Below are 232,244 nucleotides of genomic sequence, written 5' to 3'. Positions count from 1 at the left end.
ATGAGCATAGCTTCATCCTTTGGTCTTCTCTCCCTTCCCTTGGTATCTTCTGGCCACAAGGCAACCAGCCAGCCTCTCATCTCTTTGCTAGTCTATACATACTCAGCTCCTTCGAAGCAGGGCAAGGGGGGAGGAAAGGTTGCATAGTATGAGTGGGAGAAGGAAGAGCCGATATCCAGAAAAATGATCTGAGAACCAGTCCTGCAGGGTAGTTTGAACTGCTTTCCCTTATAGGAAGAAAAGGTACAGGGATGATGGCATTTGCATGAGGGGACTACTGTGGCATCTTATTCGCGTGTGAATTAAGCGTAGTGTTCACCTGTCTGGTGCAGACATGGCCATAGGCAACTCCTGACTCCATTTCCCACTCGGTTTCCCAGTGTTATGACTGCAGCAGTGCTTGCCTGGCAAGGGCTAAGTGCAACTAAACTGCCCGGGGAGAGTGGGAGCACCAAAACTTTCTATGAATTTTGTGTTGACAGCTTTTTGACTCTCCCACTGTTGAGGATTATGAACAGCCTCTCCTTCCCTGGAGATCAGTTCAGGAGAACAGTAAGTGATACACATTTTTTTTTTGCCAGCATGTTGGTATCATCCCAGGGTTTCGTTGGTTGTATTATTCCTCGGGCTCTGGAGACCTTCTGGATTGATTCCTGCTGGAGAAGCTAGTGCTGTAGTGTTGCCTTCAGCATCAAAATGTGATCCCATCTCCATGGCCCCAGGCTCCAAGCAGCTTTACTCACACCACTGACAGTATGAAGTGTGGAATATTCACCTTTGGAGACTTACTGGTGTAGTGATACCCACCAATCCGTGTCCTGAAAGCCTGGGGAATGGAAACTCCTATATAGGTGCTCTGTTAGCATTTTCATGAACTGTAAATCAGAAAGCTTGTTTATCACTGGTAGATATAAAATGTTGTCTAAGGACACCCTGGGGAGCAGAAAAACCTCCTGCTCTGGCCAGCCAGTACCTGCTTTGGCTCAGGGATTGCTGGCTTAATGGGACAGGGGTTGAATCATGGAACACCAGGTTGGAAATACCCTCAAGGATCATCTGGTCCAACCTTTCTTGGCAAAAAAAGATGATTAAGGGAGTGGAGCATCTCCCGTGTGAGGAAAGGCTGAGGAAACTGGGGCTCTTTAGCTCGGAGGAGACTGAAGGGTGACCTTATTAGTGTTTACAGATATACAAAGGGTAAGTGTCACGAGGATGGAGCCAGGCTCTTCTCCGTGACAACCAATGGTAAGACAAGGGGCAATGGGTTCAAACTGGAACACAGGAGGTCCCACTTAAGTTTGAGACGAAAGTTCTTCTCAGTGATGGTGACCGAACACTGGACCAGGCTGCCCAGGGAGGTTGTGGAGTCTCCTTCTCTGCAGACATTCAAACCCACCTGGACACCTTCCTGTGTAACCTCATCTGGGTGTTCCTGCTCTGGTGAGGGGATTGGACTGGATGAGATTTTGAGGTCCCTTCCAATCCCTGACATTCTGGGATTCTGTGAGAAGGCTGTGGGAAACCGTATCGAAAGCCTTGGAGAAATCCAGGTGAGCAACGTTCACCGCTTGCCCCACATCAACTAAGCAGGTTAGTTGGTTGTAGAAGGTGATCAGGTTTGTCAGATATCAAAGGGAGATTCTTCCCCAGCTTCAGTTTTCACTGATTTCAAGTGACACAAGGGTCATTCCACCCAACCATCACCCTCGCTGGAAAGCAACCATGTAGACTCATGTTTGGACTAGAAGCCTAATTTTTTGCTGTAATTTCCTTGATTGTCACAATTTCACCTGGATCTTGCTTCATAATTTAGGGCAGCTCTTCCCCTCCATTGCCTGCCCAGATCACACATGTCTACGTAATGATTTCAGCCGCTCGAGTCAGCAGAACTTGAGTCAGCCACATTTGGCTGAGATCCTTGAACTCTGCCGTCCTTTTTACAAGGCACTTCTAGTTCAATCATGTTCCCTCCAGACTTTGGCGGCAGCATGGGCGAAGATCAGCTCTTTAAAAAGTATCTGTGCAATATCTTTGCTTTTGAAAAAGCTGAATTAGTGTTTACACTGCCATTGAATATGTAAAGCAATATTGATTCTTTAACAAAAACAATGGGATATAAAAAAATACTTTTCCCATGAGCTAGCCTGCCGGCTCTTTTGGCTCCATTGCTTGCCTTAGTGCATGCAAGATGGTTTTAGTCTAGTAATTTCGGCCTGGCTTTAGGAGTATATTAAGCTGGCAGCCGCAGGTTTGTAAGGTTTAAAGCCAAATAGGCTTGTGTTTTCTCCAGTGTGAAAAATGGCAATAGAGCAAATTACAATTAGTTCCCTTTGCACTGCTTTTGGTGCTTGCATGAAAAGGGAAGGTCCCTTTGATGTTTCTAAACTTGTGTTCTGTGCAATCCTTTCATTTTCAAAGAGGTTCATGAAATTTAGCTATAAAATTCAGTGGCCTACGTCTCATTCGAGGCCTTTGAAAGTTGAGGATAAGAAGCAGATGGTCTAGAATGAATAGATGAAAATCATCTCACATCTACTCATGCTGGCTGTGCTGCCAAAGATATTGTTTTTAATACCACTGCTTGATAGGCAATGGAAGAAAAATCTCAGAGACTCCAAGTGCCTAAGGGATTTTAATGTAAAAAAATGCAATTCTAACTGCTGGGTGAAGAATCTTTGAATGCACACTCAAAGCTTGGCACAGGTTCCTTAGTCCTTGTGGAGTCCTAAATGGTTTGCAATGGTATTTTCCCTTGAAGCTGCATGTTCCTCCTGCAGAAGTTGTCCAGTTGGATATGAGAGAGGCTCCAGTAGCTGTGGTCTGAGGACTTGATTAGTGATGCCCAGAAACGAAGAGGAAAATGTGTCAGGGAGCATCTGTTCTGTTGCTTGGCCAAAGAGGAAAGAGCCATTCACTGCTGCCTGTTCTCCATTGGTTTGTGCAGCTGTTCAGGTGTGCGGTCAGGAGGTTTCTGCTCCTCCCCAAGGAGAACATTTCACAGCTTTTGCAGCTCTTGCCGTTAAATAAATTTCCTGATGTTTGGAAGTGATGTGAAATGAGATGAAAATTTGTCTTATCATGCCAGTAGGATTGTCATTGGAAGCTGCAAGCCAGGGTTTGTATTACTGAATATATACAGTGCTGCCAAACCGAAGCATTCAAAAATGATGAGTCAAGTTGTCTGAAAATCATGGCTCACTCAGAAATCAAGAGCTTTCCAAATTAATAAATGTCAAAGTATTTTTTTAACATCTGGTTTATGAATATTTCAGATTCTGACTTGCAGTTCTTCTCCACATCAATAGTCAATGGAATTTTGTGCAATTATAATTTTTTTTAGATGAAAGTTAGGGTCCATGAATTGATGTGAGGCCACCATTGGAGCTTGGAGGAAAACGCCGAACACCAAGAGATGTGTGATAAAACCATAGGAACAGAAGGCATGTATAGTCACCACAGTGCAGTCCTTTGCCTCCCTGGCTCAAAACCCACATAATAGGGCCTGCAGCGTAGAGGAGGCCCAGGAGTGAAGAAGATGAAGAGGAAGGCTGGGAAAGGCATTCACATTCTGCATAGTCACTGTGCGTAGGGTTTGTTCGGCAGCATTTCTGAACTTGTGCATCAGTCCTTGCACAAAACCTGTCACCTTTTGCCTTCTGCATCCCCTGCTGCCATTCCCCAACTACCCCACGGGCCCTCCTGCCCACCCCTGGGCACGGCACTGTGCATCATCCCTTGGCCATTATCAGCTGGAGCTGTCCTGCTGATGGAGCCGAGCCAAGAACAGGACGTCCAAAAGCATGGAGGAATGATAAGATGTGGTGGCGGTTCACTACCTGGGTGTCTTCTGGTCCTGAACAAGGTGTTGGGGACTCTGGTGCAGCTGGTGTCCCAGTGATGTCCATATATGACTGGACGCTGTGGGACAAGACCAGGCTTGCAATCACACTTGGAATCATAGAATAGAATCGTAGAATCATTTTGGTTGGAAGAGACACTCAAAATCGAGTCCAACTATAACCTAACTCTAGCACTAAACCATGTCCCTAAGAACCTTGTCTAAATGCCTTTTAAACACCTCCAGGGATGGTGACTCCACCACTGCCTCCAACGCCTGACAACCCTTTCTGTGAATATTTTTTTCCTGATATCCAATCTGAACCTTCTCTGGCACAACTTGAGACCATTTCTTCTCATCCTACCACTTGCTACTTGGGAGAAGGGACCAACCCTCTTCATGCTACAACCTCCTTTCAGGTAGTTGTAGACAGTGATAAGGTCTCCCCTCAGCCTCCTTTTCTCCAGGCTGAACAGCCCCAGTTCCCTCAGCTGCTCCTCATCTCACTTGTGCTCCAGGCCCCTCACCAGCTTTGTTGCCCTCCTCTGAACTCTCTCTATGACCTCAATGTATTTCTTATGATGAGGGGCCCAAAACTGAACACACCTGGTATTAGAAGCTAGGAAAGAGAAGAGATGGGAGGCTGTTCTCTGAAAAATGGGATCACAACTCTGGGCTGTGACCAAGAGGACAGAGCAGATTTTAGAAGTACCTAAGGACACTTGTAGGCAACTAGTGAAGACTTGAGAAAGTTGCCATTTCATCTCTGCTCTATCCACAGTGGGAAAGACAGATGCCTTTGACTCAGTGAGGGTGGTTTGATCGAGGAGGCTTGGGGACCACAGGTCTCGGGGATGGTGGGAGATAGAAGCCATTGTGGCAAAAGGCTGCTGGGCGGAATTACTGAGGAACATCCCCAGACCCTTTCATCCCATGAAGAAAGTTTGAAACGAGCTTGGGTCAGACAGAGACCAAGGCTTCACTGTGTGGGAACCCACTGGTAACATGTCAGTGTGAAGGTTTTAGCCCTGAAAGAGTTTTCATTTGCCTGTGGTGTCAGCTCTGAGCGTGGGAGCTGCTGTTGGCAACAGGTCTTATAAAAGTGGAGATGAGAGATTTTAGCAGTGAGTTCATGATTGCTCAAAACCAGTGACTCAGTTCCTCCAGTGCTTCCACCCCCCCTCCTTCAAAAGACGAGAGTTTATTCATCACCTGGTTTCTCATTTCCAAAACTTTAATGTAGACTGGGGTCAGAGCCTCAGTTTTTCTACAGCAGTGAGCACTAGAACTGTTTCTTCTTAAATGAAACTTGTTTCACCTCCATCTCGCTTGATCCCAGGCATAAGATAATGAGATTTTCAAACCACTGCAACAACAGCAACACCACCACCGTAGCCACCACATATGCCAAGATAGAAGAACATTGCAGGAGTTGCCAATAAAACCATTTTTGGAGACTAGCCAAGGTGTGCTGTGGTTGGACTGGGAGTAGAGGCAATTTTATGTATCTTCATCTTATCTGCTTTTAGACTCAGATGGGAAGCTGTTCCAGGCCTCCTAGTCATTACAGGCCTATCTACTGTACAGAGATACCTTTTGCACAAAAGTCTTACTTTTTTTCCCCAAATGCAGAGTCCAGAAGAAAGAAAGTGTTAAGACCCTTTATTAGAGTTTGGCACTAACCACAGATTTCTTTTGAACTGAGCCAGTGTCATGTTCACCCCAAGGACTGGATCATTGGGTTTGCAAACGCCAGCAAGACTGGCTGATGTCTCCTTGAGCTTCTGGGATGTTGGTATCTCCCATACTTAGAGTGAAGGCACCATCATCGGTAGCTCAGACCTTCTGACTTCAGGCAGGAGGACATTGCTACGGATGAGTAAAAGTATTTCACTTAAAGCTGAGAGTCACCATTATTTTTAAGCTCTGTGAACAGACTCTGGGGCTTGGGCTTAAGCGTTGTTATCTGATAGACGTATCTGAACATGTTGCTCTCCTTGGGGCAACCTTTCTGTTTGCCAGTTTTTAGGCACTTCATTGTCACTTATCACTAACCCTTTCTCCAAGGGGAAGGCAGGGTGGTGGTTTCGTTCAGCTTGGTGCTTCTGCCACTTCCCTGGACACTGAAGGAAAATCACCTCCAACTGCCTAAGGAAACTGGTCAATTGAACCATGTGTCACAGGATAATGTTCCCTTTCAAATGCTGATCTCATTAGCTTAAAACTCAATTTTAGCTGGAGATAAAAAGCTAAGTGTGACCTTTAAATCTGCTCAGCTAGGCGTGGACTTTAGCAAAACCCTTCCACTTGTGGGAACCTTCATCACCGAGTTTCACCAGGGCTCCCTGCAGACCCATGAAAATTGGTATGTATAGCCTGGGTCTAAATTACACCCTGGCAATCGAAGGCTGTCTTTTGTTTTTCCTTCTAATGAGCAAGAATTTCCCCTGCCAGCTTGGGATGTCTTCTCTAATCTGTTACCCGGACTCCTTTAATTTTCCTTGCACTGCAACAATTTATCATGGCCCCAGGTCTCCTGCCCACAGCAGGCTGTTCCCTCGCTTACGCGGATGCTGGTGTCGATCTGGTGAAGATGTAACCAAAAATGGGGCTGTCTTTCAGCTATTTTGGTGAAGCCTGGTAATTTGTCTGAGACGGAAAAAATCCCCAAACTGCAATCAGTGCCCGGGACACTTGAGTGGAAAATTACAGAATTATAACATGGCTCATCTCCTCGTGGTGAATTACTCTGTGTCTACGTATAGACCTATCGGCATTGGTCTGGACCAGCCAGTGCAACCGTAAAGGTATCTAGGGCTTTGTTTTGGCTCTGTAGCCTCTATATTGGGTTAAATATAGAGCAAGCAAAGCACCTGTAACCATCCTAACAAGAGAGGGTTGTTAGACTGGGGTGATCCCCTGTTCCTCTGAAAGCGTCTTGGGCAAAAAAGCCACCAATGCTGCCTTCTCTCCCGTTTCAGCCAGGTGCAGGCAGAGGGGCTGGGATGGACAGACAGATGCTCTCTCCTCCCAGCAGGAAGGGATGTGCCTCCTGGGCCAGAGGGAGGTCTCCAGGGGGCCTGGTGATGGTGGCCACATTCTGGGAGTGATCTCATGTAGGTGTCTCTTGGCTTTGATGGAGCGTGAGTGTATCCTGGGGACTCCTGAGTACTAACAAATGGCTTAGGAGCCCCCAGCAACAACTGAAGTTCAACACTGGGCAGCCGGCCCACGGCATCCTGCGCTGGAGACTGGCTCCTAGGCAGAGCCAAGGCGTGAGCCAGGAGGTGCCTGGAGCTACTCAGACCTGGAGTGAAAGCCTAAATGCAGCAAGCTTATTACTGCTCAGCTGGGCTGGAAGAGGCACATGAGGTCACTCGGGGACTTTGCCTTAGTCCTCCACCCACCCGTGTCCTCAGGCTGGGGCCATGGTGAGCAGCTCCTGGGGGAGCAGAGCCTGCTTGGTGTGCAGGACCTTGCAGCTGGGCATGGTGACCGCAGAAAAAGGCACCCCGCACGGCTGGTTGCTGGAATCAGGAAGCTTCTTTTAGACAATACCTAAATGAGCGTCCTCGTTAAGAACTGGCAGTTGAAGCCTAAGCTGTTGTGGGTGCCAAGACCCACCCCTGCTTCTTGTTCCCAGCATTTTCCACTGGGCAACACTGCCTGTGAGCCAGTTGTTTATGGGACAATGACCACAGGCAGCAAGAGCCCCAAGCAGATTTAAGGCCATCAGGCAAAGGTCACACAGGCAACACCTACGTTTCTAAATCTTGGTGTTCACATAGAAGCAGGATTCTGCATCTTACTTTTATTGTCATCATAAAGTGAATATGAGAGCTTGCTGAGAGGAAGATATGCCTGAAACAAACCTGAGTAGACAAGTAATTTTCTTTTAATTGCTGTTGTAGGGCAGTAGAAATGAAAAAAAAAGTCTCCAAGGGTATACACACCCTCATCGCCTGATTAGATACATATAATGAGATGGAAAGCTAATCTATCATATTTAGAATCCGTCAATTAGAGGGTTAGGGCTATAGATGCATTTAGCTTTAGCATTAGGGAGATATTTAAACCACATGCTGTACTTAGTCATTACCATGCTAAGTGATAGTAGATGCAGGTCACCCTATATATGGGCCGTAGTAATCAGCTTGAAGTATTACTAATAAAGGCTTTTCACCTTTGGGCTCCCTTCCATGCCACCACGCATGAAGTGGGCCATCAAGGTCACGGTGAGATGCTCTTTAAAACCCAACACCCACTGTTTATTTTGGAGTGGAAAGTGATTTGGCTTTCAAGTTCAGCCTCTGCTGCGTGGAGAGAACTGTAAACAAACAGCTCTGTTTATCAGATATTTTGCTTCTTAGTCAGCAGCAAAATCAGCTGTGGCACATGCCAGCCAGGCACTGCTAGCCCTTTGCTTGCCCAGATGCCTGCCTGGCATTATTTGAAGCCCATGGACCATCCGGGTGAATAAACCACATTAAAGCCAGCGCAACTCTGGCATCTCCCTCCTGGCAATCCTTGCTCTCATTTTTGGAGGAAGTCAATGAAAGCTGCAAATGCTGTAGTTACTCTGGAAAGCAGCTTATGTGATTAGGTGGAAAGTCAAAAATAGAAAAGCCCACAATGGAAAGCCTAAATAATTGTGAGTGGGATACAGTGATGCCCAGCCATGGCTTTCCTGCCTCCCTCCGCACCCCATGAGACAGCTGGGCACCCCGAGGTTCTCAGCAGCCTCTGGTACCAGCCCAGTCACCACAGGATTTCATGGACTCCCTCTGGCCAAAAGCTCTTCACAACTTTATTTTTATAAGAAGGGGGTTTGCACCTGCTTTTAAGACTCTGCTGTGTCACGCTGGTACAGAGCCACAGACCACCCTGCTGCAATTAGAAGAGGGGAGACACAAGGAAGAAGTTTTTTACACTGAGGGTGGTGAGACCCTGGCCCAGGTTGGCCAGAGAGGTGGTGGATGAACCATCCCTGGAGACATCCCAGGCCAGGCTGGATGGGGCTCTGAGCAACCTGAGCTGGTGAAGATGTCCCTGCTCATGGCAGGGGTGGCACTGGATGAGCTTTGAAGGTCTCTTCCAACCCAAACTATTCTATGATTCTATGCAGATGACCAGGAGAACAGGCAACTTTGCAATGCCTCCCAGCCTAGGAAAAAGGCGATGGGTGGCCCTGGAGAAGGAGGTACAGAGTCTCTGAGTGTCCTCCAGCCCAAGGGGAGATGTTTTTCTGGACCAGTTTCTATCTCACAGTATTACCAAAGCATTCCCGGGAGCAGCTGGGCCCTGCTCTGCTGAGAAACAACTGCCCTGCCCTTAAACCTTCACCTCTCCATCTCTCCCTCAAAGGCTAATTGCTCCACTTCTGCTCTCATTTCTGGTCTCCCAGGAATCTAGGTAAAATAATCTTGCTTGTAATGGATAAATCTGAATACGTGCCCATAACAATCCTTTCCAGGCACTTGAAAACCCCATCCACCCCCTCCCTCTGGGGCAAGTCTTTGCAAGCAGGCAGGAGCTGGCATAGTGATCTCAGAGGAGGGTGCTCCCTCTGTGTCTCAGGAGAACACCAGGAACCGGTGCTGCTCACCAGGAACTGGGAAGAGTCTCCGCTTTGGCATGACCTGGCACCTGGAAACAATTTGAAACGTCAGGTAATTTCCAGGACATGAGGCAAGCCTTGCCCCAGCTCCTCTTGGCTGGCTGGGGCCGGCTAGAGAAGTTCTCCCAGGGGAAGCTGCCAGGTTTGGGGCTGATGGAGACCTGCCCTGGGGAGGTGGAGGGAGGATGATGCAATGGGCCATGATTCTTGCACCGCTGGGGAGCCTGGGTAGCTGATTGAGGCCAGGACGTGGGCAGGGAAAGTGGCCACAGTGGCCAGCGGAGGGACCGGGTGGTCTCGAGGCGATGCTCTTCACGGGGCTCCGGTGGGGCTAGCAAAGCTATTGGCTTTCTTGGCAGGCCCCTGGTGTTTCACTACCTGCTTTCCCATGGTCTCTATAGATGAAGCACAAGATCTCAATGTAAAATCAATTTAAGCAGCAAGCACCCACGACAAGTGTGTGATCAACATTGTTTTCCCCACGTGATGACCCGTGCGTTGGTAACACGTCCCCAAACTCACACTGTGTCCCACTTATTGCTCCCCCTCTTTGCTGGCAAAGCCACTGAGGGTGGCTGGGCAGGTAGGGTGGGGTGGGAAGTGTGGGGCTGGAGCAGCAGTGATGACCCCCCAGTCACAAAGCAACACCGTGCATTGCCAGCCACAGGAACTGCAGTCAGTGGTGGCTGCCAAACTCAAATTCCACTTACGCTGACAGGGAAGCTCAAACAGTCAGGAAAGAGCAAGGATGTACATTTTTGTCCCGTGAGCTGTGCTCTCCAGGGGCTAAAATCCTCTACTTGGTTCCTTTTTTTTTTCCCCTACTTCTTAGGCAGTGACTGCAGGTCTTGGAGAGACTTTCCATCTCCCACTAATCTGGTTAGCAGGTCAGGGTCAGCTGCATCCTGGCACTCGCAGGTTGGTCAATCACTGAACAGGTCTTTACAAATCCACATTAAGTCATGCCAGCCCACAGATGTGACTTGCTCAGTACCTACATGATCTTCTTATTGTCTCGTTTATCCTCTTCTCTCTCTCCTTCGGTGTTTTCCTCTGTCTGTGATCCTTTGGTGTCATTTCAGGTCCCTGTTTGGGAGGAGCAGCGTTGTACCAAGGAGAAAGTATGAATGTGATCTATAGAAAGTTGATTTGATAACTATTTATGATTGTGTTTTGTTGGGGGTGGTGGCGTTTGTTTCTTATTTACCCGGCTTGCCAAGATACTCCTGTGCTCAGTCAGCACCTGAAACTGGTATAAATAATCACAGCTCTGCCCATCTGGGTAAGGATGTGCCCGCTGCAGGTCCGTGTCCTGTGAGCAGAGTGTTGCCATGGCTGTGAGATGGCAGCTTTGGTGATGGAGTGGCCAGGATCCCCCTTTACCACTGGTGGGGAAGCCCCTGACTCAGCGCCATAGTCGGACTGGGGCTGCTCCAGTTTTACTGTGAAAGGAGACAGGTGTTCTCAGCACAGGGAGTTATTCCTACTCTTCCTCAGGTGTCCCTGGCAGAGCAGCTTTCAGCGCAGTTGCATGAGCAGCCTGGCCCACCACAGCACCGCTCCATTGGGCTCTCCCAGCAGCCCGCACCGGCACAGTGGGTGGGAAGGGCAACTTGTGCAATCAAGGAACCTCCTTGACCTCCACCTTGTCATGGTATGGGCATCCATGTGATCCACCACCATTTTTTATTGGCTCTTTACCCTCTCTGAACTTCGCTGTTTTTTCCATAGGCACCAGAGGTGTCCTATCAGCCTTCCCACCATGGCCTGTCTGCAATAGCCAAGAGCAAAGGGGAGGAAGGCATGGGGGTCCTGCACATCAGAGACCCCCAGATCACATCTGTCTCTGCTAGGAAAGATGATTTCTTTGCCAGTTGGGTATTGTGAAACAACGGCTGTGCTGTGAGCAAGTGAGTGTAACCAGCAGGAAGCATGTGTGTGATTTATATATGGGGTGAGAGCTTGGATTTTCAGAGGTAAACTTTGGGTCATGATTTTGGGAGGTGCTGGGATTGGGTTATTTTGTTTGTTTGTTTGTTTTTATCCTGTTTGCTTTCTTCCATTGCAGCTTTAAGTCTCTTTCAAGAGGTCTGGATTTCTGAAGGAGGGTGCTTAGCTTGGGCTCCAAGCCTGTATTCCTGGTGATGGAGATGGCAAGCCCACCTGTGACCTGAAGCACCATCGGCTTTTCAAAGCCTAAGCCCAGCAAAGTGCTATGTGGAGCATTACAGTGAAGTGACCGAGCAAGCCCTCTCCTAACTACCTGCTGGGGGGATTTGAGGGGAAATAAAAGGCAATAGCCATGTCGGGCACTGACCCAGCTGCTGAGCCCAGAGCCGAGGTGGTGTGAGCATCACAGGGCCTGCACCGCGGTCCTGTGAAATGACGTTTAGAGGCAGACCTGCCCACTGTGAGCAAATAACACAGGCTGTCAGGACATTTAGTTGCCGCTTGGCCGTTTGCCCCTATTACAAGGCTTGGCTAGGAGGGGATTGCTTTTCTTGCAACATCCCCCAGTGAGGTAACATGGGTTGCCAGAACTGTTTGTCTACCAGGACACACAGCAAACAACCTGGCTGTTTGTCCTGGCCTCCTGCCCGGTTGCCAGTGCCAAGCGGTGCTGCTGTCCCCATGGGACGGAGACCCACGCTTGCTGCAGGAGGAGGCGTTGTTTTCAGCTGAAAAAAAGCCCACAGGCCAGTTTTTTGCTGTCCCCACTGTGGAAGCTGAGCGGATGCCGCAGTGGTGTGGAAGCTGCCTGCTCTATGCACTTGCTGCTTCGCTTCGTCCAAGGCTGTTGTGCCATCACAGCCAGCAACTCAAACATTGCAAGAGGTATACTTTACTCCTTCCTTGATCAGCTGCTGCTGAATCACTCAATATTTGTTCTGACTACAGGGTCCTTCTTATCAGGCCTTTTTACTACTTTGCCCTCCATTTCCCCCTTCCCAGCACACTGTGGTTCATCTGAGCCACCAGGCGTTTCCAAGCTCTGTTTGCAAACTGCTGGGTTTTCCAGATCAGCCTTGTTAGCCAGGCAGGCTCGGCATCCCCGCTGCCTTCCCAAGGCACGTGCCAGAGCTGACTGCGGGCTCTGCCTCAATGTACCAGGGGGTTTAACCACAGCACCCAGCATGTTTTTGGTGCCTGCCCACCCCCTCTGCATGTTGGCATTGCCGCTCCTGTGTTGCTCTGCTCCTTCTTCCCCCTGGTTTGCAAATCCAGGTTATTAGTGCAAAAAGCTGCTGATCCCGATGGCATTGCCTTGGCAATGGGGAGGCCGGTGACTGCCCTCCCCATTTCCCACAGAGGCAGTGCTTTCGGCATCGTGGAGGCCAAGCAGCGATGCAGCAAGGGCTGGGGTGAAATCCACCCTCTGGCATGAGTCACAGCCCTCTGCCCCCGCTGACCCAGCCTGGCCTCTTCAACACCTGCAGCAGCCTGGGCTGGCAAATCAACCTCCATCGTTTCAGAACAGGGCAAGCCAACCACCTGGAGTTGCCCAAAAAGCCAAGGATAGGTGCAAATGGGAGATGGCAGAATATACAGGTTTCCCCTGGCTAAATCCTGGGACGTTTCTGCCCTGCACAGCACCCTGAATGCCCTGCAGCCATTCCCTGCTAGCAAAATGTTCCTGGGGTGTGAAGTGAGAGTACCCAAGAGGCTCAGCCCACCCAGATATGGCCCCACACACCATGCACGTGGACATACCCAGTGTTTTGTTTATCTCCCTTCCACAGGGCAAGAGGATTGGGGTGCTCAGGAGTGCAATTCATGGTTGCCCACCTTGGGATGCAGCTCAGCCAGCTCACAGGCCATCCTGGCAGAACATACCTGAATTTTGGATGTGGCCCTAACCCAGGTGAAACTGAGCATGGAGTTTCCAGCCACCCTTGGGGAGGGATGGTGCGTACGGCCCTTTCTGTACACTGGCGAGACTGGCGTGTAGAGCAGATGTTTCAAGAGCTGTGGTCGCACTCCTGCAGCATTCAAGAGCTGCTGTCAGGGCTTGGTCTGAGGCAGGGGGATTGCAACTCTTCTGCCCTGCCCCACACCATAGTGTTGGTACCCTACACATCCCCTTTTTCTCCTCTTCCATCAGATAACCAAGCGAGGTGAGGCAGGCTCCCCACCAACATCAATTTGCTGCACCCGCCCATTTATGCTGTAGCTGATTAAAGCTCTGAGCAAGGCCATTGCGAGGTGCAGGATGTATAAATAGGAGGTGCTGGGTTGTTGCAGGTTGAGAGAGGAGCTGCTTGACCTTGTTTGAGGGTGGCTGGGGGTGTATTTGAAGCTCGCTTCTGCCTTCCTCACACCACCTCGTATCCAGCCCAGGCTGCTGTGTTTGCCTAATGGGATGGTGGTTTCCAGTAGTGCACAGCACTGAACTTGAGGGAGTTTTTGTGTACCTGACCTAGCAGTATCTTCCTTGCCTGGCAAGGATGCGTGAAGCCACCCGAGAGCCTGGCCCTCCTCATGTAGCATCCAGGCAAAAGCAGACCCTGGAAAAACACAGCCAAGCGGGCTTCACTCTTAGAGTCTGCAATTTCACTCCAGTTTCATTTTTAAGGACTTTTTCTCAAATTGCAATACTGAACTAATACAAGATAATCTCGAGCAAGGAAAGGCGAACCCAGCCCAGTACCAGGGCACCGAGCATCCCTCTCACATCTCAGGGTGGGGTTTTTTTTGGTTAGATCTTGGTTTCATTTGGATTTTTCTTCATTTTCTCCCCACAAGCCAGCTGTCTGTGTGCTGTGCTGGCTTCCATCTGGATTAATCCAGCTTTTCTTACTGTTGTTCCACCTTCCTGTCTCCTGGAGCTAGAGAGAGGTTGAGACAGGGTATTCATGTGCATATACATGTTGTATATGGAGATATTCCCTACTAATCTCAAACGCGCTTTGATCAGAAAAATAATAACTTGCTGGCATGAATTACTTTACAAATTTTGCTTTTGTGGTGAGAAGCTTCTTGGCTTGAGCTTTTACTTCCTAACAGGAACAAGTTATATCAGACGAACTAACTTTGCTGCTTTCGCTCACAAAGCAGTAATTTACTCTTCAAGCGGCGGCGTAACAACTGATCATCCCCACAGCACCAGTTATTCAGCAGCACAGCCAGCCGGGAGGATAACACAGGGTGCAAGCCATGGGGCTACTATCTGCTCGGCACCGTCTGGCATGACTTTCCTCTTCTTGGTGTATTTTAGGACACATAAACGAGAGGGGAAATGTTTTTCTTCATGTGAGGAAATTCGAGTCGTCACAGGACCAACTTTATCCCACAGAGTAGCAGCTACAGCTCCCAGTAGATCCAGTGGAAAATAGTTGTAAGCCCAGCAAATTCCACTTCGGTTCCTACAGCTGCAGAGCTGTAAAACACTTGGATGTTTCCCTACACGAAGCTCCTGTGAAGGTTCCTGCAGCCTTGACTCCTTGCCAGCCCAGCCTCCACAGCTGCCTGAGCACAGCCAGGACTTTCCAAAGAAAACCCTGTCAAAATCTCCTCAGTTTCTCTGGTTTGTGTTTTGTGCAGCGCTCTGATGTGAAAATATTGATTCTGGATTTTAAAGCAGCTCCTTTGTATATTCAACCAGTTCAAGGGTACCAAAATTTGGCCTGAACTGTCCTTGTCTGCTTCCTTTTTTATCTTTCTAATGCAGCCTTAAAAGTGCAATAGTTACTGACATTAGGAAGCGCCAAATACAACAATGATGCGGCATAAATCCTATAGCCAGACAATATTGTCCATCTCGGCTACATGCAGAAGTTTTTTTCCTTTTACCCTGCAGATTGTAATTAAAATGGAAAATTTTTAAAAGCCATTTCAGGAGAATTTTAAGCATTTGTGCAGAAACAGGGAAAAGTAAAGCCGAGTTCTTAGCTGACTGAAAAAATACGAAATCCCAAGAAGTATCCGTGGTACCGTGGTGTTTCTACAGGCAGTCAGGGGGGTGCTGAGCTCTGCTCAGACTGGACCTGCTCACACTCCCCAATGCTGCAGGAGCTTTACCCCAGGCCAGGACTGTGCCTTGGTGCCTCTGCAGCCAACAATGAGGGATTCAGTACAGTGACTTCAAACACACAGGGCCAAATTCGTATTAGTGAGTACGAATTAATGGGCTGTGAGTGTCAACCCCTCCCTAGCAAAGCAATAGCAGGAGCTGGTGCTGGAGATGGAGTTTCAGCTCCCTGCTTTGTTTTTTGTCCCAGGATCATTGCAAAGGGCATGTCCTAGTCTCCGTTATCTCCTAGGGACCAAGGGCTTGATGCTGCCCAGGACCATCAGGCTGTGGTTAGTCTGTCCCTGGAGGACCCGAGCCAGTTGGGAGGTTGGGGAACTGCATCTCTGCTTTGCATCTCTGACAACAACCTTTCGCTGTTTAATTGTACTGTCTGCCTCCCTCCTTCGCAACCTTGCAATCAGCAAATCAAAGCAAGTGAAAGGCATAATCAGCTGTGTGCGGCTTTAAAGTCTTCTGCTCTGCCTTTCAGGCTGGCTGCAGCTTGGCAAACTTGCAGAGGGGGACAAGAGCCTTCTCCTGCACCCCATCACCTCAGCCTTCCTCAGGGTCTGAGCCAGCCAGGGCACAGATTCACTCCCAAATCCCCCTGCCAGGACTGGGGTACTTTTAATATTATCATTACACCTGCTAATCACTTGAAGAAAAGAGACTCAAATCAGAGATAGACCTGCCCATGAATTTCTGTGCCTTGTTTTTTTCAGCGATTTCTGCAAGGACAAAGCTTTCCGTGGGTTTGAAGCTGCAATGGTTTGTCACAAAGAGCTGAAGTACATCCCTCACTCACCATTCACTATGCCTCAATTCAAACTATTTATTTTAATTAGCACTGGCTCAGCTGATGCCTGTGCCTTCTTCTACTGAGATGCAGGGGGGAGCATCATTTGAAGGTGGTCTGGCCCCATCCTCTGCACCCTGCAATCCCCATCCTGGCGCTGCCTCCTGCGAAGCAGCCCCGAAAGGGACTCATCGGCAAACCATTTCAGCAAAGCTGCACATGGTCCCACCTGCAGCTCCAAAGTCCTGTGGCAATGAGATGTGTGCACCAAAAAAAACACTTTGCCCTCATTCAGTGGTGTGAGTGCCATGCTGAGCCAAGTTGAAAATTTAACCCTTGGATTAGGGTGCATCAAATATACATTTCCTTTAATTTGGAGTTGGTTTGGCATCTCTGAATCAAAACCTTTCCACATTGTGTAAATTTTCATAGCAACTGGCTGCCCATGGTGAACCATGGGCTTCTCCCACCATTGCATCTCCCACCATTACTCTGCACTGGTAAGGGAGACACATGGCACAAGGGCAGCAGAAAAGCCAGCATGTGTTTTCTCTTCCAGCTCCCTGTCTGCCATATCAGCACAAACCAGCACATCATTTTGCAGCCAGCCTTGAGGACAAGGTGTTTGCAGTGCTTGCTGTGGGGATCAGCTGTGGACTGAACTTCACCTCTCTCCGTGCAGGGTGGGAAGCCTGACCTGCCCCAATGGCTCTGTGCCCACTTGATTCTGGAGGAAAAAAGTATTGTCCCTTGCCACCTGCAGTCTGCTCTTATCTCTGTCTGCCAGCATCCTGTCCGCTTACTTGATCCAAGTCTTATTAAAAGGCCAAAAGGTAAAGTGGGAGGCTAAAGGGCGGAGGATTTCCTCCTGGGCATGGCTTGGTGACACCGTGTGTTGAGCATACAAGTGGAGCTATTTTGGACACAAAGCAGACAAAGCAAGTGGTAAAGGGATGGCTCCTTTTGGTGGTGTGGCCAAGTATATCTGGGCCCAGCAAGGGGAACTGAGGACATCTCTGCTGCCATCGATGGAGGTCATGGGGATGCAGTGGAGCCAGAGCTGTCACAGGGGCTGTGCGGCCCCCTTCACCAACTTTGGACTGGTGAAATCCAAAAACATTCTGGATTGCCTCCTGGTGTCCAGCTCTGCAGGACAGCAGGACTGAAGAGGTGCTGAAAATGGATCCCAGGCTTCCCATTGAGCCCAGCAGCAGCTTCATGGAAAAGCTAGTGGGTCTCATGAGGTTGCAGCCCACCTCTGCATTTGAGGCAGAGGGAAGGAAAACCACCCAGCTTTCTGTTTCTAGCCTCTGTGTCTTTCTCACAGAACTGGCAAACACTGAAAAGAAAGTGTGGGGAGAAGTAAGGAAAATTTTGTATAAGTGAGAAATACAGCATGATGTCCAAATCTGGAAGCTGCTGCTGCAGCGAGACTGGGTCTGATGCACACCGGGCAGCTTTGCAAAAATGTTTTAAAGTCAAGGAGCTGATAGAACCTGCCCAGCATGACTCTTCACAAGCAACAGCAACTGCTTTATCAGGTGGGTTGGACTGGATGATCTCCAGAGGTCCCTTCCAACCCCAGCCATCCTGTGAGTCTGTAACAAGACCATGTGCTGTGGGCAGCCCCGCACGGCAGCATTTCAGGGCATGTATCATACTACATTCAGGTGACATGGGACATGGGGGAAGAGCTGAATTTCAGATAACCTGGTGAGACTAAAGCAAGATCAGCTGAGAAAGCCAGCCTGCTTTTCCACTGCTGCCAGACCAGCAAAAGCCAGAGACGGAGCAGTCCCAGCTCAGACAAAGCATCTCGCTGGGCTTTGTTGCTGGCCTTTGTCTGCCTGCAGGCAGTTTTCCACAAGGCTGGTTCCCCAGCTCCCTGTAAAGCTGTGCAAAACTTTCATATCACGGAAAAACATGAAGGACTAAGCTAAGAACAAGAGCTTACAGGTCACTTGAACTCAGCTTAAAGTGAAGGTGAGGGTTGCTCCTGTCCCTACAGGGGAATTTACCCTCCCAAGGGCTACATGAAATACCTTAAAGTGATGAGAAGGGGGGAAAAATTCTTCAAAATGAAGAGTTTCTGGAGAAATCCCAGAGGATCCAGGCTACTTGCTCAGGACAGAGCAGCAGGACTAGAGGGGACTCACATTCAGAAGAGAGGCAAGAAATGAACCTCATCTGAGTATTTGAAGTTTTGTGCCCTGAGTTAGAGCTCTTGATGAGCGTCTTCCTTACGGCATTTGGTGAAAGAAAGTCTGACGCTTGTTTAGGCTGCCAGTCTATCCCGGCAGTTTATTTTTAGCTGAGATGGCTTGTGACAGCGCAGTGGTGTTGCAACACTATAGTTCTTGTTTGTGGTTCCCCTGTACTTTGGTACTGGAATAAGTCAAGGCTCCTGACAGGGCTCATTGTGCTGAAAAGTGCAGAGATGTTGCAAGAGATGGTTCCCTCCCAAGGAGGCAGCGTCTGAGAGAAAAGACCTGCAAAAGCAGAAAGAATAAAGTGGAGTTGGCCTCATGTGACGCCTGCGGCAAAGCGATGCTGCCCTGGATCTGGGTCCCTGTTCCAGCCCCACAGACCCACTGTGGCACAAACCATCAGTATGGGAAAGACATGGACCTGTTGGAGAGGATCCAGAGGAGGCCACAGAAATGATCTGAGGCTGGAACAGCTCTGCTGGGAGGACAGGCTGAGAGAGCTGTGGTTGTTCAGCCTGGAGAAAAGAAGGCTCCAGGGAGACCTTATTGCAGCCTTTCCGTACTTAAAAGGGGCCAATAAAAAAGATGGGGACAGACTTTTTAGCAGGGCCTGCTGCCATAGGACAAGGTTTTAAACTAAGGGAGGGGAGATTCAGGCCAGACATGAGGAAGAAATTTTTTGACACTGAGAGTGGTGAAACCCTGGCCCAGGTTGCCCAGTGAGGTGGTGGATGCCCCATCCCTGCAGACATCCCAGGCCAGGCTGGACGGGGCTCTGAGCAACCTGAGCTGGTGAAGATGTCCCTGCTCATGTCAAGGTTTGGACTGGATGAGCTTTACCGGTCCCTTCCCACCCAAACTATTCTGTGATTATCCACCCCAGCCCCACATGCCCCACCACCGCCATGTGCCATCTAAGTGATCCACAGACCTTCTTCTTTGAGGTGATGATGATGAGAGGCTCTCCTTCCAACCTCAATGTCTCTCGCAACCACTGGGGGCTTGCACAACTGCTTAGCTTTCCCCGCCAACTCCTCCATGAGCATGAACCACACCTCTAAAATAGTTTTCTAAGTCCAGTAGTGTTGCCATGACTGAAGTGACAATGAGGGGAGCCAAGAGAGGACAGGGAGGAGACAATGATGAGCTCTGAAGGCTGAAAGGAAATGTAAACCTACAACTCATCTCTGTAACTAAACCTGTCTGCAAAAAGACTTCACAGGCCAGGTTCTTACCCGGTGTGAGTGATGAAATGTCAATGGAATAAATATCTGGCCTCCTTGGTTAATCCCCCTTCACTTGTATGTGCTTTATGCCCATCTAAATACATTAACTTCTGCCCAGGGTAACACAGAGCAGACAGAGGTACCTGATCTGCCTCTTCTCAGGGAACCCAACCCAAGATTAGAGCTGCACTGGCTCTGTACGCTGTGCTGTAAATCCCTGCGTCTTGCTTCCCTGTTTCCTCCTCGAGTTTTACAGGATGCCGACAGCTTGCTGCTTGCTTTATGATTTCATGGCAGTTGCTCGACACATCAATATAAGAATTAATTAATCTTGGCTACAGGGTAGGCAGCAGCTTGGGCAGCCCAAGAGCAAACAAGGTCAGGATTTCAGCAACAGCCCATTTAAAGAACTTGCTGGGGCTCAAGCGGAGCAGCCTCGTCTCTCTGATTTTTATTTGGATTGCTGCACTCTTGCCTTGTTTGCAAGTTCTGTCCTGTTTGTGAGGCTGATGTAAAGCCAGACCCAGGAGACTACAGCAGATGACTCTGCTCCACACGGGGAGCAAGGATTAGGGCAGGGGCAGCGTTTGGCTCACAGACATTCAGCCACTACAAAACAATTATTGCCTTAAAATTCCTTTGCTGATGTCCCAACTCCCATTTGATTATGTTACAAGGTCAGAAGGAAAATTAGAGCTTCTTTTGCCCTAATCCCTTTAAGTGCTAAATTCATCGAAAGCAATCGAACCAACAATTTAGATTAAGGCAATAGCTTCAGATGATGGAGAACCTCTGATCCTCAAAGGATGCTTGAATGAAATGCAGCTTTTCAGAATGAGATTGGAAATGCCCTTGGCCTCCTGTTACAAAGATCCTCCCGGCTGGCTCAGTAAGTGAATAATCCGAGACTACCATTCTTATTGCTGCGCTCAGCTCTGCAACATGCCCTTAGATCACAGTGAAAGACTCCGAGCGGTAACAATAAATACAGGGGAAAAGAAAGATCTCTGTCTGACTGGCTTCAAATTAATCTGTTTCCCAAACGAATCATTACTGCTACTGGTGAATAGCATTTATCAAGTCGCTGCTGCTCCTTGCGGTCCTTGGTGGACCTGAAGTACCCTTTTATTTGTTTGGGGATTTTTTTCTTTATTTTTCTCCTCCCTGTCTAGACTTTTTCCAAATTTCCTCTGGATTTTCAGGGTGCAGAGTGAGGATGCCCTGATGGGAAGGAGCAATGTTCTCTGTCCACAAAAAGAAACCGGTGCGTACCAAGCACAGCAAGACTGCAGATGCAAAGGCCGTCCTAGAAGAGGGCTCAAGGGCAACGTGGCTTCTTCCTCCCCCGACCTCTGGTCCCAGACCCTGCTCCAGCTGAATGCCCTCGGCACAGGCAGGCAATAATCCAACAGGCTGTGAGATGATAGATATGATCTTTTACAGTTTAGCTGGTTTTCAGCCAGCTCGTTTCCTTGGTGCCTCTGTTGATAGAAGGGCTTTTGCTGCACATACAAGCCTTAGCAGAGACAAAACTCTTGTCTCCTCTATTAACAGGAGAATTGACAGATATGACGCTGTCAGCAAAATATATTTTCCATGTATGGCTTGGGGTAGGAAAAAAACCCATCCCTGCTGCTGTGCTTAGCAAGCGAAGGGGTGTCCTGGGGACAGGAGCCGGGGGTTGTGCCCCCCGCAGGAGCAGCCAGCCTGCCTGGAGCTGGATATGGAGGGAGATGCCTGGCTATACCCCTAAAAACAGAGCACCCCTGAGGGCTAAGATGGTGACACGTCCCGTCAGCTTTCAGAGAGGTGCCTGCACCACTGGCCTGCTGGTGGGGCCACCTCTGGCCACCACCTCAGGTTAGACATGAGGAAGAAATTTCTTACAATGAGGGTGGTAAAATACTGCAACTGGTTGGCCAGAGAGGTGGTGGATGAACCATCCCTGGAGACATCCCAGGCCAGGCTGGACGGGGCTCTGAGCAACCTGAGCTGGTGAAGATGTCCCTGCTCATGGCAGGGGTTGGACAGGGTGAGTTTTGAAGATCCCTTCCAAACCAAACTGTTGATTCTACGATTGTATTATTCTCCTTCTCCAAAGGCCTGCTCAGGGTTGGAGACGACACCATGCAAAGAGAAAGTCATCCTGGACTTTCACACCAAGCCCAAGAGGTGATAAATAGGAGTGCATGGATTTCTATGGCACAGCCCCTATAAACTGAAAGTTTTGCTGCTGCTATTCCCGTGTGAGATGGCTCTTTGTAATCTAAAGCACAACAGTTAGCCATCCTGGCGAGTGAGAAAAAACCTTTTATTAGCAGCAGCAACAGCTCAAATTCCCACATACCACTCCTGTGTGGCAGGTCCAGCTCTATCCCAAGCCTCTTGGTTTCAATTTTTCCTTTTACTTTTTTTGAGTATTAGATTTTCCTGGTAAAACATAAGGAACATGTTTTCCATGATGGGTTCCTTCAGAAATATTATTACTGGCCTGGGGTAATTATTATACAATAAGATTAGATTTCTCTTGCTGGAAAATTCAGACACTACAGATTTTTAATATCAAAACCAAACAAGTAATAACAAGTAATTTCCTAAGAGCTTACACAATCTGACACTGGTAGTCTTTCATGGGAAAATGCTTCGTTCCAGTGAGTGTGTGTCTATTTTTAAGGAAACTTATGGTAAATGGGGTAAAACGAAAAACACACAGGATAATTACAAACCCTCACTTATCAACCTGCTTCTAACCATTCTTTGGAGTGGTAGGTAAACATGCAAAACACGGAACCGCTCTGTATTTTTATGCTGCTTTGAAGTGTCAGTTCCAAATAAATGTTAACTCACATCACTTCAGCATTTCCATAACTGTCTAGTGCCAGTGTCTTTGGATGGCAGCCACCATTTGGCTTTCCAGAAGGAAGTCCAGAAGAGATGTCCTGGTTGGAGGTACCATGTCCTTAACCAAGAGAAGAGATGGGCGAAGGAGGGAGCTGTCAAAGTCTCATCGACCAAGTCCCACCTTGGTCCTTGTACACTAGGGAATGTCACCAGCATGCAACCCCCTGTGATCCAGGGTGGCATCTTTGAAGCACAAACATGCTCTCAGTTTGCAGAACAGGAACCAAAGTCCCTGGAAGCTTTTCAGAGGTGACTTTTCAGGAATGCTTTAGTTGGGGTTCTCTCCCTGCTCCAGCCAAGCACGTGCACTTCACAGTCCCCTTTTTCTTGTGGCAGCAACAGATAATGTTGTATAAAAATCTTGTATGAATCTCCAGTGAGGTGCGGCATCGCGAGGTGCTGGGTGTCGGCACTCGGGAGCCTCTGCCATCAGCAGATGCAGGTGTTGGCAAGTGCAGGCGGGCTTCTAAAAATATCCCGCGTGCTTTCTTCTTGTTTCAAAGGCCATTAAGTATTTCTGTGAGAGCCTTTTTCATCTTCAGTGTGGAGAACTGCCTAATACTCCCACACATCCTTTATAATCCCCCGAATCTCAAGTTCTTCCAAATGTGAATATCTGGGTTGCAAATCTGTGCAACAAAACCTTTAGTGCTGAGCAGCAGCGCCAAGTACTATGGGTAATTAACCTGAATTTCTTCTCATTTCAGCTGTCCTTACAACACTGTAATTCTACCGAGTGCAGGCTGTGGGTTTACTTCCCATATCTGTAAAGAGTACAATCAAATTAAATTACTTTTCACACGAGCATAATCCGCTCACCTGACTTTTTAATGCAGAATATTTAGGTCTGCTTCTTAAATAGCACTGAAGTGTCACGAGGAACTATCGCCTCACCCATAAATATCTCACCAAACCTATTTTACAACCATGCAAAGGCAGGAGAGACCAAAGGCCAGCCTTAAAAACAAAAGCACGTTGCTTTTCTCTTGCTCTGGGTCTGCCGCTGTGTTTCCAGCTTGTGTGCTCTGTGATTCTTTGCAGCCTGGGTGTTTTAGTCATCCTAATGTGTTTGCTTAGGCACCAACATTAGTGTCAAAAGCACTTAATGCACAGGAAACTTCCCAGGAGTGCACGGGAGGCTGCCAGAGCAATCACTCTTGTGCTGGGCGCGTATACAACGTGCGGTATTTACTACTGCAGCCTGGAGAATGAATTGGCCACAAATTCTGAGCCTAACGTGCAGGTCTGCTTCCCACCCGGCCGTCTGTGGAAAAGCTGGTATGTCTCGTATCAGGTGTCCGTGGGTCCTCCCGTGCTCGCATCGGCCTCCGATGACAATAAATCTGAGCCAAGGATAGAAATATTTATTCTTGGCGGATGCTGCTATCTCGTTTCCAGCTGATGATTCAAACCGGTATCAGTGAAGCTGTAATATGTGACACCCCCCACCCTGGTCTCTTTTCATGGAAAGTCATGTTTGCCATTAGCCTAATTAGTGTAATTGCAGGTGAGGTTTGGCTACTGGGAGCCCCTGGAGAGGTGTCTGACCCCCTTCCCAGCCCTGGCAAACACTCTGCCCGGCTGCCTCCAGGGCTGGATGGCATTTCTCCTGTGCCCCCAGCTCTTTTTCAGTGTAAGCTGCTCTGTTTGGAAGCACAGTTTTAAACCAGGCTCACCTGAGCCTAGCTCTGCATTTTGGGGTGGAGGATTTAGCCAAGAGCCTTCCCGTGTGACCCCATATTTTAGTAAGCAACTGTAAGGCTCTGTCTTTGGGTTCTCCTTAGGCAAATGAAGGGAGACCTGGCTCCCTCGCTGCTTTAAGAAGCCTTTTTTGCTTCATGATTTGTTTGCTGCTTTGATTATTATTTTTATTTCAAGTTTCTGTGTCTTTGATGTAAAGGAAACAGTTATGAGGAATTTGAGTTGAGGAGGTGAAGAAGTAATTAGAGAATACATTTAAATCTGCTACCGGAGTTTTGAAGGCAACTCTTACAGTGATTTTTGTTTTGTAATCTCTTCTTTCCCCTTTGGTAGCAGAAAATGAGCTTTCTGGGGGTTCCTGGGCACTGCATCTTGCCAGAGATGGGTGAACCCTCTTTGTGTCCATCTGGTGTCTATTGGGAGGTGCCGCTTCGCTGCCGCACACCCTTTGCAGATCAGCCCTTCCTCCGGTGCTCACAGCCTCCCTTCCCCAGGGGCAGATACTCATTAGCTGTAAAAAGGAAAACACAATAATATCGTGAATATATTAAAAAGAAAAGAAAAGACAACAACAACAAAAACCAACACATGGCTGTAGCTCAAGTATTTTTTTTTCTACCGATTCTAGTGCCAAATCCTTACTCCTGGAAATATCCAGAGCTAATTCCTCTCTATAGATGCTAGAGTCACCTCAAGAGCAGCTGAATCAAAAATATGCTTCCCTGTTCCTGCTTTGTACCTACACATGGTACCTTCAGATCCTGGCAATGACCATTTGTGACTCGCAGGGCACGGTCCCCATTTCCCTGTTTCCCAGTTTCCCTGCAGACGGGGGGCAGAGGATCCCACGGCTGCGCGGGAGCTTTCCGGAGGGAAGCGGCGAGGCTGGTTTGCTCTTCCCACACGGCAATTTACTGCAACGCAAGGCAAGTCACCTCATACTCTATCATCAAAGTGGTGGTGGTTATTCCAGGGGATTTTTGGGGTGGATTTGCCTAAGGCTGGTGCCTGAGCTGTAGAGGCCATTAATTACAGCAAACAATATTGACTTTCAGCCTCTTTTGAGAAACTCTTTTTAAAGAGACAGCTCCTTCCAAGAGCCTTGTGCCAATCTCTTTGCCGTGCCAGAAGGGTCCGAGCCTGCCTGGCTCATCCCATCCAGGGCTGCACCTCCTGCTGTAACAAGGATTTCACATCCCCGCTATAAATCCATAGTTTCAGGACTAGGGGAACTGATTTTCCATATACAGAGGAAGAGGGAAATCACTAGAAACAATGCAACTATGAACCATTACTTGTGATGTGAATATCGCAAATAGTATTTAAATCCCAGACCCTAGAATTCTGCATCCTGTGGAGAAGGGGTGCGAGCTCCCTGGGTTGAAGCCAATGGTTTTATGCAGCCCAGGAGCAGAATTTCGAGTATTGGTGTGCAGAGATTTCTGCAACAACTCCATCTCTGTCACCGTGTGCTTCAGCAGCTGGAGCGCGGAGCTCATCAAAGAGCACACCCTCAGATTTCCTGGCATGGTGCAATTCCCCGGACCCTTGGCATTTTGCAGCCCTTAGAAAAGGTTTCTTGCTCAGGGCTTTGTTAGTGTTTGATGTTTTTAAAACACTAAGCAGACACTACTCTCCTAATCCCGCCAGACTTGGCAATGAAGCAGATATGTAATCCTTCACAGGTATTAAATTTAATAGCAATAAAGGATCTTTAAGAATTACACTGTCAAATGCCTGCCTAAGCAGAGGAAAATATTCTTAATTCAAACTTCTTCAGAAATCTATTTCCAGTTGTTGTTGCCTGTGAAAGCCTCCCCTGCATGTGTGGGAGTAAAGATGAATAAAAACAGCAACAGGTGGTCCCAGATCGCTCTTTTCTCAACATTTATGGCAGAAGCATTTCCCTGTGATGTATGACTAGATTCACATGTGTGCACCTACTTCTACAGGACTTCTATGCATAACAGCAGATGTAGATGAATCCAGGGGCACTCCTGTGCATAAGGAAAAAGCCCCAAGCAGCGTGGTACATATTCATGCCAAATGAAGGATTTTTGGGGGGTGGGTGGGAGGTGAGCTGGGGGCTGTGAGAGGGAGTGGATGGGAGCCCCATTGCAGGCAGGACCAACCAGCCCTGGGACCCACCCCTACAGAGATGTGAGCAAGAGATGGGGGAAGCTGAATAAGGAATGGGGGGCACACCCCTGAGGAGGGGAGCAGCAAGGAAAAGTCCTTGAGCCACTGATTTTGGATCCTCTTCTAATTCGGGAACTGTAGCTTGGATTTTTTGGATCAAACATGGGGGCAAGCAGCTCTGTTTCCCAGCTGAAAAGCAGGTTTCTCAGCTGAGTAAACAGCTGAGTTAACTACCTAATTTAACAATAATTTTAGCAGGTGATTAAAAGCTTTAACTCAGCCTTTACGATTGGCACCAAATGAATGAAAGGTTCTTCTCCAACCCATGATTCCCTGGTGCTGTGGCTGGGAGCCCCAGTGCAGGCAGGGGGGTGAGGTAGAGCTGCTCTGGTGGTGGAACCCAAGGTATGGCTTGTGGTGGGGGGGTTGTTCTGTAAAAGAAGGCTTTTGTGAGACATCAGGTTGGAAAAAGAAAAGAGGAAAACCCCATCTACCCTGGCCATGAGTTATGTGGCAGGATGAGGCGGGCAAAACACAGAATGGTTGTTTCAGATGCTGAGTGACTTTTCTCCAAGCAACAATTCCCACCTTCTTCTCAGCAGCCGCAGCACAAGGCGCTGGGAGTCAGGACTGGAGAGGCGCTTCAGAGGTGAGAACTGCCCGAAATCCAGCTCATCTAGAGCTTGTCGCTTCCTATCAGGGCATTGCACAAACAAATCCTATCTGATGTGACTGACCCCTCTCACCTCCACTCGCTGCCACTCCAGCCTGCCTGGTGGTCAGGCACAGTTTTTCTGTGGTTTACAAGAAAACTTTTTCCATCTGACAAAAATGAGCCCTGTGGTATTGTTCAGACGCATCTAGCAGTCAGCACAGGAACTGCCTGAGACCACAGGCTAATTAAGGAGCCTTTAAATAGTTTCCGCCACTGATATGATAAAGCGCTGACTCTTGAGATGAGGAAACCTGGAGAAAGGTGACATGGTTTTCCATGTCACCACCCTCTCCTTCCTGCTCCTACAACCAGCTCTTGGTGACTGCCTTCCCAGGAAAGCCTCCTAATGCTGAGATGTTGCTGGAATATGCTCCTTCCCTATTCTAGAATCATAGAATGGTTTGGGTTGGAAGGGACCTTCAAATCTCATCCAGTCCAACTTCTGCCATGAGCAGGGACATCTTCACCAGCTCAGGTTGCTCAGAGCCCCATCGAGCCTGGCCTGGGATGTCTCCAGGGATGGTTCATCCACCACCTCTCTGGGCAACCTGGGCCAGGGTCTCGCCACTCTCAGTGTAAAAATTTCTTCCTCATGTCCAGCCAGAATCTCCCCTCTTTAGTTTAAAACCATCACCCCTTGTCCTATGGTAACAGGCCCTGATAAAAGTCTGTCCCCATCTTTTTTATCAGCCCCTTTTAAGTACAGAAAGGCTGCAATAGGTCTCCTTGTAGCCTTCTCCAGGCTGAACAACCCCAGCTCTCTCAGCTTGTTCTCATAGGAGAACTGTCCTATTCCTCTGATCATTTCTGTGGCCTCCCCTGGCCCCTCTCCAACAGGTCCATGTCTTTCCTCATGTTTTTCTCAGCAGGGTTTGTTCACATCTGACCTATGCCAGGCCAGCACAGACATCTCCAGGCTGCTCCCCTCCCTCCTCTCAGGTCTCAGCAGGCTGAGCCAGCTCGGACACCAACTTGCTCTGCACAGAAAACTGGGGCAAGAGCTGGAGTTTGCAGATATCCATAAAAACCCAGCCCCTCCCTGGGCTGCAGCAGGGGGCCCAGACCCAGCACTGAAATCGGTTTCAGTTTGATCCTGATTAGAAGAATCCGGGAGCCTGAGCCAGCGTGGCCCCCATTGCTCTTAACCTCAGATGACCCCGTGTAAATGCTGAGCACTAAAGCTCTGCCAACCGCAGGGACTGGCGGCTGCTGGCAGTGTTCTGCTGTACCGACCCGTATAAAACTCCTCTGCAAAGAATCTGGGGTCCCAGTGAGCAGTTTTCACTCCTGAGGATGGGAGTCTTTTCAGATAAGTCTTTTGCTGTAAAGTGAGACTTCATCTTTGCAGGTCCCTCATCATCGTTCAGGCATCTGCTGAAAAACCACCACCTGGGTCCTTTTTAAAGCAACACAGGTATTGTATTTCGTACATAAAGTACATAGCCCTTAGAAAGCATTTCGTCTATACAGTTTTACATTAGCTAAAACCTGTGAGATAAACGTCTTTCGAATGGAGAATCTGAGCTGAATTCCAACATGAAATAAGCAGACTGAAATCCCCAAAACTTGTTTTTTACACAGTTTGAAATGTGTGATAAAAGGTGCATATTTCTGTGGCTGAGTCACCTCTTCAAACAGAGTGTCACATTAATGTTTGCCTAGAAACACCTTCTCTCAGAGTGGCCAGCCTTGACCCTTTCAGACAGCATGAAAACTTACATATATATATATAAGTTCAGTAGCTTTTTCATACTGTCTGACCAGCTGCCAGAAGCCGCTTGGGAGCTGCCTTCCTCTTGAGGCAAGGACACAAACAAGGAATTTGAATTATGTCCTCAATTTCCTCTTAAAAGGTAAAATTGACTTTTTAACAAATTAGAGAGGTTGGCTGTACATGGCTGGTTCTGTGATGGATGCTGTGTACCTGCTGACTGATGAAGGCTGTAAATCCGTGGATGGAATAACGCCGATTTACATGGGCTGGGGACTGGGACCATAGGATTTATGTTAGACAGCGTGACTTTTCACTCCTGGTTGTGTCCTGGGGAGTGGGGGAAAGGAAAAACTCACCCGAGCAAAGGCGGCCACTTGCCTCCACGTCTGGGGAAGCACAATATTGGCCTCTTAATTTCTTACTGATTAAACTGTAGGAAAACAAAATCTGCTTTGCCTGGAGCAATTTGGCTTCCACTCAAAAGCTTTCTCATCAAAATGAAATATCATTTGCTGGGAAACCGTTAGCAGGAGCATAAATGTAGTTGTAAAAGCTACTGTTTGTAAAAGAACAAGTGGGGAGAAGCAAAATGCTGTGATTTAGGGGGAAATCTCTGCAGGAGCTCTGGATGGCAAAACTTCTCACAAAGCCCGTGTCTCATCAGAATTGTCTGTATACTCGTTTATTCAGATACTGGTGTCTTTATATGGACCATATAGGTATAGAAACCTTTGCTTTGCCAGCATCTCTTGTCTAAGGGATGAGCTGGTTTGCCTGGGGCTGGTGGGAGCCTTCAGGTTGACATTGGTGTCCCCAAGCCCTGAGGTGAGTTTGGTGGCATCTTGTTGGGAAGCACAAGGCAAGAAAAGGTGGTGTAGCCTTTCCAACACCCACAAACTGTCAGCAGCAGGACTTCGGGCTGGAAAACAAAGTGCTACCAAAAGAAGCAACCTAAATAATCCTTTATAATGACGAGTAAATAGCAGGTTGTTCTAGTCCTGGGAAGTAGCCACAAGAGGGAGATGTGATTGGATATACCCAATCTGTGTCTTTAATAGGCAGAAATATTGAGCAATTTAGTATTAGTTCAGAGATCACCAGAAGCTCAGGAAGGAATTTTGTCACAGGACCTTGCAGTTTCACAGTGACCAAGTAGCTGAGAGAATTTAGGAAGTACTTTTACAATGGCAAAAATATGGTGATTTTTCTTCCCCTAAAATCTCCTTAGTCCTCATGAAAAATAGTGTTTTCTTGAATATTGCCTGAATTACATTAATAATTTTGAGTGAAAATAGGGGAAAAAATTGACTTCCTCAAAACCCTAAGAAAACAAGGAGTGAAATTTTCATTTCGAGTTGATTTAAAATAAGTGTTTGATCAGTGAACCAAAAAATCCCTCATTCAGACAGCACAGCATAATTATCTCACCCGCAAGGGCAGACTGACCAAGTGATGTTGAGGCATTTGGAGCGTGTTATGGAGATGACTTCAATCTGCTTCCTGCATTCTGTGCTTTATGTTTAAACAAAATGTTTCCCGAAAGCTATCAGTCTATCACCTTTCCCCTGTCTGAGAGTCACTCCTACTAAAAATAGATGTCCTTATTTCTCCTCTCTTTTTTCCCCTCTATCCCCTACAAACCCAGAATCTAATATCAAGAGCTTTGCAGGGCTGAAGACTTAGGAAGGGACTTGTAAGCACAGCCAGTGCTGTGGATTCTCCCTTTAAAATCATCCCCATGTCCTTTAAATCATCTGGCTCTGGACTCGTCGTAACAATGGGGAAAAACCAGCATTTCGTTTTCCTCCTGTTAGTGCTGCTTCTGTTACATAACTGCTAATATAGTATCTGGCTCATCCAGCCTGTCAGTCCTTGGGGCTTTTAGACCTATTTACACACAAACAGACTAACATCCATCTGAAAGTCATCTCAGGCACAGAGAAGCGATCCTTTTGCCTCCCTGAACTAACAATCCTTTTTTTATTTTTGCAGGGCACTGAATAACTCTTTGGCAAAGCGAGTGCCATGTTGGTGCTTAGATTAATCTGCTTAGATCGACTAACACAGTTGTGCAAGAGTAGAAAATACCCAGTCAAGTAAATTACATCATTCAGGGAAAAGCTATTTTAAAGAAAGAACATTTTATAAGCCTGCGCAAAATCCTGCTCCGTTAAACATTTACATATATTTACAAGCAAGAGCAGAAGCTCATTCTGTTTCTTGTGGGGAAAAAAGAAAATATAAAAGATCTTTGAAGTTTTGGCTAACGGATAAGCATCTGACTAAATAAATCCCTGGGCAAGATCCAGAATGAATTAAAACCCCATTATAGTTTTTCTCACATTAGTAGTACCAAGGTGTTACATAGCGCCCTGTGTAAGAAATGGCAATTCCCTGGCTAAAATCGTGGCTGTCTTTGAAATGTCACGTTCTTCCTCCTGTCAGGTCATCGTGATATTTCATTAAATTCTGTTGTTCTCTCTGCAGTCTTAAATATGAGAGGAAAATAAAATGAACTTTGAGGGGATGAGGGAATTTAGAGGCCATGACCGCATCTGGATTCAAATGCTTAACTCCTGCTGACTTGGTTTTTAGCGTCCCACACAGAAATGTTTTTAGTGGAAGATCTGCTGTCGATGGTGAGACCTGAAAAAGGCTGGTGCTGCAGCGCCTGGCTGCGAGCAGCTCTCTGGTTCAGCTTTCTAGGCTGGTTCCTGAAAACATTTGCCAGAGGAACTCTTTGGGTTTTAGCAAAAAGAAAGACGGGATCAAAACTTCGAGTCTTTTCTTGCGATGGGGCCTGGGCTGTCGCCATCATCCCCAGGTGCAGGACAGACGTGAGCTCTCGCTCACAACATCCTGCTCTGGTGTGCCCTCGGGAATTACAACCACAATTACAAGCACCTCGATGATCTCCCAAAAAAGAGGAAAAAATGCCACCGTGAATGTGTTGGAAGGGTAGCAGAGGGCACAGACCAGATCTTGGGATCTCCATTACGTTCCCTGGACCAGAGTCCGTTCCAGCCACCTTACACCCCTTGCCGGCAAAACCCCAGCCAAATAAAACATCGTGCTGGAACGAAGCAGCGGTTGTGCAAAAACAGCTGAACGCGACACAGCCAGGTCCACAGGGGTCACACTCTGTGCACAGGCCCCTGGACCCAGCCTTGGGTGCCTCTGGTTTGGTTTCGCTTTTGCAGAAAGTTCTGTGTCGTACCAGGAGCTCTGCTTCAGCTTTCTGAGGTTTTCCTGAAAGTTCTCCTCTAGCAAAGCTCCTTGCCATGGTTTGAGCCTAAGATAACACTTTGGGCCCAAATGTGTAAGTGTATCACATAGGAAATTCCCACAGAATGGAACAGAAGTATACAATATGGTTGGACTATGACCATATTTCAACTTTGTGTAGTTTTTTTTTCAAGCCCTGGTTGAACTTTGGCTTGATAGAAAATAAGATATAAGTTCAAATTATTTTTTTTTCTCTTCTTCCTCCCAAATTCATCTTATCAAGCCCCCTTCAATTTTAAGACCTACATATTCAATTTGTATTCATTTTATTTCAGAATGACCTTTGCTTGCTACCTTTCCCTCCCATCTCTTTTCATCTGCTTTTTCCTGTGCTCTTGATTCACTTTTGCTTAAACTCATATGAAATAAGAATAGCCATATTAGTAACAAAAGATGATAAAATCTCTGCAAGTGTAATTTAGCCTTGCAGGATTTTCTCTGCCTCATCATGTTAGCAGACGGACTATTCAGCTAATGTGAATTTTAAAACCAGCTATTGTATATTATATATCAGTGTCTACAGTGTGTGCACATGATCAGCTGGGAGCTGGGTGATTCATCACTATAAGACTGAATATTGCTCAAGAGTTGAACTGAGCAACATTAATCAGGTTCTTCACCCTGATCGCCTTGCCCTGGCCTGTGTCCCTCCAGCTTTCCTCCATCTCCTCCTTTCACCAGGTCGATCCCTCAGGTATTCTCAGTTGTAATTTCATACCAGCACTGCAGATAACCATATCTATGCAATGTGTAAATACAACCATACCTATAGGTCTTTACAGCGTGAGAGTCATAATATCATATGCATTTTTATTATATGTATTACACAGAGTCCTTCTGTTCATAAGAATGAGGAAAGTCCTTAATAAGCATTATTACTATTATCAGTATTTAGTGACGGTCTTGTCACTGCCATAAGTGTTCCTATGTAAGCGTATATTAAATGCATACGTAAAATCCCCAGTCTATTTTTCAATGCTGCAAATGAGCTGATAAATGATTGCAGCCTGTTGGGATTATAATATGAATTGACATTCAAAAGAAAAAATCCGACTCCATCTGTTTGGGTTACATAATTCGTGATCTCAAGCAATCTCAGAGGCAGGATTTTCTGCATAAATAGTACAATTTCCAGTAAGGAGATTAAAGCTTCTTCGCTGGAAAAGGAAAAAATTACCAAAGAAGCTGACGTTTCAATGAACACAAACCATGTTCCAAAACACATAGGAAGACAAATTCATGTCATTGAGTCCCTCTCCCCCAGACGCTCCTTCCCCACCTGCCACAGAGAACAGTATTTTGCCACAAAATGCCATTCATCCTCCAAACAGTTATGAAATGCAGTCAGCTATATTTTCTATATATGTCGACTCTTTTAAAAACTAGCGCTACTGTTAATATTGTGCATTTATTACCGTTTTAATCCCCGTGCCTTTTTTTTTTTCTTAATATCCGGTGGCTTTCTGGAAGTGCCAGACTTCAGTAAATCCACGTATATTCCACAAGTGTAAGCAGAGGCACTCAGAGCAGCCTGGCAGCAGAACCCGCTGCAAGTGATGGAGGGAAACTCTCTCCCCCAGCAGCTGACGGTGCCGTGTCCACACTCTACAAAAGCACGTGAGTTTCTAAGTTAAAATACACCTCTTTTCTTTTATTTTTGGTGCATGAATGAGGAGAAAACTCTGTGTTTGGCCCATTTCTGCAGACAGACGGGCAAGTGTTTCTGCAGACAGACTGTTCCCACACGTCACATCCTCCAGAGGCAAAAGATCCCATGAAAAGGCTGCTGGCAGAAAGTGTTTATTAAAGCAACCCACACCGCCGGCTCTCCTGATGGCAGCGCTGCTCCAAACCCAGCAGCGCACAGAGCGGCTCCGGATACCTGCCCCAATGTAAATTCTCGCTCCTAGAGAGGAAAAACAAGCGGAGCCCACCTGGGAAAGCCCCAGGTCAGGCTCTGAGCAGGATTGGCCCCCAGCGCTGCCCGAACCTCTACCAGGCTGCCCATTTCTGCCCCCTGTTTATTTTTTGTTGCCTACTGCAGGTCTCGTGTGTATTCACGGGAGTTTCTCCTCTTTTTCATCTAGAGTAACATTTTGGCACGGACTGAGCCATGGCTCCTCAGCAGGTCCTTCCTTCCTCTCTCTGGTGTCTTCTCTTCGGAAAGCCGAGCGAGTCTGGTATGTGGTTAGCAAGAAATGTTGTGCTGTTAGCTCCCATTTTATTGCTTGTGCATGACCAGCCCTCTGCTGAAACCACTTCATGCCTGAGTCATGTGTTTACTATCCCTGTGCTCTCCAACCACCTCCATCCTTTTACCAATTCCCTGTGTGGTTTAGGGGCTCAGGGACCTCCAAGCGCAGCTCAGCAGGATGCCCTGGGAAAGCCTCCTTCTTCCCAGGATCACCTCTTTGCTTTTCTGCTTAAACAGTGTGTAAACAAGTGAGGAGGCCCTCACTCTGCTCGCACAGGAGTCTCCAGGACTTTAAAATAACTCTTTATCTCCTCATTTCACCACGGGGGAAATGAACTTGGCCATGCTGATATGCAGAAGAAATGGCTTAGCAAAGTGGAACAGCTTCCCTGGAATCGTGCACTCAGCAGCATCGATGAACAGAGTCAAAACTCAACATGCTTTGGAGAAGTGTCCCATTTGGTACCTGGGAACTGCTGCTTCCGACCTGCTACAGCAAAACATCACAGAGGTGACCTGAGAGAGTGGAAATCATTTGTGGATGGGAGGGATTACAGAGTCGGCACCTTCTCGCTGCTCATCCTCCGCTCTTCCACGTGCATCCCTGCACCTTGGCAGTCCTTGCTATTTGTAGGATATCACACCTGGTATGTCCCCCCTGGGCACCACAGTCAATGCTTTCTCATCAAAACCCCTGTGCCTCAGCTTCACAAAAACCCCACTCCAACCTGCTGCCCACGGAGGTAAACGGAGACATAGATTTCCATGGCTGGGGTCTGTATTCCTGGAAGTAAGCTGAATATTTAAGGGGAAAACCCTGGGTTTCCCTGCCTTACCAGGTTCTGCAGGCAGCATATTTAGGGTCTGCATGGGTGCCATAGCGAGCGCTAACCCAGGAGTTGTGATATGTTATCACACTTATGATGGACTACAAATGCTTCCTCTCATCTGGAAGGAGAAAGGACAACTTCTGGCCTGGCCAAGCAGAGAAGCAAGGGGTTGCTGGGGCTGGAGGAAATGGGGACAGTCCCCTGAACCCAGGCCCAGGTAACACCACATGCCCCGAGAGTCTGCAGTCACTCTATAAAGGTCAAAATTACATCGTAACGGGACATGAACTCTGATGTCGTTTTGGAGTGACCGATCAATATTCCTGGCATGGGAGAGCGGCCAGCGATGAGGCAGAGTCCCACTGTCAGCCTCACAGCACCGTGTGGCTTGCCAGCGAGTTTATAATACAGAGTTGTTAATGTATTTACGCTTTAATTGCTATTTAGCAACGAGGCACTTGGGAGGAGTCACCTAGGCAGGAGAGATTACAGAGGGCCAACAGAAGAGATATTAATCAATAGATTGACTTTCTCTGGTCAGATGTGTTAGCTAACTCCCGGAAATTATACTTTCCTCATATCCCTCCTATGAGCCTGCAAGAGCTTGGCCTGATTTCACTGACACCCAGGACTTCAAAGCTGGCCACATCCAGTCTCAGGAAGGACGCCTGGGTCTGACACAGGCCATAACCCTGTGACCAGCAGCTGCCTCTGCCTAGCAGCATTTTTAGGTGAGCATGCATATGCACCAATTAAGTACTTGCACCAATATGTGCAGTTCTATAATATATTTTAAAAAATAAACTGTTTTTTCAGTCTCAGACATGATAGATGGAACTTTACTACTCTTTCCACAGGGCTGCAGTTGCAGTTTCTTTGCCATCATATGCGGCAGAGGCTGCAGGACACTCACGTTCTGCAGAAACTCTGAGGTCATATGGAAACTTTTCAAATTAATGAGGGCTCCTGGACATGAGATAACTGTTTTGCAAAATAAACATTGCTCCTGAGTAGTTTTCAGCTCGTTTAAGTCATTTTCAGCCCATTTTTTAAAGACAGGTTTGCTTTGCAGGGAAAAATAATAAAAGTTGTATGATGCAAGCTACTTGTCTTTTCTTGATGGGGTAAAAACATGTGAGGGACTTTTTGTCTGTAAAAAAGTCCCTGCCAGGAAGATTGGTGGTTACCGTGCAGGTCTGTGAATTTGGAAAGTTGGGATGCGTCCCTGAGGAGCTCACTGGCTGCCTACGTGATCTTGAAGAAGTCAGTGGACTGGCGATGAGCTGACCTTTGTGTTGAGCCAAGCCTGCGTGTCTGTACTTTGAGGGAGGAGAGGGTGTTTTCTGTTGGGTTTTATTATTGTGGCTACGTTTCTACGTTTCCAGTTTTCCACCGAGGAGCCGCACAGTCGGAGCAGCCCGTCCGTCCCTGCCTGTCCCTGCGGTCTGGGGCACCTGGCATGGGCTCTCCTCTGCCCCCTCCTCTGCACACACCTGCGGGGAAGCAAGATCACGCCAAGATGACACGTAAGAGCCATTGCTGGGTCAGCGAGGCTGGTTGCGGAGGAGCCTGAGATGTCACAGAGGTGTTTCTTTCCTAACTCTACCACTAGCAGGCCTTTTTTTTTTGTCTGAGCCTTAGGGATGGTTGGCAGATGGGTGAGGGTGTGGTGCTCCGGACATGTCAGGCTCTGCGTTCCTGCCCAATAAATCAGTTATAGTGATACATATGCCTCTAACAAGCTACTGAGACTCCTTGGCTTGTGAATTCCTGGCCCACTTCACCTCGATGATTCCTCCTACGGATCTTGGTGCCTAATGGGTTGATTTTTGTCTGTTTGCTTTCAAGCTTAAATCAAGTTAAAACCCTGCAAAAGCGTTTCGGTTACACCAGAATGGATTCTTCCTTCTCCAGAAACCATGCTCTACTCCACCAACTAGATTTCATTTGCTGCTGCTTTAGGAGAAGATGGTTTAATGTTCAGCTGCTAGTCCTATCAATAATCCACAAGCTGCTGTACTCAGGCCTATGCTTGTTTTTCCCTGGGGGAGATTGTGGGCAGTACTGTCTTCTCTATTTTGTGTAACCATTCTAGTAATATAAATGAGTAGTAGAGATGCTATTGCTATACTCCTCTTGCATTATTCTTTTTTATTTTTATTTTTTTTTTTAACAAGGGCAGCACCCATGAACTAGTGATGAAATTAAACTGGTTTCTGACCTTGCTGTCTACTCTTTTGGTGAGCTATGTTGTTTATGATGAACTGAAGGCTTCTCAACTGCCTAAAACCGAAAATCACATCCATTAACTAACTTTTTTTTCTCCTTTCCAAGACAATAGCAAAAAGAAAACTTGATTAGCTTGTGTGTGTATCTCGGTCTGTTGAATGCATTAATACATATATGCACTAAAAGCTTGCACTGAGCAAAAGCTGTCAGCATAAACACATTTTCATTTGTTTCTGAAAGTGGTGAGGTCTGTGGCCATTCTTATCTAGATCCAGTTCCTATGAGATCTTTGTTTCCCACGCTCATGAGTTGGCTCTTATTGATAAACAGTTTCGTCACTTAACGTGATCTCAGATAGCAAAGAGAGGTTTGATGCACCAACTTTGTCATTATGGTTCTGAATTGTGCTTACTCAGTTCCTTGGCAAATTCCTTCCATTCTGTTTGGACATCTTTTGACACACAAACCCTGGGTTTTCCTGGTGTCTGAAATGCTATGCTCTTACCACAACCTGCCAGGACTACCGAATTCTTCATTAAAAATATAAGAACGCCCCCAGCCCATTCTATGCACGACTAGGTGTTGGGTTTGTTTTGTTGTGCCTTAATTTTTTTTTGCTTTTTGTTTGGTTTTTTGTGTGTTGTGTTTTGTTTTGTTTATTTTAATTTTCTCACCTCCCAAAGGGCCCTGACAACCCAGCACTGATGGTCCTTGTTTCACTGCCCCACACTTCACCCCTCCTGCACTCCATGGTGTCTCCAGCTAAAGTCCTTGTGGGTGGAGAATTTGAATGAAGAAACAGCTGGAAGGCGATCACAGGGATGTTGGTCTCTGCTGCTGCTGGCTGAGTTGGGCAGCACTAAGGAGACATGGGACAGATGACTCAGATGCTGCTTTGGGGTTAAACACCCTGGAGCTGCTCAGTCACTGCTTTTCCTCAGCTCTTCCTTGGCCTTTCTTTGTCTTCCATGACAGGAGTTGCTGCAGTTCTGCTGGAAAGTACCTGTTATCCCGCTCGTAAGTGGAGAACTCAGTCTCCCTTCCAAAGGACCAGATCTACAAACTATTTATGTATCTAAGTCCAACTGATTTCTATCTCAGTTGCCTGAGTATCTTTGTGTATCTGGACCTAAGTGTTTGGTCTGTGGTCGTGCAGGAAGTCTATGGTAAGCAAAGAAGTGAAAATACATCCCAAGCTAAAGCTCTAACTACTGCGCCACTCTTCACTGGGATTTTTTGGGGGCAGGAGAAGATCTCAATTTGCTGTGAATAACAGCAGTATTTTGCATCTTCATTTTTATATCTGGCTTTAAAATAAAAACCTGTATCATTGCTGCAAATGGATTGATTAGCCTTTCATAAACCGGAGAGCTCACTTCATCTGGCATTGCCATGGCTGAAAGCCAATACTGCAATTGATCATTTAATTAACTGGAAGAAAATTAAAGGAACTGTAATCTGTGTCTCAGCTCTGTTGTTATCAAGCTGGCAAAGTCCTTATTTCTGCCTAGAGCAACAATTGGTTCCTTGACCCTGCAATTTAGAAATGCTGGTTTAGGCATCCCCCCCTCACCTACCCACCTGGTTTCTGCAAACCAGGAAGCAACGCGACCTGATCCTTCCTTCATCGGCTTTGGGGTACCTGATACCTCTCACAGCTGGCTGGATCAGCTAAATTCGCATCTTCTCACCACATCTGGGAAGGCTGTGATTCTAGTTTAATACAACTGAGCCCGGAAGAGAAATGGATGTACTATAAAAGTCATTTTTTAGAGGCTGAAATGAGAACATGGGAGCTTTTTAGTTTATTTGAACACCAATGTTTCCTTAAAGGGATTGCAATATTGATCTTCATTTTGCTACTTCAAATACATAAGAGAAAACGATGTGTTTGAGAGAGAAATTACCAGTCCTGAAAACGTGGTGAGCCCTTAGAGCTTTAACTTAAACAAGCAACTTGAGTGGTCTGTGAACAGAGAGAGAGGAAAAAAAAGAGGTAAGAAGCCATTGTTTTAATGATTGTGTTGCCATATCAAGAGAACAAAGACAGCTGCTTCTAACTTGTCTTTGCATGCCTAAGTAATTTATTAATTACCTCATTCCCCCATAAATGCCTACAGTCCTCCAAAAGGCATGCTAAAACAGACATAGTCATTAAAGCTTGCACTGCATTTTCTAATGTGTTGTGGGAAAACAAACAAACAAATAAAACCTCAAGCCCTTTGTGTTTTAGGGAGATCCAAGTTGGGGAAATGTTAAATAGAAACACTTAAGAAACTGTACCATCATTGAAAAGAAAGTGTGTTTTAATGCCAAAACAGGAAAAAAGACTGAATGTTAAACAGTTCCCAGTTTTGGATAATATTAAATAGTTTGGTCCCCTTTACATTTTAACTACAATTGAAGCCCATTTAACTTCATTTTTCGATTTATTTCCAAATCTTTTTTGCTCTGTGTGAGAAACTTGGGGTCGAGGCTGTGAAATAACAAAGGGCTTTGTAGAAGGGATGAAAAGGATCAAAAAAAGGAAAAAGAGACCTCTTTCAGGACGCTCCTGTGGATGATAACTAGCTGTAGGAGTCAGAAATCTGCATGAAATTGAAACCACGTCTCCTGAGAAATGCATTTTCCCTCTGCTCCAGGTTGGAACTTACGCAAAGACCGTCGCACGGTTCTCGCTGCATCTGCTGACTGCTCATCTGGTTTCCCTTGTGCATCCTCAAAGCGTTTCACTTGTGTTTATGGTACCTTCAAAAGGGAAGCTGGGCAAAGAAGAAAGTAAAACTCGCCTGGTAGGTATGAGGTGTTACAGGCTTATTGGCATATTGGGAGTGTCTTCCTGGCTTCAGAGATGTAGGTTAAGAACATTTTGTTGGTCATGAGGAAAACCAGCCGGTGCTCTGCTCACCGGTGTGATGACAGACCGGGCTGTGCTGGTCACCGCAGCCTCGCGAGAAAGTTGTGCTGGGAATGTGGTGTGAGCAGAGGCGAGGGGACAATAAGGGGTTTGTGTCTCCATCTTACACAGTAAGACTGATGGCCATGAAAATGTGCTCCAGAGTACTCAGAACCGAGCTGAGGAACACCAAACCCACTGTCTAAGCACAGCTGCACCCTTCAAATACCAAGTGGGTGAACTTGTGCTCAAATCTCTGTTTTGCCTGATTTGGAGTAAAGATTTAAACCCAGCTCCACATGTCTCCAAGTGCCTCTCTGTAAAACAGCAGTTTAGGGGCTAAAGTGAAACAGGTCCCAGAGAGGAGAAGAAGTGAGGCTTTACCCACATGGGTACCAAACCCTGTGTGAGCTGAACAGGACAGAGATTGAATCACAGAATCACACAGAATCACAGAATGTCAGGGACTGGCAGGGACCTGGAAAGCTCATCCAGTGCAATCCCCCCATGGAGCAGGAACACCCAGATGAGGTTCCACAGGAAGGTGTCCAGGTGGGTTTGAATGTCTGCAGAGAAGGAGACTCCACAACCTCCCTGGGCAGCCTGTTCCAGTGTTCTGTTACCCGCACTGAGAAGACATTTATTCTCATATTTAAGTGGAACTTCTTGTGTTTCAGTTTGAACCCATTACCCCTTGTCTTACCATTGGTTGTCACCAATTGGTTGCCTGGCTCCATCCTCATGACACTCACCTTTTATATAAATATTAATGAGGTCACCCCTCAGTCCCCTCCAAGCTTCAGCCTTTCCTCACACAGGAGATGCTCCACTCCACCATCTTAGTGGCTCTGCACTGAACTCTCTCCAGCAGTTCCCTGTCCTTCTGGAACTGAGGGGCCCAAAACTGGACACAATATTCCAGATGTGGTCTCACCAGGGCAGAGTAGAGGGGAAGGAGAACCTCTCTCAACTTAGCAAGCATCTCTGACCTCCAAGAGAGTGCTTTACCCCCCAGACTTTGGTTAATCTTTCCAAGTCACATTGCTGTGCTCAGCTGCAGGGCAGAGTTACCAGCTGAGGATCTGGAGCAGACAGAAGTATCTTGAAGGCCAAAAACTGGACCTGGCCTTGGCAAGGCCATAGGTGCAAGCAGCACTCCTTTTTACAATGTGCCCATTGTGGATTCCTCAGTCGTTCCCTTCTCAGCTGGTTTCTGAGGCTCCTGCTCAGGTCCCCACGTCTGCTGGTGCACCCGGCACGTAGGGAACTTGCCGCCCAGCACTGTGCCAAAGGATTGCAGCACTGAAATCCAAAATCCTTTCTCTAAGTGATTTGTGTAACATCCCACAGGAAGCCTGAAACCAAACCTCGGCTCTCTGAGTCTTTGTTCGGGGCTTCGACCACAAACCCATCTTTTCTGTACGGATGATTTTAAAATTCCATCTTGCTTTTTGTCCACATCAGGAAAACCACCGTACAATTGGCAATATCTGCTCATGGTGGCTTGAGGTTGGCAGGGTCCAGCCAACTGGTAAAACTGTATGGCATTGCCTGCCGAGTGCCTGCTTGCCTTATGCTTTCATCTGGTAAATTCCTTTCATGGGTAGAAAAACTTTCCCCTAAGCTAATTACACTGAATTGGACATAGAACTTCTGTTATACTGCAGAATTTTTAAACCACATTGGTGTACATCTCTGTGCAGGAATCACAATCAAGAAAGTATTTCCAAATGCCTAAATGTGCACTGAGTCAAGCAGGCTTTAAGAGGTGGTCATAGTTTAAAAAATGTGGATTGTGCAAATGTGAAAAGAAAAATAAATAAGGTCCTGGCACAAGAAGGAGAGGAGAAGCACTGAGGTTAGAAAAGACCAGTGGAAATAACAGTTGCCAAAGAGAGATTGTGTCTCCCATCACGTACTCTTGTTTTAGACAATATTTCGTATTTGAGAAACAGCAGCATTAGGCTCCCACTACCAATGGTTTGACTTTGATTTGATTTGAATTTCAATTCACTTTTCTGCTGTGAAATGAGTTGATCACCAGAGATCTCAGGTTCTTGCACTGTTAGGCACAGTAAGCCATAGTAACAAGCGTTAGATCGTTGGCAGCCTGTGTAGCAGAGCTACAGGGCTGCACAGCCTCAGAGACCTTGTGGCACTTCTGGAAACGCTTGCAGAGTGGTGCTGTGGATAAGGGAAGTTTTCTAGTCACATATCCATAGACTAGTACATGCCCTTCCTTATAGGATGGTGCCTATTAATACCGTTAATATTAATTCCCTATAGCATTAATATTAATTCCCTATATGTAGGGGACTCTACTACAAAGCAAAAGCCCAGGAAAGCCAGTGTGGCAGACGGGTTGTTACAGTGAAAGCCCATGTGATGTGAGTTCTCAACTCAAGTGAGATAAGTACAATCCTTACTTCTCTTTACCACCACCTGGTAAGTCCATGCTCAGGAATTGTAAGTGTTCTTTGGAGAGAAGATGCCTAAGAAAATTAAACCCCTGTTCTTCTTCACACTGAAGTCAGTGTAGGTCTTGCCAATCGTTATTGACAGGGATGCATTAATGCAGACAGAGCCCACTGAGTGAGATTTGAGCCATCAGCAGACAGACGTGAAGCCACAGACAGGAGCGTATCTCCCATCTTCACGTTGATTTGTTCTGCTGCTGAGTCCCTGCTGCTGTCCTCACCAAGCCGTTTGCTGACTCATCAGCTTGTGCATTTGCCCTAATTAGTCATATGCAAACACTGTTTTATTCAGGAAGTCCTCTTAACGTAAGTCGGAGTATGAACTTAGCACAGCAATAAAGGTCAAGAAAAGTGACTGAGACATTATGTACTGTAATAAGTTTGTGTTATCATCCACTGGCAAAGCGGGAAAGAACCTGTATATGCAGAATTTTAGTGGAGTGACATGAAAGTTTAATAAAGGGGAGGATGTGAAGGGGAGAGCATTTGCTTAACATCTCTCTAGAGCTGCTACAGTATGAAATGCTTAATTGTGGAACAAGTTTCCACTAACATCCTCCTGAAACACAGTCGGTTTTTGATGCAGTATTCTTTATTATGAGCTTAGGGTAAGCATGTCTGGCATGAGAGAAATGTGTCTGGTAAGGAGACCACAACACTTACTCACAGTTCCTCAGCCAGTTCATGCTGGGAAGTCTGACATCTTTCAACAATTAACTTGAGCAGTGTTAGTAATTTGTATACTGAGATTTGTCTACAGTGTCTTTTATTCAGGGATTTCTAACACATCTCGAGCTCTTGTGCCTGAACGATTTAAAAAGGTCAGAACGTAGCAAGAGAACTCTCAATGAGGAACCATTTTGATGTGTTGCACAGTATGTGAATTTGGATAATGGTAATAAAGGTGCCCAAGTGGCTCCTAAGGTTTCAAAGCTTATGGGCACCAAAATTGTCATTGAAAGGACTGACAGCTGTAGGATGGAAAATAAGAGCCCGCTGGGAAGAGTAAGGTGGGTTCTGTAGCATTGCAGCTGGGCAGTACATGGTCTTGAACATGTTGGTGCTACTTGGTCTTTAAATGGGGTGTGAGCACCAAAATTGCAGTTGAAATGAGGCTTTCAGTTCTGAGTGTGGCAAGCTCACCAGGAACCACTTCATCCCCACGCTCAGATTAGAGAAGCTGCAATGGCTGCTTCGAGCTGCACCCGCCTCCTCCAAGGCACGGGAAATACCTCTGGTGGCACCACTTCGCTATCGAAACTCCCCTGACGTGTTCCCTGTGGCAGAGGCTCTGACGGAGAAGGTGGCACTGAGCTCCGTATGTCATTTCTGCACCTGCCAGGAGATCCCCCCATTTCACTGGGGAAATTCCTTAGGGGCTGTTAGGGTGAACCTGTGACTTTATTAAAATAGGGCATGGCTGCCACACACGAGTGAATTTGTTCCTATGTTTAAACTGCCTGTACCTCATTTTGAAAGATGAAGTTGTCCGTGAGCTCTTGTGTGGCATTTCTTGGGACTTATGCAAGAGACCTGAGTTTGAGTCTTGCTTTGATTATTTCTTTTCTTGAGGCTCCAGTGAGCACAGAACAACAGAAATATCAGTAATCCACAGCCACAGGCTATCATGTTGTCACATCTCATAAGCTAAGTAAAGCTGGGCTTTGTCAGCATTTGGATGAGAAACCTTAAAGGAATAAAAGGAGTCTACAGCACCTCTGCCTCTTCTGCATATCTGACTGTTGTGAGCAGAAGCAGTTCATGTCATACAGAAACTCCTTGTGGTTTCTATTGAATGTCATGGTCACTGATTTTCTTCAAAATTTAAAAACACAACACCCACCGTTGTATGCAAAAATGACTGTTGATACTTGGAAGTTCTGAACCCACCGCGGATGTGTCAGGAAGGTGCAGTACTGAAACGACATCCCTTTGCCCCACAGGTGTTTCTTACAACATCACGTGCACACAGCAGCACAAGGATGTTACTTCTGCCTGTCAAAGATGCTTTTTTTTTTAGGGTATCATCATTACCTCCGAGCTGTGAATGGAGTAGTCTCGTGAGGTTCAGCTCCACATGATCACTTCAAGTCCTTGCTGGATGAAGCCTACAAGACGTGAAGGAACCTCTGAGCTCTGTGGGGTCCCACCACATGGAGCTGTATCCTTCCTCCTCCCACAGCACTCAGACACGCGTAACTAAGGGTACATAGATAGACCACTGTGGAGCCTTTAATTTTAAATGCGTGGGCTTTTCACCTGATTTTCCTTCCTCTGTGACTCCACAGTTGTGGCCTGGCTCCTGGTAAGGAAGACCTTATTGCATCTTTCCCGTACTTAAAAGGGGCTTATAAGAAAGATGGGGACAGACTTTTAAGCAGGGCCTGTTGCAGTAGGACAAAGGGGTGATGGTTTTAAAGTAAAGGAGGTGAGATTCAGACCGGAAAAGAGGAAGAAATTTTTGACACTGAGGGTGGTGAGAGCCTGGCCCAGGTTGGCCAGAGAGGTGGCGGATGAACCATCCCTGGAGACATCCCAGGCCAGGCTGGACGGGGCTCTGAGCAACCTGAGCTGGTGAAGATGTCCGTGCTCATGGCAGGGGTGGGCACTGGATGAGCTTTGAAGGTCCCTTCCAACCCAAACCATTCTGTGATTCTGAGATCCAAGGGACCGCTTGTGAGCGTCTGCATGACCATGCCTATGCCAGGCCTGCCGGTTAGGCCTGGGCTGGTATAGGTCTCATCATCTGTACAGCTGTTCATGATGAACCCCCCAGGGTCAGCCAAGGTTTGTAGGAGACCCCGGGGCCTCCAGGTGACCCCGCTCACACTGGCAGGAGATCGGTCCCCCGGCCCCGGGGCGGCTGCTCTATGGCGCCCCCTGGCTGCGGCGGGTGGCGATGGGGCAGCGCGGGGCAACACCGCCGCGGGGCCGCGCCGGTCCTAGCGCCGCCCGCCGCCTCCGGAGCACGGCAAGAGACCGGGACGTTGCCCCCCCGCGCCCCGGCGGAGACCGCAGCGCTACGGGCAGGGACCCCGCGTCCCGCCGGACCGAACAGGGGCTGGGCAGGCGGGGTTCGGGCCTGCCCGGGTGGGAGGAAAGGCAGCGGGGGAGCGGTGCCTCCACGCAGCCCCCGTCCAACCTCCCGGCTCTGCCTTTAGGCGTTGGGGTTTTCGAAGTTGTAAGACTTGCTCGAAATGTGCTTAATTATCTGTGCGTTATCCTTCTGGCCCGCCCGGCGATGCTGTTGCCTGTTTCCTTTAATTAATGGGAGGTTTTGAACTCTTTAACTGGAAATGTCTTGGCTTTAGGACTACGAAACCTTTGGGAAAGAGGAGTGGAGAATAGGAAAAAAAAAGTTCCTTAGGAAAAAACCAATAATAAAAATACGCGATATGTTCATAAATGTGAGAGCTCTGGGGGGTGGCGGTCTCATTTTTGGCGATTTTTTTAACTATCAGCCCCGGCGCTGCTTGGCGAGATACCAGGGCACCCCGGCTCCGGCGAGCCCCCCGCCGCTGCCCGCTCCCCGGGGTGGCCGGTTCGGCGCCCGGTGCCGGCGGTCCCGCCCCGCACACAGCGCCACACGTGAGGCGCCGGCCCCCTCCCAGCTGAGCGCTCAGCTGACCCCGCCGGCCGAGGGGCTGGGCCGCGCCGCCGCTCCTCACTGGCGCAGCGCGGGGCCCGGGCCGGCCGCGCCCGCCCCCGCCTCCTCCTCCGCGCCCAGCCCCGCGCCGCCCACCGCCGCCGCTGCGCCCTTCGCCGCCCGCACCTCCCCGCAGCCTGCCCCGATGCTCTGAGCCCGCGCGGCCCCAGACCCGGCCCCTTCCCGGCCGCGCCGCCATCTCCCCGCGCCGGCCATTGGAACCGCCCGCCTCGCATCCAGGGAGCCGGCGGGAGGAGTGAGCCAGCCCGCCGCCATGGAGAGCCCCGGCGGCGTCACCGACAAGAAGAGGTACCGCCGGCCGACACCGCGCCCTCCCGAGTTGCCCGCCCGCGGCACCGGGGCTCGGCCCGCGCCGGCAGCGCGCTGCCCGCCCCCCCGCTCACCGCCCGGCCTGGGGGCCGCCTCCCCCCCGACGCCGGGGCTGCCGTCCCCCGGGCACCCCCGCGCTTTGTTACCGCCGCCCTCTCCCTGTCCTCCGTGTCCCCGCTTCCCTCCCCGCGCTCCCCCAGCCCGCGGAGCGCTTCGCTCTTTCATTCCGCCTCCTCCTCCCCGCCGTCCACGTCGCCATTTTGTCGGCGGGGGGAGCGGGCGGGCGCTCCGCCGCTGGGGGCCTCCGTGTGGCGCGGCGCCTCTCTCTGCCGCGGCGGGAGCTGTCCCGCCGGCCCGGCGCGGCTGTCGGGTCCGCGGGTGGGAGATCCCGGCGTGTTTTCCCCCCTTGGGGTCTGTGTGGGCCCCGCTCCCTCAGCCGGGGCTCCCGGGCGGCCTGCGCGCCGAAAGCGAGACAAACGGGGCGGGCCGCGGGGTGTCCGTGAGGGGAACCCGGGCCGGGGGGAAGCGGTGCCGGGGTGAGATCTGCGCGGCCGCGGGCGGGGAGCGACCCGGGGGCTGCCTTTTGCTTCTGAAAATGAACGGGTAGGAATTGATTGTGCGTTATTCCAGGCGGCCACCGAGCCTGTGGTGTTAAGGTTTTTTTTTTTGTGTGTGCTGAAAAAGACCGGTTTGGAATCTGGAAATATTAAGCTTAAAAAAGAACCCAACCCAAACAAACAGCAAACCCACGCGAGATGGGGAGCGGTGGGGGGCGGCTGGGCAACGTGAGTTGAGGAGTATGAATAATTCACTCAGGGATTGTTACCTCAAATTAGGAGGGGGAAATAAAAGCCTTAAAAGCCTTTGTTAGCTGGTGAAGTTAGGGAATTTGAGTATTTGGGTGACCAGATTTCTGCGTTTGTGCCCCACCGGCGCGCTTTGTGGAGGGATTAATTGCTGTAATCGCCATCTGCAGAAGACGCCGTTTGTTTATATTGATATCGATACCTTTTTCTTTTTCTTCTTTTTTTTTTTTTTTTTAAATATGGGTTTTCTTCGCTCTCGTATCAAAGGGTCATCTGAGTAGGTTAAACACAATGAGTGTTAAAGCTCATAAGTCGTGTTGGAAAGGAGACTGGCCCGCTTTTTAAAATGGATGGTGAGCTTTGTGCTGAGCTGGGAGCGCACAGTGCTGGGCTTGTGAACAGGGAGCCCTTCACCTCTAGGACAGTCTCACCTCGGGGATGATGTGGCGTTGTTATGGGGCAGGAGGTGAGGTGGGAGAGAAGCAGCTCTTAGTCGAATGAAATCCGTACAGTGGGGGCACCTGGGGGTGGTACTGGTTCCCTCACCTTTGTTTTTTCTCCTCAAAGCTAAGAGCTATTGAGAAGCCTGGGAGAAAATGTTGCAGCAGAAATGATTGTTCTGAGCTTTGCTCTGCTGCCCTAATTTAGTAGCAGGTTTACAAAGGGGTTTTGAGACTTGAGTTGTTCTCTTGCCTTTTTTTTTTTTTTTTTTTTTGTAATTTTTATTACCCTTTGTTATTTTTTACTTACCATTCTGTCCCACTTGGGTACTTCATTTTTTTTTGCAATTTCCTTATCCTGGATGTAATCTACTTTCTTCAGAATGTAAGAATCAGTATGCAAACCTTATCCTTCCTTCCTAAAGGCAGGGCTTAAGAAAGAGAATTTGTTGTTTTTTTGTTTCCTGTAGACAGAGTTCAAAGTTAGGAACGTTTCCTATAAAAACAGTGAGGAATATTCAGATTACTTCTGTTGTAGGGCACGTTTTAATGGAAAACATAAAGCTGTGTCTGGGGGCTGTCAATGTGCAGTTGAGCAAAGATGGCTAAGTAAAAAGGGAAGGATATGAACTCACCGGAGAACTTATTGAAAATCTCAAGTGTTTCTCAAGAGCCTGCGTTGTTTTAGAAGGGTTTAGGTTTGATGGTGTCCACGTTTAGAATAACTTTAAGGGAGAAGACTTTCCAGTCCTGCTCTTTGATGATAAAAGTTTGGCTGATGGTATAAATAGTGCACCTCAATTTTGGCATGTGTTAAGATCCTTTTATTCCTTGTCCCTCCCTGTGCTTGAATTTGGGTAATGCTTAGCTCTTGATAGTTAAAGTGAAGCTTGTTGTTTTGCTTAATTATGTGCTGTGAGATGCAGAAATTATGGAATTTGACTGTGTATCTCAGTCTTACATGAGTGAAATTAAGTTGTAATAGTAACTGGAAGTGTGGATTTATTTACTGTTTTGTTGAATCCATTCTTTGATGTAGTCTTGAGCTGCTCCTATACATACAGGGGCCACGATTCCGTATGAAACCAAGTACCAGCAACCTGATTAGATGTGGAGTTATTTGGGTTTTAGCTGTTCTTTGGTAGTTGTACCATTTTCATGTGCTCCTGGGTTTTCCCCCATATGGTACAAGGAGCAAGTTTATCTTGGTGCATCCAGTGGGTAAAGCACTATTTTTGGGAGCTTTGTCTGCTTATTGACTTAAACTGCATTCAAATTCAAGGCTTTTGTTGAGAAGTACGCTGATTTTTCTGCATATTCTTTTAACAGCAGATGGCTGATGCTGTCAAAACTTTACCTTGGCCTGTGGTGTGACACTTTGCTATTAGCAGAGTTATTCTTGCACCATTTTTAGTAAATGAGCCATCTAGGGTTACTGGTTACTTTAGTAGTGGCTTGCAGCTGGTAGAAGCACTAAAAAAATGAATCTTGCATTGTTTTAAGACATTACTTGTAGCATAAAATGTATATTTTAATGGTATGGGTGCTGGAAAAAAAAGAGAAATGGAAGGATTTTTCAAAAGTGATTTCTCAAGTTCTCAGTCTGAGTCTTAAAATGGTATAACCAGTGGAATTTAACATCCTGACTTGAGTGCCTTGGAGGAAAACTGAAGCTTTTCAGTTTTTCAGAGTTGGGACTTGAAACTTAAAGTCTAGTATCTAAGGGGATGATCTGAAAGACCTGGGTTTTGCTCCTGGTTCTCAGCCACTGAGATCCAGCCTCAGAACCTGTTGGAGAAGCGCAGGTCCTGTGTGAGGTCTTTAGGACTGTACGTGCCATCGCTTTTTATCTGTGAATTTCTCTCAATGCTGGTGGAACTGAGCCACCATTACTAGAGTTGAAAGTGAGTACAAAACCCTTTTGTATATGCTCGAACTGTACTTCCCTGCGTGTTGTAAGATGAGGAGAAATCTTTCAGTAAATCTCCTGTAGAGTCTCCCCACAGGTGTGGGGAGGGCAGAGTGGTTTCTGGCTTACAGAACGGTGGGTTTATTGCTTTCTGGATTTTTCTGGATTGTTTGCCTTGCCATAGGGCTTGCGTTCTGGTAGTGTCCGTGTTGTCTGTTCTTTTCTATTTCCTCAAACATGAACCAGTTTTGAATTCCTTCAGTAAAAGTGATCAGAAACTACTTGCCAGTGCCCACAAAAGATGAAGGCAACAGCATCGTGCTACCACCCTTCCTCATTGTTATCAAGGCCCTGAAAATAAGGGAAGAATAGCTGTGAAGGATTTGCCTACTGCAGATATTTTGCATAATTTTGCTCTGCTGGTGCTTTGATTTCCTTTTATTGGTGAAGGGCTGAGTGTTTGGCAGTATGTTGATAGAAGCAGCAGGAGAGTTTTCTGGTTTACATTTACAGTGATGCTTGCTTTGCCCTTTTAAAACAGTGTCTTTCTTCAGTCTGCAGTCAGGGTCTCTTGGTTGGTGTGCTTGGAATGCCAGCAACTGGCCCACACTTAGTGGGGAGAGGTCTAGTGTGGACTTGATCAGATGGCCCAGGTTGTCAGGTGGTCTATAAGTTTTTATTTGAAGTACTTTCAAGCTTTTCTAGCAACTGTGCCTTCTGAATAAATGTTTTTCCTTTCTGGGGTCTCTGGAGGCACATCCTGGACCATTTTTGTGAGGGGGAGAATGAATGTAGCTTCATACAGTTTTCGGCAATTTAAATCTGGCAATTAAGTCAACTATTGGTTTAAAGGGGGAGGTGTGGATAATCCATTTTATTCCCTCTTTTAATTGCCAGCCCCATTTTCTGGTTAGTTTCTCGCTTCTCAGAAAAGTCCATCAAGGGCTTATTTAGGTTCAGCTAAGGTCACGCTAAAGTATGTCCTGTGTAAGCCTGGAGAAGCTGAGCAGCATGGTTGCATGCTGCGTTTTTACTGCCACTAGAAGAGAGACCGGAGAAGACCATTCTGCTATCATGTGTAAGGCTTCAATCAGCGATGCAACAGCAAGTATTTACGTATGGGCACTTGCTTCCCCCGTCTGCATATCGTGAAAGCAACGTAGACCTTTGTTCCTCCCTATCATTGAACTATAATGCACGGAGTTTATAAGACTGTTTCCAGGACTCTGATTGCTGATGGTGAAGGAAGGAAAGAAAGAAAAAAATCAATAAATGTTAATAACACTAGCAAATGTCAGCAGTGTTGCGGTGTAAGCCCAAACTCTTCTGAGGTTCCGAAGGGTGCACATGTTCGCTTTGGTGGCTTCTGACCTGAAAGCCTTGAAGACTCTTGCTGAGCCTATGTAACACGGTGGATTCTTGTCTGTATTCATGCTGTTCAACAGTAGTATTGCACCAATTTATATTAGAAGGCTGGATTTCAAGTAGGATTGTGTGAAATTTTTGGTGTTAAAGGACAGAAACTGCTGATTTTTTGAGTTTTTTTTTTTTTTTTTCTTTTTTTGTATTCCAAGAAGAGGATTTGGCAGTAGTTCTCCACTTATTCTTGAAAAGCTTGGTATTACGATATGCCAACAGAATAATTCTTGTGTGATTGTAGAGTACACATTGTTAAGTAAACCCAGGGGGAAGTCCCATGGTGGTTTATGAGAGAATCTAGATTTTCCTGATGATACTGCTCTTTCAAGGAGATGCAAATACTGATCCAATTACAATATGCATTCTTTAAGAAAACAAACAGCTTCAAAACAAAAACAAATCTCAAAAGAACCCCAGTGAGGAGGTGCAGTAACCCATTTCTAGCAAGGTGATGTCCAAAAGGAAGGAATGTTCCAGATTACAAGTCATCAGCTCAAATGCTGCTTTTATCTTCACATACACAGTTATACAGGCAGGTGTTTACATGCCTCAAAAAAACCACCTTGGTAATGCATGGAAAGAACTTGGACCTTAATCATCTTTTCATGTTATAACAGCCCTTTCTCTTTTGAATTTGAGAAAGTTTGAGCATTTTCATCCTCTCTTGAGAAACCTCCTTTGTATTAGAGCAAGTGGAAGAGTATGCAGGAGAATCTGAGTTTTCCACTGAGAACTACCCCAAAATGGGAGACGCTTGGGGGTTTTATGACATTGGGAACTACAGAAATGACCCAGGAGGGAAGGTGAGCCTTTTTACTTAAGCTACTGACTGAAAATTCAGGAAGATACAGGTTTCCAAATTACCATTGGATATGATGGCTGTTAAGGTCTTCCTCTGTTGAGATTTCTACTTAGCTGAGAATAGAAGTCTCTGAAGATTAAGTTCCTAAATTATTAGAAACATGAAATCAGGTGAATACCTGCCAGCATATATATTTTTTTTTAAATACAGTTTATGTAGGTGACGAACACTTCAGGGTTCTTTGATGTGGAGCCATAGCCTCAGTTGATGTAAATTAGTACAGGTTCATTGAAGCTGCGCCTGTTCATACCAGCCTGGGGGTTTGGTCTGGGGTCTCAGAGTAATTGCATCAATAAAGAGGAGCTTCATCCTATGCATAATCTGTCATTTCTTTCTGCTGAAGCCTGTTAATAGTGGGACTTGCACAAAAATATAGCCTTTTAAAATGCTGATATATTTTAGTGGCAGGACGTCTGAAATGGCTCTGCTGGCCCTGAAGAACTGGTGCTTCAAGAAGATCCATTAGCAGTTCCTTGAAGATATTCAATACATAATAAACTTTGTGTGTGTTAGGAGAGACACCGTGCAGCTTCTGTTTAATTTGGTGTGGTGTGAATGAATGCTTGTTAAGCATTTCGAGGAAAAATGTTACAACAGATCTTGTACCTCGATACATTAAAACAGAGCCTGAAGTTCAAGTGAAGCATTGAGGAAGCTGAACTGTGGTATCATATTTACAACAGTGGAAGGTTTTACCACGTAACTTATTTAATATCCTTTTCAACTCAATTTGTAATAATTCTTGGAAGTGTTACCTGGAAAAGATGACTGATTTTGTTTATCAGAATGAGTCGTTTCACCGTTGTCAATCCTAAACCAAACCAGATTGGTGTTACTTCATGAAAATTCCTGCATTTCAAGAAGCAGAAGAATTTTATGCTAGTGCTCCCATTTTTGTGAAGTTATTTCACGCTGCTCAGAAGTGAGAATAATAAACGTTACACTGGAGAGTTACTAGAGGTTTCCCTCATGTTTGCCTTGTGCTCACACCTATTGCAAGAGATGGGAATGTGCTCCAAGGAACACAAAACTTATACACATCAAATATAAAAACTGCATCCTCTACTAGCTAAGCTAAAGAAATGAGAAAGGACTTTGTCTTTGCATCCTATTGAATTTACTGGATGTTGAGCTGACATTGGAGGAGGCTTTTTGTCTATTCTAAGCATTTTTCTTGGCTCCAGTCGGGGAACGTGAGGTGAAGGGATGAGAACTTGAATGGCAGCAGTGAGGGAAAATACCCGGTCTCCAGTCTGGAAAACCTGAATGCAATGACATAAAATAAATTGCATATTTTAAAGCCATGATTTAGACTAAAATTAATTACATTATGAAGAGTCTGCATTTGTTTGGAGACAGACCAGTTAATAGCTAAAATGTTAACTGAGAGACTGACTTTTTGGCATCTTTTTTTGTGAGCTTGGTAGAAGCAAAAGCAGGAGGGCTGAAGGGAGGGGAGCACTTAGTGGCTAGTTCTGTCAAACCCATGGCCAGATATCTCTTGAATAGCTGTGTTTTTTCAGTAATAATAAACACATTTTAACCACCATGTCTCTTTCATCCTGAAGGGCACAGCTAATTAAAAGGAAAAAAAAAAAAAAAAGCTGTGTTCTAGGAAAAATCCAAATAACCAATTTGAAAAAGAATACAATTTTTGTTACAACCAACCACTGTGTGCCATGGGGTTATTTTAAAACAGTAAATTACTGTGTAAAAGTAAAATATCAATGGGTTGCGTTGTAGCGAGACACAGCAAGATCACTTCACTGTGTTCTGAATTAGAAATACTAATTTTAGAAGCTTTTACCTTCTTACTCACACTTTCTAAGTGGGGAGGTAGTTGGGGTTTCAGGTCAGCTCAAGGCCGAATCCAGGTGATGGATAATCTCGGCGGTGCGGTCCTGTGCTGGCTTCAGGAGTTCCAGGCTTGGCTGCCGGCTCTTTATGTGCCATAATTTACTTGTTTTTAAAATACCTGTTTATATAGACTTCATGGTCTCGAAAGTAAGACTTTGTAAGTTAAGGCACAGCCCAGCACGGGGGCTCTTTGCATTACTTCTCCCCACTATCGTTTTGCAAACAGCAACGAGTTTTGGTTTTTGCTCCGAATGTTGCGCTGCTGTAGGTGATTCAGTCTGAACTGCTTGTTTGCTCTCTTAATTTGTGAGGGGTGTTTTTTCAGTTAGGGGTTATTTTTGTTGTTGATCAAGTTTTGGTAAATGTCTGTAACTACTCTCATGTGAAGAAAATAGTTTTAAATTGCTTTGTCAGAAGGTAATGTACGAAGGAATGAATTTTCATAGTTTACATACAGAGGTATTGTCTTTGTGTTTGGTTATTATGCTAGTTTCTCCAGTTAAATCTTTCTTTAAATCTTTGTTACTGTAAGGAATTTCTGATTTCTTTTCCTGCATTGAATTACTGGGCTGTAATGTTCATTAATTCATAATGAGCAAGACTTTCTTCTAGCAGATCACATGCTTCTGATTACACATGAGATTCTTGTGTGTAGGCTTTTTGTTTGGTTGGGTTTTTCCCCACAAAATCTTTCTACACAGACTGTAAAATAAGGATAATCAGTAAATAAAATTGGTCATAATGGTAAAAGCGATATTACTTAAAAAGAAAATTATGTCAGAAGAAGAAGAGGCAAAGCTGTAGCCCAGAACTCGTTGTGAACTGGTAGCTAAGATAGATTGCACTAATTCTGTCATGCAGCAATAGGAGGAAGCGGCACCCCCTTCATGGATTTGGAAAAAGTAAAATTTGTGGAGAATTTGCAGATAACTGCAGTTCCCAGAAAGCCTGCCTGTTGAACTGAGAATTGAGGCTTTGCAGTAAGTGTTTCAGTGCAGTCTGAAGTGCTTTTTTCCTTCCATCAGGACCTCCTGGTCACCTCCGATGTGTAGCCTGGGAAGCTGGCACATGAGGTGAAGCTGCTCCTCTGGCCCCTTTCCTCCTCGCCCCATTGCCTGCCTTTTTGGGTGTTTAAATAGCAAAGATTGGGGCTTCCTTGCTAGACCAGCTGCAATGCACCCAGGTGCCCCTTGCTCACAACCTGTTTTATCATTCGCCTGCTGAGAGATGAACAGCCCAAGCTGCTGTGTCTCGGCTGCTGCTCAGACCAGACCAATACGATACTGCTGGGCTGGGAGGTGAGAGGGAATGGGGCTTTTGGGGCTGTCTGCAGCGCTGGGTGATGTTTTGTGCTGATCTGTCCCAGGGCTTCATAGCGTTAGCACTGCGGCTCTGTGACTTCCAGCTGAAGTTGATCAACTCAAATTAAAAAGTATTTTTGAAGAGATAAGCGGACTAATTGGCATATTCTCTGTCTATGCTAGGTGGACAAAGAGGAGATTTTGATTTTGCAGCATATATTTTTTTTTCTTTTTAGGAATACTTGCATCATTAACTCACTGTATATTTAAATAAGTAGATTATAATTATAAACTCATTTTTTGTATAAAGTAGTCTTTAGGGAGTTGAGCTATACTGTTTTAGTTTCTCTGTGGTAAGGGCTGGGCTCGCCTGGGACTTCTTTCCATGGAAGAATAATTTAGTAAGTATTGCGGCTAGCAGCTCTGGATAAAATAAAGATCTAGCAAGCAGTGGAGAAAATTGAACGGCTGCGTATTCAGCACAATAGAGCTGTTGTAATACGCTGTTTGGCATCTGCATCTTTTAAGTGAGTTTGTGTCTAGTTGGTGATTTACTGGCTGGGATGTGCTGTTGTGTCGTAGGCGAGAGCGGTCGGCACAGACCTGCCCGGATTGAGCTCTTGAGATGGTCTCCGTGAACACAACTGGTTGCACTGGTGTAGTGATACCTGCCTTGGGCTGTTCTGCTGGGCTACGGCTGCAAAGCGTAGGAAGGGATTGCGTCTCTGTCCTGTCCAGCTGTGCTGGCAGAGGCAACTGGTTTAGCTGCACAGGAAGAGATGACCAAGTTGTGTACCAGCTGCAGGAACGAATTCAAGCTTAAAAGCTAAATATGAGGCCATTTCCAGGTCTACTTTTTAAGTTTTAGTACTATCATGATGACATATACTGCTAGTGTATTATTTTGTTGTAACAGCTGGATCTTGTCCTTTTGGTTTTGCGTATTGAAGAAAAATTGAAGCTCTGTTTTAGCAGTTACAGTCTGTGTGACTCCATTTCCAAGCCAGGTATTTCCAGTACTAATTTTACAGTCTCGAGAGAGGTTGTATGTAACATGGAGGTATTGTGTATGCAGTCTTGTACTGGCAAATGATGGGAACTGGTGTCCAAGATAAACTATTTAAAGTTCAATAATGAGATGTTATCAGATTTGAGGCTCAGTATTCATTTGGATAGTATTGCTTACACATGGTGCGCTTCTGTGAAACTGTTTAAAAACAGATACTGTGATAAATACAAAGCAAATTGATTGTAGGAGACAATTATAAAGAGAAAAATGTGAATTGCTATAAGAAGATGCTTATTTTCTTAAAATTTGCTCAAAACCTGGATCAAGAAAGATGAGCCTCGATTAGTGAATACATGCACAATAGCTGTTTTTCATGGGAATAGAAAACATGTCGAGGGAGAAATCTACCTGATCAGAGAAACAGTAAGAGTGTGAGTAAGGCTAGAAAATAGATAACAGCAGTAAAGCAACATACAGGAGAAAGCCCACCCTGATTACTTGTGTTAATATAATAATGTGTACACAATGTAAAATTTTCCTTGACATTGGGTGGTGATTTAAGAAGCAGGGAGACGAAGTTGAAATGCTACATATCTTAAGATCTGTCCATTGACCATTTTTAATCTAGTTAGTAATTTTTAATTGAAATTTATCGGTTACAGATGGCATTTTCCAGGGTTCTTTTTGGTCTTGTTTTTGCTTACTTACCACCAGTAACTAAGTTGGGCTTACATGTGACCACTGGTCAGTATTACACTTGAGGAGATGAAAACTGTGGGCTGTATATTGAATGTTTGATGGAGAATCACTTGTAGAAATGTGCTCTGGCGAACAGAGGGGTCTCTGGGGTGGCAGGGGGAACAGTTCCTTGTCTGGGAGATGTTCTGACCCATAGTGACAGGAATTGCACCTTCTGGTACAGAGGCCATGTTAACATCTGTAACTGGTGCACATGGGACTGCTGGTGGGGTGTTCTGGTCTGAAAGGCTGTTGGGCCAATTTTTGCTGTAAAACTTTGCTTGTATTTACCTTGCAATTTTTTAAAAGCCTTTTTTGCTTTGAGGCAGTGAGTGAGAGCCTGGGTAATATCCTCCAGCTGAGCTTGCGGTTCAGCTGCAGTGAATCTTGGTTGTAAAATGTCTTTTTGCTCTGGGTTTCTAGCTCAGATGTCTTTTGGAACTTAGATGTTTATTGAGCTATTGCATGTGAACCTCTTTTAGATATAAAACGTGCTAGGTATTGGGTTTAAAACTCATTTAAGCACTGCTTTCTGTAAGCTGTGGTGCGTAACCTGCTTTGGATTGCTCTTTGCTTCTGTATTCCGGTGGCAGAAATACAAAATGGAAATGAATGTCTGGGACTGAAGTTGTTCAGGAAACACCAGACCTGAAAACACATGCAATTTCCCGTCCTTCACCGGCATTTCTAATATTTTCATTGCACATATAATCCCCTTTTCAGCTGATATATTCTTCGGGGTCTTCAGGTGTTTTTCTTTCATGCGAGACTGAGAGCAAAAGGTTGCAATACAGCTCTCAAGTCTGGTGGTTATTTTAAATGGAGCTCAGATTCCTCTTGTCTCTGCAGAGTAGGTATTTCTGTTGTGAAGACTGTGACTTTTACACATGGACACTTCTGAAAATCCCTCTTAAATTATATGGCTTATTGAAACTGGTTTTGTGCCAGTTGCCATCTCAGTGTTTAAAGTCCTCTTTCTTGAGCTCACTTTTTTTTCCTACCCTGTTTCCCTGAAAATAAGACCTACCCTGAAAGTAAGCCCTAGCATGATTTTTCAAGAATTTTGAGCATGCTCGAAATACAAGCCCTACTCCAAAAATAAGCCCTAGTTACAGTTCATTTAAAAAAAAAAGCCAATTTAAATAGTGTTGAGGCAGCTATGCATGTAAAAAGTTAAGCACCTTTTGGAGCAAAAATTGTATAAGAAACGGGGTAGTTGAGAGCTCACTTAAGAAATACATTTTCTTTATAGGAGTTGAACATCCTTTAATTGACTACAAAGAAATGTGTGGGCAGGTACACACAGTGATTGTGTCCTTTTCCATTTACTGTGTGTACCTGAAGTAACAAAGCTTAAACTAGTTGCAACAGTAAAGGATTTTTTGTTTTTCCTTTTTTTTATTATTTGGTGACATCCCTTGTTGAGGCAACTCTGACTTCATAATTAAACCTCATTTGTGAAAGACGTTTTCCCTATTAATTTGATCTATTAAAGAAACGCTCTTTGAAGCTGGTGGTTAATCTTCCTATTTAAATGGCTGGGTTTTACTCAGATTGGTTACAGCTTAGTTTTAAACAGCTCCTAAAAATAGCAAACTGTTGTGCTGTACAGTTTAAATATCTATCTATAGTAGGAACCTCTCTAAAAAGGAAACTTGTAGTAAGAGGCAGAGGAGGGGACTTTGCCGCTGATGCTGTTGGTACCACCGTTGCACTTGAGTTTTGCCCATCACGAAGTCAGGCAGCACTTGCTTCTCTTACTCCAGGATTAATTTTTAACAGAAGCTCTATGAGCTTGATTTGAGCAGCGTTTCAGTCGGTAATTAATAATTCAGTGGTTGTGAGGAGGTTTGGCTGTTTGTGTTGAAGTTTGCTGCTAAGCATGCTAAAACCAGGCAAAAATCTAGAAAGTGGCTGGAATATTTTCCTGAACATTAAAAGCTTTCAGAAAGGAAATACAGGGGAGAGGGCTGAAATCGCAACTTGTGTGGTTAGCGTCTATTTTCATCTCTTGCTTGAAAACTTAAAGGGCACAGCATTATTGCCAAAGCTTGGGGTTTTTAACTGGAGTGTCTGTAGCTGAAAAGGAATCTGTGACAAAACTGCAGGCATCTGGGCAGATAGAAACCAATTACTTCCAGTAATTCCCCCTTTGAGTTTCTGTAAGAGCAAAATTCTGCAAGTGAAGGGATCTTGAATGAGTAGCTAACAAAGAAAAATCAAAGGTATAAAGGTGAATCTGTCTAAGGCAACGTAATTCCTTGTTTTACCTTTGCCAGTAAAATCTGTGGTCCAAGGGGGACAAAGGGAATCCAGATGGTTTTTCACCTCCACCCTTTGTTTTCCACCAAGAGAAAAGGTACTTGAGGCCTGTCTTCAGCAAGAAATGTTTAATCAATCAGATTATATAGCTAAAGGTTGTTTTTAAAGGTCAGACTTGTCATAATGGCTATTTTGGATATACCTGGATGTCAGGAGCCTCACACTTCTTGCACCAAGTTATCCATGACTAGATGAGGAACATCTGTTGTCACAGGGAAGTGATCAGATATTTTAGGCTACCCTTGTAAGGAACACGAGCTTATATTCACAGAAACCAATACAACTATTGCATGTGCAGAAATTTTTACTACTATAATACCCATATGTTAGTTTTCAGAATATATTATTATTATGTTGATTTATTAATGTTTCTCATTACATAGAAATAGTATTTCTGTGATTTAGTAGCCTGATTTTGCCACCAAAGGAGAAAATGTAATCCTATTCTTAGCTCTTATAAAATGATTCTGATAATCAAGCTTCTAGCGCTTCCTTCTGCGGGCAGTGGCAGAGGCGGGGGGTGGGGGGATGGATGGGGATGCTGCAGTTTCATTAAGTTGGAAAAACTGAAGGTGATCACAGAAGGAGTTCTGATGGCTTACCTCATCTTTATCAGAGCTTATTAAACATACTTCATGCTTCAAGGCTTCCAAAAGTCAGTCATAATAGTATTGTTGCTTGCATGTTTCTGCACAAACTAGGTGTTTGGCTATTGTGGGTAGCACATCAGGTAAAGAACTGAAAAATGCGTTCCTTTGGGTGTGTGTTTGTCTGTGTACTTTCAATCTGGTTCGTTATTTCCCAGGCAATATCAGCTTGTGAATAGCTCTCCTCTGTTATTTGTGATACCTCTCACAAGATGTGTGCTCATTAAAAAGTGATTTTGCACAGATCCGCAGACTTAGCGATGTGAATTTGGCAGGGGCAGTACATAACTTTTAAGTTTAGAGAAATTTGAAAAGATAATTCTTAAACAGTTGCTGGTAAATAATGCAGTAGCTTACTTTCTGTCTTTTTCAACTAGTGACACTAAACATCTTTATGATAACATTAAAAGGTATGGAACTTTGAATTACAAAAAAGTGTTTATAGGCATATGCTTATCTTGCAATTTTCACGAAAGTCAATGGAAGGGGATCTTACAGATTATGCAGCTGCTTTTTTATCTCAGGTGTATGCAAAATGAAGATAGGGTGCCTTTAGGAGACATAAACGTATATTAAAAAAAAATGGACAGTAATACTTTGGTATTGTGTGTTCAAAAATAAAAACAGATTTAACTGCAGTGGCGTAATTTCCTCGGGGAGCACAGCAGCACTGAGTTCTTTTTCAAATGTAAGATTGACTTGGAGCTCCCACCTCAAAATACATAGTTTACAACTCATGTGACAGATGTATGAGACAAACGCGAACTGGTGTGGGTACTGTCAGAGGGAGAATTATCCATGTTGCGGACTGATGGAGGGTTTTGGTTGTTTCTGTGTTTGCTTTTTGTGAGCTGACCTTTAATTTGTGTGTCCTGCGGGCGGGGAGTCTGACAGAGGTGATGGAAGGAGAATGAGGCTGGAGTTTTTACAGCTGGAGTTTTCCATTATTGAGGAGACTATGGGGAGGCTACAATGGAGCTGGGAAAAGGGACTTTTTGGATCGCTTGAAAAGCAGGACGCCTCATACTATATCGATAGCCTTGCTTATCTGACCTATTAAGTGGGCTCTGAAAGGATGGTAAAAGGGAAGAACTTGGAGAGTGTATATGATACTACTGGATGGAGCATTGAGATGGACTGAAGGGGTTAGGAAAGAGGAAGGAAACAGGATTTGGAGGCTAGAGAGGCAGCAGCCAAGGTATGAGATAAGGATATCTGGAGCGATTCTGAGTACGTAGATGTCTGTTTGAAGAAATTATCTTGTTGGAAGACTTCGTTTGAATTTAGTCCTGGCAGAGCCCAACCACAGCAGAACTCTATACACAGAATTTCATTTACACTTTCAATTTCCTATTTCATTTACATTTTCAATTTCCTGTTTCCTATATTAACCCCGAACTTTGTTTGTATAGGATTAGCTCGGAACGTAGAAAAGAGAAGTCAAGAGATGCAGCGCGGTGCCGCCGGAGCAAGGAATCGGAAGTGTTCTATGAGCTTGCTCATCAGCTGCCCCTGCCCCACACGGTGAGCGCACACCTGGACAAGGCGTCCATCATGAGACTGACCATCAGCTACTTGCGCATGAGGAAGCTCCTAGATGCTGGTAAGCAAATAACGCAGCAGACTCTGAAAAGAGGCTGGAGGTGAACTGAGGAAGAAGCTATCTCATGAAACTATCAGCAGTTAAAAATAAATACATTAATAATTGTCCTTTTTGTGGAAAGGCCTTACAGTAGAAATAGGCTGTTCCTGATGGCACGGGGAAAATGGTCACTGTTCAATAGACTTGTTTTTCCCTTTCTGTTCTGATGATCTTGGTTGGTTTATCCCAGTCGTGCTGCCATTTTCAGTCTCAATTATTTGATACTTGCCCCAAAGCTAATTTATGTCGTTCAGCCCTCTTTTTTTCCCCTAGAGTTGGTTGCTCCTGCTGTACTTTGCTAAACTCTAGGTGGTCGGTGTAAGGCTGGCTTACCTAAATATAGGTGTTTCTCCTTAATAAACTGCAAGAAATTGTTTTGTAGTTGTATTCCACTGAAGGTGAAGTTAGCTGAGGATATATCCATTTCTCTGCAGCTACACCTACACATAAAATTACAGGACGACTTAGCTTATGAGCCAGTATGTGTATAGCGTGCCATAGGTGCTGTACTGGTTGTCTGTACTCATGCATGCCTAGCTAGGCTGTATGGAGGAGTAACTTTGATAGCCATACTCTGAAATGTTCCCTAGGAAGCCTCTGAGAAAAGTTTATAAGGCCTTTTTGAGATAAATGGTAGTTTTTTTGCTATGTAGACTTTTTCTTGAAGGTGGAAAGTCTGTTTATGCATAAAAGCACAGAGATTTAACCCCACTCTGATTTTCTGTGGTTTGTAATACCATTGCTTGAGCTTGAAGAATTCAATTGATCACTTACCTCAGTGAATTACGCTGGTTTTGAAGAGCCCTGCAAGATTGGCTCCTGTCAGACTGGTGCCAGAATTCATTCCTGATGGTAAAGTGAAGAATGATGTTTCCTTGAACTAAAATGTGTGGCTGCTTGTAGGTGAGCTGGAGACAGAAGCCAAAATGGAGAAGGAACTGAACTGTTTCTACTTGAAAGCTCTTGATGGATTTGTCATGGTTCTGTCTGAAGATGGGGACATGATTTACATGTCTGAAAACGTGAACAAGTGTATGGGACTCACTCAGGTGAAGTACTGACGTTTCCTAAGACTGTTTCAAATCTGTAAAATTTGTTAAGTTTTTCTATATGTAAGGTTAGACACCTATATGCCCCTTATTTTTTGCAGTTTGAGCTGACGGGGCACAGCGTATTTGATTTCACTCATCCATGTGACCATGAGGAGCTGAGAGAAATGCTTACACACAGAAATGGTGAGAAGAAATTAAAATTGATTGAATTTACTGATGGATAATTCCTGTTGGCATTAGCACAGTTGGCTGTCTGCCAGAAAAAGAGAACAAACTAATACGTTTTTCTGCTTAAATCTCCAAATAAACCTTGTGCAGAGATACTAACAACAGAAATAACCAGAATGTTTTGGCAATATCCTAACTGTAGGAGAGATTCATTAGTACTTCATTAGTACTCTTTTATCTGAAACAAAATTAATGACTAAAACGGAGTTATTGAGGGTGGAAAGAATTAGCGTGCCTACAGGAATAAAATTAGAGGTAGGCTGAATGAGAATGATATTAAGCAATTGCCATAGAAGGATAGAGAGACGTTAAATTGGTGCATTTGTCTTGGTCTGGCCTTGCCTTTAAGCAACAACTTAAAAGCAAATGCTTTCTTCAGAAATCTGCGGTGGTATACTTAAGACAAGAAAGATACTATATTTAGGACAGCGTAAAACTTAACCAGGGAGTACTTGAACAGTCCCATAAAGTGCTTTAGGATGGATGCTTCTCTGCACCTTTTAACTGGTGCATGAAATTGGTATCTTTTCAAATTTGACTGTTCTTCATCCGAGGGAGTAGAACACTGTGTTAACCTATTCTCTATGCTTTCAAATTTAACAAATGCCCAGGAATTACTGCTTTTATGCCTTCTAAAGGTTTGCTAATGACTATAAAGACTTGGCAGTATTTGTGCCTCAAAACAACTCAGTTGTTAGAAGTCTAAAATCCAGGCTCTCTTAATTCCCGTTCCAGCAAACAAGGGTTATATGGACTCTGAATCTAGATAGTGATAAATTACCAAGCCTGACCTCAGCTTTCACGTAACACTGTAAATCAGAGGTCTAATGTTGTTCTATTCAATTCAGTGGAAGAGACCTGATAAAATATCTTGATGCTAAGGGCCCGACTTTGATTTTGTAAGCGTTTTCTAGACTTGTCTGCCCTTAGTATTGATATATGTTTCCAAGGCTAGATTAGAACCCCCGGCTTTGGAATAAAGCATCCTGGGGGGTGTGGGGAAACAACTGCAATAAGGCAGTGTAAAAAATGGTCTTGTTGCAAAAGCTTATTCTTAAAAATGTCATATTTACTGAGTTTCATGCAAACCAACTCTAGTGTGTCTAAATTGACCAGACTGGAGGAAGATGTCTGGAAAGCATTATTACAAAATCTGTTTCGCAAATGAAGTTGGCAGACAAAAGTCTAAATTACAGTAATAATAGCACTTTTTTATATTTATTAGGATTCCCAGGTTGCATTGTACTGCAGTTCTTACATCAGTGGAATTATTCTGCTTTTGAATTGAGTGTTAAGCACTCCCCTTTGGGATTGTACAGGTGCAAACAAATACAAATGTGACTGGCAGAAGCTGAACTGCGTTCTGTCTTTACGAAGTTGCTTTTTAAGCTTTGAAAGCTGGCGATTTAAAAAATAATATCCAGTGCTGAATCAGCCTTGAGAAAGTTGCTCCATCTCTTACGGTTGCTTCTCAAGGCAGAGCCTTAAGCATCAGGAGTTGGTACCAATAATGTGTGATCTTTAACTATGAATTTCTAGACTGGTTTAACTCTTTTAAAAACATACTGAAATAAGTTTGGGCTGCTTCTCTGAACCCTGCTGTGTTTATTTTATTTTTTATTTTTCCCACCCCCCTCCTTTATTGAGGATATTTTGATGTGGCATAAAGCAGGCTTGTCCCTGTTAGTCTGTGGCTCTTTTAGAAGCGCTAGACAGGGTGGCATAGGGGGCCTACCGTTTTTCTAATGAATTTTGTCAATCTCATAGCTGCAGCGCAAGCCATTTCGTAGCTGTGATTTGCTCCTCGCTCCTTTGTGTTTCCTGGCAAACTGGCTCTTCCAGTGCTCCTTGTCCGAGGTGCTTTTATTTCCTCCCTCCATGCCCAGCGAGCCGCTCGCAGCTCTCCCGATAGGATCAGTTTGCATCTTCTCTGCCCAGAATAGCCTCGCTAGCAATCGACTCGGAAAGTTCTCCCCTCTAAAGGCAAAACTTAACTAAAAGCTTGCGGTTAGCAAATAGGGCTAAAAAATTAGTGCTGTTAATTTGTATTAGGATTTCTTGACTTCAGTTTTTTTTCCACGAATGCTAATAATACGTTTAAAAACTTGGTCCCTGGTTGCTCTAAGAGAACAAGTCACTGTGGGAATATTTGGATGCCTGTAAACAGCAGAGCTGTTAATTCTGAATTTAAAACCTGAAAAAATATTGCTGTCCTGAAGAGCTACAAGCCCCAAGCGTATGTGATTTGAACCTCTCTGCAGTGAGCTACCGATGCATTTTGGTGGAAACCAACTCAACAGTAGTTCTCGCTCAGCATAGGCTTTGTTGTCTTCTGACACAATCTTTATATATATTAAATTTTCAATCACTGTTTTCTCCCCACCCCTTTTTCCTGAAATTCGTGAGTGTAGAGTTGGCTGCAAATAAAGTACTGATGGTAAGACATTGAAGTATCATTTTTTGCCTACCTCACAGTAAAACTCATTCTGAAAAGTGTTACTCTTGAAAGCACTGTTAGCTTTATCAATCTTTTTAATTTATTTTAGGGGGTTTTCCCCTAGTCTTTAGAGTTCTGTAAGGTGTTGGGTTTTTTTAAATGCCTTTGGAAGATGATCCAAGAGCTTAAGAATTGGTTTTACTATTTGCTTTTGCTAGGTCCTGTGAAAAAGGGCAAAGAGCAAAACACGGAGCGCAGCTTTTTTCTCAGAATGAAGTGTACACTGACTAGCAGGGGACGAACAGTGAATATAAAGTCTGCTACGTGGAAGGTAACTAATGCCAAGGAATATTTATGTAGGCTGGCAGCTGCTTCTTCAGATGTCATAACTCGCCACATTTCAACATTTTTACTTCATGTAACGAGCTTGATTTTCATTAAGTACTTAGCTAATTTAATGATTGTGCTTCAATATGCTGAATTTTAATGCTGAACACATCACAGGGGTAACTGAAACAATGTTTTTAAATTAGCTTTTCAAAAGTCTTTTAATGAATTCTCCATTTTAAATTAGAGGTCATTTACATATTGGAAATGAAAACTTACTGAAGATGTTTGCGTAAAGCCTTCTCCTCTGGGAAAAAAATACTTGACACCACTTATGCTGATACCTGATTCCTTTTGATGTGACCCTGTAAATGTGACAGTCGAGGTCTCTCGGAAGGACTTCAATACTGTTCTTTCTGCAGCCGCTGGCTGTCCCTTTGGTAACAGTTGGAACAAAAAGAGCCCACTAACTTTCTGCAGCGAATGCATTTTCTCCTCTGGACAATAAGTAACCTTTTACTGTAGCAAGTGGTGTTCCAGCTCACAGTTCTCTTTTATAACTCAAATTTAGTTACTCTGGATCAAACAACTTTTCTTCTTTGCTGCTGTCTGTGAACAATTTCTACTTCAGAATGGTTAAAAAAAAAACCAACAAAAGGAAACCACAAAATGCAAAACTTGTGTTTTGAAGAATACATTTGATCTCTAAGATCACTTCTGCAGCAGATCTGAAGTGGAGGTTGCTGCTGTTACCATAACTTTGAAATTGAAATAGTAAGATACCTCCTGCTGAGGAAATGGAATGTGGAAATGGGAATACAGTAGTGTTGTCTGACAGACAAGACCCTGATCTCTCTTTAAAATATACCTTTCCCATAGGTACTCCACTGCACTGGACATATCCGTGTGTACGACACGTGCGGTAATCAAACTCACTGTGGCTACAAAAAGCCTCCCATGACGTGTCTGGTGTTGATCTGTGAACCTATTCCTCATCCGTCAAACATTGAGGTCCCCTTGGACAGTAAAACGTTCCTCAGTCGTCACAGTCTTGATATGAAATTTTCCTATTGTGATGAAAGGTAATATATATATTTTTATATATATATATATAATATAATTAATTCACTTGAAGGATTTGCAGGGATTGTACACCTTGGCTAATGTTGGCCTTGTACCTTTACAGAGTCTTACTTGTTAACTTGATTATTGCCTGGATGCTTTGGCTTTTACGAGCTGATCAGCATATCGTATTTGAAAGACAGATTTTTTGAATCTAAGGAGGCTGCAGGGTTCTTACTTTGGAATAAATCCTTCGCCTACAGTTAACTACCTGCTCAAACTGGTCTTTAGTGTAGTGGCAGTGGTTAAATGGAAATGAGAAGATTCTTTTAGACCCTGAAAAAACAGGAAGGATTTTAGTTTTGTTAAAGATGGTGGCGCATTTTGAGGACTTCAGAGAGTGTGTGTGTAATACTTGTCAGATGAGTTTCATTGCTACCACTTCCCCCCTCTCCCTTCCTCAGGAGATCAGTGTTTGCTTTCTCCAGTCCAAAATAACCTCCAAAACTTCAGCTGTATTTTTGATGTGACCCATCTGCTGTTCCAAATGAAATGTTGTGTTCCGGTACAAATCATGCATATAGTCAAATACATGAGACTGCTCTTGCTATGCTTCAGAACCTTAGCTTGACAAATTTGAAAAACAAGTGAAGGAAATTATTGACCTGAGGTTTTTGGTTTGTGTTCTTTTGTTCAAGTGGGTATTATTTGCTCCTGCCCGCTCAGAGTTTAGTTTTCCTTATAACAAAAATGAACTTCTAATTACTTGCTGCGGTTTAGATGCAAAGAGATGCTAGTGCAGGTCATTTTCTGTCCTCTGCAGTAACTTCGTATTTCTAGGACTGATGGTGTCCCATAAAAAGTACTTATTTGGTCACATTCTGCATGTAGAATAGGGCAAAATGAAGGCATTCCGCTGGTTAGCATTGCCCTCTAGGGGCTGAAGAAAATACTGTTTTCTTTAAAAGCTGGCTGTGATTGACAGCAGGAAGAATAAATCTGATTCCTAATTTATTTCAGGTGCAGGTTTAAAACCGTTGAAGCATGTCTCTGTTATTTTATTGAATTCTCATATTTGCCTAAGCTGGATTTTCTAGTCTGTAAGTAGCTGGTCTACCTTTCAGGAAAAAAAAACCTCTGGAAAGCAGGGATTTACATAATCCTGCCTACCACAGGACATGATTTATACAAATTCAATGAGAAGTAAAATCATCTGCCTGCTGATATTTCTCTCTTAAAGAAGCATAAAAAATAGTAATTTATTTCTAAATGAAAACTCCAAGTAAACCCAAATTGCTGCTAGTGTGTATGGAAGTGAGACCTGGGATGTCCAAGCATCCCAGTGCTCTGGTATTTGTGCTCCTCCTTGCCTGCTTTTACTTAACAATTTTTCCCTTTGTTTTAAAGAATTACAGAGTTGATGGGGTATGAGCCAGAGGAACTCCTGGGTCGCTCTATCTACGAGTATTATCATGCGCTGGACTCTGATCATCTGACCAAAACACACCACGACAGTAAGTGGAAAAACCCTCTGACTACAAGAGATGAGATACAGCTTTAAATTGCAGATAGGAATCTGAAGTGAATATTCCTCTTAAACGGTTTCATTTTATTTTCTGCCTGGAATTAAAGCTGGTGTGCTTTCTGCTTTCAGTGTTCACAAAAGGGCAGGTGACAACAGGGCAGTACAGAATGCTTGCGAAACAAGGTGGCTACGTTTGGGTTGAAACTCAAGCGACTGTTATCTACAACACTAAGAATTCTCAGCCGCAGTGCATAGTGTGTGTAAATTATGTGTTGAGGTAAGTTGAGTGAACATCACTATTCTTTGTCATCGTTTTTATTGAATACGAATTCAGATACTGATGGAGCTCTCTGTCTCTTCAACTGAGTATGTGGTCCTGTGTTAAATACATTATGTTACTATTTTTCCTACCAGTGAAATTTTTGCTTAGAATGCTGCCAATCCTAGGATTAGGGATTGTACTTGAAAACAAACCACTTTTTTGATCTAGTGGTGTCAGTGGGAAGGTCTCTTACTGCAAATGAGTGTAGGGCCAATCTCTTCTGGACTGTTGTGATGGAAGCACTTGAGAATTTGTGTGTGTTCTGGACAACTCCTTAACCTTTGTCTACAGTCTGGAGCAGTTAATTTCACTAATAACTTTTAGTCATGGAGTCAAAGCAGCCAAAATGGTGTCTTTCTTAAGCCCATTTATCTTTTTCTTCTTTAGAATTCCTCCTTTAATTGAAAGCTTCAACTGAAGGCAGAGTTGATGACTTTTTCTGTAGAATAGTCTTGCAGTTGTTTCAGAACTTTGGCAAATGTACCAGTGTCAATCTGTCAACATATTGTACATTTGTTTAAAACGAAGAAAAGTGTTTTAGGAAATATCTAACATTTTATCTTTACCTTCAGAAAAGCATGTGTGTTTTTGTTGCTTTTTTGATGGCACCACAGTTAGTGCTTGCTTTATCTATTACATTTGAGGAAAGAATGAGGGGAAAAAAAAAAAAGCTGAAAGCTCCTATCTGGGTAATTTTGTGGTATGTGGGGTTCTTTGTGTGTTGTGGTGTGTGTGTGTTTGTTTCTTCCAACTTAGAAAACTGTTAAGCCTGAGTTTATTCCTTTTAGCTGTTCTTTAACAGTAATTTCCCTCTTTGTCTGACAGTGGAATTGTTCAGAAGGACTTAATTTTTTCCCTGGGACAAACTGAGTGTATGCTGAAACCAGTGGAGTCTCCTGATATGAAAATGACCAAAATATTCAGCAAAGATGATCTGGATGATACCAACAGCCTTTTTGAAAAACTTAAGCAGGAACCAGATGCTTTAACTGTGCTGGCCCCAGCTGCTGGAGACACAATTATCTCTCTAGATTTCAGCAGTAATGGTGGGTGTGTGTTTAATTTGGAGAGCATGCTAATTAGTAAAGTTAGTATTTTACAGTAAACTTTGAAACATCACCTCCCAATATCACTTGCCTGGTGGTATTTCAGGTGCAGTTTAAATGTAGTGAGGTCCGTAGACACGCTCAGTATTGTTACTTAGGTTGATGGTTTCTTTTAATTTTTGTAGAGTCTGATGAACAACAATGTGATGAAGTTCCTTTGTATAATGATGTAATGCTCCCCTCATCCAGTGAGAAATTGCAGAATATAAATATGGCAATGTCCCCACTACCTGCCTCTGAAACTACGAAGCCACTTCGTAGCAACGCTGATCCTGCACTCAATAGAGAAGTTGTATCAAAGCTGGAGCCAAACACAGAGCCGCTCGAACTTTCTTTTACCATACCGCAGGCGCAAGAGCGACCGACCAGCCCTTCTGATGCGAGTACCAGCCAAAGTTCACCCGAGGTTAGTTCTGACATTGGGATGTGCTCTCATTAAAATGGATGTGCTCTTGGGGCTTGTGAAGCAAATCTGGTTCAGGATGCAGCCAAGACAGGAACTGAAAATTATTTCCAAGCTGTGACTTAGTCAAGTCACGCCATGTTGAGGAGGAAGATAAATTTCATACTGAGAATTATCTTTTCTTCAAAGTGAGCCTTGCAAACGCACATATTACCACCTGATAGAAATAAGAAGAGCTTGGGATTGGTCTTTCTATAAAAGAATGCTTGAGAGACAACTTCTGTAAACAGCAAATTAGTTGTAATAAATTACTGCAAAGGCTACTTCCAGGTTCCAACTAATCATGTGCTTCCCAAGTGCTGTAAATTGGAATGTGTACTGATAAATGTGTTTTCCTTTACCATTTTAATTTTGTGAAACTGTAGCTTGGAACTGGATTTTACATTAGAACATTTTTTTCAGAGAATCTGTAGATACAATGTGAAATGATGTAATGACAGGAACTTAAAACTGTGCTCAAAATGTTTTCACAGCCCAGTAGTCCCAACGACTACTGCTTTGATGTGGATAATGAGATGGCTAATGAGTTCAAACTGGAATTAGTGGAGAAACTCTTTGCAATAGATACAGAAGCAAAAAATCCATTCTCTACTCAGGTAATGTACATTAACTGAAAATTCTGATCATCTTGATACTTAGTGTGCTTCTCTTTCTCTTAGAATGTCTTCAGGAACCTCTTTCCTTTTATGTAACATTTTTACTAGAATTAATTGCAGAAAGAGTATTGTAAGAATTTGGTGAAAGGAAGAGCCTTAATGAAGCCATGAAGTCATAACTGAGATGTTCTTACATATTTTTAATTTTTACCTCTCGTCTTTCCCAGGAAACTGATTTAGACTTGGAGATGTTGGCTCCTTACATCCCAATGGATGATGACTTCCAGTTGCGCTCCTTTGATCAGCTGTCTCCACTGGAAAGCAGTTCTTCTGGCTCTCAAAACACGGCCACCATTACCATATTCCAGCAGACTCAAACACCATCAAGTACTGCTGATGAAATAAAACCAGTGACAGAACGTGTGGATGATGTGAAGACGCTAATTGTTCCTTCATCTCCTGTCCACATAATCAGTGAAACGAGTAGTGCCCCAGCATCACCTTACAGTGGGAACAGGAGTCGAACCGCGTCTCCGATCCGCGCGGGAAAAGGAACAGTGGATCAGACAGAAAAATCATGTCCGGGGGCGCCCAGCTTGCTAACGGTCACGCTGAACAAAAGGTATTTTAAAAGCAAGGTTTGAGCACTAGTATCTGTTCAAGAAATTAGATGGAATCCATTTTTAAATACTGCCAACTGTTGTATGTTGTCTTCAGCATTCTACGTGAAAGTAGAAATTGATATATTTAAGTGTGGACATTTAAAACAAGTTTGTTTTTTGTTTGTGTAGCAAGCTTCCCTAAAGTTAATTTCACAGTAGCTTTTACAGAAACATCTTGTGTCACAGGCAGCTACTATATGCAAACTCTGTCCATAATTTTATTCTGCTCTTGTATCTGATGTGCAGCCTTTTGAAAAGAATGCAGTAGGCAACATACAAGTAGTTGTACCCACACAGTATTTCTGGTCCACTTTGTTATGAGGTAAGAGGTGACAGCAGTCTGTGTGCTGCATTTATTGCTTTTAAAGCGAGACCTATTTCATAATGATGGACTGTGGCATTTGTAGTAGATATTTGTCATGATAGAAAATCCTGCGAACATCAGACCTTCGATACGTAGGAGTTTTATCTGTACATAGAAATATCCAGAATAGACTTTTTCTCATCCTTCCCTCCCTTCTTTCTGTTGAAAGTGAATTGCTGAACTTTTATGCTTTGTTATTTTTCTGCAAAGAATTAAAATTTTGTTATAACTCATTCTGAACTTCACAGCAAGATTAAAAGCTAACGTTTGCTATGCTCGTAGACAATGATTGTTGAAATGAGTCAATTATGAAACAACAGTAGTATAGTTCATGAATTCAGTTCTGTGATATTGTATATAAGTGACCACAAAAGAAGAATGGCTTGAGGATAGTAGAAACGTCTTAACAGCCTGAATCAATTTTTCTTAGATCTACTGCAATGGATGAAGAACTAAATCCAAAGATGCTAGCTTTGCATAATGCTCAGAGAAAACGAAAAATGGAACATGATGGTTCACTTTTTCAGGCAGTTGGAATTGTGAGTTTTATTTTACCATTTTAAAATATTCACTTTTAACCTTGCAATTTCTGAAATGAGGCATCAGTGCAGACTCCTGAGTTTAGCTGTTGGTGTGCAGTGGAATCTTGGGACAGAGATAATTGTTCTATAGTGAAATGCCCAATATATGCAGATACTCTGATTTCAGTTCTTTCACTGTCAGTTGTTTCGAAAGTGCCCTCTATACCCAAGCACATTTCTTGATTAGAGAGAAGATATTCAATATTCTTCTGTGAAAATACATGTTCTTCAGTAGAATGGGCACAAATGTGTAAGACATCACATGTAAATTTAAAACTGCCATATTTATTTCACTTTTAAATTTGAACTCAGTTTTCAGATATGTCAGTACTGAAGATAGTGTTCTTATGCTGCTTTCTACGCTTTCATTTTTCCATCGAGTTTGAGATATTTGATCAGATAACAAGACCGTCTGAACCATAAAGGAATAAAATTCATATAACCTAGCAAATGTATATTACTGCCGCTTTCATTTCATGCACCCTATCTCTAGTATTAGTGTGTGCGGTTGTGCGTAGCTCATCATCTGTTTTCACTATTCAAAAGACTCTTTTTAGGTATTCTTAGATTTGTGTCACTTAAATGGGGCTTTCTAGCTTGTTATTTTCTGCAAGAGTGTTTCGTTTCCATGATCTCTGTCTCTTGCTGTCAGTTCTTAATATTTTGAAATCTTGAGCTTTGCTATATTACAAAGTTATCTCTTCTTGCCTTCATTGCAAGTTCTCACTTCTCTCGAGTGTTTGCACAGTTAATTCTTGGTTCCTCTACTGCATTGTAACCTTTGAGATTCTTTCTCTAGTGGTCCATCTCCCGGGTGCAGTCATCCATCATGTCTCACTGTGCAGGATTATTTTGCTTCTGAACTGGGAATTATTCCTGTATTACCGTTCTGGTTTGAGCATGAGACAAATCACTATATACTGTCTTTATCATTCCTCTCCTCTAGAAGAGCAGAGAAAGCTGTTATGTCCTTTTTTTCCCCCTTTCTCTATGAGGCAAGCAGACTTTATTACAGAAAAAAATCATACTTAAGCCATTTTTTTCACTTGGTAAATGCTTTGCACTTTCATGCATGTTGTTCTGTTGTTTCCAATAGCCCTGTAAGTATTCACAGCTCTGCAAGAAACTTTATTGCCTTTCATTGCCTTTCTCATGTGATGGTGCTGCTGCTGTCATACAGTGTTGCTGGTAAAACATTCAAAATACCATGGGCTGGCATTAAATACACAGAACACCAGCAGTTCTGTATTAACTGCAGTAATAGTGTTCAGGCTTCTTTTCAATGCTTATAGGTTCAAACTTCATCCTTTGCTAAACTTTTTTCTGTCTCTGACAAAAATGTCATAAATATTTTGATAGTTTCTGTACAGACAGAAGCTGAATTTTGCATGTAGCTGGGTCTTACTGACATTATTTCAAGCAAGTGCTTCTGATTTTCAGCTTCTTTCTTTCTCCACAATGGATTTCTGAGTGGATGAAATAGGCCTTGCACACACACAGAAGAAAAATGATGATAAATCCAGGCTTATAATACATGGTACTCTAGGATTATGCAAAAACTTGCCACAACTTCTTAGCTGTGAGGAAGTGGGACTTACTTTGCAAAGACTGGAAATAAGGGAAGACAAAAGTGAAATACTACTTTAGTTTTCTAGAAAATAGGAGAATGAGACAAGAGCAAGATTTGTTATAGTAAGATTATGAAACTGATGATCCGAATCATTATGCTGAAGAAGATGAGCTGTATCTTTCTTAATATGAAGGGTTGTATTGCATTCATAATAAAAGCAAAACCACCCACCAAATAAACAAAGAATAATGAGTAGCAATGTAGGTGACTGACCTTACTGTGAAATGCAGCTTATAAGTCTGAGTTGTTTAGCTGTAACTTCTATTATACAACTGTCCTTTTGACTTGCATGGGTGTCCTAGAACCCGAAAACCTATGGGTTTTACAATTTTAAGTGTTGAGGATAATGGCAGCGTTCTGAAATACCTTTTCCTCTCTATGCCTCAGTCAGTACTACTAACAAGACAAAAATTCGCAGATTCAAATACTTCTGCCATCAGACTCGATACTAGGACGGCGTTTTTTCCTTCCATCCCAGCTGTTTCAGTGACAGCTTCTTCTTACTTATCCTAATTATATGGAGCCCTTAAAAGCTTTCTGATCTCTGTATCTTTTGTGCTGCTGTCAATATGCTAAGGAGCTGTATCTGCAATGAGTGGCTTAGGACTGCATTCCCTACAGTGGGTCAGGTGGCTGGGTGGCAATAACTGGAGTGCCAGCAGAATTTACATCTTAAATTTAGATAGAATCGACCTACCGAGGTTCCTGAATCTCCTGTCTACACTGTTAATTCCAGTGCAGAAAACCATTAGGGACTGGAGTGAAAACCTGATGCTTACTCACACAAGAGCAGTGGTAATTAAATGGGGGGGGTGTGTGTGTACATGTACATGCTAATTTTGAGCATGGTAACTGAAGATAACCAGCATTTAGTAATTGTTTGCTGTAGGAGAAATAAGGTCTTGAAATCTGATTCGGTTTTCTTGTAAATAATTTTCAAAGCCAGTGTATTTGGAAATATATTCCCCCCACCCCGAGTTCTGCCTGAAGTGCCCTTTCAGTTGTAACAATGCCTACATTAGTAATTAGTGACAGGAGCTGTTAGTTTGGAAGAGGGATGTGGAGGCCTAGAAAGATACAGTATTCAATAAAGAAGATGTATTTTATTTCTTTCTAGGGGTCTTTATTCCAGCAGACAGGTGACCGTGGAGGAAATGCAACGCTTGCTTGGAAACGTGTAAAGGGATGTAAAACAAATGGTCATAACGGAGTGGAGCAAAAGACAATCATTCTATTATCAACTGGTTAGTATTGGCTTTTCTTAATGTGTAGAGGAGGGTGGATGGCGGCTGTGTGTGAACTGAGTGACAAAAGCATCCAAACTCGCCTCCTTTGTAAGCAGTTTTGGAGGAAAGGTTAAGCCTGGCGAATAAAGTGCACTGTTTTTCCTTCCCCTCCCTCTATAGACATAGCAAGTAAACTTCTAGGGCAGTCGATGGATGAGAGTGGACTCCCCCAACTCACGAGTTACGACTGCGAAGTAAATGCTCCCATACAAGGCAACAGAAACCTGCTACAGGGGGAAGAACTGCTCAAAGCTCTGGATCAAGTTAATTGAGCTTTCACAATACTTGTTCCTTTTTTGGACACTGGTGAATCATCACCTAAAGCAGTCTATTTATATTTTCTATATCTGATTTTAGAAGCCTGGCTACAGTACTGCACTAATTCAGTTAGTTCAGTTTTGATCCCCTTTCTACTTATTTTGACAGTCTTTTTAATATGTTCTTTATGTAACAATAACTCAAAACTATAGTGCATTTTTATAATTCTTTGGTACATACACTTTTATGTCCATTACATTTAAAACACACTTGCAATAGCAGCTTTGAAATATGCACCTGATTTTAAAAAAAAAACCTATTTATTTTTTGGCTGGGGAGTTGGTCACCAAAACTTATCATTAGTGAAACGTCAACACAGGTAAAACTGGCAATACTTCCATCCTGCTCTTCACAGGTGGTTGGAAGACTTGTGCTCTCTTACTCTTTATGTTCAAATAAGTTTTTTTATTTTAGTAGTTTTTATAAGAAACAACAATGCTTTGCAGCAGTGCATTGTAGCCACAATCGCACAATATATTTTCTTAAAAAATACCAGCAGTTCCTCATGCAATATATTCTGCATTTATAAAAACTAGTTTTTAAGAAGAATCTTTTTTTTGTTTGCCTACGGAATCATGTTTAAACCAGGATTATGTCATTATTTTAGTCACGTTGTAATATAAATTGTTCTTAAATGCTGTCTGATGCTTTTGACTTAAGTGAGTGTGGTTAGTCAAAGGAAAGGCTTTATCTGGAAAGGGCTAGCAGCATTTTATTTGGATACGTTCTCAATTTAGAGAGAGTTTGATGTTCTTAAAGTAGTCACTTTGCCAGCTTAAAAAAAAAATCCCTGCCTGTAGTTGTTGAAGTTAATGCTAATATTGTGTATGATCTTAAATCTAAATGTTCAGCTTACCCTGTGTGGTATAGGTGATATTTCAAGCAGATTGTAAAACATCTTGCATTGTTAGCCAAGTTTTATCTAGTACTTCATTGAGTTGCTCAATATTTTGATGTTTTGGTTTTACGCACCTTGTTGCTATTAACATCCATATGTTTTCATGTAGATTTCAGTAACTTGAATATATTTAGAAGCCTTTTTATTTAGAAATATATAGTTGTCACAAACATCTTATTTTCCTATATGTACTGTACAAAACCTTCATTCATTCACTCGTTCTTTTCCTCTTTGTGGTTGGATCTAACACTAACTGTATTATTTTCTTACATCAATAAACTATATGTGGACCAGGCCCCCTTGGGGAGTGTGTTATCTGAGAGAAATGAGATAATTTATATTTTTGTTAGTGGTTATTGTTCATCCATGTTCCCCTTTTAAAACTTAGAGCCGATTGGAAATCACTCCTTCCTTATTTTGATTGTAACATCTCCGCGTTCATTATTTGAGCCTATTCAGTACTGAAGTCTCCTAGACAGTGTTGTACTACCGCTCGCCAAAGATGTTAAATTTTTAAACCTGTTCACACACCAGTTAGCAAACGTGGAAGTGAGGAGATGGCATATTTGTGTTGTGTTGGAGTGGGAAGAATTTTCCTAATGAACAGCTTAAAGGCTTGTCCAAGGTAACACTGGAAAGCAGGACAAAGTAAAAATTATGGGAGTGATCAATTAAAGATGGATTTTTATCACAAAACTGCATGATTAAATAGTGAAGCTGGCACTTAATGATAAAGCTCCTTCTACATTCTTGTGCTGTTCACTCAGTAACTTTGACCAGGTGACTTTTCTCCTTTCCCTGTCTGAAACTACGATGCTACTGATCAAACCTTGTAATGTGTAAATAGGGTGAAAACAGTCTGTGTGTTCGTTAAACTATTTTAATGAAACTTAGCTCAGTGTAAGATGTTGAGTGTCATGAGAATTGTTTTGGCTTGTTTTGGAAACTTTGGTTTCATTGGACTCTTTTGAAACCAATATAATAGTAGATTATATAGAGGGTGCTGAGGCATTGGAACAGGTTGGCCAGAGAGGTGGTGGATGCCCCATCCCTGGAGACATCCCAGACCAGGCTGGACGGGGCTCTGAGCAACCTGAGCTGGTGAAGATGTCCCTGCTCATGGCAGGGGTGGCACTGGATGAGCTTGGAAGGTCCTTTTCAACACAAACTATTCTATGATTCTATAATAAGCTTAAACCGTTTTCTAAAATTACTGTTTCACTGAAAGGAGCACTTCTCAATTTGATACAATTGTATTAATTAAACTTAATTGGTAGCTAATAGTCTTCGTTAAAAAAAAGATATGGCACTAGTAGCGGAGGATAATTGCACACTTCTTATAGTTTGAGTAGAAGTTGCACAAAGTAGTACAGTACTGGCTGTTTAGTCATCCCTTGTGCTCAGTTGTGCATGGAGTGACCTGATGCTTCTGTGAGATGGGGAGGAGAGTCCTGTAGACATGGGCAAGGTACCAGGGGGTTCTGCTTTGCTTCCTGCCCTGGCAAGCTTTGAGCTGCCTGGTGGGCTGTCCCTTCTCCCCCAAGAGAAACTCCACACCTTCCTGCTTGGTGTGGTCTGCTACTCTCTTGACCTCATTTTGGAGGAGCCTGACCTGTTTGGATCTGTTGGTTCCTCTTCAGTATATTTAAATTTAAGAGGGCTGCACTTTTTTGTAGAGAAAAACCCATTTTAAAAAGAAGAGGAAAATTTAAGTGACCCATGTGATCTATGCTGGAGCCATCCCTGGTGTTAATGACAGCAGCTATGGATTTCAATGAGCCATGTTTCATGTAAGAATCCTCCCAATTCTCACATGTTTTATTATATGTAATAACACAGGGTAGCATTTTGTTTACTGTCCTGGTAAAAGTGACTGAAAGCAGCATTTAATGGAATGAACTGCAGCAGCTGTGTTGGTTTACTCTAGGAAAAAAAATGAACACAACACCAAACCAAAAAAAGTGAATCTCCTAGAGACACTGAAGAAAAAATGGAAAATAGTAATTGCTCTGGTATTGTAAGAGCTTTGCTAAATGCAGATGTGAGTTCACAAAATCTAGAAGTGCACCTTTTAGCTGCTTTTTTTTGTGTTGTGTTTCTTTTGTTGTTTCTATTATTTTGTGGGTGTTTTTAGACTCTAGGAATACACTGCCTGATTATAAACCTACTTTGGAGTACAAACTTGTAGAATACATTAATTTCTAAATGTTTTCTTAGCGATTTTGAATAATTTCTTTGCTGACTTGCTACCTTTTTAAAATGTTGAGGTGCTAAATTCTTGTGTTTAGTCTTCACCAGTAGTAAAGAAGAAACTGTAGGTAAATACAGTGTTTCCTTCTGCATAGGAAACACAGTGCATTATGTGGAAATTGATAAACTGGGGAGAATAACAAAGTTACCTCCCAGGAAGTTATTGTGACCACAGCAGTTGTCAAGCCATGCCTTCTTCATGGCATAGCACAATTGTTTTTACAAATGGATTCTAGTTTTTATCGTTAAAAATGCTTGTTAAAAGGTAAAGGAATTTTTAAACTAGTATTGATGATGATATCGTACATTCCTTTACCTGAAAAGGAAGTCCAAAGACTCACTTCAGTCTGCTGTCCAGTAACTTAGAATCATAGAATTGTGGAATGTCCTGAGTTGGAAGGGACCCACAAGGCTCATCGAGTCCAGCTCCTGTCCCTGCATAGGACAACCCCACAGTTCACACCCTGTGTTCAAGGACCTTGTCCAGTCTCTTCTTGAACACTGTCAGGCTTGGGGCCGTGACACCTCCCTGTGGAGCCTGTTCCACTGTCCAGCACCCTCTGGGTGAAGAACCTTTTCCTAATGTCCAACCTAAACCTCCCCTGGCACATCTTCCTGCCATTCCCTCAGGTTCTGTTGTTGGTCACTAAAGAGAAGAGATTGGCACCTGCTCCTGCTCCTCCCCTTGTGAGGAAGCTGTAACCACCATGAGCTCTCCCCTCAGTCTCCTCCAGGCTGAACAAACCAACTTGCTCTCAGGTGTAACATACTGAGTAAATTAAGATAGCCTGGACTACAAAGTACACCTTCCTGCCCTGGATGGAGACAGGCTTGGACTGTGTAGTGATATTTGAAAGCCTTGGGCTGAAATGGAAGCAATTAGCTATTAAATTAACTCTCCTGTTGTGTCTGTGTACACACATTAAACTCCCCCCAAGTAATGATGAGTTACAGATTAAGGCCAGAAAGAACAATTAAAACTTGATATATAGCATTGGTTGCAATTTCAAGACTTTAAAGCTTATTTTGAATGAATTAGTCAACTTGGCTTCCAGTGAAATGAAAGTGTAGGCATTGATAATATCTGATGATTACAGGTTTAAGTGCTGCATATTTAAACAGCTCAACAGTGTAGCTAAAGGCAGAAATGTTGGCTGTGTCACCAGTATTCTCCAGTGTCACAGTGCTGAATGAACCGTTTTGTGAAAATTTTGAGTAAATGACCCTAGTGAACCAGGGCTGGATGCGCCCCAGGTAACCCATCTGTTCCTGTCCCCTCCCATAGCTGCTACTGCAAACAACACACATTTCACTCAAATCTCACTGTGCTTACCCATGTTATTCATTCTGTAATTGCCCAGCATGAAAATCAACATTTCACAGGCCAGGAGGACTTTTTAGGAAATTCACGTGAGTTGCCTATCCAGCTTTCATTAAAAATACCATTAGCAATTAAGCACTTAACTCCCTAGAAAGCTCCACTCTGGGGGACTGTGAGTTTTGATCCAAATTCTAAAAACGAGTTGTCATTTTCCTTCTGCTTCCCTGTTTACCTTGAGCAAGGCTTCCCAAGTTACCAAAAAGTTCAAGAGTTTGCTACTGGGTTTATACAGTATGGTAGATTTTGTGAATAATAGCAGTATTCTCTCATGAAGAAGTGGTATATTTTAATGGAATTCTTTTTTTGGAACCAAGTACAACGTCTTGCAATTGATATTTCTCTTGAGACATTTTGACATCCTTGTGACTGTATTTCTTTTTGATTGTGTAACAGTATAAAATTCAATAAAATAGAGGGTTTGTTTCTAATTTGTGACCTCTGTGATCTTTCTGTTCGTCCATTATCCCTGTTCAAAAAGACTGAGATGGCAAAACTTCTTTTTAAAGTGAACTAACTAACCGTTATACAGCGTAACTAAAACTCCTTTTGCATGCTGTAGTCGGAAGTTTGACACCAGGCGTGCATGCGGTCTGTTTTCCGATAGCATCTATAAATTCTGTCTTGCCCTTACAGCTGAATTCTGTTCACCTTCAACACAGTTATCCCACCTGAATTAAGACAACTACGTGCATGGTCAAAAGAGGTTAAGCACACAATTTACCAAGTTGGACATTAGGGATGGTGTAAGCTTCCCTGTGGGAAGATGGAGAAGGGAGAAACAACTACAGAGGCAGAGGGACAGAGAAATTTGATGAAACCTCTCTCAGTGATCACATCAAGAATGGCCTTAGTAACCAAACAGAAACCAGCTTGAAGCCCAGATGGCACCTCCAGGTGATTTCAGTTGTTCTTGGTACATGCAAATAACTTGACAGTAACTTGTGACTCTTACTGTCTTGTTAAATTGATCCCATTTCCTGCTGCACAGATTAAAACTGTCTTGCAATGTTTTTGCTTTGTTGGGAAATCTGAAAGCAGAAGGCATGTGCAAGTGCTGCCACAGTAGAATATGAGCTGCTTGTTTGGTATCAGTGATACATTTGTACCTACAGAAATTTTAATACTCTATTTAATAAAATATATCCATCATTTAATTCCATACAAATCCTTGAAAAGATGATTTATGGATTTATGTTAATATTTTCACTTTGAAAGTGTGTTCTAATACAATTGCACGAGGTTTAAGAAAAAAGTTATGCCATATGCAACTGGAAAAAGACCCTGATATTTATAGCTGTGCAGGATAAATGGCTTTCTAACTTGCAGTTTATAAGCTAGGAATTAATAGGGTAAACAGGACTTCGTCCTTTTGTTTAGGAGTTAAGTTAGAATACAAAGAAGATGGAGTAACCAGCACACCCCTCCTTACTTTTTTTTTTCTTTTAGTTTGGAAGGCCATCTATTAAGAATTCAAATGTACTAATGAAAAATCTGAAGAAGCACTAAATGAAAACACACAATTTATCAAGAAGACTAGAGTATAATTAGCCTAAGAATTGACAGTATTTCATTGTATATACCACAGAAGGGGGATTCTACAGAGACACCTTGTTGCTTTGTTTTATTTCTCTGCATTTTTGTTATTTACACTGTAGCCAAACTTTCTGCAAGGAAAGACTTAACACATGAACACAACAGCCTCATCCTCACTACATCTTTTGTCATCTTAAAGAAAGTGACATGATATGCAGCCCCATTTGCCTTATGAAAAAAAAATCTATGTAGCATTTCTTGAAACACCACCTCTGAGAAATCACAGCACTCACTGCACACTTATAAAAATCAGAAAACACACTTGAGCTCTACAAATTCAGCATCACTCCAGAAACAAACTCCTCTGTTCCTTTTAAATGAAGGGATAACTCCTGTAACTCAGGAGGGCTTGGCTTGACCTGTAAGTAATAACGAACTAGCTCCATGATTATTAACTTGCTTGTGCTTTGAATGCTTCAGCCCATTAGGGGGAAGTACGTTATAACTGATTTCCCAATATCGTTGGCATTCTGTTTCAAAATCAGTACAATGTGTTGAAGGCAGGAGCACGTACCAGATGAACGAGGTCGCTGCCCTATATCTCTAAACGTGGATTAAAATTACAGATGAAAATGTCTTCTCAAATAAAAAGCCAAACCAAACGCAGCAGGTGCAGCTCTTGCCCTGCAGCTGCTAAAACCTGTCCAGTTCATATGTAATAGCTCCGCTAATGGTTCTGTTCTACAATCAATGGAAGCGGCAATCGGTAGTGCTTAAAGCCAACAGCTGTTTGATGGCCATTCATTTCCTGCTTATCTACAAAGGCGGCTGAAGGTTGGATTCCAGCAACCTTTTGGGAAATAAAATAAATGAGGAAAGATGCTTTTGTGCCTAAAGCAGTGTGGAAGCGATTGTGATTGTAGAAGCTGAGAGCCTGAAGTGTCTGGCTTTAAGGAGCGACCTTCGGATCAATGAGTTGATGTTAATGGTGAGCTGGAAAACATCACAGCACCAGAGCCAGCAAATTTAAAATTCATTTTCCAGCACGTGATTATTTAACAACGCGAAACGCGAATCTTTAATCTGATCATGGTGCGAGACTTTCACAGGTTTAAATATCCTCCTAAAGGATGTTTAAAAGGCACGTAGAGAAAGTCGCGAATACACATGGTATGGTAGGTTTCAACATCCTCCTAAAGGACCCATCCCGTGTGTATTCGCGACTTTCTCTACGTGCCTTTTTTCATCCGTTAAGGTTCCCCTCAGAGCAAGGTCAATCTCCCACAAGCCAAGCCTACAACCCACGGGTGCAGCAGCATCCCAGCGCTCTCCTGCCCGGCCCGGGACCTGCTCCCTGCCCAGCGCAGGTGCCTCTGCCCAGTCCCGCGCCCACACACCGCAGCCTGCCCGCAGCCCGGCCCTGGCCACGGAGGCGATTCCGACGACGCCCTGACACCTAAACCCTCCTGGGAGCTACGGGGAGCTGCGCGGCTCCCCGTGGAAGACAGATCCAAAACCGACCCCTCCACCAGCAAACACCCAGCGACCGCCCCGAGCCGGCGCTCGCTGCTCGCCCGCCTTCCTCCGCACCGCGGGTCCGTACTCACTGGGGGCACAGGGACTCTCCGGCGCCAGCGCTTCTCTCCTCAGCCGCCTCGGGAGCCGCTCGCCCCTACGTGCGCGGAGGAGCGCGGGGCAGGGGAGCCCCCGCCGCCCGACGAGGCCGCGCCCACCCACCCTACGTGCGGCTCGGCAGCCGCGGCCCCCTCCCCGCCCGCCCGGCTCTCCCCGGCCGCCTACGTGTGGCCGTGCATGCGGGGAGCGGGCGGCACACGCCGCGCCTGGGCTCACAGGGGGTGGCCGCCGGGGAAACCCCTGCCGTCGCGCTCGCTCAGGCGGAAACGGCGCTTCCCGCAGCCGCCGAGCCCCGCGGGCCGGCTTGCTCCGCGCCGCTGGGAGGGGAGCAGCTGCCGAAGCGCAACCCGGAGCTGCGGGAGGGCTGGCGGGAGCCCTTCGCGGGGCACAGGCAGCCGGCAGCGTGGCGTCCGGCAGCGTGGCGGCGCGGCACGTCCGCATGGCCGCGGACCGCGGGCGCAGCCGCGGTGTTGCCGGGTCCCCCTTCCCTCAGCAGACCCCGCCGCTCCCGGGCATGCCAGGTCGGCGGGCTCGCTGTGGAGGCTTCTGCGAGGACAGTGGTGGGGAACGCCGAAGCCCCACGGGCATCCCCAGAGTCCCTGGGGCTCTCGTACGGAGGGGACTCCCTGGCAGAACCTGCTCCTTTCCGCCCAAACCCCCTCCTCCCTCGGGCTGCGCCCCGGGGCTGTCCGAGGGGCGCGCTGGCCGAAGTGGCTTCTGTGTTTGCGGACCGGGCTCGCCCGCCACGGCGTGGGGCAGCAGGGAGAACCGCTACCCCGGCAGGCAGAACGAAATGCCCCCACCTCCCCGGCCGTTCTCCGGCACGGAGACCAGGTCTACCCCGCTCCCGCACTGAGGAGGCGGGACTGCACCTCCCGGCAGCGCGCATGCGCGAGGAGCCGCGCAGGCGCCCCTCGGGCTGTTGCGGGGCAGCTGCGCATGCGCGCAGCGGCGCGGCACGGGCAGGGCGGCGGGATGAGCGCGGTGCCGGGGTTGCAGGCGGACTGCGAGGAGCTGCTCGGCGCGTTCCGGGAGGCCGACACCGTCCGCTTCGAGCGCTTCGCCGAGCTGTGGCGGGAGCGCCGCTTCCACACCGTCTTCTAGTGAGTGAGGGGCCCCCGGCCCGCCCGCTTCTTCAGCGACCCGGGTCCGGCTGTCCCTTCGCGTCCCTTCCCCCACTCCCCGCCTCAGGGAGCCCATCTTCCCCCTTCCAAAGCCCGTAGGTCCCCGCTACTCAGCTCGCACCGTGGTGGCACAGGGGACCTCGAAGGGGGTGTCGATGTGAGCCGGCCTGTCCTTCAGGCACAGGCTTGGGGAAGGAAAGGTTTGTCTGGCGTGTGGGTAAATGGCAATGAAGCATCAGCCCCTGTGTGATGCTGGAAAATAGTGATTTTGTTTATTTTGTGCATTAGTAACGCCTGTGATTTGAACACTGATACCTCAAGGAGCTTGATACAATCCCAATGAAGTAGAAAACATGATTTGTCGGACGTAGCATTTTTCACTTTAGATCTGGTTTAATACAGAGAATTTAATACAGTACTGTGAGAACCGAAGGTCTGGCCGTCCTTGAAGACTTCTCAGGACTTGGGCCCTATGATAATGTTTTAAAATACCTAAAGCTTGTTTCTGCATTACAGATTTTCTAAAGCCTACACTTTTATATTTACTTGCTTTAATGTTCTTCCTTTCTGTTTACTCTAGTGGTAGAATAAGAGCTTTGGAGAGGAATAAGCTCACAAAGAAGACTTTAGAAGTGGCACAGCAGTACTTCTTGCCCCCGTACACTTTCCAGATTCGAGTTGGTGCTCTGTACCTTTTGTACGGGCTCTATAGTACACAACTTTGCCAGCCAAAACAAAAGGTAATTGTTCTTGAGGTTTAATTCTCAGGAGATACTAGACGTAAGATTTATGTTATATGTCTGTCTGTCATCCTAAATAGGTAGAGCATATCTTCTCACATTTTTAAAATCAAAAGATTTATAACCAGAGGGTCCCTTTGGAAAAGGCATCCTTCCAAACACCTTTTGGCTTGAGAACTTACGTGGTGGTGATGAAAATATTGCTTATGCCTCCTAAAATGTAGCTGTGGCCTCAGAAATCTTGTTTGCCAGATAGGAAGCTCTTCTCTGGTCAGAGGTGAAGAAGAGTAGCTTTCAAAATGTGATCACAGAACATGCTCAGCAGCTGTGTGGAGAACTGCATTACAGCCCCCTGTTAACCAGAAGTGAAGGTGGAAACTAAATAGGTTGAGAGGCTGAGTGCCTACACATTGTGCCTCCTTGCTGCTTTTGGGATGGAAAACCAGTATATAAAGGAGTTGGAAAGTCAGTATAAGAAGTGTTTTACTAGGAAACTGTGTGTTGTGTGCATATATATGCACAAAGTCCAAATTCTTTAAATAAGAACCTGAAGTTTAGGTAGTCTACAATGATGCTGTTGCATCTCTTAACTTTGGAGAAGTCCATATCTTTTTATGGAGAAGAATTTAGGCAGTTTAAAACCACTGCTATATAGCAGCTGTTGGAGAGTACGGGAGTTATCAAAGAAGCTAGCTCAGGTAGAAGAAATGAAATGGACAAAGTAAATGTGAGAGGAGGGAAAGCAAGAAATAAGGGAGAGATACTTTTATGAGCATTTTGCTAGCAGCAAATCTGGATACAAGTATTGTTTAACTAATCACTTAGTGAATGGGAGTCTCCTAGTGCATATCGCTTTTCAGACACTTCAGAATGTGAAGAATTAACTTTTTCAAATGTCAAAGAGAACTTGTGTTTCTTTTCAAAGAAAGCTGCAGTGAGAGTATTTGTAGCATGGAGGGTGTTGATCTCTTCTCCCAAGTAGGAAGTGAGGAAATGGCCTCAAGTTGCGCCGGGGGAGGTTTAGACTGAATATTAGGAAAAAATTCTTCCTGGAAAGGGTTGTCAGGCATTGGAACAGGCTGCCCAGGGCAGTGGTGGAGTCATCGTCCCTGGAGGGGTTTAAAAGGTGTTTAGACGAGGTTCTTAGGGACATGGTTTAGTGCTGGAGTTAGGTTATGGTTGGACTTGATGATCCTGAGGGTCTCTTGCAACTGAAATGATTCTATGATTTAACAGTATAATAAACTTATCTGCATACAATTTTGATAGTAATAACAAATGTTACAGTAGGAACCTTTCTGTAGTCCTGTGATTGTATGACATGTTACATTCTAAACATACAAGTATTGTGTATAGTATAACATGACCCCAAATGAATTAATTTTTATTTGTTGAAATATGCAGGTTGGTATAGCAATATGTAACTGGTTTTTTTGCAGATCAGAGTTGCACTCAAGGATTGGCCTGAAATCCATAAATTTCAACAGGATCTGATAGACTCTCAGCATTATGATGCAGCGTACATCTTCAGGACACTGCGACTTGCCAGAGCATTCCATTTCACAGCAATGCCAAAGCTTGTGAGTTATTACATTAATGACTTACTGTTTTTAGTAAAATACCTCCAGCTTTCAGTGACTGACAGTTCAGCAGCACTCATGTTTACATTTCAACACCGCCTCAAAGCTAAACTAATGTCTTACTTTCTGTAGCTAGGTATGCGACGTAAAGCTTAGAGCATGTTTGCATGTAGCATGCTTCTCACCTGAAAGTATTTTTTTTCAGTATCTAATGTTCTTATTAGATTTGAGCTGTGTCTTAATTTGCAGAAGTGTCATACTCTTGAGTCTGGGTGCTAGATTGAATTATTGATTAGGCAATAATTTTTGAAAAGTCCTGAATCTGAGCACTTGACAATAAAACTGCATGCTATTGTGGATGAGGTGGTTTTATGCATCTCTGGATTGTTGGATATGCAGCAAGAATTTTCAAAAGGAGGTGCTATTTAAGTTACAAAGCGTTATCTCTTGCTTTAGTTGAACTACAGAACTAAGAAGAAGTTTCAGGAAAGTGAATGCAAAGAAGAATTTAAGGACCCCAGTAACAGAGTAAACAGCCTCATAACCAACGATGTTTTGGAGGTACAGTAATTTTTAAACTACAAGTTAATCGCTAAAGGTTTTTTTGTGTTGTGTTGTTTTCCTTCCTCTGTTGTCCAAGAGCTATAACTTATGTAATTAGCACAGTCTTGTGGTTTGTAAGTCTTCTTACGGAATGCAGACTAGGGTAATAATTGGTAATTTTATTGAACTCAGGAATGCAGAATTTACTTCGGAAGAACTGTTAGTACTTTTTTTCAATGCTGAAATATGCTTTAATATTTTGTGGGTTTGTCTCAGTAAGATGTAAAAGGAGAAGAGTATAAATGGCTGTCACTTAGGCAGAGAAAAATGGAAAATAGGGGTGAGGGGAAGCATGTTTGCTTTGATGGGTCTGCAGATTACAGCTGGAGGCTTGATACTTGTGATAGTACGAAATTACTTGTCTGCAAACTTACAGCCTTCTCTAAGCTTTATTTCTCCTTTTAAAACTCTGGTTTTTTTTAATATGTGGTATGTTTATTGAAAGTGGAGTAATTTGAGCTGGTTATAGGTCCTTATATTGCTCATTATGACTCAGTAGTAGATCTTCATTTACAGGTTTTTCCATTTGCTGCTAGCAAATATGTATTGTCAGTAAGGTTGACTACAGTGGTACAAAAATTAGTAATCTATGAAACGACAGGGTGAGAAGACTTGCTTCCTCCAAAGAGGTGAATGTAGGCCACCAAATCAGAATGAAACCTCTGTGAACCTCAGTGTCACTGGGATTTTCTTCTTAGTTTAATGCGAGATACTTTTTCTGCTTTTGTTGATTTGGTGGGCTGATGGGACAGTGCTAGGTAGCAGTACTGCTAGGCTCCCCAAAACTGAACTGATCTAAACACATTCTATTTCTAACGCTCCTCCTAGTTCCATAGTCTCCTTAGAATGGTTTGTATAACCCTTGTTTGTTCATTAAGGACTAGAATTGCTTTACTGCTGGATTTTTTTCCTGAAAAGAGTATCTCTCTTATTTTAGGAACTAATGAATGTTCATGACCACTATCAGAAAATGAAGTGTGTCATTTCGGCTGACAAATCCCAGCCAGACAAGGCGCTGAGCTTGATAAAAGATGATTTTGTAGTTACTCTCAAAGACATAACTTTGGAACATCAGGAATGGCAGCAGAAGAGAATGGTAGGTAATATCCATCTTTGTGCTGTGTGAACATGCAAGAACTATCTGTCTTGTTGTGATTAGCTCCAAACTTTGTAAATCTCAGACTTAAGTAAAAGGATCTGTAACACTAAAGACATGGAATGAGTAAAACCTCAGGCAGATTCATAGTGTGAGGAGAAGGACATGAACTTGTGTGTGGTGCTGCCTCTCTGATAACAGAAGTGACTGCTGAGAGGTGGGCCCTGGAGTGTGTGACTTAGAGGCAGTATCAGAATGACCATAAGAAATACATCTGTGACACTTATTTGTGGGTCATGGAAAGGCCATAGTGTAAAATCGATGAAGAAAATGTGGATATGTGTAAATGTTTGGTTTATTTTTCACAATTCTTGGATTTTAGCTGCCTTGTATATGGCAGACACTTGAAAAAATTATTTTATGTGGATTTTTTTTTTTGCAGAAATTGTTCATAAATGCTAAAGAAACTGATGAAATAACAAACAAAAAGGAAGAAAGGACTTTCCTAGAATCAGAGGTAAGAAAAATGAACTAGTTTTCTATGTTGCATCAGCCAAATCCCATTACTTTATTGATTTCAGATCACAGGCTAAGCAGCATCTGTCAAGGCTTGATAGTGTCAAAGTAAGTTCCAGGAATAGCTAGTGGGGCTGGTTTGCTTTGTTTGTTTGGGTTTGCTTTGTTTTGGTTTTAAATCACATTGTTTTCTGTTAAGCTCAGAGCATTCACTGCTGTGATAGCTCTTCGATGCTTGTAATAAAAAGTCTCTTTCAGGTAAGGAGGGGAAACAACTGTATTTTCTTGGCCAAACATTTATGGTTCCTGTTTGAGTTTCAACTAAATATAATATTCTTTTTTATGCTACAAAACTATTTCATCTTGTACTTCTCCGCGTATTTCAACCTTGAATTTGAGTAAGATGTGAGGTTTCAAATTTGGTTTTCTTCTCCTGGGCTTTGTGAGAGTGAAGGCAACCAAAATTGTGGTCTGACTTTTAAATGAAATTTTCACTTTTTTTTTTTTTCTTTATGTAACAGTTTGGTGGCATTCTAATTATAGAACTAATTATAGAATTACAGCTGTGTGATGTTGCTCAGGTGGTTGATGTGATACATCATTTCAGTACTGCTATAATAGGATATGGAAACTGTTTCTGACTGATCTCTGTTTCTTTGCAGGGTTCTGAAAGAGCCAGTGCACTGGCTAGAATCAAATACAGGTCTTACTCGGCAGTTGTTGAGGTAGGTATAAAATATGGTGATAGGGATGCATTTATTTTTAAAGAATACTTTTAAGTACCATTTTATTGTAAATGCTGGATCAGAAAGGAATGAGTTAAAATTGCACTCTATAATTCAATCTTTGTGTGGTCTGTGTTTTCTGACACATTGGGGAAACCTGAAGCTCTTATTTTCTTGTTAGATATATGGAAACAGCATACATATGGTCTATGCTTGCGGGGCTTTAATTTACAAGGTATTTTTGAATGTCTGTGCTCCATTTAAGTAGATGGAATTTTAAGTAGATGGAATAAAAGTACTTGTGAGGTTAATTGCTCAAATTCCTTGAAGCTTAGGTATGGAATCTCTGAAGATGCTTGCGAAAATGGAACTTAGGGGTTTAAAGCTACTTGGAAGATCTTGGAAAAATTGTTTCAATAAGTACTACTTTGAACATATTGTTCATTTATGGCAGGCCTGTGAGAAACATCACAACTTTCCTTGTTTATTAGAATCTCTTATTTGAAAAATGCATTGTTAAATGAAACAGAGCCCTGGAATGTCCAGCAGTCCAGACTTGTGAATATGCAGTGATATCATTTTCTAGGCACAGAAGCAAAATATGACAGTGAGAAGGCTTTATGGTGCAGCAGTTTTCGTAAGTGCTCCTTTTGCTTGTGCACCTCAGCGTGCAACACAGTGTAGGTTGACGCCAACAGAGAATGGTTTGAAAATAAATGAATGTTTCATTACCTGATTTTTATGTGGAACACTTATTAAATCATACAAGCGCATCGTCCTGTTAAAACTGAAGAGCAGTAACCAGTGGGAATCCTCCTTCTCCTTCCATCCCCTTTCCATCCTGACATGGAAGTTCATACTTTGGTCTTTGCTCATTTGTGAAGTGCAGGGTGACATACAGCAATACCTGGCTGTAGAAGTTTAGCTTTTTTATATCATTCGTATGTATGTTTGGGTTCTAGGCTTCCAAATCCAGAAGACATCGTCAAGTAAAATTAGAATCATCTGAATCAGGATCCAGTTATGGGAAATCTCCAAGTAAAAAAACCAGTAGGAGACCACAGCCAACAAGGAGAAGAGGTTCTTTGGAAATCAAAGGTATTTCTCCATTGCATTCATGAACCTGGAGATACTGTAAAAGTTTATCCATTGCTTTGCTAGATGAGGCAGCTGGGTTAAGTTTTACTGTTGATCAGTGGAGGTAGAAGATTAAAGAAAAGTGTCATAATTGAACCTTTCTGTCTGTTTTCCACTGTCTGGTCAGGTAGAAAGACAACATGAGTGCATACAGTTTATTATAATCTGAAGTCTCATACACAGTCCTGCTTATTTTTCTCTGGAAAGGTGTGACCTTGGAAAAGCACATTCTGTTGGCAGTGTCTTAATTTTTCCTATTGCCATATAGCAAACATACTGGAGATAAAGATATGAGTCTATTTCTTCTTCTGACAGATAGATTCTACTTTTGAAGCTGTATCTTTTTGATGAAATTCAACCTGATAATTTTAGTATTTTGTACAATCTTAATGAAATCCAAAGTAAACCTTGCCTGTTTCTATTCTGATCCTGAGCTCTTGAAGGAATATCCTCCAGTATTTCTGAAGCAAAAATGCTACGGATATCTTAATGACAACGATTGCTCCGTAAGACCTAGTACCTGCACTATCACATCAGTCACTCTCCTTCCATCTGATATTTGTTATTTATTTTGTGCTTTTGTTACTGAAATTTTAAATACTTCCACGTGAATACAAATACGTTTTCAACAACTCAGGTAGTTTCGAAACTCTTTTCAAATTGTTTCCTTAATCTCGATATTGCTATTATTCCATTATAACAGTTCTAGATTTGTTTAGTTTATAGCTAGACTTTTCCTGTCTTAACAGAAGTGGTTTTTTATACCATTGTGACTTGGTTTTTTGTGGTTCTGTTCTGTAATTCTGCTTTATTTCTCCTGAACATGATAAATTTAGCTAGGAATAAAAACAATTTTAAGGAGCAAACTTTTTTAAAGCAGGTACAGAGTACTTATGCCCAGACTTTGGGACCTTTTTTCTTACTTTGTAATGCGCCCTGGAAGGAAATACCTTTAACTGCTTGTAATTGATATCCTTCTGCTTTATCTACACTGATAGAAGCATTGGGATGTCCCTGTATGTGCTTTGTGAAGGCCATTGCTTAGTGTGGTCAGAAAGAGACTTCAAACTTTTAACAAGCAATATCATGGAATATTATATCTCCCCTTGAATGCTGTGGAGAGGATAGAATTTTGTGGGTGATAAAAACAGCTGCCTACAGAGCAAAAATGCATATAGAGAGAAAAGTACAAACAGAACGTAACGGAGTGAGGATATGGTGAATGTTTTTAAAAGTAAGAAAATTGAACTGAGAACTCCTTTCTCCCTCAGAACCGAAGTTTTTCCAAAAATTGGCTTACCTGATCCAAAGCTGCTAAGTTAATATCTTTTTCACTTATTTTACTTGTGAAGTTTGCTGATAGCATGATGCTGAGACCAAGAATTTAAAGGATTAGCCTTTTCTATGGGTTCTTGTTGTATGGTGTCATCACTTATGTTAAAAGATTCTGAAAGAGATCAAGTCTCAGAACTTGAGGACTGACTCATCTTGATGTGTGATAAGTGTGAGACCTGGTGTGAGATCAAAAGAGGAGGTGAGGAAGGTGAGGGACATCAGGTGTTTCATGGCTCTGGAGAGATCCTGTCTGGTCTTGCTGACCTTTGGCATAGTTAATTGGCATAGTTAATTATTTCACTGTCATAGCATTTATGTCATCTGGCTTGGTGCAATTTTACTTTCTAGGTATTTGCACATCTCTGCTTATGCATCTTTTTTTTTGAAGACACTTTTTCTTAATGCATGTTGTTTTGAAGACAAGGATTTATTTCAGAGTTCCAAACTCTGTTTTCTGATTTACTCAGCTTCTGCTGGAAAAAAACTTACTGAGAAAATTAATCCCTCTCGAGAGGTGAGCGTTAGGCAATGTTGCTTTTGCTTCCCTTAAAAACAGTAGGTGAAGTGTTGAAGAGGAATAAGGACTTTTTGAATTATCTCTGGACTGAGTTGCTGATTAGTGCCCTTTAAATTTGTAGTGTTAATTGCTTGTGATTTGAAGGTATCTTTAGTGAGCTGTATGAAGGCACTGTGAAACAGGTGTTTCTACACAGCTTTTGACTAGAAAATCAAGAGCAGGAGATGAATAATCTTTTAAATGATGGACCAGAAATGTAGAAGCAAAAAGGAAAAAAGCTGACTTTTCCTAAAAAAGCCCATCTATCTGCAGATGAAGCACACGTGGCAAAGGAAACTGTTACTCGGCACATCGGCATGCCTGTAATCACGGAAGAAGATAACTCCGATGAAGAAGGTATGGTGTTTGAAATTCTAACAGACCCGTGAATTGTTGTTCTGTGATGCTGTGTTTTTCTGAAACTAAAGTTGGTATTTGGGACCACATGTTGCTGCCTTGCAAAAGCTGGGTTACTTTGTAGCCTGTAAATTGTTGCATGCAAATTGAAGCTTTGCTCTGAGACTTTGTTATGAGCACACACCTGATGGCAGAATCCTGCGAGTCATGTGTTTTCTACATAGATTTGATTATAGCGTGTTCAGAGTTAAAATTGGTCTAGTGAAAAGGAGACTTATTCTTCTGTAATACAAATCTGGCTTGAGGAGCTTCAATGTGTAGGGAAAAGTGATTTTTCAGTTGTTCTGCTTACAGAAGCTTGTAGCTCTGGGAACTTAACGTAACCTGAACGCAGCCCTTGCTGCCTTCGCCTTTGTGGATGTGAGGGGACACAGAGGTTTCCCTCCAGCCTTAGTTTCAGCTGGGCAGTGCTTCAAGGACTAATTTCCAGTAGATACGGACAGTCATAGTGTCCTCTGCTGTCTTAGAAGTTGTCTGGTATAGGTGGGGTAGGATTCTAGGATCCACAGCAGAAGAGTGGATGACTTTGCTATTGCTCATTACTGGAAATAATGTAATTTTAATTTGGAAACAATGGTGAAGCAGGTTTCTCAAGGCATCATCAAATGTGTGAATATATATATAGGAGGAATATATACATATAGTAGGAATTGAGATGTTAGATGATCTTGAACTGCTCTGCAACTCAGAAGCTCCAAGGTCTGTTCTCAGTATTGCTTGAGGAGCAATACTAAGCACCATGGAACAGGCATTGTACAAAGAAAATTGCATCTTCTTTGTCTTGAACCTTATTTAGCTGTGCTCTGGGAGGAGCTGCATTGCTGCCATGTCCCAAACACAGGAGAGGAGTTGGCCAGGTGAAGGTGTGATTTCCACCAGCAGTTCCTAGCTGGTCTAATTCTGACGGGTCTTGCTTATGTAGTGGAAGGCAGACTTGATACCAGAGGTCCTGGTTTTTAGCCTGAAAATCAGGATTTAATTAGGTTGCTTAAAAGGGGGAGTAAAGAGTAAAGTCCAACGTCTGGAAAGCTTTAATGACATAGATGTGTGTGAGGAATATGTATCTCTCGGAGTTAATTTACTATCCAAAACTGAATGTGATGGAAGTATATTTCATACAAGGGAGCATAATAACTACTAAAATACACTTGTAGTGAGGTAGCATATGTGTATTTGCTCTCTTTAAAAGAAAAAGCACACCTTGTAGTACTGAAATGACATTATATTCTCTGATCACCTTAGTTATAGACAATGTAAATTCATTCAATTTAAAATAGTTAGATTGAAGCCACAATGATGCATTTAATATTGTACTTTATTTACTCACTTCAGGCTGTTGTGGACAAAAAAAATCTTTCTAAATTGGGAATATTATCCATTTATCAGAATTGACCAGCAAATTCTGAAGCATTAAAAATACTCCTAAGCAATCTGGTTTTGTATTTTTTGCTTAATTTTGTGAGCATTCCATGTATCAAATTCACAACAAAATCTTAGAGGTGTTCAAGAGAAGCGGAAAGCTCTCAAGTTTTATTAAGTTTTGAAGCACAGTATTTTGTTCACCGATGGAATTTTAATATTTTGAATGATAGTGTGTTATAGAATCTAGAAAGGTGGTTTTTTTCATATTTTAAACCATGTGGAGAGGGATTGGGAGGGGATCTCAAGAGCTCATCTAATTAATTTCCTTTGCTGGCAGAGTTAATTCTACTTAAGTCAGTCTTGTGAGGGAAGATAGGTTGAAAAGCTTGTCAGAAAAATCTCTTTATTTCCTTTCAGGAGTATCTCTCCCCAAGAGGAAAAGAAGATGTTAGTGACTCCAGTTGGAGAAGCACTAATGTGAATTTTAAGGACAAAATGTAACATGTCAGATGTGACACCAAGTGCTTGTTCTGGATGCCTTTGAACGTACAACAAGAAGTGGCCAGGACCAGAACTACAGGTGACACTGGGATACTGGTAGTGACTGGTTACCTGACCTGTCCCATGCTGCAGCACCTGCTGCCTTTATTCAGCTGGCGGATGCTTCTTGTGGGACACACAGTTGCTGTGCCCGGTCTGAGATAGAAAGAAGATGGTCGCTCGTTGTGTTTAGTTTGCACAGTGTGAGTTATCACTTGCAACTCATGCTGGTCGGCAACAATGCTTTTAACTGAGACTCTTAAAAGAACAGCTCACAAAATATTTGCCTGTATGAGACGCGTTTGGAATCTTTTACCTCTGAACGTAAAGTAAGGGTTACTAACTGTTTAAAATTAGTACAATAAATTATTTTTCACAGTTTACGTACTCCATTTTCTAATGTGCAATGTCAGCAGTGTTTATCACAGCTTCATCCCACAGGTGTGGGAAATGAATGTGGTGACAAGCCTTTTATTGTACTGTTGCCAGCAGATCTGGTATTATTATATATTCAAATGAAGACATATAATGTGCATTAAATTCTCCAGATGACCCTAAGCTGTTCAAGGACAAGACTAGAATTCAAAATGATTGTTATATAAACTGTGGAGGTGATGTGGAAGAAGTGGGTGTGGAAATAAACGTGAAGCTCAGCCCTAGGTCCAGGTACAAAATGCAGAAATCATTGCTAGGCAACAGTGCTGCAGGAAAAGCAAACAGAGCGAGAATGTAAGCTGGACTATTTTCTGTAAACAATAACAAGCACCAGAATTGATGTCATTGCTCAGTCCTGTGAGGCTGTAGCCTTAAACACCCCCTTCTGACCGCAACAACTCAATAAAACTGTGGGTAGTTGTTCTCCTGGGTGTTTTCTCCAGTTGATTGTAGCTGTACTACCAAGAAAGGCCAAAGGAGTGGAGTTGTCATCTCCTACAAAATAGGAATGTGAAAGTTTTTTGAATTCAAAAGGGGCCTAAAGTGAGTGAATTAGTTTGCTAGTGTGACTATCAAAGGCCAAAGGCATTAAGTGCCCTTACCTAAAGAAGAAACAGTAAGTGGAAATATAAATGATTTGAATATAAAATAGGCCTGTACTAAGCACGTTAGTTGTTAAGTAGGAATGGGCCCAAATGACAAACAGGTAAGACTGCAAAAATTAATAAGCACCAGCGTTTCACTCAAAACCTTGTTAATGGGAAAAGAGGAAACACTACAATGAAGCGTAAACCTCACTGTGTAATAGACTGAACAACTGAATACTCTGTTACCAGCACAAACTCATTCTGCACATTTCTGCTCCTCACTTTTTGATAAGCTGACACAAGAGACAAAGAGACTGCATAACGAAAACTTAACTAGAATTTTGGTCAGTATTGTCTGCTCATTTTAATACAGGGTGATACCGCACCTGCCAGTGCTGTCAGTCCTGCTGCTGCTGTGGGTCCGCAGGCTGACACAGCAGCTGTCCCGTGTGGTGGGCAGCAGTGTAGGTGCAATAGGGGGGTGATTTGGAGATGGTGTGCAGTGGAGTACTTGAATCTCTTCTTGGGAAAGCCCTGGATGGCTAAAAACGAGATGGAGAGTTCTTTCTAGCAGATATTGGGAATACAGCTTCAAATTCATCATTTTTTATGTGTGTCTGCACTTCAGAAGCTGCTTGAGGATGAACTTCCAGCCCCATCCTCTTCTGCTGTTTCCAGGCACCGAGGTTAAGCCAAATCTTCCAGCTGCATGGTATTGGGTTCTTCTCTTGAAGAGGAAGTTGAAAGAGATTTCTCTGTTTCCATTTCTCTCTGACTTGCAGGTATGTTCCTCAAGGAAGCCAAAGATTTAACACAGCTACAAAAGCTCATTTTTCACCTTCTTGACAGGCTGTTTTCAGCTACATGATTATTATTCCATATGTATGGCATAAGTTTAACATATTTAAGGAGTATGTTTAATACTGTTCCCCGCAGTGGCACTTTTTCATACCGGGATGGTTTTGTTTGCCTCTCCTTGCATCTTGGAACCATCCCAAGAGCTGAGTAGGAGAATTCTTCAGAATTTTCAGTATTCAGTGACATGGTTTTTCCTGCACACGCTTCCGAAAATTTTTTGCAAATCAACATCAGAAGCATGCAAAGGCTTGACTAGGGACAAAGGTGGGTGCATTCAACTAGCAGCTATTTTAGTATTTTAATTACGAAAGCAAGTGTTCTTTGTTTATAAAATTGCATAGACGTAAGGTGAAATTTATGCTTAAGGGTAGACTAAGAACTGCCAACTACATGCAGTGGTAACATTTCAAAGTGGTAAACCTGAGGATTTAGAGGCAGCTGTAAGCAAAGTTTCACAATGCTGGTATAATCTTTATACTTTGTTCAATCTCTTGCTGCAGTCTGATGAGCAATTACAGGCTTTGAAAAACAGGACAGGGACTTCCTGAAATGCTATATTGAAGCAAACAGCTGTCATAAAACAAAACAAAAACAAACAACAAAAACCAAACCCACCAATAACCAGAACATAAAGCCCACCACCCCAACAACGGTAAATTTAAACTTCCAAGAATGTTGTTTTCTAGTATCTGACTGGTTATAGCCTCTAATACAGTAGTCAAAGGCTGCAAGAAAACTTCACCTCTAACTTCCAGCTGACTGAGGAGTGAGGCAACATGACAGTGTGTATCTGGATGTTGTCACAGTTTCTGCAGATAAATTAGAGAAACAGAGTTTGGCTGAAACTTCTCCAAGATGGGTGTACGACTGACTGAAGAACGACATTCATCCCATAGTCCTCACCATTTCTTTGGCAAAGCTAAACCTCAAAGTGGAGTTTTGAACTAGTGCAACGCGATGTTTACAAGTACAGCGTGGGTGATGAGAAGCAGAAAAAGCTTTAAACACTTAGAGGTGACATCAGTTTAGAAACTGTTTAAGTGGAAGACATTTTCCAGTATAATTTTTATACTAATAATGGGAGAAATCAACAAGGTGTAATTAAGCAAAGGTAGGTGCAAAAGGCTGTACTTGGAAGAATGAATTAAATGCAAATAGCAGCTCGGAGATGCTGGTCTAAGCAGCTGTTGTCCACCTGGAGGGATGGAACCAGAGGTGGATCAGCAATGGGGGGGGTGACGTGAAAAGATCCCAGTGCCGTGGGTGGCAGTGGTGATCCATGTTGTGTACAAAGATGTAGAATAATTAAAGAATCCTAAAAAAAGGGCAACAAAAAGAAAACTGCAGGAGAGTTTAGTTTGGAAAATAAAGGGTTTGATAATGAATGGTCTTAATGGCTTTGTAATCATGTGTTTATGGAAATGGTGATTAATTGCTCTCCATTGTAACACAGCTATACAATTTACAACAACATGAATTTACTTGCTAAGATTTTGTTTTTCTGTTAAATAAACAGTTTGGCCTTAAACAGCAGAGTCAGTTTCACTGTAGGAGTTCAAAACAATGTTGGAAAAACAATATCATAGTAGTCTGAGGTGGACCTAATCCTGCTTTGGAGACAGGAGATGGACTAGAGGACACCTTGAGCTTTCTTCGTAGTCCCATACTTACATGTTTTATATAACAGGACCCTATGCACAGAGCTTATATCCTCTCATCACACATGCTTAGCAAGTTCTTCAAATGACACAAATATTTCATCCCTTCGTTTCTGGAATGTTTTTATTTTCAAGTTTATTCTGCTTCTGGAGTTGCCCATTCATATTTTACAAAGCTTGCTGCAGGGACCTGGCTACCTCACCCTATTTTCATCTTCGTCCTCAAATCTGGGTATCCAATTTCAATACTTCTCCGTCTGTATGCAACCCAACACTCGGAAAGCGACTGCAAGAACTTCGTGAGCTACAAGGGGTTGAGAAATGTGCTAAACCTGTGTCTTGCTCCTGGCACTGCAGTGCTTGCGTGAGTCTTCTCTGTGCTGTGCTGTAGTTTGGCTGCAACAGAAACACCCAAACCATAATTGTATTGCAACAGCTTGATCCTTCTGTAACAGATACCAAACTGCTTCCTCTGTGTTTAAAAGGCATTTAGATGAGGTTCTTAGGGACATGGTTTAGTGCTAGAGTTAGGTTATGGTTGGGCTCGATGATCCTGAGAGTCTCTTCCAACTGAAATGATTCTACACTTCTCTTTAGTCATAGAAACGAACACCTGGATGTGGAAAATAATGGAGGACGCAAGGGTTATCAGAGATGGGCAGTAACTTGTTTCTTTAGAAGAGTTGTGTATGTGTGATGAAAAGTGAAGTAGCATTTAAATCTTAGGGATAGGCTCAGTGCAACCTGCTGTGTCTCCAGATGAGTTTTGGCCCAGGGCTGCATGTTGGCAATGCCCATCCAAGTGAGGGTGCAGTTGGCCGTTCCATTTTATGCACGCTACCAACAGGCCAATGCGGTCCTCAGGACCCGTGAAAAGACACGGCACGAAATTTTGGAAGGTGAGGTGAAGCTGCCTACACTCCCAAGGTGGATTTTTCTGCAAAAATCCCACGGAGTCCCGCCCGTGCTGTGCACAACCCGGCTGATGCGGCTGCGAGCCGGCATGTGCCGCCTCGCCCGCTCTCCCCCCGCAGCCTCCGTGCGGCCGGTGCTGCCCCGGGGGGGCGGCAGCGCCGCTCGTTCCCGCAGCCCCTGGGGATCCCGCTGCCGCGCCCCGCTCCCCCCTCTCTCCCTCCCTCCCCGCGCCGAGGCGGCGCCGTGCGGGTCAGCGCGCCCCCTCCCCGCTGCCGGCGGCGGCCCGGGCCGCCTCCCCCCGCCCGCCGGGCTCCGCCGCCATCGGGCAGCCAGCGCGGGAGGCCGGGCCGGCGCCGCGGCCATGGAGACGGACGGTGAGTGCGGGCGGCGCCCAGGGCGGGGGCGGCCTCCCCGGGGAGGCGGCTCAGGCACCTGCGGCGGGGGAGCCGCGGGGAGCGGGCACGGCGGGGTGAAACCGGGCCCCGCTGCGGCGGCCCTGCCCATGGGACCGGCGGGGAGGATCCGCAGCGGGGCCCGGGGCTGCGGTGACCGGCTGGGTGGGAGAAGGGGGTTTGGGGGCTGTGTGTCCCCTCCCGAAGGAAACCCGGCGGTGCCCGCTCCTCTCGCCGCCGGGTTCTCCCAGGGGATGAGGATGGTGATGATGATGGTGTGTGTGACTGTGCCTTCCACACGGGAAGAGATGGCAGGTGGATGCACATGGACAGGAATTTTAGTGAGAATAAAGGAACAGGAAAGCTTGCTTTTAAGATACTAATGAAGAACAGGTGTTCTTGTAATTACAGGAGACTTGCCTGTGCCTGAGAGACTGATTTTTTGGGTTTTCTGACCACACTGTAATATGAGTAATTTTAGGGATATTCACCTTCTGGATTTTGATTGATTAGGCTGTTGCTTGATGACATGTATCACCATGGCTTAGGTCTTGCCTTCAGCATTGATGCTGCTGCACAGAGGGCAGGTATTTCTCTTAATATTTCAGGTCACAGCGCCAGCGAGTTAAAAAACCTGAATTGCTACTGTTAGCCACAGTCCTTGGCAGCCTTCTGATTTACTGTAGAAACACCAACACCAATGTTTACTGAAAACTGCTAGGTGGATTTCGCTGTATCTTTTGCCAGGTTGGGAGAAAATAATCACGTGAGCCATTAAGAGATATCAGGATGGCATGTGGCAGTTTATAAGCCCTCAGGAACAAAAACTTAGGCTTGAGTTTTTCAAAGAGATTTGATTTAATGGAGAGTCTAATTTCTCTCTTCCTTTTGTCATTCGGTGATGTTCTCTCGTGTTTGCTGTTCCCCCTTTTCTTTTGAGGCTGCGTTGCTAAGGAAGGGTCATCTTGGGCAAGGCCCAGGCTGATGTGATGTGGAGTTGTTCAGTGCTTCGAGATGGTCTTAGGAGAACTGGAAACTGACTTGGTTTGTTCAGAGTAGTAATACACTTTAACCTAGCAGAATTTGTTTTATTAGTTAGATCCTCAAAGCAGAGATCCAAAGGCATTAATAGCGCTCAGTACATAATTATAATTACTTTATATGTTATAGCATTTTACGAATTAATAAAAATATCGTGGGTTGGCTTTTCAGGTCTGTTCCTGCTGCACAAAGTGGATAATTGTACAGTATTTAGTTAATTAGATGTCCTTCTGACCCAAAAGTCAGGGGAACTGTTGCTTCGTTCCTTAAACAAGAGCAACTCTATCTCCTCCAAATACTTACAAGAGGCATCATTTATTTAATTAATGTCTTCTTCTGGTAGTGAGCTCAGTCTTTGGGCTGAGGTGGTTGGTGGGTGACTGGTTAAGGTGTGGGAACAGCTGAGCTCTTGGATCCTGGGCTGTCGGTCTCAGGTGTTCAGGAGCCCCGGATCAGCTGTGAGGACAGGCTCTCCCAGCCTGGCATTGTAACAGGGGTGAGAAGAGCACCAGGTGAGATTTCCTTTTGTAGGTTGTGGCTCTGAGATCGGACCTGAGCACCCAGAAGGTCAGTGTTCTTTCTAGTGAGGGGAAATTAGAGGATTTTTTTTTCTAGGATTTTAACTTCATCACATTATGCTCTTTTTTTCACTTATTGTGTGAGAAGATTGAACCTAGAAAGCAGCAAACAGAACATTAAGCAGTTTTATGGCGCTGTAAGGTGACTTCTCACAAGCCCAACAAACACAAGGGTTGGGATTCACCATGATCCGTGCATTGATCACTGTGATGGCGAAGAGCTGATACAGTGATTTTAAGTGTAAGAAGGCAGCCTGGAGACGTATGCATCATCTCATGGTTCAGGTGCTGAAGCTCTGGTGTGGAGCGTCATTTCCCAACATGTTTTTAGCTGAGCTTTACTTGAGAAAATTGGAAATGTTGGTGCTATGTTAGTTGCTGTTCCTTGTGATTCCTTCCATGTGTTGCTGTCCTGGGCCTGCCACCTCCTCTTGCTGGTGCACCACCTCCTCTTGCTGGTGTCACAGCAAGTCCCAAGCTAATAAGCCCTACTAAACCCGTCTGACTTGGTCCAGAGCCACTCAAGTATCTTCCAGTGCCCAGTGTTTTGTGTGCCACTCCAGACCTGGCAGACTTAATTTTTTTCTACCCCGCTCTTAGTCATCCTTTAAACTTGAGATACTTGCTCTGCGGTGTCCTGCTTTCAAGGCTACTCACGTGCTTTGCATTCATTAAGTTACTTGGTGGCTTGCAATGTCTTATCTTGGTAAGCATATCTAACAGTTAGTTACTCATCTGTTTGAAAATTATTAAATGTTTTGATTGAGAAAGAATAATCTGAAGTAAAAAAGACGGGAGGGAATCCTAGTCTTAACATGCATAATCTGGCATTCCTTGGACTTGGTGTACTTGTATTAAATTCCACTCAGATATAAACTATGATTTTTATTAACGTGGGCAAATTTGGATTGTTCTGTTTAGCTTTCTATCTAACAGATCCCAACCCTGCCTGTTCTTGCCTGCAGCAGTGGCATCATCAGCAGAACGGGGGGTTCTTTGAGAGGGTCCTGATAGCTCAGGTAGTGTTGACTTCTGTCCTTGTATCAGCGCTGGTCCTCAGAGAAGGGAATAATAGTCAGAGGGTCTCTATTCTTCTGTGATTCTGGGCTGCCAGAAGAGGTGGTAGTGATGACAACTTGAGGTGATCAGAGATATGTGCTACAGCAGTCTGCTCAGATTTTGATTGTTAAATAATTCATTGTTCCTACTGGCTGGAGGATCAGAAGCGAGGAAGGTTTGTTCTCCAGTAACTTTGGCTTCAACTCAATTTGAAATGAGTATAGCTTGGACACAGTTCGGATCAGTGCTAGAAAGGAATCTGGACAGGCTGGATTTTTGGGCTGAGGCCAACTGCATGAAGTTCAACAAGGCCAAGTGCCGGGTCCTGCACTTGGATCACAACAACCCCAGGCAGCGCTGCAGGCTCGGGGAAGAGTGGCTGGAAAGTGCCTGGCAGAGAGGGGTCTGGGGATGTTGATTGACAGCAGCTGAATATGAGCCAGCAGTGTGCCCAGGTAGCCAAAAAGGCCAACAGCATCCTGGCTTGTGTCAGAAATAGTGTGGCCAGCTGGACCAGGCCAGTCACTATTCCACTGTACTTGGCACTGATGAGGCTGCACCTCGAACATTGTGTTCAGTTTCGGGCCCCTCACTATAGGAAAGACATTGAGGTGCTGGAGTGTGTCTGAAGAAGGGTGAAGGGTCTGGAGCACAAGACTGATGAGGAGCAGCTGAGGGAACTGGGGCTGTTCAGCCTGGAGAAAAGGAGACTGAGGAGAGACCTTATCACTGTCTACAACTACCTGAAAGGAGGTTGGGGCATGGAGGGTGTTGGTCTCTGCTCCCAAGTAACAAGTGACAGGACAAGAGGAAATGGCCTCAAGTTGCACCAGGGGAGGTTTAAATTGGATATTAGGAAAAATTTATTCATAGAAAGAGTGTTGGGCATTGGAACAGGCTGCCCAGGGAAGTGGTGGAGTCACCATCCCTGGAGGGGTCTAAAAGACATGTAGATATGGTGCTTAGGTTTAGTTGTGGGCTTGACAGTGCTACATTAATGGTTGGACTTCATGATCTTAAAGGTCATTTCCAACTTAAATGATTCTGTGATTCTATGGTATCCTCACAGTATTAAGTACATTCTATACGTTTTTAAATTAAAAACCTCCTAAGAGAATATATTTAAAAGAGGGGATATACATGTGACTGTTCAGAGTAGTTTTAAATACTGGCAATATATTTGCTTTCATTTGAAAGTTCATGTCATTGCATCTGGGTTTTCTTTTTCCTGGCTTGGGATGTGTGGAGAAACCAGCAGCGTTATGGGGACGCCCAAGTTCTGTACCACAGGTCTGTGGCATTGGGGCTTAACCACATTTCACATTTGCAGCCCTGTTTGTGGTGTCAATGAGTGTGCTGGCTCTATTTCACCCAAAGGACACTTCACTCTGCTAAAGGTCTGTTGGTCATTTGAACAAGCTCTTAATTAAAAAATCTATACCTTTGTATTTGTATCATTTCACGTACATGGGTATCACGGTGACATAATGTGGCACTAATACTTATTAATGCAGTTGTAAGATCCCAGGCACAGTAACTGAATCCTGAGTGAATTATTCCCCTTAAAGAAGATGCCAAGTAGGGGATGCAGGTCTGGTATTGCAGCCCAAGGAGGATATTCTTATTCTCTTGGCTCTTAAAATCTTTGTTAATATGAAAATACAGGCAAGACTGGTAGATGCTTCTCAAAACAAAAACTGCAATCCAGAGTCTTATTGATTAGCTTCCTGTGTCTTTCTGGATGGCATGAAGATGTGGGTCTTGTGAGCTGGTTGCCCTAAGAGGTGATAAAACCTCTTGCACCTGTATGCTTGATGCCTGACTGTAAAATCACATCTAAGTGTGGAAGGCTTTCTTGAGTGCAAATGAAAAACCTGATACTGGAAATTAATAAATAATCAGAGCTGCTAAATTAGTTTTTCTGGTGGTGTTTTTTTGTGTGTGTGGTGGGTTTTGTTGTTGTTGTTGTGTTACCCCTTTTGTTTCATTTTGATGTAGTGTTGCTTAAATTCCTGCTAATCACAACCTACGTCACATCTGGCTGTGTGGAAAGCAAATCTTGCAAAATGCCTGCTTTGTGGAAAACATTGATTGCAATTGTATGTTCTTTTCTGAATACAGGAAGCACAGTTACTTTTATAAAGAGCTTGTATTTGTGCTTATGCACCTGTCTCCATGAGAAAACATTCAAATCCATACCCAGATTTCCAAACAGCTTGCGAAATAAATTGGACAACATTTCAAATCTCTTCCCTTCCTGTTTTGATTCAAGTGGGGTGTGTTCTCCAGGGATGCTGCCTCTGAGAAGAGTTTGTTTTGGGCATTATTATTTGCAAAGATAGGCAACTTTATATGCCTAGGAGAGAATGGGGAGTGCTGCAGCTGCAGAACTGGAATGCAGTTGCAAAATAAAAGCTTAAGGGCCGCTGTGCTTGTGGACCCTAGAGCCAGGCTTTTACAAAATATATTTAGAGGTTTGAAGACACAAGTGAGCTACCAAACCAAACATTTTTGAGCATGTGGGACACCTTAAATCAAATCTGGCCCCAGAGCCTTGCCGATAATGGCTGTTGCACTGATTTACTCTGCGTAGGTCACTGTGAGATGGGTCCCATTCAGTGCAGACAAGCAATTCAGGAGGAATTCTTGCGAGCGTGGTGGTGCGGCTGTGGGTGCCCTGGGACGTGGCACAGGAAGCTCTGCGGCAGCAGGAGCACCATGAGCGGTGCCAGGGCTTGCAAAACAACGCGCTGTGGCTCGTCTTTGCTCTAAGTAATGATGCCAGCGCTTCCCCACAGACCCATCTGCAGTAGTCTGAATAACTTATTGCCTGTTACCTTCTCAAAGTGTTGTTTTGGTTTCCATGCACGTGGAAAACAAGCGTGTACCATCTGGGTTTGTGGAGCCCTTCCATGGTGCTGCTCAGCTCTGGAGATGACTCTTATGTAAATAGGAGTAGTCATAACTATCAGGGGAAGTTATCCAAAAGCATCAGGCGGCTTTACTTTGAAGAACAGCCTCTTATGTGCCTTAGGTTGGCATCATGATTGGCGGGGTTAAGTAGTCGTTAAGGAGACCTTGTGTTCGCTTTCCATTTGTATGATCTATTGCTGATTGTTCTGATGGTGCAGTGAGAAAGTTTGATTAATTATTCAGCCAGGGCTCAAGTTTAGTCTGTTCTGGGGCTGGGAAGACACCAACTCTACAAACTGGGATTGTTACTTGCTATCTAGGCACTCAGACTTTGCAGTGCCTGTTCTTCATGTGCTTTTGGGAGATGAATTCCCGCTCAGAGGAGGATGTAGTTATCAACCATTTATCTGATGTGCATGTCTTCAACCTGTTACAGTGCCTGTAAACAAATAAAATTAGACATACTTTAATGAGTCATGGATGCTATGGACATGGATCTGTAAGTCAGACTGGTTTTGTGTCGAAGCATTAAATGAGCGGGTAAACAGCTGGTTAAAACTGTCAACAGCAATGTTGTCTATCAGCAGTGTGACCAGCTGCAGGATGCGGTTAAAGCAATGGAAAGTGACCTTTGTGGCAGCCTTCTCAGTGGGTATGAGGAAGGCAAGATGCCATTTGTGAAGTCCCGAGAAGATCATCTCACAGGAATGAAAATGGCAAAGACTAGGGAACGGAAAGGCTATGGTTAGATTGCAAAGAGCATATCCATACATTGTATAAAAATTAGGATGCTTCCTCTGTGTGAAACCCCAGAGCAAGTTCTAAGGCAAGAAAATGTCCTGATTTTAGGCCAAACAAAATTAGGACTGGTGCTTTTAGCCATGTTGAAGTTTCAGCTGATTCCCAAGACATGCAGCAAGAGCACTGAAAAGGCATGCCAAGGTCTAGTGTGGACAGAAGGTAAACCTGCAGTGGAGGCAGAGCTGTGGGTCATGAGCAAAAAGTAGAGACTGAGACTGGAAGGTGAAAAGGAACAAAAGAAAGGACAGGTCTCCTAGGAAGCTCAGGGAGATGAGGAAGGTGTAGAGGAGGATGGGAAGATGTCACAAAGGAAGAGCTGGAGGTGTGAAAGGAGGGATGCATGAGCCAAGAGAGGAGATGATTTGAAGAACTGACAGGTTGAGGAGGACATAGTGTTGGCCAAAGTAAGGGTGTTGGAAGGTCATCACAGAGCCCACTCTTCGTATACAAACAAATTACACTTATTCCTTTCTCTGCTTGTGGCATCACAGCTGCATTGCATGTGTGGAACAGCTGCATGGCATCTTTTCATTAACACAGTCCGGATTTCTGGCTTGAAATCAATTGTATGATGCTCTCTGGTGAAAACACCTAGTGAGAGGAGTGCAGGGGGAAAGGCAAAGATGCAATGGGGCTGGTTTATTTTCTTTTTTAGGGTACTCTCACCATTCTGGCCCCTCCATTTGTATCTTTCCTATCTCTCTTGCCCCCAGGCAGGAGGTTTGGCTGGGACTTGTGTTGGGCATCAGTCCTTGTTCTGCTGACTTCTTCAGAGATGGTGGCATTTTGCTTCCATTTGCTGTTTCTGTAGTGTTCTGTAATGAAGTGTGTTATATATAAGCGAGGCATTATTATTACCTGTATTATTATTATTGAGTTTTTGTGACTCAAATATACAAGGTGCCTCCAAGGAGTGGGGGTCAGCCTTAATTAGCCTTCATTTGCTTTGGTAGGGTTTGAGAGCATGGGAACTTGCAGATAGTGCTTATCCCTCAGCTGGCAGACACGTTTTCAGATGGCTGTTATGTTTAAAAAAAAATACAGTTTTGCAGGTACACAAACTACTTATTTTGGTCAAAAAGAAAAATTTGAAATGCTTAAGCATTTATTGTGAAAATGTGGATGTTGTCCGGAGAACCAGGTGTTTGCACAGCTGAAACAAAAATCTTTGGTGGCTGAACCAAAACCCAGTAGCTTTTAGGCAGATCTACTCAGCCCTTTGTGTTCTCTCACTGTGATTGAAGGAGAAGAGCTTTCTAAAAGAATTTAATGCTCTTCAGTGTGGTACTTTCTTTATTTCTAAGCATTAGCTTTTCAAATGGAGGGCAGATTCTGCAGACAGAGGGCACCTGCACACTGCAGATTCCTGCTGGTATTGTGAAATTGGCCTGAAGATAAGCATTTGAGCCACTTTTAAAAGGTAATTCTCAGGATCCTGCAGTTGTTATCCGCAGCAAGCAATTTGTAATAGATTTTTCTCTTTTTCAGCATTTAATTTTGCTCTGAAGGAGACAAGGAAGTGAGACTTGCAGCCAAGAGTAAATCTCAGGAGCGGCTGATCGAGGCCACAAGCCCTGCCAACAAACATGGACCTGCGAGGAGGTGGCATCACCCTGGCCTGGTACACAAAGCTCCGTGGCTGCCTTGAGGGTGCTCCCTTTCTGCAGCTTTTACCTGGTTTGCTTATTGCAGCCTGTTCCAGTAGTTTGTGCTGTTTAAACTGCTAAGGGGAATTATAAATTAACTAATTAACCCACAGCCCTGGTTCATAGACAGTCACATGCTAAGATACAATGATCCTTCCTTTTTAATAGACTATTTAAGAATCAAAAGCATGACTAAGATACTTCGTTGTCGGTGTGTTGGCTGCAGATATGATCTACCTGCTTCCTTAGACCTGTGTCTTGAAGACTTTAGCGGTGCTTTAGTGGTTTTAGACCAGGTGTTTTAGTGGTTTTGCAGCCAATTGTCACTGAAGTTATTTGGTCAGTGTTGCATTCACCCTCTCTTGGGAGCCAACAGTGAACTACATGTGGTCTCTCTCAGGTGTCGGTATAAATTGGTGCTTGTGCATGGGATGTTCAGATGAGGTGTGCTTGGCAGTGTGGGTGAAAGTCAGATATTGATGTTGCTGGCCTGACGGGCAGAGAGGAAAGGTGTTTTGGTCATTGATAGAAGACTGGCTAATCACGCTCAAGAAACACAGGTTTTAATAAAACTATGTGTGGGCAGAGAGTTCCTCTTTAGGGCAGAATTGTAATGGATTTCTCAAGTTTGGCCGTTATAAATTGGAGAAAAGCATGGGAAGGAGTGTGTGTAGAAAAGATGACAGACACCAAGATTAAGAGAGGCCTTTGGACAAGACAGGTACTTGCTTCTTCTAGCAAAGATCTCCTTCAGTGAAATTATGGTGAGGGTCCTGCCTATAGGCTGGAGTAAGATATATGTGGTTATAAAAGTGGTTTTCCACAGTATCTTTACATGCATCTCCAAACCAAGTAACTGTGCGGTTAATGTTTGAGTTGTAGTAGGTGACAAAATTCACTTGGCCAAGTTTCAGAGAATTATTTCAGACAACTCACAGTCCTGCGACTTTCTATCCCCAAGGACAGGGCAAGCCTGAAAATGGAGGAGTTGGATTCTCTGGCAACATGAAACATCCCAGGAAAATTCAGAAATACCCACATAGTGGCAAAGCCACTGTTTGAGTCAATGTGAGAGATGTCATTGCAGGACTTCTGTTTGAAGAAGGCTTGTCTTTCTATGAGAAATGCTAGTGGGAGTGTTTTTGGCACTTTTCAGAACTGTGGGTTAGAGTACCTGGATCTCAGGAGTTTCCAATGAATTGCTGAGATGTAATGGCTCTCCTGTGTTGAGGTTTGTTGTTGTTTGGTTGGGTTTGGATGGGGTTTTTTTTGGTGCTCTTTTGTACTGGACAAAATGAGCCTGAAACATATTATCAGACAATGGCAGAGGGGAATGAAACACTGTCTATTCTAGAGTGGGTATTTCCTCTCTCTTGTTTCCTAGTGATTCTTTGCAACCAACATTTCCTATCAATAACTTTTTGTTGAAAATAAGCAGCTTTACTGTTAAAAGCCAGTTTTGCATAACATGCTATGGTTATGCTTTGTGCTTAAAAACTTTGAGTCAACCCTGAAGCACAACACAATCACCATAAAAATCACGCACAAAATGTTTGATGTGTGGGAGGCTTTTGTCCTCTTACTTGTTTTGAGGCAGCTGAAATCCTCTGAGTTTCTTTCCAGAGGAGCAGATGAAAGGAAAGAAGGCAATTTTTCATTGCCACAAGGACTAGGAAGTTATTTGTGATAGCAGCTGAGATTCTCACCTCATCATTTGCTTCAGGATCCACACATTTAGATAAAATACCTATTGATGTTTGATGAAAGCTTAGAGTTTAGGTAGTGAAGTTGTGATAGGTGCATTTAAACAGTCCTTTAAAAAACCGTGTGTGCTCCATGAAGCATGGGTATAGTTACAAGATATTTTATTTTTCAGTTTCAAAAATGACTTCAGACATTCTGTAACTTTGACCCTGCAATTACATTCATTAGTCCGCATGTGGGTGATACAGCAGAGCGGGAAGCCCTGCTGAGAAATGAGTCCAAGCAGTTCTGTCGCTGCACTTCAAAGTAAATGCTTGTTAAGGCTTTACTGAAGCTATAATAGATGAGATGTACAAACGCTCACAGCATTTTGGAGCAATGCTTTGGGTTTTGTTCTGCAGTTTGAATTACTTGATTTGTTACCTGCATTTCAGTATAAAAATAATAAGCATTCTCCCCCTTAACTGGGATTTTATAGGCTTGTATCATAGGCTTTTAAACAGAAGCAGAGTGCATTTCATGATGCAGAAGTCAGAAGACAGCCTGTAAACAAATTAAGGTGTATTTTTCTTGCCGTGTTTTATGTTGGGAAGTTCTGCCATGTTTTTAAGGCAGTCCACAATGAGAGATCAGACAGCCTGAAGGCTTTTTGTCTGTGTTATTCACAATGCTGTGTATCAGGGGTGGTCAACCTACCTGGCTGCAAGAACCGCATGCCAACACTTTCATGCAGCTGAGAACCATATGATGTGCACCTAATGTCATGGAGAACCATAGTAAGTGATGCTTCATAGGCGGGAAGATGCAGTGATTCCACTGCTCAGTTACAGCGTCTTGACTGTATCTGATGATCCTCTCATTTTAGCCCAACCTCTTACCTTTTTGATTACCCAGGAACTTTATGGCTGGCCACATGACCTTGTCTGTCCAAATTGACGAAGTGCTCCAAAATGATCGAAGAGTTGTAATTTAGTAAAGACAAATGGAAAGTGCCACCCTGAAGGAGGAGTCCTCAAACTGATGGTTGTACTGGCTGCGCTGGTACAACTCGACACGTCCCAGTTTGGTGCTGCTCATGGGTTTCCTCTTCATTACTGGGACATGCTGTAGCGTGTGCTGTCATGGTCAAGAGGGACAGAGGAGGCAGGAGATGTGCTATTCACTACCACTCTGAACGTTGGTTTAGGTGTGTCTCAATGAAATCCCTCAGGCCCTGTGAGGAGGTCAGGGTGAGAGTGTTGCCATGTGCTCCAAAATCGTGACCCAGGGCTCCTCAGCCTGCTAGATAATATGGAAAAATCAGTAGTTTCAAGTCTCAAAAAGACCACACGTTCTGTATGACTCTTTGACCTTTAGTTTGCCTACCTCTGATTTTCAGATATTTTTTCTGCAAACATAGAATCATTGTACTTGGAAGAGACCCTTAAGATCATTGGGTCCAACTATAACCTAACTCTGGCACTAAACCATGTCCCTAAGAACCTCATCTATACATCTCTTTACCACCTCCAGGGCTGGTGAACATGTGAACTAGAAAACAAAAAAAAAAAAAATAAAGCAAAGCTGAATTTCTCTTTTGTAATGACATGATTCCAAGAATTACAGATTTAAGAAAAACAACAGATAACTTAAATTTGATGTCAACTCTGCCAACAGAGATGCAGGTCCCCCTTTTAGGGAAAAAGGAGTGGATTAAAGGTCTGCCAGTAAGCAGTATCTTGCAAGGGGTGACTGATTCTTGCAAGAACATCTGTTCTCAGTGCTTCCTCAGCAAGAACCGAGCAGGACATAGTCATATATTTGTGTGCTGAAGGCACAAGGACAGACCTCCAGAGCTATTCTTCTTCTCATTTACTTTCCTATTGCTTTTGTTGCCTCTTCCCGGTTCAGTTCTTTCCTCTGAACTTTTCTCGTCTCCTGCCTGGCAGAGGGACACCATCAGAGCTTCTGCTGTTGCTTTGGTTTGTGTTTTGCCCTCCATCGAGACCAGGGGAAGGAGAGTCGAGTAGGGCCAGCCCCTTGGGATGGAGAAGGAGCACTTACGTGCTCATATGGTGTTGCTCAGCAGCCCTTGTCTGCTGGGAGTCACCGAGCACCGTTCCTGAGTGTCACTTGCTGGAACCAGTAGATAAGTCATGGGCAGTCTGGGACTTCTCAAGTTTATTTGGAATGTTAAGTCCATGATTAGATGGTTCCAGAGCCGTGGCAATGGAAAATTAGGAGCTGTGCTTGGTATACTCACTCATGAATTGGAAACATTGAAGGAATGTTTCCTTCCTAGGCACTGCAGCAAGATCCATGATGAGCTTTTATAAGACCAGAAGCAGAATAGTCACACAGATCCAGTGGTCAGCCAGGTGTCTCCATGGGAAACCCTACAGCCAGCAGCCCGAGTGGGATCACTTCCAGTCAGTCGATATGAGACACGGAGCAGCACAGTGTGGAGATGTGTCCCTTTTTGAGACCGGAAAGAGGAGCCTTCAGCCTCCTGAACTGTTGCTCATGTTCTCGGTGGTTAACACCAGCAGCCACTGGAGTGCAAACAAGAAGTCAGGAGTGCCTTGTGCCAGGTAACCCTCTCACTAGTGCACGATGGAGTCATGTTCCTTTGACATCTCTCTCTTGGGTCCATTGCACATTTAAATGGAGCAGCTCCAGCAGGTGTACTGAGAGATCCTGTGCTCCAGGAGGGCTCCACAGGCCAGGGCAGTGTGGCTGCTGGGCTTCAGACCCTTCCAGGCAAACCCAGGACTTCCACGCAGGGCTGTCCTGTGTTCTGGCTGTAGCCACGCAGCTACTGGAGAGAAGGTGCTGCCACTTGATCTCGTACAGTGCTTCATCTCTTTGGTAACAGATGAGCTTATGGGGAAACGTAGGCAGAAGTTTCTGTGTTATGGGTTCAGGGAAGGATTAGGTATGAGTGAGTTCTGCTGATTTGGTTGGTGCTGTCACAGTTTCTGTGAGAAGGTGAGTGCCTGGGGAATTGTAATGCAAAACATGTCAGATCCCCTAGGATTAGGTGTCAACTGATGATTTTGAGTACTGCAGTTTCAAATTTGGCACCTAAAAATAGCAATTGTGTGGGACTTTGCCACTGACTGCCTTCGAGAATCAACGCTTTTCTGAGAACTTTGAGATGTGGCATTCAATCCTAGTATGTAAATATTCATTCACCCAATCTCACTCATTTGCACTCTAACCCCGATGCCTCCCTGTAGCATTTACTGTGTAGCTTCAGCTCATGTGATGACAATAGGTTGCATGATGTGTAGCAGGGTGAGGAGTGTATGGCCTAAACTCTGCTTGGTTAGCAACATGTTTGTACTGTGATCATCACAACGCAGCAGCCCTCTTGCCTCTTTCCTTTTTCTTTCCCACTGCACTTATTTTGTAATTACTTGGGCTCATAATGAAGGTAAAAATAGCTTCTCTATTTAAAGAAGACAGATGGTTTTTATATTTTTTTTTTTCTTAGCATTGAATGAATTATGGTTGAGTCAGAAACTGCCAGCCCAGAAACGTATGTTTTCATTAGAGAAATACTTGATTAGGTTAATTGAGTGTGATTCAATGTGATGTACATTTGGCCAGCCTAAAAGCTTTCCAACTTTCTCTTGGACAGAGGTAACAGTATCTCAGTGTTTGCAGTTTGCTCAGCAGTTTCCAAAACCATTCCCTACGAAGTAACAAAACATTAAGCGGACACTACTGAATTAACAGAGGGAATACAAACTTTTATTAAAAAAATAAAAGCAAGGTGTGTGTCTTCCCAGTGAGCACACACCTGTATGTCATTGTGATGGGTCCAAGAACAGAGGTGAGATTTGGTGTGAGATTAAAGCACTGTGAAGGCGTGTGATGGGCATCTGAGCTCCCATTATGGTTAATGGAGATCTTTGAGCTCCCAAGCTGTACTGGGTGATGATCCAGTGACAGTGGTGGCAGTGGGGATGGGTGTCTTCATTTTGAACTGAGGCTCACCCTTGTTACATCCACATGGCAGCTGCGTGCATGTAGCTCCTCATCTGCTGGAAATAAAAGATTGAGAATGTCAGAATGTTTAGATATCCCTGAGGACAGAGGATCAGGAGATAGCGTGCAAGTGAAGATGGAAAAAAGAGAATGTAACACTTTCAGAAGGACTGGGAATCATTTTAAACACCAGGACATGTTTGTCCATTCACATCTTGTTCCTGACAGTGAGGTCTTTGCCATCATTACTGAACAGCAAACCCCTTCCCTTTTCCACCTGAAACGCTTCAGAAGAACGAGCTGAGATCAAACCCAAACCAAGAGAGAGCCCGCGTCAGTCGTGGGGACCCAGCCTGGAGGGAAGGGACAGATTAATTATAGAGTGAATTAATTACGAAGTAAATTACAGATTAATTATAGAGTAAATTATAGAGTAAGTTTGCCTTTGGGAAGTCCCTGTGTCATAAGATGGAGCAGGAATTTGGTTACGCTGAGCCTTGCTAAGCTAAAGACTTCAAGGTTGTGTTTGTGATATCCTGGATAGCGTGTCTTGTATCAGACAAGTAATATTTTCTGTTGCCTTTTTTAATAAAGTCTGAAGATCCCCTGGGCAGCCCCAGTTGTCATACAAGATTCTTTAGTTAGGCCATGGTATGAGTTTAACGCGCTGTTGTTTCAATGCAAGCTCAAGCCTCATGGGAGAGATGATTTGGAGCTTGGAAAACAGGCAAAAACCTTAAAACCCCAACCTCTTTTGTGATGTTTGTTGGAGACTAAAGGATCTTGATATCTCCTGGAGACCTCAGTCCTCTTCCAGACTCTGAAATACAGCCAGAGAAACTCTAAGAGATATGTTCTGTGCCCCTATCCTCTGTGCCTAGAAATGGCATGCACAATACAGAACCCTCGATGCCATCCAGCAGTTGGTCTGGGCAGTGTCCAGGACCATTTTGTAGCGATGCTTCATTTCCCATGGCCGTATAAGTCTTAATATAAACTCCAAGTTCTTTGAGAGGAGTCCTGATAGTCCTGGTTTTGTAATTTGCAGCGTGCCTTTTAGCAACTGGACAGCCTTTCTTTTCTTTTTCCCCAGTGATCCTTACTCCTGCTCCCTTTCTCCCATCTGGTTTCTGAGGCTGAGACCTTCTTCTCCAGAGCTGAGTTGTCTATTACTGCTGTGATGCCGAGAAGGTCAGCAGGTCAGCTGATAACGGACAGTAGGAGGCTGGCTCGGCCGTGTCACTGTGTTCTTTCAAAGGTACTTTGTGTCTGTGTGACTTCAGGTGTGTATCTGTTACATATTTGAAATGAATCATCTCCCACAGCATTTGTGCAATTTGATACAGACAAATAGAAAGCAAACAAAATGAGTTCTGTCCTTGTTTCATCCCCTTTTGTTCCTTCATTAGGCTCCAAATGATTCTTAGGGTGTAAGATAACTCTTTCTGGGAGCTTATTGAAGAATCCTGAAATAATGGAATCATTTTGATGGGAAGAGACTCTTAAGATCATCAACTCCAACCATAACCTAAATCTAGCACTAAACCATGACCTTAAGAGCCTCATCTATACATCTTTTAAACACCTCCAGGGATGGTCACTTCACCAATGCCCTGGGCAGCCTGTTCCAGTGCTTCACAACCCTTTCTGTGAAGAAATGCTTCTTAATGTCCAATCTGAACCTTCCCTGGTGCAACCTGAGGCCATTTCGTCTCATCCTATCACTTGTTGCTTGGGAAAAGAGACCAACAGCCTCTATGCTACAGCCTCCTTTCAGGTAGTTGTTGAGAGCAAGAAGGTCTCCCCTCACCCTCCTTTTCTCCAGGCTAATCAGTTACAGACTTTATGCACCGTTCAAGTACAAGGAATATATTTGTGTATTTGAAATCAGGAAGGCAGATGTCACCTGTTGGGACAGCATTGGGGCTGCTCAGATGCATAACTAGTAGGGGTGAAGCAGGAGGTCTGAAATGATGTGTAGAAGATGCTCTGCCACTCCCAGTGCAGAAGGCTGAAATGTCTTTAGACCCCCTCTTGCTACAGGGGTGATGTGCATGTGGTTGTTAGGAGGTTGTATCAGTGGAGAATACTTGATGTAGGTTTGATATGCCAGGATTAAGGTATGTTTTGTTCTCTCCTTGCCAGCTTATGAATGGAAAAAATGGATGGTGGTTAGCTGCAGGCAGGTGGGTATGCAGGTATAGTAGTGATCTGTGTTGGGGAATCTTTTGCTGGAAATTTGAGAGAAAGGAACTAAAACTAATTTAAAATCAAAACACAGCTCTCATGGGAGCAATATCCATCTTTCTGTAGCACTGCACAGAGTTTGAATGCAGCAGGTCTGGGTGCAGCAATTTTCTATCCTGGAAGAAGTCTGGTAGATGCTTTGTCCTGTGATCTGAGGTAGTGGAACAGCTGTGGCTTCTGGGAAGGGAGCAAGTAAGAAAAAAATACAATATTTGTTTTTACATTTGTTAGCAGCTTTATTTCTGTAGCATATAGAGATATTGAAAGTCCTTCCTAAAATGCAATGCCTTATTTTATAGATATGCCTTTCTAAATAGAGATGGGGACGGGAAGGGGTGGCAGGGGGGAGGTATTGTCCAAAATAACACTGAAAATCACTTGGAAGAGTCTGAATCTGAACTTTTGTCTGCATTATTGGCCATGCTTCATACCTGATAGAAAGCACTCCCCCCTATGATGTCTTCAGAGTCAATTTTTTAAGAAACTGCATCCAGATGCTGGAATGAGAAAGTGATGGAGACTCTAGAGGGCAGTGCAGCCTCCCTGCAATATGAGTATGGCCAGGGTTTTTCATAACAATCTTACTCTGCAGGATGGGTGCTTAAAATAGTTAAAAGTATAGAGTTAAATACAAGTTTTTGTTATTATTACTTCATAGAAAATTTTGATTCGTGAAAAATTTTCTACCAAGAAGACATGACCGTTTTTTTAGAGGAACTTTGAGCATTAGGCTGGCTGTACTAATTTTTAAAAGGTTTTAATTGCTTGAAAAAAATTGTAGGGTATTAGTGTATGATTTAGGGAGACAAACAAACCGAAACTCATCCTTCCTGTGCATCTAGCAGAGTCCACAGAAGAACTATTTGTTTTTACATTGCTTTCCCCCTCCTCCAGGAGAGCCTCATAATGTAGCATATCCGTTGACTGGAAGTGCTCTCTGTTTGCCTTGTAGACAGATAAATCAATAAATCATCATGTCAGCAGAGCACAGCTTGAAGTGAAATTTCCCTCTGCTGGAAGGTTTCAAATTAATTTTAGGTGGGAGCTCAGATGTGCCATACACACACGACTACAGATAATATTACAGGGCTGCATCCAGAATGACAGGGCGTTGATTCAGTATGTCAAGCTGCTCTACAGGATGTTGAGCCACAACCTAGAGGCTGCTGATGCTGTCAGAAGGGGTCGGTAGCTCCTTGCTACCCATTAAGCAGTTTGTGTGCAGCTGGCTGATTATCTAGTGAGCTTTTGGCATGGATTTTTGCTTTAGGAGAGAGTTCACATCTCCAGCCTGTGACCTTATATGTCTCTGCAAAGCGAACCACAATCATGATCTCGCAGCACACGAGAGCTGCAGAGCCTGTTGTCCTCTGAGCAGCTGCTGCGAGTTAAATTGATGAAATCACACTCAGATGCCTCCGCTTCTCTTTGCAAAGGTGCACGTGCAGGTGCATCTGTGCACACGTGCGCACACCTCGAAGGATGTTTTGGAGAGCACGCTTGGCTTGCGTGACCCTCTTCTGCTGATAGCTCTGAAGCAAAGAACAGGCGCATACAACAACATCTGCTGCTTTTTAAACCAGCAGCAAGGGTTGTTGCTTTGTCTTTGCTGTGTTTCCAGAGGTGCCGCAGGCTGCCTTTTGCTGCAGGGCTGTGCAGCACCTGCACACTGCTCACACATGCACGGGGCTGTGCACAGGGTCAGGGCGTCATTCACGTTGCAGGTACCTCCAGGGATGAGCATTGAGCAATTGGGGATGAAATCCAAAAGGCAGGTGCTTGAGCAGGAATTGGGCTACCAATGTCACTCTGTAAGTCAGTGTATGGTAGATTTTTATTAACTTTCACAGTAGCAATGCTTCTTCCAAATTAAAACTGCCTGCCTTTCACAGCAGGAAAGAGAAGAGTATCCCATATAGTTGCTCTGGCTGCGCACAAAAATCTGTATGTGGACTCAGCATTAAACAACTAATTCTCCTTTGCATATGTTGTTTCTGTTTAGGGACACTTTCTTCCAATAATGTAATGAAATACAGCTGCTACCACATATATGTTGTGGAAATTACGTAGTGCATTTCCCTGTGCAAAGTGTTTTTAACTCTCTTTGATACTTTTGAAATACATATTTGTTTGTTTTCTAAGTAGAGTGCACCTTGTCCCTCTGAGCAAATGAGAGACTGTTATAGGAAAAGGAGAGCTGTGGATAACAGAGACAGGGCTTTACATGACTGAGCCAAAAAATAAGATGCAATATGCTCTCATTTCAACCTAAGTAAAGGAAAATTGCTTATACATACTTCCAGAATAGTAATTTTTAAAAGTAGTATTTTTTCCTCTCACTTCTATCTGCTTTCTTTATTTCTTTAGTTCTGCCTTTAAGGAAAAGGTATACGAGGCTTACAAATGCCATGCTTCTGCCATGTCTTATTTCTCTTGTTACAGCAATAATTATCCACCCTCTCTCCAGTCTTTGGAAGCCACTAGCGTCCTAAAGCTGGAGACAGCGCCTTGTTGCAGAAGGGGCCTGTTAGAGTGGAGGGATCACAGACTATTTAAGGGGACTGTCCTGCTCATCTGCCCTCCCCAGGGCCATGCAGTGACAACAGCGAGTGGCCAGAGCAGAAGACTCAACTCCAGCTACTGTGGGCAAGGAATTACTGGAGAGAGTCCAGCAAAGGGCTACGAAGATGTTGAGGGGTCTGGAGCATCTTTCTTATGAGGAGACACTGAGAGAACTGGGTCTGTTCAGACTGGAGAAGCTGAGAGGGGATCTTATTGATGTTTATAAATATCTCCAGGGCGTGTGTGAAGAGGATGGGATGAGACTCTTTTCAGTGGTGCCCAACAACAGGATGAGGAGCAACGGGCACAGACTGAAACACAGGAGGTTCCATCTGAATGTGAGGAGTAACTTCTTTACTTGGAGGGTGACAGAGCCCTGGACCAGGCTGCCCAGAGAGGCTGTGGAGTCTCCTTCTCTGGAGACATTCAAACCCGCCTGGACATGACCCTGTGAGATCTGCTCTGGTGAACCTGCTTTAGCAGGTGGGTTGGACTGGATGATCTCCAGAGGTCCCTTCCAAACCCAACCACTCTGTGATTCTGTGATTCATTCAGTGATTTTTCTTCCCCTGAGATGTTGACCTTGGCCTTCTCTGAGCCCAGAGGACTTTCCCTGTTAGGTTTCCTTCCTTCAGGTTCCAGGTCTGCCGGAGTCTGAACCAGGGGCAGGTATTGCAACAGAGCAGTTATTGTGGCAGAGCATGTATGCATCACTCTGATTGATTTTCCCCTTAGGAAGTGCAGAGCGTTTTTCAGGGCTGGTGGTGGGATGGGTTTGTTCAGCTGGCCAGGTGCATTGAACAAGCTGCCTGTTGGACCACCCTGTTTTTCAGATGCTGAAATGTAGCGTTGTCAAGTAGGAGACCTACTGGTAAGAGTCTTTTTGGATCTGATTGACTATTGCCTGATGAATGTTACATAGGTATTACACAGAGATCACTGTTAATTTATGTTTGTACCCATTAATTTCGCTATGTGTTTTCTAATTAGCTAAGGTGTGACTGTAAAGTGGATTAACAGACTAATGCCAAATCCCTGTCTACTCAGTCTCCTTCTGAATAAAGGTTGTTATTTCCTCCGTGGTTTAAAACTGAGCCATGTGTGCTGTCTGACTTGATTTAGGTTAAAGAGTATGAAATCAGCTTAATTTTATACTGTTATTGTTTAAGACTGCTTTGATTTTTGAAGAAGAGAGATATCCGAAGGGCTTAATGCCATTGAACTGTTATGCTGCAAGGTCTTGTCTTTAGCATTTCTTTTGTGTGCGTGTCTCTGCCGACTCCTTTAATAAAAGGGATCTCTTCTCTGCTCCTGCTTCTACCCTCAGTATCTGCTTGGCATTCTCACACCGTTCCTTTGACTGCCTGATGCTCCACGTGTTCAGAAGTGGATCAATAATGGGGGGGGAGGGAAAATAATTTAAATATTTTTTTTCTTAAAATTTGAGATTCAAAGTGCAGTTGTCAGTTTTTAAACACAATGGGGATTTTTATGGTCCCTTTTTTTTTCCTGAGTGATTTGATCTCCTGTTAATGGGGGTGATCTGCAATGAACTTCGCTGAGTTCTGCCTGTTTTGACAACAAGAGATAAAAACCCCAACTCCCTCTAAGGAAAAGTTAAAAACTTATAACAGGTTCAGTATAAGCAGTTTGCCTATAAATGAATAAGTCTACATTGCGGTACCTGGAACTTGTATCTACCAGATACAAAAAAAGTTAATTGCTCTACTAGCAAGAGATACTTCTGCCTCCCTCAGCTGGGTCAGTTGGGATTTGAGAATTAAGCATGGAGACTCTGGGCCGTAAAGCTTCTGCTGGTGTCACTGCTTTTGTAATTCTTGCTCTTGCAACCAGCAGAGAGAATGATGACTGTTGAGTGTTTAATATTATTTGTCATTATATGCTTTTATTAAAGGTGTGCTCATAGTTTACAGGCTCGATCTGATGTAATCAGTGTAGCTCCCTGACTTCACTGGAAATAGCCTTCTACACTGGAAGATCTTACCAAGGTTTTAAGATGAAGTGCATATGAGCTAGTTGTAAAGGCTGTTTCTCACCTGTTGGTGCTGCAGGCATGTTTCAGCTTTAAGTAAAATCTGCACAGACACCTAAAATGTCAAGGCTAAGCTGACAGCAGTGCTGGGGAAAGTATAACACTCTTTGCTTGGTCTTGTTCAACACGCTTTTTCCTCAAATACTGCTCCCTGTTTTAGTGCCGAGTGAAACACTTTCCTGCCTAGCGTCAAGTCGCGTGATGGTGGGACGCATCCATGTGTCATAGCATGGCAGGAAACCTCCTCTTCATTGCTGAGCTGGTGACATGGGAGAGAGAATATGTGATGCGGAGTCTGGGGAGACAGCACCTCCTGGGAGGTCCTTTAGTGGTGGGTCCTTTCCAGGGAGCACAGATTCATTGATGCTTTGCTAGGAAGGTGTGAATTGCTGCTGCAAGAAGAAGAAAGTGCAAGACAGGGACTGGTGGGCGTCATGAACATAAACCACTCAGAGACTTGACAAGTGTGTGGCAGTTTTGCCAAGATAAAAAGGCTGGTTCCTGGCTCATCCCATGAACCTGTCTTGCCAGGAGCATTGAACGGGGGTGCCCTCCAAACATGCTCTGTATTTTTGTACCCATGTCCTAGTTGCATCAAGCAAGGATGCAGCATTATTTAAAAGAAGGAAATGAGGGTGGCCAAGCGAAAAGGGATCATGGTGTGCTCTACACAATTACTGTAACAGGAGCTTGCAGCTGCTTCAGTCTGTGTCTGCCCTGGAGTTTAAATATAGTTGTTGCTATAATATAGGAGTGGGAAGAGACAGAAGGACCAGCCTGGCACACTGGCAGAGGATGGATGCCAGGGCTCATCCTTGAAGCACTGGCAAACACGGAGAGATAATAAAGTTTTCCAGCCCACCCCTGGGGCTGTGGAGAGAAGCATGACTGCGCTGGTTAGAAGAAAGATCCATCTAGCCAGCATCTTGTGTCTGACAGCAAGCAATGTCTGCTAGAAGCACAGGAGCGGAACTGACATGAGAGCTGCTTCTGCTTTCATGATTTCCCTCAGCTTTCACGGTTTGCAGGTCAGGTACTCCCTGGGCGAGGGACGCTTCTCTCTGCTGCAAGCTCCTGCCGTGTTGCTTCACCGGGTTGCAGAGATGCAAACTCCAGGCAGGCAAGGTCAGGCTGCTTTCCTGTAAATGGCAGGCATGTGCAAAGTGTAATGGATAATTCCATGATGTCAATGACCAAAAGCAAACGTCTTGCAGGGTGTAATTGGTTTTTCTATAGTGTCAAGAGCTTTTATGTGTTCAGCATAAATATCTTTGCATTGATTGGGAGAAGGAGATAAAAATCGATGATTTACAATGCAGAAGTGCTTGGAACATGACATTAAAATGACTCTGGAAGACTTAGTTCATAGGAGACATAGTAAATACTCAAGTAATACAGGAAATGAAGAGACACTTCCCAAGTCCTGAAACCAAGCAATAAATTTAATAGAGTCTGTGTTTCTCTGACTAATGGATTTTAATACTGAGTTTCCTTTTGTAGAATTACTCTCTTTTTCATTGCCGAGTTTTGGTTATTTTTAACTCTCTTCTGTTTGGATGTTATGCTGGTTTTGCTGGGATCGAGTTAATTTTCTTCTTAGTAATTAGAATCTTTTTAGTAGCTAGCACAGTCTTTTGTTTTGGATTTAGTATGAGAATAATGTGATAACACATTGAACCTTCTATGGGAAAGAGTTAATCTTCCCTGGGGCAGAGTTAATTTTTTTCTTTCCAGTAGCCAACCTGTGTTTTGGAGTTGGTATGAAAAGACTGTGAGAACTCACTGATGTTTGGCTGTTGCCAGAGAGACCAAGGACTTTTTCAACTTTCCAGCTACACAGGTGCACATAGAAGCTGGGAGGGCACACAGACAGGACAGCATATAGATTGACATCCAGTCTGGCCAATGAGATACTCCCTAACATTAGTGTCATGCTCCATATGTAGCTGCAGCCAGCTTTTCTGACTCATTAGTTTTTGCCTTTTACCTTTTTCCTCTCTTTTTGTCTATGATTGGCTGTTTGGCATAATCAGTTGTGTTTGAGCATGAACTGCTGTCTGGGATCAGCTGTACAGGACCAGAGTTTGTGTTTGCTGCTCAGGGATGGGCTGGTTATTGGTCACCAGTTGGCAAGAACAATTGCATTGAGTATCACTCATTTTGTATATGTGTATATTTTTTTTCTCTTCCTTTGGTGTCTTATTAAACTGTTCTTATCTCACCCAAGAGTTTTTCCCTTTCAAGTCGCTCCCCCATCCCACTTATGTGGGCTGCGTGGTCCTAGTTGCCCACTGGAGTTAAACTACAACATACATTTAGGACCTGAGGCTAAACAGAGACATTGTTTTGTGAGGAAATTCTCTAGCTTGAACAAAATGGAAACCAATTCCTATTTCAGCTGGCTTTGTACACTAATCAGCAGGAGGTTGTCTTAACCCATGAGTACTGAGGAACACAGATAATCATAGAAAATAAAGCTGAAAAGGACACGGGTCCGTTAGCTTACCCCACAACCAGATGAACCGTATCTAACTCCTAACAGGTTTTCTTGCTGCAATTTAAGCATTGTATCTAACAAATACAGAGATCAGATGATTCCATTTGTATCCATAGTGATTTTTTATTTATGCCCTTCCTCTTTTCAGCCTAAATGGTCCCCCTTTCTTTTTATCTCTTTATGTGTCATGTTTTCCAGAATCTTCATTTTTGTATATTATTAATGGGTATGCAAATTGTCCTTTTCTTTATTCCCAGTATACTACCAGACACTAGATATAGTATGCAGTAGTAGTGAGAAGAGAGGAAGATCCACTTCTTGTGCCTCATGCAGGAATGGTCACAGCTCCATACTGCCAAAGACAAAGGCAACTAGCCATGTGGGATGCCCCCATGTAAAATTTCACCTCAGTGGAAAAGCAAGAATGTGCAGCCTGGTGGTGTCAGCTGGACGTGCTGCTGGTATCTCTTGGCTGTAAATGCACCATAGTTGTAGGGGACCCTTTACAGATGAAAGGGGTAGATCCGAGAGAAGCTCACAGGCTTTTCTGTGTCTATTCTGCAAACTAATCCTTGGCAAGATTAATCAGATGTGCATTTCTGCCAGGGCTAGATTGTCTCCACTACTTGTGCAAACTAGCTTGAAGCCAGCTGAGATCTCTGCTGCGTCACCTAGTGCAATGCCTTGTACAAAGCAGACAGACAGCAAGCCAATTTCTTGGTCATCTTTTGCAGAGGTTGTTCCATGTCAGGCCAGAAGTGCCTTGTTAGATCTCTGCCGCAGCTGAAGGCTTTTGCTGAGACGAGTGTTTGATTCTTCATCCATCTTCCTCTTCATATCCTGGGTAGATGGGAGACCTGGTTACCCTGGGATATGGAGAATGCCGAGGTACTCAATGACTTTTTTGCCTTAGCTCTCACTAGCAAGTTCTCTAACCACACCACCAAAGTTACAAAAGACAAAGACAGGAATTGGGAGAATGAAGAATCACCCACTGTAGGAGAAGATCAAGTTCGAGACCAGCTAAGGCACATGAAGGCGCACGAGTCTACGGGACCTGATGAGATGGATCTGTGGATCTTGAGGGAACTGCTGGATGAAGTTGCTAAGCAAATACCCACCATATCTGGGAAGCTGTGGCAGTTGGGTGAAGTTCTTACTGACTGGAAAAGGGGGGAAACATAATCCCCATTTTTAAAAAGGGAAAAATGGAAGACCCAGGGAACCACAGGCCCATCAGTCTCACCCCTGTGCCTGGCAAGATCATGGAGCAGATCCTCTTGGAAACTACGCTAGGGCACGCGGAGGTGACTGATGACAGCCATCATGGCTTCACTAAGGGCTTATTGTACCTGACAAATCTGGTGGCCTTCTATGATGAGGTTACAGCATTGGTGGATAAGGGAAGAGCAACTGATGTCATCTACCTGGGCTTGTGCAAAGCATTTGACACTGTCCCACATGATGTCCTTGTCTCTACATTGGAGAGACATGGATTTGACAGATGGACCACTTCCTGGATAAGGGACTGGCTGGATGGTCACACTCAAAGAGTTGCAGTCAAAATCTTTATGTCCAAGTGGAGACTAGTGATGAGTGACATTCCTCAGGGTTCAGTATTGGGACCAGCACTGTTTAACATCTTTTTTGGTGACATGGACACTGAGATCGAGTGAATCCACAGCGAGTTTGCCTATGACACCACTCTGTGTGTTGTGGTTGACACACTGGAGGGAAGGGATGCCATCCACAGGGACTTTGACAGGCTGGAGAGGTGGGCCCATGTGAACCTCATAAAGTTCCACAAGGCAAACTTTTATACTAATCAGGAAAATCCTAACTGCCTTTCATTACCAGCAGCAACTTGTGTGATGAGCTGTTCCCTGGAGAGGATAAATGCTCTGAACTTCCTGAGGACTTGCAGCCTCTTGTCTGAGATCTCAACTTGAGTTCGGGCTTTAAAGTAGAATAAAAATTGAAAACTTAGGGATGAAGGATCCTGAATTTGACTGATACAGGAGCTCATGTGATGAAGTATGTAAGTGGGTTGCTGGTCCGTTTAGCTGAAAGTCAGATGATGTGCACTTGCATTTATGTGAGGAGTACAAAGCAGAATGTCCCTGAAGCACTGTGCTGGCATTGTGCATCAATATTAGCAAAAGACAGCATAAAGCTTTACTCTGTTCTTGAAATATCTGGAAATTACAAGGGCAGGAAATCATCTGAAGAGATTTGTCAATGCGATTTTCACGAGTTTCCACTATGATTCTATGTGGCTACCTGCAGACACAAGGTAAAACATCACCTAGATCCAGTGTCTCTTTTTGTCTTCCTCAGATCTGCACTGGGGAAGGAAAAACTGTTTGCTCAGGACCTTTTACCTCTTCACTGCACAGCTCTAGTTTGACTTTGGCTGCCTGCTTTAATTGGTGTTTAATGAAAAAGCTGTAAAAAGCCCTTGGAGCAACCAATAAATCATTAATATATACAGAAAAATAAGAAAGCATGTGTGTTCCCAAAGTGACGCGAGAACAACAGGGGATGTGATCTGAGATCATCTGACCTTTTTTCCCCAAAAAACTCTGCAGGAGCTCTGGTTTTTCCACCTGGCTGTTGTCAGAACTGATGATTTGTGTCTCACCATCTCCCCAGCCGTGAGCTGCCTTTGAATCCAGTCCAGCCCAGCTCCTCTGCCAGGCAGACTGGTGTGGGTGGTGCTGACTGTACGCTTTATCTAGCACTGCCAGGAAACTGCTGCCCTAGGGTGAGGCCAGGAATACTTTTATTGTTCAGTTTTTAAGGAACAAGTCGAGGCTACTGTTGAACTGAGATTAGAAACGTGCTGTGAGCTGAAATAATTAACGCTGCTTTGATCACAGAAATATGGATTGCTTTGTGTACGGCTATATAAGTATTACAGAGTTTACAGGGAAGAGTCCCAGTCTTGGTTGATATCTTGAAAGTGCTAACGCAATGCAAGTTATCGTTTTATCACAGTTGCATTTATTAAAGTATTTATATTAATTTGTCACAGGACTCCAGATAAATGAAGTGAGTCTGTCCATGAGAAGGGAGGCTGGCTGCTCTGTTCCTGCTCTTTGGCTACCTGTTTCTCACCATGGGCTGGCTGTACTGCTGTGGGAGCTCTGGTTTCTGGATTACTCCTGCAGACAAGATGACTGGATTAGCTATGTTGACTTGTTTATACCTGCAAAACCATGAAGGTGCAATGTTTCCTTCTATTTAGTTCTTCATCAAAAGCAATTCTAAACAAAGAGTTGATGATGCCTTTTGTTAAGTGATTAAATCTATTTTTCTCCCTCCTTAGTGCTGCTCCTTTTCCTGTGTCTTTCCCATTGCTCTCCCTACCTTGTGGTTTGATGAACTGGGCGGAATAAATGTATGGCAGTTTGAAGCACAGTCTAGGTGGTCCGACCATGTGGTTGCTGCTGTTGAAGTAAAATCAGGCAATAGTGCCCTCATGCTGCATGAACATTTGGCGTGCCGTGTGTTATCCCAGCCTGCTCTGTCTCCTCATTGCTTGTTTTCCTCTTGGATTGCCAAATGCCAGCCCAGCTCGTGAATCTCTGTGCTGAGTCCACATGCTAATTATCATGCCAAGGGGTGATCAGATGAGACTATGGAAGGAATAGGGTTGCAGGTATTATCTGAAAGCAGCCAAACCCCCCCATCCCAGCCAGTTCAAGACTGCGAAGGTGATGGCCGTGCACACAGCTGGAAGGTCACACCGGCTGTTGGAAAGATGTCAATGTGTGATGCTGCCGAGGGACGAGCAGACCTTGTACCTACTCTCCAGGCACAGATCCTCAGCAGGAGGAGCGTGGTCTCTGCAGTGCTCCAGGCTGGAGCAGGCTGCTCTGGGAAGGTGCAGGGCTGATTGCCCTTGTGCAGGGGCTGCTGGTGTTACCAGAGCTGCTGTGTGTGCCACCCTGTCCCCTTGGGAAGCCTCCCCTCCCAGGGATCAGTTCATGCCTGATCAGAGCAGTAACCTGGGCTGTGGCTGCTGCAGCAGCTCCTGGGTGCCAGTGGGGAACTGTGTTTTGGACATACTGGTTCCCCCTCCTCTGCCCCTGAAGCGAGCTGGAAGGCCCATTCCTGGTGGATGCTTTGGCCATTTTTTGGAGTGGTACATTGCGTACGTTGGGTTGGCTTGTGTGTATTTGATTTCCTCTGAAGAGAAGAAGAAATCCTTCTTTATCCTGTATTCCGTTTTTATTCTTGCTTGGCCATCATCACCTGCGGCCCACTCCTGTTTTGGAAGCTGTGCGTGGCCAGGCTAGGACAAACTGCAAGCCCTGTAGTGCTTTCCATTCTCCCTCTCCTGCGTGTCCTTGGAAGAGTCCTAGAGAGGGCAGATTGCTCTGCGAGCACACAGCAGTGACTGAGAACATCTGTTCAAGCCACAGAATACGCAGAAGTAGTAATTTTTGCAAAGCTGGGTGTCACTGCCCTAGGCAGAGCAGCCCCAGCAGGCAGGACAGGCAGTGGTCCCTGCCAGGGCAGCTCTCCTGGCTCTCCTTGCAGACCTGTCAGTGGAGAATGGGAGAGGGGAAACAGAATCGGCATCTGTCCCAGTTGCTGCCAGCACAGACATCACAGAATAGCTTGGTTTGGAAGGGACCTTCAAAGCTTATCCAGTGTCACCCCTGCCATGAGCAGGGACATCTTCACCAGCTCAGGTTGCTCAGAGCCCCGTCCAACCTGGGGCATCCACCACCTCTCTGAGCAACCTGGGCCAGTGTTTCACCACCCTCAGTGTAAGAAATTTCTTCCTCATGTCTAACTTACATCTCCCCTCTTCTAGTTTAAAACCATTACCCCTTGTCCTGTCATAACACACCATTCTAAAAAGTCTGTCCCTATCCTCATGGGCCCCTTTTAAGTACTGAAAGGCCATGATAAGGTCTCCCCAGAGCTTTCTTTTCTCCAAGCTGAAGATGCTGCTGGTCCAGGGCATCTGCCTTGGAAGGGCACAGAGATCCTGTGCAGGGAGCCAGCATCCACTGAGCCTGTCTGGAAGGCTTGGCTGCTTGAGGTTAGCAGAAGTTTCTACAGCATGCCTACCAAGTGGCAGCTCAAGTTGGCCCAGGATGCTGGAAAGCGCTTTGTAGCCTGGATATGTCTCCATCTCTATCCAATCTGTGCAGCAGCCAGCCGCGATAAAGAGCAGGGATCTGACTCTGCCGGGGCCTGTCTCCTCCAAGATAAAGCACCATATGGAAGCTGATGGCTCAGCCAGTGTCAGGTATCTAAAGAGAGAGAGGAAACCCAGGGCTCACACCTTTAAAGATAAAGAAGAGCATGTGGGTGCCATTCCTCAGCAAATTAAACCCTTGCAGCGTCTGATCTATCTGTGGTTTAAATCTCTCTTCAATAGCACTTCTGCTAAGGGAACAGTTGGGAAGAACTTTTGCTCCATAATAAACTTTAAGGGGAGATCAGTTTTGAGATCAGAACATGATTTTTCTTGTTTAGTTCATAATTTCTCAGCAAATTGTGGGTTTTTTTGGATTTGATACTTTTGTGTATGTCCGCGAGATTTCTGCTTTGAACTCTGATGACAGTGTATTTCTGATATATCCTTGTTGCGTTTTGTTTGGTTGTTTGGTTTGGTTGCTTTTTTGTTTGTTTGCTTTTATTATTATTTTTTAAATTTTTAATTTTCATCACTCCCTCTTCTTTCCTGCCCATTGTTATTTCACAATCCCCCTTCCTATTTTATGTCCCCTCCTTATTTTCTCAGAAGTTAAGCACTGGAATTTTTCACTTCTGAACCCAAACATGATTTCTGCTACAGTGCCTTTTAAAAATACCCTGGTAGTTGCTTAGTCCCAGATTTTTAGACATCTGTCCTATTTACAGTACCTATTTTTGATACTCTTTAGATTCAGGTGCTTTACAGGTAGAAACCCATGGAAAGTGTGGGCACTTAAGAGATGGAATACCGTGTGTCTCAGGGTGGACAAACAGAAATTAAAGTGCTTGCAAGTCTGGAGAACTTTTGGAAAATGTTTCCTCCCTCCCTAACTACTTCTTATTTACAAGATTGTGGTAATTCTGCTGTGGGAGGTAGCTGTGAACATAGTGAATTAGTTTGCCGGTTCATAGGTGGTCCTTTTTTGTACTCTTGCAATTCAGAATGACAATCCACATCATTAAAACTCAGTGCGTGTGTACTTGATATTAAACAAACTGGATAGCTCTGAGATTGCTTATTTCTTCCAGAGATACAAGGATGAATTGAACCAAGGCGGTTTGCAGCCTGGCGTGTTTCAGCTCAAGGCTGCTAATGACGCATCCTAGAAACACAGAGAATCAGCAAGTCCTTTGTACTTTGCTAATATTTTTCCTGCAGTAACATGAGAGCAATTACAGCTTGGAAGGATGGGAGCTGAAAGACTGGAGGAGATGAAAAAATTCAAAGAGTAAAACAGGATTTCATGAAGTGAAGGCAGGGGCTGTGTGTGGGTGGGTGAGGGAGCAAGCATCTGTAAATAGTTGGCACTGACAGCTGCTTTTGAAATATATGGGAATTTGGAAAGAGAGGTAGAACAGCTGCGTGCGTGTGTGTTTTAGGGAAAAAGGAGGGGAGCAATGTGCTTGTGAGGGAAGGAGCAAAATAGAAGAGCTATGCAGGGATCCACAGAAGGGGTGAGAGTAAGTGGAACACTGACAGAGTGAAGTAGGGGAAGAGATTAGTTCAATGAGATTTTCAGGAATGGGTATAAACTATAGTGCAGCCAATATAAAATTCACTGTCGTGCTAGTGGCTGCCAGGGAGGGGAATATTACTGTTGCCGCCTGCTTGCTGTTCCAGCCTGTCCTCCTTCCCCCTGTTTTATCTTTTGATTTATAGTAATAAGAAATTGGCCTTCCGAAGAGCAGGTCTTGGGACTTGGCTGAGGGATTAAAGCCGAGTCTGTGACCTCTGAGCGTACTGTAATGCTTGTGACTCATTGACTCATCCTCTGTATTGGCAGGTTGATGGATTCCTGACGAGGTTGTTAGTGGCATCTCAGCATTGCTGCCCAAGAGGTGCCTTTTGTGTTTCAACTCCGACTTGGCGAAACAAGTTCATTTCAGGCTCTTTGTGTTTCTTTCCTCCTCCTTTCCTCCGCTTTTACTTCTTTAAATGTAGACTTCTTTTGACGGATCATCTCCATGGTAACTAACAGGACCGGGCTGCCTACAGAAATTGTAGTAATAAAGTGGCTGGTTTTTACACATGATGAAAAGATGATGAAGCACAATGATAGGTGATAAAGACACAGGTAATTGCCCTAGAATAATATTGCTGCCAAGAAGATGACTGAACTCCCACACAGAAGATGAACAGATGGTATATTTATTGAAATTCATAGGCTGAGAGAAGAAAAATGTAATTGATGGCTGTGTAGGTTTTGTTTCAGTTTACTATATACTGAGCAGAGCCGGGAGAGCAGCATACCAGCAGATGGAGCCCGTATGCAGAGCCACCGTATTTCCTCACTGGAGAACGGGCTTTTTGCTTGAGATCAGAATTCTAATCAGGGTCATAAAAGCAGCAGAACCACTAATTGCTCTGATGCATTTCGCTGTTTTAGATCTGTCACATAGCTCTGTTTTATTCTAGAAGGGGTGTAACACTTTTGTAAGAACAGTGGTGGTAAATTACACTAGCAAAGCGGGAACGCCGAAGTAGAAAGTGGATGAGCGAACACTTGCAAAACTTGTGCTCCATACAGGTTTTCCAAGACCAGGTGTGTGTTTGTGTCAGTAAATGGCAGCTGTAGTTTGTTTGCTAACCTGGTTGCTGGAGAGACTTCTCTGGCAGGGCAGCCCGTTGTGCAGAACCCACAGGAAGGCAAAGGCAGAGTGTTTTCCTCTGGCTGCATTCCCTGCATTTACAAGTATAAGATAAAACCCATCACTTTGATGTTGAGGCTCTTGTCAAAATGTTGTCTGCCTGTGTGTGGCAGTGCTATGGATCTGGTTTGAATGGCCACATTGCTGCTTTGTGTTGTGGTGCACTGGTCCTAAGAGTGCAGTGCTGCCACAAGGCTTGGGGCGTTCAGGTTCCCAAAAAGATTGCTTCAGCGCAGCCAGAAGATAAAGTCTACGGGAATCATTATCTGGAGAGCCTTTCTTTGAGAGGTGCAGCTAACATTCCTTAGGACAGGAGTGCCAGCTCTGGAGTGTAAAGATTTTTTTCCCACGTGTAGCAAATACTAACTATTGGGAGAAATACCGTGGGAGGAACGGATTGAGCTGAAGTACTATGGCAGACTGCTGCCTTCCCTGGGGTGCTTGTGGCTCCTCTGTTCTCAGCAGCTTTAGCACCCCTGTTGTGCCTCTGCTAACTCCCATAATATCATGATTTATTGGTGATAATGTCGGGTGCTGTTTAGTGTATGGTTCTCTCTTCCTCTACAGTCTGGTGCTACTTTATTGATTGTATAACTCATTTTCTCATCGCGTTCGGTAAGGAAACCACTTCCCACTTGTGTTTACATCCAGCTGCACCTACTTACATATTGACTACATTTGTAGGACTTGCATGCAAGGGGCTTTGAGAAGCATATAAATAAAATGAGAAACAGGTTATTTGTCTTACAATGATAGTGTCAATGAGAATGAAAATAAATGTGTAGGTAGTACGGAAGAGACTCTCTCCAGGACACTTTGCCCTAGGGAAGAAATGCAAAGTTGTGGGTTAGTCACTTGCAATGTTTGTGTCAAATCCACCCTTCTACTTATTCCTTCCCTCCAGATTGGCAGAGCCCCCACATCTTCTGTGGCACCTGAAAAATCTGATTTCCATGCAAATTGCTCCCGTTTAGGTTGAAACATTGCTGTCATTTTTTCAAACTTCTTCCCTTTTTCCTGCAGAAAAGGAGGGGGAGAAAAAGTTACTTAAGTGATACACCTTCTCCATACAAGATTAAACAGAATTGTGCTGGCAGTGGAAAGATGTGAGTTTTTTTGAGACCTGTCAGCCAGCCAACAAGTGGAGCGTTAAGTTAGAGATGCCAGGGAGATGTACTATATTAATAGAAGAAACGAGAGAAGAGGAGAGGAGAGGAGAGGAGAGGAGAGGAGAGGAGAGGAGAGGAGAGGAGAGGAGAGGAGAGGAGAGGAGAGGAGAGGAGAGGAGAGGAGAGGAGAGGAGAGGAAAGGAAAAAGGAAAGGAGAGGAAAAAGGAAAGGAGAGGAAAAAGGAAAGAAAATGAAAGGAAAAAGGAAAGAAAAGGAAAAAGGAGAGGAAAAAGGAGAAAGGAAAGGAAAGGGAACAGTGTGAATCTGAGCATCACAAGGAGACTGGCCTACCAGCTGTACTTGAGCAGTTATTGAAGTGCATGAAGCATGGTTGGAGTCATATTAATCCAGCTTGATGACTGTTTCATTGTGGTGATCAGTTCCTAATGATCCTCCTGATGTATTTTCAGCACCAGCCATTCCCCTTGCTAGATCCAGGCACCTGAGGGGCCCTGCGGACATTACTGGGGGAGCTGGAAGGGTCTGGGCAGCCTGGGGGGGTTCTCCGGAGAAGATGGTACAAGGCATCCTGTAAAGGATGAGCCTTGCTTGAGATAAAGGGTTGGATTTGTCAGCTTGACCGCAGATTAATCAGGTGCTTGGTGGTGTGGGTGCTGCCAGCTTCTCTCCATCAGGCTGGCTTTGTTTGCTGCCCAGCTAGTGGCCTCTCTTCTTCTCCTACCCTATTCCTGCTCTGCCCTTCACCACTAATTGAATGTTTCAGGCAAAGCTGGGCAAAACATTTTTATTCAAAACTTATTTTTCTGGCAGCCAAGCTTGGAAGCATCGAATAAAAAGATACTGTCTTCTTTTTCTGGGAGAGCTTCTAATTTTCAAAGTTGGAAGCTGAACCATTTTCATGCAGTTGGGTGAGGACCCTTCCTATTGCTTTTTCCTTTTCTGTTTTACTTTCTCTCTCTTCTTCCTTCCATCTCTGTTCCCCCATCCCCATCTCTTTTTTTTTCTTCTACTTGGCTGTATAAAAACTGCCAGAAAGGTCAAGGGAATCTAACTTGATGTGAAGATTTCCTCTCCAAGTTGAGTATTTTTAATTAAAAAAATAATTGGATGTTTTTCAATCTCCCTTTCCCAAAAAAGGAACAGTTATTCTCGGATATGTTTCTGCCTCAGATGGGCTAAGGCTTCTCTGGTTTCCTTGCTCATCGGGGCAGAGATGGGCTGATGCTCTGTGCAGGGGTTCCTGGACCTCTCCATTAGGCAGCAAAGCTTGTCTGTGAAACCATCTGTGTCTCTTGAGCATCCCACTGATGCACGTGGCTGAGGCTGAAAGAACAACATTTTGCCATTGCTGGAATGAAGTTACCTGACCAAGACAGCTACAGCTTCTAAGTCTTTATCCTTGTGGCAGAGGAGACTCCAGGGTGGAGGAGATCATGGCTCAGTAGAAGATTCCTTACCAGAGCAGTCACCTTCCCCTGTGATGCTTGGCATGAATTGAGATCACCTTAAGCAAACATGAATAAAGATAAGGCTTCAGATTAATGCCTTGCCCTAGTTTAGGGGAGATCTTGGATTATGCAATATCTGCAGTACTTTTGTGCAGTAAGGCTGCAGGACTAGGGGGCTGGTATTGACTGGTGTGCCCATAGCACACCAATTGTGCTGGCAGGGTGTGCTGTTAGTTGCTGGGTGAGTAGCAGTGTGAACTGGTTTCAGATACCATTTCTGCTGGGACTGCTGCCCCTGAGCTTAAAGCATATGATCAGAAAGGTTTATTTGACAAGTAAAGCTACTGGAGCAGGTTATTTGTTTGATCTACTGAGTGAAAGCTGCAAACCACGCACTTAATTTTTCATCTTCTGTTAACAGCTTGCAATCTTACGGGTTCAGATTGTTTTTAAATTTAAACATAATTTAAAAAGTTAAACAAAGAAAGCAAGCCGTGGTGCACTGCCGGAAGAATGGTTGTGCTGTGTCAAAGCAAAGATCCCTCATGCTGGCTGGCCGCAAGTACCTGAGGAGAACGTTTAAGAACAGAGTTTGGCTTGTGTTCCCAGGCCCTGACAATAAGCAGTTTGGGACTTACTAACCCATGTGTGATAGCCCATGATGAACCCATACTCCAATTATATATTTGCTTTTGAACCTAGTTATGCTTCCAGCCGCTGCAACGTCCTGCAGCCCTGAGTTCCATAGTCATGTATTGCATTGAGCGTTATTTCTGTGCATTGTGTTTTGTACCTGATACCTACTGATTTTGTTATGTGCCCTCTAGTGGTTTTCTAGAAAGGAGTAGTTACAATTTACTCCTCATTTGACACCTCCATACCACTTACCATTTTATTACCCCTCCACCCCTGCCCTGATCCCATAATTACCTTTTTCTCTCTTTGAAAAACTCAGTTTTTTTGCTTGAGTAGAAGCTTTCTCAGACCCCTCATTAGCCAAGTTGCCTGTCTCACTGTGGTTCTATTACAACCTTTTCAAGACTTCTGCACTGTACTGAAGAAAGGGGGTGCAGTATGGATTTGTAGTGGCAATACTGGTTTTGTGGTCTTATTCACTAGTTTTTGTAATATTTCTTTATTTGCCTTGTAAATGAACACTGAGCTATTTTCAAAGAACTGTTTGGACAGCCACTGAGATCCCTTTCTGAGGAAAATAGCTGAATTACATCCTTTAGCTTCTCTGCAGGTAACACTGGTGCAAAATTTGGCTTTCCAACTCCAGCCCTGTCATCATGAGGGTTCCTTGTACACCTTCATCATCTCTGACCAAGCAGCTCTCAGGAAGGCATCCTATTTCTGCAACACTTGAAAAAGAGTTGTAATTAAATTTTTATGCCGCTAGGAAGTTGCTTACCACAGTTATTTTTTTTTGGTCTGCCCTTATGTAATTCCACATTTAACTTGCCAGATGTTCATGATCTTTTTTGCTTTTCCTCCTTCTGAACGTGATATTCACATTCTGAGGACTATTATTTTTCCCCTGTTTACTGCCAGTAATTGCCTTATTCTGCTGTTCAGCCCCAAACAACAGATTTATTTTTCTGGTCCTTTTAAAGTATTTTGAATTGATGATACATGTATCCCAGTGCTTTCCTGTAGTACCTGTACATGGTCTTCTGGAAGTATTTCTACCTTTCTGGCTATTTCTTTTTACTGTTACGCTAATTTTATGTAGCTCTCCTTTTTCAAATCCAAGTTTATTGCTTAAATTTCTTTGTGCTTTTATTTTTTTTCCTTAATAGGGTGTTGAAAATAACCATTCTCGTATGTTGCTGGAGACTAGCTGCTTTTCTATTACAGGTTTTTAACTAGTTATTTGTAATGTCTAAAAATATAGTGTTTTCATCACCCTGTCAAGATAGTTTCCCAGTCTGTGTGGGGTAGCTGTAATTTCAAATCATTCCTGCCTACATACCCAGTCTTCTGTAGCCCTGTGGACAGTGTCACAATCTGGTTGGTTTTAATATAATCTTAATCTGTGCTTTTTTAACACATCGCACCATTTCCCCACTGGCCTCGCTTACTCTGATGCTCTCCTGCTTCTCGTATTGGGAGAATTACAGAATTACACAAGGGTTTTGTGTCCTCCCTGGAGCCTTATCTTGCTGTGTCCCCCAGATGTGAGTCCCTCATGGGGCTTGCTCACTGGGAGGAGGGACCATGGTGGATGCAGCCCACACTTCTGCGATCCTTGGCACAGCGCTTCTTGTCTCTGAAGATGGGGAACTGCATCTTGTAAGCAAGCTGTTCTGTAAATCTAGCGTTTACCTTGAGGACCGCATGAAGTTTTGGCCCCCTTGTTTCCAAGAAGATAGAACAGAAGTGGAAGAGGTCCTGCACAGGCAGCTGGGTCAACAGTGGGGACATTTCTGGTACTGGGCATGACTGATGGACTAAGACTCATAAGCTGGGAAAAGAGACTGGGGGGATCATCAGAAAGGATAGAGTAGTTTGGGTTAGAATGGACCTTCAAAGCTCATCCAGTCTAAGCCCTGCCATGAGCAGGGACATCTTCACCCAGATCAGGTTGCTCAAAGCCCCATCCAGCCTGGCCTGTGATGTCTCCAGGGATGGGGCATCCACCACCTTTCTGGGCAACCTGGGACAGTGTTTCAACATCCTCAGTGTAAAAAATATCTTCCTCATGTCTGGCCTGAATCTCCCGTTCTTTAGTTTAAAACCATCACCCCCTGTCCTATGGCAACAGGCCCTGCTAAAAGTCTGTCCTCATCTTTCCCATGGTGTCTAGGTGTTCCTGCTCTATCAGGGGGATCAGACTACATGATCTTTTGAGCTCCCTTCCAATGCCTGTCATTCTGTGATTCCGTGATTCTGTCCTTTTAAGTACTGAGTACAGACTTATGTGAGTAGTAATGGAGAGCTGCTCAGGAAGTGCTTGTTCACTGCCTCACAAGACCTGAGAAGTGTCAAAGGGAGCTGGCTTCAGGAGGAGCAGAAGGAGCTGGGCCTTCACGCAGTGGGTGGTAGATCTGCAGAGATCTCTGCTCAAGGGTGCGTTGGGTGCAGAAAGTTCACCTGGCTTCAATGTCTGGAAGAAAACAAACCATACCAGGCTGAAACCATCCTTAGAAATGAACCTGGTTGGAGGTGGGACAGCTACTCAGGAGAAGGCACACATGGGTGTCCTGCTGTTGTTCTTTGCTCGGCATCCACTTGTGGCTGTGTTTGGAGAGCAGACTGTCCCACCAGAGAGAGGTCCTTGCAGGGAAGAAAGGCTGCTGGTATGTTCTCATCTTGTGCTGAAGCTTTTGGTACAGGTTTTGGTTTGCATCTCTGATCTCCACCAGACCTTCACCTAATTGAGTAGATTGACCCTGGCTCTTACACGGCAGGCAATTAATCAAAGACTTACTAATCAGCTCTCTCCATGGCTGGCACCATGCAGAAAGGCTGGGAATCACTTGTGTGCTACCTCTGCAAACCAGTTTTATGCTGAGATTTATAACCAGTTAATTCTATTGAATTTTGTGGATTTAATGTAAACTTTAATTATTATAAGCCCTGAAACATAATAAAAATTACTTGACTTAGGTACCTTAAGTAGGAATTTAAAAACTAAGCTCTGTAGATGCTGTAACTAATTATACTCAGTAGTTTTACCACACTATTAAAATTTAGCTGAAATCTGTCATCTCTCCCTGAAATAAAATAACTTGAAAACTGGCTGCCTGAGCAATGGAGTCTGAACTTATTCTTTAGGGTTTAAAAGCAGTTTTTTTCAAAGGTCTTAATTTTCATCTAGATAACTTCCAAAGCTAGTGTTTGACACTGCTGACATCTAGAACTTGACTTTTGAGCTAGGGTTCTCATTTACTAAGCTGCAGTACTTAATAATCACCCAGTGATGTTAATTGCCATCTATTAGGAGTTTTAAATTGAAGACGCTCTGTGAAATGAAATAAAATTAAATAAGGCAGAATAAATGTGTACAAACAGGCTCAGCACGGCCAAAATCGTTTATGTTGGTGCAGTCTGTGCCGGGGCTGAAACAAAGGACTGCGAAAGGATCCAGTTCAAGGCTGTGGCACCTTCCGAGGGGAACAAACCACTGTTGACATCCTTGTTATTGTTTTATTTATTTTTGTTTGTTTGTTTGGGGGTTTTTCTTGAGCCAGGCCTGTGTACGAGCTCCTGTGTTGTCCTCTGAGCCCCCTTCTGACTTCATTTTTCTGCTGAAAGACAGTAAGCATACTGTACCTTGCTTGTTCTGTCAATGCGAGTTTTGCTGTGATGGTCCAGCAAATCACATCTATTCTCTTTCTGGTAACAAATGTTCTAATCTCCGATTTATCAGCATTAATACACTTAATTAAATAAACTGAATTGTCATGAACAATTATATAGGCTGTCTCTTAATGTACCACAACTTTTTTGGTTCATCGCCCTGAACCGTGGAGATCCTACACTGACTTTTTCCATTGCTTTCCAGAACCGATTGACAAGTGGAGCCCAGACACCCTCATCTCTGCCATGTCGTTTATGGTCCTTGGTGCCTGTGTTGGAGAAACGGTCTGCTTCACTTGGCTTTCGCGTGATGACTTTTGTGTCCTTTTTTGTCACTTCTGTCACCTAAAGTACGTTGCTATCACTGAAAGCACAATCTTTTTGTTTTGCCTGGCTGGACTACCCTTGCAAGCGTGTCTTTACTGATAGTGTATATTTTGTATATTTTGCCTGCACTGTTAGTCTCGTGGTTGTCTTCACTGTTTGATTTTCTTTTCATTGCTGATAGATAACTATATTGCATTCAAGTGGAGTTGCACAGACTTTGGAAGCAATAGTTGCTCTGTTTAAATTATGGATTCCCTGTGCGTTCCGAGGCACGGGCATTTCCCCAATGCATTTGAACTTCCCTTCAGAGTTACTGGAAGTTTTTAAGGACCATTGTTTTGATATCTGTTGTTAAAGTATTATTTTTTTCCTGGTCCTACCTGCATTCAGACAAATCTTTGTGTCAGAGCATGGCTGGGTTGGTGTCCTTTCTCCAGCGTGTGATGGAGCACTCCAAGCAGATCCCTGCCTGTCATTCACATCTGCTGAGTATGGACAGATGACAGTGCTTCTCTGTGTCAAGTACTGTGAAGCTTTTGTGATAACATTCCTGGTGTTTTGGGCTCCTCTTTGGCCGCCTGCATTTGCTCATGCATCTCCAGATGGTTTTACTGTGTGTCATGAGCAGCTGGTCCTTTTCCTTTAGTCTGATACTGCTGCTTGTCAGTGTCACTGGGATTAGATTGTTGTGTTTGTACATGGCAAGTGTTTGAATTAGCTAAAGCCTCTCTGGAGGCATCTTCCTCTTCTTTGCTAGTGTTCTCCATCAGTACATGTGTTGCTGTTCGCTGTTTTTTTTCTTTTTTCTTCTTTTTCCTTCTAGGGTATTCAGTTCTGTCTCCTCCATCCCTGTCAAGATCGCTTATAGAGTCAAGCACTGGAACAGGCTGCCCAGGGAAGTGGTTGAGTCACCAGCCCTGGAGCTGTTTAAAATATGTGTGATGAGGTTCTTAGGGAGATGGTTTAGTGGCAGAGTTAGGTTATGGTTGGACTTGATCTGGAAGGTCTCTTCCAACCAAAATGATTGTGTGATTCTATGATTCTATATGTTCCTCTCTGCCTCCCATATCTTTTTCCATGGCAGACTGGTTCCTATTGCCTGTTAATCCAGGTCTGTTTGGCTTGTCTGTCCAGCTGCATTGCTGTAGTAGGAGCCTATGTGCTGACTTGGCATTTGTGTTCTTGTTTTGGTTCCTTCCCTGGACAGAGCTGTTTTTGTGGCTCTTTGTTCATATTTTTTGAGCTTTAGATCCGCTCTTCTCCGTGCTCTTCCTTGCAAGCTGCACTAACGTAATCCACAAGCTCTGTAATTAGTTTGATGTTTCCAAAGTAGTATGTGGACTCAGTAGCAAGGTGAAGAACCCTGATCATCTGTTTCTTGATTTCTGATAAAAACTGCCATTTTTCTGGGGAATTCCATCCTCCCTTTATCTCACCTGCAATTGTAATGTTTTTGGTTTAATTTCTGGCAACAATCTCTTTCAATGCTGGAATAGTATTTAAAAGAACCCTCACCTTTAATTAGCAAAAGAAAATCCTTGCCATTGACTTTCAGGTCTCTAAATAGACTTGAAATATCTTTGTGTACATGAGCTTCTTGTTTGGAAATCTACTTCTTGTGGAGTTTGAGTTGTCCTGTCTGCTTGCTTTGTTTCTAGGTGCTGATTTGTCTGCCAGCTTGTCTTTGCTGGGCATCCCACTAGACCCAGTGCTGCTCCAGGCTTTCCTTCCTCCCACCTTCACTGTCACGGTAGAATAGACGTAGGTTCCAACAGAGAACAGAGACTCTTCAGTTCCCTGGAAACTTCTGCAAATTTCTGTAAATTGGACCACTCAGATCCACTTCATATTAATAGGAATTCCACTTAAATTAATAGGGAGTTTTTTCACTGGAATAAGTGAGCCCTGGACTCCAAGTTTGGGGTAGATGTCAGGATTAGATCTGAAAACCCATCTGTGCGTTGTGCAGGTAGGCAGGATTGTAGCCAGCCCGGCCATCAGGCAGCACGTGCTTGCACAGCCACAGCGAAGCTGTTTGATCAAATTACTGCTGATTTAATAATCTAAACAGACACATTTCTCTCTTTACATACTTCTGCAAACCACGTCAGGTTTCTCTACTACAGGCTCAGTGGGCATGTGGATTTTGTTGCTATTTCTGACTATTGGTGAAGTTAACCTTTTTATTTGTGGGCAATGGCTTGTAGTTTCATTTCAGTTAGTTTTCAAGTGTGGTTTCAGGTGAACAAGGTCATTGCATTCGGTCTGTGCCACTACATAGAAATTTTGTGAGGAAATGCCGTGGAGCCAGACTTGTGTTTAATTGAACTACTCGTTCTGCTGAGACAGTTTCTTCCTCTTGAGCTTAGGATCTTGTCATCTATACCTGTTAGCTAACAGGGGTGAACATGACCTAGGCAGAAATATGTTGTGCAAATATTTCTAATTTCACACTTATCTAGCCCAGGCATCTTCCTCCCAGTATACCCAGCTGCTGTGCTCTGTTAGCCCAGAGGAGTGGTGTACTGGGTGAGCACAGCAGGATGTGCCAGAGATGTTTTACTCATATATTCCTACCTTAGTGAGAGGAGTGAGAAGTGCACTGACCTGCAGTTCCTTTCATAAGGTTTTCTAGTTTGGGGGCTCTTGACTCAGCGGCCTGGCTCTGTTGTACACAGTTCTCTCTTTTGTCTTATATTTCTTTTGAATAAGGCTTGGGACAGAGGGGGAAGAGTAATTTTACTTTGAGCTCAAGAAGTGGGAGATGTATTTGTTTTTTGTAAGCCTAGAGCATGCTGAGGAAGGCTTAATGTAGTGAACAAAGTGAAAGCGTGAGTCACTGCTTGTGTGCAGTTTTACTGCTATCCTGCTTTTCCTGCAGATTAATGGCTTGGTTCAGCCAAGTTTACCTCTAGCAAATACTGTGTTCATTGATAATGGTTTTGCAAAGGAATTAAAGAGACAGTGGTGCATGTCACTGCTATGTTAAATAGTGGTGGAGTGTCATGGCAGGTATCCCATGGCTGCTGCTCTGTCAAGTAATGAACAGCCACACCAGAGTAAAACCTCCTTTTCTTGGCATTGGTCTGTGCCAAGGCTGATTCCTCACCCAGGCTTGGGGCATTCATGCTTTCGGGGTCACCCTTAGTCCTCTGCTCTCTAGCAAGGTGGGCAGGGGTGTGGGAGCTCAGGGATGGATGAGGGGCCCTGGTGTGGTGGGGGCAACAAAAATGGCCCACTAGGTTCCTCTATGACTCCCTCCGCTTCCTCCCAGCATTTGAAAAGCCTCACCTCTCCCCTTCTTCCACCACTTGATAACGGGTCTGGGTCAGTGCAGGTGTAGCCCTGTGGGGTGGATTTGCCCCAGGTGGGCCTCATTCATTAATTAGAGAGACATAACATTCCCTGGTGGGGAGGTGGCTGTAGGGAATGTGCTGGTGTAATTTTACTGCAGGTTCATTACAGGGTGATGTGCCTAATTATCCACATCAGGGCAGGGGAGGTCTAGACCACACTCAATTCGGCTCAGGGTAGGGAGGAAGAGTGTGGTGTGTGAAGGCATCAGGGACTTTGGGTGGCTTTAAACTAAAAAGGTGAATTCAGATCAATGAAAAAGCTCAGGTAGAATACCCTCTCTGGTGCACTCTGAAAAAGAAGAATTAGAAATCAATTTATGAGGGGTTTCCTCAGAGGTGCCTGGGCAAATGGCTTTTGGTGGAGCTCTGAAGGAAAGTGTGGCTGGGTGGGAGCTGGTTTGGTGGCAGATGCCTGAAAAGGATCTCGCTGAGCAGCTGAGCTGGAAGCATGTTGTGTTGCTGGGGGAACCAGCCACGCTGTGGCTACCAGGTGAAAGGATGGTTGGTCTTTAAAATAATGGTGTAAACTTTATGTGAAATACATTGTCTGGGTTTTAAAAATACCAGCTTGACATTTAGCAGGACATCAAAGGGAGTATTTTTATAGTTCAGATGGTAGTTGAAAAATAATAATAAAAACTGGCTACATCTGAAAATGTATTTGAATTTCTGCTGATTGTTCTCTAGCTCTTTTTGCACAATGGTTCTGAAAAACAACAACAAAAACCAAATAAAAACACAGAGAAAGGTCATTGTTGAGTTGACAAGAGTGAGAGTTTATTCTCTTAACATTATTGCAGTATTATTTCTGGATTACTTTTTCCGTTGCAACTTTACAAATGATGGATTCAAGAGTAAAGTTTAGAGTAAGAACTTAAAATGTGGGAGAGCAAGGAAAGCAACTGAGTGCATGGGAGTCAGAGTGGAAGACTTAAATGGGCTCCCTTTTTCTGTCATAAATATTACAGTCCTGATGAGTTCTGGAGAAATTTGAATAAAAGTGAATAATCATCACATTGACATAGAAGAGATGTCAGGGGCTACAGTGCAAGTCATAGATTTCAAAAGTAAGGGAATGACAGAATAGTCAATGGGAAGAAGTTTGGAGTAAGTGACTTGTTTGGTGCAGCATTAACTCTGTGGCAGCATGGCTGTCCTTGGTAAGCTGTGTTGAAGCTGAGACCTTCTTCTCTCCTTTTGGTGACTTCATTTCACTGCCTTCCTTCTGGAGCAGCTACTCAGACCTTTATTTTCAATCGTGCAGCTTTGGAGCTAAGTGTGTGTATAGGGAATGTGGCCACCGCAGACCTCCATGCTGAACTGGCCTGGCCTGTTCCTGGTAGCCCATCTCTCCTAGTCTCCAAGGGGCTGGTACTTGCTTCTAAATGAGCAGGAAAATTTCCCACCAGTTTGGCAGATGAGGCAAGTCTCCTTGGCAATGGATAGAATTTGCTCCATCAGTTGGCTTTAGTGACTATTCTGGAATAATCGGACTTTGTTTCCCTTGTTGCTCTGCTGCGCTCTTGTGTATTTTTAGCACAGTGCCACAACTGTCACCTCCTGCTCTGAGACCTCATATGGCTGATCAGCCTGATCACCCAGCCATGCCTGCTGTTGGCATCGTGGAGATGGGAGAGGCTGGAAAAAGCCTCTGCCCATCCTGTGTGCCTGCAGCCATCACCCAGCCCAGGGACCCAGATGCCCGCTTCAGTTCCTGATCCATGGGGAATCTGGTGCGGCAAGACTCACGTAAGTCAAGGGTCTTGGTGTCTGTTTAATGAGGACTTCTCTTCCCCCTCTTGAGCTCTTTCTGAGCAGCCTTTATTTTGAAGATGCCAGTCTGGACTTCAGGGATCTGCCAGGCAGCAGCTTTTATAAACAAGATCATCAGAATGTCTTTTTGGGAGGGGAAAAAGGAGTTGCATTAGGAGACCCTTCCATGTGTGCAGGTCTCTGCAACCATTTGCCAATCGTGTAGAATCATAGAATAGCTTGGGTTGGAATGGACATTCAAAGCTTATCCAGTCCAACCCCCCTGCAATGATCAGGGACATCTTCACCCAGATCAGGTTGCTCACAGCCTTCCCCATGCTCTCTCATGTTTTGAGCCTTCTGAGTTCCGATATGTGATTTTATTTTACAGCCTTTCCATGCTGTTTTTGGGGACCACCAAACATTCTAGAAGTCGGAAACAAAATTTTGCACTAATTAGTAAGTTGCTGGGAAGAGTTCCAGTTTCACTGCAGAGAGACCTTTTGCAGGCAGAGACAGTGAGGATGGGTTTACCCTGAATCCTGGGGAAAAATAACCCTTCTTCTACTGGGAATCAAGTCTACATCCAAAACACATATTCAAAGCAGCAGTTGTGTGGATAGTGAAAATAGGATGTGATCTCACAGTAAGTGTCACCGAGCCTTCCTTAAAACAGACAATAAACAACAGGAGTTGAAGTCCATTCTCTACCTTTTTTTTTTTTTTGGCAGTGAATTGTGACTTTGTAAGAGAATCCTCAAGATGAAATCTCCAACTACTCATGGGTGTGTAGTAGGTATGTGACCTGGTATATGTTAGAATCGGTGCTGTGCTTCCACCTTTTGCTCTAAGAGCAGTTTTTACCTCTGTGCGTACAAACCCCGTCAGCAAGTGCAGAGCTGCTGGTGTGGCTTTGCTCTTCCAACTGGGGAGCCCCCAGGGATGGAACTGGGTTGGACGGAGGGTGGGCAGGGAAATAATGGCAGTCTGAGGGCTGGCAAGTGCAAGGGGTAGGTTGCTCCCTGGGGAGGAAACACTTTATTTTAGACTCAATACCTGCTGTGATCCTCACTTTTTCCAGTGCAAATCTATGGGAATGCAGACTGTAAAAAGTGCATTTCTAAAGTGGGTCCAAAATATTTATTTAAGCTGAGTAATAAATTACATCTCTGTACAGGAGAGAAAAATCACTCACAGTTTCATGATAAATGAATGGCTTTTTTTTTTTTTTTTTAAGGCAAATATGTCAGCAATTGTTTGAGTAAAGACCTAGCACTTTTAAGAGCAGTAGGAAAGCTACAGGTGAGGCGGTAGTTTTTAAACAAACCCTGTCGGAAAGCTGCATAGTCTGCTTTATCTCTTGTTTTTCTGGCGAGCATTCCTTTGGTACCTGTCACATGTTTACCAACCAGCAGCCTTCCTTCTTCCTTGGGACATTAAATCAACAAACACATGCAGAGAAAAGAGCACGGGCACCAGTCCTGGTTTTGAAACTCAGGACTGTGCTTCTCTTCAGCTTTGCCCAGCGTGTGTGAACTCCGCAGGCCTCAAGGATTTAGCAGCCTGTCCCAGGAAGAACGCTTTGAAATGTGTTATTTGTGAGAAAATTGTTCTTGGGAGGTTTCATTTCTGGTTTGGCTTGTTTTGCCGCTTTATGTAAGTGTGATGAGGTAAGTCTCATGTTTTGAATGATTTGTGGCTCTTTCTTGGTGAGAAGATAGCTTTCCTAGTTTGTTACTTTGGTGACAATTACAGTTTGAAAAGCAAATCTTGTGTTACCAACACTTGTTACTTTGGATTTGCATGCATCTTTGGTTTTCATGAAATACAAAGGTCTTGGAAATTGCAAGTAATGAAATAGCGTTTAGCCTTTTCTTCTGTTTTGTGCTTTGACATTTTACTCTTTCCTGCTGTCATTTCAGATTTTACTGTAAAGCAGTGGTAAGACCATGATTTTAGATCCATAATGAGTAACACAAGTGCAGAGTATTTGCATTCCTGATAAACAGAGGGCACATGTGATCAGTTTGCAAGGCAGGCCATGAGTACTTGCAGGTATTTGTGACTGAGGTAGGCTAAGAAAGGACCTAAATGTAGCATGATGGCTGTGGGATAATATAGCTGAAGAGATCCAGATGAAGTTTTAAGGAGACCCCATAGCTTGGCTCAGTGTGTCTGAAAACATCCAAGGAACATGCTGCACTTTATTCTTGTGGTCCTTATGTCAAGTGTTTTGCAAAATGTGTGCGTGGTTGTTTGCTCTCGAGGGCTCGACTGGAGCATCAGAACTGCAGAAGCCCTTGAAGTACGTGCAATCTATTTTAGTCTGTCTCCATTGCATCTGTTTTGGCTAACAATCGCCTCTATCTGCCTCCCCGCTTCTCACTATTCTCCTGGCTCTGAAGTGGCGTGGCTCTCCATTTATCCCTGAGAACAGTCCAACGTCACAGCTTTTGCTTGAAAGAAACTCTAGGCAGATGCTTTGAAACTTGTTAACGCAAATGAATCCTCCGAGGCAGCGTTGTGGTCGCTTTCATCTGGAGCGGGCCATTCTCACAGGTTTTTGTAGTGCTGGGATCCTGCTCTGCACGTTGCTTTTACAAAGGAAGTACTGGGGGTGTCTTGCATCATCAACATTTGTTTTCTCTGAGATCATTCCTGCTCCCCATTAGATCGATGACAACTCTGCTTTTGATTTGCATGCTTTTGATTTTCCATGCCCTGTAGAGACAGATATTTTGGGCATGAGTTCCTTGGGTCCATCCTTGATTCATTTTGGCTGGACTGAGATTAAACGAGGCTAAAGAGTGTCTGGAATAGAAACAGGGCATGATACAGGAAAGAATAAGGTGGGAAGGCACATGTGGAAAGCCAGCTGTTCTCCTGGCCATTAAAACCAATTCTGGTTCCCTCTTCCTTATGCCTGCAGGACTTCATAACCTTTCCTCTATCACAGAGCATTTGGTTAGCTGAGCGATGACTTCAGTTCACTCTCTGTGCAGCCCTAGTAACAGGTTACCTGGTTTGTTAAACAAATGTGGATAGAGAAGTGTTCATAGTGACACGGTAGAAGGTGGCAATGCTTGCTAAGCTCTTCCCTCTATTAAACACATTACTCTAGAAACCACTGGCATTTTTTTCCCCAAGCATTTGTTTTAATGGCTTTTGTTATTGTTAGAACATATTTTCCCAGGGCGTAGGTCGCTTGGTCGATACCAGAGGCCTAGAAATCTTCCACAATACACTCTTTCTTTGAAACCACACCCTACTTTATGAGTAGCCTTCTTCCGCTTCGGGGCTGCCTTTTAAATACCAACAATTCTTCCACCCTGTTCCTCAAGAGCTGGAGCCTGATCTTGGTAGCCAGCCCAGGTCCCAGGGAGCTATGTGGTGGGGCAGCATCTCCTGTGCAGATGTCCTTCATATTGGGACAAAAAAAAACATCTAAGGGTTCCCCACACCAATTGCGGCGATACCATGAGTTAATCTGGCAGCAAACGATGTGTGTGGAATGAAACTCAGTGTAGGGCCTGTGGCTTTTAGGTTCCAAGAGTGGTGGGTTAGTGTCCTTTGAGGACAGGAACAGAAGGAGAGTCTGAGGGCCAGGGTTGAGTCTGTTATTCCAACACCCTGATTTCCTTTGGCAGTTGTGTGGAAAGGTCATAGTCAGGCCCACCTTAAGTGATGTAGAGCTGAGGGTTGTTAGATGGTAACTGGTGGCTTTTCACAGACGTGAATGTCATCATCACCAAACAGAATTTCTTGTCTCAGCAGCAGCACGAGTGTAGAAAATCTCTCTCCTGTCTGCTGTCTATGCCTCTTTTTGTGACCCCTTGGTTGCGCTAAATGTCAGACTGATCATCTCTCTTTGTGGCTGGGCTTAAATGCTGGGGCTGGAAACCTTTAGTGGAGCTGTAGGAAGGTTGGTCTTGTTTCTACTTTAAAAAAAAATCAATTACTGGTTGTGCTTTCAAGGCAAAATTACCCACCAAAGCTGCCCTTTTAGCATTGCCAATTGGAAGTTTTAGAAAAAAGCAGGTGTTCTGTGCTGCGGTTTGATAGTAATCCCTGGTCTGGGAAAGCAGAGAGATATGTGGTTGTCCCACTTTTTTCTTTTTGGTCAGCAGTTTGCCACAGCTCTTACATGGATGTGTTTAATGAGAGTTGAAAAAGGGACGGAATGGATTGGCGCTACGTGTTTTCACCCTTCTCAGGCCTGTAGGGAGTGTATGCTACCAATATTGGAAAGTTTATTTTTCTTTCAGAGGTCAGGGGCTGAGACGTGGACCCTGTGAGGGTTCTGCTGTCCGTGGGCAGGTGGACCCTGTGAGGGTTCTGCTGTCCGTGGGCAGCTGGACCCCTCACCACCTGCCCCCTTTGCAGCTTGCCAGGTGTGTGCTGAGGGCAGGGATGGAGCTGCCGTGCAGACAGCAAGTGTGTTGTGGCCTCTTGCCACCCCTCATCTCCTTCAGTAGCTGTCGGGAGATGTCCGTGTCCTACAAGAAGCCAATAAATAACGGGTCAAAGAGGAACCAGGGCTGTGTTCAGAGGGTGCCCTGCTTTTGTTGAGCACATGGCTTGCTCTCCACAGATGGGGAAATTGTCTAAGTATTAAGAGATTTGGTTTGATTAGCTGAAATCGCCTGTTGGCAGCACATTTCCAGTCCCTGGAGCAATGGAGATCAGCGGGGTTGCCAAGGCAACGCACAGCCCTCAGCGAGACGTTTACTGCTGCATCGTCCTTGGTCAATTGATGCAGTAGGGTTTATTTAGGTCTTTGAAAAAAAAAAATAAAAGCGGCTGTCCGGCTTTTTGCTGTGGTGAGTCATTCTGCCTTGGGTCAAATTGGTGGAACTCAGAACAAGGTTTTGTGGATTAGAAAAATAAATACATGAGAGCATAAGGATCCCAATGAGACGAGAGCACTTCAATTCTGAGTGGAGACAACTTATTCCTTGTTATCTCCCCATGTAAAAAAGAAGCAGCCACTGAGATCCCCTTTTCTCTTCCCTCTCCTCCTCTTTCTTCTTTCTCTCCCAAATGTAAAATACTTATTTTGTTTGCTAGAGGACTGTGTGCTCACTGTTACATTCTTGACCTATTCTAGGGATCTTTCACTACTTTGCATGTTGCTCTCTGGTCCCTGCGCTGTTGCAGAAGCCTTGATGTATTCAACTTATGTAAGTTTTCATTTCATTCCATTATTCCTCCTTTTGCACCACCTGGGAGATGTAAAGCTCATCACGTCACCGCTCTGAATGCTGTTGCAGCAGTGGTGGCGAGTTGGAAGTCATCAAGTCTGTCATTGCGTGTTCTTTCATCTGGACTCAAAGTTGGGGAGTGTGCTGGGACATGGGCATCTCTCTCTGTTCCTTGGTTTTACTGAGATAATGGGGTTGCGCCAGCAGTGTGCAGAGCTTTCTCTGAAATTTTGGAAGGGATGCAATCTCCTCGTATGCACCGTCAAGGAGGGAAGTGCCATTGTGTTGAGTGCAAGGCCTTTACTAAGGTTTCTTTAAAGTAATTCTGGCAGTGATAGGAAAGACATGCTACAAGGCTAACAAGAACACCCGGTGTGTTGAAGGTGGTACATGGAAGACACCATCAGAGTGCCCTTTTTAGTTTCTCTTACTGTTGAGATAAATGTGAGTTGTGCTCAGCAGTAGATACCTTGTTAATTCAGGAAGAAATCATTGCACAAGCAAGAATTACGAAACAGTCACTGCATGGTTTAATATGGGGAGCCAGACTGGCATTTTCTGAACGTGCAGGTGCTTCTGTTCTCTTGTGAGTTCGTACCTCAGCTGGTGTTGGGTAGCATGGGGAGAAGAGAAGGAATTAATAAATAAACTGAGACAGTGCTTGCTGAGAGAAAAATTCTGACCTTCTCTGCCGTAAACCCAAGGCTAGACCTTTGTGGAAAACAACCTGTATGCGAGAGGGAGAAATTAAAAAGTGTGGAGGAGCCTTTAAAAGTCTACATTGGCATCCTTACTTATTTACCCTTTTTGAGAGGATGGCAGTTGAAAGATGTGTCACTGTGATGATGCCCAGTTATCTTCTTTCCCTTTCTCAAAATACTGCATTAGTGATACCATGGCAACAAAGAACTTGTCTTTAAGGAAAAGGGGGAAAAAAAAGCGTGCCTTCAGTGTTCAAGAAAGGTGGCAGACTGACAGCCCTCATCTTCCCTTTCTCCCAGTAAGGCAGTGGTGGTGTCAGCTGTGATGAAATGCATCTGATTATGAACGCTGTGTTGTCCTGTGACTGAAAACAAGCCTGGGACATGATCAAAGACAGACCTACTACCGTAAGAGTGGGTTCAGAATCTTCTGAGAAAGCGTGCTCTTGTCAGACAATTAAATTCTGTTTAAAATATAACTTTTTCAAAGAAATACATCATCTTGAAAAAACTTTGCTAGACTCAAGCCGTGTCCTTATTCAGGATGGAATTCCTCTCTGAGCAGACTGTGGTGATGGTGAGAGAAACCAGCTGTCCCTTGCCACTGTGGTAGGTTTTCGGGAGGTCAGACAGTCAAAGGACACATAGACAGGGCAAGTTCAGGTCTCTGTCCTGCTTGATTCAGACTTGCATTTGAGTAATGGTTTCATCCCTAAGCAGCAGGAGATTGACTTTTAGGGACTAGCCTCTTCCGTTCATTTGCTCTAATCCAGATTGCACAGACAGTTATCACTGCAGCCTTTTTCTTGTTTTCCTCCATGTTAGGTGAAAGCTTTGACCACCAAGTCAGTCCCCTCATTGCTTTGCGTGATTACTGTTTTGACAAGGGAAAATAGTTCCAGCATGCAAAGCTGAGAATTTGAGCACAGCTCAGAGATTAGAGTCAATATTGAGACAGAGAAGAAATGACAGAGCAAAGACTTGAGTGTAAGGGTTTCTCATAGGTTGTACACTAGCAAAGTCATTTTCTGCTCAGTTCAAATTTTAGTTCAGTGATCTGGAGAAGGACTGACACAAACAGTTGTGAAGGCTGTGCTTTTCACTTTGATTATTTCAGCTGCTGGCCTAACTCTCAGAACAGTCCTGGCAGGGACTGGTGGTGGTACAGGAGGACCAAGGCCTGTGTGGGTTCCTCATGCTGTCCCCATTAAACCTCTTCAGCCCTGAGACAGGGGGAACCAGCTTTCAGTTTGTGAATAGCAATTCAAGTGCTGTGCTGCTCAAATTCTCAGTCTCCCTGGCCCTGTTAACATCAACAGCTTTTAAATACCATGCTGAATTGGAGCCTTTTCTAAGATTATTAATAAGATTGACAATTAGTCTCTGAATCACCCTTTAGAGGCCTCAGCTGTTACTTGAGTCACCTTCATTAGAAAGTGTCAATGCCTCTCTGTCTGTTAGGACACATTTCTGTTCCCTTGTTTCATCTGTATTTGTGGTGTGTGTGCTTACAGATGGAGGAATGGGGTGAGAGCCAGGGCTCTTCTGGATGCAGAACATCAGGCATCATCATTTGCAAACACCGTGTACTTGCTGTTGACTTGAACTCGTGCTCACAGTCATTTGAAACACATCCAGCAAAACTAATACCTCGTCTTTTCTAATTGGAGAATGCCTTTTGTTGGAGGCAGAATATTTCACAGAATTGTATCTGCTTGGTTGCAAACGTCACCAAGAACATTGCTCAAGGCCAGAGTGGGATTTCTGCTGCTGGGAAAACAGTGCTGTCACAGGGTAATGTATAGCAAGATGTATTGGAAAATCTGGCCTGAGGGAAGCTGCCTTGACCTTGGACCTCCTCATTGCTGGCTTATGGCTCTCACAGGTGAGCTGCTGGGTACTCTGAGGTTTGCCCTCCCAGTGTTTATGGTCATTGATCTATAGCAGGTTCTCAGTGAAGTCCAGACTGCGTCCTGAAAACTCAAGTCTTGCTCTGCCCTTTTTGAACCTCAGTGAGCAGGTTTAAAAAAAAACCAAACAGGTGTGCCTGCGGCAATTAGGAACAACGCGTACCAGGACGCAGAGAGAAATTCACGCAGAGGCAGAGATCTTGTTCAGGAAGGAGCTCAGAGCCTGGCCAAGCTGAGAGCTGACCTGGACCTAGGCTTAGGCTGCTTTCTTTATTCACCATTGACAGTTTATAGGATTTACAGATACAGGCATGGACTAAGATGTTTACAAAAAGGTACTTTTCAACTGATTGTTATTAAGAACACACTAAGCTCATGTGATATTTGTCTCACTTGTTTTTCTACTCATTCACAGACCAGGCCCAAGGACATTCACATATCCCATGCGCTTGGGGGTGGTTATCCGGCCCGAGATACCATTCTCACGAGTCTGGGCTATAACTTTTTACAATTACGAGAAACATACTTCAAAGTAATCTGTCCAAGGCCCTTTATATTTTATTATGTTAGTATTATGTCTTCAGCCATCCAGATGGTCATGTTAGTATTGATCTTCCTTTATCATCCAGGTGGCTAGAACTGCACATCTTGCTTTCCCACATTTTACTTTCCAACATGTACCAGTGCTGGTCCCAAAATGGGCTGCACAGTGAGCCAAGCTAAAGGGTGGATGGTGCCCTCCTCTAGTTATGCACCTGGGACATGGTGCTGGGAAAAGGAAAATGTGGGTTTAAGGAAGAACTTATTTTGGGCCTTCCATTTCTTAGGTGAGCGCCCTTGCTTAATGCCACTGCCTCCATGTCCCCTGTTGTGTCTGATGTGCCTTCCCTTGAACTCAGTGTTGCCAGGAGATGTCAGGCACCTCTTCTGGGTTGTGTCCCTAAGAAGAATCAGACTTTGGAAGAAGAAATGACAGTCTTGTGGCTTTCAGGTGACCTGAGGAGATGCCTAGAGGCCTGTGGCTATCGCTGTGATGTCACCTCTAGGAAGGTGCTGTAGATATTCTATTTGAGAGCCTCACTCAGCCTTGGGGTGAAAAGTGAGGTATTTCTAGACACTGAAGTACCTGCATAGATAGATGGAATTTTTCTTGATTCTTCTTTCGGGCCTAACTGCCACCATTTTGGGGTTGTGTCTGTGCCATGGCTCCCCTTCTGTGGAGCAGCTGTGTTGGCATTGCCCTGCATCACAGAGTTGCTGAGGGGATGAACACATTGAAACCTGAAGGGTGTTTAGGTGCTGTGGTTATGTGGGTCATAGCAGAAAGGGAGATGAAGTTGCTGTACTGTCTCTGAGAACTTTGAAATTGCCTACCTATGTCATAGGCCATAAGGCAGCTTAAATCTTTAAAGGTGACCTCATCATCAGCTACGAATGGGCCCATTCTTCCACGCTTTGATCAGTCAAATTTTGCAGTCGAAGTTAGTAGAAGTATAGACAGGTCAAAAGTACATTTCAGTCCTTCATATTTCTTATATAAAAGGACTGCCAAACGTCCTCATTCTTGCTATCTGTAAATCAGCACATAAAAATAAAGTGTGTGAAACTGAGCCTCGATGCAGGGCAAGTCCTCCTGCCTTGGGTGGGAATTTCACCCTTCTGCTATAGTGCTGAATGTGGTCTGATTGCACTTCTGATAATGTATTTGTGGATCACCTTGAGGAGAAGAGGAGGAGTTATACAACTGTTCCCTCACAGTGCTGTTATAAAGGGTCGGGCTTTGTCTCCTTTGAAATAGATGTCAGGAGAGACCTGCAATCCTGTGAAAACACGCAGTTATTTCTGGAGTGGTTGTGTATTGTGTGTGTGGTGCACATGAATAGAATTGCCACCTGTCCGAGGCTGATAACGATGATCTGGGAAGCAGTGGTCATGCACTCGTTTTAGCAGTTTGTGGTATGAAGAATGGGCTCCTACAGCTGAATTGGTCTGAATTTATGAAATGCTACATGCAATGAGTTGCTTTACCCTTTGTGGCACTTTCCGAGCTTACATAGATATGGATTCATTACAGCTTTTGCTATAATGGAAGCAGCGTTAGCTATGGCTTGTGAAAACCCTTTACCTTTTTTCTGTCTTGCTCTTTCAGAAAGATCCCATTAGTTCTCCTGGTCCTTTAGTAATCCACATGTGGCACTATTTTCCTTTACGACCTTGACCTCAGCTTTGATTGGGCAAGGTGATGACATCCTGATGCCCACGTGCTTTGGGCACCAAGTAGAGGAAGCAACTGAGAAACCTTCTTGGTGTTTCCATTGCACACAGGCAGGGAGCTTGTCCTTGCAGTGGGGCTGCTGCCATTGTTTTACCCTACGCAAGTCTCCTTCAGTAGCTGCTGAGCCTTGCTAAGCATGAGTCTTGTTACAGACAGATCCCTGTGCCTCATTGTGCTGTGACCCTGCTGATAGGGATGAGGATATGTAGGTATGCAAGTAGGTGGAAACTTTCTAATACATCATGATAGTAATAATAATAACGTGCACTTCAATTGCCTTGCAGCTTTCACTAGAACTTCTGCCCACGCACCAGCCTACTTGGTTCACAATGCAGTGTGCATGCTAGACAATTAGTGGTTGATAATGAAAAATGTCATGGGAACCAGCAGGAAAATCATAGCTTACTCCAGATATATAATGAAATGTAATTAGCACAGACAGTAAAACAGACAATTTATGGTTTTTTTTGTAATTAAAAAGTACCAGTAAACATTCCTTTTGCAGGAAGCTTGGTATCAAATGGAATTAAAGAGCTATTGTCTGGAATAGGATTTTATGCAAAATTTAACCCTTGCAAAACTGAACGGATTAAGGTTTTGTTAATTGCAGACTCTCTTGTAGCACTTCATCCATTAATTCTCGTGGTCTTTCTAGAGAGGTCAAGTCTTCTAGTAGAATTGCTGTGAAACCTTCTATAATCCGAAAACCTAGCCATATTCAATGCGTATAATGATGTGGCCAATACTTTCCTTCTGCTGTTCCAGATAGACTCTCCCTTGAAGTCATCTTGTAGTGTGGAGGTAGCTGTTGGAGCAGGAACAGCATTGTAGTGTCTTGTGCAACCTGTGTCCTCTGTCAGGTCTCCCTTCCATCTCTGATGTGTTTATTCCTAGCTCAGGCCCCTCACGCTGTACCTCCTGTTTGTTCTTCAGCAGCGTGTGCAGTTATTCATGCTCTCAACTCGCCAGGAGCACAGACAGCGTTTCTTGGCTTGTGCTCTCACCTGGGACAGGACAACAGAATGTGTGGGTCACTGTGGCATTGCTGAAGGCATCTATGGTATTAATTTCTTAGCTGAAAAATAGGTAAGAGAGAGTGAGTCCCGGCTGAATGGACTGCTCATGTCCCAAAGCACGTGGTGGCCAGCTCCTTCTCTAGACTTGGGTGCCCAGGGTTTGAATGAACAGTTGAATGCCTCGCTACAACTCCTCTTCTTGCCCTCAGGTACAGTCTGTCATCTATTGCTGTAAGGCTGGACATTTTACTTGTGTGAGAAAGTCTGACATACTCCAGCAGTGCTGTAACATGACATGAATGCATTTCTGCTGCTCTTCCTCCTCAACACCCTTCCAGGCCCAAACATCCCACCACAAGCAAGAACACAGCTCTACTCCAAATCATTTTTACAATAATTTCTCAGGCATAGTCTTAGCCTGGAGTTTCATGTCTGCAGAGAAAGCTCTTCAGCTGAGGGTTGAGAGCAGAGCTGGGCCAATGTGCTCAGGACCATATGCAGGTGCAGTGTTTTCCTCTCCGTGCGGGAGGAGTAGAGAAGCAGCATGCCTCCCATCGCAGAGGGATATGAGCTTCCAGCTGGAGCCAGGTGCACAGACTGTAACGCTTCTACCCACGTATGTGAGACAGTGCTCAGGTGCAAAATCACAGCCCTCCCTCAGAGACGCTGTGGTACAAGCCTCTAGTATCTGGCACAGATAACGTGGGGGAGACAAGAGGAAACTTCTGCTCAGAGCTGTGGGACAGGCTGCATGAATTCCTTTGTGTTGTGCTGCAGAAGTCCTGGCCACCTTCTTGCAGTTGGGCAGACTCTCTCTAGGACAGGGGCTCTGTGCTTTGCTGCAGGAGGGGTCAGCTCCTGCCAGAGTTGTAGGGGTCCTTCTGGAGCACTTTTCCTCTTTGCTTGGTGCCTACAGTGAAGGGAGGGGTGGTGCAGGCATCTCAGCCCTTGTTGGTAGCTGGATGATGGTCTTTGCCGTTCAGGATTGATGGGGAGGGGTCTGTCCAGTTCCCTTCTTACCCCTACTCCCCAAACGTCTGCGTGGACACAGTTGTTAATGTTCGGCTTTGAAAGCTTCTTCCTAGAAGTTACAGCTGGACCTTTTGTGAGCTCTGACAGGAGGTGTCTTTTTCATCTCTGCCCCAAGGAGTAGGGGAAGCCTGAAGGATTGTCCCAAGACCTACACCACTGAGTTACTACTTCCTTGTTCCTCTGCAGCTGACCAGGGAACAAGAATAGATGGGCAATAATGCTGTTGTGCCAGCCTGAGATCCTTTAGAGCAAGTGGAAAGCAGCTGGTAATTTGTCTCCAAACTTTCTTTCTGGATGCCTGGTCTAGTCAAGGGTCTGCTTGTTCCTCTGGTTTTTTTTGCAAGGTACCATGCAGGTCTACTGGAGAAAGGGGCACTTTGAGGATTTCTGCATCTGGGAGTCATGTGGCATATTGGAGCATACGCTGGACAATTTGGGTTTAAAAATATTGGTGGCTTGCTTGTGCCCTCTCTGAAAGGGGAAGACATCTCCTTGGGCTCAGAGCTGAGATTTTATAAAAGGGCTTAATAAATAGTAACAGGGGTGCCCTTGACACCTCTCTACATTGCACCCTCTGCAATGAAATCACTCACATAGAGCCTTCAAAATGTTTGCTATATACCTGCTCCAACTTCATATGGAAAATTTGCATGTGAGCTTGTGCACACATACACACACACTTGTGTACCAAGATGTGGTGATCCCAAGTGTTTTGTATGTAAGGTAGACTGTAATCCTTTTTCCTGCCTGTGCTATGCTCAGGAAAAGGAGTCATCAGTGATGGGACCCAGCCAGGCTGTCATCTGTATTCTGGGGTTGTGGCTACTTTGATTTATACTCAGCTCCTTTGATTTATACTTGGCTCCGGCAGCCACTTAATGGTGACTTCAGCAGCTGAAAATAGCCAGAGTGGATGTATCGCTCAGCCACTGTCACGTCCCCAGCCCTGCTCCCTGGCTTGAGGTGTGAGGGGAAGATAGGGCTGGGGTGTGCCTGCCAAATTATCCAGACAAGCTGTGGCACCACATTTCAGTGCTGGCAGGGAGACCCACTGTCCTCACAGATCCTGCTTAGTGCTGGTGTGGCACAAGGGAGACACAGAAGTAATCGCCAGGGAAGTGACTCTGCCCGTGCAGAAGAGAGCAATGGAAATATAGAGGTGATCTTGTTGTCATTTAAGCTACTGTAATTCAGTGCATATTTCTGTTCCTTCCTTAGGCTGGTCAGAGGCACCTCCAGAGGCTGTATAACCTCTGGGTTCAGACCCAAACACTGCCCAGTTTTACATTTGGGCTGCTGCTATGCATTGCAGATTTTTTTCCCAGTTGAGGCACATTGGCTTGTATTATTTTAGGTTTTTAAATCCCCGAGGTCGTACTCCTGCTGTGCACTATCAAGGCTATAGCTGGAGACAGGGTAGCTCTTCTAGCCTAAGTCTTTCGCTGAGTCAAGTCTCGCAGACTCCCAGTGGATGTTTTGCAGGCAGGGCTGGCTCTGTTTACATCCTTTCCTCCTGCTCGTCTCATCTGTGAGCTGCAGCTTTGCAATCACAGGCATCCCTGGTGTGTCACTGGTGCTGCTGATGTTTCATTTTTGTGGGGTCTTTGACTTGAACAGCCAAACTTCACCCCTTCCTGGTGAAGTAATTATCAGAATAACAAGCCTTTTTTTTTTCTTTTCTTTTTCTTTTTTTTTTTGTTTTAGGTGGCACAGTTTTTGACATGTGTGCCCTTGCTGTCCACATTGGATGATATATGTAGTATTTGTCCCTTGTTTTGGCATTTTGATATGTGTGAGAGAGGTGAAATGGCTTTAAAAGCTTTTTGCTGGCGCCTGTGGTTTGTTGCAGACCCAGTGGTACAGGCAGAACATGATAAATGGAAATAAGACTTTTTCTCTACAGTTTGACATAGGGATGTTGACATATAGGACTAGATCGTCAGCTGGTGCACAATCACTGTACTCATTACATGTGGCCAAACCTGACACCAAGGGAGCTAAACTGAATTACCTGAGCTGGAGGCTGGTCTTTTGCAGCAAAGAATGGTAATTATGTAGTGCAGTAATATCCATCTTACTTAAGGGTAAAGTGACAGTTGAACGAGGATCATAGGCTATACGTTAACCTGGCTCTTAGTAAATGCAATTAAGTTAGTGAGTACTATTATGGTGTAATCTCATGGTTTCAGAGAAAATACACAAATTGCAAAGGAGGTGTTGGGTCCTTTCGCCCTCTGAGCTAATCCTCCCCACAGCCTGCCCTGAGAATTTACCACAAACTGTGTAGAAATGATTATGACTAATGACCCTTTCTTGGCTGGATCCTTGTTGCAATACGGATTGAGAGTGTCTGTCTTGAAGCTGGAGGAATTCTGCATTGATACAAAAGTCTATTAAAACCAGAGTCTTTTCTGTGTTGGAGTTCACCATATGACAGAAATGAAGACGTTTATCGGAACCAAGGCAAGCGTGTAATGTTCCCTGTTGTCGATATCTTCAGTAGATTGGTTCCAACGTGGATGTTGTATCCATTCAATGGAAGCCCAAGTTCTGCTGAATTTCATTGCTATTTCTTCTGGGCAGAGGATGGTGAAACAGAGGCATGGATACAGATGTGGTTAAACCTCATCTTGGCAGTTTTTCACACTGGCACTGACCTTTTCTTCCTGACTTTCTCTTCCTAGTTACTCCTGAGGCCGTTGGGTTTTTGTCTGCAGCTGGAGTCTTCATTATCCTCCCTGCGGTCCTCTTCCACTTCATCAACAAGAAGCTCTGCTTTGAAAAGAGAGGTGGACCCCCATGCGTGGAACAACAAGGGAGACAAAAACACTACAGAGAAACATCCAGAGATCATGAGAGTCTTGGTAAATATCACAGTATTATACCACCTTTGATGTACAGAATCTTCTCGAGGCTTTCATTGCTGGCAGGACAGAGAAAGACGCATTTGCTGTGTCTTGGGTTATTTGTGTGGAAAACAGCAGGTTTTTGGATAGACTATAGTAACCTCTAAAACTTGATCAAATGGACGTGCAATCGCTGCCAGCGTCCCATTAGCATTGTTTGGAGTAGTCTCTTGAAAAATGGAGGGCAACACTGGGGAAAAAGCATACTCCCCACTCTGCGTGTTGTGGGAGTGTTTTGTTAATCTAGTGAAGAGCAAAATAGGAGCAATTCTGAGTAACGACACTGCCTTTCTGCTCTCAAAGGATATGCCTGTCCTGGTTTTCTTGTAGTAGCTATTACACACTCTCTCATGCATTTATTCTTGTCTGGAAACATTATGTCTTGGATAAACCCATGAGTCCTGGAGTCAAAATAACTGGTAATTTTACTGTGTTACAAAAATAACATTTTAATGTTTCTCAGCCATCAAAAATAAATCCATTCTGATAATGGTGGTAACTGAGAATCGGGGAATTTCATCATACATTTGTTTGTAAATTTTCATGTCATAAGTAGATAATAATTGAAATAATTAGCCAAGAAGAGGCTACAGAAGCCTCCCAATTAAAAGGTTTGCTTTTCAGTGGTTCAGTCTTAATGCTAATTGTAGCAAGGCACAATTGCAGAGTGTGGAGCACCTGGAGGTTTTTCTTTTGGTGCACATTTTGCCTTGTACGTGGAGTTTAGCATGGCTATTGCAAAGGACATGATCTGGTCATGCCTTGAGAGTCCATGATTAATGGACAGTCGAAGGCTTGGATGCCACATATGATAGGAAGTCAGTGCCACTGACTGCTTCTTGCTGAATGCATTAGTGAACCAGGAAGAGGCACCAAAAAGTTAAAAGTACAAATTTTATTCCCACCTACCCCCCTCTCCATTGAAAGTCCTAACATTAATGCTTCTAAACAAGTGCTATGGTTTGGTTTTTTTTAATAAGTTTCCTTCATCTATATTATTTGTAAGTCTTTCTTCCCTTCTCTTTGCTTCCCATCAAGTGATGTAAAAATGTGGCTTTTATTTCGGATTTTAAGATGACACATCTCCCAGGAGTGTGTGGGCGTTGACATTCTACGGAGCTGTCACAGACTATCATGTAAACATGTATTTGCAATGCTTTTTAAAATGTGAATTATTAATAAACAGGGTGGCTTGCTTTTTTGTGTTTTGTTCCTTCCAAATTTTGAAGGACAAAAAATTGCTTCCCAGCTGACACACTCAATGGCAATTTTCGTTTCAGAATAAATCTTATGTGTCTGAGTAATAAACCTTTGAAAACATGGGTTTATAATGGAAACACTAATTCAACTTTAACTACAGCTGTGCCATACAAGCAAAATACCACACACATTAATGAGGTGCTAAATCTGATACGGCAGAGGAATGTGTTGTAATCATTAATTACAATGGAAGCTTAAAGTTGGAGCCTGCTCTTTCTGTTCAAACAAAATCAGCTTGGTGAGCTGGAGCTAAGAGCTATTTAAAAATATCACCTCTATATTTAGTTTAAATTTCACCATAGCATTTTGCTACTTGTAAGGCCAATATGGAATATGCGTGTAGGAAATGCTAATGCTTTTAAAGGACAGCAGCATGAAAGAATAAATTAAACCCTGGGCTAACATAGTGTGTCATATGGTGAATGTAGAAACCTGGAGCCTGAGCCTGGGCTGGGAAGCCAGGACAGGTTGTTCCTTGCACGGCAGTTGCCTGGTGAGGAGTTCTCCCAAGAAGAGTGTTGACAAGCAGGAGTTGGTTTCAAATTCAGAATCTGACTTTGCTGGGTAGAAAGGAGCAGGATGGGAGTGTTTGTAACACGTAACGTATTGGTTAGAATTCACTTTTCCTCTTCTCACCTTCTTCTAGTGAGCCGTGTTTGTTACGAGGAGATCCTGATTCTAAAGGCTCTGCTGTTCTTTAACATGGAACACATTAATGATTGTTCTTCTCCTTCTAAGCTCACAAATTGGGGAAAAGTTTTTGCTTCTCCATATCTGGAATTAAGAGTGATCAGTATGTATCTGTCTGCCTTGACTCTCAGCTTTATAACTCTCTAAATAGGAGACATTTTGCATTTTGATCCCTCTGGCATGACTCTAAAATTTGCAGTAGGATAACCCCCAGTCTACAACAACATCAGTAAATGAAGGCTGCAGCCCGAGAAGGTGTGGATGGGTTCAGTGCATGAGATGTTTCTCCTGTCCTTGGACGTAGTTGAGTTTTGAGTTACCTACCGATAAAAAAAGAGAGTTAATATAGAAACTTAAGAATCCGTCTGCCTTGCACTTTACAGGTGCACAGGCTAAAATCCAGAAAATGTACTGTAAAGTGTTAAAGTTGCTGGATTTTTTTTGTGTATTTTTTTGTTGTTTGTTTGTTTGTTTTCTGCTTTGTGTGTGTGCGTTTTTTTTCTGTAGCATTTGTGGTGGTATTTTTGTTTGTTTATTTGTTATTTTTGCTTTTCTATAAAGAACCTGACCTCAGAATGAGGCAAGTGACAGAATTAAATAGGTGTTTCCATCATCATGTCGCTAGGATACATCTGGTCAGTTTGTTCCTAATTTAATTTTAATTGCACAGTTTGTGTCCTTATGAAAGGAGCAAGATAATGGAAAGATCTTAATGAAAATGAAGAATTAATTGAAAACCTTTCGGGAGACTAAAGGACAAAGCCGCTTAATTACTGGGACACAATGGATAATGTTTTTGATACTTGAGGCTTTTGTGGTTCCTGTTCTTGGCTTCTTCATTAACCTTAGTGATGAGCCCATCTCTTGAGCAAGGATGTGCTGCCCTGATTGCCTCTCCCTCAACTGCAAGGTCCATTCACTGCGGGGCTGGAACTCATCTGGACACAGCCAGTCCGTGTTTAGGATGGACTTGGGACTGCAAGGAAGAGCTCAGAGCAGGCTACAAAGCTTGATAGGGAAGCTGGTAGACATGTAACCGATGGGAGGGTAGCATGGAATTAACTTCATGTGTGTCAACCTTGCTAGGCCATGCCCAAGCATGTGCAGAAGGAAGCGGTGGTGGCGTGAAGCAGTTCTGAGCTGATTGATGTAGAGCCTTGATGTGCAGAATTCCTTAGTGAGGGAAGGGTTAAGCATCAGAACTTTGGCCTTAATGGAGTCAGCTGGAGTGGTTCCTCACAGCATTGGTGATACTTCAGGTGATGGGGGAGTGTGTGTGTGGGTGAAATTTCCCCTTGGAGCATACCCCATGCAAGGAAGGAGGTTCTTCCCTCCAACAGAGGCCTGACAGGTGTCAGTGGGGTCTCAGCCAAGACTTTTTGGTGCTGTGATGGTTCAGTGTCCCTTCCTGTAGTGTGAATTTCTGGACCAAGAAGTGGTGATGGTGTTCTTACGTATGGTGTTTATAGTGTTGCTGAGCCCTTGGCTTCAAAAGTTCGTGACTGAAATGAACACCATAGAAACATGTGACAGTGCTGGGCAAGCTCTTGTGTGAAGAGTTGTATATAACCATGTGCTTCAGTGCTGTGGCTCAGAAAGGGCCCTCTTTGTTCTATACCATAACCTTTCTATAATTATGTGATCTGAGACAGGGAAAGAAATTGTAGACTGTGCTTTATGCAAAAATATTCCAGTCGTGCCTTGCCTTGAGCACTTGTCCTGATGGTAAGCGTGTACTACTGATATGTGAAATCAGCTTAAACATCATGAGGTTTGAAGAAACATTTTTTTCCATTTTTCCCTTCTGTCTTATCAGCCTCAAGAGCGCTTTCAGTTCATGTTCTCGAGCTGTTCTGCACAGCCCTGGCTCTAGCCTCTGGGGCTAGCAGCACACTTAAAATAAATAAACGGAGATGCAGTTCTTATATAAACAACTCATCTCCTGTAGCTGAGGCTTTAAGGAAAGCATCAAGGTCTGTAACGTTCAGCAAAGGCAGAAATGTTTGCAGCGCTGCCTGGATATAGACCCTGATTTGTTAGTGCAGCCCTGGGCCCAGCCAGGCACTTGGGACCCATCTTGTGCAGCGTGTGGGACCATCATTTGCCAGCAGAGATTTAACTTCATGATTAGAAACAAGTGATGTGAGTGAGCATGACAGCACCAGACTGGGTTCCTTCAACAGCATGGTAAATTATGGGAAACCTGGAACTGTCCTCCAAAGAAATACAATTGTGGTTGGTCTTTGCAACCCTGGTGCTGTATACCCAGTAGTTCCCTTGTCCTCGGCAAGGTGCAGATTGAAAATGAGTCCGGGGTTATTCACGTCACCTAATTGAGGTATGTAGCTCAGACAGGGTGTTGGGTTACTTGACCAAGCAGTGCAGGAGGGAGAGGAGCTCTTGAAGTTTCTCCATGCCCAAGTGAAGCCTCTTCTAAATTGCTTTCTCAGTTGCCTTTATAGAAGCTCAGAGGATGAGTGGTTGGACATGGGACAGCATTAGTGTTGCCACTGATGCCAGCCCTAGCTATCAGAGACCCTGGTTCATAACAAGAGGGAATTAAATTGAAGGATAAGTGTAGGTGAAGGAGCAGTTCCTCAGTTGGTAGGGCCAGCTGCCTGCTCAGATCTATGGCTCTCAAGTCTTGTAGTTAATTTGAAACTAGGTCTGGTTTTCCCAGTGACCCCTCAGCCTCCTCAGCATGTCCGGGTGGACTGGTGGTTGACTTGGCAGAAGAGAAAGGAGATGGGAGCTCCAGACTTAGCCATGTGCTTGCACAAAGATGGATAACCAGGAATGGATGGTCATCTGCTGCATTTACCATTTGGGACTGTGGTTCCCCAAAAACACTGTCTGCGTTGCTTGATGGTCCATACAGAGAGATTTCCATAGGCTCTGTAATGATGGAGCCTGCGTGGGGGAAGGAGGAGTAACAGTATCTGGGTGACTCCTCAAAATGTTTCTAAAATATCTTCATTGTGTTAAACAGCTAGACATGCTCTCCCACTGCTAATTTCCATGCAAGTAATTGCTCTGATTGACCCTGGCTCGTTCAGTTGCTGCAGACTGGGGAGCGTGATTGCAGGCAGGGTGGGGACTGGGTCTATTGGGTCTGTGCTGCTACCCAACAGCTTGACAACACTGGTGGGTGGGTTCGGGTGGTGGTGTAAATTGGTGTTTCTCCAGCCTTTTGAACTTGTGATTTCCTTTTGGCTCTTCTGTCTTCAGGCAAACCGATGAACGACAGCAGCTCAATTACGAAATGTGCTGTAATTTCTGACTGCAGGTTTCTTCTTTCATTCCCCTAATCCAGTAATTACAGATGTTTCTCTTTCCTTTACCTTGAAAGAGCACAGTTGCCACTGCTAGCACCATTTCTCTAATACTCCAATGATCTGTGACTTTCTTTATGCCCCTTTTGTAACCCTCAGTTTGAGAATTATAAATAATTAAAGTTATTCCTTGCTGCTTTTTGTACTACCGCTTGGCACAGAACTGCTAGGTTTTTGTGCCTGTGGTGGCAAATGGCTCTTTAAATGCAAAAGACCTTGTTTTGATTTGGAGGATGTGACTGGTTTCGATGGAGAGACTCTGAACTTAACACCAGTGCACTGAGGCAGAATCTGGGTCTCTGGTATATCCAGGCCAAATATTATCGTCAAGGAAGGTGTTTCCATTTCTCCCTTCTGAAAATTCCCTCGAGTTCTGTGTTAATATTTTGGTGGCAATAGTATCTATCCATGTAGTCACAGATTCCCTATTTTTGTGAGTGCACCGGACTTAACATGAAACAAACACACTGTCCTGGTTTTGTTAAAAACAAGACCAGTTTTCTTTTAGTGATTTTTTTTTTTTTTCTGATCCAGTGTGAATGGAAGCAGCACAGGAGAAACTGTGACACACACTTCTCAGTTCAGGAGCTCTTATAGTCTAAGCGAAATCAACGGTGTGCAGTGGTCAGCATAGGAAATCACAGCTCCTCAGCCCCATTGTTGATGGAGCTTCTGAGCATAATATTTGGATTTGTGCCAGGGGAGGTTTAGACTGGATATTAGGAAAAAATTCTCCATGGAAAGGGTTGTCAGGCATTGGAACAGGCTGCCCAGGGCGGTGGTGGAGTCACCATCCCTGAAGGTGTTTAAAAGGCATTTAGATGGGGTTCTTAGGGACATGGTTTAGTGCTAGAGTTGGGTTATGCTTGGACTCAATGATCCTGAGGGTCTCTTCCAAGCAAAATGATTCTATGATGGTATTCTAGGAGCACATTTTTTTTCCCTGAATTTATCACCATACACTCTGTATGGTGGAGACACCTGGGTTTTTTTTTTTTGAAAACGCTTCACAGTTTTGAACAATTAAAGTCACATTTGCATAATTCCTTTTTTCTTCTATCCCTTTTCTCTTCTCCTCATCCCACTGAAACTGAGAGGATCAGCAATTATTGCCATTATTTTTGACAAAAGGAGAGCCTGCAACAAAGGAATGGGGAGAAATGAGGTAACACCATGGGGCTAAATATCCTGATCAAAACCACTTCTGTCATTTGGATATCAATTTTTACAACTAATTTGGCACAGCATCACTAGTAGTAAGCTGCCTGCAAAGACACAAGATGATTTGGGAGTGAGGATTAAGTCTGCAGGCTTCTGTAGGTTAAACCCCCAGCAGCAGGGTGCATTGCTGGCTGTCTGTCTGATCTCATCTTTCTTTTCACTTCACCCTTTTGGGGCTTGCAGGACCAATGCGTTGCAGCAGTGGGTTTATTGCCTTGTTGATTTGAAACCCATGAATGTGTCTGATGAGATGTGTGTAATTTATTGGCATAAACCACTAGATCTTGAATAACCTGGAGTTTCTGAATCACCAGCTAAAAACTATTATTACAGAGCACATAATCACTTGGAAAGTGCCTCTGTCTTTTTTTTTTTTTTTTGCGTTAAATTCAACTACATAAATAGCATTTTTATAGCATGTAGGCCAAAAACGTACCAAGATGTTCTGTATTTCTGTTTTGTTTCACCTTAGGGAGGCTTGGTCAGCAGTGACGCTCACAGTTGATGTGAACCTTGGGCGCTGTCTGTGAACTTTCCTTGTAACGCTTCTGCAAAAGGCTTCCATCAACTGAACAGCTTCAAGTGCACAGGCTGCTTTTGGCACTGTGACAGTTTTAACTGGAAATACAGCTTCATTGTGGCAATGTTTGGTTTTCCTTCACTGGGAGGCTGGAAGGGCTTTGTCCTGGATTAGACTCTGTAGGCAACCGGAGCTGGATTCAGTCTGTCACTAGGCCTCAGTTAGCAGGGACGACCAGCAAGGTCCTCTCCTAATGTCAGCCATGAGGAAAAAAGGGAAAAGGGAAAAGGGACGAGATCCTCGTGATCTCCCACTTTTATATGAAGTATTCACGTGAATGGAATGTTATACACCGTTGGTCAGTCTCTCGATCACCAGTTTCTCGTTGCCCCTCTCGCGAGATGTCCATCCGTGCTTATCAATAAGTTTGCATTCCATTGCTAGGTTTAACCAAAACATGTGTTGGGTTCTCCAGGAAAATGCAGCTAATATGAAGGCTTAGCTGACAGGCAAATTCACTAAAAGAGAAACTTGTTTTTTAACAAAACCAGGACATGCTCTCTGTATGAGATCAGGAAATAATGGTAAATCATTATCAATGCTTTATGTCGTATTTCTGAGAAGTGAGGGAGGCAGGAATTGTTCCTCTGGGTCCATGTAGTGCAACTGTCTGAACAGGTGACCCAGCACAGTGCTCAGGGGTTTGGTTGTAGACAGATGGATTCAGCAACTTGCCCAGACCGCTAAAACAGCTTCTTGGTACAATTTTCTTGGCGGTAGCAAGGGAAGTGCATCTTTCTAAAACAGGGATGTGACAAAGATGTCTTCTGATCTTTGGAACCTGGGAACTGATTTTCTCTTCTCGTCTCTCTGCACAGGACAGTACATTCGCGGACAGAGAGGTGAGCCTGTGAATTTCTTCCTCATGTAGTGTTTCAGAATAAGCACTTACTTGAAAACTGTTCAGTTATTATATGCTGGGACACTATTTTCAACTTGTGGTCCACAAGCCTCCATACAAGGGAGGAGTTTGGTAGAAAACTTTTGCAACGGCCACACAAAAAGTAACTGAGGAGAAGGAAGTTTGTACCTACACGCTGCAGCAGCTTGAATAAGAGAGATCGTTGTAAGAAATGCGCATCTGGTGGCAATTTTTAGGAGCCTTCATATCAAGGAGATTGAAAGACACTTTCCTAATATTACAAACCTCTGCATTGTGGTAGTGTTTGAAATTCTGCTAATAGTCTTCTTTTTTTAGCCATACAGTAATTGCAGCCCTCAATGGGAACGCTACTCAGGAATAATGATCCTATCAAGACAAGAGAATATAGATTGTAGTAAAGGTTATGATGGTTTTTCTGAGAGGCTTAACATTGATCCTTTTAGCTATCTGATTTTCCAAGAGGAAAACAATAAACCAACCAAACAAAACCAACACACTTTGAGTTAAGCAGGCGATTCAATGTGAAAATTCTTGTGGTTACTTTAGAAGATGGAACTTGAAGTGAATTTGTTAAACTGTTTTTTTTTTTCTCTCTTTTTCTTCTTTTTTTTTTTTTTAAATGAATGCTTTCAAAAAGAAATGGATTTTTCTTTCCCACACATTTTAAATGCTCTTCTCAGTTGTGTTTTTTTTTTTTCATCTAATGCAAGTCAAAATTGCTAAAGAATTCAAAAGTAAAAACCCGTTATGTTGAAAAGGCCATGCTGTGAAATGTATCATAAACATCACGTTAGAGCAGTGTCTGCTAATTAGGGGAGAGAGCTCCTGGGAAACAGCAAACCTGTAACAGAGCTGAGCCCCCTTTGATTCGCTGTTGAGATTGCAAAAACCTTGTGTTACCCACCTAAACTTGTCTGCAGCTTGTTACACATTTTATCTGTCTGCTGCAAGACCAAAAATAAGCGATTTATAGCTCCCTTGAACTCCAGTTGTTCAGTACATCGCTGACTGTGAAGTCTTAAGTGCGTGAGATAACAGGAGGAAAAGCCAAAAAAAGGCTACACAGAGTCAGGCGCCCTGGAAACTGCATTGCCAAAATTGTAGGGATTGTGTAGGCTCTGGATTAAAAATTGTTCAGGTGTGTTGCAGGTGTTAATAAAACAGTTCAGATTTTTCGGGTGAAAGTTACTCCAGTGTCTATCCATTGTCTATAAACTGAAATCAAACCATTTGTTGGGGTTGTCCAGCTTTAATGCAGGCAAATTTCCAGATTTTGGGTAGAATTGTAGATGTGTATATATGTGTGATGTTTCCCTCCAACCTACTTCTACCAAGATGATGGAAGCAACTATTTGTTATATAAAAGATGCATGTTCAGGTCATATCTGCCTCTTCGGATGACTGAGTGACCATATCCAAGCCCTGCAGGTGACTGTAGATGACTGCTTTAATTCCATGACTAAAGTAAAATCTCACTTTGAACAAGTCCCTCTGTCTTTCTAGCTGTGATACCAACTTCCCTAACATGGAGTCTCTGGTGCAGGACCGTGGTGTTTGCCCAAGCTGTGGTGCGGTCAGCTGCAGCATCCAGGAGAAGTGGGATGGCTCTGTTGGACCAATTGAGTGTTAGCTCTGAAATCTAATAAGAAGAGGAGCTAATTATTCCCTGTGCAAATATCACAAGTCTGTGTTCTGTTGATTTTTAGAACAGATCAGTGCTTCGTTTTAGCACCCATATGTTTTATCTGCCTTGGTTAGCGATCACTCCTGGATGCCTACATCCCTCCAAGGGCAGCTGCTGTTATGTATCTTGCTGCTGAGATGAATGCAGGGCGTTATGAAGTTCTCCTTTCATCAGAAATCAGAGATTCATCTGCTGTTGACCGTAAATAAATGACAGGTTGAAATTGTAGCCAGTACTTACCCACCGGAATTTATCTCCTTCCATACCTGGGAGAATCTCACTGTTGCAAGTACCTTCTCCTCCTAGTGACTTCCCCGTCACCGGGACTTACCAGCAGCAAATGTGCATTATGCTGTATAATTGGTTAGAGTGTGTAGTCGCTTTAGGTCAATGAGAAGATCAGGTGCACAAAGCAGAGAGGCTTCACGCAAGGGCAGGCTTGGAAAGATGAGAGTCCACGAAGGGAACAGCTCACCCAGGAGTTACACCACGATGTTGTCTGTTCTTTGCCGAAGATTTAATGTGTGGCAGGGAGCATTACCTGGGTCCCAGCCAGAGGCCAGTGGTTGACAGGAGGCCACTGGAACAGTGTGTGCCCTGAGCCCGGAGAGTTCCTAACAGCTATCAGCTTTTAAAATAGCTTTAGTAACGTGTGTTCATGTACTGCCCTTGTTAGGACTGTAATTCTGAGTACACACCGGAGCTGATAATAAATTTGTTGGAAGTGTCTGCAGTGTGAGTCGATATCACTGAACAAAATTATTCAGCACAGGTGTTTCAAAAGGTAAAGACCTCTTTAAGTCACTGATTTCATCTGTAGAAAAGCTGCCCAGCAAGCGAGGTGGGATCTCCTTAGTCCATGCTCCGTTTAAAAAGCCAAACCGCTGGGATTCCCACTATGGGTCTCTGCAGACCATTGCACAAGGTAATACACATTGCTGCTGAGCTTATTATTTTTGCTGCTTAGAATGTATTTACCCTTTTATAGTCTCATTACTCCTAGACCTCTAAATTCAGCAAGACACCGATATTAATTTTTGAAACTTCTTTTTGCTTGTTTTCAGTTGTCTTTTAGCCTAAAATCTGCAAATATTTCACTCTTTATTCCTAAGCCCATCATCCTATTTGTAGGTTTCTTCTTCTTCTCAGAGTTCCTGAAAGAATATGTCTTGTGATAATGTGGGAAGATATATATTGGGCAAAAAGGCAGCTTAACTTTCTGCAAGTTATGTTCTTATTTAGGATTTAGATGAGTTTTGAGAAAACATATCATATTGACATTATACCCATGCTTTGTTAACTTGCGTCTGTTTCCCATAATTTCATTCCTATAATATTCAGCCTCCTATGTTTTGTTTTGTTTTTTTCTCATTTCTGTGAAGGGCAAAACAACTCTGGGTTGTGTTACTCTGTGGGCAGAGAGGACTTCTTGAAAGTCTTTCTGGAGCAAAGCATTTGACATAATTATCTGTCATGGGTTGGTTCTGCATGATTTAGGCCTGTTAATCAATCAAAATACAATTCTCTCCAAGTTCTCCACTCTTCCATTTTCCCATCTCCACATGCTAATGCTGAGGATGTGGTACAAGTCAAGGCCAGGAGATTGAGATTTTTGACTGCAGGTTGTTTTGTACTTTTTTACCAGGTCTGTTGACAGCTGTAACCAGAATGCGTGCACTTCAGAAAAGGTACTTCTGTTCCAGTGTTCTATGTTTTTATTTTTATATAAGTTTTAGCAACTGAATGAAAGCTTTCCAGATCTCTGCAGGAATATGTGTAATTTGTCCATCATTTCTGGATTTCTAGGGCTATTCTCAATGGGTAAAAGTGCCTTTTCTGTTTCTCCTCTCAGTTCTAGACATTTATGTAGATAGTGTGTCGACAGGTGTTGATGGACAAGCAATTTAAAGTAATCTCTTATGGTGCTTATTCTGTAGCTCCCTGAATTATAAGTGACATGCTGGCAAAGCTGAACAACTGATCACCAGATACTGGCATAGTGTTAAACATGGCTTCTGAGGCTGCTCAGAATTTCCTTCAGCCACTGTCTTCTTGGATGTCTCAAATATATGAAGCTCTCCAACAAGCAGGAGACTCTATATCTGCTTCACTGCTGAATCTGAGTGGAGTGGGTCGTAAATCAGAAGAAGAGAGGAACCGGGACTTGGAGAATAATGGAGGAGCTTATGAGGGTTATGCTGAGGACTCAGATGATGAACGACACCTGGACCTCTGGGATGAGGAATACTTATATCCTAGAGAAGATGGTCACGTTGGGGATCTGGATCTTGCTTCACAAGACCTCTTTCATGGCTCTGACATGGGTGCACAGATGCAAAAATGGGTTAAAAATACCAGCAGCTTACCAGAGCAGTGTGTTGAAAGCACCATGTCTTTGACAGCCAATGGATCCTACTGGACAAATGAAGATCTCCAGCCCCTTGATCAGCTTCCTCCCATCGCTGAGGAAGAAGGTGAGCCCTCTGTGAGGACAGAAGGTCACGAGCACAACCTCGACTTGGGTGGCCCCTTAAAACATCATAATGGCAAGGCAAGTTTTGCAGGTAAGCAGCAAGCACACACCCTGACAGTATTATCCAGACCTTTATTTTCTGTATTGATTTGATTTAGTTGCTAATCTGCTCATTGTGTTCTGTGTTACCTTTGTTTCCCACAGCTAAAACAAAACTCCCCAGATCCCAAAGAAAATCTAATCTTTCCTTTTCTGTTTCCAATTCATCTCTTGTTCATGAGACTAATTTCATTGAAATAAGTGGAAATCTCGAGGTTGAAGTACTCTGTATTAGGTGACAATTGGGCCCTGTTGCTGTAGCAAGGAGTATTTTGCTCCCCCCATGTTTTGTTTCTGATAGCAGGACCCTTCAAAGGGAGTGTTTAGCCTTAAGCCTTTGCTTTGAGAACCATCTGCCTTTGCATCATTGCTATTAAAGATATATATAATCTCAAACCTTGTTTCTTTGTGCCAGGAATCTCAAGATGTTACTGTGCCATGTGCTGTGAAATGCTGTACTAAAAAGCCAGCCATATCTCATGATTTTATGGATGAAAGTCTCCCAAATCGCTTTCCTCCCTTCCCACACACCTCCACAGCTTTCCAAATAAGACTGAAGAGGACAGCAGGCAGGAGAGTATGGGAAGGAGAACTGAATTTGATATTTTCAGTTTTAAATAGGCTTAGCTATGACTTCTGATCATTAAGTGACATGCACAGCTTTTCAGAGCGTAGTGTTCAGGACTGAATTTCAGCCGTGTGACTTGTACTCACTAAATATCACCGTAAATGTGGCTGGAAGTTACCTGGGTCACAGAGAACTGATGGAGACTTATGTCCCAACCAGAAGCAGGAAGGCTGCAGTCCTGCTGACACCATCCTTGGGTCTTGCCGGGTTAAAGCTGCCCTTTATGAACATCCTAGGAAGGGGGTTAAGGGGAGGAGTGCGTCTACAATATGGAGCTGATAAAGAAGTTGAGGCTCACTGAAGGTCTTCAAAATTTGGCTTCAAATATCTGAATTCCTTTTTTTTTTTTTAAACAGGCAGTAGATGCTCTCGAAAATGTTTGTTTTATAATGACCAAGAGCTTTTCACCACTCTTGGCTTCTAAGTAAATCTTACATATTTAGCCTTTTCTGTGCAGACTGAGGAAGATCAGCCTGTTTGTTTTCGTATTTAATGGGAATATCAGATTGAGAGGGTATAAACCTTGACGGTGTTCTTTAATGAATGTTAAAATTAGCTCTCTTCTTTATTACTATTCCTCACACTGTTACGGCCAGGGAGTAAATAATTAAAAAGAGCTTTTGGTCTAGCTGTTCTGTCTCCAAAACCAGGACTGCTTGTTTCATATTCCAAATGAATGATTACCAGTTCTCAGGTTAAGCATCCCAGAGCTTTACCTCTTGGAGCCCAACCTCTAACCTGTACAGATCCTCTAGCTTCTTGTACCCCTATACATTGCCCATGTGATATCCTACCCACAGGGTTTGTTTGTAGGCACCAAGTCAATGCTCTAGGGTTGGATTTATTATGTGTGTGTGTGGATCAAGTGTCCATCGTTTGCACAGACACCATGGAGCGGGGCATGTAGTGTCCTTCCAGGGGCCATGGATCCTGCTGGACAAGTACTATCCAGGACACAACCTTGTCTCCTGCAGAGCATGTGTCCCCAAGAGGGGCTGTTAGAGTGATTCATGGCAAATCCTGGGGCTCCTCGGAGTAGACTGGGGAGCAGCCACATACCAAATGCATTATTCTGATGGTGGCCTCCAGATTTTTGTCCTGTCTCTGGGACAGGAGAAAAGGTGGCAAGCTCTCTGGGAAATGGGGGCCAGGAACAGGCTGCTCTCAATGTCAGAGCAGTTTCTCACCTGAAGTGTTATCTGCAGGGACAACTGAGAAAGAGGGTCCTCAGGAGCATGTGATGGATCAGATGAACTTTCCTGGTGAGAGATACGTAGCGTGACAGACAGATATCAGAGTAGCTCATCACCACAGCTGAAGGGCAGGGTCACTCTGAACCTCTCTCCCAGCTGCGAACAGGTACTGATCAAGTTGCTGTTGGAGTCTCTCTTAGTATTTACTGTCTTTCCTTCTCGGTAAACTGTCTGGAGCCATTGTGGACTGGAAGGCTGACCTTAAAGTGCTTCCCAGCACCTACCTTGATGCTGCCTAGAGCTCGCTTACTTCCACATGAAGCACTTCAGGGGGCATTGCATGGCTTTTTGCACTAGAAGGAATGTCACTACAAATGCCCTCAAATAGTCTTCCATCTTTTTATCTCTGCAATGCACTGCACAAAGGACCATCCAGTGGTCTCGAGACTTTACAGTCATGAAGTTGGCTGTTTGAGGGTTGAAGAGCTGGGAGGTGATGCCCTTTTTCTCAGAACTATCTAGGTCATATAATAGGAGAGAAAGTGCTGAACTGTGATTTGAAAATGTCTTCCATAAGATCTTTGATGTGGAAGAACATGTTTTGCTCTTCTAAGTGACCCTTCACTTCCAAAACACACACATGCTCTTTGTATTTCGTTTTTCAACTCTTTATTTCCTTTTTCCTTTAGATTCATTCTCTATCATCAAGAGTATGAACTCTTCTGAAGGTAACCGAGACAAGCAGAGAGGCTGTAATACCCTGGCAACTTAAAATTTCAGTCATGGATTAAAATGATCAAGAAAAGATGTTTGAGGTATCCTTGTTTCTGTTAGCTTTGTTACCTAACCCTAAGAGACGATGTAAGTGAGCATATGGACTTGCTGACATTCAGCAAAGGCATCCGGTAGCACCAATATTAGCTTTGAAAATTTTTCCTTCCATTTGGCTTTTTTTTTTTTCACAATTTCTGCAAAATACCTGTTTCCTGTTTATCCTTATATTCTTTTCAGAACATTGCATCTTGACTTTATTTCACTTAGTGTACCATATTTCTTTCCACAATAGAATATTTTAAAGCTAAATTGGCACAAAACAGTAGCAAAGCTGAATGCTTTTTGTTGCCATGGAAATATTTCTGGGCACTTACTAAAGACCTGGTTGCCAATAGTAATGTAACAGAGAAAATAAATATGATTCATTTAGCAGCCACTGGTGATTAAAGAGACACAGAAACCTGTTACAAGGTCATTCCAATATATAGCTGATTGAGTTTAGGGGGAAAATAAACCCACCAATCAGATATGAGAATAATTTTGTTTTAAAAAAGATGCAAAATAAAATCCAATAGATGTTCATATCTCTTAAGCCTGCAGCATGCTTCTGAGATAAGTAACATTTCAGTTGAAAACCATTATTACCCCTTCTCCTTTTTATCAAATATGTTTTTGATCAAATTTTTGCCTCCTAGGAAATGTTTCCTAACTCCCAGAGTAGGTTTTCGGAGGCCTCAAAGCAGTACACACGTTATTGAAAACAATTTTTAGGCTTAGGGATCTAATAAAGTGTTTGAGCAATGAAATTTCTGGGTTCTTAAGTAAAACGTCTGTAAGACACCGTGAGGCGTGCTAATCAGCAGGGTGCAGGTCTGCTTGCCTCTGAGACCTGGTCTGTGCTTAAATGATGCTGCAATGTTGTGCCAAAGTTTCAAACAAATTCAGGGAAAAGTTTTTCACTTTGGATGCTTTTTATCTGCAGTTTAAAAATGAGGAGGTAGTTCAGCAGGGAATATTGCAGTGCCAGGTGTTTGGTTTAAAAGGTTAGTGATGGGAAGGGAAACCCTTCCATATGTGCAGATCTCTGCAACCATTTGCCAGTCATGTAGAATCATAGAATAGTTTGGGTTGGAAGGGACCTTTAAAGCTCATCCAGTGCCACCCCTGCCATGAGCAGGGACATCTTCACCAGATCAGGTTTCTCAGAGCCCCGTCCAGCCTGTCCTGGGATATCTCCAGGGATGGTACATCCACCACCTCTCTGGCCAACCTGGGCCAGTGTTTCACCACCCTCAGTGTAAAAATGTCTTCCTCATGTTTAGTCTGAATCTCCCCTCCATCAGTTTAAAACCATCACCCCTTGTACTATTGTAACAGGCCCTGCTAAAAAGTCTTCGTAGTAAGTTTCGCAAATACAGGTGAACTTGCTCTTGGAGCTTCCTCGAGACCCTCCTTCAATATCCAACCTCAGTGTTTCTGGTAGAGAAACTGTCTCTCATCACAGAACATGGAGTGATCAGCCTGTGCATCTCCCCATTGTGAAGATGCTGCTGCTCAGCTGACTGGGGGTGGCTGCCAAGAGCGTGGCTGCCGAATCCATCATTGTACATTTGGCTTAAGAATTGAAAAAAAAAAAAACAGTGGAGCAATAAGACTTCTAAAAGCAGTACACTTGGAACAGAGGGCCAGTCCATCTGCTTTCCAACCTGAATCTACAGAGAAAAAAAAAAGTAATAGCGAAAAAGATGAAGAGCGGCAATAATTGTTTCATGAGTTGCTTTGGCCCACTTCTTCCTCAGGGCCCCTGTCCTTTGCAAACAAAAAGTCCAAGTGGCCATTAAGCTAACAGTTTCAGAAGATAACTGCTCTGGAAAGGCATGGGGACAGACACAGGAGCAGAGCTGAGGCTTCCGAATTGGAGCTGAACTATTTTTGCACAGCGAGTTCTGTGACTGAAGAGTCTCCTGAGCTGTCTGACACTTTGTTTGTAACACTAGTGTAACATATAGGTGAGCACTACCCTTAAACTGCATGAAGTCCTTGGAGATTTTCTTCCCATCAATTAGACAATCCCCATGCCAGATAAAGATTGCATTTCAGTTGCACTAAAATATTTTTTTTGACCGTGGCATGCTAAGAAGTTTGGCATTCTAATAGGAATCTTGTCTAGATGGCTGGATAGTTATCTTCCATACATGTGTAAGGGGAGGCACTCCTCTGAAGCTCTGGGGGTTTTAAAAACTAGAAAGGACTATTGCATTTACTTACCTTGGCCTCCAGCTTAACAGGGGTCATTGATTTTTGCCAGTAATTGCTGTAGTAGAGGAAATTATTCTTTCTGCTCTATATGAGCACTCCTGACCTCAGTAAATGACCTTTCATATGGCCAGGAATTCCTGGGCAAGAAGTGAGTTTTCATGAAGTCCTATAAACCTGTGTAGCAAAATATACCCCTAACAAAAAGATGCTGCTTGTGCAATAAATACAACTTCTCCTTGAACCTGAGACTAAAATAGATAGATGGCCAGTTTCCATGTAAAGATTCTAAGTGTTCATGAATTTTATCACCTGTCTGGCTATGGAGCCAGGCAGCGCTCTAGCCAGAATGTAGCCCTATAAAAAAGTCAGTACCTGTACTCAAAGTAGGATGTTTAAAGAGGCTACGCTGAATCAATAGCACCACTAGGGCTGAGTGAAGGAAAGCAAAGCCAGCCAGTAGACAAAAGCACTTCATAGCAAATACTCTTTGGCTGCTCGAGTGGGAGAAAGCACTAACGTGACTGGGGATATGCATCTGGTCCCTGAAGAACACAGCTTTCTGAAATGAAGATGTGAGTTTGCATTGAATGCTTTCTCTCTGGGAAATTCAGAACCACTCAGAAAGTGTTTGTGCACATACTTTTTTCCTTGTGAAGGTGGTGCCATGTTCCTTTTTATATTTAAATTACTCCTTTGTAGTTCTGTCCTTTCAAAGTTTCAAATTATAAGGGATCTTTGTCAATGATGCCAAAAGTAAGTAATGATGAGAGTATGCAGTAGCCCTGAAAGGAGAGTGGCTTGCAGTCTGTCAGCTTTACAGCTGGGGGAGTGGAGCCAAAGAGTGGTTCAAAACACAAGTTTTCAAAGATGTTACGATTGTGGGCTCTGGCTTAGGCCTGCCAACATTGCTGTTCGTCCTTCTCAGGTGATTTTAGACACAGTATCTTTGTAAGCCCACAGTGAATCATTGGTCTGGGTTTTCAACAAGTTCCTTGTCTGGTGGCCAGAGCTTCCTTGTGCCTGGCTCCCTAGGGAATGTGATGAAGGATGCTTGTTCAGGAGCACTTGTCACCTGCTCTGGCCATCTAGAAGGTTGCACAAGCTTTATGGAGAAGGATGCATTTGAGAGGAAAAAATGGATTTTGCCATTCAGTGCAATTACAGAACAAATTGTGTGTGAGTGTGTCTGTTTGTGCATGTATTTTCTGATCCACTTTTGCTAAGTGGCGTCCTCTACCCACTCCCCATATGGTAGTTGTGACTCTATCTTCCTCTGGGAAGGTTGTTTAGGACTCAAGAGGCTTCATTTACCAATAAACAGCATCTTGGCAGCATCTGGGAAGTGCTGCTTCTCTCCCAGAAACCCTGCCTCCTCACCTTCCATCTCCTACTACAGGCAAGGCAGGTGTGAATGATCTCATTGCGTTGTGGTGGAGGTTACATGCAGGAATACTAGCAGCACTCTGCAGAGCTGGGACATAGTATTTCTGCGTGCTGATTCAAACAGTAGTACTTTTTGTCCTTTTTCTTTTTTTCAGTTGTTGCTAGCTTGGCCCACTTTGTGGATGGCTACTTATGAAAACCCATGATGGCAGGTAAATGCTTGAAAAAGGAAATGACTGTTAGGACTTTTGCTAGCATGGGGGGTGTTGGTCTTTTCTCCCATGTAGCAAGCGGTAGGACAAGAGTAAATGGCCTCAAGTTGCACCAGAGAAGGTTTAGATTGGATATTAGGAAAAACTTCTTCATGGAAAGGGTTGTCAGGCACTGGAACAGGCTGCCCAGCCAAGTGGTGTAGTCACCATTCCTGGAGGTGTTTAAAAGGTGTTTAGATGAGGTTCTTAGGGACATGGTTTAGTGCTAGAGTTAGGTTATGGCTGGACTTGATGATCCTGAGCGTCTCTTCCAACTGAAATGATTCTATGATTTCTATGATAATCCATCTCCATTTCCTCCTAGCCTCTTTGCATTGCTTAACAACAAAAAACACTAATGTAAGCTTATATGAGATGGGATCGCTCTGCCAAAATGTGAGCTGGTGTTGGTCCTCACCTCTTTCCGGATAGGGGTGTGGACCTTCTGTCAGGTCATTTTTGGCTGTTGTAATGACCTGTTGACAGCAGTGGCCTCATAGACTCCTGAAGCAGTTCCAGTAACCAAGGGACAAGACTGAAATGAAAGAAAAGAGGGAGGTTACAGTCATGGAGGAAAAAATGTGCAGTTTTATGGACAGTGAATGGCATTCTTGGGCTGTGTGGGTCTTCCAGGTAATGAGGAATGTGTGGTTGGGCTGTATCTTTGTAGATGCTGTTTGTCTGATTCCCATGCAGTTTCCTCAGATTGAGTTAGGGAGGCTTCATCAGTATCTATTTGTAGACCAACATGAATGGCTTAGGTTGAATCTTAAACCAGTCCATAGGAAAATCTGTAGAAAGTCCCTGCTAATAACCATCAAAACAGCTGATGCTCTCAAAAGTTCCCTGATATTCAGGCGAGTGCTCCCCTCTCTCAAGGGCTCAGTATCCATGTGAGATGAAGCATCCCTGGAGGGACGCATTGCTCTGGGCATGGGTGCCCACGCAAGCTGGGCACTTAGAGGCACGGAGGCATTTCTCTCTTCAGGCTGAGAAAGATTCAAGCCCATACGGTCTATACGTAGCAGCATAATTTGTGTGGGAGTATTTTCCAGAAAATACTGAGAGTGGTGTTGCTGGGGAGAAAGCCCTGAATTTGGATTAATGAGAGCACTGAGGTTTGCTGAAGCTCTGTGTCGCAGGGTCAATTTTGGGGTCTAGACTTATTGCCATAAATAATGTAGCTATAAAACCATTGGGCCTGAGGGTACAGTCTTGCAGTTGTCAGTAGCTGATGTAAAACTGCAGGTGGGATATTGTCCTTCTCCGGTCACACAGCTGTGCTACTTTCCATGTCTGGCCTCATGAGCATGCTGCTCTGTGATGAACCAGACCATCTTATTGTGTCAGCTGAGAGTTACCAGCCCCTTCCCTATTACTTCTGAATCAGGTGAGTTGGCCACACAATTCAAAACCTGAATTGAGGGAAGGGGAAGGAGGGACAGGATTGCCCCTTTTGGGTGTCAGCTTTCGTCCTGAATGCATGTGAGTCTTGTTGCACCACATCCTCACCCGCTGCTGCCAAGTCTGCGATTTTCCCAGGAGTGCCATGGGAACGGTAGCGTTACAGCGGCAATAAAGCGGGGGGGGGGGGCTGTGGTGAATCAACCCTCTGATAGCAAACAGAAAGTTTCAATTAGAAAAATCAGTGGGGAAAATAAATAACTGCCTTGTTGCAATGCAGTTGTTATCCATAGCAACCCCAAACAAATATCTTTGTGAGGGAGTTGATTTCTACCCCGTTAATCAGCAAACAAAGATTTGTGGGTGTGAAGCTAATGGTTACGGCGTTGGGTTCTACAAATGGTATGTAATTGGAATGTGAATGCTGGGTCTAGCAGGTTGTGAGTGTGGCATAGTAAAACTGTGCTTTAAAGAGGAGAAACAGTCAGTGTCCTGGGTTTCTTGGGCATTTCCTTGGCCAGTGTGATTTCTGCCAGGTGAAATGCCATTTTCTGATTCAGGGAAACTTTCTTAGATGTGGTGTAGAGAGCTTACGAAGTGCTTGCATTAGAAGGAGAATAGAGTATCTAGACCAAGCATGCAAGTAAAAGAGGTGGTTGATGGGGAAACTGAAGGAATTTAACCCTTTGTGGTGTGAAAAGTACCAGGAAAACAGTCACAGAATCACAGAATGGCTGGGGTTGGAAGGGACCTCTGGAGATTGTGTAGTCCAACGCACCTGCTAAAGCAGGTTCACCAGAGCAGATCACACAGTAATGTGTCCAGGCGGGTTTGAATGTCTCCAGAGAAGGAGAGTCCACAACCTCCCTGGGCAGCCTGGTCCAGTGCTCTGGCACCTCATAGGAACGAAGTTTCTCCTCATATTCAGATGGAACCTCCTCTTCAGTCTGTGCTCATTGCCACTCGTCCTATCATTGGGCACCACTGAATGGAGTCTGGTCCATCCTATTGACACCCACCCTTGAGATATTTATCACATTTATGAGATCCCCTCCCAGCCTTTTCTTCTCCAGGCTGAACAGCCCCAGCTCTCTCAGTCTCTCCTCATAAGAAAGGTGCTCTAGGCCCCTAAAAATAATGAAAATAATGCTTATGAAGTGAAAGTTATTATTTGTTGGAAGGAAAGGACAGTGTTTCCTAACTCATTGGCGGCCATAGGGATCCAGCAGTTTAATTTCCAAGTCCATGGGCATTTGCAGTCCCATGCCCTGAGCATATACAGCTACACCTGTGCCCTGTGGTGTCCCCAGTGCAGACGCAGCATCTGCTGCTGACAGAAGGTGCTTTCCTGCCTCTGCACTTCCATGTTTTCTTCAAGCAACCCAACCTAGGCTGGCAAAGGGGTGCAGCCTGACTCATGGAAGTAACTGCATCCACACCAGGGGTTTTCCTGGCTTAGCAGTGTCTCCTACAGTGTGTAATCTCTTTTTTTAATTTCACTTCTCCACAAATCCTGGGCCTGTGCTAATGAAACCCTGTAGCATAAATGAAACCTGACTCATACTTACTCCACATGTAGCATGTAAAGTAGGTGATTGGGAAAATCAGGGATGGTTGCGCATCTGCTGCTTGGCTGCCATTTCCTTTAGCTGTGGAAGAACCTTAGGCAGCAAAGTGAGTCAGTTTTAAGCTGAATCCCATGTGCCTATTTTTAAAACCCAAATTTGGGAACAGAAAAAAAACTACAGGAAGAGACGGTGATTTTCATGCTGTTTTCTGTGGGCAGTTCTCTATTTCTTTGCACAGCAGTGTGCGGAATTGGAGTTTATTGCTCTGACGGCTGTGTTTTTTAGCTATGGAGGTGCTTGATGGTCAGAGCCAAATAATTACTTGGTTTTGATTACTTTCTAACTTTTTTTGGTTGCCTTTTTTTTTTTTCCTTTTTGTTGGCAATGTCCCCTGGTGTGAAAGCTGCCAAGTTGTGATTCTGCCTGCCATCACATGCAGACACCCAAATGTGTTTGCCTCTGAGAGCTTCTAGTTGGTCATGGGGTGAGGACAGATGAAGAGGCAGAGACTGACATGTTGCAAAAGGAGGATGCTGTCACTTGTCGCTCAGCAAAAAGGGATAGACCTTGTGTTACTAGTGGGCACTAAATGGCTCTCTGGTTGGTACGCCTACCAGAAAGGGGCAGAACCACGTCGGCCTGGGTGCAAGGAGAAATGTCAGGTGAAGGTGGCCTTTGGTTCATTAGTAAACGACCAGTTGGTGTTAGTCAATGGTGCATGGTCACTGTGTGCAGAGTCCATGTCCATAATGCCGTGAGTGGAAACATGGGTTTACTGTATCACAGCACATTCTCTGTCAATTTTAAGTACATTTGAGGTCTAGGTGGTTGGTTTGGATTTTGTTTCTGTTTTATAGAAATAAGAGGTTTTGATGATTGGATTGTAATCTCCAAATCATTTTGAACATAAATAAAGGCATGGGGTATTCCCCCCCTAGTCAAACTCTTAAATCAAGTAGTTGCATTGCTTTATACTTTTGTTTGAACTCCCAGTTCAAACGGTTGACAACCAAAGTGAGAATATGGCTCCAGATTGAAGACACTTCAAATCAGGATTGTAGTTGCGTGGGAATTGGTAGCAGCAACTCCACATGTGTTCCCTTTACAAAATGATCTTCCATTTTTTGTTCTGGGAAGCTTTAACACATCCATTGTTTGCAACAGGTCTTCCCAACTTTGCAGAAGAAAAGCCCTTTTCTTTCTGTGTGCAGTTCTGGGCTTTGCTGAGTTAGGAGTCATTGCAGATCACGGTTTCTCTATGTCATCTTGATCATTAATACTTTCAGACTTCTATAATAGCAAAGAACACAGCACAGAGCGCTCCTGGGATCCTCTGAGTATATGCACTATGCATAGATGTACTGATGTTGTCTTTGGTTATATGATCAAATACATTATTTTGTGTAGTACTTCTGTTTCCTTCAGGGCTTGATGATGCTCCCATTGAAGCTCTCACTGACTTCTGTAAAGCAGAATCAAAATCTTTCAGAAGAAAGTAGATACACAAGGGCAGCATTAAATGTACAGGAAAGCAGAAATTTGGCATTTGCGAACTTATCACTGTTCAGCCAAAATGACTGTTGTTTCTTGTTTATTTTTTTAATTTTAAAATGCAGACAGCCAGCGTGCGTGCAGTATACCTATATTTTACACCTACATTATGTATTTTATTTGGTATTTCTTTATAAGCTTTGAGCAAATGATAAGTTATTCTTGATACTTGGTAACACTGCAGAGAATTCTTGAATTATTTATTTCATGCGTTTTAGCTTAGCGTATTTGGATGCCTGTAAGCTAACTTTGTAACTGATTGGCTGTTTGAAATTTCTGAATAAATAGTGGTAGTTTGAAATACCTTGCCAGAAAAAGAGGTCACCCTCCTTCCTCCCCCACTGTTTCCTCTGGGAGGAGAAACAAAATATAACCAAAAAATCCCACTTGCCTCCCTATGAGTGGTGGGAAGTTGATTTGTAAAACAGATGCTGCAATGAAGTCATTGAGTTGAAGTTGCTAGAAATATGTATATGCTACCCAACATCTGCAGATCTCAAGATGTATTCATTATCTTTCCAGAATTTAGATTGTAATTATGGGTCCTTTATTTAAGTTTCCATGGTGATATAGAAATTGTTTCCCCCTTGTCCTTTCCTAATCAGGACACTTGTATATTTGAATGGTGAACATTTTTCTCTCCCTTGGGTAAAGTTAGTTTTATTAATACAGAGATATTAAGTTGACACAGAGCTGTCTGCTGCTCAGGCAGAGATTCAGCAGCAGACGTATGAAGCATTTGCTACAGATTCCCCAGTGCCACCTTTTAATTAGCCTGTATGCTTCCAAATGCTAGTAGGAAACAGCAGCCAGTGTCATAACAAGTGATGCAGTCGTGCTTTGGGGATTTGTAAAGTTGAAGTCAAAGTCAAGCGGCCAATAATACACCAAAGAGGGCTCAACTCCTCCTCTCCATCCCATCGCCCTCCCCTTCTGTCCTAGGAAAAGGGCTTTGCTCTGGTTTGGAGGTCACCCAGGGAGTGCTGCATCCATGTGACCTTTGCAAAATTTCTTGTAATAACCAAAATTGTACACTATGTTAATGTGTATTTAAGTATACAGCCTTGTGCCCACAGAACTAGGATTTTAATGTTAGAGTTGTTTTAAGAAATGGTGAAAGATGGGGGTTAATTACCAAAGATTATATTTTACTTAGGATTTTGGCAAGCTCTTTGAGTGAAAAGTGGACTTATGTTTAAACTGAAATAGTTTTATTTTGTTATCTTAAACACCCAAAAGATATACACATATAAATAGAACTTACTAATGTTCGCTGGGCATTTAAATTAATTTTGCAGAGATTGTGTGAGCTGCAGGTAGTGAATTGACAACACAGTTGGCTGAAAAGGAATATTTAGTTTTATGTGTTTCGATTATTTGAACAGATCGTAGCACTTTTAAGCCATAGGGCTGTTACAGCTTGAAATAACTTTTAAGTAAAAGTACTTTCAAATAAACTTATTTTTAACAGCTTATATAAAACCAATCAATTTTTATGATAGCTGGTCACTGCCCATTTACAAACTAATGTCTAAACCTATTTTCATTTTTATCAGAATAGGAACACTTAGCTTTCTCCTCCAGTTGGCAGCAATTTTCTAGAAGGAGCAGCAGGCTTATTGTCAAACTGTGGCAAATCAGACCAGAGGGTCAAATCTCCCAGCGTGGTGGTGAGGAAGGAGGCAGCTCCTGCTGGGCTGCTGGTGGGAGCAGTTTGTGTTGGTGATACCAGCATCCCTGCTCTGTCCTCTCTGCCCGAGGGGCTGAGCATCATCCGCTGTGCAGCGGCAGCTAAATTTATGGAGCGGTGACAGCAGTTGTCATTAAGTTTATACTGCAGATTTTTAGTAGACCTAACACAGGGTGTAAAAGCAGGATCCAGTTTCCCCACCTGTAGCTGTGTGATGTGGCTTTTTTTTGTTTGGTTTTTTTTTTTTTGTTTGATTGTTTGGTTTTTAAGGTTGTTTTTCATGATTTTAATTTAGCAAGTCCAGAGGAGACCACAAGGATGATCAGAGGACTGGAACAGCTCTGCTGTGAGGACAGGCTGAGAGAGTTGGATTGTTCAGCCTGGAGAAGGCTCCAGGGAGACCTTATTCCAGCCTGTCAGTACTTAAAAGGGGACCTACAGGAGAGCTAGAGAGGGACTTTTTACAAGGGCATGTAGTGACAGGACAAGGGGAAATGGCTTTAAACTGAAAGAGGATAGATTTTTATTAGATATAAGGAAGAAATTCTTCACCATGAGACTGGTGAGACACTGGAACAGGCTGCCCAGAGAAGTTTGGGATGCCCCATCCCTGAAGTGTTCAAGGCCAGAATTGGATGGGGCTGTGAGCAATCTGGTCTAGTGGAAAGTGCCTCTGACCACGGCAGGGAGGTTGGACTAGATGATTTTTAAAGTCCTTTTAGAACCCAAACTGACCTGTGAGTCTGTGGTTGATGTGAAATTTGAGGTGGAAAAAGGTGCTTTGCCCCCCAAACCAGGCAGTGTCACCGAGAAAGCCGCCCTGCACCCGTTTGCCTGCGGTGCTCGTTTGTTCAGCTGCTGAGGTTTGCCATAGCGATTATCAAAGCGAGTCTTGGCAACCATATCATGTAATTCGTGCTCAGGAGCAAGCAACGGAGTGGCCACACTCGACAGCTGGCTTGTTCACACACGTGTACCCAGACAGGCACGTACGCACTGACTGCCCATCATCCCCACCGCTCCCTTCTCCATGGGTCAAATCATCCTGCTGTTGTGCATCCTTGGTGCTGATGGCAGGGAGATCAGCAAAGTGCCCCTGCCTTTTCATCCTCACAAAGTAACACCAAGTATATATAGTATGTATTGAATCCTCCTTCCCCCATCTGGGAGATATTCACGCACTAATGAGGGTGCAGTCATCTCATATTCAAAGCGCGTGTTGGTCATGGGAGGGGAAGGGCACTCACAGGGACGTGCTCAAATGCCTATTTTCACTTTTAAAGGTTAGAATTTACATTGGTCTCCTGAGTTCCTCTGCTCCTGGCAGATGGAGTCAGCAGTGCCTGTTAACCACGTGCCGTATGTATGTCTTCATGGTAGTACTTGGAACAGGTTACATCGGAGTTGCTTTTTCTGCACAAATTAACTTCCGTTTCCACCTTAGGAGGAACTGGAGGGGAATGAAAGCGCGATCAAGTTTTCAAGTTCTTTGCTTACTACTTTGTCTTTGCACATGCTAGTGGTTTGACAAATGGCTCTCTATGTGTGCTGTGTTTTACTGTGTGTTCTGCTCTGTTGAATATCTTCGTTAAAAAAAAGTAAATATAGGGTAATGTGCAAAGTTGAGCAAGGCCTAATACTATGTAATTGTTACTGATACAATATGATGTTCACAGGCTTTCCAGAGGTTGAAGAAGCAGGTGATTCTCAGGTTCCTTCCCCAGTCCTCCCTAAATCCTGGGCCCCCTCTTGTTCCCCAGAAGGTCCATCTGAGAGTTAGAAGGGTGCCATGTCATCTGGCTTCTTGGCCAAGGGCAGCAGACTTGTCTAAAGCCCGAGTTGTGTTTTTCTCCTAGTGAACAGTTCCAGGGAGGATGAAGAACAGACAGCATCTTCAGGCAGTGATGATGAGGTGATTAATGAGTTTGAGATCTCTGTGTCGTGCTCACAAAGTTTTCTTTCAGAAGTATGCGAAAAAGCAACACCAGCAGGCGTGGAGCACAGACCCAAATTCAGCTGTTTGCTCTCCAGCCATGAGGAGTACGGTGCAAAGGTATCTGAATGTGAATGCAAAGGTACTGTTTGCTTGAAATAGGGTTAAAAAAGTTGGAAGCTTCAAGATCTGAGCCTCAACATGGAGAGGGTCTTTCGTTGTGGAGAACATGTCCTGAATCATGCTTTCTCTCTTACTAAACTTGGTTTCCTTGCTAGTTACCTGCAGCTCGTTTCTAAAATACTTACATGGAAGAGTCTGGATCCAAGCCCTGCTGAAGTCCATGAAGATTGTTCCATTAACTGTATATGGCTTTTGAATTCTGGTTCCACAGGGATTTTCATGGATTTTATTGCCGATTTTGCCAGAGTAAGGCTGCAGGCCTTTGTTCTAATTATTTTTGGTCTGTGCCACTGAAGTAATTTCTTTAGCAAGCCTTTTAGCAGGAGTTGAATGTCTCCTTTTGTAACAGCTTTGCAAACACAAGGTGAACAGTGAATCAATTATGCTGTATAGTTTGCCAGCGCATATGCCAAATGTCAGGCAATGACAGAAACTAAAAATTTATGGCACAGAAGGAAAGAATTTTATGATCTGCTGTGGACTAATGTAATGACTTTTATACAAACAGATGAAATGCATTTTAAAATGTAGCTACTTAGAAAATTGGCCTGAACACATTCTAAAATCTGGAGAAGTTCATTAGAGGGAAGAGCTGTGAAAATGCCCTTTATTTTTATTTTTTTTTCTGTAGAATGTTTTAATTCTGAAATACAATTGCTTGATTTTGATGCACCCTCTGATTAGAGCGATCATTTCAAGATATGGCTCTCCATTGAACTCTTCTTCTGGCACAACGTGGTGCAGAGTTACTCTTACGTTTCAGAGGTAATATTAATATTGTTTAAATAGCTATTCAGAAATTAGATTGAACCAGATGTTGAAGCCTACTTTCACTAAGATGTTTGGTTCTCTGCCCCATTTCCCACTCAAGATTAGACCCTTTGTTAAAAACAAACACCTATAAACTAATCCTAGGTTATGTCGGATCTCTTTCAAACCCAGAGAGACTTCCGAGGCACGTAGGGCTGCTGTTACTTGGGTGTACGGCAGTAGTTGCACACACTCACAGCTCCCAATATGAGCCATTTATTTGGGAGAAAAGCTGAGTGGTTGGGCTAAATCCTGGATAACCCCACACCCTGCTACCCCCAATTGCTGATCCGAGAAATCCGTGTGAGTCCAATTTGGCCCATAGTTGGTGCCGTGATCACAAAACACAGATTTTTGTGTGTGAAGCCATTGTTGTGCCCTGATGATGCATCAAACACAGTTGCAGCTGAGCAGGTCCACTGGACCTTTCTGGGTGGGAGGGATGAAGGATCTTTTTAAAGTCCAGGTTGGGATCATGGCACTTTCATACCTTCTTTAGACTCTACCTGAGACTTCCTGTGTTTCCTTAACAGACCTTTTACTCGTATAGCCAGTAGTTTTCTCTTTTTACAGAATCAGAAATCTACAACAATCTGAGACATACAGCAAAGTTGGGAATCTCGGAGAGCCCTGAATAGCTTTTCTCCCACTCAGCACTGACATATGGCAAAGTCTTCTCACATCCCGTTCTTACATGAGGTGTTCCTTGACCCTCTGTTTCTATTATCGATGTCATGGCAGTCTGCACTTTGGACTCGTCTAGCTGAAAGTTTTCAGTTGTTAAAAATCTTTGTAGTAACCTGAATAGAGCTTGGAAGGAGGAGTGCGCACCGCAGGAAGGAAGCGTTGGGAGGATGCTCTGGGGAGCTGAATGGCTTGAATGCCAGCTCTGCCCACAACCTCTCTGCAAATCACCCTGTTAATAGAGAGCCTGTTTTAGTTCTGGAAGCATGGAGTCTTCTCAGGCTATTACCCAGCATGTGGTAAATTAAACAATCTTGGCCTGATTGCATAATGTCACTTGAAATTTAAGATCCTTTTTCTCTTTAACCCCTAAAATTTACAAGCCATTTTTGTTTAGATTTGTTGTAATTAGATAATGATTCTGCTCCTCTGAGGCTCTTTGAGGAAGTTTTTTAGCACTTTTTGGTGGCTGATCTCAAAACAACCAAGGGCAGAAGCACTGCTTGATCTCCATGTGTCTGTTTTGGGTCAGTGCAAGGGAGCCTGTGGTGCCAGGGTACTGCAGAGTGGTTTGGAACTGGGGCTGTGGCAAGGGCCAGGCAAGAGGTTTGCTGCTGTATGAGGACAAATATGCCTCAGTCCCACTAACTCATATCTCTGCTGCTGTTGCTGTCTTTCAGGCAGAGGGCTTTGAAAATCAGTCCTAGTAGCTAGGAGGATTTCAAGTCCAGAAGCACCTAGATCCATCCTGAAATCCTTTCCTCCTCTGGATCATATTTAAACAGGTTCTTAACTTTCAGCTTATATGGTCTAGAAGAAGGGATCAAATTCCTTTCATTTTGGAAAATCACAAAGAAAAGACATACTTATTTCTTGTAAAAGCACAGTGATACATTACAGTCCATGGAGAAGACATCACCTCAGTCAGCACAGGTAACAGGCACACATTAACTCTTCATCTCGGTGTTTCTTGCTGATCAATGAACTGTGTAGTGTTAATATAGCAAGACCTACCAGGCTTCATCCTTTAACTCTGGCAGCATGGTTTAGGAACTGATGAAGCCTCTCAGGACATTTCTTTAGCACATCGTAATGCTTCATAGAACTGAGAGATTGAAAAAGAAGAAATATACTGTAGGTCAACCAGGCCGTTTACCTGCCAAAGTGAGGGGCCACTACACAGAATTTTCCAGCCTGATTTTTGGTATTTGATGTGCTGAGTTTTTCTTTTATCTTTGGGGAGATGCTTCCATATCCCAGTACCTGTTAGAGTTCTATTTGGAGGTGATACTCATCCTTTCATCTGACAAAAGTCTCGTTTTTTTTCGTAGCCAGTTCTCTAACCTTGAATACAGACTTTCCTGATTTGTTTCTGTTCCCCGGTATTTGCCTTGTCTCCTTCTCAGCTTGTGGGCACATGTGACACAACTGGGAAAGGTTGGGGACAGGACTGAAAAAAAATAGCACTCTTTTAGTGTACAGTGCTATCTGCCCTTAATTTTAGAATTGGTTGCTATTGCTCTGCAGGGACTCCTGTCTAATTAAAGTTCAGATAGTTAGATAATGCTGTCTCAACATATATCCCTGATGCTGTGCTGTTTATTCACATCAGGTATTCATAAGACAGTTGACATTTTCTTCCTTAAAGATCTCTCAGATAAATTACAGGCGTTTTACTGCTCTGACCTTTTCCTTTACATGAAGAACTTCTGTTTTGACCATTTTTTTGGTGAATGTAATGTTAGAATGGATGTAATTGAAGAGGTATCGTTGTTCTAGTCTGTATATTTGGGCTATTACCTGTAATGATCCTCTAACACTGGTATTTATAAGTTATTATCTCTTACCAAACTACTTGAAATTTAAAGAAAAAGCCAGACTGTTTCACTAAATGGCTTTGGTGAATCATCTTTTCCTTTCCTTCCCCTGAATACTACATTTGCTTTCCTAACACATTCATTTTGTGCCTAAGTCTTAGAGAGATGGCTTGCTCTGTTAATATATTTCTGGAGTTCTCCTGTTATGAATAGCTTTTTATGGCTTTAATGTAGTTTTTGAAAATTCCTCTATTATTGATCTAGATATTATCCCAGCAGGAGTCAAAACCACAAGACAATTGTGTGAGGATAATTCCTTACTACCGTAGCATTTTATTCTGAAAGCCTGCTGTGTGGTGTGTGCTTTGATGGATGACCCACTGTTTAAAATGTGGATTAGACATTGGCTTGCTAATTAAATGCCTTAAGGAGCGCCTGTTACCCATTCAGTCTCAGTAAATTTGTGAAATTTCTATTTTATTTCTTGCTTACATTCTTATGTTTACTTCTTTCTGTTTTCTGACTTCATAGAGAAGCGTGGGAGTAATGTCAAAAAATCAAATTACTTTCTACCCTCATTCAAGAGTTTCAGCTCAGGTCAGAGGTCAGACAATGAGGGCTCTTGATTTCAGGACTAGGTCTGCCAGATGGAAGGATGAGGAGAAATGGTGGGTTTTGCATTTCAGAATGCAAAGGGAGTGAGAAGAGCACTTACCTGGAATTTGAGAGATCTGAATTTGGATCCCTCTTTCCTCCTGAAGGACCATCTCCCATGTCCCAGAAGAGAACCATAATTATGAATCTGTGAGGTGCTCTCAGACTTCTCTGTTGAAGTGCCTGTACTTGAAGCATTTTACTGGGAGGGAAAATGTGAGACTATTCATAGTTGAAGAAAGGGGATGAAGTTATTCTACTAATGTCTGAGCTGTTAAATTGGAAGAGCGGCCAAGGAGAGGGGCAAGGACTTCTGCACACCTCCAGGAAATGTTTCCTGAGTATAATCCCCATTCCTCTTGTTGGGTTGTTTTTGTTTGCTTGTGTGTTTGTTTGTGGTTTTTTGTTGTTGTTGTGTTTGTTTGTGTTTTTTTGTTTGTTTGGTTAGGGTTTTTTTAGTGAAGCAGGTATGAACCAGAAACAGCATATTTACTGCTAAGGCCAAACGTAGAATTTCTTCTACTGAGAAAGATCTGGGCTTTTTGTTCTAGACAGAGGAATGTGTAGAGAATCACAGAATGTCTTAAGCTGCAAGGGACCTTTAAAGATCACCTAATCCAAGCCTACTGCCATGATCAGGTTGCTCAAAGCCTCATCAAACCTGACTTTGAACACTTCCAGTGATGCGGCATCCACAACTTCTATAGGAAACTTGTTCCAGTATCTCACCACCTCACAGTAAAGAGTTTCTTCTTTATATCCAATCTGAATCTACTCTCTTTCAGTTTGAAACCATTACCCCTTGCCCTGTCACTACAGACCCTGGTTAAAAAGTCTCTTTTCCTATTTCATAAGAAAGCCCCCCTTAAGTATCGAAAAGTAGCAATAAGGTCTTCCCAACATCTTGTCTTCTACAGGCTGGACAATCCCAACTCTTTCAGCCTTTTTTCACAGACGAGGTGTTCCAGCTCTCTGACCATTTTCATGGCCCTTCTTTGGACCTGCTCTAGTAGGTCTTTGTCTGTCTTGTGCTGGAGGCCCCAGAGCTGGACACAGGACTCCAGGTCGGGTCTCACGAGAGCAGAGTAGAGGGGCAGAATCACCTCCCTTGACCCACTGGCCACGCTTCTTTTAATGAAGCCCAGGATGTGGTTGGCTTACTGGGCTGTAAGCACAAATTGCTGGCTCCTGTCCACTTTTTCATCCACCGATACCCTGAAGTCCTTCTCTGCAGGGCATATCTCAAACAATTCATCCCCATGTCTGTACTGATATTGGGGTTGCCCTGACCCAGGTGCAGGACCTCGCACTTGGCCTTGTTGAACTTCAGGAGGTTCACATTGACCCACTTCTCAAGCCTGTTGAAGTCCTTCTGGATGGCATCCCTTCCCTCAAGTGTATCAATTGCACCACTCAGCTTGATGTCATCTGCGAACTTGCTGAGGGTGCTCTCAATCCTACTGTGTGTGTCATTAATAAAGATATTGAGCAATACTGGTCCCACTATGGACCCCTGAGGGACACCACTTGTTACTGATCTCCATTTGGACATTGAGCCATTGACTGCAGCTCTTTCTATGAGACCTTGCAGCCACCTCCTTATCTATCACATAGTCCATCCATATCCATACCTCTATAATTTAGAGACCAGGATGTTGTGTGAGGCCATGTCAAAGGCCTTACAGAAGCCAAGTTAGAGGACATCTGTTGCTCTTCCCTTATCCACCAATGCAGTCACTCCATCATAGGTAGCCACCAGAGTAGGACTTGCCCTTGGTGACGCCACGTTGCCTGTGTCTAATCACCTCGCTGTCGTCCATATGCCTTGATATATCTTCCGGGAACATCTGTTCCATGACATTACTGGGAACAGTGGTGAGGCTGAACAGTAGTTTCCAGGGTCCTCCTTTTTACACTTTTAAAGAATGGATGTGAAGTTCCCCTTTTTCCAGTCACTGGGGGCTTTGTCTAACGGCCATGACTTTTCAAGTATGATGGAGAGTGGCTTAGCAACTACACGAGCCAGTTCTTTCAGGACCCTGGGGTGCATCTCATTAGGTCCCATGGACTTACGTATATTCAGGTCCCTCAGAGGGTCTCAAATCTGATCGTCTCCTGCAATGGGTGTGACTTCATTCCTCCATTCTCTGCCCTGAGATTCAGGGACTTGAGAGATGTGGGACAAAAAATTGCCAGTGAAAATGGAGGCAAAAAAGTTGTTGGGTACCTCAGCATTCTCCATGCCAGTTGTCACCAGGTTCTCTGCCTCATCAGATGGGCAATGAAAATATTGATTCATCTAAACAAAAGCAAACTAATAATTTTCTGTTAAACACAGTAGTTAATACTTTTTTTTTTTCAATAGATTTGAGTTTGAAATCAGATTTGAAGAAAAAGTTTGTTCTATAATAATGACCTTGTTGAGAACAAACCTGCAGGTTTGAGAACGAACAATCAGGTGGCCCTGCTTGGGTAGTGGGGTGTGGACAAGATGATCTGCAGAGGTCCCTTCCAATCTCAACTATCCTGTGAAACCTTTAAAGCCCAAATAGCTGTGTTTGCAAAGGAAGTCATTCAGTTTTCATTACCGTCACCAGCTGTCTGGAAGTGCAACTTTCTTTCACTGTAACTACTCGTTGCTTACTTGAAGGAAATGGAGGCAGAATCTAGCTCTTTGTGTTCCACAAGCAACACCTGACATCAGATGAATTAGGAGGAGGAAGGTCCATGGTTTTCTTTTAAAAGTGCTTGCAGAACACATTCAAGGCCAAATCGTGATGTTATTTTCTTCTGTGTCCCTGCACATGTAATTATCTGTGTCACTCCACCCAGAGAGCTCTCAGTGATGGCTTCAAGTAGAGAAATGTGCCCTGAGTTCAAAATAGAGACTTCAATAGCGCAGAGAAGAATCTGTGGTCTGAATCAGTGACGATCATTTTATTCTCATTAATGAACCTTACTTTAGGCACAGAGTGTGTAGGATCAGATGAGTTAAAACTAATAAAAACAGGCATGAAATGAGGAAACTCAGTTGCCTTTGGGACAATTTAGCCCAAACATTGGTTTTGGAGGTTCCTAGTTGGCTTGTGGGGCCGGTCATGCACACTCAAACTCTCGGGGATAGGTGGTAGGGTTGGTGACACTCCTTTATCTCCGTGAAACTCCTTTCCTCACCAGCACCATCACTTGTCCTTTCCTCTTCCTCCTCCTGCATAGAAGGAAATCGATGATACCTGTTCATCAGACCTAAACAGTACTTTTCTGTACTTTGCCTGAAGTGTGTTTTCATCGAGCAGTTGCTTTGGACCTTCAAATCAGCACTGAGGCACTTGAGTATCCCAAATGCTCCATTGATAATTGCATTTGGTGGTTAACTTCTTCAAGTAAAGGCAACTGCTTTCTCAGTTCAGGATGGGGTGAGAAACAGCCATGTCTGCTCCATCAAATGCTGATTTATACAGGATTTGCTATTTTATAAGTTCAGTGCTGCAGTACTCAGAAGTAGAAACTATCTCTTGCATACATGGAAGATAAAGGGAAAAAAAAAAGGAGAGAAAGGCACATTTTGGGAGGTAGAGGGGGAGCAATTTATTCTAATCCCTCTGAAATTATTTTCTTGCTGAAAATTGTTAGATCTGGATGGACTAAGCCAACTGAGTTACCAAGACAACCTATCCTGTCATGAAGATGACCATGTATCTGTTGATTCAAGAACAACAATTGATATTAGGGGTGCTGGGCAGCATAAAGGGCCTAGGATGGAGACCAGCATTGCCGATGGCGTTAGCCAGCAAGCCACAGAAGGACATTTGGAGATGGCATTTGAAGTCAATGATGCTACTGACAGCTCATCAGCTTGGAGCCCTGAGGTATGGTGAATTGTCATTTATTACACACGGTGCAAGCTTTTGAAGGATATTAGGGGCCAAAAAAAATGTCAGGGGAGAAATGAAGTCAAAAATTGATTAGCATAGTGCAAGATAATGGTATTGCTGTGTGCAAGAACATACACCTCTCTCTATGTGTTTCCCCTTTATGTTGTTTTTTACCTCTTGCTACTAACACTCATTCAGAGAAGCTCTTTTATTGCTTGATTTCCGACTGCAATCTCTGAACTGAAATTAGAACCATTAGCTGCCTGACAGCATTTACTATCATTTTGCAGTGGCCCAGGGCTTTGTTACTGGCTGTATGTGCAGGCTGTGTGTCTAGGGACGTGGTGCATGGTCACTGGATCAGATCTATGCCTCGTTTTCTGAGTAGCTTTTATGGCTTAGACAATGGGAAGCATCTGGGAAGCTGGAGGCAACTAGTGGGGGTGGCCCGTGACTTGGCCAAGTGACCATCACTCTGATCCCCATTGATACCAGGCATCCTTCCAGGGAAGGAGAGAACCTGAGAACTCCTCTGCTCTCCCTTAGTTCTGTACTTTTATTTTGAAGCCTCAAGAAAAAAGTACAGATTTTTAAAGGATTGTAAACACCTGATGACTTAGCACCCTCCTTTTCTCTTATAGTCATTCTACATGATGTGTTGATTTTCATTATTATTTTACCACAAGATTAAATTTCTGAAAAAAAATATCAGCCTGCATCAGACTTATTAAAAGAATGGCACAAAGGTCACATCTTCTGCCTGAGTTAAAGAGACTGTTTTTCAGCTGTGAAGTGAATACCTCCTTCACGCTCTGAGCAACAAGACTTTGAGGGAAAGGTTCGTTTCCTCAGCACACGATGCCTGCAGACAGTTAAGGAGATGGAAGGCAGCTTCTCGGTGCATATGCTCCAGCCCTAAGGAGTGATTTGAACAGCATTTTGTTTTGCTGCACAAACAGGTCCCACAAAATACTCCACAACACATGGGCACTCTGTGTGGCCGCAGCCCTGCTCTCTCTTTGCCGTGCGCCTCTGACACGCTGTTCGTCTGCCCATCTGAGGCTCATTTATATTTTTCCACATTTGATGTACATTGCCATGGTTCACACGTGCTGCAGTGTCTCCAGTGTCCTCTTATATTTCTTTGGAATACATCTCTCATTTTGCACCTAGTATCTACATTTTAAAACTGCAAAGAATGGTTATAGCATCAGGGGGCAGGTATGTCCAAGTCCCAGATTACTGTAAGCAGCTTCTCATCCAATGGTATTGTGTGGATTAATGAAAGACTTTTTATTGCAGGAACTAAATGTTCTGACATGCCAGAAATGTCCAAGCATGATTATGCTCCACTCAAAGGACCTCTTTAGAGAAAAAAAATGGTAATTTTACGCCCCTGCAGTGGAACCACAAGTACCATTTCAAGCCGTGTCCATAATTAGCTGCTCTTTCATATTTCTCTGGCAGAAATGGCCTTATTTTGCCTGGTGAAGTGGATATTGCCTGTCCTGAATGACCGGGTTAGACATACTGTATCAATCTTGGCTTGACATCTCAACAACTGTGCTGGGAAGAGGGAAAGAAAGAAATTCAGATTAAGTATCTAAACCCCACACTTCCCTTGGATTCCAGTTTAAGTGTCTGTATAACCAATGCATTCATAAAGGGCTCACAGCCATGGCTGAGCTCTGAAAGTCAAGGGGAATTCTGTCAATGATTTCTATAGAAAGAAGGTTGAGTGTCTGTAAGCTTTGTGTACTGAAAACCTGCACAGAGCTGTGTCCTAAGTAGCACAGTGCTCTCTGAAAAGGCCAGCCCATGAGGACTCTCAAGCTGGGTTGCCCATGGAAAAGTCACTTCTACAGTGTTTGGCACTTCTCTTTCCTTCTCTGCCTTCAGTTCATGCAGTTTTCTCTGCATTAGATGTAGGCACATCTATAGTAGCACAATTTGAGATTCTCTGAAATCTAGATCCTTTCTAGGATCTAGCTGTTCTGTCAAGAAAAAAGCCCAAAACAAAACACTGACCTTCAATGTGCTCTACACACTGCCAGGAGATGAGATACTCAGAGCTGCTGGGGCAGGAAGGTACCTCTTGGGTCTTCATCCAGTGGATCTGTGATGATGCACAGGAGTTTGCACTCTCCAGCTCAGGCATGGAGGTAAAAGCAAAGTTTTGCTACAAGCACTGTTGTCTCCACGCTTTAGCAACAGTTCTCCTATGTGCCTCGATTCCATCTCCATAATAGCAAATACGCAGATGGAAGTGGGGAGGGATGAACATGTGGAGGGAAACATGGATCAAGCACAACCCCATTACGTTTCCTTCTTAAATATTATTCCATCAACTTGACAGAAATAACTTGACAGCTACACAGCAGCACTTACCATTTGCATAGCATCACGTTCTCTCCAGGCAACCTGGCCTGCCTTGTGATTTTGTCTTTGCAGCCTGCTGTTCCTACAGAAAGGCATTTTTATGGGCAACCAAGCCATTTGGTGTGCTGTCCGAGTGGAGATTTGTCTCTCTTTGCCATTATTTCTGCAAGACCTATGACAGGATGTCTCCCTCGCTAAAGTGCACACATGGACTTTTGTACTCACGTGCATGGATCCCTTAAACACCTGTGAAAATACAAAAAGCTGGAGCTTTGCATGTTGTGGCAGATGAATCTGAGCACTTGAAAAGTATATTGAGAGGAAGTAGGGATAAATTTTGAGGCTTGTCCGAGGTTTTGTATGAGACATATGCTGCCCTAGACACTTCTGAAAGGAATAACATCAGAAGTCCTGTGGCCCATCATCTGTAATCTGAACAATAAGATTCCTGTATTGAAAAGAAGTGTTACTTGAAGTGTGAAAGAAGATAAATGTTTGAGGAGGAGGGTGACTCAGACTGCTAGTGACAGGCCTTAATTCACCTTCTGGCTATTAACTGGAAATCTTTCCTGAGTACAGTGTATACTCTTGTTTAAATACAAATCATTGATCACTATAGCAACCCTCCCTTTATCACATGAAGCACATTCTAGCTCTAAGATAAAAAACGCTTTTGAGCAGAAACGCACACGCCCACTCATCAAAAGGTAAGGTGAGCATCTATGGTTTTTGTGTTGTTTTATCAAGATGATTTTTGTTTTAAAAGTAGGTAAAAGACTGTGTATGAATTGGTCTGTGCATGTTTTGATTCTTTATTTTGAATTTTTATTCTGAGTGTATTAGTATCCAAACTGAACAGAAGGAACAAATGCTTCTCTTGGGAGATTTCAAAAAGGAGTAAAGAATCAATATGTATTTTTAATCAGACTGGTTTTCTGTAGCTGTAGGAAAACCATTATAGGGTAGCATCTAGAAATGGAGTTTGCATTCTGCAAGAAATTCTGACATGGTGATTTCCCCTCACATCAATTTGAACAAAGTGCTTAATTTTAAAAAGTTTCAACAGAATGAAAGATCCAAAAATTTAGCAAGTTTGACTAAATTGTTTGATTTCAGTCATGTAAAAATATCCGTTTTGAAAAAATTCCGGTGTATCTTCAAACTAATAGATTGTTTTGTTTTTCAAATGAAGGAAGGCCAAAAGTTTTATAATGCCTCAAAACTGACATGAATGAGGTTTAAGAAAAATCCTTTGTTTAGTTTTCCCCTGTGTAGAATTTTACCAAATTACCAGTCCTACAAAACACTTAAATATTGATGAAACTTTTTTTTTGGAAGTGTTTCAACAAGTGCTGTTGCTTGCTAGATATTACATAAAATCAAGCAGTTAACTTGCACTCGCCTTTCAAGAAACAGTGGGATCCTTATTTTGCAGAGCAAGTGCCTACACTTGGAAGCACAAGCGAGAACGTTATTTTTCTTTAAACGCGGTTGGGATCACAGAGGCGCTTGAACTCCAATGAAGGTTTTACTTCTTCCTTCTCTTTGCAGGAACGTGATGAAGTGAACAGTGTCCCAGCTCATCATGGTGCTCACGAGCCTATCTGTAAATGTGGTGATCTAGATGTCATCTTCAACTATAAAGCCTCAAGTCAGAAGCTTGTAGTTACTATCTTGGAGGCCAGGGACATTCCAGACAAAGATCGCAGTGGTGTGAACATCTGGCAAGTGCACACGGTCCTGATGCCTAGCAAGAAACAGAGGGGTAAGACAAGTGTTCAGAGAGGACCCATCCCCATGTTCAAGGACAAAATTACCTTCAGTAAGCTGGAGCCAGAGGAGTTAAGCAGCCACGCCATTCGTTTCCGCCTCTACGCGGTGCAGAAGGTGATTGGAGAGAAGATGATGGGAGAGCAGTTGTTCTACCTGAGCAACATCAGCCAGGAAGGGGAAACGAAGGTGACATTGGTCTTGGAGCCCAGGAGTAATTTGAGTGTAAGTTTGATGAAAGAAATACGGAGTCTGTAAAATTGTTCGTCTAGTGAATGGAGACCAGCTGTACCTCATATCTTTCATTCAGAGCTGTTAGGATGGAACTGGTGGATCTGTCCTCCTGTCACTTATGAAGTTATGAGTAAGGGTAAGCACAGGGCCTGTCTTACCTACACAAAGCTGTGCCTTATTGACAATGGCTCAGCTAGCAAGCTTACACAAAATCGTGTAGATGTATTACATCTACACAAGTCAACAAATGCTGTGCTATGCAGAAAAATAGCTTACTCCCAGAACCGCCAAAGCTAATTACATCTTAATTTCAACAAGGACAGTAGTTCTTGTGTGCTGTTGTGTTGGTGGACCTGTATACACTACTGCCAGTGCAAGAACTACCTCATTTAGCACTAGCTATTATCTTGGGGATCTCTGCATTGTGTAGTTTCCATGTTACCAGATATCCTTAGTTATGTTCCTTTTCATGACAGATGGAAGTGGAGAGATGGGTTGTGTCAGGAGGAACTGGCTGTGCTGCTTCATAGTCTTCCATGCACATCACAGTAGTAGCCAGCTCTGGCTATGCCAGTCAGTTTGGGTAGGTGAGCTCTATCATGATTCATTGTCTACAAAAAACTCAGTGAGAGGTTGTGCACATGAAATTAATAAAGCATCATACTCCAAGTGAAGAAGGGTTAGAGAGAGCATCATGGTAGCAAAGAAAATACACAGTACATGGCCAAAACCCCCAAACTGCAAAATGCATTCCATCCAAAAGTCATTGTCAAGATTTACTGTGTATTTGAAGTAAAAGCATGTATTGTTGTCTCAGAGGCTTTGATCTACGCTAGTGAGAATACATTACACGGAGTTCCTCATCTTTAAAGAGGAAGTTCAGAGACATGTTTTGGTAAAAGTGATGCTCTGATTCCTCTGGTGCCCCATCATAATTCATTCTTAGTCACTGTCATCTCTAGAGAGAGATCTTACTAAACAGAGCTACAAGATATAGGTTAAGGGAAAAAGGTGGTGAATGTTCCGATGAGACTTTTGGTGTTTTTTCCCCACAGAGTGCAGACTCTCAGCTTAGTCTGTCAGCAATCTCTCACAGTGACAGTGCTTCTTCAACACAGTCCCTGTCGCATGGAGGAGTGCCAGAGCTGCTTGTGGGATTGTTGTACAATGCCACTACGGGTCGGCTGTCAGTGGAGATGATCAAAGGCAGTCATTTCCGAAACCTCGCAATTAATAGGCCACCTGGTAAGTACTTTTACTGCTATTAAATAACACTATTGAGTCAAAATTTGCTTTTTATTTTCTTCTTCAAGATATTCAATTATGTCATTTCTGAACTGGGTTTCCTTGCGGACTATCTGATTGAAAATTAAAAGCATTATTTCAAATACGTGTGCTGGTAAATTTTACGGTGTAATTGGAGGCAATTGTATGAAGACACAGCTCATGGGACAGTGATACCTGAATGTCTCTTTTATTGCATATACCTTTACAACATCTGATTATGGCAAAAATGCTATTATACCCAAAGCACAGAGTAATTCTCAGCAGATCCATAAAAAGAAAGAAGCGCTTTTCAAGTGATTATATGCTACCATGTGACCTACAGAGGCCCTGCCTAGTGCCATTAAGTGTTTCCCAGGGCTACACTTTGTTTAGTCCCCTTGCTGTGCTGCTGAGCACTAGGTGACCTGGTGCTTTGGGCCCTTTGGGGATCCTGCTGTTGTGAATTCTCTGCTGCCGCACAAGAAAATCTTCTGCAGAAAGACGATTTGAAAGTTGTTCTGGATTGCAACAGTTCAGTTCCCTGCATTTGATACCTTAAAGGAAAAAAATGTCTTACAGTTGTCTTACAGTGAGTTTAGTTAGAGTTTGAGCTATAGCTAGTCCTTGAGAAGGAAAGTGGATGGATGGTGCTGATGTCCATGGTGGAGATGGGGTCATGCAGCCATAGTGCCCGGTGTTCTCTGCTTTGCTGCTGGGATGCCTCACTCAGGGGTTGAATGTCAGCGCTGTAATGATCTCATATTGTCCTTTTACCTCCTGTCTGAAACCAGCAGCTAATGACAATGTGAAATAACATTTGTTTGTTGCTGTGTTTGCTTTTTGTGATGGGGTTGCCTCCCTGTCAGAAGTAATAACCTTTGACAGTTCCTTGCACTCGCTGGATTTGACATAGTATCTCCAGCTTGCAAAATGCTAAGATTGCTTTTGCAAGATGCTGTGGTCTTTGGCCCAGAGCTAGCAAAATATTTATATAGTATTTCAGTACATGGACATGAAAGCCTAAGTTTCCACTGAGCTATACTTCATAATATTACAGAAGTAATCTCTACCATCAGTCCCTTGAGAATTAAGGGCAAGTCTACGCAACAGTAAAACACATGACCCTGGTCTGTGTAGCCCTAGGTAGTCTTACCTTACCTGTGACAAGATAGGTCTTCATGTGAGTTGCTCAAAGACATGTTCTTGTTTGCATGTACATGTTTTATTCAAAGGTTTCAAGTTGGGATCTTTTGGTAGTTATAAGCAAGAATAGACTAAGGCAAGAGTCTTACCACATGGTCTAGCAAACAAGCTCGTCTGTATTTGTATATGCTGCACTGTAGATACATCCTAAAGTTTTATTCTTAGAAATTAAAGTAGTCCCAATATAGGTCCATTTTTTTGAAGTTATTTATGGCATGTGTTCACATATATACCTCTGTGGTTTTGGAGTTTTGTCTGTTACCTGCCTGAAGATGTGGATTATGCAGCACTTCTGTTCTTAAATCAGGCCTTGCATAAAGTTATCTTGTATCTGGCTAGGTAAGGCATCTGTAATGCCCCCTCTCTTTCCATAAATGAAATGTCTTCACTACACAGAACTCAAATAATTGCCTTCCAGCTTACTACCTGCACTACCATGAGCAAACTACCGACAGTGTTGGTAGGGTGTTTCTGGGTGCACGTTGTAATAGTTCTGTGTGTTGCAGTAAGCCGAGCAACCCTGTAACTCATCGTGTGTGTGTCCTGGGCCTCTGGTGGGATGGGGTTTGACAGGTTAGCTGTGTGTGCACAGGTTGGCTCTCAGCACGGAAAAGTTCAGCTGCCTTGATTAGACATCCCATTCAGCTTTTTAGCTACACGGGAGTGCAGTAGTGTGGTTGGCAGCATCTTTAAAGCTGATCAGCTTTTTGTGTTTATTGATGGGATGAGAACAGGAGCAGGACATGGGAAAAGAAGCCGTTCCTTGAGGGACCTTTCGTTGTAACTTCTGCCTGAATTTTCCATTTCTGCATTGGTAGGACTTCAGATGAACCCACTTTACTCAGTTTGATAAACTGGCCAAAGTTTTCTATCAGCCACCCAAACTAATAGTCCTGATGTTGTTTTATAACAGTTCTTCCATCCTTGCTGTTAATGCTATCTTGAGTTGTTTCTTCACATCCTTTCTGTATCCAGATCAACTTTAACATTGTCAGTCCTGTATTTCTCAGCGTTAGATCATTTCTTAGGTGATCACAGAAACCCATAAATGATTGCAGGCAAATTCTGAACTTATCAAAATCTGCTTCTATTATTCCACGTCACATTGTTGTGTCTGCATTCTGCATTGTTCTGCACCTACGAAGTTCCCAGTATTGTGGTGAGAAAAGGAAAACCCCAGTGAAGCAGAAACTGAAAGAAATCGAAAACAAGGAAGAAACCCAGCACCTCCCTCAGATGCTGGAGTGGCATTTCACTGATAACTCCTGCAGGCACTGCAGAGCAGTGCTGTGAGGTCCAATCGTTACTGTCTGAAACATGCTGGTGGCTGAATGAGATGCTCGATAAGTCCTTCAGTAGGTGAAAACTAAAACTGCTGTGTCCCTTTCTGAGGGTGAGTGAATAGCCCTTGTGTTTTCTCAGATGCGTCCTATCTGCAGTTCTGTTGTCTGAGGCTCAGAGGGAGTGATTTATTTCTTTAAAGTATCATGGGGATTTCAGACATAATAGTGCTCCGGGACACTTAAATGCTAAGCCTAAACTGCTTTTCAGGGCAGCTGTTTATGGTAAGAATGAGAGAAGTCAATGTGCAGAATCCATCTTCATTCCCAGCCCTGCATGCACAGAGCCTGTACGGTACCCATATGCGGTCCTGTTGCAGCCCAGTGGGTTTGTTCTTATCTGCTGCTGACAGCTGCAGCTATGGGGGATGACAGCAAATTCTCCAGCTGTGCTTTTTGCCCACCTTGACCCTCTTCTCTGCCACCTGTGATCCTGCACAGGTGAACTCAGCATCTCCTGCAGCGTGCGTGCTGTCTCCTTGGCATCCTTACACAGGGATTTCACTGTGTGCAGAAGAAACGATTGGACTGGGGCACTGGTGATTTTAGGTGTTAAAGACTGCAGAGGCTAAACCAGCTGGTTTTCTGGAGAGGGAAAGGAAGATTGTGCACATCTCAGTTTTTCCTGGGCACATCGTCTCCTTCACTGAAACCTTTGAACTGAGTCAGGTAATTATCAAAGTCATGAGTGCTTACATGGGTAATAATTGGGTTGGAAAACAGCTGGACAGCTTACAGAGACTTAAATCTTGCAGGCAATGTCTTCTCTTAAGGTCACGTATGTGTGATTTAAGGATAGTTTGATCAAGGATAAGTGTCCAGGTATTGTTCTGGGGAACATGCTGAATTATAGGCCTGAGTCCACAATCCCTGATCACACAAATAGATCCATTATCACTCAGAGCACTTAAGAACACTCAAGAGTATGGCTGCAGCATCGGACCATAAATTATCAGTGTGTGCCAAAAAAACCTCATGCAGAAAAGCATCTGCAGTTTTGCCAGACATGGACACCCTCAGTATTTTAGTGCTAATGGCTTGTGTGCTGTGCACCTCACTCTCTTTCGTTCTTGTAAAAATCATTAACCTGTGGTAGCATTTTGTAAGGGTTCCTATTTTAGTCTGTGGCATTGTGTGTTGTTAGAACAAAATCCAGTGTGTTTGCTTAAAGGATGTTTATTATTAAAATAAAAAAATAACAAAAGAAGCCTAAACCACTGGCAGACATGTCTTTAAAAATTTATGAGCAGTTACATTCTATGTATGGTTGTAGTGCCTTGGGATTGTAGTGATGGACCAGGAATCATCTGTGCTGGTCAGTGTATAAACATGCAACAGAGAGATGGTCTCTGCTCTCATGATGCTCTGCTGGATGCAGCTCTCACCCCTCTAATCCAGCCTTCCTTCTTTCCCCTTCTGCGTTTCTTTTGGGGTTTACATCTGTGTGTAATGTGATTTGAGAAGGATGGTTGCAAAGATATTCCCTTGCCTGAGAAAAGTCTTCAAAGCTTTTCAGGAGCTGCAGAATTAATCACACATAATAATTACATCCTTACATGATCATTATTATGCCAGCAGCATATTAACCCCATTAAACAAATACAATAGCATTAATTCTGGAAAAGACAGGAGGGAGAGAACAAGCTATCAGAATCCCTATTGGGAACAGGAGAAATTACTGAAGTAAAGACTTGTCGGAAAACAAACATCTACTTGAGCCACTGATAACAGCTCCAAGAAGTATAGAAGATGCTCCCATAGAAGAATTAGGATCCTTACACGATATTTCTTGCTCTGGTATCAGAGTACTTGAAAGCCATTAGTGGCTTTTATTTTATCAACTTGTTTGTGAGGGAAAGTAAGTTATTATCCCTGTTTCATTCCTGTAGAACTAAGGCACAGGTTAATTTATTTAATTGCTCCCAGTCAGACCAGGAAGCTGAATTTAAAAAAATGAACTTTTAACCTGCATGTCTTGCCCTGAACAGGGAACTTGCTTAAGCTCTTAAAGCTTTGTAATTCATACTTTCATCTCATGAGCAATAGAAGGGGGTTATGTACCAGGGCGAGCTGGGGCAGATTTGGTCTGGAGAGCTTGGTTAACAGCAGCAGAGCTGCTGGGCAGCTACTTGCTGCTGAGTACTTGCCAGTCAGTCACAGTAAGCTTGTACAAGACCACCTCTCCTTTTGCATCTTTTTCTTGCCCATCCTTAAATATAACTTGAGTAAACTTACAGTAAGATCAGATGAGGAGTTTTTGTTCAGGGTAGTGAAGAAGAGACCAGCTGCAAGAGGTCCCAGAGGATGTCTCAGGAATGAGCAGCTGGGCAGTGAGGTGGAAGATGAAGTGTGGATGAACATAAGGTATTGCATGGGGGTAGGGTTGGGATTCAAAGTTAATCTGGATGGACTCAGAGCCACTTGGGAGTGAAATATTAGGCTTATAGTAAATAGCTCCAGGAAAATGTCCACTCAAGGATCAGCAGTAGTAGTGGGGAACAAAATAAACAAACAAACAAAAAATTAAAGGTTAGAAGTATACAAAGGAAAAAATGAAAACTTGATATTTGACTCTAAATATACAGTCACCAGTGCAGTGAATACCACATACAGTTCTAGCTCCCTCCTTTCCAACATAATATGGCAGAACTGGAAAGATGTGGTGAGGAACGTTGGAGACAATCAGGGGGATGGGAACAGCTTCCAGCAAGCTGCAGCTGCATAGACTATGCTTCTATGATGCTATAGCAAAGAGAAATGGGGAAGATTTCATGGGGGGGCTGTGAAATCAGAAGTGTTGTTGAGAAAGTGAATTGGCAACAGTTATACCTTCTTTTTCCTGATACAAACTCAAAGGATTATAAAATGAAGCAAGGAGGTAGGAGGTCCTGAAGAGGAGACAGCTTTTCACTTACACTGTTGAGTTTCTCACTGCAGAACATTGTGGATGCTGAAAGTCCACTCGAGTTTGGTACAGGACAGGGCAAGTTCACAAATAAAGATCCACTGAGGACCATTAAATACAAAGACACTACCTTTAACTGAGGAAGTTCTTGAGTCACAAACTGCTGGAGATTAGGAGAGTATTTAGGAGAGAATCAGCACATGGCATGTTTGCCATACTTTCATAGACTTACTAAGGCATGAGGTATTGGGTACTGTTGAGTCGATGGACTGGCTTGGTGCAACTCTTCCCACCATGTGTGAGATCTGAGACTGATTAGGCTCAGAAAAGTGAGTTTCAGAATAATGGACTTTAAGGAGTGATTGTGAGACTTCTGTGGGGGATGTTCCACGATAATGAGATGTGCAGTGATAGCATATGGTTTTTCAGTAATATTTTCAATAGTTTTATATTTCTAAAAGGCCTGTGAAAAGTATAATCCATGTTACACTGGCTGAGTATAAAAATGAAGTTGTTTCTGACTCAAAGGAGTGCATTTGAAGTGGAATGCATGCTGATGCCTCTCCCATCCAGCATGAGCAAGAAATATTTTCTTTTCGCCCTCCCAAAGCAAGGAGAAAACAAAGCCGTTGCTTCAGGGTAGAACCCTCCTAATCCCAAATTTCAGTTGGAATTGAGTGTTTAGTGCACATCTGCAGTGACTCTACAAAGCGGTGCTTGCAGGAGGTCTGATGGCAGGCTATATAAAGCCATGCCAGTGGGCACCACTGCTGGAGGTGAGAAAAGTCAGGCTTAAGCACCTTTACCTGTTCTGTTGCTGAGAAGCTCTGCATTCATGGTTTCTGATGTGCTCTCAGTTGAAGTTCCCACCCCCTCTCTGAGGCAGCAGCAATACATAAAGCCCAATGTGTGTTGTGAGAAGTGTTGAAATGCCCTTGTTAGAGGATAATCATCCTGTGCATCTGGAGAAATGTCTGTGTTGTGCTTTAGCTGTGTAAGCCCAGACTAAAGCTGCACCTCCTCAGGGCTGGAGTGTGCATGGAGATAGTAATCTGGTTCTGCAGCCGGATGCATGTCCCAGGTGAGGGCTGGCACGGTTAAATGGGGTGGATGTGCAGTGTCGTGGCAGCAGAGGAGGATTGCCAAGGAGTTGAGCTCGGAGGCTCTCCGGAAGCAGCCTTACTTCCAAAGAGACCAGGACATCACTTCCAAGGCGGCCTTGCTCCTCTGCAGCCCATCTCCTTTCACAAAACAAGTCATAGATGCTGGCAGCTCCCTCCGCTCAGGCCGAACAGTGCTTCCAGGGGGCAGCAAGCTCCTCTTTGCCACATTTTAAACTAAAGGTGCTGCTGGTCTGTTCTCCGATGACTCACAGGTGGTGAAGGCTGCCAGATCCCAACCTCTCCCTTGCGTGGTCACTGCCAGCCATGGGAGAGGGGACCTGAGCAACAGACGCTCGGTGGAGTAGGGGAAAGAAAGTTGGCTCCTCAGCAACGTAGTAGGCAGCTCTCAGCTCTTGTAGAGTGGACCACAAGCTGCCTCTGGACTAATCCAGACTTTCACCACGTGAGTTTGGGAACAAAAACTTGGCTTTAATTCCCCTCCCTGCTCTTTTCCCAGTCCAGCTGCAGTGAGCCAGGCTCAGAGCATTCCTGCCCCACTTCTGGTTTGTTGGGGCGATGAAGCCAGGACTAATGAAGCAGTGATCTTCTGGGTCTCCAGCTGACACCTCGCGTTGAGCTGTGCTGTACAGAGTAGCAGAGAGTTGAGCTCTGGGGCTGCTTTGCCACTCGGTGCTGCCGTTTATTATGTCAGCCGGGAGTGTGGGCATGCCATCTGGGTGAAATTAAACTCTAGGCCCAAGGCTTTGTTTTACTGTGGGTGTTATTAGTCTGGATTGCAGCATGCTGACATGGTTATACGGCTTTTGGAAATGAGCTAGCTTGCCTGGAGCACGGGTGGGAAAAGTCTGTGTTGTACTCTGCAGTCCACAGACCCAAGGGGTCAGGAGTCTCTGGTTGCTTATTTCCTTTCTAAATATAATTTCAAGCAGGGGTTTGGACACTTGTATTGCAGTGTTTTTGCTCAGGGGTCAGCTTTATTAATAATGATGGAGCTTAGGGTTAATGAAAGCAGAATGCATGCTATGGTCCCTGCTCCAAAATTGGGAATGTATAAATTATGGTTGATTATTCCCCTGAGTTGTCATTATCAGTTATTTCCCTTAGAAGGATGATGACAGAAATAGGTCATTAGAAGAATCGCAGATAAACTGATTGCCTTTGCAGATGAGCTCTCAGGAGGTGTTTTATGGTTGTGGCAGTGTTGATGGAGACAGAGCAGTCTGCACAATGAGAGGTTTGGCCAAACCTCTGGAGTAAAATTATGCAGTGCCAGCCCAAAATGTGTCTGGCTTCTTGCAGCTTTCCTTGATTTAGTGCTTTTCACTCTGGTATTAAATGCAGAGGTGTTGATATTTTATGTATACGTGAACATTGTCCAATCCACTCTTACCAGAGATGAAAGAAGAGTTTAGAGTAAAAATGATCTGTAGCAAGAACTTCTGTTCCAAAGCCTATATGGAGAAGAGAGCCTGGTGGATATGGTGCTAAAATTGATCTCGGCAAAATTAGACTTTGTTCCTGCTTCTTCACAGACTTTTGTGTAACTGCGGGCAATTTGCAGTCTCAGACACTCCCAGATATTAAGAGGTCTTGCCATTCTTCATATCCGTGAGATAGGTGCCTAAATAGAAGGTGATTATTTAGGTATTTTAAAGAATGTAAGCCCTAATGTCTCTTCTCCTTTTGTGCTTGACAGAGGTGGCATGAAAGTAAATACACTGAAGAGTGTAAAGTGCTGAGATACCACGGTAATGAGGCCATTACTGAATCCGAGCATGTAATTAGATTGAGAATGTTTGCCTTTGTAATGAATAGATGCTCTCACACACACATTCCTCAGTAAATTTTCAAGTTCATCCTTGCTGTAGTTCACTAATTTCACTGTGTATCTGGAGGTGGATTTTCTTTGGGAAGGCCAACCGAAGAGGAGAGCTTTCCCATCTCAAAGGGTTAGCCTGGACCACAAGGAAAACTAGAAAGTGTTTCCTGATGAGACACCTGTTATAAAAAGATGCTGCAAAGAGCACAATGCAGTAAGGGCAAACCACAACCTTAAAATGTAGTTAGTGAAGCAGAATAACAGCTCAGCCTCATATGTACCAGCTCTGCAAAGTGAATTTCAGATGCTAAATATATTATCCACACCTACTCTTTTATTTCTATTCGGGCAAGCTTGATTCTTTTGGCTGGTAAAATGCACCCAGTGGAATAAATTTGAGAAGAATTAGCAGCCTGATTTAGTTGAAACCTGCACTGGTTTTGGGCCTGTGTTTGCACAAGAATGAATTGGGCTCCTGGTATTAGCTCTGCTCTAAGTGTAGCCTCCTTACACCTGGAATATTGTGTCCAGTTCTGGGCCCCTCAGTTCCAGAAGGACAGGGAACTGCTGGAGAGAGTCCAGCGTAGGGCAACAAAGGTGATGAAGGGAGTGGAGCATCTCCCGTGTGAGGAAAGGCTGAGGGAGCTGGGTCTCTTTAGGTTGGGGAAGAGGAGGCTGAGGGGTGACCTCATTAATATTTACAGATATATAAAGGGTGAGTGTCAGGAGGATGGAGCCGGGCTCTTCTTGGTGACAACCAATGGTAGGACAAGGGGTAATGGGTTCAAACTGGAACACAAGAGGTTCCACTTAAATTTCAGAAGAAACTTCTCAGTGAGGGTAACAGACACTGGACCAGGCTGCCCAGAGAGGTTGTGGGGTCTCCTACTCTGGAGACATTCAAAACCCACCTGGACAGCTTCCTGTGTAACCTCATCTGGGTGTTCCTGTTCCGGCAGGGGGACTGGACTGGATGAGCTTTTGAGGTCCCTTCCAATCCCTGACATTCTGTGATTCTGTGATTCCTTCCAGCCTGCACATTCTTGCCTGATCCAGATGATACCTGCAGAATCTCCACTGACCTTGGAACTGTATAGACAGGACCTTGGTGCAGATTTATGTAGCAGATCTGATGTGTATTACAGAAAAAACCTGATTTTTTTGACATATATCTCTGTTGGATTTATGCAATTGGTCATACAATGCTTGTTCTTCTCTAAAGCCAGCTATCTTACTCCTCGTTTGCAAAAGCTGAGACCTCAGTCAGGGCTATGACATCCTCGAGTTTATGACTGCAAGAAACTCATCCATTCATTGCCTGGAAAATTAACTGGGACAGAACCAAACCAGGACTTAATCTGGCTACTACTGTAAAAGACAATAAAAATGTTTCTATTAGATACCTTAGCAACAAAAGGAGGGCTAAGAAGAATCTCCATTTATTGGATGCTGAGGGAAACATAGTGACAAAGGGTGAGGAAACGGCTGAGGTACTTAGTGCCTTCTCTGCCACGGGCTTTAATGGCAAGGCCAATTGTGCTTCAGATACACAGCCCCCCTGAACTCAGCACATGGACAGGAGGGAGAATGAAGCCCAAATATCCAATGGGAAATGGCTGGTCACCTGTTACACCACTTAGACATGAACAAGTCTATGGGGCCAGATGGGATCCATCCAACGGTACTGAGGGAGCTGGCAGAGGTGATCACCAAGCCACTTTCAATCAATTGTCAGCAGTCCTGGCTGGAAGTTGGCTAACGTGACGCCCATCTACAAGAAGGGCCAGAAGGAGGATCCGGGGAATTACAGATCTGTCGGTCTGACCTTGGTGCCGGGAAAAGTCATGGAACAGATCATCCCGAGTGCAATCATGCGGCACATACGTGACAACCAGGTGACCAGGCCCAGTCGGCATGGGTTTATGAAAGGCAGGTCCTGCTTGACCAACCTCATCTCCTTCTATGACAAGGTGACCCATGAGGGAAAGGCTGTGAATGTTGTGTACTTAGACTTCAGTAAAGCTTTTGACACTGTTTCCCACAGCATTCTCCTGGAGAAACTGGCAGCTCATGATTTAGACAGGTGTACTGTTCGCTGGGTAAAGAACTGTCTGCGCCTCAAGAGTTGTGGTGAACAGAGTCAAATCCAGTTGGCGGCCGGTCGCGAATGGTGTTCCCCAGGGCTCAATATTGGGGCCAGTTCTGTTTAATATCTTTATTAATGATCTGGACGAGAGGATCGAGTGCACCCTCAGTAAGTTTGCAGACGACACCAAGTTGGGTGAGAGTGTTGATCTGCTGGAGGGTAGGAAGTCTCTCAGCACCACCAACATTGAATATTACTGTGGGAATTAATCCACACCTTGATAAAGCAGTTTTTTCCTTCCCAAATACAATCAGGAAACTATTTCATGTCAGAGCTCTACTTTTCTGTCTAACGAGTAGGTCTTTGTTGGCAAGATTTACTTCATCTCTAGTGTTACGCCAGGAGCCAAGCTGGCACCCCCAGGTAACGATTGGACTGAACTTTCCCCGCAGTAACATGATAGCTGTACAGCTGTGCAGGCTCACAATTTGCTCCTCGATTGTCAGCCTCCTGACAGCTTTTTCAGTGGAACAGTTTGAGATGAGCGGAGAGCCCTGCTTTGGAGACACAGAAGTGTTTTCACACCTGAAGTGTAATTTCACACCTTGTATTGCTCAGCAGATAAGTGCGTAAAATAGCACATCAAACGGGAACAGAAGAGGATAGACATGCTGTAGACAAGAGAACGGAGGCTTGTTATTTATTTCCTATCTTCAGCACACTCTGAAATAATATTCACTTGCAGAAACACAGGCACAGATTTTGAGGAGGTTAGGAGGGGACTTTTCTAGCCAAGTGGTCTGTTACCATCACATGCAGAGCAAGGTGAAAGCTGGGCCTGTGGAGCATTGGGACCACAGAGCTCTGCCTGAGACCACAGTGTTAGTGACCACGTAACAGAGATGAACCGATTAATGCAGGAGGCAGCAAGAGTTTTAAGCGTGAATTTATTGGAACACTGACTTGAACCATCCCTTCCCTGTATCTACTAAACCTTTTAACTCCTTGTATTGACGTAAATTGTGAACATAATTGACCTTGAATCCACCAAAAAAGCAATATGGGAATCTGGAAAAAGCTTTGAAAATATCATGCAAGATCAAATCATTTCACTGTGTGTGCATTTTTCCTTTCCCTCTTCTTCAGGACCCTTTTTGTTTGCTATCTCAAACAGTAGGTCATAGAAGCATTCTTCCAAAGGAAAGTGGTGGAGAGGCAAGTGCAGCTGAGGGAAGCCCTGGCAAGACAATTCCAATGAAGCTTGGTTGTGAGGGAGATGGAGGGAAGGTGCAAATACACCATTTGATATGGAGAATCCCTAGAGATGCTCATAGTTTCTGTTAGTCTTAGACAGGCTTGCTAGGCTTAAGAAGAAGAGTTCCTGCTCTTTCCAAGAGTGCAGGACTGAAACACGTATCGGTTTCCTTCCTTTCTTCTCTCCAGCTGAATATGAGGAAATCCAAGAGGCACTTTCACCTCCTGCTTCTCATCCCATGGATTTATTAAGGAGAGCTGTCCAGCTCTCATCTGTTATTCACTGCAGACAAAGCTGCTCTGCTTGGAGTTTTTTAGGTGTTTTTTTGACTACTTAGGGCTTTAATTTAATCTTTCACCGCTGCCAAACACAATTTCCTCTTCTTTGTCCTAGATACCTATGGAAAGCTGTGCCTGCTCAACTCTGTAGGCCAGGAGATGTCTCGCTGCAAGACCTCCATCCGTCGAGGACAACCCAACCCTGTCTACAAGGAAACTTTCATCTTCCAGGTTGCCCTCTTCCAGCTCTCCGATGTCACTCTAATGATCTCCATATACAACAGGCGCAGCATGAAGCGCAAAGAGATGATCGGCTGGATCTCCATGGGTCAAAACAGCAGTGGGGAGGAAGAGCAAAGTCATTGGCAGGAGATGAAGGAATCGAAGGGGACACAGGTCTGCAGGTGGCACACGCTACTGGAGTCCTAGGGGTTACCAGGGCAGCCTGCAGGTCCTGGGACCATGAGCTGTGTCTTCCCTTGTTCTCAGTCAGCAGAAAACAGCTATCCCATGGCAAGCACTGTGGACTGACAGGTCACGTACACTTTAACTTGACTTCTCAATGCTAGCAGTCGTGGGTATTAAAGGTGGCAAGGCCCGGGAAGCAAGTTTAGTTCTTGTCTTTCCAGGTTGTCTTGCATTTTCTACATCCAAATAAATAACCCTAGGGAACACCAATGGGAAAACCTACAAAATCCTCTCCTTGGTAATTGTCTTGCTCATTTTCTCATAGGCTTAAATCACCACAGACTGATTTTGATGCTATTTTCTTCTGGAGTAAACTCTCTATTCTCTCCCTCCCCTTATTTATATTAATGAAGTTTGCAAATATTCTTGACACACAGATAGCTCACAGATAGGCTAACCTGCATGCAGATCACATTCTCTCTCTTTTATTATTGTGTTTCTAAGTCCTAGAATAAGCATTTGATACCACTGTAGACTGGATGATGTATTTTTCAGGCAGCATGGGAAAGCACTCTTGAATTTTCTGTCAACTTTTAAGTGCCTCAACATTACTACTGTTCTCCTGTACTAACAATTGTTATTAGGACTAAACACCACCAGTATTTTTAATTAGGCATCCTGTGCACTTATTAGCCTGTGTTGCCATAGGTTTGCACGAGAGAAAATTAGCATCAGTTTTATATTGCAATTATACAGTGCATGTTTAGATGCTTACTTGAAGTTCATGGCTTCTGTCATCACGAATACCAAAAAAAGCCAGAACAATCTGCACATCCACCTTTGTGCCTGAATCACTTGTTTCTGCATCGTTGTTTTGCCAACGTTACTTTGTTTTTCAAAAGTGAGATTCATTCAGAAAAGCATTTCTGTGCACATTACACAGGAAGGCTTCAGACCTGTGATTTCTCTGCGATTCAGTTAAGCACAAATCAGTTTGCTGAGGGCTCTTCTTCAATTATGCTGTTCTGTAATATCTTCTCGGGATCTGAAAGGGACTGTTTTTGGCATGTGGAGCAGTAGAGGATGCCAGACCATGTCACCTCATCTTCGGGATGAGCTCTCCTGCAGGCAGGGAATAGGACCTGGGGGACCCCCCTTGAGGGGCTGCTGGCTCCGCTGAACTAGCGCCAGAGAGAAGTATTATGCTTCCTGCCTCTAACTGAAAGCAATGCAAGGAGCAGGCTTGCTGGATGAGGTGATGACACTTTTATGTAGTTACATTGAAGACTATATTGTCATTTTCCATTTTAATCTTTTTTTTCCTGTCTCTCTAAGTTGAAGCCGTGGAGACGATGGATAGGGGACATGTCTTAGTCTGCTGCTTGACTTATTGAAAGTTTAGTGGTTGTTAGCTGTTGCAATGCCACGTGCAGCACAGCAGAGGATGTTAATCATCTAGTGTAGTGACGGTACGTGGGCAGTAAGGTGCTGAGATCTTCAAATACTACCAGCTGCCCAGTCTCCTGTTCCCCACGCTATCCAAGGGAGGACTGGCATTTCCCCATTCCTGCTGATGACAGCAAGACACGGGAAATATTTTGCTGAAAAGATTTGTCTGTAGTGAATCACTTCATGTTTTGTTTTTGTCATTTACTGAGACCTGGCACCAAATTTTGCCTCCTACTGCACCACAGCCGTCTCCTTCCCTTCAATGGTGCTTTGCAAATCTAACCAGTGTGAACTTTGGCACTGGCTGTTTGACCAAAATTGAGCCTTGGTGCTGGTTTGCATCACATGCTGGCTAGGCAGAGCCTGCGGGGCAGTGCTGTGATAGACACAGGTTATCATCACTTGGTGTGATACACACAGGCTTTGTCTGTCCTCATGCAGACAGAATAACCTGCATGTAGAAGGAATTCTGATATAGGTGGTACAAACTACGGGCTGTGGTTTTATCTATTCTTATCACTTACCCGTCTGAGCATCATTTTTCTGGTGAGACTGGTGGGTATCCTATGCAGGAGGGTTGTCCTCCACTGCCTAGATAAGTTGGCATAATATCTGCTTTGCACTACTGGGGCTTTGTATCACAAAGCAGGATCTAACCCAAATACAGCGCAGCGAACAAATACATTTTTGACTGCACTTTTAATGCTGCTGTGTTACCAATGTCAGAGAAAATGAGCAGATGAATGGTAACCAGCAGAACAGAAATGTGGTTTTATCATGTACTTTTATTCTGGAAAAAAGTAAAGGCAACAGCCTGGTTCAAAAGGTGCATTTGCTGGTTTCAGTTGTTTTCCAATCTCTGCATCTCTTTTCCTGAGTTGTGTAAAATGTATATACAAGTGTTTATAAGTAATTGTATCATCTGGAATGTGTATGTATAATAAACTTACTGAGATTCTCTTCCTAACTTTTTGAACTTGCAAAGTGTTGCTTATGCTTGATGATGACCTAAGAGAAAAGTATAAGTTGATAATATGTTCCAGCAGTGAACTGTAGATAACCCAGATTTATAAGTGTGATTAAACCAAAATCATTGGAAAAGATCATTTTAAAAAGCAATGAAGTAAACTGGGTTTGGACTTCCATGCCTTTTTCACATCAAGATCTTTTCTGAAGATACAGCATTAAGGGAATTGAATTTTCATATATAATTTCAGTGTAGGATATTGAGAGTCACAGGAACGCAAGTGAGAATAGCTTACTTAGAATAAATTAATATCTGAGCCCATGTTAAAACGTTGCTCTCCAATGGAAGCAGGTTACTGCATCCTTGCAACGTTTTGGCCTGATGTTTTACCAGATAAATCTGGAGGGAAGGGAAAAGGGATGAGGCAAGGGGAGCATTGGGATTTTGGAGCTGCTGCTAAACCTGTTGGTACACCTGTGTCTTGAGCAGTGGATTTGTGGGGTTCATCAAATTTCTGCTGAAGCAACAGAGGAATTTAGGAATCTTGGGATGAACAGAATGTTGGGTGGGCCCATGCTTGCTAGCTGTACTTTGGGATTTGTGTTGCTTTTGTGGTTTATTTTTCTTTTCAGTATTGGCTGTCTGTGAAATGAAGGCTTGGCAGCAGCTGCCCCGTATTCCACAGCTCCCCTAATTCTTCCCGTTCACAGATTGAATTAGTCATTGCTAATATTGATACAGGCTGGGCTTGTGCTCATGGTCTTTCTTATGTAAATACCTCTGCCCTTTCAGTCACTGCTTTAACCCTTTGTTTCCTTTGGAAGTGGCTGACAAGACTGAATTCCTGAAATATTTCAATTCCTTAGGAATTTTATCTTGCAGTTGGTGATGGTCAGGAGACCTGATGCCCTATGCTCTACTGGCCTCCATCCATGTGTATGCTGATGTTGATGCCTGGTCTCTGATTCTGAGGGGCTCCAGAAGGAGCAGGAAAGCAGGAAAACAACATCTGACCTGGTTCTGGGAGTGCTTGGGTGCTTGCAGACCCAAATTATGGAGGTTTCCTGATGCATTCGTGTTTTCTAAGATAATTCATCCCTTTTTGACACCACTTTCTGAAATCCCCTTATAGCTTATTTGAGTTCTCTTCAGGGAAAAAAACAAACAAACAAACTGTAAACCCACAAAACCATTGTGTGGGAAGGAACAAACTGCACTGGCATAAACCCAGAATATTGTGGGCAAGTGCCCTGGGTGCATCTCTGTATCTTGAACAGCATCGTTCAGCTAGTTGCAGTCTGTTTCTTCCTTGGGCCCTCTCCAGCAAGCACGCCCCTGTCCTGCTAGTCTCTCTGCTGTTGGTTTATTTTTTTTGTTTTAATGTGTATTGACAACAGAGCAGAATGATCTCACCACATTTATATTCCCTGTAATAATGCTGACTTTCAACTGATGCCCACAGAAATGAGTACCTCTTTTAGCCCACTGAGCTCCAGCTTAAGCTTACTGAAGTGCCCGTTTGTAAAGGATTTATCTGGATGCTCTGCTACATCATCTGATTTGTCTGAGTTTCCTTTTTACCAGTGTCTTTAATTACCTGGACCCTGCTGTGTCCTGCTCGCTCCTGTCACTCTGGCTTGTCTGTATTTCCCTTGTGGGGTAATGTGGGTTGTGCAGCTCCTGGGGCACACGGACAATACTTGGATATATTTTTAGCGGCTGCAGATCCCGAGAAGTTATTTGGTGCTTTACATAGTTGACTGATCTTCAGTCGTGAATGTCTTTAGATGTTCTTGAACGCACAGAACCAAAGGCTGCCAGCTGCTATTGATCATTTCTCCAGCATAAAGCTTAAGGTGGCAGCCTGGCAAAGGAGCAGGCGTTTCCTCTGGTGGCAGTTCATTTTCTCCTTCAGCTGAAACTGGCCATGACCTTGGAGCTAGCGTGCCTGCAGAGCTTGCTTTCCACTCCCATATTTGTCATCATCTTTAATCTGTATGATCACTGCACTTCATCTCTCTGCCTCTCAGCTGCCTTCTGCCCTTCAGCACAAAAGGGGGACAGAAAGGCTGAGCAAAGAATATGGCCTTTCCTATCGTGTTATCCCTGGGCTCAAGGGGAGCTGACTCCTGGAGGGGTCATCTTAAAGTTATGATGCTCATTATCAAGACCTTGCCTCCCTGCTCTCTAGTCTGCTTGTGGAGTTTGAAGCTTGTTGGTTGGGCTGTGATACTTTAATAATTAGAAAGCAGTGAAATCCGTTCCCTGCAGTGTAGACCGAGTTAATGACAGAGGAGATAACCTGTTCTGTATTTACGTTCCTTTTTTTTTCCTTACCTCCTGTAAGCATCGTGTTCTGTAAAAGGACAAGAAAGCCTGAAGGAATTAGTATGCAGGTGCATCCGCTTTCCATTTGAAATGTACTAAGTGTGATGTTTGTAACTATGGTTGAAGAGAAAAAAAATAAAGCAGCCAGGGTTTGTAGAAGATCTCACACTTTGAATGAGGCAGGTTTTTCCCTTTAGTGTGCGCTACCCCAGCAAATCCATTCTCATACCCCCGGCAGTGATTCTGGCTCCCAGCTGGCCTGTTTCTGTGATAAAAGCAGCCAGCAGCTGACAGATCCTAAAGCTTGGAAAGAAATACAGGATAATTTAGCAGAGCTGGTTTGGGTGTTTATTTGGAATCTGGTGCAGATATAACAAGCTGTCGTGCAAGAAATGAAAAGCCAGAGCAGTGGTGGGGAGGGCGGTGGGGACGAGGGTGTCTCAAGGGGGTTGAGATGCTGTAGAGCTGGGAATCTGCTCACTCTCTACTCTAGAGAGCAGCACAGCCGGGCTGCAGTGGCATCAGGCCTGGGCTGAAAGCCGGTTTCTCTGTATGATTCCCTAGCTCCAGATCTGCTGAAGGCATACAGCTTTTAAAAATTATTTATTTATTATTGCTTTTTTTCAGCGCAGAGTGAGCTTGTGTCGTCCTGCAGCCTACGCTGTAGGCCTTAAGAAATGAATGTGTAAATATTTTGTCTGTCACAGCAGCCCAAGGTCATCTTTCTGGAACAGCAAACAGGCACAGAATCCAAAGAAGATCAGTCTGTCATGTGAGTAAGGTTAGCATCTGCACTTACAAATGACAAAGGCTATTAATCCTCATGCTGTAATCCCCAAGCTGTTTGCCAGCTGGCAGCAGGAAGATGTTCCCGCTCAACCCACACAGCTATCCATGTTTTTTTCACCTTTATGAAGCAGATATAGGTCAATACTGCAGCCTGGATAAAGAATTTGGTAGATACCATTCATCCCTTCTAGCTCATTACAATCCCTCTCTTCTCCACACAAGCCATCTCTACAAACGAGGGTGTAAGAGGAGAGCTGCAGGCTGTGTTCTCCCTGTGCTTCTTCCCCAAAATAGAAGGCTGAAGGTGAGATTTTTTCCCTGTTTTACTACTAAGTTTCTCATGGGAGGATAAATTTTGAGATCTTGCTGCAGAGCTGAGCAGCCAGAGCAAAGCTCTGTCACTCAGCAGGTCTTTACACACAGAGCAGGGAAAACCCAATGCTTGGGTGAAGCAGATAGAAGTCCAGTGTTGAGACATTTTCAATCCTAATTTGGGAACTTGCATGGGATTTGGGTATAGCCCATCACAGGGGAATATAACTTGAATCCAATGAGGTACCAGTGATGAAGGAAGCCTGTGCTGCTTGACAGTGATACAGGTGGGCTGTGATGGTCTGATCTTGCAGAACAAAACCCATACAGTCACCATGCTGCACCCTGTGAGGATTTGACATCTGAGGCTGGAAAAAGTAGAAGAAGAGACCCAAAAGCCAGATGGGAGCTGTGAAGCTTCACTCAGATATATTAGTTGCTCATCTCTTTAGAAAACTGGAAAGCAAATTGTTGGGTTTCACTTAACAAAAGCAGTTTAACAGAAATCACAGCTCCTTGAGCAGCTGCAGGTGTGAGGAACGGAGGACATTACCTCCTGGCTCTTCTGTTTCCTCCCGGTTGTAATACATGACCATCTAATAGATACCAAATACTCTGGAGGTATCTGTCTGCTGTAACATCATACCCAGCATGGGATAATATTGTTGAGTAACACGAGACAGAAAGATGATCTTGGGCCATGGGTGAAGAATGAGGAAGATTCAGGATTCAGACAAAAGCTAAATTCTTTCCTGAATCTCTCAACAACTAATTAGCCTTGACCTCCAGGGAAGGCATTTTATTCTGCAAAATGTTTCCTCCTCCCTTTATTTCTCAGACCTAGGAGAAGGTTGCAAATTTCTCTCTTCATTAGCAGCTGGGAAAAATCATACAGCTTTACCAGTTTTCCTCATCCTAGTTGTGTCTTGTTAACACTTTCCAGCTGCTTTTCCTTCATGCTGTCTCCATCATGATATCTCCTTTACTCTCATTAATATCTGTAGAGATCTGCTCCAAGTCAGGTCTGTGCCCGGTAGCAATATTTTATGTTTATGGTGCTCAGGATAAAACCTATCCTCCAATCTCTTGCCATCACTATGTGGCACCTCAAGCACAAGTTTTCCAATTAAACTGATACCACATCTCTCCCATAGTCCTCTGCTGGCACTGCTGTGGTTTTTGTCTTGCTAGGCTGTATTCTCAGCTGTAACTTCATTGACTTTTTCCCAGCAGAGAGTTTTGTTTGTCAAGAAGAGGAAATGAAGTAATCATTTGGTAGACTTAGCATTTAAATGCTACATGGCATTTTATATCTATATCTATCTATATATATATATATATAAAAATGTTTTGTTTTTTTTTTTTATGGTAGAATGCCAGCAGGCATTTGCATGAAACACATCTCGGTGTGTATTTGACTGTTGATTTAAATATATTGTATATAATAAGTTATTTTTAGTGTGTGTTGGCTTCTTTCTATATTGGAACAATATAGAAAGGGCATTGCCACGGGACAGTACTGTAAGCCCACTTACTGCATCTCCCTCCTGGTATGTAGTAGAATAATCTATTTTTTAAGAGGTTTTCTCTATCATTGCTGTCATATACTCAGCACAGACCAGGGACAGGTAGTGAGCCAGTTGGTATTCAGAGTAATTCAGCCCTGTGGCTGAGGGTTTGTCAAGAGTCATAGAAATCTCAGCTCTGCTTTTCCAACCTGAGACGGACAAACACAAAATTTATCCATGAATCAATCACTTTAGATAATAACAATACAGACAAATTAATAAAAATGCCAGGTTCCTAACTTCTGTCAGTTGCAAAAGCAAGTCTTCTAGACCTGCAATGTATTGCTGAATTATTTTTATGATAAATAAATCTATAAAAGGAGAAGTGTTTGTACTGTGGAGGTTGTAAGAAACAAATTCATATACCTTTTCCACTTTTGTGAAGTTCAAAGATTTGCACTGAAAATTGTACCTTGAATCTACTTAATAAATGGCTGGTATTAACTGGTGGGGCCACTGGAATGTTATGAGCATCATTTCACTTGCTGTGTGTGTGATTGGAAGAGATATCTGAAGTGCAAAACCGTGATAAAAAAGATGAGAAATACGATGAAAAGATGTTTCGATATTCGACAGGAAGAGTGGTACGGGTTTATTCTTAGCTTTTCATGTACTTGACAATGAAACATTTTTATTCTACTTAAGTGCTAACGTGCATGATCATACAATATATTGCCTCTCGCTAATTATATGCTGCGTTAGGAATACTAATGTCTAGATGATATCTGACTGGAAAAAAAAAAGGCATTAAACCCAGTTTCTGCAGAATTTTGGGCTGAAATTATCCACACACGCATAAAGCCGTCCACACCTTAGAAACATTCTTATTTTGTTATGGTGAACGCTGTAGTTATAGGTTTTTATCAATAAAATAGAAGCAGATGGCTCATGTAGACATGCAAAACCAACGTCTCTTCCTTTTTTGTTTGTATTGTGGCAGAAGCGAGTGAATATGAATCTAGGAGAGGTGGACGTGTTTTGTTCAGAACAAAGATGCAGGTGTCCGGTGCATAATGTATAACTGGGAGAAATGGGAAATATCCCCCTCCCTTGGTCCCCCTGTCTGTCCACACTGACAGAGGGGCCCTGTGACTGCAGGTGGAGGCTGCTGAGGGCTTTGGGGGACTGAAGATGTTCCAATGTCCTCCTGTGTCTTTATCTCCTCCCTCAGTACACTGCCTTTCAGCCAGATCTATGTGGGGAAGTGCTGGTTATGTGTTTGATGTCTGGTGCTCTCCCATCTCTCACCCAGCCCTTGGCAAGAGTTGGAGCAGCCCCTCTCACCCAACTCAATGGTGGTTCCCCAGCCATCGTTTCTCATGTATGTCCATGGGTGTGCCACCTGCACCAGGGCACGTCAGGATCAATGTGTCTCATCTATGTAGATACCAGCTTTGTTGACGTCCTGGCCATGTGTGTGGGACGCTGAGGGATCCTCCCCATAGCGGTTGGAATTGTCTTGCTTTGGGAACAAAGGTAAGAGCTCAAGCCTTGGGCAGGAGAGCTGAAATTGGGCTGACATGAGGCCTGCAACATCACCTCAGCAGTTACAGATATGTCTATCTGGTGGCCACTTATGCTTGCATGTACCTTTAGTCAAGATGTGTTTGTGTGTGTTACACTTCTGCCAGGTCACAGTTGTAATCCATGCCTACATTAAGACAGAGAAAGGCGGAAGCTGAACAAATTTCCAAATCGGTGATTTTGGACTGGGAGTAATCTGTTTCTCTCAGAATAGCAATGCTGTCTTTGAGGGAGACTTGAGAAACCACGATTCCTGAATCCCTGCTGGCATCCGCAGGGCTGGCTTTGCAGGACCAGCCCACAAATAGTTTCTTTTTCTAGCAATGGTTGGTCGCTTCTGAAAGACTCAGCAACCCAGAAGTGGCTGGTACGAGCCAGGTCTGGGTACACAGAGAACCCAGCCCAAAGCTCCTCACCTGAAAGATGGCAGGGAAGTGGGGTACACTGGGAGACTCAGAAAGACATGAGGGAGTTCAGCAAAACTTACCCTGCTTGGTGCAAATTGGTGATGAAAAACGTTTTCCTAAAGACTAACATCTGTGGGATGACCAGGGTCAGCTGAGAGGGGTGAGGATAGGAAAGAGCTGGAGCAATTTTGCATTTTTGGAGACCTCGGCAGCCGGGCTGGCTGCAGAGGGGAGGTTGGGGGTTTGCTCTGGGCTGCAGTCGGTACCCCAGCAGCTCCTCTGGGCACACAAGGGGATCTGCAGAACCAGGCACCAGCTGTGAGTTGCTGTGGGGTTTGGGAGCTCAGGTGAGTGCTGCTGCCGAGGTGGTGGCATGGCCTGAGTGGGTACTATGGCAGCGCTTTCCTGGCCTGATTATTCATAACACTGTTTCACCCCATGCATTTTTCTGGAAACCACTTAAAATTCACCCTGCCCATCTCTTGGCCGCAGTTCCCCCACCCCTCCATGATATTTCTCCTGTGTAAAACAAATCCTGAGGGGTACAGGCAATTACTCTAAAAGACTTGGGCACTGCTGGGGACACTGCACTTATTTGGCTGTTCTCACAGCCTCACGATGTCCTTGTGGGGATGTCCTCAGTCACCACGTGGTGACAAAGGAGCTGATGGTGGGTGGGTTTTCTCTGATCATCAGCACAGAATCAAAGAAAGTGTGGTTTGGTTTATTCCTCTGGGCAGACTTGCCTTTGTCCCTGTTCAAGCTCAGCACATGCTACAGTGAAGCTGCTGGCATTGAACTCAGGGAATGGACCATATATATTGATGCCAATGTTTGGGCAGCTTGGCATAAGTAACTGGTCTGAGGCCACCCATAAAAATCAGTATTAAGTACTCGGGCTTTCTGTGTGCTTGGTGTACAACACCAACATGCACATACCATGGTGGGCTTAGCAATCCCCTTGTTGCTGCTCTTACTGGGACACTCACTGTTCAGCATGAGCACGTGTGGATATTGCTGGGCTCCCTGGGGGCTATCGGCTGTGTTTCGTTTTATTGTTCTGGTTATCCTGTTCTTCCTCCAGCTGCATTTTAATTCCTTGCTCAGAGTGGCTTCATTCCTCGGCAAAGCACCAACGATTGTTTTGCCAAGACATCCCTGATGTCATCCTAATTTTGACCAGTTGGAAAAGTCACATTTGTAATGTCTGGAAACTAAGTTTTGAATTTCAACGAAAGTGTGATATCATTTTTCATGAGAGGGTGAGAGCATTCCCACTTCTCAATCAGCTCAGTTGAGGCTAAAGAAGCTGAGTTTTTTGCCATCTGTCTCCTCGCCAGTCTCTCCCCCACCATCATAGTTTTTGAACAGGTTGGCCAAATTCAATCACATTTGAGAGAAGCGTAACTGTCTCAAAGACAATTAGACTTCTACAAAATTTATCACCTGGCGGAGAATCATTTACAGAGAAGCAGAAAGAAGTAGGTTTGATGACCAGGGGTTGGTCAGCTGGTCCATCATGATGGTGCGCAGCTCCAGATCAGTGACAGCATCTGCTGCCTCTTGTGCTGTCTCTACTTGAACTGAAAGTGTCCAAGGGGACATGGTGGAATTTGACTGGTGATGGTGGGGAGGGTGGGGAGGATAAAGAGGAAAAATGTGTAGGAAAATGGGCTTCGTTAGTTCTGCTTTTCCCCAGCTTGTTTCTGAAGTTTTTTGAAGGCTTTAAATGTAAAAAGGTCCAAAAAAGACCCCCAGATTTTCAGATATCAACAAATTTTCTTGTCAAATATATTGGAAGATAGAGCAGAAAAATAGAGTTCTAGTGCAGGAAAAGCAAAAGGAGAAATAACTGGTCTTTTAGGATGAAATGCAAAGGCTGCATTTTAAACACAGGCAGGATTAGCCTCCCAAGTCATCTGGTCTCTCTGAGATTGCCCAACTGTTGAGAGGCATGAACGGGGTCCAGAAACTGGAGCCATTTGTCTCCATTTGCTGTGACAAGCCAACAGTCTTTGTCAGAGGCAGCTGAATGGGCCAGGCCAGGGATAATAACTGGTCCAGGATGTAACTCCTCGCATCTGAAACTGCTCAGCATTTCAGGTACCAAAGCTGAACATTTCAGGCATGTTTTATCTTTTGAAAATACCTTCTGTATACTGTGTTTAGAAATATGGCATGTGTGTAGGTATATGCTGCCTGAGAGGGCTGATGCTTTTATACACACATTTTCTGAATGTTTGCTGCTTAACTTCAAAAGGGCACATTAATTTGATTCATTTTTCTTTAACAATTGGCTTGAGGAGATGTTAACTGCTTTGAAACGAAGGAACTGATTTTTTCTAATTCTGAGAGGCAGTTAAAGTAAAGTAAATGCTAATGTTCTGGGGGTTTATATTCCCAATTGCTCTAAACCATTTAAAAACATATATTTATTATAGCACTGACTATGCGAGGCAATCTTGCTTTCAAAAGACTGGAAAAAAAGAAAAAAAAAAAAAAGACAAGAAATAGCTACTCTTCTATTTTCTGCCTGTCCAGGTTTTATCTTGTGCAGTACGCATTTAAAGTCTTATCTTTTCGCATAATATCACTGTCAATAGAGACTTTGGTTCCAGTTCACAATTCTGTTTAATTTCCATTGCATTAAAACATCTTGCGCTTCAGATGGGCAGCGATTCCTGACCAGGCGTCCCTGGCAGAGGGGAAAGCTCCTCTTCAGACAGGGAAGGGACCTGATCTCTTGTGCTCCCATGGCAGGAGAAAGGGGTGGCACGGGATGGCATGGGGTGGCATGGGGCATCTGCTGCTTATCTTGATGGACGTCCCTTTCAGCCAGCAGAGCAATGCTGGTTTATACTCTCTGCCCCCTCGGAGAGCAGTCAAAGAAAAGCTGCCAGACTTGGATTGCAGAAGAATTTTCGTCAGGCTGATCTGGGGATGGAAATGCTTCTTGGAGCCAGCTAGGGAAAGATTAGCCGACCTTTTGGCTGTAAATTGTTGCCAGCTAATAAGTCTTGCTTGTGTTCTGGCAGGAGAGGGGAAGATGTGTCTTTGCAGCAGAAATTGTGTTGAATGTTAAAAAAAAATACAATCAATTTCAGGAAGACTGGAGTAACTGAACCTGTCGTTCATTCAGCTCTTAGACGCAGAGTAGGTGCTTCTGTGTCTTCCTTTTCTATCTCCGCTTACAGAAGTGATATTACTGAAGTAATTATGACATCTTTGTGAAGAGCTGAAGAATCACTCAAGTCCTCTATTCAGCAGCAGAGAAATGTCAGATTCATCTCACAGTAAATTTAAAATTACACCAACCTGAACTATCTCTACTGGCAGCATAATAATAAGGCGGGTAATCAAAATCAATTAAATTCCAGTGCCTTCCTATTGTCCTAGAAAATTCAGATTTGAAATTAGTTTGGGTTCATTTGACTTCTCAATAAAAGAAGCAGAGCTTTAGAGATAATTTGAAATAAGTATATGGCCGTGACTGAGCTTTTCTCAAGCTGCTAAGACCGGAGGAGGTGTGTGTGTGCACGTGCATGTCAGTGCATAGTGGGTAGCAAATACAGTCAGATACTTGAAGTCAGTGGAGTGACTGGTTTGCGGCTGCTGTGTTGACATATATTAGTTGGGACTCAGGCTTGCCAAGTCTCATTTTGTTAAAATTTGGGTGAGCTATTGGTCAGGTGAATGTCAAAAAAAATGTGCCTCCTTTCCCACCGTGCAAGAGGTAGGAGGACTAAGCCTGGTGCATGCTGCTCTGCAGGACCTTCATGGAGACTGTGGAGCAACCAGAGTTCTATGTGTCCTACCAGCAGTGACATGCCCAGATACGATGTCTGTGCGGCACCCATCTTCCAGATCACCAGAGGATTGCCCAGGAGCTTCAGATGCTCCTGGGCAATGAATGTATTCCCATAGCACCTGGCCTTTTTTGTGGCACTGGCTGAGCCTTTGAGTCACCTTCAGTAGATGAATTGGGCATGGGCTGGAGTGAATGACTGCTCAGATAGGGCTATAGCATGAGCAGTGGTTGTGTGGACATAGACACAGTTGGGAGGCACAGAAAGAATATTTACTGTCTAAGGAGCTTTTCTCTTAGAGAAAGGTGCTGACCAAAGTCCAAGATGGGAGCTGAGGCTGACCTAAGCCACAGTTGAGCCGGTAACTTCAGTGCAGCCATTGGCACCACTGTGGCTTGCCAGAAAAGCTCATCTTGTATAACCCCTTTTCCAAGTCTGGAAGTGGCACACGCTTCTTCCAGCTAAGAACCTTATACATAGCTCACTGGAGAAATTGTGTTATTTTTTTAAATGATTTTATTTTTTTTAAATATACTTCCAGATCTGCCCATATCTACCTATAGAGTTAGAATCCTTGGGAAAGGGATTTCCCCTCTTGGTGCACACTGCCGTACACAGTTCAGGTTTGATTTACCTCCTTTAAACTTTTTCTGACCCTTGCTGGCTGGACCCTTGGTTTTGAGGGAAAGCTAAGTCTGATATCCCACCTATTGTTGTCAGCAGTAAAATCCCCCAGTCTGATTGAGATGCCGGAGTTGCCCCATCCCCAGTGACCTGCTGTTTAGTTTGGATGTAGAGGAGGTTTGGGATGTTTTGCTGTGTGGTTTCTGTTCCTGCAGTAATCCCAGTTTCTTCCCATGGGATTTTGGAGTGCTGTGGTGCCTCTTTGGGGTCATGGGTGTATGTGCCACAGCCAGAGACCCCCAGGGTACCGTTGGGGCACCCCAAAGTCTCAGGGAAAAGTCAGTGTGCCAGGATGTGGTGGTGAGCATGGGAGAAGGAGGGAGCAACCTGAGTCGGGAGGGAAGAAGAGCGCGACCCAGAGAGAAAACAGAAGAGCTCGGCTCTCAGCTCTTACTGACAGCAGTCCCAAAGCGAACTCACTGCTCCCTCCAGCCTTCCCAGGCACTGGCTGATGTTTCTCCCAGTCTCACCCTGAGGCAGGCAGAGCTCTCGCTCTCTTCCTTGTCCTGCAGTGGGGGCACCCGGCACCTCTGCGGCCACTGATCCGCTCCTTACATCCTTCAGCCTGCCCCGAGGGGAGGTTTTATGCGTGTCCCCCGCCGAGGCTCCGAGCAGGACTGCCCCCGCCCTAGCTCGGGCGTTTCACATCCCCATCCCCTGCTCTGCTGCGACGCCCCTGGCAGCTCCTCACTGCCTTTCCATTTCTGAACCGTGGCATCTACTCCATAATCCGTCTCCCCGTGCAGCCCAGCGTTCCGTCCGCCCCGTCCGGTCCCGCCGCGGAGCTTCCCGGTGGCAGGACCTCCCTCTCCCTTCTTTCCTCCCTCTCTTCCTCCCTCTCCGCGGCCTCGAGTCGCGCCGGTGATGGGGAGAGCGTCACCGTCTCCTAGCAACGCCCCTAGCAACGCTCCTAGCAACCGGGCAACATCTGCTCCCGCTGGACCAATCCGCGCCGGGAACATCTGGGCACCCACCTCCGCGGGCTGAGGCCGGGAGGTGATGCGCTCCTCAGTGGCTGCAAGGACCCGCAGGAGCTGCCACTACTACCTTCACTGCCACCACTGCCACCACCTTCTCCATTGTCACCACCTCCTCCAGGAGCAGCAGTCAGCCCGGACAGCGAGAGAAGCACCCGGAGCATCACTCCCTCCAGAGCCGGGGCTCGCCGGGTGAGTGCTGCGGAGCTGGTGATGTCCAGGAACAGCGAGCCGTGGGGTTGTCTGTGGCAGCGAACTGGTGTGGGGCTTTGCTGGTGGGATCTGCTCAAAGGGCTTTAGCAGGCGGCTGTTGGTGTGGAGGAAGTTTTGTGTGTGTTTGTGAGCTCCCAGCTTTGCTGCAGCGTGGAAGAGGGCACAGAGCTGAGAGGGAGGCTGGCTGCTCATCCTGCAGTGCTACGGGCTGTGGGCAGAGCTGCCTGCTGCTCTGCTGGACTCTAGCATGCTCTATGAAAGGTCATTTTAATCAGAATCATCTTTTTGTGGTCAGAGCTGAACTCTGAAAAGGAACCATAGCTATGCTTTCGTTGCCTGTTAGCGAAGTATCATCCTCTGGAATGAGACAACTATCTAAATATAGATGTCTTATAGTTACGAGGCACGAATACGCACACGCGCTGTTTCTCTCTTGCAGGATTTAGAGCTGTTTATTTTAATGCATGTACATAAAAAGTGTGAATCTGTCTGCATACACATGTAAAAGTGCAGAGTTTGGGTATGCACATGCATATCTGTGATCGTTTTTCACCCAGACTGGGAAATATTCTTATTCCAGCATGCTAAATACTCCCCCGAGAAGGGAAGGCATCAGCTGGATACTGCTGTATCTACTTGCAGCCTAGAAACTGTACTGTATGTAAGGCAAACACTGAAACATGCACACTGCAATAATTCTGTTAAAATCATAATCTGACTTTCACCAGACCTGTATTACTCTGCAGGCAGTGTGGGTGTGCATGTGCGTGTGATAGGAAATTACTGCTACTACTCAAAATAATGGTGTGGTTTTAATAGAACCTCTTTAGCGTTCCTCCGAGGCTGACAAGAATTAATGGAGAAAATAATGTGCCATTTTAAGAGGTGGTGTTCAGGGCAGTAATCATGTTCTAGCTCAGGAAACTTCCGGATATTTAGAGGATCGAGCTGTATTTTTTCAGCATTTGCTCTGAGAGGATTACAGCTATACCCCTGAGGGACTGCAAAGATCTTTCTCAACATTTTATTTTACTTTCCTGATGTTTAAAAGCGAGTCCAGGAAGCCAGGTCAAGGTTAGAGCATTGGATGTGACATCAGAACTCTTATTTTTCATGTTATTAAGCCCTGCAGGCTGCTGAAATAGCACTCCCGTCTCTTGCAGTCCAGCTACTTATCCTGCATGTCCTGACTTTGCCACCTGAACCATGTGTGTTTCTCCTTGATCCACCACGGCAGGTAACCCTTCAGCAGTTCTCTGCTGCCAGAAATGCTCGCTGAGCCTGTGCGAGGAGGAAATCTTACCAGAACTGCTGAGATTAACCCAGAAAGACCCTTTGCAGATTGACTCCGCGTCCTCAGGTAACTAACAAGTTTGCAGAATTCAGCTGGTTGGGTTTGCCTTCAGAGTGAGAGAAATTACTTGGATTAGTGTTGAAAGGGGGTTAAGATGGAAATATGATTTTATTCTATTGATAAAAGCAGTGGGACTACACGGAGTGAGACAAGAATAGTCACTTAGTCATTAAGTCTCGTGTCTTCATGCACTCATGAGAGTTAGTCAGATGCTTGTGCCTTGCACACATGTGTGCCCAGGGAGAATCTGCAATTAGGGAGATCTGCAAAGCAATTAGCAAACAAAAAGAAAGGCAGTTTTGAAGTGCAAAGCCAGCAGCTCCAGCCAGCAGACGGCTGTGGGTCCCCACCTTTCCGCGGGTCAATGAAAGGGGCGTCTCTGCCTGAGCCAGGAGTAAGAGCCGTTACTCTGGAAGGACGGCGATCGATCGGCAGTCTGTGTGAAATCCTGGGGCTGGCATGTGTTTTCGATCCACATGTTCATCTGCCTGTGGTCTGGTAGCTTTGCATTATCAAGCGGGAATCCCACAGTGGGACCAGCTGCTTTTCCTGCCCCTGAAGAGGGGAAATGCAGCATCAGAGCGTGTGAAATCAGGGGAGGGTTTCAGCTGAGCACTCCCTAATTGTGAGCGCTGCTAAGGTTAGAGGCAAGGGATTTATCACCGCGGTTTGACAGCCGTCACAAGGACAGGATGATATTTCCTGTCGTGTCAAAGTCACGTCTCCTGCTGATAATAAATGCCAATTTCTGTGTGCTCAGAAGCCTCAGGCTTTCTGTTTGTGCATGCAAGAGATGCTCAGAAATGATTTCCATCTCAGCCAGCTTTCGCTTGCATATTGATTATCCTCCCTTACATTGCGAGAAGAAAACCTGCAGGGCACCGGCACATTTGACTCACCAGGGTCTGTGCGCAGCATCGGCAGGTCTGGCTTGGCTAGGGAGCCTCTCTGCTCACCCCCTGCAGACATCTGCATCAACAAGCCAATAGCACCTGCTGTACAACCCCTTTCACTGCAGCACCCAGCAGGCAGGGATGAATTTTCTTCCTGAGGAAAGGTAGGAGAGGTAGAGGCACAGGCAGGTGTGGGAACGCTCCCAAGGTCTCACGTGCGAGCTCTGGGGCAGAGCTGCTGTGCAGACCGGGGGCTTGTGGATCCCTCTCTGTTGCCTGAAATGCAAAAGCAGAAGCTTTTTTTTTTTTTTCTTTCTTTTTTTCCTGGCTGTTCAATCATTTGTTAAGCTTTGTCTTGCCTCCTGTCTGGGCTAGCTTGCAGCCCTGTGGAAATCACCCGGCACTAATTCGTGCCAAAGAGGGGTTCCTGTCACTGGGGTGATGCAGGAGTGCAGGACCCAGATGAAGACAATTTCTTGCCATTTGCAGGTCAACTGTGAAGTTGCCGTGTTATAAATCTATTTCCAATCCAATTTAGATAAGATAACTCTCTGACCAAACATACCTAATAACTCTGTGGGTACCGAGCCATAGAGCACTTTAATTATTGCTGGAGAAATAAATAGGAACAGACACATTTTGCTCTTTTGAAAGTACAATTAAAGCCCTCGCGAAGCTGTGTTTGAAAGATCCAGGCTTGAGACAGAGGCGTTTATTCCCTCACTGCCGCGTCTGGGATTTATGCTTCAAACTTCCATTAACGTTAATGGCAGCTCCAGCCGCCCTGCTCCGATGTGCTGTGCATTCCGAGCAGGCACGCACCGGCGGGGTGTAAACACTGCCTGGTGTGAGCATCAGCCCCTGCCCTGGGGCTGCTGAGCCCTGGCAGCGCTGCCCGCTCTTGCGAATTTTACTGAGTCCTTGGTGACGAGCAAGCTGAACGCTGGTGGGATGCTGAACGTGCTTTTCTGAGGTTCATCCAGGCTGGAAGGACAAACATCACACTCAGGAGCCAGCACTGTACTGGTTGGTCCCTGTGGGGAAATTTGGCCCCGTGCCTTGGCTTGTGGTGTAGCGCTGAAAAAAAATGTAATATGATTAAGATGTATCTGTCTCTGAGCTTGACTGAGGCAGAGGCAGTGACTCATACCACCTTGCTGTAACTGTCAAAACACTTGGCTCGCAAGAATAGCCTTCTACACAAAAAGCACTGATTCAATATGTTTATATTTAAACAAAACACTAAAGGTCTGATTCGCTGCGGCATTACTACAGCCTTGTATGCCTGTAACCCCAGCCAAGCAGCCCTTAGGCACGCACGGAGCCAGTCTGCTCTGACTTTCACGCTAAGTGTTAGAGAGAGGCTTGGTCCTTGCAAGCCTCCTACAGGGAGAGGTGCCCCTTGTAGGCTTTAGCATCAGTCCTGGTGTCGAGGGTGCAATGCCAGGGCAGAGGTCATGCTCTTGTTCCCCTGCACCTGCAGACAGGTGTGTGGCCATCACCAGCAGCCGCAAAAGATGACAGTGACAATGAGGAGGGTGGTGGTGGGATGGCAGCTATGCTAAGCACAAGAACGGTCCTTGAGCTTCTGTGGAGCAGGCCTGCAATGGGACTTGCCTTCAGTTCACTTTTTCATGCTGTTTCTGCAAGTAGCACCCCATCCTCCCAGGGAGATGAGGTAGATGTTGACCCTCCCATGACAAACCATGGGAGCTGCTGGCCTGAGGGAACTGGTGCCCGGGGCTCTGCAGGTTTGGAATTGCTGGAATTTACCAACAGCTAGTGTAGTGTTGAGCATCTTGTAGCTACTTTGCTCTTAGAGTGTAGCATCCCAACCTTAAAGCCCAGAGATGCTCTTGGTGTTCATTTGTTGGTTGTTTCTCTTCCTTGCTACTAAAGGAAGTTGTGGAGGTTGTTATAACTCTACTGCTTTGTCTGATGTTGTGAGGTCTTTCGGAATTTAAATACAGCCAACCAACTGTCACCCAAGGGTATGTCCCAGGCTGGTGTTGGACGTAGCCCCCAGAAAGGGGATGCCAGTTGGATGCTTGATGAACCCAATGCTAGGATGGCCATATGTGTCCTTCTGCAAAATATGATTTCTCTGTCTGCTTCTGCCAGCCAGCATCAGCCCCAGACCTCCCTCTCTCCACTCTTCCCAGGGCCAGGGTGCCAGTGCTCTTGCAGTTCCTTGCCTTGTCCTGGCTCCCTGCTGTTTGCTGGTGTTTCTAGGGAAACCCATGCTCAGATAACCTTTGAATGTCCCACGGTCACCCTCCATCTCTGGGGCAGGAAGAGGAATTCCTGTGGCCAGGAGCAGCAAAGGAGAGTTTTGCCCAGAGCTGGTGGAGCTGCAGCATGGAGCTGTGATGCTCTGGGGTTGTCTTGTCTTGGCCCTGCACTTGGGCTGATTTTCTGCTTGCACTGCACACAGGTGTTTCTAACTCTGTGCTTCCAGCCTTCACACCGAAAACCACCAGGGAGCAAGTTTTAGCATTTAGAGGCTTGGTTTGAAGGGGAAGGATGGGCCTATGGTTGGCTCATCAACCTGTACACTGGGTTTGGCTCCCTTCCCAGCCCTGACAGCCTGGGTGGTTGCAGGAATGTCGCTTCATCTTTCTGTACCTTTGTCATCCTCTGAGTAGTGTGAGGAAAACTGTAACGTTTTCCCATCCCATGGCACTGCGAGGATAAATGCACTTGTGATTGCACTCAGATAACACAGCAGTGGGGTTTTGACTGAGCAGAACCTAATATTGGAGTAATTAAATGTCCAGGATGTCCAAGCTCTGGTGTAATTCAAACACTAGAATTAAACCTGCAGGCAGTGAAGGTTGTTGCATATGAATTTAAAGGAGCATTTGCAGCCACTCAGTGCTAACAGAGCTGTGAAGACTGCAGCTGTACCCTTGCCCTTGAGAGCTGAGGCTGATGCAGGGAGCATCTCTGGTATGTCCGATGGTCCATGTCAACTAAAACACAGCATTGTCCCACTGCAGGACAGATTGTCCCTCTCCTGGGGAAATGCTGCTGTTTCATATGATCCATGTCAAGCCAGGTCCCAGAGAAGGGCTTGGGGTCTTGGCTCCCCATGAGGTGTTAACCCATCAGTCGAGAGTTTTCTGCTCAGATTTGTGACATCCTTTATGGGAAACCTCCATCCTCACAGTTTTTTGAAATTCAAGGAGAAAACACAGAAAGACTCTTTTATGAGGGGATTTCTTCTTTGGTCCCTTCTTGTGGGTTTTTGATGTAGAGGAAGGAGGGAGAGCACATTACTTCTTCCTGCTAGTGGAGAGATGCCACCAGTCCCTGAAATAGTTATGTGGGTATCTTTTCACTCCTGCCTTTAGCCAAGACTCAAGGAGACCCCATGCCCCATGACAGGATCCTTCCAGTGACATGAGGTTTGTATTTTGGCTGTGCAATATCTTTTGGCTTTTTTATTGTGGCAGAGAAGCAGTCCAGAACTGAACCCTTTTTTTCTTCAGAAATCCCAAGTTTCAAATGCCCCTATTAGGAGATTTCAGTTTGTGGAATAAGACATATCTCATAGGACCTGACTTTGAGTTATTCTAAAAAGTGGGTTTTTTTTCTTTTTTTTCCCCAAGACTGCCTCTAAACATCAGCATAAGTTTTTTAAAAATGTTGCATTTAAAAGTGAACAACAGAAAATTTTTACAAAAGAGAGGGTTTGGGAGGTGATGATGCCGCCTCTATTGTCTAGTGAATAGAAAAGCAAAACCCAAACCTGGCTCTCATGGGGACCCAGTGTTCACCAGACCAAATACCAC

At 44.1% G+C, this 232,244-nt stretch overlaps 3 protein-coding genes across 11 annotated transcripts; all 3 read left to right on the top strand.

The window, feature by feature from the left end:
- Nucleotides 1-46,512: 46,512 nt before the first annotated feature.
- Nucleotides 46,513-80,619, top strand: HIF1A (hypoxia inducible factor 1 subunit alpha). Of its 2 annotated transcripts, XM_065838078.2 has the most exons (15): nt 46,513-46,730; nt 61,474-61,664; nt 62,607-62,752; nt 62,854-62,938; nt 65,639-65,751; nt 66,627-66,829; nt 68,217-68,323; nt 68,464-68,611; nt 69,482-69,702; nt 69,888-70,168; nt 70,699-70,821; nt 71,049-71,443; nt 72,278-72,386; nt 75,176-75,302; nt 75,465-80,619. In XM_065838078.2, the coding sequence occupies exons 1-15, from the start codon at nt 46,696-46,698 to the stop codon at nt 75,614-75,616; spliced, it is 2,436 nt and encodes an 811-aa protein (XP_065694150.1). In that variant the 5' UTR covers nt 46,513-46,695; the 3' UTR covers nt 75,617-80,619. The 2 variants fall into 2 exon arrangements, 1 of the variants encoding a protein (XP_065694150.1); XR_011739455.1 differs by lacking the exon at nt 72,278-72,386 and having other exon boundaries at nt 75,465-75,602.
- A 3,673-nt stretch (nt 80,620-84,292) lies between these two features.
- On the top strand, nt 84,293-95,477 carry SNAPC1 (small nuclear RNA activating complex polypeptide 1). Its single transcript, XM_065840156.2, has 10 exons — nt 84,293-84,462; nt 85,064-85,223; nt 86,663-86,803; nt 87,260-87,364; nt 88,344-88,502; nt 88,945-89,019; nt 89,681-89,743; nt 90,706-90,841; nt 93,045-93,128; nt 94,968-95,477. The coding sequence occupies exons 1-10, from the start codon at nt 84,299-84,301 to the stop codon at nt 95,000-95,002; spliced, it is 1,122 nt and encodes a 373-aa protein (XP_065696228.2). The 5' UTR covers nt 84,293-84,298; the 3' UTR covers nt 95,003-95,477.
- Nucleotides 95,478-99,695: 4,218 nt separating this feature from the next.
- On the top strand, nt 99,696-219,496 carry SYT16 (synaptotagmin 16). Of its 8 annotated transcripts, XM_071809748.1 has the most exons (9): nt 99,715-99,917; nt 107,816-107,948; nt 114,743-114,932; nt 158,012-158,191; nt 185,013-185,231; nt 192,871-193,106; nt 197,043-197,486; nt 198,551-198,740; nt 210,887-219,496. In XM_071809748.1, exons 3-9 carry the CDS (start codon nt 114,830-114,832, stop codon nt 211,198-211,200), a joined length of 1,686 nt encoding a protein of 561 aa, XP_071665849.1. In that variant the 5' UTR covers nt 99,715-99,917; nt 107,816-107,948; nt 114,743-114,829; the 3' UTR covers nt 211,201-219,496. The 8 variants fall into 8 exon arrangements, with proteins under 8 accessions (XP_071665847.1, XP_071665849.1, XP_071665845.1 ...); XM_071809744.1 differs by lacking the exon at nt 185,013-185,231 and having other exon boundaries at nt 99,720-99,917; XM_071809741.1 differs by lacking the exons at nt 114,743-114,932; nt 185,013-185,231 and adding an exon at nt 169,821-170,447 and having other exon boundaries at nt 99,725-99,917.
- Nucleotides 219,497-232,244: the final 12,748 nt, after the last annotated feature.

This window comes from Patagioenas fasciata, chromosome 5 (assembly GCF_037038585.1).
Source record: "Patagioenas fasciata isolate bPatFas1 chromosome 5, bPatFas1.hap1, whole genome shotgun sequence".
Classification (NCBI taxonomy): Eukaryota; Metazoa; Chordata; class Aves; order Columbiformes; family Columbidae; genus Patagioenas; species Patagioenas fasciata.
The sequence above is the reverse complement of the archived record's forward strand: the minus strand, read 5'-3'. Positions and strand labels throughout refer to the sequence as shown.

Coding starts and splice junctions, on each gene's coding strand:
- SNAPC1 (XM_065840156.2), top strand. CDS start 84,299: ATGCGCGCAGCGGCGCGGCACGGGCAGGGCGGCGGGATGAGCGCGGTG. Junction 87,365..88,343: donor TAACCAACGATGTTTTGGAG/GTACAGTAATTT, acceptor CTCTTATTTTAG/GAACTAATGAATGTTCATGA. Junction 88,503..88,944: donor AATGGCAGCAGAAGAGAATG/GTAGGTAATATC, acceptor TTTTTTTTGCAG/AAATTGTTCATAAATGCTAA.
- SYT16 (XM_071809741.1), top strand. CDS start 169,892: ATGGCTTCTGAGGCTGCTCAGAATTTCCTTCAGCCACTGTCTTCTTGG. Junction 170,448..192,870: donor TGGCAAGGCAAGTTTTGCAG/GTAAGCAGCAAG, acceptor GAAAATTGTTAG/ATCTGGATGGACTAAGCCAA. Junction 193,107..197,042: donor CATCAGCTTGGAGCCCTGAG/GTATGGTGAATT, acceptor TTCTCTTTGCAG/GAACGTGATGAAGTGAACAG.
- HIF1A (XM_065838078.2), top strand. CDS start 46,696: ATGGAGAGCCCCGGCGGCGTCACCGACAAGAAGAG. Junction 70,169..70,698: donor CCAGCCAAAGTTCACCCGAG/GTTAGTTCTGAC, acceptor ATGTTTTCACAG/CCCAGTAGTCCCAACGACTA. Junction 75,303..75,464: donor AATCATTCTATTATCAACTG/GTTAGTATTGGC, acceptor CTCCCTCTATAG/ACATAGCAAGTAAACTTCTA.